Source organism: Rhinopithecus roxellana, chromosome 17, assembly GCF_007565055.1.
Source record: "Rhinopithecus roxellana isolate Shanxi Qingling chromosome 17, ASM756505v1, whole genome shotgun sequence".
NCBI classification, from domain to species: domain Eukaryota; kingdom Metazoa; phylum Chordata; class Mammalia; order Primates; family Cercopithecidae; genus Rhinopithecus; species Rhinopithecus roxellana.
In genome coordinates this window covers 89,732,087-90,020,444 of record NC_044565.1, presented here as the reverse complement: position 1 = coordinate 90,020,444, position 288,358 = coordinate 89,732,087, and the positions used below count along the sequence as shown (strand labels likewise).

The 288,358-nt window shown below is 45.6% G+C and overlaps 1 protein-coding gene and 1 long non-coding RNA gene across 9 annotated transcripts; both read right to left on the bottom strand.

Annotated features, from left to right (window-relative positions):
* Positions 1-124,439: 124,439 nt before the first annotated feature.
* On the bottom strand, positions 124,440-128,849 carry LOC115894213. The gene is made up of 5 exons (XR_004054237.1): positions 128,756-128,849; positions 127,749-127,827; positions 126,654-126,716; positions 125,947-126,019; positions 124,440-125,059 (listed from the first exon to the last, which is right to left on the bottom strand). It is a non-coding gene; the product is annotated as an uncharacterized LOC115894213 (long non-coding RNA).
* A 2,642-nt stretch (positions 128,850-131,491) lies between these two features.
* Positions 131,492-272,953, bottom strand: LPIN1 (lipin 1). Of its 8 annotated transcripts, XM_030920693.1 has the most exons (23): positions 272,884-272,953; positions 239,752-239,808; positions 217,816-217,895; positions 194,018-194,218; positions 191,388-191,483; positions 187,576-187,883; positions 185,517-185,642; positions 183,256-183,363; positions 179,785-179,911; positions 176,570-176,876; positions 175,164-175,257; positions 174,001-174,191; positions 171,852-171,945; positions 170,572-170,641; positions 167,106-167,198; positions 163,547-163,626; positions 155,651-155,777; positions 154,140-154,288; positions 153,547-153,633; positions 143,448-143,600; positions 139,262-139,376; positions 138,354-138,457; positions 132,455-134,264 (listed from the first exon to the last, which is right to left on the bottom strand). In XM_030920693.1, exons 3-23 carry the CDS (start codon positions 217,822-217,824, stop codon positions 134,105-134,107), a joined length of 2,799 nt encoding a protein of 932 aa, XP_030776553.1. In that variant the 5' UTR covers positions 217,825-217,895; positions 239,752-239,808; positions 272,884-272,953; the 3' UTR covers positions 132,455-134,104. The 8 variants fall into 8 exon arrangements, with proteins under 8 accessions (XP_030776549.1, XP_030776556.1, XP_030776551.1 ...); XM_030920689.1 differs by lacking the exon at positions 217,816-217,895 and having other exon boundaries at positions 131,492-134,264; positions 272,769-272,896; XM_030920696.1 differs by lacking the exon at positions 183,256-183,363 and having other exon boundaries at positions 131,503-134,264.
* Positions 272,954-288,358: the final 15,405 nt, after the last annotated feature.

Genomic DNA, 288,358 nt, shown 5'->3' with positions numbered 1-288,358 from the left:
TAAGTCCATCAAATCTCTTTATTTTATAAATTATCCAGTCTCAGGTATTTCTTCATAGCAGTGTGAGAACGGACTGATACATCTTCCAATGACTGTCCATGTAAAGTTGAGGTGTCTTCACATATCACACACAGTCCATATCCTCGGCCCCTGTAATAGCATCTCTCACCCCTTCTACATACACATACTTGGCCCCCATCACAGTAAATTGCACACGGTTCTGGACATAAAGCTACTCTTCAATGTCTTTTTATTAGGTTGGTACAAAAGTCATTGTGTTTTTTGCCATTACTTTTAATGTAAAAGTAATGTACTTAAAAGTTTTATGAAAACTTTTAGTTTTCTTTACTCAACCCCTACTTGTTCTTCAAGACTCAGCTAATCTGTATGTTGGCCTCCCTGGACCTGCCTCTCTTCTTTGCCTGTATGGTGTAGTGCCCTTCTGTGCTCCCCATGCCCACAGATAGCCTGTGCCCATCTACACCACAGCACATAACTCCCAGTGAGTTCCAACTGTCCATGGCTCTCATCACCTCCTACACCACTGCCTCTACCACATCAGGCTGAGTCAGTGGAGGGAAAGGGCCACGTCTTCACTGATGCTGTAGCCACAGGAGTTTTGGCATTGCAAACGATTTTAAAACTTAATTATTTTAACTTTTAGCTCAGTTCCTAATAAGTTTTTCTGTTCCAGTTCTGAGTAAGGTTGAATAAGTTCACATCACCCTGCCTCTCCCACTGAATACAGCTATAAAAGCCTGGACAGAACTCATGGAGCATCTATGTGGAGATTCTAAAAGTAAAGAGTAGCAGGCAGAATGGGGAAGATGATCAGAATTCAAAGGACCACTGAGCTGGGGGTTAGGTGACTATACTCCCCTCTAGTATCCCCTGGCCTGAAAATGGATCAGAAACCCAGAAGCGGGCAACAGAGCACCTAAAAGAGAAATGCAGGAAAAGCCTTCTAGTTCTGGCTTGAGGAGCAACGAAATGAACTTTTGATAGGAAATATATGTGGAGGTTGCTTGTATGTGTGTTGCTCCCTACGGAGTTGCCAGTTGTGCCCTCATATTTGTGCTCTTTGGAGAGCCTTTGGAGGAATTAAAGGGGAGGTCATAAGGATGACAGGAGCTCCTAAGGCTCAATAAGAGTGATGAAATTCCTAAAGTTTTTTTTTTTCTCTCTCTCTCTCTTTTTTTTTTTTTTTTTTTCTCATTTTCTCTGGCTTTAACCCCCAAGCAATCCCATGGCTGTAGAGACCGTGATAGTAACAGAAGCCCACAGGAATCAAGACTCTGAAGGAGGAAAAGCTTCTTCTCCTTCAGTCAAGCTATGGTTCCAAAAAAGGTAAAGCCAACCCCCACTGCTTTTTTCCCCTCTCTCTGGGTTTTCTTATCATTTGCTCCTGAATGTGGCACAGTTGGAGAGTATACAACAGAACAGAACAGAACAGAAAACTAAAATGCAAACTTTCTACCCAGAGAATGCAAAACAGGAGGCCCAGAGAACCATAAAGTATCAGGGAAATAGCAGAGAGACAGGAACTTGGGAAAGCAAGCCCATATGTTGTTTCTTAACTCTTTACCTCATTCCTGAGCTGCATATAGGTGGATCTGTTCCTAAACAATGTGCAAAGAAAAAAAATTGTAGAACTGAACTAACAAAGAGACATCACCCAGATCCCAGAAAGGTCACTGTGCTGCACACATATGGGACAGACCAAAACACCATGGCAAATGGCTTGAAAATTGAACTGACATTGAAAGACGAACTGACATTGGAACCACCATCATAGCATGTGGACTGGAACTTGTAGACTAACCATAAGCAGGTTGATGGCCTGCGAAAACAAAAATACCAAGGTGTTCCACAAGAATCTAACGGGACCCAGGATCTAATCACATAAAATTAGAAATGTCAGGCTACAATTGGAATGACTCAATATACCAAAAACTAGAAAAATCCCAACTCACATCGGAAAAGATAATTAACAGAAGCCAATGCCAAAATCACACAAATATTGGAATGATCTGAAAAGACAGTAAAGAAGCAATTACAAAAATGTACCAGCAAGCAATCACAAATATTCTTGAAACCAATGGAAACACAGAAAGCCTCAGCAAAGGTATAAAAAGATACAAAGAAGAACCAAGTGGAAATTTTAGAAATAAAAAACATAATAAACCAAAGAAGACCAGACTCAGTGGCTCACATTTGTAATCTTAGCACTTTGGAAGACTGAGGTTGAAGGATCAGTTGAGTCTAGGAGTTTGAGACTAGCCTGGGCAACACAGTGAAACCCTATCTCTACAAAAAATACAAAAATTAAGTGGGCATGGTGGTGTGCCCTGTAGTCCCAGCTACTCAGGAGACTGAAGAGGGAGGATAACTCAAGCCTGGGAGCCATGATATTGTGCCACTGCACTCCAGCCTGGGCAACAGAGGGAGACCTTGTCTCAAAAACGAAGAAGAAAGAAGGAAGAAGAAGGAAGAAGAAGGAAGAAGAGGAAGAAGAAGAACAAGAACAAGAAGATGAGGAAGAAGGGGAAGAGGAAGAAGAAGAAGGAGGAGAAGGAGGAGGAAGAGGAGGAAAAGAAGAAGAAGAAGAAGGGGGAGGAAGAGGAGGATGGGTGGGGAAGGAAAAATGAAAAAACAAACAGAAAATCTCCCTGGATCAGCTGAATAGCATAATGGATATGACAGAGAAAAGAGTTAATTGACTAAAACATGACCAGAACTTCAGGGACCTTTGAGACAATAAGAAAAGGTTTGGCATTTGTGTCACTAGACTCTCAGAAGGAGAAGAAAAAAAGTGCTTAAAAATATTTAAAGCAATAATGCCTGAAACTTCTCTAAATCTGACCTGCAGCTACATGCTCAAGTAGTTCAGGGAATCCCCAATAGGATACACTAAAAGAAATCCACACTCAGACACATCATGATTATATTCCTGAAAACAAAAGACAAGGAAAATGTCTTAAAAGCAGTCAGGGAAAACAGACATGTTACTTATAAGGAATAATAATCCAAATGACTGTGGATTTCTCATCAGGAACCATGGAAACCTGAAGGAAGTGAAACACTTTTAAACACTTTTAAAGAACTCAAACAATTGCCAACTAATATTCTATGTCCAGGAAAAATATCCTTCATAAAGAGATGAAAGAGAGACATTCTCTGATGAAAGCAAGCAAAGAACATTCATGACCAGCAGATCTGCTCTAAAAGAAGTGTTAAAAATGTTCATCACACAGAAGGGAAATGAGAGCAGAAGGAAACTTGGAACATCAGGAACAAAGAAGAGCAACTGAAAGAGTGAGATCTGGGTAAGTGTAAGCGATGATTCTTTTCCTCTTAATCAAATTGATAGTTTAAGACCTTCCATAAATTATGAAAATCCTGCCCCAGAAGATATCCCTTACAATTTTTTTTTAAAAGTTTAGAGAAGAAACAACAGTTCTACACACTGTCTTCCAGAAAATAGAAGAGAGAATGCTTCATACCTCACTTTTTGAGGTCAGCGCTATAGTAAAATCAGATGAAGGCAGGATTAGAAAAGAAAACTGCTGACCAATAATCCTCTTGAACATAGACACAGAAATCCTCATCAAAATATTAACAAATCGGCTGGGTGTGGTGGCTCATGCAGTAGTACCAGCACTTTGGGAGGCCAAGGTGGGTAGATCACATGAGGTCAGGAGTTTGAGACCAGCCTGGTCAACACGGTGAAACCCCAGCTCTACTAAAAATGCAAAAATTAGCTGGGCATGGTGGTGCATGCTTGTAATCCCAGCTACTCAGGAGGCTGAGGCAGGAGAATCGCTTGAACCCAGGAGGTGGAGACTGTGGGTGGGCCGAGATCGTGCCGCACCATTGCACTCCAGCCTAGGTGACAGAGCAAGACTCAAAAAAAAAAAAAAAAAAAAAAAAAAAAAAAAAAAAACCTACCACAAAAACACACCATGACCAAGTGGGGTTTATTTTATGAATGCAAAGCTTGTTCAGTTAAGTAATCATCTAACAGTCTACAGAAGAAAAACCAAATGATTATATTGTTGATGCAGAAAAGGCATATGACAAAACTCAGTATCTATTCATAATAGAAATTCTCAGCAACTAGAAATAAAAGGAAACTTTCTCAACCCGAGAAAGGCCATCTACAAGAAACCTGCAGTTCACATCATAGTTAACAGTGAAAACTGAGTACTTTTCTCCCAAAGATCAGGAACAAGGCAAAGGTGTCCATCCTCACTACTGTTCAACATCACACTGTAAGTGCTTGCCAGTGAACTGAGGCAGGAAAAAGAAGTAAAAGGCCGACATATGGGAAAGAAAAAAATAAAACTGCACTTATTTTCATAAGAAATAATTTTCTACACTAAAAAACTTCTAGACCTAGTTGGTGCATTTAGCAAGGCCATAGGACACAAAGCCAACACACAAAAATCAATCAGATTCCTGTGTACTACCCATGAACAATTGGAAACTAAAGTTTTTTTAAGTTTATAATAGCTGCTCCCCCCAATTAAATACTTAGATATAAACCTAACAAGTCATCTACAATAGGAGTCTGCAGACTTTCTGCAAGGACCAGATAGTAAGTATTTTAGGCTTTGCAGGTTACTATGATCTCTATTGAATGTTCTCCTTTGTTTTTGTTTTGTTTTGTTTTGTGTTGTTTTGTTTCGGGGATTTTTACAAACTTCTTAGCCTACTAGTCCCACAAAACAGGCCACAGACCAGATTTAACTGCTAGGTCATAGTTCGCAAGCTCCTGATCTATAGGATCTGTATGCTAAAAACTATAAAATTCTAATGAAAAAAATCAAAAAAGACACAAATAAATGGGGAGACATCCTGTGTTCATGGTTTGGAAGACTCGGTATAGTAAAGATAACAGCTGTCTCAGAATTGATCTACAGATTTAACACAGTATCAATCAACATCCCAGAACTTGTTTGTAGATAGAGACAAGTTAATTCTAAAATTTATATGAAAAGGTGAAGGAACGAGCAAAGCTAAAACTTTTTTTTTTAAAGTATAAAGTTGAAATAATTACACTGCCCAGTTTTAAGGCTTATTACAAAAGTACGGTAATTATGATAGTGTGGTATGAGTGAAAGAGGAGACACTTAGATCAATGGGATAAAGAGATCACAAATAGATGTACAAATACAGTCATCTAATTTTAGACAAAGGTGCAAAAACAATTCAATCAAGAAAGGGTAGTCCTTTTGGCAGATGGTGCTAGAACAACTGGATAATCTATATGCAAATATGAATATTGACCTAAACCTCACACCTTGTAAAAAATTAACTCAAATATATTAACTTAAATATAAAACCCAAAATTGTAAAACTTTTAGAAGTAACATAAAAGAAAATCTTTGTACCCTGGAGCTAGGGAAAGACACATATCAACAGCACAATCTATAAAAGAAAAAAATGATATACTGGACTTTATCGAAATTAAAACTTTTTCTCTAATGGGTTTTCTTTGGCTTCACTTCACTAAAATAAAGGGATGTTTATAGAGATTTAAAGGAAGGGATGCCAAGGTGCCTCTTGGCATGGTTACGTACTCTGTTCCATCATCCCTGATAGGGCAGGAGCCACGTTTTCTTCAGGTTGGCTAATGGTTGTAACCATACACCTACTTGAGGGTCACTGTCAGAAATTGTCCTTTGCCTTCCATGTCTGTACCAGCCCAGTCACCTTCTCAAAAAAAGGCACAAATTAGAAAGCCATGCAGAGGAGAAACACTTGCTCAGGAAAACAATCAGCTGGCAATTATTTTTTTTTACAGTGAAATGTCAAAGTATTATTTCCTCCTAAAAATATTCCTCTCTGAAACATCTCATGATTGAAGTTAATTTAAAATATTACTGCTGCCTTTCTTCTTCAGTGCATTTTCTTTGAAGAGACTTTTCAAAACCCTGGCCATCAGGCTTTCTCTCATTTGAGATGAGTGTTCTACATAATAAATATTCTTCATATCTTTCCTACTAGGAGGCAGAAAACTCTTCAGTTTTATAGTAAACTGGGGAAAATGTATATGCATTGGTACATCCCCATCAAGCTGGCAAGAGAAGACTTGAAAAGGTGATGCATACCTCATAGGTGATTCTTTCTTCCCTGATTTCTGAGCTCAGCACATTTTTTACTAAAGCACATTACATTTCAAAGCCTTAATATATTTATTAAATATTCAATTTATACAGTCCACAGTGTCTTAGCTATCACGGGACCAGTTGCCTCTGCCCTGAGATCTGCTGGATGCAGTTCCGACTGGCCTCTTTTCAGGATTCCTCCTTACAGTCTGATGAGAATGAATAGGAGATAAAGGACAAGGAGGAAAGATCTGGTAGATTGGCGAGTAAGAGATGGAAAAATGGGGGGACAAATGATAGTTTCCAAAAGAAGAGAATCTTTAAACGACGTGCATTTTAAGTGAAGAGTTCTGGAAGTTTCATCCCTATAAAGCTGTAGGGACGTCTACTCTAGAGTGAAGTTTTATGGCAGCAGTCACAGGGAGATACGCAAAGATGAATGGTGTTGCCTTGGAATGAACTTTTTATGAGTTCCCTCTGGTTGCTAGGTATGTGCGAAACATTCTTTCCTTGGGTCAGAGATTTTATTACCTTTCCAATGGCCAGGGTTTCACTGTTATAACTGATGAAAAACATTTGTGCCGTATTCAAAGGGCTGAATAACCAGCTCATAACAACAGGCCACATGTATGGGGGAAATTGGAGGAGTCACTTCAGTCCAAGCAGCCCAGACTAGTTCAGACCAGATGCCGAAAGTGGAAGAGTAAGAGTGCCGGTCCCAGGGAGGCCAACTCAGGACACCGGCCATAGAAGCCAAAATGTACAGGAGATAGGATTTATCCCAAGACACACTTCACTCATGTGCTCACGAGGACCTTCAGTGGTAAGTGGAGACTGAAGCTTCCTGGATACTGGCAGAGCCAAATAATTCAATTTGGCCAAATTCAAGGTGTCATGGTTAATTTCATTTTGGCTTTGCCTAGAGCCAGTAACTGCAGGTCAGAGATGGAATTTATTGGATTTTAAGTTGAAACCAAAAGATCCAGATGAGCTCTGCCATACTATCAAAGGGAGGCCTGAAGAAGTGAGAGAGAAAAGGAAAAGGCAAAAGTTGGCAGGAGGAAAAAGGGAGGAAAGAAAGAAGCTAGCTGCTTATTTAGCACTTAGCAAATGTGTGGCTTGTGCTAAGGACGTATGACATCTCATGCTATGGTCAAGAAAGACTAAATGAATCTTGCTCTCTTAAGACATCTCATAAAAGAGTGGACCATTCAAACTAAAAGGACATTAGCAATTGAGTGGGTTCGTTTGTCTGTATAAAATACATGTTTACGACATAATGCTATGGAAGGCATATAGAAAGTAAAATGGTAAGCCTACAGGACTTATGGGACATCATTAAGTAAATAAATCTTCACATTGTGAGTATCTCAAAGGGAGAGAGACAGAGAGGGGCACAGAAAGCTTATTTAACAAAATAATTATTGAGTGTATTTTTAACCCTATTTTTCAGCAACAGCAGCAAACTGGTTCAAATGAAGTCACTGAGAAACCCACTGCACAGAAATGGATAAAAGTATAACTGTGACCTTAGGGGACATTTGAGTTTCCTAAATAAGAAAGAGAGTTGGTGAAACAGGTAAAAGCTCAGATGACAGATCTCTCTTTCTCTCTCTCTCCCCCCCACCCCCCACCCTGAATTCTTTCCACCATGTCATACCACGTCCTTATGGAGGCCTAATAAATCTTCCTGAATTCATGTTTCATCTCTCTAATAAGACCATTAGCACCATCACCTCTCGGCCTTCTGGTTAAGATCAAGTGTCAAGATCATAAGCCTGATCATAAGCAAATGTCAAATCTCATACTTTTTGCACTTGTTTTACGTTCAGGGGTACATGTGCAGGTTTGTTACATAGGTCAACTGCATGTCTGAGGGGCTTGGTGTACAGATTGCTTTGTCACCTAGGTAATAGGCATAGTACCCAACAGGCAGTTCTCCAACCCTCTCCCTCTCCCCAATCTCCAGCCTCAAGTAGGCCCCAGGGTCTGTTTTTCCCTTCTTTGTGTTCATGTGTCCTTAATGTTCAGCTCCCACTTATAAGTGAGAACAGGTATTTGGTTTTCTGTTCCTGATGTTAGTTTGCTTATGATAATGGCCTCTAGCTCCATTTATGTTGCTGCAAAGGACATGATCTCATTCTTTTCTACGGCCAAAGTACTCTTTTTGAATTTCCAACTTTTAAATTCAGGGGTACATGTGCAGGATGTGGTTATATATATAGGTAAATATGTGCCATGGTGATTTGCTGCACAGATCATACCATCACCTATGTATTAAGCCCAGCACTCATAGCTGTTCTTTCTGATGCTCTCCCTCCTCGTACCCCCACCCTCCAACAGGCCCCAGTGTATGTTATTCACCCCCATGTGTCCATGTGTTCTCATCATTCAGCTCCCACTTATAAGTGAGAACATGCGGTATTTGGTTTTCTGTTCCTGCATTAGTTTGCTGAGGATAATGCCTTCCAGCTCCATCTATGTTCCTGCGAAGGACATGATCTCATTCCTTTTTATGGCTGCATGGTGTATATGTACCATATTTTCTTTATGCAGTCTATTATTGATGGCCATCTGGGTTGATTCCATGTCTTTGCTATTGTGAGTAGTGCTGCAATGAACATATGCATGCATGTATCTTTATAACAGAATGATTTCCATTCCTTTTTGTGTATATATCCAGTAATGGGATTGCTAGGTCAAATGGTATTTCTGTCCCTAGGTCCTTAAGGAATCTCCACGCTTTCTTCCACAATGGTTGAACTAATGTAGGCTCCCACCAACAGTGTAAAAGCATTCATTTTTCTCTGCAACCTCACCAGCATCTGTTGTTTTTTTGACTTTTTAATAATAGCCATTCTGACTGGTGTGAAATGGTATCTCGCTTTGGTTTTGATTTTGCATTTCTCTAATGATCAATGATGCTGAGCTTTTTATCATGTTTGTTGGCCGCATGTATGTCTTCTTTTGAGAAGTGTCTGTTCATGTCATTTGCAACTACTTTTCATTGGGGTTTTTTTTTCTTATAAGTTTGTTCAAATTCCTTGTAGATGCTGGATATGAGACCTTTGTCAGATGCATAGTTTGCCAATATTTTCTCCCATTCTGTAAGTTGTCTGTTCATTCCGATGATCGTTTCTTTTACTGTGCAGAAGCTCTTTAGTTTAATTAGATCCCATTTGTCTATTTTTGCTTTTGTTGCAATTGCTTTTAGCATCTTCACCATGGAAACTTTAATTGTGCCTATGTTCTGAATGGTATTGCCTAGATTTTCTTCTAGGGTTTTTATAGTTTTGGGTTTTACACTTAAGTATTTAATCCATCTTGAGTTGATTTTTGTATATGGCATAAGGAAGGGGTCCAGTTTCAATTTTCTGCTTATGGCTGGCAAGTACTCTCAGCACCATTTATTAAATAGGGAATCCATTCCCCATTGCTTTCATCAGGTTTGTTGAAGATCAGGTGGTTGTAGGTATGTGGTCTTATTTCTGGGTTCTCTATTCTACCCCATTGGTCTGTGTGTCTGTTCTTGTACCAGTACCATGCTATTTTGGTTACTATAGTCTTGTAGTATAGTTTGAGGTTGGGTAGCATGATGCCTCTAGCTTTGTTCTTTTTGCTTAGGATGGTCTTGGTTATTTGGGCTTTTTGGTTCCATATGAATTTTAAAATAGATTTTTCTAATTCTGTGAAGAATGTCAATGGTAGTTTCATGGGAATAGCATTAAATCTACAAATTGCTTTGGGCAATATAGCCATTTTCACGATATTGATTCTTCCTATCCATGAGCATGGAATGTTTTTCCATTTATTTGTGTCATCTCTGATTTCTTTGAGCATTGGTTTGTAGTTCTCCTTGAAGAGGTCCTTCATTTCCCTTGTTAGCTGTATTCCTAGGTATTTTATTCTTTTTGTAGCAATTGTGAATGAGAGTTCATTCATGATTTGGTTCTTGGTTTGCCTGTTGTTGGTGTACAGGAATGCTAGTGATTTTCGCACACTGATTTTGTATCCTGAGACTTTGCTAAAGTTGCTTACCAGCCCAGGGCACAGGGCTGGGAAGGTCTGTAGTCAAGCAGGGTTACTCCAAGTGGTGCATCTATGGAGGTATCACCCCAGAATGGAGAGACAAGTTTTCATAGAAAGAAAAACCACTCACTATGTGTGTGAAGCTGGGATAAGCACAAAACTAGAGAATGGGCAAGGATTAGAGAAGCAAGAGGTCCAAACAGGACACAGTGCTAATGCTGCAAAGAATGAGGAATTCATTCATTAAAAACAGATATATTCTAATAGAGTTGCTATCGTTGACTATGTAAGCATGTTAAGAACATGTTAAAGCATCTTAAGCCCCTAGGCTTCTCAACTTCTCTTCCTCTCCCTTTACTGTTATATAACATAATCAGACTGGACATGGGCTCATGAGAGGGATGTAGGTCTCAGTTCAATTCAATAAATATTTATGGCACATCAGACACTTTGCAAAGAGCTAGGATACAGAGTTCCTTGACTTCAAGAAACAAACAGATACTCCTTTCCTTCAAAGATAGGAAAAATGCATCCCTGCCTTCAAAAAGCAAGTAGTCTCTTCAAAAAATGCTCGAATAATTTCAGTACAGAGGGCTAAGTGTTTAACACAGTGTCTGATAGCAAACAAATGCCCAATGCATATCTGTTGAAGGCATGAATGAATGATAGAAGTACACCGCCAGTGGTACAGGAGTATAGCGCAGAAATGAGTGCAGTCTAAGGTAGGATATGATTGAAAGACAGGTCAATTTGGTTAAAAAAAATTAATAAATGTGAAATGAAATGATATGTTTTAGACTACTTTGCATTTTACGAAATACTTGTACATAGAATATCTCATTTATACTCACACCAACAAATAAGGAAGGTAGAATCCCCCCTCACTTTTCATAGAAGCCAATAGAAAAGTAAGAACTAGGCCAAGGTCACCCAGCTAGTGAAAGTCAGAGCTCGTACTTAAACCCATTTCTTGCAACTCTGAAGTTTGTGTATTTTACAGAAGCCCGTGCTGCCACCAAGAGTCGACAAGTCTCAGATCTCTACTTGGAGCTTTGCATTCAAAATGTACTTCCACTACCATTGTCTAAGGTGTCTACCATTGTCTAAGGTGTCATTTCAGCTTCCAAAATGGGAAGGTGGGGAATCTTATGAAATTTCTGGAGCCATCACCTTGACTCTCTTTTCCCGGCCCCAGCACATAGAGAAACAAATGGTGAAAAGGAAAACAATAACAGTAGAAAAATGATAGTGTTAGTAAAGTAGTAGACATATTCTTCAACAAAAACTCATTAAATGAATGCAAATCATTTAACAAATGATCAGTCACAATCACAGGAAGCTACTGTTAAAATAATGTTTGAGGGAACGATAAAATCATACATATATACCATTTTCAGGTACAGCATCACCAATTTAACTTTGTGAGAAATTGAGCTACTTTTTGCAGTTCTCTATGAGCATTGAGTCCTTGCACGTAAATGAGAAATAACTTGGGCTACTAATGAGAACTCTGAACATACAGGCAGCACCAAAGCGTGGTGGTGCATGAATGAAATGGCTATTTACATTTGTTTAATTATCTGGTTAATTAGGGAGCCATAAAATCAGAATGGGCTTGAGAATTAAAGGGATAGCAGAGAAAATACAATTGATAGTCTTCTGCTCTTTATCAAATCAAGATTTGCCTGTAAATAATTGCCACCCCCCCACCGCCGGAAGTTTGCTTCCTATTGCATACCTTGTCAAATCTAAAGGGATCTGCCCAGCATCCTAAAAGCCTCCAAGGCCTCATTCCTCCTTGGTGGGCAGTAGAAAGAGCAATGTGATAGAAGTGTGAGTCCAGAGGTCTCACTCCATCTTGGAAAAGCCTCCACCCTTCCTCCTCCTGTCCCACGTCAGTCCTCTCCAGGGACCCCATCCATGGGCTTCCAGCCAGAGTCATGGATCACCCCATCCTGCCCACTCTACTTCCTTCGCAGAGCCATATCCATCTGCTCCTTTGCAGCACAGGTTAGGGCTCACCTTCCACCTGGGCTGTGGCTACCACCTAGTCAGCCTACCTGTCTCCAGCCTCCCTCTGTCCTGCAAGGTAATCCTCTAAGACACAAATCAGATCAAGTCACTCTCACAATGGAAACCCTTTACTGTTTCTCACAACCCTAGAGTAACCGAAGATGAGAATTCAAAGCTCTTCACCCGGCAGTGTTGACACATGCAGGCTTTACTGTATTTCTTTGACTCGAGGACACGCTGTAAAATCAGTATGTATTAACAGTTTCATATTTAAGAAGTTGGGCAGTCTTAATATGTACAGATAATGCAGTAGAAAAGTTTATTTTTCTGTTAAAAATAATATTGGATTTATGGTGTATTTTAGAACCCAGGAGATGAAGTATGAAGAACAAAAGTAGGAAAAATTTTGCTTCACCTATAAGGGAGCAGGAGGGATATTTTGAAAATTGATATATCTACACAATGGTTTTATTATCTTTTTTTAAAGTGCATGAACTTGAAGATAGGCCTGAGCTGTCTCCCAATTCTAACACTTTCTAACTCTTTGACCTTGGAAAAGTTATTCAACTCACTCAAGCACATCATCTCCCTTTGTAAACTGGATAAAATAATACCTATCTCACAGTGCTACTCAAAGAATAAAGTTATATAAGGCAAGATAAGCATCTACCACATGTGTAAAGGGAAGGTCTAAGAAATAAAATCTATAATAATGGGGATTAATATTATCATTAATGATATTAAGTATTATTTCCTACCATAAATTTAGCATTTCATAAATATCACATTGTTCCTTTCCTCAGTTGACACTATTGTGGCAATGGTAGAATTGAAATGCAGTTGAATGAAGCATCAACAGAACTCTATTTACAACCTAAAGATGCATTTTTAAATTCCAATTAAAAAAAAAAAAGTCTATACCCTAACCAAGCATTCCCTTTTCAAGTAACTATAGAAATTTCCAATTTGCTTTTCCAAAAACAAAAAATGTTTAGATGGTCTGTTAGAGATGATTATGATGGGGTTGGGTCTGTATTTAATTCTGCTTTGAATCAGAAGGAAGGATATAATTGTGTTGCATATTACATTTAATGAAAGTCAGGTAGACTTTCACCCTTAAGTCTTTTATTGCCAATCTTGTTCAGCAAGGAGCAGGTGAAACTCTTCCCAAGCTTGCCCTATTCCATTTCTATTAATTCATCAAGCAAGACCGAATTGGCTGTTTAAATTATCAGTCAGTGGTAGAACGGACGGTTATTAGCACAATATATGCCAGAAATCATGGAGACAGTGCTGGTAGTCTTCTCAGCCAATCAGAGCATGGCACTTGGCCAAAATATTTTGTCATTTTAAATTAATCAGCCTATACTCCCCTCACATGACCAGGGCCAAGGGTGGGCACAGGCAGAAAAAGGAGTACATGTCCAGCTGATTGAATATTGCATAAATGTGACTCTTGCAATCGAGGTCTGAGCAGTGCCTGATGCTACACGTCTTTGGGACAACAGGCAGGAGGGGAACGGAGGAAACTTAATTACAGCATGTTTAAGCCGCTCACGGAGCTGCCCGGGGAGGGAGACCTAATGGGTGTCAACACAATTACAGATCTTCACACACATTTGAAAATAACAGACTGTGACAAGGACACAATTGCCGTGTTGTCATCTCATCTGCACAGCGATTTGACATACTGGATATCAACGCGGAATTGAATTAGAGAAAGAGATTGCACGGCAATTTCCCAGCCTGGCTTTCCGATTTCTCTGGCAGCCAAGGGACAATACGCCCAGAGGTAATTCCAGCAGCCCAGCTACCCCTTACCCCACCCTAGCCCTGCTCTTGCCTCAAACACTGATAAAAACCATGATGGTTTCACATCAGCTCCTCGGCTGGCAACCTCAAGACACTCAGAAGACACTTAGAAGGTGAAAATAAGGGAATGCTTATCTCAAATACTCCTCAGACCTGTGCTATCAGAACTCCTTGGGTCTCCCTCTTACCTATTCTTACTCTCTTAACCCCCTAACAAAACCCTCTGCTAGCTGTCACCCAGTAGGTCTCCCTCCCCTAGCAGCTCCAAGAGTGGCTTAAACATGTTGTAATTAACTTTCCTCCTTTCCTCCCTCCTGCCTGTTGTCCCGAGGGTGTGTAGCATCAGGCACTGCTCAATCCTCAATTGCAGATGGTCACATTTATGCAATATTCAATTTCTCTGGGCATTTGCCCAAGTTGCTCAAGTTCGCCCTTTCTGAATCGCAATCTCTCCATCTCTAATTTGGGGTTAGGAGAAACTGGTAGGCTATATCAGGATCACCTGGAAAATTCCTTTAAAATGTAGACTTCTAAGTCCCCAAGCCAGACCTACTGAATTGGAATCTTCACAGGATGAAAGCCAAAGACCCTATTTTTAACAATCCCCCTCTCCATCGCCTAGCTCCTAAGACAATCAGCTCTGTACCAGTCACCAGTCCTTTCTAGAAAGCTGGAAAAGACTAGATGATCTGTTAGGAGCCATTCTAGTTCCATAATTTGTCAAGTTGTTCATCTGATCATAATAATACCCATGGGTCACTTACTAGATACCAGCTGGCACTGGGCTTCTGCCCATATACCATCTCATGTAACCATCATGATAGTCCCTCCAAGGAAGGGTTATAGATTATCAGCTACCCCTCTCTTGGGTCTTACTTAAAACATCAGGCTCCACTCCCCTGCTGCACATCCTCAGGGCTCCTTACACTCCCCTAATCATCATAGCATCACACTGTTGACTGGTCCATCCTCCCAATTTGACATTTATGAAATTGGCCTGATGTCCCCATAGAACTGCTTTATGGGTTTTTTTTGTTTTGTTTTGTTTTGAATAAACATAGAAATTGACCCTCTCAGTTTTAAAGCTTGAAACTTACATTGGTGTTATCACAGCTCTTTTCTCAGGAAACCAACCATCAGTCCTTCCAGTGAGTAGCAAAAACCTGAGGCTCACCATATCTGGACAATGAGATGCCAGACCCTCATCCACCATGATTGCCTAACTGACCACTTTCTATTGGCCAGTGCCTCTTCTTTACCTCTTCCTAATTCCTGTTTTTCCACATGTGGTTCTGCTACATAAACCTTTAATTTTAGTCAGTTGAAAAGATGATTTGAGACCTGTCTCCCATCTGCTCACCTGCAGCACCCAAAAAGTCTTCTTCCCTGGCAAAACTTGTCTCAGTGATTGGCTTTCTGTGTGGTGAGCAAAAGGACCTAGACCAAACCCCTGGCATTTCAGTAACAGTAAATCCCACAAAGCAAGAGATCTTGCTGTGTTGTTCATTGCTGTATCTCCAGGGCTGGCACATGGTCAGTGCTCAATATTGGCAGAATGAACATCAAACAGATGGGAAAAGTGATGCTCAGGAAGGTGAAGTAACTGATACGGTTTGGCTGTGTCCCCACCCAAATCTCATTTTGCATTGTAGTCCCCATAATCCCCATGTGTGGTGGGGGAGGGACCCAGTGCGAGGTAATTTAATCATGGGGGCAGTTACCTCATGCTGTTCTTGTGATTGTGAGTTCTCATGAAATCTGATGGTTTATAAGGGGCTTTTCCCCCTTTTGCTCTCATTCTTCTCCTTGCTGCCACCATGTGAAGAAGGACGTGTTTGCTTTGCCTTCTGCCATGACTGTAAGTATACCAAGGGCTCCCCAGCCATACTGAACTGTGAGTCAATTAAATCTCTTTATAAATTACCCAGTCTTGGGTCTGTCTTTATTAGCGGTGTGAGAATGGACTAATACACTAAATCAAGGTCATAGAATTTGAAACTGATTGTCTAACTCATGAGCTGGTACTCTTTATATTGTTTCCTTTATAGAGCACCCCAGTCTGTTCCATCCTTATTCTTCCAACAGATCTTTCCTTCAGCCTGCTTTCCTTCAATCATTCCTCTATTTTGGCCACACCCACTACCTGCAAATCTCACCTATGGAACTGCACTCTCCCTCCTCTCCTTCCTTCTTATTTCTTTCCATGGCACTCAAAAGTCACGCCATGTATTTTTCATGGAGTAAGACTCACTCGTTTGGCAATAAAGATCTAACCTCATGAAATTTCAGAAGACAATGTCCCTAAGACAGAAGTTCTTCATCTTTAGCACTTCAATGTGACCCCAGCCATCAGATCAAAAGAAGAGAAAACCTATCAGCCTGACATCTAAGGCACCCCCACCCCACACACTGGCAGCCTCCCCTGGAAACCTGTGGCACCATCGTGTTTTAAGTCTGTTGCTATCATTGCTATTCAGAATGGGTGAGCCTGCATCATCCATTAATCTTTCAAATAAGCTACATCAAAATTTGGTCTGAAATGTTGCTTACTTACCCTTAGCTTTTGAGTTATACTGTTTTATAAAAGTTGCAAGTGCTATGATGGAGCCATGTATAAGGTGAGTCACTGAAGCTTGTGAAAAGGGCCGTGAACACCCAGGAGTCAAACTGGGACCAGAAGTGACACACACATGTGGGAAGTCACCCTCTGTGGAAACCTCATGCCATGACTATGGCGCCCCCACCTGCGTCAGCAGTCCCTGCGAATTGCCTGATGAGACTGGAAGCTCTAGGAGCATGAAGAGGTGCAAGCACTGTGTCTATGTGATCATGCACTTTTCTTAAAATCAAGCACCAGATATTTAATTTAGTGTTTAAGGAGCAATAACACATCTTCATAGGCTCTGTGGGAAAGTCAGGGCATGAAAGATTTTTTTAAATTCCATAGTCTCACCACTAACAAATAACATCAGTGAGCATTTTACAAGGTACAATAGGACATTCATAACAACAATATTTATATCAAAAAGTGGGTTTATATTTACATTTCAATAGGTATATATTGAAATATTTTACAATATAGTTATATGTTTATATATTGCATATATATACTTGTGTATTTTATATTTTATATTCATATATTATATAATAGTACTTGTATAAAGTATAAACATATATAGTACTTACATACAAAATTATATAAGAATATACAAATATATAGATATTTAGATATAAAAGCCCCATTTTTGATATTATAAATGCTGTTATGAACATCCTGTTATAAAGTCATATTGCTGATTATTCATTTCTTTAGTGTTGGGTAGAAACCAAGCCAGTTCTCTCAAGGTACGAGAAATATCTTATTTTCTTGAAATCAAGCAAAACATCATTGAAACCCCTCATTTGCGAAGGCTGGAAAGCAAGTCATTTTTGGTCATTCTATGTGGCTCCTCCAGGGAAAGGAGGGCAAGCCCTAGTCAGGGCTGCTCACCATGCTGTCTCTCCATGTAAATCTGGGGGAGCTTTCAAGGTCCCTAAGCCTCCCCACACAGTGCCTGCCCCTGTGCAGGTTTCACTCCAGGGCCTCGAGCTGCAGACTCCTCAGGCCCACCCAGCACTCACCACTCCAATTCCCAGGCATCTGCCTGGCATTTCAAGCCTTGCAGACCAAAGGCCCCTAGTCTGTCACTGAAGGATTCATCTCATTTATGTTCTTCCAACACAAGCTCATTCATAATTTAACTTGTATTTGCACTGCCTCATGTAGGATGCTAGTCCACGTGCTATAAATACTGTTTCAACTTTTTTTAAACCCATTTAAATGTTTTATTATGAAAATATTTATATACACACACAAAAAAATACGAAAATGCAGGCCAGGCATGGTTGCTCAAGCCTGTAATCCCAGCACTTTGGGAGGCCAAGGCGGGCGGATCACCTGAGGTCAGGAATTCGACCAGTCTGGCCAACAAGATGAAACCCCATCTCTACTAAACATACAAAAAATTAGCCAGGCGTGGTGACGCATGCCTGTAGTCCCAGCTACTCGGGGAGGCTGAGGCATGAGCTTGAACCTGGGAGGCGGAGGTTGCACAAGATGGCGCCATTGCAGTCCTGCCTGGGCAACAGACTCAGGAAAGGGGAGGGGAGGGGAGGGGAGAGGGGAGGAATCATAGATGATGTATCCAGAATTATAAAACACCATTGTTCTGGTGACTCAAGCTCAAAATAGATTATTTCAATTCCCTTCAATCTCCCTATATACCTCTCCCTCATTTCAAAGGGAAACATGATTTTGAATTTTGATTTTATTGTATTGGTACATTGCTTTCATATCAAGTGTAACTGAATAATATCTATCCCTAAACAATTGCACAGTTTTGTTTGCTTGAAGGTTATACAAACAGTATTATACTCTTAATATTCTTCAGAAACTTAGTTTTATCATTCGGCATAATGTTTCCTTAAGATTCACTGTAACTGATACATGCAGTTATGGTTAATTCATTTTGCCATAGTTTTCCATCACATGAAAAAACCTCCATTTATGTATGTATTCTCCTCTTAATGAATATTTGAGTTGTTTCCAGCTCTTTGCTATTACAAACATTGCTGCTAAGAACATATTTCTGCAGTTCTCCTGGTACACACAAACAAGAAGATATGTTTTGTATATACCTGGAAGAGGAATTGCTGAGTCAGAGATATTACTCATCTCCACCTGAAAAGATAATGCCAGTTTTTTTCCAACATGTTTATACACATTTTACCTTCCCAACAACATACTGTAAATTTCTGTTTTATCTACTATTCTTCATTACATAAGTTTTGTCAGTCTGCTAGGGGTGAAATGGCATCTACTTGTAATTGTAAAGTGTATTTCCCTGATTTCTAAGGAGATACTACATCTTTGCATATGTTTATGGCCATTTCAAATTTCCTTTCCTCTGAAATGCTTCCATTTTTTTTTTTTTTTGCCCACTTTTTTTAGCTTGTCTTTTCCTTTTTGATCTGTTGTGAGTCTTTAGATATTAAACAATCATTGATTATATATGTTGAAAATATAGACTTGTAGTTTGTCTTTATACTCTTAATATTGTTTGATACATAAAGTTTCCATTTTTTTGCCTTTTATGAAAATACAATTTACATACAATAAATTTCATGTTTTACACATATGGTTTGAAGATTTTTGACAATATCTACACAAGTGGGCAAAAAGATATAGTGTCCCATCACCCCAGGATTTCCCTTTGTTCTGCTTTTCAGCCAATCATTGGCACCCCAACTATCACTGATAGGATGTCTGTTACTGAAACACCAGGCATTCCATCTAGGTCCTGCTGCCCCTCCCACAGAAAGCCAATGACTAAGATGATGAGTATTGCCAAGGCAGAAGAAGGCTTTAATCGGATGCTGCAGCCAAAAGACAGGAGCTCAGGGTCTCAAATCCATCTCCCTGACGGGCTAAAATTAGGGGTGTTTACAGCAGGGAAGAAATGCAACAATGTGTAAGAAAACAGGAACTAAGGAGGGGCAAGGAAGCAATCGTGATGAATGAGGGGTCTGGCATTTCATTGTCTGGATGTGGTGATCTGATGAGTTTCACTAGAAACTCAAAGTTTGGTAGGTTTAGAGGCCTGAAGGTCATTTCCTGAGAAAGGAACTCAAATAGAACCTTTTACTAACAGAAGGGTTAATTTCTATGTTTATCCCCCTCCCCAGAAAAAACTATCTATGGAACTATTGGGTTGGTTTCATTTCTATCACCAATGATTAATCTGGCAGTTCAAGAATGTCTCATAAATGGTATCTTTTGTATCTGAATTCTTTCACTCAGAATGTTCTGGAGGTATATCCATGTTGTTTTATCAGTATTTTATTTTTATTGCTGAGCAATGCTTTATTTTACAAATTCACCACAGTTTGTTTATCCATTCAATTGCTGATGGATATTTTTACTTGTTTTCAGTGTGTTGATGAACATGAAGAAAGCAGCTAGAAACATTGTGTATAAATCTTTGGGCATATGGTTTTGTTTCTGTTAGGTAAATATCTAGGCATAGAATTTCTGGGTCATATGGTCAGGGCATGTATACCTTTATGAGAAACTGTCCAGTTCTTTTCAAATAGGGTTAAATTGTTTTATAATCCCACCAGTAACTTATAAAAGTTTGGATTGCTCTATATCTTCAGAAAAACTTGATAATGTCAGCCTTTTTAATTTAATCATTTTGGTCAGTGTGAAGTAGTATCTCATTGAGGCTTTAATTTGCATTTCCAAGATAATAATGTTGGGCATCTTTATTCACCACTTGTATGTCTTCTTTTTTGAAGTGTACATTTAAGTCTTTTGCCAATTTTTGTTCTTACTCAGCTGTAAGAGTTTTATATTCTGAATATCTGTATTAGATACATATTTTTTGAATAGTTTCTCCAGTGTGTCTTTTTATTTCATTTTCTCAAAGTAGATTTTGAAAAGTAGAAGTTACTGTGCTGAAGTCCAATTTATCTTTAATTTTTTCTTCTATGATTAATGCTTTTTGGGTCCTATCTAAGAAAGCTTTGCCTATCCCAAGATCACCAAGAATTTCTCCTGTTTTTCTCTAGAAGTTTTATGGTTTTGGGCTTTGCAATTAGGTCTGTGGCCCATTTTAGATTAACTTTTGTGTATGGTAAGGGTTGAAGTTCATCGTTGTGCATATGTATTGTAAATTGTTCTAACTGACCATTAGAACATTTCTTATTGAATCATCACATCTTTGTCAAAACTCGATTCACCATTTATGTCTGGGTTTGTTATTAGACTCTTTTCTATTCTATTGATCTATATGTTTACCTTTATGCCAATACCACACTCTATGGATTACTGTAACTTTATGTTAAGACTTAAAATCAACTCATATAAATCTTCCAATTGTCTTCTACTTTTTAAAAATTGTTCTGTGCTATTCTAGGTTCACTGTGCTGGGCAAAGTGAATGACTCCTGACTGCGTTCGCCCTGGCGATCTTTCCCTTTTTGGGTCAGATGGTTCCCTTCAGTTTAATGATCTTCCATTTGCTGACCAGCCTGCTAGGCTCTGAAGAAGAAATTTCAACTAACATCAGACCAATTCTCATCTGCCACTCTCTCCCAGTGCAGTAGGGCCTGCAGTGACACATACCATTTCACCAAGCCTTGCTGTGGCCCACCAGCAGCATCCATGCGGGGCAAAGCTTGATTCAGAAGAATAAAGCTCATGGATGGAACTGGGGGGATATTATATTAGAAGAAAATAAGCCAAGAACACAAAGTCAAACACCGCGTGTTCTCACTCATATGTGGAAACTAAAAAAGTTGATGTTGGCGAAGCACGGTGGCTCATGCCTATAATCCCAGCACTTTGGGAGGCTGAGGCGGGTGGATCACCCGAGGTCAGGAGTTTGAGACCAGCCTGGCCAACATGGTGAAAACCCGTCTCTACTAAAAACACAAAAATTAGCCAGGCATGGTGGCAGATGCCTGCAATCCCAGCTACTTGGGAGTCTAAGGCAAGAGAATCACTTGAACCCAGGAGGCAGAGGTTGCAGTGAGCCAAGATTCCTCCATTGCACTCCAGCCAGGGTGACAAGAGCGAAACTTCAGTTGAAGAAGGAGAAGGAGAAGAAGAAAAAAAAAAGTTGATGACATAGAGGCAAATAGTAAAACAGGATATGAGAAGCTAAAAAGGGTAGAGGAGGGAGAAGATAGGGCAAGATTTGTTAAAAGACACAACATTACAGCTAGATAGGAAGAATGAGTTCTAGTGTTCTGTACCACAGCAGGATGAGCATAGTTAACAATATATTAAATAGTTTAAATAGCCAGGAGATATTGAGTATTGAGGATATTGAAGGAGGATATGGAATGAACAAAGAAATGACAAATTCTTTAAATGATGAATATACTAATGACCCAGATCTGATCACTAGACACTATATATGTATCACAATATCACTATGTACCCCATGAATATGTATATTATGTGTTAATTTTTAAAATTAAATTACATTTAATTATATATAATATATATATATAAAACAAACTTGGAACCTCCGGATGGGTATGAATCTCAATCTCTTTCTAGCTGCATGGTCTTGAGCAGTCCATGTAACCTCTCTGAGCTTCTATTTCCTTGTCTATATAATGTCCATAATAATACCTGATATGGTTTGACTGTGTCACCACTCAAATTTCATCTTGAATTGCAGTTCCCATAATCCCCATGTGTGGTGGGAGGGACCTAGTGGGACGTAATCAAATCATGGGGGTGATTCCCCCATGCTGTTCTCATGATAGTAAGTTCTCACGAGATCTGATGGTTTTAGAAGGGGCTTCCCCCTTTACTCAGCTCTTATTCTTCTCTCCTGCCATCTTGTGAAGAATGACATATTTGCTTCCTCTTCCACCAAAATTGTAAGTTTCCTGAGGCCTCCCCAGCCCTGTGGACCTGTGAGTCAATTAATCCTCTTTCCTTTATAAATTACCCAGTCTTGGGTATATCCTTACAGCAGCATGAGAACAGACTAATACCTACCCTAGTTATCCCACTAAGTCATTGAGTGGGTAGCATATGGGTACTGGTTATCATGACTGTCATAATGAGACAATTTGGTAAGATGAGGAAATGAAAAATATTAGGAAAACCAATCATTGCAATGGGGAAATAAAAACAAAACCAAATGTATGAGTTTGTCCCTACTTCATCTGCTGTTCTGGCCTTTTCAACAATTCAAAGGACCTACCTGCTAAAGCCCATCTTGGTTTCCTGATGGAAACGATGCTGTGAGAGATCCACAGAATGTCATCAGATAAGATTACTGCCAACTAATGGGGAAATGCCAGCAGACCACGCACTCTTCCCTAAGCAGTCCCAGAAACACAGAATTTCCTGAACCCAAGACTTTCTCCATCCACCCAGGAAGGTAAGGGGTTGGGGGACACCATTCCTAACAAGACCCTTATCTGTGTGCCTGACACTAGGTTAAGATTTTCACATACATTTCCTTATTTAGTCTGTACAATTGCTCTGCAGCATAGATATAATTCTTTAATATAATAGTTAAGAAATGTGAAGCCCTTTAGAAGTTAAGAAAGTTGCCTAAGAGCTCACAGAGTCAAAGCTGAGATTCAAATCTTGCTTTGAATCAAAGCTAGTGTACTCCCATTTCCACATCATCTCCCAAGTCAAACCCGAACAAGCCATGACCAAAGGATTCCATGCTCTGCAATGAGCATTTATAATTTCACCCTCAATTCTTCCATTTATAGGGAAAAGTTTGCATGTAATTAATTTAAGGATAATTCCTCCATAAATTACACTTCAATCTAGTTCTATATTTAAATAATTAAGTTTAAAACAGATGACTATTGAAACTAAAGGTTACCAAATTACTAGATTTTGAAAATCATTGATTTTCTCATTTGCCTGCTAAAATTAATCAATCTTATTTACATATACAGATTGCATTTGCTTTAGATTTGAGATATTTATTTTCCAAGTTTTTCCACTAGTTTCGAAATCCACTTGAAAAACACTCAGTTCTATTTCAATTATGCTTCTTTGCATGGAAACCAAAACCTTATTGCTCTTCTAATTAATAATATTATGGTTGTTCCTTTCATTTGAATACAATGCCCTTGTAACTTAAAGAATAAAGATTCAACCCAGCCAAGCAACTTTAAAAATACATATGGAAATGATCAGTATAATACAATTTCTTTTGGTAATAAGATAAATAAAAGCAAATTCTCCTGTTACAAAACACAAAAACCCCACTTTACAAAATACCTTTTTAGCAATTTCTACAAAATAATACTCTAAGATCTTATGACCATGTCATACTAAATGTTTTTATATACGATAAGAAGGGTATTTCCTGGAATGACTAGTGGGTGGGATAAGCCTAAAAGGATTTCCAAGAAATACAGAAACATAAGGATCCAATAATTTGAAAAAGGACTAAAAATATTCTAAGATTTTCAAAGTGCAAATTATCACGTACAAATTTGGTGGTTATAATAAGCCTTTGTTTGGCAATAAAATGGAAATTTAATAGAAAACATATAAGAAGTGCAACTATTGAGTTGTGAAACTTTTGTTTCAGTTTTACTTTTTATTTTTTTTTTTTTTTTTTTTTTTTTTTTTTTTTTTTTTTTGAGACGGAGTCTCGCTCTGTCGCCCAGGCTGGAGTGCAGTGGCCGGCTCTCAGCTCACTGCAAGCTCCGCCTCCCGGGTTCACGCCATTCTCCTGCCTCAGCCTCCCGAGTAGCTGGGACTACAGGCGCCCGCCAGGTCGCCCGGCTAGCTTTTTGTATTTTTAGTAGAGACGGGGTTTCACCATGTTAGCCAGGATGGTCTTGATCTCCTGACCTCGTGATCCGCCCGTCTCGGCCTCCCAAAGTGCTGGGATTACAGGCTTGCGCCACCGTGCCCGGCCTCAGTTTTACTTTTTATATGTGGGCATGTAAATATGAGTGTACAGGCTGCGTACGATGGCTCATACCTGTAATCCCAGCATTTGGGGAGGCTGAGGCAGGCGGATCACTTGAGCCCAGTAGTTCAAGACCAGCCTAGGCAACATAGTGAAACCTCATCTCTACAAAAAGTACAAAAATGAGCCAGCCATAGTAGCACATACTTGTAGTCTCAGCTACTCAGGAGGTTCAGGTGGGAAGATTGCTTTAGCCTGGGAAGCAGAGGTTGAAGTGAACAGAGATCGTGCCATTGCACTCCAGCCTGGGTGACAGACCAAGACCTTCTCTCAAATAAAACAAAAAAGGGGGCGGGGTGTAAGAGTGTGTGTGTGTGTGTGTGTGTGTGTGTGTGTGTGTGTGTGTGTCCTGAGTCATGAGTCATGGTCATGAAAGAAAATGTATTTGTTACTGTGGACTAAGGTCAAAAGTTTAAAAACCACTAACCCAATTGGATCCATTGACCAGATGGAGTTTGGAAGGACTGATATTTTAGAGACTTCTGAAAATAATAAATAACAGACTTTGGCATCAGACAGCTGGATTCAATTCTCAACAAATAATTCAACCTCCCTAAATCTTGGTGTCACATTTGTAAAATGAAGATAATAGTAACAGCTCGCAAGTTTGTTTTGACATTAAAAAGAGATAATGTATGTGAGGTGTTTAGCACAGTGCCTGGCATATGATAATCAATAAATGTTGGCTATCATTTTCTAGAACTGCTGAAAAGCTTCTTTGTCTCTGATTAAAACATACCCACTTCAAGGTGTGTTCATTTCCTCTGAGCGACATCTGTTACCTCTTTAACGAGTTTTTTACTTTTTGTCTATGTTCAGTTGCTTCTCCAGACAGCCAAGGACCAGAGGCAGAATTCAGTGACCGACACTAAACATGAGAAAGAGCAGCCTGTCAGCAGTCCATGTGCATACTGATCCTCTGCTTAGCTTCAGACTTCATGTCAGTCGAGGTGAAGACATAAAAAGGAGGTGAAACTGGCCCAATTGTCCCACAGAACTGATGCATGGTTTCTTTTGAATAAACACAGAAATTGAACCTCCCAGTCTTAAAACTTGAGAAATTTATTTTTGTTTTATCAGAGTTCCTTTTTCAGGAAATCAACTATCAGTCCTGCCAAATAGTATCAAGGAACTGAAACTCACTAGATCACAGCATCTGGACAATGAAATGCCAGACCTCTCATCTGTCATAACTGCCTAACCAACCACCCGCTGCCTGTTGACCAGCTACTCTTCTTTACCTCTCACACACGGTTACATTTCTTTCCCCACTACATAAACCCCTAATTTTAGTTGTTGGGGAGACACATTTGAGACTGATTTCCCATCTCCTTGGCTGAAACACCCGATTAAAGCCTTCTTCCCTGGCAATACTCATTGTCTCAGTGATTGGCTTTCTGTGTAGTGAGCAACAGGACCTAGACTGAACCCTTGGTGTTTCAGTAACAAAGGGTCACACATCCCTGTACTACCATCTTAAGCTACTTTTTTTTTTTTTTTTTTTAGACAGAGTCTTACTCTGTTATCCAGGCTAGAGTGCAGTGGTGCAGCTCCGGCTCACTACAACCTCTGCCTCCTGGGTTCAAGCGATTCTTATGCCTCAGCCACTAGAGTAGCTAGGATTATAAGTGTGCGCCACCACACCTGGCTAACTTTCATATTTTTAGTAGAAACGGGGTTTCACCATGTTGACCAGGCTGGTCTTGAACTCCGACCTCAAGTGATCCACCTGCCTCAGCCTCCCAAAGTGCTGGGATTATAGGCCTGAGCCACCGCACCTGGCCTATGCTACTTTCAAATAAAAATGCTAGCATAACTAGGGAGATTCTGGGCCATTTTGGAATTCTTCATGACTCCTGGGATCTTTTTTTCTGTCACACTTGTGTTCTTCAGTATGGTTTACTTAGGCATGGAATGGGGAAAAGGAGATTCTAGAGATGAAAAAAAAAACAGCACTAAGTTTAAATGCTGATGAATCCTGGAATAATGAGGTTTAGGGAGGCTCAAACATGAAAATACATATATATAGGGTTTTGCAAGATATTCCACTGAAAATACCGTATAGAGAAATAAAGCAAGCTAAGGGTTCTGAGCTTTATAGTGTAATAATAAACACAGACAACAATTGCTGAGCCCTTCCTCACCACACATGATGCCAAGTGCCTTTCACATACGAACTCAATTAACACTCACAACACCTACAGGGTAGGTTTTCTGCTAATCCTCAATTTTTGCATGAGATTTTCAAGCAGCTCTTATTAAATGGTGAAGCTAGGATTCACAACACCTGGCTGCCTGACTCTAGGGCCAATACTCTTCAGGCTCTAGCACCTTCCATGGGTCAGAGGGGGCCACTAGAAGCTTTTTATTTTTTTATTTTATATTTTGAGATGGAGTCTCTCTCTGTCACCCAGGCTGGAGTGTAGCAGCACGATCTCAGCTCACTGTAAGCTTCTCCTCCTGGATTCACGCCATTCTCCTGCCTCAGCCTCCCGAGTAGCTGGGACTACAGGCACCTGCCAGCATGCCCAGCTACTTTTTTGTATTTTTAGTGGAGATGGGGTTTCACCGTGTTAGCCAGGATGGTCTCGATCTCCTGACCTCGTGATCTGCCTGCCTCAGCCTCCCAAAGTGCTGGGATTACAGGCATGAGCCACCATGCCCAGCCAAGCTTTTTATTTTTTTATTTTTGAGATGGAGTCTTGCTCCATTGCCCAGGCTGGAGTACAGTGGCATGATCCCGCCTCACTGCAACCACCAGAGGCTTTTTAAACAGAAGACTGCACGCAGAGGCCAGCACTTTCTCTGTTCTTTCTGTGCACTATGCAGACTGGACCAAAGCTAGGAAAACTAGAGTCAGGGAGCCCCCTCCAGAGGCTGCTCTCTAATGCAATAGTACAGGTAGAAGATCAGAGCAGGCATTGACATTGGTGGTGGAGTGGACAGGTTCCGGTTTTAGACAAATTTGAGAGATCATCAATACAAATAGGTGATTGTTTAAATGTGAGGCCTGCAGTGACCAGCATGGGATCCAGGAAGGCTCTTGGGGCTTCACCTTGGGTAACCATGTGGGTGAAAGAGAGATCACCTGAAATCCCAAGTGAGGCAGAAGCAGGTCTGCGAGGCAGGATGAAGAGTTCAGTTAGGGCATGTTCTCCAAGGTTTGCATGGAACAGCCAGGGAAGACAGAGTAGATTTGCACACAAAGAGGCAACAGAGTTTAAGAGCAGCACTCTGGAGCCAGACTGCCCAGCTATGAATCTTCATTCTGACACTTAAAAGCTATGTGACGGAGGGTAAGTCAGATAATATATGTAAAACACTGCCTGACACATAGAAAGAGCTCAGGAAATATTAGCTATTAGAATGATTTCATAACCAGATGACAGAACAGTAGGCACAGGCAGAAAGCATCCCCTGGCTCACTGCTTTCTCCCTTATACCCCATCCTGGCTTTACCATAGTTTAGGAACCAATCTGAGACCACATAAGGAATAACAGACATACCAAAAGGAATGAGAAAAGAACCCACCTGACAGAGGTTCCTTCCCATTTGTTCCTAAGCTCTGGCCCCGTCCCAGTGAGACCAAAGTTGCAGATGGCCTCTAACTTCATTGAGTAATTGTCCTAGACTTGAATTTGGAATGGACTCCTTTAAGGGACTGTCGTGAACAGTGCAAAGTTAGAGATAACCAGGTCCACGTATGCTCGTGTTTTTCCACAATGTCAGGCTTTTATTAATGCTATTTCAATCACAAAAACCACGAGCTACATGGTCTTCCCAAGGAGGCAGTTCTCCTTAGTACTTCCCACTCAGAAGTCACAGCTACAAATATTGCAAAATATATATAATAGTAAACAATACATAAAAGATACAGATTAAACTTTCCACATAACAAACAAGGTAACATTTAGCGTCAAGAGAAAAAGAGATAGGACAAAAGGCTAATGAGCCAGTCCCACAGAAGCAAAGACATCAGAAGGAATCCCGGGTCTGGGCCAGGCGATCAGTCTTGCCAGAAAGAGCCCTTGGCGGTAGATGCCGAGTTCTTATCAGGAGTGACTGCAAGACAACTGTCAGTTGACGGCTGTTTCAAGATGCCGAAGGCCCACTCTTTTATGGTCAGAGTCCTCTGGTGAGAACTGATAGTGGAAGTGTGTGCTTGTTTGTGTCCGTATCTGATTGGATGCAGTCTTTATTATTTTATTTGTTTATTAAGCAAAACATCTTATCCTTGTTGGCAAAGTGCCCTATGAAATATAACATGGAGTCTTTCTCTAAGATGGAGTTAGTTATGTCAAGCGTGCTCTATAAGCCACCTAAATGGTATTACCTTTTAGATGTGAATCTGTCAGTCCTGCCTCCATCAGCTGGAAAACAATACACCCCTAAGCTCCCACGAGGACTCACTGAATGCATGGCCTCCATGGGAAAGGGGCCAAGGAGGAGAATTAACGTTTAAGAATTTACACTGCAAAGGGTGCTTTATACCTTGTCTCATTCATTCCTCACAGTGAGCCTGTAAAGCAGTAGGGTAAGGAAACTGAGGCTCAGAGAGATTAGGTAACTTTTCCAAGTCATTCAAGCTGGTGAGTGGCCAAGAGGGGCTCTATCCCAGGTCGGCCGACCCCAAAGTTAGTCTCTTTCTTTCCATCACTCCTAACAGCCACCATTACATGATTAGTCACCAAGGGCCAGGCCAGACCCAGGGAGCCTGATTAACTTGTCCTAAAATGGCATATCTACATTTTCATTACTTGCCACTGAAAGATGAGGCTTACTTACTAAAGGGTGAGAGCCCCAAAGCGTTCGAAGCAGTCTCCTGCTTAAATTACTAAATTGTGGGGATAACACGCTCACTGCCAGTTGTGCTGTGTTCCTCCCACCAGTGTCTATTAAGGTATCTACATATGACTAATACTGTAGTGCAATAACTGAAAATGGTTTGCAATTTAAATTAAAATATGATGTAAACCAGCATGTAAATAAATACAACCACCAAGACGCAACTATCCAGCTAGTTAAAATTTTTAATTAAATATTAACTAGATTTAATCTGGTTTTACCTTAGCAGGATTCCCCTACATCTTCCTTAGTATCAGAGGGCTCTGGCTACCGTCTTGTTCCATGAGTTTTTCCAGGGCATAACACAGTAGTGGCAAGAAAGGGAGCTGAGTATCCTCCCCATGAAACACCACCACTTCACCTCATTTTCTTATCTCAATCAAGATAATGTCACAGTATTCACCATCCTGTGAATCTAATTGTCATTCCTTATCAGTTCTTAACAGGCATTGCATGTCTTCATTTCCAAGCTATGTGCCACTAGTTTGGGTTTTAAGAGCTTGTATTGTATTTGCTTTTTCTTTCTTACTCTTATTTTGTTTCAGCTAAATGCTTAAAGCTACTAGTTTCTTAAGGAGAATACATTTTTTGCTGGTTTAATACTTCCAGGTTTCCATTTCTACCAAGAGAAGAACAAATTGTTTCAGAACAATCCTAGAAAAACTAGACTTTTAAAAAATCTGTTTGAAGGTGTTGGAAGGCAACCAAGAAAGCAAGAATTTGAGGGACCAGAATTTGAGGAACTAACCTCTGGGTTAGTCTCACCCAGAAAGCTGGAGACACGAAGCTGGGAAACTGAGCAGAGATTTTGATGGTCTCAAGGAGATGGGTCCTGGTAACATCTGAGCTTCCTGTTGGAACCCCAGAAAGGCAAGATCCCTGGGTAAGGGCAAACAAAATCCAACTACATGCTAATTACAAAAAAAAAAACACCTTAAAACCCAACTACATGCTAATTACAAAAACAACACCTTATACACAACCCAACTACATGCTAATTACAAAAACAACACCTTATACACAACCCAACTACAAGCTAATTACAAAAAACACCACCTTATACACAACCCAACTACATGCTAATTACAAAAACAACACCTTATACACAACCCAACTACATGCTAATTACAAAAAACCTCATACACAACCCAACTACACGCTAATTACAAAAAGCTGCACCGTAAACAAAACCCAACTACATGCTGCTAATTACAAAAAACACCTTAAACACCAACTACATGCTAATTACAAAAAAACCTACACCTTATATAAAACCCAACTACATACTAATTGCAAAGAACTACATCTCAAAAGTAAACATATAGAAAGGTCAACAGTAAAAAGAAAAAAATATTTCATGCAAACACTAACCAAAAAAAAGATGGATTTTTTGTACTACTGTAAAACAAAGTAACTTTGGCTTTAAGGCAAGAAGTGTTCCTGGAAATAAAGACAGTAATGTCATTATGATGAAAGAGCTCATCCACCAGGAAAATATAAAAATCCAAGTCGCCAATCACCTGTGTCAGTCAGGGTTCATGAAGAAGCCAGAAGTCACAGAAGGAAATTGAGCAGAAAATATTTAATATAAAGAATCATTAATTAGGTAAAAAGAGGTTGACTACTAAAAGGTGTAAACAGGTGGCAACTTCCATTAGCCTGGAAATGAGCACACAAGGAAAGGACTTAGAAGCTCCTTCCAGAAGCTCACAAATAAACCAGATTCCTAGCTGGGTGCATTGGCTCACACCTATAATCCTAGCACTTTAGGAGGTCGAAGCGTGTAGATCACAGAGGCCACGGAGTTCAAGACCAGCCTGGCCAACATGGCTAAAGCCCATCTCTACTACAAATTCAAAAACTAGCTGGGTATGATGATGCAAATCTGTAATCCCAGGTACTTGGGAGGCTGAGGCACAAGAATTGCTCGTACCCAGGAGGCGGAGGTTGCAGTGAGCAGAAATCATGACACTGCACTCAAGCCTGGGCAACAGAGCAAGACTCCACCTCAAAAAAAAAAAAAAAAAAAAAAAAAAGACTCCTGCCGATACTCTCAGTTCTGAGATTTATCAAGATGAAAGGTATTTATCATGGGCCTCCCACAAAAAATTATTGGTGACAATTTTCAAAGATCCATCAAAGACCATTTTTTCTCTTTCTATTTGGTCATGGTTCCCTCGCACCTTTCTGAAAAGATCCTTACAAAACATAAGTGGTTTAAGAATCTTTTCTCCACAAATTCACAGAAACGGATTTCTTTTCTGTTATTCTCAGCCACCAAGAACTCCCCCGGGCCTCCTCTTCTAACACAAGACCCCAGAGATTGTCCCTGCGATTCTCAGAAAACTGGTCCAGATAAAAACGTTGTGCAAAGAGCTGGTGGCCAAATCATTTGGTAAAAGAGAACATCCAGCTAAGAGCGACTTGTGAGCAGTCAGCAGCTTGGGAGCAGCTGGCTAGAGGCGTGCCTCAGCATGGCGGACCCTCCCTGCGCTCGCACACACCCTTCTTCCTCTGACGTCAGCCGCAGCCCTGGATGCATACAAGCTGGCAGGATTTGGCCTCCATGCCTTAACAACAATGTGATTTTTCCCTTTGGGGCTCGGCGTGTTTTGTGCAATTCTTCTCAGCTTCCATGCAACCTTTGAAAATCTCTTGCCTGGCCGGAACCCCCAGGGTTATACGAACAGCTTTAAAACACAAACTTTAGAACCTCGTAGAGGAATTTCCCATCCGATCATCAGGATCTGGAGCTCCTAGTTGGGGAGTGACTTCCTTGACACCAGCCCAGCACCTCCTTAGCTATGACCGTCCCCTCTGTAAGGATGACACGAGGACTACATGGCCACTTTTTTCCCTCTCTCCCATGGCCTCTGTCCCACTGAGGCTGACAAAAGAAACAGCGAAACAGGTTCCCAGGCCCACTCTCCCCAGTATGTGGCTGCCACCGCGTGTTTTGGGTGCTTTCTTGCCTTAAATACTTCCCCTACCGTCCAGACTAGATGTCTGAACTCTCACCCTTAGAAACCCTTGAAAATTGTTGGTTTCCAGATTCCAGTGTCAAAACACAAATATTCTAACACTTTGAGACAGCATTTGCCAAAGTGCATTCCTAAGAACATCCTGCAAAGTGTTCTATGGAAGGCAGTATCAATGTTACAAAAACAAAAATGGTTAAGTGGTCACATGTCTTTCTTGAGGAGTCATGATGCAAATTCGCATGTTACAGGATCTACAGATCCCACCCACAGTAAATCGAATTATTCTGTGTCCGGAATTGGTGGGTTCTTGGTCTCCCTGACTTCAAGAATGAAGCCGCGGACCCTCACAGTGAGTGTCACAGTTCTTAATGATGGTGTGTCCGGAGTTTGTTCATTCTTCCCCTACACCCCCATATGCCAAGCGAGGAAGGGTCCTGAGGTATCACATCTGATCTTAAAAACGCTCAAATGTCCGTGTCTTTTTACAATAGCAACTGTCCTGGTCCGGCCAAATGGGGCACCTAAAGCAAGATAGCAAATGCCATTTAAGTGCCAATGCCTGGTTTTGAGGCATCACTCTTCAGATATCTCCCAAGCTTAAATTAGCAACACATTTTATTTCCATATTATGACATTTTGACCTCAGGGCCTTGCTGACCGCGGAGGAACTGCCCCTCCCAGTGTCACACAATTTCTAGAGATGGTCAACGACTCACCTGGGATCACATAAATGCAAACCAACCAATCCAGAGCCCAGACCCCAACCACCTCCTCACTCAGGTTCTCACATTCTGGCCACTTGCCACCTGCCCTAACATCCCAGGGCCAGGAACCAGACAATGAGTGACAGCCCCTGTGCCCCACAGCCTGCTGCTATTATTCAAACTAATGCAAGCTTACTGGTGGATTCTTCCACCAGTATCTTCCCACAGAAACCATAGTCAAGGCTCTTGCCCACAATTTCCCCTCTCCCTCTGACTCCTGATTGATCCCAGTGTTTCCCCACTGGGCCCCTCATGGCATGAAGTGACCGCTCCTCTTGGGGTATGTGAGTATAACAAATTGCCTTTTCAAGAAAAGTCGTCTCCTTGTGTGTTGGCCTTGCCATACCTAAATAAAAATAAATCTATATTTTAAAACAAGGCCTTCTAAAGATGGTCATCTAATTTGAATTAATCAGAATAACTGACCCCACATCACGGACTGGACTGCACAGTTTTAGTAGACAGCGAACTTAACCCGGTAAAAACTACTGCAAATAACAAAGAATAAACAATCAGTAGTTTCGTCTTCTGTACTGGATAAGCAGATTGCAATTGGTCCCGTCCCAACACTAACCTCACAGAAAAGTAATTTTACGCAAACATGCCTGCATCATGTGTTTCTTGAGGGCAGGAATCGAAGCTAACCTTGCTATGCATCTGTCCCAATACACTTCTGGTTTTGCCCAGGCCCTGCATTGGGTTTATTAGGACAAGTTGAGGGAAAATCTGGTGACTTCATAACCAGCTACTCAAATGTGGTGGGAGAGATCAACTCGGGCCTCCCAGACACCCCAGAGTATGCATCCCAATCAGACATAGTGCCTCTGATGTGTGACTCTTGTTTAATAATGCAAACATTAACCTTAATGTCTTTCAGCACTGAGGTCTCCAATCTCAGTCGAGCCCTCATGGTGGCTCAGAGATCCTGCTGTGTGTGCCCCATGCCCTCCAATGTCATTGTTCTTGTCGAGTATTGCAAAGGAATGCTCTTCTCTATCCTCTTCCAGCCCCTACCACACCGCTGCTACCCTATCTCATCAGATATAACCTTTTCAAATATTTCACTGAGAAAACTGAGACTACAAGAAATTAACTCCCTCAACTTCCTGTCCCCAGTCTTCAATCTGTTTGTCCCCAACCGTACCATCTTTCCTCCCAATTCAGAGGAAATAGACCCATGCCTCTACTCCAAAGTCAGCCCCTTTATCCTAAACCATAATATTGTGTTGATGCTGCTCTCTTCTGAATAGTCATTCTCTTCTTTGCTGGTCATTTAATGCCCAAGTTAGCCCCGGATTGGATTGAAAAAGACACTCCACAAATATTCAGTACTTATTAAAAGACACTATACTAGGGCCAGGTGCAGTGGGTCACACCTGTAAACCCAGCACTTTGGGAGACTGATAAGGGCAGATCACTTGAGGCCAGGAGTTGGAGACCAGCTTGGACAACATGGTGAAACCCATCTCTACTAAAAATACAAAAACTAGCCGGGCGTGGTGGTGCATGCCTGTAGCCCCAGCTACTCGGGAGGCCAAGGCAGGAGAATTGCTTGAACCCAGGAGGCAGATGTTGCAGTGAGCTGAGATCACACCAATGCACTTCAGCCTGGGTGATAGTGAGATTCTGTCTCAAAAAAAAAAAAGACACTATACTGAGAGCACTCAATTCTTACCTGAGATCTCTTACTGAAGGAAAACAGAGACAGACAAGCAAACAAATGCTGAACTCTGATTAGTCCGTGGGCACAGAAAGGCTTAGTTGATTTCCTGGCAGGCATGAGCCAAAAGAGGCTCCCTGAGAAGGTGGAACTATGCCTTGACCACAGGTTCTGCTGTAACTATTACCTCCTCCCTGCTTGCTTGCATAGCTATGTTTCTAGAAATGTAGTCCACCATGAACATTCCCACTTCCTCAACAACCTCTCGGTTCCCTTCCAATCAATCTGGATCTGAGCCAGATTCTCAAAGACACAGCTTCCTTTGAGGTCCCACGTGATTGTCTACACCAGTGGGCATTTTTCATTGCACTGATCTGCTTGATCTCCCTGAAACATTTCACACTGCACCATGCCCTTTTTCTTTAGCATTTGAGGTATCTTTCTCCCGCGTCTCTCCCTTGTCCATCCATCTTTCTGTCTCTACTGTGGACTCCTCTTTTAATACAACCTTGAACTGTTGACACTCCCGGAGGTTTCTCCAGGACTCTCTTCATGTCCCCGTGCGCAATCCTGGATATTCTTTGTATCTGTTGAATTCCCACTTGCCCTCAGTTCACTGCTCATTTGTGATTTTCTCTCTAAGCAAATAAAATCTCCCTGCCATACCCTCTGATGACACCATGCACCTCTCCCTCATAGCACTCACCACTGCTGAAATTTTACATTCATATATGTGGCTGTTTGCTGAATCTCTGTCCTTCCAATAGACTGAAATGCCATGTGGGCACTTTGTCCAACAACGGGATGTTGTTTAATTTATTGTACAGATACTTGATGAAATAACATTAACCAGTGAAAAATCACCCTAGGAAAAAAAATGACTTGGAAAAATACTCCTTGTACTTCTATGATCTGAATGTTCCTTATGTTGAATTCTACCCCCCAGGGGACAGTATTAGGAGGTGGCTCTTGGGGAAGTGATTAAGTCATGACTATGGAGCCCTCGTGAATGGGATCACTGCCCTCGTAAGAAGAGGCCTGAGAGAGACCCTTTGTCCCTTTCACCACATAAGGACACAGGAAAAAGTTGCTGTCTATGAGCCAGAAAGCAGGCCTTCACCAGGCACCGAATCTTGGACTTCCTAGCCTCCAGAATTGCAAGAAAATTTCTGTTGCTTAGTTTGTGGTGTTTTGTGATAGCAACCAAATGGATGAAGACAAATACATATCACGTGATTTCTTTTTGCAAGTAAGTATACACATACATGCAAAAATACTGGAATAACAAACAACAGCCTATAATCTGTGTCGATACTAGGATAGCATAATTAAAAGAGATTGTTATTTTCTCAGCAACAGCAATAAGGCTGTTACAACTTAGAGTTAATTAATGACTCCTCATTAATTGCATGCTTAAGGCTTCCCCGGGCCCATCTTTTTTTAAACTGAGCACCTATTATATGCCAACCCTGACTAGGTATTTTCAAATTTGTTATTGTATTAGCATTATCTATCCAGATGAAGGTGCTAGAAATGTAGTCAAGCTTTTCTTTGCTTACTAGAAGAGAGAGAAGCAGCAGTAAGTCAGAAAGGTCGAGAGCTGTGGGCAAGGGCTTCCCGGCCTATCCTGGGCTCCTTTGAAGTTCTGCACTCATTCCACAAATCTTGATTGCACAGCCCTGGCTAGGCACTGATACAGGGCCAAATTGGATGCATTCTTTCAGCACAAGGAGGGTTCCCCCAGTGAGAAGGCCAGGTGGGAAGGCGTCTCCAAGGAAACTCCACCCGGCCTGTGCACTGGGGTGGAGCCACAGAGGTTTGCACCATCTGCAGCAGGGAGGAGCCTGGCCCATCCTCTTCCTGGGTGGTACATAGGATTAAATCTGCAAGGCGGGAAGCACACACTCTCGCTTTGCTGAAACTGTTTCCCCTTTTCTTCCTTTTCATCCAATAAAACCCTGCCTTACTCACCCTTCGAATTGTCTGCGAGCCTAATCGTTCATGGCCATGTGACAAGGACTTTAGCTGAACTAAGGAAAAGTCCCATAACGCCTACTCAGACATGAAAACTAAAAGGCCAATAAGATTTGCAGATGCTGTAACAGAAATTCATGGGGGCACAAAGCAGGGAGTTACCATTCTGACTGGAGAAGCAGACTATGAGAGAAGCGGCTCCAGGAAGCCTCTGAGGATGATCAAACAGTGACTCACATGTGCAGAGTGCTCTATAGACTTCAAAGGTGTTTCTGACTTTTTATTCCATCGCTTATATCTATCAAATGACCCAGGTTGGCACCATTATTCTCATTTTATATTGTAGATGAAGAAATAATAGGTAAGACTTTTATAGCCCTCCCAAACACTTTACAAGTATTAATCTCTTCTAATTCCCCATAACAACCTATGAAGGCAGGAACCATTATTATCTTCATGTTACAGCTAAGGAAAGAGACCGAAAGAGGTTAAGTAATTTGCCCAAGTCATCAGTGAAGAGCCAGATTTAAAACACAGGCAGTGTGTGTAATCCCACCACTTTGGGAGGCTGAGGTGGGAGGATCACCTGAGGTCAGGAGTTCGAGACCAGCCCGGCCAACATGCCGAAACCTCATCTCTACCAAAACTACAAAAATTAGCCATGCATGGTGGTGGGCGCCTGTAATCCCAGCTACTTAGGAGGCTGAGGCAGGAGAATTGCTTGAATCCAGGAAGCAGAGGTTGCAGTGAGTCAAGACCTCACCATTGCACTCCATCCAGCCTGGGCAAGAAGATCGAAACTGTTTCAAAAAAAAAAAAAAAAAAAAAAAAAGATACAGGCAGTGTGGTGCCAGGGTCCAGACCAGGGCCAGCACTCTGCAATGCTTCTCGGGAAAGCCACAGATGGCTCAGGGAAGGTCCAAAAGTCAGGAGGCTGGGAAATAAAAAACCCTGCATGAAAATACAGACACTCAATCTGGACGCCCACGTTATGTCCATTTTTCCCATCATCGAATAATTTCCAAAGGGTTTGGAAAACCTAGAAATGGAAGAAGGAAGAAGAGAACGAATTTTTGAGTGCTATCTGCCAGGCACTGTATGAGGCGCTTGACACATGAAGGCATTCAGTCTGCAGTGCACCCCTAAAAGGCTGTAGATGGAATTGCCCCCTTCCATACAGAGGAGACCTAGTTTCAGAGGGAGAGCCACTGTCAGCCTAGAGTCCCAGAGGCTAGGCCCACTGATTCCAAGGAGCAGATTCTTGTTCCTTCCCCAGTGCCCGGGAGGGCGTGCTGCCAGTATCCACCCGGGCAGATGTGCCCCCCAGAAGGCCAGCCATGTGCCAGGCACTGGGAAACGGATTAATCACTGTGCCGTCCACCCTTGAGACCTTGGCATGGAACAGTCCTCCCACCAGGAACGGGGACAGAGGTGGCCCAGGGGTCCCTGCCTATCCCTTAGGTATTCTGTACTCCCTCCACCCCAACCCACCTCCAAGCAGGAAGCAGGAAAGGAAACCTCACGGTCCCAGTCACAAGGCCTCTGCTGGTTTTCCAGAAAGGCCAGTGCCTGGTGCTCACTTGCGGCACAGTTTTGTTCCCCAGCACGGTCACATGAAGCCTGGGGACAGGCCGCTTCTGATTCCATCTGCGTCCCATGGCTTCCTGCACACTGCGTGCGCTCCAGGCTGCACGCCCACACAGAGCTTCGTGTATTCTCATTTCCTCTGCATCTCCCACCATGACCCATGTATTTATTCTCCTTTGCTTTGCAAAAGGCCCAGGAAGTGCTTCGTCTACTTCATACACTCAGGAAAAAGGAGAACTGTTTCCTCCCCAGCTGATTTATACTTTCCACTTCCAAATCCCTTGGTACATGTGACCTGAATGTGCTTAACAGCATGTTGGAGGAAATTGTGCAACTTACCCTTGTGGGGGAGGAAAGGAGACTCAATTATTTTATGGGTTACTTTGGCAAAAATCCCAACTAGGATGCTGATGCCACAGCCCTTGACAGAACAAACACATCAGTCCAGCCGGGAGCCCCAGCAACGTACTCACCCCTGCCCTTCCGGAAGAGCCAAATGTTTTACTATGCACATTTCAAGAAGGCAGTGGCTTGATCTCTAAATGTTTCTGCTCATTTTCAAAAACAAAAAAGGAGTCAGCCAACCCACAGAGAGATTTTTAAAAGGGGCCCGAAAGCTAATAGACTTTCCTTCTGCAACATACAGTTGGTCAGGCTTGATGATTACCAGTTAAACTGGAAGTGAAGACTTCCCTTGAAATGTCCTTGAATTTCACCTGGAACAGTGGTTGGCCACTTTCAGAGCATATCTGTGGTGGGTCACCCCTACCCTTGCCTGTGGCCCCAAATAAGAATAAGCTGGGTTCAGGCTCCATTCTGGAAAGAGAGCAGCTAGATGACTCCAAACACTGGGAATACCAACATCTCAACAAGACATTGGTCTCCATCCCAATGGCTTCTGCTCTTAACCGCGGGAGGCTTCCATTATTGACTTGGATGTCAATGCATTGACAATCCCCATTAAGCGCTACTTTTGAAAATGTGTTGTAAGTCTCATGTGGTGAGATATTTCACATATATTATTCGATTTAGTCCTCATAAGAAGCCTTTTCTACAGCTATAGAAACTGAGGTCCTCAGAGGATAAAGAACTTGCCCCAAGTTAATGCAGCCACTAATTGGCCATCATAGGTCCATCTACCTCACTTCGTTAAATTGACTATGCAGCTAATTTTTAGCATAACTACAGACAATGCATTTATCATTCCATACAGAGAAGGTTTCTTTGATTATCTCCAGCCACCCCTCATTAGAGAATGGGGCATCTCTTAGGCAGACTGTGGCCCATCTTCAACCAGCTTTCATCACTTTACTTTTGTATTATCCCTACTTCTAGTTCTGGGGTCACTTCCCACTCGGTCTCCATCCTAGTGGCCCTGCATTTTACCAAGACCAATGTAGACACTCTCATTACTCAAAGACGCAGAGGTGAACTACAAGTCGCAAACAGCACGTGTGTAGGTCTGGCTACTTCTAATCTCGGCTGCTCTCCTCCACCACTGTCCAGATCTAGGACCTCAGACACATTGCCTTCACTCCCACCCAGACTGATTCCTGTCAGGCCTTCACAACTATCTGATGGGATAAGTAGGGCATTTTTCTTTTCATTTTATAAACAATGAAGTTGAGATTCAAAGAAGACCTCTGATAGACAAAGTATAAGCTTTAGAATCACAAAGACAGGACTTTAATGCCTGCCCTCCTACTTACTGAATAACTTTGGCCAAATTGTTTACTCACCTTGAACCTCAGCTTCTTTGTCTGTAAAACAGGAATAACCCACTAGGTCATTGAGAAAACTGAATGAGACAACATGAAAAATACAAATCCCTGTCAAGAAATAAGAGACAAAAGAAGTATTAAGAAGCAGGGCAGCAATGCAGACTTAGTGAAGGGAAAAGGAACACCCCGTTCTAGGCTGACTGAACTTAATCCTTAAAGGAAGTCTCAGTTACTGAACTTCATTTTGATTTCAAAAAGAAAAGAAATTTAAACCAGATCATTAATATGAAATTAAGAGGGAGATTGTTTAATCTCCCTTTAAGAAGAACTCTTAACCCAGTCAATCAATGAATATGACCTGGGATCTCACTGACCAACATCCAGCTCCTGCAGGAGCAGAAGCAGAGACAATCCCTCCTCTCAGTTGCATGAGTCTTTACTAGGGATGCTAAACTCACATGGGTGAAATAACTAGAAACCAAATGTAAAACCCATGTGGTACAAAAGCAGGCTTAATACATACCTGGGAAGCAGGGTAGATACAACTGGTAAGAAGGTAGGGTTTGAATTTGGAATGAAGCAAAGGTGGAGGTTAGGTTGAAGGTTTCTACTCAAGGTAGCCAACATTTTAAAAAAATCAGAAGGTGAGTATGACCCAAACTCCTTATAAAATAATAACAGCAAAATCTTCTATTCATTGAATGCCTAGTACATGCAAGAGCTCATTTGATTTTCTCAAATTATGAAACTATTTTACAGATCATGAAACTGAGACCCAGAGAGTTAAATCACTTCGCAAAGGCCAAGCAATTAGTAAATGGCAAAGCCAGGATTCAGACTCAAACCTGTTGGATTTGCTCCACTGTGATACAGATCAAGTAGGCTGAAATCCAGAAAATCTTGAGTTAAAATATCAGGAGAAAAGAGAAAACTAGCAGACAAAATCTAGGGTCAAAGTTTGGGAGGAAATCTAATGGACTGTGACCCAGGGCAGAGAAGAAGCTGAGAGCGTGGCTGTCGAACTACAGCAGAAAACCACGGTTGACCTTTCCCAGCCATTGGCCACATGTCAGTAGAGTGAGGCAGACTGTTTTAATGTTATGGTGTCTGACTGGGGCAGACACGTTTGAACTTCAGAAGAAAAAGGACCAGGAATAGGAAGCAGTCAGGGAAGCCTCCCTGCAGAAGCTGGGTGGGTCACAGCTCACAATTGTCCAATGTTATAAGACCTCCAATCTTCTCCAGGCATTCAAGAGGGCACCTGTGGCTAGTTTATCTTCTTATATGTTTCACTTGCAAACTAACAAGATGACATATTTCTCGCCTCCTAAAATAGGTTGCCCTTTTTTGTTGACTTTATTGATCTTCTCAATATCTTCTAGGATTTGGTGCAAATACAGGGAATATTAAAAATTGGCACACCTCTTTTAGACATAAATGAGGCACTGTTTCAATTAACTACCATTTATTAAGCACTTTCTATAAGCCAAACATTGCCTTGGTTAGCAAGGATACAAAATACAAGTCACTGGCTTTAGGGAACTCCAGAGCTGACAGGGAAGAAAGGAATAGAGAGACAAGTGGCACTCAGAATGCTGGGCTTTCTGCTTAGGAGAAACACAAGGCATACTCATAAGAAGCCACAGAACTCCCTGCATCCCAATTTTATGGTCTGTAAAATAGTTTCACAGATAGACTTTCTGGGTAAGTCTATTTCTGGAATCTATGTACATAAGTATGCTTGCTAATGCACAACTTTTAATAATTGGAAGGTAAATGTCATAATTTAAAACACTAAATATTTTATGGTACATCTATTCTGTGAAGAATTTTGTTTCTATTAAAAATCAATTCTTATCAATTTTGCAAAAATATGAACGAACCCAAATGTCCATCAATCAATGAGTGGATAAAGAAAATGTGGTATATATGTACCATGGACTACTACTCAGCCATAAAAAGGAACAAAATAATGGCATTCACAGCAACCTGAATGGAATTGGAGACTATCATTCTATTATTATTATCTTTTGAGACAGAGTCTCATTCTGTCATCCAGCCTGGATTGCAGTGGCGCAATCTCAGCTCACTGCAACCTCCTCCTCCTAGGTTCAAGTGATTCTCTTGCCTCAGCCTCCTGAGTAGCTGGGATTACTGGCATGCACAACGCTCGGCTAATTTGTGTGCATGTGTGTTTTTTAGTAGAGACGGGGTTTCACCATGTTGGCCAGGCTGGTCTCAAACTCCTGACCTCAGGTGATCTGCCTGCCTCGGTCCCCCAAAGTGCTGGGATTACAAGCATGAGCCACCATGCCCAACCAGAGACTATTATTCTCAGTGAAGTAACTCGGGAATGGAGAACCAAACATCATATGTTCTTGCTCATAATTGAGAGCTAATCTATGTGGATGCAAGAGCATAAGTATGATACAAATGAACTTTGTGGACTTGGGGGAAAGGGTGGGGGGGGTAAGGGATAAAAGACTACACATTGGGTACAGTATACACTGGGTGATGGGTGCTCCAAAATCTCAGAAATCACCACTAAAGATCTCATTCATGTAACTAAACACCACCTGTTCCCCAAAACCTATTGAAATAAAAAATAAATTTTAAAAAATGGTGTTTATAATTTTTTTTTAATACCAAGAGGAAATGTTTGTGCTTTTATGTTAAATTAAAACTTAGATACACTAGGCTTAAAACAGAGAAAAAGGTTGGAAGGCCAGGTGTGTTGAATTGTTTCAAGCCTTTGGTTTGTATCTGGTTTGTTGCCATGTGCCAGTTGCTGCACTCTGAGTCCTCCCCCCATGGCATTTCTAGCTGCCACGTTGTCACTATGTCTCTGAACATAGAACGGGGGATAGTTGTACACAATCGGCTTTCCCAAGCTGGCTCAAGCCAACTTCAGCACACCACTGGCAATAATCTCAAAATGTTTACAGGAATGTGAATGATGTAATTACAGGAAAGGTTATTTTTCAACTATATTTTCCAAATTTTTTGCAATATAGTGGGGGGTAGGGGAGTGGGGGAAAGTGTCATGTTTGTAAAGCTTATTTTATCAGGAAAACAGCCTCTTAGCAAATGTGACCTACCTGAACAATATAGTTTAGGGCTTCTTTTGTACACTGGACTAAATCATTCTTGTTGTTCAGTTTCACATTTTGTCAAATCATGTTGAGAGCTAGAGTAAGCTAGAGGTCAAAGTCCATTCTTTGTCCTGATCCAGCCCACTCAGCAACCTCGGAATGATGTAGGCAAGGAATACTCTGATATCCAAGCAGGAGGAAAGAGGTCATCCTGTGATCACGCTACAGCCAACTAGAACCCTGACCAATAATCAGGCAGGCACAACTGAGACCAAATCCTTTCCTTGTGCTGTTTTTTTATTTTTGTTATTTTTATTTTTTGGAGACAGGGTCTCACTCTGTCACCCAGGCTGGAGTACAGTGTGCAAACCTGGCTCACTGCAACCTCCACCTCGAGGGCTCAAGCAATCCTCCCACCTCAGCCATCTAGGTAGCTGGGACTACAGATACATGTCATCATGCTTAGCTAACTTTTTAATTGTTTATAGAGTCAAAGTCTCCTTAAGTTGCCCAGGTTGGTCTCAAACTCCTGGGCTCAAGTGATTCTCCTGCCTCAGCCTCCTAAAGTGCTGGGATTACAGGCATGAGCCACTGAACCTGGCCCATTTTTTTCTTAATGAAACTAGAAAACAGCAATATCCTCTAAGAAGTATGATGTCATATAAATTGCTAAGTGCAGTTTCATGCAGCACATGCACAGAATATACCTCGACTGAATTCACAGAAAGTGCATTCCACTTTCAGAAAACACAAGTGCTAATCTCTCCAAGCAAGAAGTACAAATAGATATCAATGCCAAGAGCTGAGTCCTTAGGCAAGTTATTCTCTCCAATCTTCAGTTTTCTCATCTATAAAATGGGGCATTCATATACATTGGTAACCATTTCATAGTTGTGAGCATTGAATGAGATAGCAAATATAAAGTGCTTGATAGTCCTTAATAACAGACATTGGTTCTTATGTCCCCCTTTTCTTACTCCACTCCCTTAGGAAGAAAGGAAAAGGTCCAAGGAAATGTCAACCACCGGAAAAGGGCTGAATGATAAATGACAAGCTCATGATCTCACGAATAGCCCCAGAGGCTTCAGAAGAGTGGTAGCACACATCTCCTCTATGCATTGGCATGAAACCACACATTTATGTCTTTGCAAAAGCCTCAAACAGATTTTCCCTAAATACGTAGCTATCATATAGCAAGAAAAAAAAAATCAAGGCTCTTTTAGAAAGTCAGATTTATTTTGCATCCAAACCTGCAGCTCAGACAACAGGGCATGATTTTGGAAAAGAAAGCACACAAGATTTCTGCCTGTAATAAGAGCCACTTCCAGCTATCACCTTCCCGCCAAGAGATAAAGAGTTTAATTGGAAGAGGTGGCAAATTGCTAAGTGCAGTTTCATTCAGCACATGCAGAGAATACATACCTTGATTGAATTCACAGAAACAGCACTCCACTTTCAGGAAACGTAAGTGCTAATCTCTCAAAGCACAAAGTACAAATAGATATCAGGGCCAAGAGCTGCAGAGCCTCAGACGCCAACCTGGCTTTCTCTTCCTCGCCTAGGAGGGCTTAACTCATCAGTACTTCTGGCACCAAAGAAGAGAACTCTGCTTGCTCTGGGAGAGAATGGGGCATAGATCCTCTCTGGCTCTCTGCAGATGCCAACAACCAAAAATAAATGCTATTCTTGGGGACAGGACAACATAACTCCCGTGGTTCCTCTCCTACTACTCTGCCCAGAGTTCAGGCAACAGAGTGGTTACATTATTTTTTATTTGTTTCAAGCCCTTTCTATATATTTAATGATTTTTTCTTTTCTATCAAGACAGCAGCAGGCACTGGAAAATAAATAAATTTATTTTGCCATGGAGTCTCGTTCTGTCGCCCAGGCTGGAGTGCAGTGGTGCAATCTCAGCTCACTGCAAGCTCTGCCTCCCAGATTCACGCCATTCTCCTGCCTCAGCCTCCCGAGTAGCTGAGACTACAGGCACATGCCACCACACCTGGCTAATTTTTTGTATTTTTAGTAGAGATGGGGTTTCACCGTGTTAGCCAGGATGGTCTCGATCTCCTGACCTCGTGATCCACCTGTCTCAGCCTCCCAAAGTGCTGGGATTACAGGCGTGATCCACCGTGCCTGGCCAGGAGGTCTTTAAAAAGCGATTAGAAACAAACCAGCCGTGATGGTTTGTTTTATGTGTCAATTGGCTGGACTATGGTGCCTAGACGTTTGGTCCAACACCAGCCTAGATGTTGCTGTAAAGGTATTTTTAGATGTGATTAACATTTAAATTGGTAGACTTTGAGTAAAGCAGGTGACCCTCTATAATGTGGGTGGACCTCATACAATCAGTTGAAGACTTTAAAAGCAAAGACTGAGGTTTCCCAAAGATAGAATGCTGCCTCCGGACTGCAACACAGAAATTCTGCCTGGTTTCCAGCCTTTGGACTCAAGACCACAAAATCCACTTTTACCTGAATCTCCAGCCTACTGCTTGGTCTGTGGATTTTGGACTTGTCAGATCCCACAGTTGCATGAACCAATTCCTTAACATCTCTCCAAATAGCTAGATAAATGTATGTGTAGAAAGAGATTATAGATGCAGATATCTATTTGATATATAGGTAGCCCATGGGTTCCGTTTCTCTGGAGAAGCCTAATATGCCAGCAAATGCCACCACTGTCCTCAAAGAGCAACCAGCTGAGTGGGGGCAGAGGATTTGCCAGCAGACCTGGGGAGGTTTGTGGAGTGTGGATCCGTGCTGCCGAGGAAGGCGTGCAGACACAGCCCCTGCATGGTGCATGCATGGTGGGCTGTTGGTGTCTCTCCTTTGAGATCTGTTTCCATCGTGGCCTCAGGTAAAGGCCTGGCCTACAAGGCTAAAGTGCCTCTAGGCTCCTGCCCTTCTTCCCAAGTTAGGAAATGATGCTGGAGCCTTTATTAGCACAAGCAAGGATGAGAATTGCAACAAGGAATTCATCCTGATAGAAGAATAAATGGGGAATGCCACACTGCCCAAGGAGAAGAACCAACTTTGCATGTAATTCCCTGGAGTGTTGCAAAGCTGTGCTGGGTCTGAGTGAGGAGAAGGAAACAGATGGAGAGATAAAAATAGTGAGAAGGTGTGTCCCAGAGGAGCAGTCTCAGACCTGAAGTACACAAAAGTATCACTAAGGGAACTTTCTAAAAAATGCAGGTTCCAGCCAGGCACAGTGACTCATACTTCTAATCCCAGCACTTTGGGAGGCCAAGGCAGGAGGATCACTTTAGCCCAGGAGTTCAAGACCATCCTGGGCAACATGGCAAAACCTTATCTCTACAAAAATACAAACATTAGCTGGGCATAGTGGTGCGTGCCTGTAGTCCCAGCTACTCATGAGGCTGAGGTGGGAGGACTGCTTGAGTCTGCGGAGATCAAGGCTGCAGTGAGCCATAATCACACCACTGCATTGCAGCCTGGGCAAGAAATTGAGACCCTGTCTCAAAAAAGAAAGAAAAAAAAAAAAAAAAGCAGATTCCACAGCTCCCACAAGAATACTAATCCAAAATGTGTAGGATGGAGCCAGAAAGCAACTTTCAATAATGCTCCCCAGGTGATTCTGACACAGATGTCATGTGGCCACAAGCTGAGATCATCTTGTCGGCAAGGCCAATACCTGGTGAATACGCCTGTGGGGAGGGAGACCCTCTTCATCTCACTTCACGCTGCAACTCAAGAGTCAGGAGAAACATAGAGGCTGAAGGCAGTGGATGGCCACAAGCAGGCAAGGCAGAGAGTCCCTCTCTGATCATGCCAGCTTTCCCATCTCTTTCTGACTCAGCAGGATGGAAAGAGGAATCTCTTGGGACAGAGATGGGAGATGGGGTCCTTGTGATTCCTGCAGGAGTGTCAGCATAGCTTAGAACTTTGGGGGATGAAAAGCTAATTCCAACTGTGGCCATCCAGTCAAGGTTAATTTCAAAGGGAATTAGCATTGAGCTGACATTCATTTTCCCTTCTCAATTAGCAGAGTCCTGGTAAAGAAAATGTCATTAGTCAATATGAAGAGTTGGAATAGAGGAACTTGGATTCTTATTCTACCTTGATATTCAAACATAAGGGTTGCAAATTACTCCCTCAATGCTGTAACCTTCTCAGTGGCAACACTTAACCAGCTCGCGCCTCTGTTCATGTTCAGTGTCTCACCCCTTCCTTCATTTTCATGCTAATGAGGCTTCTCCAAATCACCTCATTCCCTTTCCTGACCCCCATTCCTGCTGACTGCTTATAGCCTCAGAGGCTTCTTCTCTGTAAGAAGCATTACCCAACCATCTTAATTACTCCTTCCTTTATCCTCAGTGACCTGACCGGAGGCTGAACACCACCCCATATTTCTCCATCAGTCATTTTAACTACTCCGCAGTTGCTCATAAGTGTCCTCTGTTCTGTTCATCATTGAAGTACCCAGGGCTTCCTGAATAGCACATAAACCCAACCACACTTGAGAATGAAGGATGGATAAGCATTGCACTCTCTAACCTTCATCTATAATAAGAAAGCTAAAAAGTACAAAGGGCAGAGCTGGAGGTTAGAAAGCAAGAGGAGAGAGGGAAGGAGGGGGAGGGTTCATTGCAGAAGGCTTTTATGCAGTTTCAGTTTGGAAAAGATAATGAGAGCAGGCCTGTCTGTTTGGGGGAAGGGAGGTGAGAGGTGCAGGAGGGGCTGGGGAGCTGGGCTGGAGAAGGTTGCAGAACTCCACCCTTAGTGGCAAGTATTATCAAGGACAGAATTAAAGCCAAACAACATTGTGCTTGGGACAGGGAATGGGGGCTATGTTTTGGGGAGGAAATTAGGGTCTTAGAGGTTCCCCCCATAGCTAAGCTAAACTCTGTGAATTAGTAAGCATTATAAACATTCTTCCTCTCCTTAGCAGCCAAGTGGCTGTGTCTCTGTAGTCATGAGGCAGGTGACAGGCAGAGATTTTGGGGAAATGTGCAGGAAGAAGCAGCTACTGGTCCCAGACATGTACAGACACACAGAGTCCAAAACTAAACACTGTACTGCATGTAGTGGATTGCTCTGCTAATGCCCAGAATGAATTGGACAAACTCTTTTGTACTCCCCTCCCACATTGGCTCCAGGTTGATCATACGACTTGCTTTACCCAGTAGGATATCAGCAAACAGGACACAGAGACTTAATAGGCTCATTAGGGTTTGCTGTCTTGTAAATTGCTGCCACGATGCAAGAAACCCAAACGATCCTCCTGCAGAAGCCATGGAGAGACCCACTTAGACCTCTTGGCTGACAGCCCTACCAAGCAGTCAGCAATGAGAAGGAAGTCACCTTGAACCATCCCACACCAGCAGAGCAGCTAAATAACATGAGTGTCCCAGGCCAAGTGGCAGCATATGAGCAAGTAAATGGTTGTTATCCAAAACTGCTCATTTAGAAGGATTTGTCAGACAGCAACAGATAACTATTACATCACACTTTTAATTGAAAGTGCCTGCAACAATTCAGAGAAAATGAAACACTTCATAAAATCCAACATTCATGCATATTTGAAACTCATCAAGAACTGGAAATAAAGAATCCTTTTAATCTCATGGAGTCTCTGACAAACACCCACAGCAAGCAAAAATATAATGGTGAAATATTAGAGGCATAACTATTACAGTAGGAGCATATGCCTGCTGTCATCGCTTCCATTTAACATTGTATTAGAAATACTCAATCCAATAGGCAAGAAGAAGAAATAAAACGTATAAGAATTAAAAATTAAGTAAAAAAAGGAAAAGCTTTACCTATTTATAGACAATGTGATTGTCTATTATGGGCTGAAAAATGACTCCCCTGAGATATCTAAGTTCTAATTCCCAGAACCTGTGATTGTTACCTTTTATGGCTAAAGGGACTTGGCCAATGTGGTTAATCAAAGGGTTTTGAGTTGAGAGCATTACTCTGGATTATCTGATTGGATACGATGTAACCATTGGGGTCCTTATGAGAGGCTGGCAGGAGATCAGAAGAAGAGAAAGAAGTGTGACAACAGAAGCAAGAGGTTGGAGTCATGTAAGGAAGGGCCATGAGCCAAGGAATGCAGAAGAAACTGATTCTCCCCTAAGCCCCAGAAAAATACAACCTTGCTGACACCTTGACCTTAGCCAATGAAACCAACTTCAAATGGCCTCCAAAATTATAAGAGGACAAATTTGTGTTGTTTTAAACCACCAAGCTTGTAGTAACTTGTTACAACCACCATTGGAAACTAATATCCTGTTTAAATAGAAGATCCTAAAAGAATTTATAGATAATAAAACTAAAAAGGAGGATCAACAAGTATGTTGGATACAAGTTCAACATACAAAGTCAACAGCAACATCCACACATACCTTCAAAAGCAATCAGGCAACATGATGACAAAAACGAAAGCACTCTCAGGTGCAAAAGTAACAAATCCATAAAAGAGCTCAGAGTAACCCAACAAAATATGTGCAAGACTTTTCTTAACAAAATTGGGCCAGGCATGGTGACTCACGCCTGTAATCCCAGCACTTTGGAAGGCCGAGGCAAGTCAATCACCTGAGGTCAGGAGTTAAAGACCAGCCTGGCCAACATGGTGAAACCCCGTCTCTACTAAAAATACAAAAAGTAGCTGGGCATGGTGACATGCCTGTAATCCCAGCTACTTGGGAAGCTGAGGCAGGAGAATCACTTGAACCTAGGCGGTAGAGGCTGCAGTGAGCCAGGATCATGCCACTGCACTCTAGCCTGGGTGACAGAACAAGACTTCATCTCAAAAAAAAAAAAAAAAAAAAAAAAAAAAATGTAAAACATTTTGAAAAACATAAAAGGCTTTTTAAATGGGGAATTAGCCATTTATAAAAAGTTAGGAAGACTGGCTGGGCGCAGTGGCTCATGCCTGTAATTCCGGCACTGTGGGAAGCCAAGGCAGGTGGATGACTTGAGGCCAGGAATTCGACACCAGCCTGGCCAGCCTGACAAAACTCTCGTCTCTACTGAAAATACAAAAATTAACCTGGCATGGTGGCTTGGGCCTGTAGTCTCAGCTATTTGGGAGGCTGAGGTACAAGAATTACTTGAACCTGGGAAATAGAGGTTGCAGTTAGCTGAGATTGCACCACTGCACTCCAGCCTGGGTGACACAGTGAGACTGTCTCAAAAAAAAAAAAAAAAAAAAAAAAGTTATGAAGATTATCATAGAAAAAGCATTTTTCCCTAAGTTAATCTATATTCAGTACATGAATCCCAGCAAAGTTTTTTGGGGGGAAATTGACAAGCCAATCCTAAAATCCAAAAGGAAGAGGGGGCAGGAAAGGTTAATTGAGCAGCCCTGGGTTGCCCAAATCCTGCACATTCCAAAGGAAATTCTGCCTTCAGTACTGGCCTTTTGGGAGATGTCCTCTAAATTCCAGGAATATTCTGCCCAATAAGAGCGTTTCATATGCCTGAGGCTTTGGGTCATGCTGTATTAGTTTGACTAGCTACGCTGATGCAGACACTGATCTATGGTAAATGCCCTCCCTGAATGCATGGTTTTCCTTGGGGACAGGGAGGCGGTGGGGAGGAGTGGTGTTTAGAATCTGAGAAGCTGAGTTCAGTCACATTAGGTGCTGCATGACTGTGAAACTGACCCACAAGAAAAACCTTGGACACCAAGACTCAGCGGCGCCTCCCTGGTTGGGCACACTCCATGTGTGTCGTCACATGTTGATCCTCAGAAATTAGACGTCCCAGCCGGGCACGGTGGCTCACGCCTGTAATCCCAGCACTTTGGGAGGCTGAGGAGGGCAGATCACCTGAGGTCAGGAGTTCCAGGCCAGTCTGGCCAACATGGTAAAACCCTGTCTCTACTAAAAATAGAAAAAAATTAGCCAGACATGGTGGCATGTACCTGTAATCCCAGCTACTCAGGAGGCTGAGGCAGAGGAATTGTTTGAACCCGGGAAGTAGAGGTTGCAGTGAGCCGAGACTGCGCCACTGCATGAAAAAGCGAGACTCCATCTCAAAAAAGAAGAAAGAAAAGAAAAGAAAAGAAATTAGACATACGTATGCAACTCCCCTAGGAGGATACCCCTGAGTGCTTCTACCTTATTTTTCCTAGACTTTACTCCACACCCCTTTCCCTTTGATTTTCATCTTTGATCTGCAGCCTTTCCCTGCAATAAAGTATAATTGAATATAACAGCCTCTGAGTCCTGTCCATTCTTCTAGCACATCATCAAGTTCATTTTGAAAAAAATCAACAACATGGGATGAAAATGTATCATATAACTATAATAAGAAAGTTAGATGGCACTGGAACAGAAGGACGAATGGAATGGAACAGAAACTCTGATGATCACTCTTCTCCCACAGATCACACTTTTTTCAAGCCTCCACATTTCCTTCAGGTTGAACGTTCATTTTGCAATGCACTACTTCTGCTATTGAGCTTCTACTAATTCTTACATTCTATTAAAGTGGCATTTGTTTTATGAAATTTTCTCCAGCTTCAGGGAAAAGGAATTGCTCCCTACTCAATGCTCCCATAGAAATTTGTTCTGGTCTCAGCACTAGTCATACTGAAGCAATGTTGTACAATCCGTATTTATCTGTCTTCTTTCCCGCTAAACTGTAGGTCCCAGAGGGCTCGGTCAGTACCTGATTCATCCCGGTCTCCCTGGCACACACTACAACATAGAGGACCTCAGTAGATATTAAATAAATGTATAGTTAATGAGTAGAATATTAATAATGATGAAAAATCAAGTGTTGTGAGGTAAGTAAATTGTAGTGTTCAATAGGAACTATGGAAAAGGATAAAAACCTGAGATTTACATTTGGCATAAATAATGTGCCACCCAATGAATAACTTCAGGATTTATTTGATTTCACATACACACACCCACAAAATGAAGGCATCATGAAGACCAGACTAATAATTACAGAAGATATGTATACAGTTTGCCAATTTGTTAGAGTGATTGAAGAGTGTCTCCAAATAAATATGTTTTTTCAGGAAGATGCTCCGTGGTGAACTGCAAACAAGCCTTGAAAGTTAAACTATGAAAACTGGGTAGTTTCATTGAGTCACAGTCTGATATCAAACTTCCATTCATGATGGAATCCATTCATCTGCCCCTAGAAATAGTTTTTTACTTAATTTTAAAGACTCTTGCATCGAATCTAAGCACTCCAAAACCATATTACTTCATGCACACTAATTAGAAGAACTTTCTTTTAAAAGATAGAGATTAAAGGAGAATCTCTCCTTTGCATTATTTGTAGATAAAATATTTGCTAATCACATGAATACTAGTAATGCTATTACAGGAAGAACTCAAAACCCTCAAGTAATCTTCCATTTTCTTTCTCAACCTGAGTGTTCTCTACTTGCATTACACAGTATGGTAGCCACTAGTAACATATGGCTAAGAATCATAAGGGCCCAGTGTGGTGGCTCACGCCTGTAATCCCAGCACTCTGGGAGGCCGAGGCGGGCGGATCATGAGGTCAGGAGATCGAGACCATCCTGGCTAACATGATGAAACCCCGTCTCTACTAAAAATACAAAAAAATCAGCCGGGCATCGTGACGGGCACCTATAGTCCCACCTACTCGGGAAGCTGAGGCAGGAGAATGGCGTGAACCCGGGAGGCAGAGCTTGCAGTGAGCCGAGATCGCGCCACTATACTCCAGCCTGGGCAGCAGAGCGAGACTCCATCTCAAAAAAAAAACAAAAAAAGAAATGGGGCTAGTACGATAAAGGAATTAAACTTTCCACTTTATTTCATTTCAATAGCCACATCGAGAAGCAGCTAGTGGTTACCATCTTGGATAATGATATAGAAAATTTCCATCATCTCAGGAAACATATACCGGATGGTGTTGACTTATACTCTAGATGTCTAAAATTCAGTCAATATCAATGAAATTAACAAACAATGACAAGTGTGTAGTTTATCAGAATATAAACTCTGACACTGACCTATATAAAGATGAAGGGTGGTCCCTGTCTTCAAGGAGACAGATGTGAAAACAGTGAATCATCCCTAATGCAGGAAGGCAGAAAAATTACATGAGGGAGCTAGTAGATCAAAGAAAGCTTTAGCAGAGACGTGATATTTGTACCAATTCATATAGGAAAGAAAAATTTGGACAACAAACGGGGTGGGGTTAGGGAGCCCTTAAGCCAAGGGAACCGCTGTGTATAAAGGCACAGAAAGACACTGTGAAGGACCATGGCATCTGGTGGGCAGCACATGGATTAGTGAGGCTAGAAGGGAAAGATGATACTGCAGCGGGGAGGCATGAAGACCTTGTAGATCAGGGAGCTTAGAACAGTCCCTTGGAAAGACAGGGAGCTGTATTGGGTTTTAACTGAGCAATGATATGGAACATAGGATCTGTGTTCTATAAATGCCATAATGGCCAGGCACAGTGGTTCATGCCTGTAATCCCAACACTTTGGGAGGTGAGTGGATTTCTTGAATCCAGGAATTTCAGACCAGTCTGAGCAACAAAGTGAGACCCCATCTCTACAAAAATAAGTACAAAACTTAGCTGGGCGTAGTGGCACACACCTGTACTCCCAGCTACTAGGAAGGCTGAGGTGGGAGGATAGATTTGAGTCCAGGAGGTGAGGCTGCAGTGAGCCATGATCACGCCACTGCACTCCAGCCTGGGTGACAGGGCAAGACCCTGTCTCAAATAAATAGGTCATAATGGCTGCTGAGGGAGAAATGGAGAGGATGGAGATAGAGCAGAGATGAGGAGGCCAAGGAGGACACTGTGAACAGCAAGCAGAAAAGAAGCGACCACACTGAGCCAGGACAGAGGAGGTGAGGCTGGAGAGGAAGCAAGCAATGCAACAGTTGTTTATTCAAAATGGGTTAATATTTTTTTAAAAGACTATTTTTTGAAAATATAGCAAGTGTGAGACATGTAATCATTCTGGCATCCCAACAGCATATGCTGTGAGAGAAGGTGTTGCTGCAATTTTTAGGATGGGCTCTCCTTAAAGCTCACAAAACCACTCCAAAATGCTGAGCATGCAGCAACCTGAGAAAGCCCATTGCCACCTGCTGCAATCACTCAGCCAGCATAGCAGTTGTGTGATGGATTCTTAGGGTCAAAGTAGATACCAGCCATGGCAGGTGAGCCAAGCATGGCAAAGAGCCAATTGGGCATGAAGACCAGGCCCTGCCAAGGCCTTGCACAAAGCCCTGGAAAGAGTCCAGGATGTGGGCTCACACAGCCCATGTTCTAGGGTCCAGCTCAGCAACTTACCAGAGCCAGGCCTTTGAGTGACTCACTAAACTCTAAGCTCCTAATTTCCTCACCTCTAGAATGAGGCAATGCTATTTATCTCATAAGGTTTATAGGAGCATGACTAGTGCATACTGAGTGTCTTAAATGAGTTAGTTCCCTTTACCTTCCCCAAAGCAGGCTTTCTAGGTAGCCAATCCCAAAGCTCTAGTGGGAAGAATTCATATTTAACATGGAGCCTAAAGTCCTTCCCACTTTCATGTCACATTTTTCTTTGGTGTCCCCGGTCCTTGGTGGAATCTAAATACTCTACAGGCTTTGGAAGAGCCCAGGGAGTGGGCCTCATTGAATAGCTTTGTGAGGATACTTTATTCAATAAATCTATCCCTAGAGTAACTGAGGGGAGTCTATTCTTTGCTGGAAAGCTTTGAAGACGGCAACTGAGCTAGAGAACATGTTGGAAACTTCTCACAGTTAGAGTGTAAACAATCTAAACTGAACTTTTGCAAACCATTCATGTCTTACATAAACTTAATAAGGTCCTGAGGGATTTTTATTTAAAAGAATAAAAATGCCCATTGCTGCTTCTGGAGTGGTTTCTATGGGGTCCTTTTCACATGGCTACTCTTTGCAATGATCCTGTGTGGTAGATTGTTGTTATGAACTGAATTGTGCCCACATTCCCCACGCCAAATTCATATGCTGAACCCAAACCCCAAATACATCAGAATGTGATTGCATTTGGACACAGGCCCTTCAAAGAGGTAATTAAGTTAAGCAGACCTTAGAATAGATCCTAATCAAATCTGACTGGTGTCTCTGTGAGAAAAGAAGATTGGGACACACAGGGAGATGCCAAGGGAACCAGCCATGTGAAGAAACAGCAAGAGGGCATCATTTGAAACCAAGGAAAGGGCCTCAGAGGAAACCAATCCTTCCTGCATTTTGGTCTTGGACATTCGGCCTCCAGAACTGTAAGAGAACAAATTTCTATTGTTTCAACTACCCAGTCTATGGTATTTTGTTATGACAAGCCTAGCAAACTAATACGTGGGTTTGATATTTTTAAACTCCCAATTTTTTGGATCAACAACTGGCTTGAGTTGCACAGCTACACTTGAATTTGAACATGGACTTGCTTGAAAACCCATGCTTTTAACATTACCTTGTGCTATGATTCAAACACGTCATTCAAATTTTATGTGTTGAAAATTTGATCCTCAAATTCATGTGTCGATTGGAGGTGAGGCCTTTGGGAGGTGTTAGGATTAGATAAGATCATCAGGGTAGGACCCTTATGATGGGACTAGTGGGTTTATAAGAGAAAGGGAGAGCTAAACTGACACACATGCATACGCAAGCCCTTCCTCATATACTGCCCCCCACCAGGTTATGATGCAGCAAGAAGGCCCTCACCAGATGCCAGTGTCATGCTCTCGGACTTCCCAGCCTCCAGAACTGTGAGTCAAATAAACTCCTTTCCTTTATAAATTTCCCAATCTGCAGTATTCAGTTATAGCAACAGGCAACAGATTAAGACACCCCGAATATTTGCAAAGCAAGTTAGGTTTTAGGCATATTTTATGAAGTTACTATTTTTAAGTAAGTTTGCATGAAGATGGTATCTCTACAGTCAGTTCCGCTTTCATCTTCTGTCTCCAAATGGTTAATTCCCACTCTAGATCACTACTTGTTTCCAATTACAATAAACACTAGCCATGCCATGACTAAACTGTAGCTGTGTAGTAAGGCTATTAAATTCACTCTCCTATGACCAAGATAAAGAAGGGTAAAATGGAAAAAAGAATTGAAACTCTCATTCCTACCATCTTCAATCTACTACAGTGATAATAATTATAACTTTTTCCCCACTTATCCAGACAGATTATGCATGGAAATGGATATTAAGGGAGTGGGTTAATAATGGAAGAAACACAAAATTGGATCAGGACGTATTTATTGATAGGGAACCACTAAGTAGAGATTCTGGATTTAATGCTATACCTCAGGGGGTTAGAAAGGGCTCTATTTGGTTGGTTTGTTGGCTGAAACATGAACTAAATGTGGCCTATACTAAATGAAGCTGAAATGCCATAACTACTTTGGTATACTACAAAAGAAGATATCCAAAGACTTAGACTGGATGTTAGAACAGATTTAACATGTAAGATCTGCTCTGCTCATCTAACCTGCAAGGATCAAAAGGACATACCTATGACTATGAGTGGGAGAAGTCAACTTGTGTGGGGAGCCCCATCAGCCTTGGAGAGTTCTGGGGTTGCTTTTCCCTGTAAGTCAGAAATCACAGTACGTGCTGTGTCCTCTGAACTGGGGTCTTTAAAAGCAATGGGGAAAATTGGATGCAAGGGTGGGCCAACGGGGTCAAGTAATGGCATTTAATCACCAAAGACAAGGTGGGTGTGGTTACTGTAATGGACAGCAGAGTCAAAGCAGCAATCTGAAAAGTCTGACTCTCAGAGACCTATGGTGTTGGTTAATTGATCATTGTGTCCTTAGAAGAGAAATACGTGGATATTCCACTAAATTCTTACTTGATCTGTATAAGCAGAAGAGTCCTAGGTTGAATAAAGAGAAGTCCACCACGAATTATCAAAAATAGAGAGTTGAAATCCTTTCATCAATTCCCAGACTTTAGCCAGTTTACAGACTTGGAATGACCTGAGTGAAATGGAAGCCAGTTCCCTTGAGGAGGGCCCCTCACCATGATACCAAAAATTAACACTGTCCATCTTTTTCCCAGCCTTCCCCAAAAAGGATCTACATCTTCTACCAGAGTGACTACGCATTGGAGGAAAGGAAATAATCAGACTTTTGGGCACTACGAGGCACTGACTCTGAACTCGCACTAATTCCAAGAGACCCAAAACTTCAGTGTGGCCCACCAGTCAGAGTAAGGGCCTATGGAGGGCAGAGGATCAGTGGAGCTTCACTCAGGTTCCTCTCACAGTGGGTTCAGGGGCTCCCTGACTCTGGCCCTAGTTATTTCCCTGGTTCCAGAAAGCAGAAACCCCACATGTCTATTTCAAATATGTCCTCCAACCTGCATACAAATTAGCGCAAATTTTGTTTATTGTCATAAGATCATTGGGATCTTTCTGTCCTTCTTTCTTTTTTAAATTATAAAGAATGTGATTTTTAAAAGTTTTTTTAAAACCCTAGGCTAGAGAAAAAACAGGTCATGCAGAGTAGTTTAAAAGTAGTCATGAGGCCGGCGTGGTGGCGCATGCCTGTAATCCCAGCACTTTGGGAGGCCGAGACAGGTGGATCACGAGGTCAGGAGATTGAGACCATCTTGGCTAATATGGTGAAACCCCGTCTCTACTAAAAATACAAAAAAAAAAAAAAGCCGGCCATGGTGGCAGGTGCCTGTAGTCCCAGCTACTCAGGAGGCTGAGGCAGGAGAACGGCATGAATCCGGGAGGTGGAGCTTGCAGTAAGCCAAGATCGCATCACTGCACTCCAGCCTGGGTGACAAAGCTAGACTCTGTCTCAAAAAAAAGAAAAGTAATGAAAGTGCTTACACTTACTGGTGCAGTTTTGTAAAGAAACTTTTAGAGAAAGTCCCTGCTGCACACTGTCATTGAGCAAGGGTGGCCTGTCATTTTTCAGGTCTAAGAGGTACATTAACTTCATCAAGCAATTATGGCTCTTCCAGGCACTTCCGGGGACATCAGGAGTCCACAAAGTATCAGACGGAAATTATCTTCCATTCCTTCCCTTCCAGAGTTCTACCAGGTTCCTCCTCATCTCTGAACTCTGCCTCATTTGAAAGGACCAAGACTATCCATCCCCCCATGTCTCTGTCTTTTGAGCTCAAGTCCATCTTGACAGTTCCAGTGACCCCAGCCAGCCAGGGGTCACCCACATAACAGTGTGGCAATGTTTCTGCCATTGATCACGGCCCCATCTTCAACATCTGTGAGAGGCAGGGCACACAGTCTCCCCTGAGAACATCCTATTAAACTATGATTCCATTTTCTCTCTCCACTTCTTCATAGCCCATTATTCCATAAATGATAGCCTGCCTGGAAACCAAGACCTAAACCCCACTGTTTGGGCCTCACACACATAATTCCTCACAGTCCAGACCATGACTGTATATGGATGGATAAGGGAGTAAAATTTCCCAGGGGCTCAAAAGCTGCCAAGGGCCACTCTGCCTCCAGCTGAAGGGGCTGCACTGCAACACTCATCTTCCAGGGAAAGAGCCAGATAATGGGGAAGCCGCCTGTGTGTGGGAGCAGGGTCCATCCCAAGCCTCTGGACTTTGCTCATGGGACAAGGGTAAAGATGGGCAGGTGAGGAGAGGATGTTCTGTTCCAGGACATGTGTTTTGAGACCACTTTCTCTCTGCTCTGCCCCAGGATCCTTTCTGGAGCCTTGGCTGGTTCTCACACTATCGGTTTCTTCTCAGCTCTAGGCCCCAGGAGGCCTCTACTGATTCTCTTTCCTCTCAGAAACTGGCACCACCCACAATGTTCCCTGATGAACCTCTTCCCCCAGGGCCGTCCCTACCCTCCCCCTGCTCAGCTGTGAAGCGTTGAAGTCCTTCCCAGATACCTGGCTTCCTGGTCGCCTCTGAAGAGGAAACTCCAGGTTGTTTGCATTTGAAGAGTTGTACCACCGGTGCCAACAAGGAGATGGGATAAGTGAGTCCCAGACCTGAGACTCTGGGATCTCATGGCCTACATGGTTGCAGGCCTGGTGTCTAGACACAACCCTCTTCAGATCTAGAAGGCCATGGCATACCAGTAAACGCTGCCTCTTTGTCCTTCTTCCCAGGAGAGGTTTGCCAGCCCTCCTTTTGCCCTGCCAGGGAGGACCCCCAGAGGAAGCATATAGCAAGACCAAGTGATGAACGCCATGGCATGCAGAGAAGATCATGCATGGGTGGGTGGCAGCTGGCAGCTCCAGTGAGCTATGGGACCATGTAGTGGCCCAAGTGGAGACAGTGGCGCTCTAGGCAACTCACAGGCAGAGACACCAGCTGCTGCAGAAGTTCGGAGGCTCAGCCACTGGACAGGAAGCATGAGGAGGCCTCGGTCACAGAGAATAAAGAAAGAGTTCTGTCCGTGGACATTCATGCCGGAGCTCATCCAGCACACATTCCCTGGGTGCTTGCTATGTGCCAGGGTTGGTCTGAGGACCCAAAGAGGGACAGGATTTAGTCCTTGACCTCCAGGGACTCTTATTCCCAAGCGGGAGACAACTTGTTACAAAACACGAGTATAAAGTAAAGGTCAATGCTCCCTCCCATACTAATCCCATCTCTATATGTTAAAACGTTGGCACATATTCACTCAGAAATGTTTCTGTGACTACACCAAAAATCAAAAACCAAGACACTAGAACCCACCCAAACACCACCACGGCACCCACGGCATGCAGTGCACAGAGGCCACCACATTACCCTGTGACCAGTGCCGTGGGAGTCCTGAGGGTGCAGCAGAGGGAGGGACACACCCCAGGCAGGCCAACAGGAATGCCGATTCAGGGGCTGCCCTCTGTCCCCCTCATCCCCTATCCTGGAAGGTACCCGGTTTCCATCCGCAGGTGGGCTTAGGGCCAGGGCTGGAACCCAAGGACAGGACAGGACTTGGAGCTCAGTAAGATCTGACCAATGCTTTGTGTTCTGAGTCCCTGGTAACCCTGTAGGGAAGGCAGTGAAGAGACAATCCTCATTACAGAGCCATGTTAACGGACACAGAAAAGGGGCTGCAGGTTGGGAGCTGTTGCAGGGCTCCTGTCTCTGGGGACAGACAAGAGTTTGTACCAAGGTCCACATCCCTTCCCACACATGTCCTCAGAGGCCTCCTCTAGAAGGGGAGAGGAGGGACCAGTCAAGGGAAAGCAGCCTCCTGAGCAGGGCCTGAAAGCGTCACCATCTGCACTGCCCATCCTTCCCAGGCAGAGGGAAGGAAAACTGGCTGGGACCAAGGAGAGGCAGTGGCTGGGGAAGTGAGGTCGACCTCTAAATTTTATTCTGGTTTACTCACTATATTTTTCTTTTTTCCCGAGACGAAGTCTCACTCTGTCGCCCAGGGTGGAGTGCAGTAGCGGGAATCTTGGCTCACTGCAACCTCTGCCTCCCAGATTCAACAGATTTTCCTGCCTCTGCCTTCCCAGTAGCTGGGATTACAGGTGCCTGCCACCATTCCCAGCTAATTTTGTATTTTTAGTAGAGAGGATCTCACCATGTTGGCCAAGCTGGTCTTGAACTCCTGACCTCAGGTGATCCACCTGCCTTGGCCTCCCAAAGCGCTGGGATTATAGGCATGAGCCACTGCACCCAGCCTACTCACTGCTTTTTAGTGGGTGGTCTCGAGTATAATCCCCTCTACCCTCAGTTTACTCTTCAATAAAATGGAGATAACAAGTTCTTTCTCCTGGGTTTCTGTGAGAATGCAGTGAAATCGTATGTAGGAAATGCTTAGCCCTGGGCCTGTTGCCTGAGGAACCAATAATCAGGGCAGCATTTATGAGCACTGTGTGCGGGGCACTGCCTTAAACACCTGTGTGTGAAACAGTAATTAATGAGCAAATCCTCAAGGCACCTCAATGAAACAGATGTTATTATTATCCCATTTTACATATGAGGAAACCAAAGGGCACAAACATGAAGGATACTGTCTCTCCTGCCTAAGTTCACAAAACAATGGAGAGAATGTACTCAGATTTGAACCCAGGCAATCTGACTCCAGTATCTGCAGCCATAACCACTTGTATATGTGGCTTATCAAGTAGCAGAAATGAGGGTGGTCATTGTCATTTTGCTAACTTTAAAAGTTTATTGTGAGGATTAGAAATAAAACATAGACTGTCTTTAAATGGTGCCTGGACCAGTCTGTAGGTATTCAAGAAATGGTAATTAATAATTAGCATTACTATCACTTTAGTTGAGGCCAATAGAAGGCATGCACATAGCCAGCCCCCATAGAAGCTTCCTGTATTGATCATCAATTGCCACAATAACGCTACATAACAAATATCTCCAAACTTTAATAGCATGCAACAAAAAGTGTTTAACTCACAAGTCTGAGGGACTGGACTCACTCATGTTATGTTTGGGCTGGCTAGGTGCTGGCTGATCTGGGATGGCCTGGTTGGAGCATCCCAGGCAGCTCAGCTGTGCCTATCATTCATCCTTTAGTTAACTAGCCCAGGTTTGTTCTCATGGTGATAACGGAGCATAGGAGCAGGAAGCCCAACAAAGCAAGGACTTTCCTAGTTCCTCTTTGCATCCTGTTTGCTAACTTCCCACTGGCCAAAGCCAGCCACACGGCCAAGCCAAAAGCCAGAACAGGAAGACTCTGTGCAGTTCCAGGGAAGAAGATATGGACAGGGCAAAATCTTTCACAATTGCAAAACCAGCAGCTTGTCTCTGAGCTGCTGCCAGTGCAATTATCAGAACACTACACACTCCTCCTCCGGGAGAACTCCTTCCCCTCCTGACTCTTATGTTAAGGTTTCCAAACTCCTCGGGCTTGGTTGTACCCTTCATCCTTCTGAAGTCAGTTTGTTCAGTCAGTGTATGCCAGAAACTATGGTGGCCACTGGGGATAGATCCATGAACAAGACAAACAAGGTCCCTGCTGTGAAGGAGCTGGTATTCCAGTGGAGAAGACATGCACCTAAATACATATTATAATTTCAGTTCATGAAAAATTATGTGAAAGATTAACCAGAAGAGACAGTATTGGGATAGTCTTGGAGGACACTGACCTTTGAGAATCATGTCTATATTCTCAGCCCTAAATCTAGTGCCTAACACGGACTAGGCTTCAAATAAATATTGAAAGGAGGATGGATGGATGGATGGATGGATGGATGGATGGATGGATGGATGGATGGATGGACGGACGGACGGACAGCCAGGTGGGCACTGAAACCTACCTGGCACTTCCTGCCCTGGCTTCCTCACCACCTTTACTCTCTATGGCCCATAGGATACAAGAAAGATCCCAGAGAGAAGACCCAGTTTCCTCTCCACACCTGGAGGGCCAGCCCTATGGCTGAGCCATCTCAGCTCTCTGAGCTTAGCAAAAGGATTGCCTTCCTTTTGACCTCTCTGCTCAGTGTTGGAAAAGTATCCACAGAGCAAATGCTGCCCGCTGTCCCTTCAGAGAAGTCCAGACCTGTTCCTCATGCTTTTGTGTATGCCCCGGTTTAGGGGTGTGAAAGGAATGTAAGAAGCAGAGGACGATGCCACCAGATCCTACTCCTCCCAGGTTTCCCTGAGCTACACTGGCAGATCCACTAACCTGATATTTTAACTTCTTGCCTCCATTTACTGAACAACTAGAAGTTACTTGTATATTTACTCTTCACAATAATTCACTGAAGTTGGTTTTCAGTGTCCCACTTCACTGAGAAGTTAAGTGATTTGCTTCAGGTCACTGTTATTGAATGGTAGAGCTGTCACTCAGAGCCAATCTTGCAAAGTCGAAGCATGGAAATAAAAAGTTCTTCTAGTCCTATAAACATGAATTGAAATCCACATCCAACCACTTGCTTAGCCCTGTTACCAGGCCATGCTAAAGCAGAGATGAGTGTGACCAAAACCAGCAGACACAATGACATCCACAGCCTTTCAAACTTGTCTGGCAGAGCACGTCTCATGAAAGCTCAGATGTTGGTGGCTTGCATTTTTCTTTTTTAAAATACTTATAGAAGCAACTGACAAGGCAGATTTTAAATCTTAACACAGTAATAAAAATTACCAATCTTCCCAGTTGCATGTGCCTACAAACAAAATATCGTAAATGACACCTTCCCCCTTGGAAGCCATGGCAGCCTGTCAGACAAAGGCTCCAGATGTGAGCTCAGGTGTTTCACTGGACATTCTTCACCAGAGTCTCTCTCTGATGGCAGGTGGTGACATTTGAGGCAGATGTGGTGAAGTTGGCGGGAGCACGATGAAGGGTCTTTGCACCATGCTCTGGGACAACTTATACTATGGAAAGTTATTTTTAATTTGTTCCATATGAATCATGAAAAACATGAAACATTCAGGGGGTTTATCATAATTTTCGATGAGATAAATACTGTGTGCTCATGCAATTTTTAAAAAATGGAAAATAGCGATTTAGTCCAAGAACTGCATTTTAAAAAGTTAACATAAGGAGGTGATTTCCTAAAGAGCCTTGTTGTCTGAGATGAAAGACCAGCTAAGCCTTCTTAAGGATACAGATCAGATTTATTGCTTTGGTTATGTCCCTTGACTAGGACAAGGCTTAAGCCATGAGCTATCCAAGCAGCAAGATTAAATTCTGCAGAACCCAAGCACGTGCGTGACTGTGCCATGCAGCTTCAGCTTTGCTATATTTGGGTCCTGCAGTCCCATTTACCCTGATGCATACTACTGTCTATTCAACCCTGGGCAAGTTGCTGAGGCTCTCTGAACTTCGGTTCTCCCATTACCACAATAGCTAACTTTTTTTTTTTTTTTTTTGAAATGGAGTCTCGCTCTGTCACTCAGGCTGGAGTGCAGTGGCGATCTCAGCTCACTGCAAGCTCCGCCTCCCAGGTTCACGCCATTCTCCTGCCTCAGCCTCCCAAGTAGCTGGGACTACAGGCGCCTGCCACCGCGCCCAGCTAATTTTTTGTATTTTCAGTAGAGACAGGGTTTAACCGTGGTCTCGATCTCCTGACCCTGTGATCCACCCGTCTTGGCCTCCCAAAGTGCTGGGATTACAAGCATGAGCCACTGCGCCCAGCCCATGATAGTTAACTCTTATGGCAGGTGAGAAGATTAAATAAAATCACAGAGCTTGTTTGGCAAACTATGACAATGTTAGCTGCTGTTGCTTTTGTAGACTGAAAAGAAGACACAGTATTTTGAGGATCCATCCTAAGCTCAGCAACGTGCAAGGAGCCAAGAAAAGATGTACAAGAAAAGCAGATGTGGGTCCTAGCTCCAAAGAGGAAACAAAGAGAATCGTGTAAGATAACAAATAAGCAAATTAGTCTTTTATGAGACAGGTTAAAACAGGCAGAAGATTTTGGTGTGAGTGGCCACATGCATATGACTGTAGGAAAATATAGTGGGAGGGAGGGTAGGTCCCCCATGAGACATGAGCAAGGCTGAGAAGACTCATATCTCAGACACCAACCTGGCAAAGTCAGCCAGACCTAATTTAAAATATGGTCCTGGTCACATACCTGTCACCATGCACCTCTGCAAGTGTGGCTCTGATCCAGGGGAGCTAAGATTTGGAGAAAGCCCAGTCTCCAGGGCAGCCCTGGCAGAGCCACCCCTGTGGACCCAGGTTCCTAATTTGCAGCACAGGCCACCACTGGCCCCTTACCCTACCCTGCACATGGGCCTCCACTAGGAGGAGCTCCGAGAGGGCAGGCAGATGATGCAGAAAGGGAACTGAGGACCGCCCCCAGAAAGAACAGCAGGTGCAACAGGGGGAAAACAGACAAAATGAGGTGGAAGGGAGACAAGGGGGACAATGCCCAATGACCGGGTACCTGCTGTGTGCCAGGCACTATGGTGCGTGCTTTACCATCTGTATTAGACCGCTATCTCACTGCCATAAAGAACTGCCTAAGACTGACTCACAGTTCCACATGGCTGGGGAGGCCTCAAGAAACTTGCAACCATGGCAGAAGGTGAAGGGGAAACAAGGCACATCTTACCATGGCAGAGCAGGAGAGAAAGATAAAGAGAAGAGGAAAGTGCCACACTTTCAAACATCAGATCTCACGAGAACTCACTATCACGAGAACAGCAAGAGGGAAGTCCTCTCCCGTAATTTAATCACCTCCCACCAGGCCCCACCTCCGACAGGTGGGGATTACAATTCGAGATGAGATTTGGGTGGGGACACAGAGCCATACCACATTATTATTCGTTATCCCACTTAACTCTTTCAACTGGAGTTGAATATCCCTATTTTACAAATAAGGAAACTGAGGTTCACAACAGTTATAAGGCTACCACAAGATCCCACACCTAATAGGTGGAGGAAAGATTTGAACTCAAGTCCTTAGACACTGAAGCACCGGCTCTTTGAGACTTATGGAGGAGATGAAACTGATACAGTGCAGGTGAGCCTGAAAGCGGCACTTAGCCCATAAGGATTCTTGGCTTTGCTCAGGAAAGAATTCAAGGGCAATCCAAAGGTAGAAGAAAATGGCTTTATTGAAGAGCTGCATTACAGCCCCATGACTGTCCCCGCAGAGCAGAGCTAGGCATAGAGTAGTAGCTCAGGGCAGTTTTGCGGTCATACATATATCCACTTTTAATTGTGTGCAGATTAAGGGGTGGTTTATGTAGAAATTTCTAGGGAAGAGGAAGTAACTTTTGGGTCATTGGGTCATTGCCATGGAAAGCGGCAGTAACTCCTGGGTGTTGCCATGGCAAGGGTAGATTGACATGGCACACTGGTGGGAGTGTCTGATTGAAAGCTGTTTCTACTCTTGCCCTGTTTTTGCTAATCCTCAATCTGGTCTGGTGTCCAAGCCCTGCCTCTGGAGTTGAGTCCTGCCACCTACCTTAAAACAGACCATAAGCTGGGGAGAAATGGCAGGGGCAAGGGCAAGGTAAGCATCCTCCACTTCTCTGCCTTTTCCTCAGCTGGGAGAAGAAGAGGTCTAAGTTGGAGATACTTTCTTGGCCCCTTTGGAAAGGTTTTAGAGGTTTGAAGAAATGGAGCCAGAGGAATAGAACAGCTTAAGGAATAGAATAGCTCACAGCTCCCCCAAGACAGAGACAGGAGCACCACAGAGGTCCAGCCCCAAATATCTCAGTTGTGAAGAATGGGAACCGGGGGTACACTCTGTCCAAGAATGAAGATGAGGCATCAGATAGGGCACTTTCTGGAAGCCATGTCTGGCCCTGCCCTGGTAGCCAGGACAGGTGAGATGGATGAGGCCGGTCTCAGAATGCCACTGGGGAGAAGGAGGGCCAGGAGCCTGGATCTAGCAGCTGGGAAGGACACTACCCATGAGGGTATCCAGCCAGACCAAATATGGGGAGAGGCTGGGTGCAGTGGCTCACGCCTGTAATACCAGCTCTCTGGGAGGTCGAGGCAGGTGGATCACTTGAGGTCAGGAGTTCAAGACCAGCCTGGCCAAAATGGTGAAACCCCATCTCTACTAAAAATACAGAAATTAGCCAAGTGTGGTGGTGAGCCTCTATAGTACCAGCTACTCGGGAGGCTGAGACAAGAGAACTGCTTGAACCCAGGAGGCAAAAATTGCAATGAGCCAAGATCATGCCACTGCACTCCAGCCTGAGCGACAGAGCAAGACTCTGTCCAAAAAAAAAAAAAAAAAGTAAAAGAACTGAAAGCACAAGTCAAAAAATCCAGGAACCCACATGTTTGGAGTGGGCAGGCCTACAGCAAGCCCCAGGATCGACTTGCTCCATCTCCCTCCAAGATCAAAGCCAAGTCATTTCAAGTAATACATTTACATTAGCACAAACTCGAAAAAATAGAACAGAATTCAAAAGTCTGCATAGATTTTTAAAGCACAACACAAGACTCCAAATAAATTTCCCCAAAATTCCAGCCACTGGGCTGTGCAATGGGAATTTTCCAAAATAAAATTCGAGGAAATAAGGAGATAGCAATACGAGGGAGAGCAGCGGGACCAGGACTCACGGGAAGACGGGGCTGTGGAGTTCCATCCCTTTAGATAAGGGGATCTAGGAAGCCAAATGGGTGAGCCCTGGACTGCAGTTGAGGATCCACTTACACAAATTTGGAATATGTCGCCAAAGCAAAAGACAACTCCTGCCCATCCAGGGGTTGAACACCAACAGAAATTGTCCAGCCAAGAGTGTGTAAACTATAAAGGGCTCCAGGACGTAAGGAATCACCATCCTGGCCAGACAGCCTAGCCTGAGCAGCCCTGCCTGGTTCCTGAGTGGTCCTCTCCTCCTGACCACGCCCACCTCCGCTGTAGCTCCACCCATCTTTCTAGCCAGCCCTAGACACATACCAGTCTCTGCTCCAAGCCTTGGGGCTGCCACTGTGACCTCTCTCCCTCACCTCCTGGTGCATGAGTTGCAGATGTGAGCTTTGCTACTGTTTGCTCCCTTTGGCTGCTGTTTCTTGGACCCACAGTCCAGACCTGTGGACAACTCTTCACTGCTCTCCAAGGTCCGTTCTGGCTGAGCCTCCTCTGCTACTCAGGCTGCACTGGGAGAGATGGTCCACAGCGCCATGGAGCTGGCATGGAATGGGTGCAGGGGGGCGCAGCAGGGATACCTGTTGTGAGCTGAATTGTGTCCCTCCAAAACTCCTATGTTGAAGTCCTAATCCCCCTCCCTGTGTAGCTCAGCATGTGCCATTATTTGGAAATAGGGCAGTAAGTGGTTAAGACAAGGTCACGCTGAAGAAGGGTGGGTCCTAACCTACCATGACTGGTATCCTTGTGGAAAGGGGAAGCTGGGAGACAGATGTGCATGTAGGGAGGAGTCATTTGGGTGATGCTTCTGTAGGCCAAGAACAAAGCCCCACAAACTGGGAGAGAGGCCTGGAGCAGTCTCCTTCACAGCCCCAGAAAGAAACCAACCCTGCCCACAGCTTTGTTACAGGAAAGGGATCCCAATCCAGACCCCAAGAGAAGGTTCTTGGATCTCACACAAGAAAGAATTCAGGGCGTGGCCATAAAATGAAAGCAAGTTTATGAGGAAAGTAAAGGAAGAAAGAATGGCTGCTCCATAGGCAGAGCAGCCCCAAGGTCTACTGGTCGCACGTTTTTTTTTTTTTTTTTTTTTTTTTTGAGACGGAAGTCTCGCTCTGTCGTCCAGGCTGGAGTGCAGTGGGCGGATCTCAGCTCACTGCAAGCTCCGCCTCCCAGGTTTACGCCATTCTCCTGCCTCAGCCTCCTGAGTAGCTGGGACTACAGGCGCCCGCCACCTCGCCCGGCTAGATTTTTGTATTTTTTTAGTAGAGACGGGGTTTCACCGTGTTAGCCAGGATGGTCTTGATCTCCTGACCTCGTGATCCGCCCGTCTCGGCCTCCCAAAGTGCTGGGATTACAGGCTTGAGCCACCGCGCCCGGCTGGTCGCACATTTTTATGGTAATTTCTTGATGATATGCTAAACGGAATGGATTATTCATGCCTCTTTTTTTAGACCATAGAAGGTAACTTCCTGAGGCTGCCACAGCATCTGTAAACTGTCATGGCGCTGGTGGGAGTGTGTAGCCGTGAGGACGACCAGAGCTCACTCTCGTGGTCGTCTTGGTTTTGGTGGGTTTTAGCTGGCTCCTTTACCGCAACCCAGTTTTTTCAGCAAGGTCTTTATGACCTGTATCTTGTGCCGACCTCCTATCTCATCCTGTGACTTAGAATACCTAACCATCTGGGAATGCAGCCCAGTAGCTCTCAGCCTTATTTTACCCAGCACCAACTCAAGATGGAGTCACTGTGGTTCAAATACCTGTGACAGTTTGAGCTCTGACTTCTGGCCTCTGGAACCTACTGCTGTTTAACATCCCCATTGGATGGTATTTGGTTACAGCAGCCCTAACAAACTAATACAGAACTCAGTCTCTCACCTGCAAGTCAAAGAGGGCTTCTGCAAGTAGTGTGGCCTGAGCCAAGTCTTAAAGAATGGAAAAGAGAATTCCTGATAGAGGAGGAGAATGGAAGTTGTTCTAGGCAGAAGAAAGAAGCTGAAGCATGAAGATTGTTCCCAATTAACCACTAGAAGCTTCTGAAAGTGAAAGTCGCTAACCACTGGAGAGAAAGCAGGGGCTGCCAGTGTTGGCTCATCCATGGCAAGAGCTAGGAGTTGGAAATGCTCTCGGAGATGTAGTCCAAATCTACAATCTTACAAATAGGAAAATTAAGGGAAAGGGAGGGGTAATAAGCCACCCAGGGTCACACAGGGGTTATAGCCCAACAGAACTAGACTCCAGCTGTCCTGATATTCGGCTCTGTAGACACCACACTGATTTCTGCCCAGGACACGAGTGATGTAAAATGAGCTATGATTGAAAGCAGGTTTCTGTTTTAAACAAGGCTCATTTAAAACAAAAATAAGCCTCGTTTACCCATTGCTTTTGTTGGTATCTGTACAAATACTTTCTTTTCCATGTAATCAGTATTGCATAAACTTGGTCTATATGGAGAGACACACAGGAGAGAGGGCAGCACCCAGGGCAGACGGGGAACACTGTCGCCTGAGTAAAGTGATGGTTTTTCAATCAGGGGTTCTTACCAGCAAAATTGTTCGTACCTTCCTAAGGACGTTCTGTCCTAGACCAGATGAGGAACAGCATCCTGTACTCCCAGCCCGCACGCCTGATGACTTTAACACGTTCATTGTTCTGCTCAGATGAAGGCTGTTGAGTGACTCACTCCTCCCTTAGTCAGAAACTCTAACCAGATTTAAGGAGAAATTTTGCTGTAAAAGTCATCGGGTGGTTGGACAGGAGTGGCATCTAATCCCACTGCGGGTTCACTGGGCTCTCTCACTGGGAGGTGATGGGCCCCAGGCCGGGCAAGGTGAGGTCAGGCCAGCCAGGGGACCCCAGCCTTCCAGGGACAGACCTCTCCTCCAAACACCAATAGGAAGAATTCAGCCCTCACTGTGATATTCTCACCCCAGTTTATCCTCTCACAGTCTGCATGATACAGGACAGGTCCCAGCCTCTCTGGGATTTGGTTACTTCATGAAATTCAGCTTACCTACTTCACTTGGATGAAGACAGAGCACTGGTTGGATGAATTTTAGATTTCTTCTACACTAAAAGGCTGTGCTCAACTGGAAATGGAAATATTAGGATTAACAATCAAAATAGGCTTAAGTTGAGGAGCCACTGACATGAGCTCCCTCGATTTCCCTTCTCGCTACCCTTCTTTGAGACCTTACTTCTCTCTCTTCTTGTGCTCCAAAACTAACCCCTCACTCCAGAAAAGGGAAGAGGACAGACCAGTGTCCGTCTGGCCCTGGCCCATGGCTCTGGACTAAACCCTTTATGGAGTACACATCACCTCATTTAACTCTCAAAACCCTGGGAGGGGCTACAACTGTGCCCATTTTATGTATTTGGAAACAGAGGCTCATAGAGGTGCAACAAATTGAGCCTTGTGTCTTGATCTCTAAATATGCCCGTCTGCTTTGACATTACATCACAGTACCAAGCTGTACTTGGGTTCCTCAAACTATCCCTTTCCGCCCTTCAGGAATCAGGCTCCAGCCCATTCCCAACTCCTGCTCTCCCATACTGCTTCCATCTTCCCCATTTTACCACCCTCTCCCCTTTCCCCTGTCCCTGTGGCCTCCCTCCCTCACCACACACACTCTCCCTAACAATTGTATTCCCAGCCTTTCTGCTTCTGCACAAAATATTTTATTTTTCAATGTAATCAGCATAACATAAACTTGGCCTATATTGAGAGACACATAGGAGAGGCTGCAGTGCCCAGTGCAGACTGGGGACATTGTCAACCGAGTTAAAGCATGGTTTTTCTTTCTTCTTCTTCTTTTTTTTTTTTTTTTTTTTTGTTGTTGTTGTTGTTGTTGTTGCTGTTGGATACAGGGTCTCATCCGGTCTGAAGTGTAGTGGCACAATCTCAGCTCACTGCCTCTGCCACCTCCTGGGTCCAGGGATTCTCCTGCCTCATCCTCCTGAGTAGCTGGGATTACAGGCATGAACCACCAGATTTGGCTAATTTTTGTATTTTTAGTAGAGACAAGGTCTCGTCATGTTGGCCAGGCTGGTCTCAAACTCCTGGCCTCAATTGATCTGCCCGCCTCAGCCTCCCAAAGTGCTGGGATTAGAGGCATGAGCCACCGCGCTCGGCCTAAAGTGATGGTTTTTCTATCAGGAGGTCTCAGTGTGCTCTTGATAGCCCAACCCAATGACCTTTCCCCCACCAGTGCCTTCACATCATCAACAAATTACCCAAGATGGTTCCCCCTATCCTTCTGATCCCTCCTCCTCTGCCTCTTTTATTCTCTAGTATGGGGAAAGTCATGACTTCGAGTTCTACTTAATCAGCTACTTCCAAGCCTCACTGATTTTTTTTCTCCTGATTGCTCTGATTCTGCCTATTCCCTGCCGGAACAATTCATACTTCCCCATCAACTACTGACCCGTTGAAAATCATACCACAGTGAAGCTATGCACCAGACGTAGGGGGAAAGGTGCAATTATTTTGTGGAATCATCACAATATGCTTACAAAGGAAAATAAAAATCAGGTCATGTTGCTTTCTTAAGAATGCTGATCTAAATGCAAAATTCAGATGCCACAGAATCATACTGTTTATTCAGATGCATGCCAAGGAAAAAGCTGAATGCGTCCTAATTCAGGATAATGTAAGTGTTCTCTTTTCAATGGTCTGGAATATTTACAGTATTTAGCAAAGGATAAATTAATATATTTGAGTAAGAGAGATAGGAGGGAGGCACTTAGGCTCTAAATTTTGAATATGATGCTAACATAATAGTGTGACATCTTAAAAAGAGAAGATTCTACATCTCAAATTGTTAAGGATATTATAAGATCCACCTTCTGGTTCTGACCACTCTAGACTTTAAAAGTACCCACTCTTTCTTCTCAAGTCCTCCTAAATCATGTTTTTTAAAAAAAATTAGCCAGGAATACAATTTGAACTTTGAATTTGTCATAGCCAGAGCATAAACAGCTAATCATAAAGAATGGAAGGAGAGGCAGCCAGATGGTGATCGTCTTACATTACAATTGAAGGACAAAGCAAGGCATCACAGACAGAAGGGCTGAGCCCAAACTAGCAGAGGGAGAAATCAGTCCTATTGAAAAGTCACAGTCTCGGAATAATACCTCTAATAATATACTTCTTACAGATTAAGAGTCATGAAAGTGTTGTCCAAAATTTGAAGAGTTCAAATCATTTCCTTAGCTTCTGTTTCATGATTTCTAAAAGGAAGGTAACAATGGCATCGCAAGATTGTTGAAAGAATTAGATGATTATATAGAGACTGTCTCAGTGCTTGGCACCTACTAAGCATTCCATCGCCTCATTCTTATTGTCCATTTGACTGAGGGAGCAGAGCTATTGAGGGTCCATTGTACATTCAGGACTCTACCAGGTGCCACATAAAGGAGAATGTTTATGCAACCTAGGAGATATTTGACATGAAATGGTTTAAAAGCAATACTCTTCCTAACTCCCAGCTGTTGCAGCCATGATTACTTTTAATAGTGTGATACCGAAATTGTCATGGTATCTACATTTTTATCTGACAGTGAAATCTGTTTTCAGCTCAGATGCCAATAAAGAAGTGAGCCTACCAAAAGGAATTCACAATATCCCTGCTTTCTCCACAGAGCAGCAGGACTCTGAAAGAGAAGAGGTGGGAAGCTAAGAACACAAAGAGAAGCCATGCAGGGATTCACAAAAACAGCAGGCAGCCAGTGTTGCTGATGGAGTGTTGGAGGAAGCTGTCCTCTTAAGCAATACAGTAAAAATGACTGCAGTGAAAGAAAATGGAACAAGTGCATACGTTGACAAGAAAGACATAGATTCCTGTACACAAAGACATTGCCAAGATGGCAAGGGTGGCATTTGCAGATGATGGGCAGAGGGGCTGGCCCTCCCACACTACGTCAGATTGGCTAACAGTCATTCCTTGGCAGGGAGGTTCCCAACCCTGGCTGCATTGCACCATCATCCGTGAAAGATCATTTTATTTTAAAATCAGATTCTTAGTTACACCCTAGCCCTACATAATTAGGATCTCTGGGGATTATATCCTGCCATTTCACAAATATTAAATGCCATTATGCTGCCTGTTGACTACTGTCCCAATTCTTCCATATCTTTCCCATCCTCCTTCTTGCTACATCAGTCTTTGACTTTGAAGAGAACTCTAAAGCCTGGAACTGTCCAGTTTTCCCATACAGTTAGGATTCTCCAGAGAAAGAGAACCAATAAGATATATATGTGTTTGTATATGTGCATATCCTTATATATATATGATTTATTACAAGGAATTGGCTCACATGATTACACGATTATAGTGCCTGAGAAGTCCCAACATTCTGCAGTCAGTAAGCTTAAAACCCAGGACAGGCTGGGTCTGGTAGCTCACACCTGTAATCCCAGCACTTTGGGAGGCCAAGGTGGGTGGATCACCTGAGGTCAGGAAGTTGAGACCAGCCTGGCCAACATGGTGAAATCCTGTCACTACTAAAAATACAAAAGTTAACCAGGCATGGTGGCTGGTGCCTGTAGTCCCAGCTACTTGGGAGGCTGAGGCAGGAGAATCACTTCAACCTGGGAGATGGAGGTTGCAGTGAGCTGAGACCATGCCATTGCACTCCAACCTGAGGCAACAAGAGCAAAACTCTATCAAAAAAAAAAAAAAAAAAAAAAAAAAAACGAGAGCCAACGGTAATTCCAGTCCAAGTCCAAAGTCCTGAGAACCGGGAAAGCTAATGGTGTAAGTTCCAATTCAGTCCAAAAGCAGGAGAAAACCAATGTCCTAGCTCACACAGTCAGACAGGTGGAGTTCCCTCTTACCCATCCTTTTTCAGGCCTTCAATGGATTGGATGATGCCATTCACATTATGCAGGGCCATCTGCTTTACTCAGCCCAGATTCAAATGCTAACCTCTTCTAGACCTCTCTTCTAAACACAACCAGAGTACTGTCTGACCAAATGTCTGGGCACCCTGTGGCCCAGTCAAGTTGACACATAAAAGTAACCATCACAGACCACATGGACCATGGGGATGTCTTCTGCCATCCCTTCCCAGTAAGACCCAACATCTGTATTTCTATACCCAAGTGACAGACCACTCAAAGAAAGAGACATCTGACCTGAAACAATTACAAATATATCTCTCTAATGCCAGCTAGATCATCAGCACCAGCCCTCACATCCTTCACTTACCCTTACTCACCTCCACCCCAAACTCCCATTACTCCACACACATTTACTATTTTCCCACCCCCCTACTAAGCCCCTCTCATGGCCTTACTACCTCATACCTCCCTGTCAATCCAATCTCTCATCCAAACTGTCAGTCCACTTCCATCATTGCCTTATTCCCCATTTCCTCCCCTTCCTCCCTCGTGCCCGTGATATCCACTATCATCGCTTTCTCTGTGTTCCTCCCACCTCCTTACCCTCAGATAACATGCTCAATCCTCTCCCATCCCATGACAGACACTATAAAGCCCCCACCCAAAGATGACGACATCCTCATTCCCAGAGCCTGTGCATCTGTTACTTTATATGAAAAAACGGACTTTGCAGATGGGATTAAATAAAGAACTTTGAGATGGGGAGTGTATTCGTCCGTTTTCATGCTGCTGCTGAAGACATAGCTGAGACTGGGCAATTTATAAAGAAAAAGAGGTTTAATGGACTCACAGTTCCACATGTCTGGGGAGGCCTCACAATCATGGCAGAAGGTGAAAGGCACGTCTTACATGGTGGCAGACAAGAGAGAATGAGAACCAGGCAAAAGGGGAAAACCCTTATGAAACCATCAGATCTAGTGAGACTTATTCACTACCACCAGAACAGTTTAGGGGAACCACCCCCATGATTCAATTATATCCCACCACATCCCTCCCACAACATGTGGGAATTATGGGAGCTATAATTCAAGATGAGATTTGGGAGGGGACACAACCAAACCTTTTCAGGGAGATTTATCTGGATTAACCAGGTGGGCTCCAGTGTAATCATAAGGATCCTAATAAGAGGGAGACAGGAGGGTCAGAGTTAGAAAATATTTCATGACAGAAGCAGAGGTGGGAGGGAGGCAAGGAAGGAACCACAGGCTAAGAAACGCAGGTGGCCTCCGGTAGCTGGAAAGGGAAAGAAAATGGATTCTTTCCTGAAAGCTGTCACAAAGAATGCAGCCATATTGATGCCTTGATTTTAGGGCCTGAGTCCTCCATATCCATAAGAATAAATTTGTGCTGTTTAAGGCCACCAAATTTGTTGCAATTTGTTGCAGCAGTCACAGGAAACAAACATCTGAAGATCACCTCCTTGAATCTAAATCCCTCCTTAGCCCACTGTTCCATGACTTTCCCTCCTGTCCAAGTTCCTGAAATAATTGTCTAATCTTATTTATACTTCCGCACCTGCCATTTACCCAACTCATTGCTTCCTGTCCCATCCCCATCGACACGCGTTTTATAATTTATTATTTTAAATAATGTATGGCCGAAGGCAATGCAAATCAGTCAAATATTGTTGAAAATGCTCCATGAGTTTATCAAATGGGGTGGCTGGACTGCCACCTACATACTCACGCTTTGAAATCTGTGACTCCAGACTGGCTGTCCCCATAGCTTCACACTATAGGGGGCACTGCCTGGTACACATTTTCACACAGGCACCCAGTAGAGCCTCAGACTCAAATTGTCCAAATCAAAATTTATTTCCACTATCTCCTTCATCTGCCCCTCAAAAACAGCCTTCTAGTGTCTTTCTCAACTTGAATTACAACAATAAACCAAGTCACCCACGTAGGAAATCAAGAATTCCTCTTTAAATTCTTCCCCTCTTTTGGGTACCACATCCCATCAATCTTGCTAGTCTACACCCTAACCATCTCTTAAATCCATACATTTTGGAGGGATTTTGTTGTTCTGGTTGTTTTGTTGTGGTTGTTGTTCTTGCTATTTGGTTTGGGTTTTTTGAGAGAGTCTCATTCTGTCGCCCAGGCTGGAGTACAGTGACGCAATCACAGCTCACTGCAGCCTTGACCTCCTGGGCTCAAGAGATCCTCCTGCCTCAGCCTCCTATGAGTAGCTGGGACTACAGGCATGCACCACTATGCCTGGCTAATTTTGTTTTGTTTTTCCGTGTAAACAGGATTTTGCCATGTTACCCAGGCCGGTCTCAAACTTGAGCTCAAGCTATCTACCAGTCTCAGTCTCTCAGAGTGCTGGGATTACAGGCGTGAGCCACCACAACTGGCCCATTTTTTTTCCATTACCTATTTTATTTGAAGTCACCATTATTTCTTGGAATTACTTCTTAATTTGTCTTATTGCTTCCATGTGCATTGATCTGCTATCCCCATGGCAACCAGAGTGGTTAACATAAGATGCAAATCTATCTACTCCTCAGCTTACCCCTTTCAGTGACTTCCCAGATGAGGCAAAGTAAGCTGTGTGGCTTAACAGGGGCCTCAGTAATTTAATGCCTACCTACTGCTCCAGCCCCACTCAACTTCAGACACTGCCTCGAACTCCATGTACCACCAACTCTGCATATACCAAGCTAATCCTTAGTTCCATGTCTTTTGCTCTTGTTGGTTCATGTCTTCTAACTTTGTTTTTGCAATTACTCATCCTTCAAGCCTCAACTCAAGCATTACCTCCTAAAGAAAACTTTTCTAGACTGTCCCAGGCCAGAGTGAGGTTCACTCCTTTAGATTCCCAGAATGTGTTTGCCAGCACTTGGCCCAGTGCCCAGTCACCCAATTTGATAAACTCATTGAGAATTTTCAATAATATTTGACTTGATTTGCATTGTCAAATATGTCAAATATGTACTGATTTGCATTGTCAAATATGTACTGTCAACAAACATTAATGGGACTGTAGGCATTAATGGTTTGTTGGGTGAATAAATGAATACACACAGTCAATTATAGTCAATTGGTACAATAATGGAGGTGAGAAAAGGATGCTATAGGAGCACAGTGGAGGGGCACCTTGCCCTCCTGTAGAGCCAAGGAAGGTTCTACGAAAAGGAAGCAGCAAAGCCAAGCATGGCAGGTGACCTGGAGGGAGAGGAGAAATCGTGTTCCAGGCAGATAAGCAGAGACAGGTTCGTGACCACGTCATTGGTGAGTCACATGGGGACCCTCGCTTGCTGTAGGGCTCTGCTGTCACTGTCTTGAACTTCTTAATTTTTGAATATGGAGACCTGCATTTTCACTTTGCAATAAAGGCCACAACTTAGGTAGCCAATTGTGCAGATGAGACCAGCTTGTCCAGAGACACAGGGACCTGGAGAAAGAGCTCAGCAGACCTGAGAGTAGCGCTGGTCTGACTGCGCTCCCCTGGGCCAGACTCTCAACCACAGTAAGAATGCATCTGCCTTCCCCTGTGCATCTTGATCTATTTATAAATGTTTACAGTTTAGGAGGAAAACACCAAATCCACATTTCCAAGCCTTTTTCTGCTCAATACTTAAATGTGCGTATCATGAGCAAATCAAATCCATCTGCTACAGATTCATTTACACTTTGTTGAGGAGAATGGCCCCCTGCTCCCTCCCCATGAGGGCTATCGTGTGTCCAAGAAGTTATCTAAGCTCTCTTGGAGCTTTTGGGTTTAAAGAAAAGGGTTTTGCAAAATCTTAATTTAACTCAAGAAAATGGAATTTAAACCTCAAAAGGTCTGATCATATCTTGCTACTCTAAATCCTCCAGTTCAAGATGAGGACTCACCCCAGTATCCGTGTGTGGCAGGCAAGTCCCCCAAGGAGGGACATTTCCTCCTAAGAAAGACACCGTGCCTTGGTTGTACATTAAGAGCTGGAAACTCAGAGGAAATCTCACTGCTGCTTGAGGAAAAAAAAAAAGCCTCTTGCTCACACCACTGTATTTAGAATCACAAATCTTTAGAACTAAAAGGGATAATTGAGATCATCTACAATAATAACCACCATCTGTACAGCACTTTACACTTGATAAATCACTTTTACACTCATTTGCTTATCTAATCCCTGCAGCTATTTTGTAAGAAGAGGAGAACTGTTATCATCACCTTCAATTCTGTAGCAAAGGCAGATGAGGCCCAGAAAGGCTATGCGGATCCCCCAAGCTCACACAGCTAACAGTAGCAATGCCAGGACTCAGACTTGGCCCTTGACACTCCACCGTGAGGGTTTGACCTCAACCCCACCCACTATTTCTCAGGGAGAAACAAAGCTAGCATCGTCCAGGCTTTCACCAGCCTCGCCAGGAGTCACTCACAGGGCAGGGTGACAGCCACACGCCCACCTCCCTGCCTGGCACCCTTTCTACTCCTCTCAGTGATCCTTATCTCCCTTTGCTGAAACAAGTCAGGAAAGAAAGAGGCTGATTTCTTCTCATTCCATTCAAAGAAACGATTGCATTGTTGCCGACATTGCGTCACCCACTCCTCTGAAACAGCCAGAAACAGAGCTATTCACTTTAACATATACCATTTTTCAAATCCTCACAACAACCTGGCAACATCAGTATTTTGCAACCCATTTTCCTCAGGGAGAAAACTGAGGTTCTGGGAGGATAAATCACAGGCCCCTATGAGATCAATGGTAAATAGCTAGCAGTGCCAAGACTGCAACCCAGGCTTTTTGGCGCCGAGCCTAAAGATGCTTCCACTAAGTCACATTGATAGCATTTGGCTACAATCCCATGAAGACAACCAGAGGCAGAAAATGGAGCTAATACAGGAGAAAAGGGAGAGAGACAAGACATTTCCCAAGGCCTGGACTGGGAAAAATGACTGTATAAATTGCCTGTTTGGTCACAATCACTAAAAACTGCAGGAAAATCTTTTGCATGAGGAGCAAGACAGCCTGGAAGGGGGATCAGGGGCTGGCCCTCGAGCAAAATCTGAGAAGTCAGTGTGTATATGCATACAGAAGACACACAGTTCCATCTCTTTCAAGTATATGCAAACTAAGCTATAAATTAGTACTAATCAGTACCTGAGATGAATTAATTAAAAAGTTACAATTCACAAGAGGCCAACATTACTTGATAATGTATCACCAAAGCTTATGAATATGAGAATTTATTGCTTAGCCCAGATGTTGAAGGAATGTTTAATTTCTTGAGCTCTTGGTTTGAAGCATCCATTGATTTTATACAGCATTGAAATAACGCTAGCATTATTGTGTGTTTACTAAATTATCCTTTTAACAAACAACCACCATTTATTCATGGGTTAATATTCGGTGCTTTGCTGTGCTAAGCATTTTCTACACATTTCATTTAACCCTCAAAACAACTACTTAAGACAGACACAATTATCAGCACTTCACATTTGCTTTTAAAAAACAAAGTAAGCTCTGTGATCTAAGAAGCCAAAGTCACAAAAATTAACTGAAGAATCAAATATACAAATTGGTGTCTGCCCAATTCGGCCCATAGCAATGACTCTTAATTCAAATGAAACCCTTGACAATTCTGACTTACTAGAATATAAATGACTAAGAATTTGTTTCATTTGTAAAACATTTAGCTTTGCCTGTTTTTTATCTGAAGCTTAGGGATGAACTTGAATCTCACATCTGCGGCACATAATTCTATTCATTTTCATGCTATATGTTCATTCCTAACTTGTTTCTCAATTCCTCTTTAACCAAAACCAAAATCAAATGTTTCTTCCTGGTGGGTAGAATGAATACAGAGCCAGATTATAGTAATTGTTTTGAGGTTGCAGGAGCAGAGTGAACATAAAGTCCCTAAACCTCATTGTAGGCAGCTGCAAGAAAAAGGCAGCAGTGGAGAAATTAGAATTTTAAAAATCTGGATTCCATGGATTTTGAGTTCAGATGTTTTAAATTTTTAATAGCATGGTTTTATTTCCTAGAATAAACATGTTTTTCTTTTGTAATATGAAAATACACTTTAATTATTAAAAATACAAATGATAGTTTGGCTGGGTATAGAATTTTTAAATAACAACCCTTCATCCAAACTTTATAAATGTTGTTCTGTTAACTGTCTTTATCCAATGCTGTAGAAGGAATTATGAAGCCTCCTTGATTTTTTTCCACTGTACTTGTTTTTTCTTTAAGTATTTTAGGATTCTTGTGTTATCCTTAGAATTTAATCCTTTTGTTAGAATACATCAAGATATTTTCCAGATTTAATTAGATTTTTTTCAATAAGGTTCACAACTTACTTTGGTTTCAGTAAAATTTTATTCTGTAGTATTTTGAATAATGTTTCTAATTTTTTCTTTATTTTCTAGTTCATGTTTAAGTCATCTTTTCTCTGATCTTTTATTCTTCTGTCATTTTTTTCTCCATCCAACTTTCACTCAGATTTAGTCCTCTACCACTTGGTTCTGTATGACTCCAAGTATCTACTCTGGTATTATTTGCTTTCTTACCTTATTTTTGGAAACTGTTTTTTCCCAATAAAGGTAACAAAATTTCAATCAGAATATAATGGAATATCATGGGAGACTTTAAAAAATCTTCTAAAGTTTCCTATAGGAAAAAAAATAAGACTAAATGAGACATTATGGGGAAGGGAGCAGAAAACAGTAGAAATGAAAGGCGAGAAGCCCTGCAATAAAAGAAATTAAAATGAATTTTAAAACTAAGTTAATAAGAACAGAAAGAGTGTTTGCCTATTGCCAAGATAGGCAGGCAAATCAAGGGGGCAGTATAATTTTGTGTATTCTTCAAAAGATATTTTAGGAGGGAAAAGGTTTCCACCAATGGCAATCAAACTCCTAGCTAACCATTTAGGAAAAAAATATCACATCAGAACCCTGGCTTACATTTTATAACCTAAACTCTAGATGATCTTTAAAGATCTCATTTTTTTAATATGTAAAATTATTTAAATAAAAGTTATAAATATTTACATAATATTCATAAATAAGAGGACTTTCAAAGTATTTCACCAAAGACAAAAAGCATGAAGCCAAAATCTGAGAAATTTAACTCTATGTAAATCACCTAGAAAAGTAGGTACCTACAGTAATGGGAAAAGATACAAATAAAACATTTACCAAACACACACACACACACACACACACACACACACACACACACACGGAGGGGTGGGGGGGCAAGAAAAAATAAAAGAAATACAAATGTCCAATTAACTTATAAAAAAACTTTTAACCTCACTATAATCGAATGACTGTAAATTAAAGAAAACTCTTGATATGTTCTCAACTTTTATCACTTGCTTCATAGACTATTTTTATGCATTTGTGAGATGGAAAAAGAGAGATTTGAATGGAGACACTTGTAAGACCAGATGTTGGCAGAACATGAGGGAGATGGGTGAAGAGAGGACATAACATTAACTAGAATAACATAACTGTGCCTAGCAATAAAAATACAACAGGTGGCCGGGGGCGGTGGCTCACACCTGTAATCCCAGCACTTTGGGAGGCCACGGTGGGCAGATCACAAGGTCAGGAGATGGAGACCATCCTAGCCAACATGGTAAAACCCCATCTCTACTAAAAATACAAAAATTAGCTGGGCGTAGCAGGGTGTGCCTGTAATTCCAGCTGCTCAGGAGGCTGAGACAGGAGAATCACTTAAACCAGGGAGTTGGAGGTTGCAGTGAGCTGAGATCACACCATGCACTCCAGCCTAGTGACAGAGTGAGACTCCGTGAGACTCAAAAAAAAAAAAAAAAAAAACTAGGTAGGACTAGACTCCAAGGACAGAAAGCTCACCAGGACCGAATGTAGTCAAAGACATTCAGGAAAACTGGGCCTTTGAGCTTGGCCTTGAGAAAAGGAAACACCAGTATAATAGACTTGGATATACTCCAGTCTTTCAACCTGCCTCAGGTGACCAAGATGGCTGGGAATTTGAAGGTAACTGAGCAGAAGGAAATTAATGCAGGAAAGTATACTTGTGTATCATGCTTTATAGTTCAAAAAAGTTCTTTGGAACGTTATTTTCACATAATCTTCAAACAACCTTTAGTATTCGACGATGAAGAGGTCATTACCCTCACTTTAGAAAAAGAAAACTGAGACCAGGCTCGGTGGCTCACGCCTGTAATCCCAGCAATTTGGGAGGCCAAGGTGGGTGGATCACAAGGTCAGGAGATCAAGACCATCCTGACTAATACGGTAAAACCTCGTCTCTACTAAAAACACAAAAAATTAGCCAGGCCTAGTGGCATGTGTCTGCAGTCCCAGCTACTTGGGAGGCTAAGGCAGGATAATTGCTTGAACTCGGGAGGTAGAGGTGGAGGTTGCAGTGAGCTGAGACCATGCCACTGCACTCCAGCCTGGGTGACAGAGCGAGACTCCATCTAAAGAAAAAAAAAAAAAAGAGGAAACTGAAGGTTGGAGAGGTGGAAGAATTTGCCTACAGCCTCACTACTGTATAACTGGAAGGAGTACTCGAGCCCCATCTCATAGGGGAGTCCTGCCTTCTTCTTCATCATGCCTATTACATGTAGAATAAAAATAACCCACTTCATGCCTCTATATAACAGCTACACTGGATTCCAAGAGTGGATTCTCATCCAAGTTTCAAGTATGGTTATGCTAAGGAACAACAACTGGTGTTGGATGTAAAATGCTGTCAGACAAGAATTTTCTAGAAGAACCCAGATGCTCTTTTAACCCCTCAAAAAGCCCTTTGCTGCATCTGGATCCTCTTCTGGTGGGAGTAGAAAAACTTTTTAATAAAAGTATAAAAATTGCTGCCAAAAGAACATCATAGCCATCACTGCATAAATCAGAATGCACTTACTGGTGGGTGTGCCCTGACCATGGCAGAACTTGCTGTGTTAACTCTCTTCCCACCAGAACCCTTTCTCCAGGTGAAAAACTAAAGTGTCTGGTAAGATACTCCCTAAATTCACATCTAGCTCTGAACTTCATGGGCACCACAGTTTAAGAAGGAAGCAGACACACACTCAGAAAAGAACAAATAGGGTGAGGGGCTGCACCTCACATTGTGATAAGGGGTGACCAAAGGAACCAGGGACTAGAGATGAGAGGACACTGGGGAACATGAGTGGTGTGCAACTCCAAATGTCCTATGTGGCCACAGAGAGGGAAACCAAGGCCAATGGGTGAAAGCCTCAGGGAATCAGAACGTGCTTGAAAAACTCAGCCGCCCAGGCACAGTGTCTCACACCTGTAATCCCAGCACTTTGGGAGGCTGAGGCAGGCGGATCATGAGATCAGGAGATGGAGACCATCCTGACCAACATGATGAAACCCCGTCTCTACTAAAATACAAAAAATTAGCCAGGCATGGTAGTGCACGCCTGTGATCCCAGCTACTTGGAAGGCTGAGGTAGAGGAATCACTTGAACCTGGGAGACGGAGATTGCAGTGAACCAAGATTATGCCATTGCACTCCAGCCTGGGCAACAGAGCAAGACTTCATCTCAAAAAAAGACAAAAAAAAACCTGAACCATCCAAAGATGAAACAAGCAGTTTCAGTTTCTAGAGGAGAGAAAGGGAAGAGAGAGATAAGAAAACACGTGTAGGCCAGGCACGGTGGCTCAAGCCTGTAATCCCAGCACTTTGGGAGGCCAAGACGGGCGGATCACGAGGTCAGGAGATCGAGACCATCCTGGCTAACACGGTGAAACCCCATCTCTACTAAAAACTACAAAAAACTAGCCGGGCGAGGTGGCGGCGCCTGTAGTCCCAGCTACCCGGGAGGCTGAGGCAGGAGAATGGCGTGAACCCAGGAGGCGGAGCTTGCAGTGAGCTGAGATCCGCCACAGCACTCCAGCCTGGGTGACAGAGTGAGACTCCGTCTCAAAAAAAAAAAAAAAAAAAAAAAAAAAGAAAACACGTATATTGAGCTCTCGTCTTGAGGCAGGTAGGACCTCTGACTCTAGACACCCATAAACTCTAACTCCCACCACAATCATGCCACTTGGGTCTTATCAACTCTGTTTTCCATGTTACAAAACTGTAGCCCAGAGATAAACCACTTGATCAACATTGGGAGTAGTGAGTTAGTGAATGCCCCATCAGCAAGACACTGAAATGGAGGAAAAAATACTAGTTTAAGCTTATTTAAGCCTCCCAATGTAGAAGGCTGGACAAGAGGCTCTTTGTAATCCCTTCCGGTCGGAAATCTCATGATTCTGTCTATTGTGCTTGGGTGCTACTTCCCAATCACCATGAAGAAGACTGACCTCAAAATGCTGAATGGAAAGAAAAAGGCCCATTGATGGTCCAGCCTCCACCACCATGACGACCGCCATCACCACCACGCTGGGCACTAGCCACGCCTATGAGCAGAGATACCAGCTGCCATTAAATGCAATGGCTCTGAAGGTAAAGGTCTTTATCATTTCACAGGGGAGGAAACTGAGCTTTGGCAATGCAAATTATTTATACAAGGTCATCTAGAAAGTAAGTGGCAGAGTGCCAGCCCAAAACCAGTCTGTCTGACTCCAGAGCTGCAGCCATCTTCAGAATACCCCACTCTCTCCCTAATTCTCCCTGCATGCTGCCATGATGATGGTGCACCTGAGCACAGAATGTTCCACATTAAGAAGTAGAGGACCAGGTCTTGGACCAGTTTCTGTTCCCATGGCTTAAAAACAAACATGCTCTTCTGCATGAAGCTATCGCAAATGTTACTCCAGCAGCGCCTGCCCTCCTTGAGGAACACAAAGAACTTGATGGCACAATGAGAATCTGCCTGGTTTCTCGATTTGCTGTGGTTTTGGAAGGTAGCTCCAGGACACTGGTCCTGCCATCTGGAAGCCCTACCCAGAGAAAAGGCAAGATGCTACCTTGCAGAGTGTAGCTCATTTGAAAGATTCATTCCCCCAGGGCCATATGCCCCACGCCGGGGACGCTGATTTGGCTTGCCTTGCTCTCAAGGTACCAAGGCCGTCAGTAACTTTCTCCACACTCAGCACTTTCTCTGCCTCTCTGACTCTTTCAGCTGAGGCTGCAATGTTAAACATGTAGTTTTGTAAATTAATTCTTTGAAGATTCACTCTTGTCAGCTAACTTTTCTCTCTGCAATAAGCCAAGGAAGTCACTTACTAGCAACTGAAATTTCCACTTTCATGTGCTCCCAAGCTTTTTAATTTAAGACAGTGCTCCAAAACCTCTATTCAGCAAAACTCCCCAGTTATATACTCAAAAATTTTCACTTAAAATTAATGGGGAAAGTGAGCATCCCATCTTGGCCCCGGATAAGAACAGGATCTCAGTGTATCATCCCGGGGGGAGAAAGAAGCCAGAAGACAAACCTTTAGCTAGCATTCGACTGCAGACAATCCTAGGTTTTGTTTCTCCTCTCCAGCCTCAACTCACAGTCATTTATGCTACGAGCTGTCCTGCGCCAGGTTGGGGGTAAGTGTCCCTACAGAGAAGAACCGAGAAGAGTGAGAGACAGACTCTGCCCTCTTAGAGTGTGCGCTGAATCGGGAAAGGACGCACAATCCACCCCAGGACAGGGCAGGCAGTCCTCAGAGGTGCAGGGCATGCCGGTAGCAGTGTGAGACTGGGAGGCCTGAGTCCTCCGCAAATTTGGACAAGTCACTTCCCCTCTCTGAGTTTCAACTTATTTAAGAATTTTTTTTTTTTTTTTTTTTTTTTTTTTTTTGAGACGGAGTCTCGCTCTGTCGCCCAGGCTGAAGTGCAGTGACCGGATCTTGGCTCACTGCAAGCTCCGCCTGCCGGGTTTACGCCATTCTCCCGCCTCAGCCTCCCGAGTAGCTGGGACTACAGGAGCCCGCCACCTCGCCCGGCTAGTTTTTTTGTATTTTTTAGTAGAGACAGGGTTTCACCGTGTTAGCCAGGATGGTCTCGATCTCCTGACCTCGTGATCTGCCCGTCTCGGCCTCCCAAAGTGCTGGGATTACAGGCTTGAGCCACTGCGCCCGGCCTATTTTAAGAAAAAATTTTAAATAGACCCAGATTTTAACTAAGATGCCTTCTATCCCCAGCTTTCTAAGATTAAGAGTAGCAAATGCTCCAGAAGCAAAACAAATGTTCCTGCAAGGATAAGGAGAGTGGTTCCCATCCAGCAAGTCTGGGAAGGGGCTGGGAAATCAGCAAACAGGAGCTGGCCTCAAAGAGCAGCCAGGATGCCAACAGGTCATGGGTCCAGAGAGGATGGCTGGAGACCTTCTCGCCAAAGAAAAGGTTCCCACCACTTCTGCTGCTGCCAAAGGGGAGGGGAAGGGAAAGCAGAGAGGCAGGGAGAGAGAAACAGGCAGAAAGGGGGGGAAAAAAAGGAGAAAAGGAAGAAAAAAAGAAGACATCAAAAGAGGAGGAGGAGCAGAAGCAACACCTAATAATAACAGTTATAATAATACCTACATAGCCCTGAACGGTTTAGAGAAGTTCTGCCCACATAGGGTCATTTAACTCAACCCCATGCTGGGAAGCAGGGGTCGGCACATTCACCACCTTCACAGACTCAGAGTTGGCCTCAGAGTTGGGAACTGTGATCTGATAGCAGCGAGCCTCCCATCATACAGCTCTGACCACAAGCTCAGCATGCGGCCACCGTGCCAGGGGGTGTCCTGAGGAGCTCTGTGCAGGTGCCCTCAGCATGTTCCTGGCTGAACAGTCTCTAAAGGCAAGCAATCCACAGGCAATCAAGGACACCCCTGTTGTATTCTGCTGCAACCACTGGGGAAGGTTCTCTCCTTGACCGAACTCCAGCCAGGCTTCACTGAGCCCTTTCTCAACGAGGCCTTACCCTTGACCTGTAAAGACTTAAAACACAAACCTAGTTTCTCACAACTCAAGGCCACACCCCTAGGATGACTCCAGCCCCATTAAAATGATCAAGGCTGAGGAAACTCAAGGCTACCAAAAGAATTCAGTGTGTTCTAGTTGACACCTAAAGATAGGTCCCTACCTCCCAACCCCAGCAAGAGCAGGAGCCTAGACCCCAATGGGTTTCACATGGGCTCACCACCCTGCCTACCTTTTGTCATTTTCACTTCTGACTCTACCGAGCCCCTACTCACCACCTCCACCCCACTGTCACCTCCCTCCCATTTCTTCATGCCCCGTCACCTCTGTACAAATCGCAGGTGAGTTCAGTTCATGCTGGACTCTTCCCCCTGTTGCAATGGTCCATTACTGATGAAAATCTGCCCCTACCACTTACCTAGGGTCTGGCTTTGTCAAACTTTGTCACACCTCAGGACTACTGCTTTCAGTTTCAGAAATTGCCTGCCTGAAACATTTCAGAGGATGGAGAGAGTTTTTAAAGCCAGGTAGGTACCTTAAGGAAAAGTGCAGGGTCTTGGGGTATTTGCGTTGAGAAGGAGAATTGAATGGGTGCACAATGCTGTTGCAGGATTATCTAAAGGGCTATTGTATCAGCCAGAATCCGGCTGGAAACAGATGGCTTTATCAAATTGGGTTCATTAGAAGAAAGCTTGTCAACAAAGGGACTATTTACAATGCTACAGGTGTGGGAAAGCCTAAGGACGAAGCAGTAACCTGGAGCCAGCAGCAGAGAAGCTGTACCATGGCCAGGCACAGCAGGACACAGAGGAAGTTGTTACCAAAACTAGAAGAAAGTCATGGAGAGAGAAACTCTCTCCTTGAAGAAACAGTGACAGTCAGGGCAAAGCCAATCAGAGGCAATGCAATCCACCACGGGAGCCCAGGGAATACATGCAGCTGGACTCCTTCTCCTCCCTCCTTTCAGTCTCCTGCAAGGACACACCTTTGGCCAGGTCCAGCTGAAACTCAGAGCACATAGGACCCCAAGGACAAAGAATTCCATAAGCGTCAGATTCCCAAGGCAGAGAGAGGAGTGAAGAAGGATGAAAAGAGACCCTGCAGAGGAAAACGGAAGTTATCAGACACAGCCATCATGTGGGAAAACCAGATATGGGCGTGAGACCCACAGGGAGAGTGGGAGAGGGGGGAAAGAATGAGGATGGAGGGGAGGGGAGGCGAAGGAAGGGAAGAGGTGGGGAAGGATGGGGGCAGAGAGGAAGGGTGGGGGCGGAGGGGATGGAGGGGAAGGGTGGGGGCGGAGGGGATGGAGGGGAAGGGTGGGGGCGGAGGGGATGGAGGGGAAGGGTGGGGGCGGAGGCGAGGGGACGGGGAGGCGAGGAAACGGAGACGGGGTGAGGGGACGGGGGGGCAGGGGACAGAGGGGGAGTCGAGGGGACTGGGGGGTCGAGGGGACGGGGGGGTCAAGGGGACGGGGGGGCGAGGGGACGGAGGGGGGCGAGGGGACGGAGGGGGGCGAGGGGACGGAGGGGGGGCGAGTAGGGAGCGGATGGAGGAGCGGGGAGAAGCAGGAGCTGACGGAGCGGGGAAGAGCGTGCAGCGGACGGTGGGGGGAGAGGCAGGAGCAGATGGTGGGGAGAGAGAGGGAAGGGGAAGGGAGAGAGCGGGAGGGGACCGCGGGGAGGGGACAGGGGACAGGGACGGAAGGAGAGAGAAAGAGAGTAACAAAGAGAGTTGAACTAGGAAGGAATAAGGTTCCATAAAGAGTACTGGCTCCCCACCATTGAATTTCAAGTCAAGGTTAGAAGACGACCAAGTTAGGAATGCTCTAGAAGAAATCCAGTGTTAGATTGGATTAAATGACTTACAAAGTTGCTTCTAACTTGATATCCCAATATCTTACAAAAAAAGGAGATTAAAAAGGTTTGTTGTTGTTGTTAATTAAACAATTGCGATTTCCTCCAATCTTCTCAGTCTCCACCCAAATTAAATATCTGCATTCAGCTTGCCTGGGAGATCATAGAAAATGCTTATTAAGTGTGCCACCAGAGTTACATTTCTGATTAGGTAGAATTTTGAAGTCACTTGAGATTTTTTAAGAAACCTGTCCTGTTTATTGTGACAACAGAATGACCTTGACAAGGAAAGGAAATATTTTCTAATCCACACAACTTCAGAAGACCACATTCTTCATCACCTCAACAAGTATCACATTTGCTCCTGAAATTTGATACGTAATTTCCCCATAGCCTTTCTCAAATGGAGTCACACATTACAAATGAGAGAGCATCTAAGAACTAACTACAAATTTTGTTAACTTTTATGCTTTTACCCTATAGTTTACCAAATAATAATGTTTTCTCCTCCCATTTACCAAGAGCTATGGTCAAAGTTAATTAAAATCTAGGGTAGCTGATGCTTCCATTTCCTGAAGGGAAATGGAAATGATTCAAAGAAGGTTAGCCATTCCATAATTACTCATAGTATATTTTATATACCAGAGGCATCTCATGTGGGCTTTGTATTAAGTGAATAATAGCAATGCTGTTTTGACTGAATAATATTTCAGTTAACTCCATGGCCACTAAGTAGTTTACACTTAGAAAACCAAGAAGACCATTTGGAAATGTGTGCATTGAAATCTACCATACACGGTTACACAATATGTTTTTCATTATTGCACAATGTCTTCAAGAATGGAACTAATAAAGCTGATATTTCATGGTGGGGGGTGCAGACTAGCAGTTTAACGTAATGTTTCAGCTCACAGTTTCTTGTATACAAGGAACAGATTAAAGTGTTCAACTGCGGACGAAGACCACCCAATGTTTAGCTGCACAGGTGAGGTACAAAAGATTGGCTCACAACTCTTTTCTCCCAGAATGAATGTAACTGATTGACCTATCTCCAAAACAAGCATGACAAAGTCATAAATTGATGAATTCCATTCCTGTTCTGGGAAAATTATGAATTAATTCAGTTATGTTCAGTAAGCCAAAATGTTGTAGTCATTAGTGAGTTTTTTAAGAGCAGTGGTTTTGTTGTCTTTGTTCCTGCATCGCCAGTGGTAAGTGGAAGGCTTGGTGTTGTGATAGATCCATGTGATGGTGCATTAGCAGAGAGCTGTTCACACACAGAGAGCTGTTCACGCACAGACATGCCGTGTGGGACAGGCGAAATGAACCCTCTGTGTCCCTGGAAAAATGATCAAAATGTGACTCTCAATGCCAGAATTTCACCCAATCACTAAGAGATCCTCATCCCTCACATAACCTCTCCTACTCACTGTGAGCTTTTTAAGTCCTAAGCTGAATGGGCACCACCTATCTCTTCTCTGCATTCATGTAGCAAAGTCCACTTTCATTTGTACATTTGTTCAGAAATCATTTATGCCCTGTGCAGGAGGTTTCACAGACCAAATCTCAACTCATCCACCTATCAAACCTGCCATGCAGGGATATTACTCCCATTTGTATGGTTATTGGCCTTATTTTCACTCACTTCTAGTGGTGTTGGTCCATGTGCTCGCTAATGCAGCTGAGCACATCGTACAGATGAGGCCAAAAAACTCCAGGTAGGAAAGAGGATTGCCCAAGGTCACCCTTCCTGTTAGTAAGGCAAAGTTGATGTCAAACGCCAGGTCTGTCTGAATGCAAGTTCTTTGATCAGCTCCTGTACCAAACTGTTCTGTATCTGGTCAGACACTGCAGCCTCCTCAGTACTGTAGCGGCGTCCATTTTCTCTTAGTCTCCAACAGCAATCATTTTGGAAACATAACAGGCACTATCCAGCATATTCACACAATACAAATAGCTCATTCTCGCTAGGCACTTACTATGGGCTGGCACTGTTCCAAGTGCTTTCCAGGTTCTTTACACACTGTTCAATTCTCACACCAATCAGGAGGAAAGTTACTAGTGTTATCTTCATTCGACAGATGAGAAAAATGAGGCACAGAGGGGTTAAGTAACCTCCTGAAAGCCACAGAGCTAGGAAGTAGCAAAGTTGAGATGCAAACCCAGGTTGTCGGTCTCTAGTTTATGTTTTGGACTTCTACACTAGACTGTTGCAAGGGTTCCTCTATCAACATAAGGGGACTTTATTGATATAAGCAATCATTATTTATCATTATTTACTAAATGTCTCCTGCATGCCAGCCTTGGACATGTCCTGGGCACCCAAGAGTTAATGAGACAATGTAGTCCTTCTACAATAGTGGAAGAAACAAGCACTAAACAACAAAGAGCTATGAAAGAAAACACACAGTAAGCAAAAAGGGGATGGAGAGTGGAGAACAAGGGTCCTTTCAGCCTCAGTGGTCAGAAAATGCTTCCTGGGTTTGTTTTTTGTTTGTTTGTTTGGAGACAGGGTCTGTCGTCTGGGCTGGAGTGCAGCGGCACTATCACAGCTCACTGCAGCCTTGACCTCCTGGGCTCAAGCAATCTTCCCTCCTCAGTCTCCAGAGTAGCTAGAACTACAGGTACACACAACCATACCCAGCTAATTATTTTTTATAGAGATGGGGATCTTGCTCTGTTACCTAGGTTGGTCTCAAACTCCTGGCCTCCCGCCTTGGCCTCTAAAGTGCTGGGATTCAGTCATGAGCCACCCTGACTGGCCTCTCTGGATCTAATTTGATGAGATTCAGCACTGCCAAAAAACAGAACTTACGGGTGGGAACGAAACAGTTTCCCTCCTTCAAAGATCATTTTCTCAGCCTGAGTTTGCATCTCTACTTGGACCCTTGCCAGTTATGTGGCTCCAAATAAGTTACTTAACTTCTCCAAGAAACCGTTTTCCCATCTATAAAAGAGGAGTGAGAATAATAATCACCTCGTAGATTGCTGTGATCATTAGAAGTAATGTAGAGAAAGCACGGAGCAGATCCCTTGCCACATGGCAGGTCCTGGGCAAACGCTTGTCCTTGCCTTTCTTTCTCCTCTTCAGCCTGATCAGCTGCATCAGTGCTGGAGGCTGGTATCCTCAGAGCAGGTATGGAGGGAGTGTTATAGCCCAGCCACCCTCATACCCAGATCTTCTTGGCCAAGCACATGACATGCTCATAAGTCTCTAAAATAAAACAGATCTGAGGTCAGGCACAGTGGCTCATACCTGTAATTCCAGCAATTTTGGAGGTCGAGGTGGGAGGATCACCTAAGGTCAGGAGTTCAAGACCAGCCTGGCCAACATGGTGAAACCCCACCCACCCAGGTCTCTACTAAAAATACAAAAATTAGCCAGGTGTGGTGGTGGCAGGTGCCTGTAATCCCAGTTACTTGGAAGGCTAAGGCAGGAGAATCACTCAAACCTAGGAGATGGAGGTTGTGATGAGCCGAGATTGTGCCATTGTACTCCAGCCTGGTCAGCAAGAGCAAAATTCCATCTCAAAAAAAAAAAAAAAAAATTAAAGCAGATCTGAGTGTCAGCTATGAATCACTACTGTGTAGGCCAGGTGGACAAAATAAAGCCATTGATCTTTTGGCAACTGTTTTCAAGTCTATTGGTCAGAATAAGGCGGGCTTTGCTGCTATAATGAGAAACTATCCCAAATGCCCACAAAAGGTTTATTGCTCACTTGTGCTACACGTCATAACCGACAGAGCCTCTTTCTTCAGGAACCCAGGCTGAGGGAAGCTCTAATCCTTGTCTCTGCGATGGCTGAGATTGGATAAAGCAAAATGGCACATCAAACACTCGTTTTTGAGGCTTCTGTCCACACGCTACTGTGCATGACAGGTCACACGTACCTAATTTCAAGGGAGCAGAAAGTTGCCATTTTACCCAGTGCCTGGAAGAAAAAGAAAGAATCCGAGAACAGCACCCATGAGAACCTCCAGGAGTCTGTAAAAACGCTGTGCCAGAGCCGAGCTGGAGAGGGGAAATCCCACCTCAGGAGGAAACCATCCCCTTCTGAGCAATGTCAGTGTGGCTGTCCAGCAGCTTCCCTCTCCTCTTTGGAGAAGCACCTCACATTATCCACAGCTTCTCAAACATCTCCCCCAAAGTAGCCCTAACATTAAAGAAGGGAGAACTCAGACCACCAGGCAATTTAAATGCCAAAAAGACCTTCCACTGGTGAGCAATTTCACAAAGCCTTGTTTTACCCTATAGTTCATATGGATTTGCAGCCTACTCCATTGTGTGTTACTGCGTGTTTTAATATCAAAATCAATGCTTATGCAAAGTGTGTGGTGCTTGTGTTTTTCCCTCACTGCTAACCCATCACTTCATGTTTCTGGAACATCTCAGTAACAAATCCCTAACATTCCAAAACATGATTCCTGAAATTTTCACAAATTGCCACAATCCCTAACTCCACCACTTTGTTACTTAGATTTTTTTTTTTTCCTAGATAAAAAATGCTATCTGCCATTCACTTATAGCCTCGTGTCAACCACTTGGCCTGCATTGCATCGTTCCAGACTCATACCAGTTTTCCGGGAAAGGGACAGCAGGACTGGGGTCTCTCCTAATGATTAGGAAGTAGAAACTCAGGGAGGTTCAATGACTTGTCAAAAGCCACACAGCAAGTAGCAGAGAAGCAATTTGAACCCAGTTCCAAGCAGCTCTGAATCCCTGCCTTTTCCTCTGTAACCATATTCCCTCTTAGCTTCAGCTAAGAAATCAAACTCAGGTCTCCATCAGTGCAAAAGCAAACCTCAGGCACCAGTTGTTTTCGTCGTTGGTGCAAGATTCTGGCTCTCTTTCGGGAGCAAGCTTCATGGAAAAACAAAGTTTTACTACTTTGCAAATAGTGTTACAGGAGTCACTACAATGCAAGCACCACACAAAGATAGCCTCGATCACTCACTGAAAAGCAGCTCCTTGTCACCCGACAGCTTCATAGCCACTGGGATTCTAATTCACAACTTGGAAACAAACAAACCACTACGTGGCATGGGCCTTGGGGGTTCCTGGCGATGACTCAAATCAGATTGCAAAATACAGAAAGAAGAGTCTCCACCCACCTCAGGGTCTGGATGACGGGAGGAAAGGGCCACTAAGAAGGCCATGGGTACGAAAGTGTCACAGTTTCCTTGACGGGCTTAGAGCTAAACTCCAAGGCTCCACAGGCCCATGCTGATTAGCGTCGTGCCCAGTAAACAGGACCCTGAAGGCCTTTACCCAGGCCCAGGTGGGGGAAAACATCACAGTAGAGAATCAGCTCCACCTGTCAACTCTGGTTTCAAAGACAGCCTTTCCAAACATTATTCTCAGTGGCGGAACCATTACGTTTTACATTAAGAGATGGGTCAAGAATGAAATTGTAAGCATAAAAGCAACGAATGTTACAAAACAAAAAAAAAGAAAAAATAGATTCGAGAATAGAAAATGTTAAATTCCTTTATGTCGAAAAAAATCCCCAAACAAAATTATAAGGCCAATGACAACCTAAAGGGGAAAATATTTGTAACGTATAGGATAACATGTCAATGACTTCAACACAGGGTCATTCATACAAATCAGCTTAAAATATATGTCCTTTGTCTGAGGAAGAGAACATTTACAAAAGTATAAACGGTCAAGAAGTATTTCTAAAACATTTATCCTTACTGGCAACCAGAAACACAAATTAAATAAAGGTACTGCTTTTTACCTAATTGATCTTTATTTTTTTAAGATAATACTTAGTGCCCTTGAGAGTACCATAATGTAGGCCCTTTCCCTCAGTGCTGTGGGAGAGTAAATTCCAGGAAAGCAATTTAAGCAATATGTATCAAAAGTCCTACTAATGTTATCTCATTTGATCCTGTAATTGACTTCTGGGAATCTGTCCTAGGAAAATCATCAGAAATATGGAGGAAGATTTTTATTCCGGAATATTCACTATAATGTTATTTGTTATAATTGAAAGAAGGGGGGGGAGGGAAGGAGGGAGAAAGAAAGAAAGGAGAGAAATGAAACCAACCTAAACGGCAAAAATATAAGTAAAAAGGCAGGGTAGGGTTAAATAAAATATGGTGGGGAGAAATTATAGAGTAATAAAAAGTATATTTTCAAGAATTATTTGAATGACATGGAGAAATGTTCAAAATATACTGTCAATCAAAAAGGCAGACTCTAATACCACTGTTTTAAAAGAAAATATTACTGAAACATATATACACACAGTCATACGCTCACTAAAATGCTCATAAAACAGATGAGGAAATAAGCCACTAACAGTGATTGTCTGTGGTGTGTTACAGGTAATTTGTTTTCCTTCTTTATATTTTTCTGTATTTTCCAAATTTTCAAAACTAACATTTATATACATGTATACACACACACATGCTTTTTTTTATAATTAAGAAAACATTTTTTGAAAACTTTGAAAATTTTGCCACACTTTATTTCCTTCCCTGTATCCATGCCCTTGGGCACTTGGGCAGTGACACACCACACTGAGCTTAGCCTCTTGACTTGTTTTGACCAGTGGATTGTGAGCAGTTGTAATGCAAACAGAGGCTTATGGCAGTTACCTGTGGGAGCTTGTCTTAACTTGCTGCTGTTGGAATCCTCCCACCAACCCCTGTGTGAAAGAGCCTGGGATGGTCTGTTGGACGATGACAGATATATGGCCCAGTTCCCTCATTGCCCCAGCCCTAAGCTGACTAACAGAGCCGCCTAGCCAACCAGCAGGTGACCACAGACACAAGAATGAGCCCAGCCAGATGAGCAGAAAACCACCCAACTGAGCCAACCCCCAAACTGGCAACCCACAAATTATAAAATAAATACATTGTTGTTGTTTTAATCCACAACATTTTGGGGACAGTTTGTTATGCAACAAAAAATAAATTACATAAGGAAAAAACATACTCTAGCAGTAAAGTGGAAAAATCCTGGGTTTCTCCTTTGGGTACATTATTTAACCTGTGACTCCATTCTGTTATCTATAATGTGGGAATAACACTGCTTGCTTCACTGGGAAGTTGGAAGAATCAAATGAGTTAATGTACATGAAGGCAGCTGACACATAATAAGGCTAAATAAATATGACATGAATCTGAATTACTCTTGTCAGTAATTATTGGGAAGAAAGAAGCATTTAAAAATCTTAAGAAGAGAGGAATCAAAATATCTCCATCTCCACAGCTTAGGAGTAGCTTAAAAATATGATATTAATATTTTTAGAATTTTATTATTATGAACAATGAATAAAGGATAAAGCCTTGGGCTAGAATTTGGGGGCTTGAGTTTTATATCCTGTTATATTAATTAAAAATTGATATGTTGAAATTTAATCCCCAATGTGATAGTATTTAGAAGTGGGGCCTTTGGGAGGTAATTAGGTCATGAGGTTGGAACCTTCATGAAAGGGATTAGTGCACTGTATTAGCCCATTTTCATGCTGCTGATAAAGTCATACCCCAGACAGGGTAATCTATAAAGAAAAAGAGGTTTAATGTACTCACAGTTCCACGTGGCTTGGGAGGCCTCACAATCGTGGCAGAAGGTGAAAAGCGTGTCTTACATGGCGGCAGGCAAGAGAGAATGAGAGCTAAGTGAAAGGGGAAACCCCTATAAAACCATCAGATCTCATGAGACTCATTCACTACGAGAACAGTATTGAGGGAACTGCCCCCACAATTCCGTTATCTCCCACCAGGTCCCTCCCACAACACGTGGGAATGATGAAAGCTACAATTCAAGATGAGATTCAGGTGGAGACACAGCTGAACCATATCATGCCATTATGAGAAGTAGCCAGAGAACTAATTCACTCTCTTTTCTCCATGTGAGTAACAATGAGAAGTCAGCAGTCCGCAACCCAGAAGAGGGTCCTCATCAAAACCCAGCCATGCTGGCGCTTTGATCTCAGACTTTCATCCTCTAGAACTGTGAGAAGCGCACTTTTGTTGAAGCCACCCTGTCTATGGTACTTTGTTATAGCAGCCCAGATGGACTAAGACATACCCTGCTTCTGCCATTGACTTGGAATATGACATAGGGTGTTTTTCCTATTCCAACTTAATATGAACTTATTTCCTAAGTGGTGCTCTTTGGGGTCTGAGTCAATAGCCAGAGCCAGAGAAGAGTTGAATGCAGAAGTATTTGAGATCTAAGCTTAAAGCCCAGTCTCCTCCTCTGGATGTTCACATAGTCATACCCATCTGCTTCTCCTGCACTCATAGCCCACCCCACCCTATTTGCTCAGCACTCAGCCAAACGAAACAGCTGGCTATTCTCAGGCAGGAGGCACAACGGTTGTACCTTGCTTATGCTGTTGCCTCTCCTTGGAACACCCTTTTGCACAATCAGACTCCTACTCACAGCTTCAAGACTCGCCCTGGGAAGACTCCTCTGATGCCTCAGATAAAATAAGTATCTCTTTCTCTCATGCTCCCACAACTTATTTATCTTAGGTCAGGTTTTCTAGAAGCACAGGCTAAGACAGGGATCCTTGTACAATTGATTTATTAAAGGAGTTCTCTCAAGAGGACCCTTAAGGAGAGGGAAGCCGAATAGGCCAGTAGGAAAAGCCAAGCAAAGATGCATGCTCAGCTGAAGTCCATGTGGAGGCTGAATAAACCCTCAGAGTAGGCCCACCTGAGGCAAGATGTGTCTACCTTCTGTGCCCCCTGCTGTCAGTCAACCATGGCTGGAAGCCATCCCCAGAGGTAGGACATGACCTTCCAAGCATTTCCAAAGCAGCACCCATTACCCAAGACGATTCGAAGGGAAGGGCGCAGCTGTAGGCTGAGTGAGCCGTCAGGTAAAAGGGCGCTGGGGGCACTGGCACTGTCTCCTATCATCCGCGCCTCACACCTGCACTTCACAGGAAGTTCACTCCATTAAGCACAGCCTCTTCTGGATTCTGGTTGATCACAATTTCTAGAGAAACGTAAAACAGCAATGATGTTGGGATGAACTGCCACCCCCGCTGCTGGGTGGGTCCCAAGGTTGCCCCTGAAACTCACCATCTCCCTCTTCCACCAGCCACACCACATTTCCCTCCCCAGCAGCTGGGAGGTCTGCCGAGCTATGTGGATTTTCCTGAGGGAGATGGTACCCAGATCTTCCCCTGGGGCAGCGGGGTCTGGGGAGGGTCTGAGCCCCTGGGTTTCATGTTCTTATTAGGCCATAGCCATGGAGCCTTTCCATTTCCTGTTAGAATTGAGTGTGGGAGTGCCAGGGGTGCCCAAGGGATCACCTGATGCCCAACACATTTCCTGCTGCCCCCACTGTGAAGCATTATGAAGCAGCGGCTCACTGTCTCCTCGTGACGAGCATGGTTCATTACTCTTTTTTGTTTGTTGTTTGTTTGTTTGTTTGTTTGAAACATCAGGTTTGTTTCTTTTTGAGACAGAGTCTTACTCTGTCACCCAGGCTGGAATGCAATGGTGTGATGTCAGCTCACTGCAACCTCCATCTCCCAGGTTCAAGTGATTCTCCTGCCTCAGCCTCCCGAGTAGCTGGGAATACAGGCGCCTGCCACCATGCCCAGCTAATTTTTACTTTTAGTAGAGATGGGGCTTCACTATGTTGGCCAGGCTGGTCTCGAACTCCTGACCTCAGGTGATCCACCCGCCTCGGCCTGCCAAAGTGGTAGGACTGCAGGGATGAGCCACCATGCCCGGCTGGGTTCATTACTCCTACCGAAGTAATAACTCCTTTCCTTGCCTGGTGATCTGTTGGCACATGAACCCAAAATGACCAGCAGCAGCTGTAGCTTTACGTTTGCTGTAGCTTGCTTTATTCCCTGATGGTATTAATGATATATCCCCTCCGGGAACCAAGAGTTCTAGATCCTCAGAGCCTAAAGTTGCAGGGACAGGCACAAATCCCCACGTGATTGCTCAGGGTGATAGGGAGCAGAGCCACTGCTGCTTCCATCTCAGGGTTCCTGGACCCACCCCTTCCATCTATTCTGCAGCAGGGCTCACGCCAGGGATGACACCTGCTCTGTCTTCTCACTCTGCTTTGCACAGGCTTTGAGAGCAGGGTTCATTTGTATCGATCTCCATACATACACTCATTCCCACTGCCCTGCATCACTAAGGCCACTGATGGAGGAGAAAGGTGCTTTCACATGCCACATATGCCACACCTCTGAGTGGTTTGGCTCATTTTCCTCAAGCAAAATATCAGGACCATGGTCCCAATACCTAACACTGGGATGGCAGGTCAGGATGCTAAACTGGGGCCAACTCAGTTGGCTCATCTACAAAAGCAAAATGGCTGCTCAATTTGGGTAAAGAGCTGGCAAAGTTAAAAATATCGTAAGCAGTCTATATGTGGTCAGGAGGAAGGGTGATACCGAAGACCAGGATATATAAAGGCCCTGATCCTGCCGGAAATTCAACTTTGGAGAGTAGGCTCATTTCTCTGCCGGGCCAGGCTCCCCTTATTTGGAAATCAGGGCAGCGAGATTGTCACCTGGGGTCACAGCAATGCACCAGGTCTCTGTCCTGAGGACCACAATCTGTCCAGGCTCTGGGAGTGGAAGATGGACTGGGCAGGGCGTGTGCATGGAATGTGCTGGACAATGACCAGCTCCCTGGCCACAGCCAACCCTGAATATCCTGCCTTGGCCAGAAGGATCCTGGAGAGGAAGCAGACACAGAACAATTGGGAAAGGTCTAAAAACCGCAGGAGTTGGCTGAATACAGCCAAGAGGCTGCCCAGTGATGCAATTCATGGGAGACAAAAAAAAAAGAAAGAAAAGAAAAAAAAAGAAAAAAGAGCCCTCCAATCCTACCCAGGAGCATTCATCATTCAGCGTGACCTTCCAGGAATCTGCTGACAGACACAAAGTGTTTTGTGTGACTTTCTGCCTGGGACCTGGAATGACTGACGCGTCCCGGAGAAGGGGCGGAAGGGAGCTGGATGGTGGGAAGACTGGGGGAGGCGGGCGGCCTCGGTTCCCTGCAGGGGGTTTTTGGGCACCATCTGCTGGTGGCAAGGGGAACGACACCCCACCTCTGACCCAACAAAGGAAAGCAATGTCTAGGGGAAGCAAGTACTGAGGGAGGGCGTGGGGGAGAGGAACACACACACACTTCTTACCTGCTGAGCCAGAGGCTTCCATGGGTACCTTCTGGTTAGGAAAGAATTGCTATGCCCATCTTACAGATGGGTAACTGAGGTTCAGAGAGGTGATTAATTTCACCAAGGGCAAGAATGGACGAATTTGTTGCCATTGAATAACCATTCCTTGTTCTGAACTCATTCATAGAGGCTGGAATAGTTCTGGAACATAAATGCTGGCTGAGTGAATGGCTGAATATAGCTTGAGAAGTAACTTGTGTTTTTGTACTATGCCTGTGTGAACCCAACAAAACAGGAAAAAGTCCACGCAAACCGAGAGTGGTGGCTGTGATTGCAGATGGCTCTCCGGAAACGCCCAGTGCATGACATCCTCCCCACCTCCCGTTTCATCCGACAAGATTACAAACTACTTCAAAGCCTGGGGCAGGTTTTACTCCTTGCTGACCTCAACCTAGCATTTAGCTGTCCTGGAGGGGCCACAGAAGGAAGAAAGACGATGCAGCTGCATAGGCAGGCACCAGATTTCAAAGAGGCTCAAACTGGTGCAAGGTGACAGGTGACAGACTACCACTGAAGTTCTGAAGAACCCTTTGCTATTGTGACAGCTTGTCGCCAGCCACCCGGTTGTTTCATGTCTCAGTGGAGGACCCTTATCTTCTCAAAGGTCTAGTGATACTCAGGTACATCAAGCCTTTTCATGTTGAATTCTACCAGCATGTCCATCCATCCCCTCCTAATCCCACCCCCCGACACACAGACACACACACACACATAAACATACACACACATCCTTCCCCCAAACACAGAAACATACCTACATACCAACACTCCTACACACAGGCAAAAACTGCACCAGTCATCAACTATGACACAGTAAACATCAACATCCCTGAACACTGAGATCGGTAACATCTTTGAATCTTTGCAATTAATTCCTCTATTATCCATTATTCCTCCATTCTCTCTGACTGGGATGAATATCGCCCTCTGGCAAACTCCTGTTCAACTGTCAAGGCCTATCTCCAGCATCACCCCACTCTCTGAAACCTTTCCCTACCCCATCACCGTTTAGTGTTCTCTTCTCTGACTACCGGGGGAATATGTTTGGAGTTGACAATAACACTTAAAGCATTGTCTTCATGTGTGCATGCTGTTGGGATAAGTAGTAAGAGTTCATTGAATGAATAAATGAACAAATGAACAGTTTCTTAAAATCCTCTAAGAAAAAGAAAAGGAATTGAGCCAACTGGAAAGGGAACCTAGCCATCACCAGCCCCTGCAATTCTAGATTTGGACCCAGGCAGCTCTCAGCCCCTTGGCCTGACCTGGCACCTTTCCACAGATGTGACTGACTGTCCTTCTCAATGTGGGAGGGAAAAGGGAGGCCCCTAACTAATGGAGGGAAATGCACAACTAGTCATCAAGAAAAATGACCTTCATAAAACAGCAGCATGTCAGAAGCTCTGAGATCTGAAAGTTTCAACATCCAGCAAATCTCCCCAGACACTTTTAGGCCAGCATTGAACACTCATTTCTTGTTCTCAGGCTCCGACCTCTCTTGGTACTACCTAGAAAAGGTGACTTTAAGACTGCCTGAGAGACATGCACCGTGACTATTTATTAAATGAATGATTTTTCAATGAGAGCATGAAAATGACCAAAAACCAATAGTCAATCCACTCATCCAAGATTTTCAGCCTTGTCCCAATTGGAATAATCCCTCCAGGAAGAAGGACACCAACATTTACTGAGCATCTACTATGCATCTGCCACTTCACCCTCACAGCTCAGCTTCAGGGTAGATGTTATCCTTTCCTGACAGATTAGGAAAGAAGCTCAGAGAGGTGAAGTAATGTGCCCAAGGATACCCAGCTTGTCTGTGGGGCAGCAGGGCTCACTCCAAGGGCATTGAGGCCAATGCCCCACCCACTCCACAGCCTCTTCCTGCACACTGAGGGGGCTAGAGACCCGGTAGCAGAGACTGCTCTTGTCCTTGGGTTATTTTTCTCTCAATTACCCCTTCTCGACTCCTTATCCCACGTAGGAATGATATCAACTCTGAAAAGGGTTTGAAAGAAACTTCTTTCTGGCCGGGCGCGGTGGCTCAAGCCTGTAATCCCAGCACTTTGGGAGGCCGAGACGGGCGGATCACGAGGTCAGGAGATCGAGACCATCCTGGCTAACATGGTGAAACCCCGTCTCTACTAAAAATAGAAAAAACTAGCCGGGCGAGGTGGCGGGCGCCTGTAGTCCCAGCTACTCAGGAGGCTGAGGCAGGAGAATGGCGTGAACCCGGGAGGCGGAGCTTGCAGTGAGCCGAGATTGCGCCACTGCACTCCAGTCTGGGCGACAGAGCGAGACTCCGCCTCAAAAAAAAAAAAAAAAAGAAACTTCTTTCTACTGAGAGAGAAACAGCAGAAAGGACAGCAGAGCTTGAACCCATGGTTATTCATTCAACAGGCACATGGGCTGCAAGCCCACTGTGGGCCGGGTGTGGACAGGTGGAGGGTTGATGCAAGGCCTGCCTCCAGCGGGGCTCTGCCCATCCCATCCTTGGCACAGCAAGGGAGAACCAACACAGCCCACGCTCTAACTGGGGAACGTAATACTAACTAAGCTTGCAACTAGACATGCCACCAGATTTAACTAGAGCTTGGCAAAGGCAGAGAAGCCAGAAGATCGTATATTGCTGGCTGTGAAACTAAGTTTCAGGCTAGCAAACCCTTGCTCAGCCTTCCAGAACAGTATTACCATGAAGCGTTCAGAAACATTCACTGCAAAAGCCAAAAATCACCTTATTTGGGGGAACACAGACGCAAGGAAAAATGCTGAGTGTAGATCTTATAGAGAGAATAACTGGCACATCCAAACAGCAAGACCTTCCCTCTGGGAGAGCAGAATCCCCATCAGCAGCAAAGATATTTGCACCTTTATTTCCCATTTATTTATTCATTAACAAAAATGCATAGTGTGACTACCAGGTCCCAGGCCCTGTCCTAGGCTCTAGAGCTGCAGCAGGGACAAAATGGACCAAATGTCTCAGCCACACACAGCTCACATACCAGTGGGGGAAGACAGGTAAAACCAGGAAGTAAATCCTAAGCAGCTCAGGAAGACAATAAGCCCCACGGGAAAGCTGTAGTACAGCAGGCAACGGGGCTGAGAAGTGCAGGTGGCTGTGTGCAGTGCTCAGAGAGTACACCCATGGGAAAGACATGTTTCTGGTCCCTTTGAGGAGCTGCTGAGTCAGAGCCATTTATAAAAGCAGTGGCAGGTGCAAGATCCCCTCATGGAAGTCTGCACAAGGGTTCGAGGGTCAGAGAGAGAGACCCCATATTTTTCCTGGATGGATAAAGGAAGGCTTCCTGGAGGAGGTGGCTTGTGAACCAATGTTGGCCAGCAGACCTGGGGCGCTGGGTCATTTCAGCCCACAGTCAAAGGCATAGGTGCACATGAGCAAACGTCAGTCCCCGGCAGCATTGCCTAGCCTAGTGTGTTAGTTTACTAGGGCTCCTGTAACAAATACCGAAAGCTAGGTGGCCTAAAACAACAGAGATTTATTTACTTCCTCACAGTTCACATCCAGCATCAAGGTGTTGGCAGCCTTCCAAGGCCTCTGATATGGTTTGGCTGTGTCCCTACCCAAATCTCATCTTGAATTGTAACTCCCACAATTCTCACATGTCATGGGAGGAACCCAGTTGGAGGTAATTGAATCGTGGGGCGGGTCTTTCCCATGCTGTTCTCCTGATAGTGAATAAGTCTCATGAGATCTGATGGGTTTAGAAATGGGAGTTTTGCTGCACAAGCTTTCTCTGCCTGCTGCCATCCATGTAAGATGTGACTTGCTCCTCCTTGCCTTCCGCCATGATTCTGAAGCCACCCCAGCCATGTGGAACTGTAAGTTCATTAAACTCTTTTTTTTTTTCTTGAGATGGAGTCTCACTCTGTCACCCAGGCTGGAGTGCAGTGGTGCGATCTTCGCTCACTGCAGCTTCCACTTCCCAGGTTCAAGAGATTCTCCTGCATCAGCCTCTTGAGTAGCTGGGATTACAGCCATGCACCACCATGCCTGGCTAATTTTTTTTTTTTTTTTTTGTATTTTTAGTAGAGACCATGTTTCACCATGTCCACCAGGCTTGTCTTGAACTGCTGACCTCAAGTGATCCACCTCCCTTGGCCTCCCAAAGTGCTGGGATTACAGGCACAATTACTGGGATCCACTGCACCTGGCCTAAACCATTTTTTCCCCAGTCTTGGGTGTATCTTTATCAGCAGCGTTATAACAGACTAATACAGCTCCTCTCCGTGGTGTGCCAATGACTCAGACAGCCACCTTCTCCATGTCCTCACGTGGCCACCCCTCTTGCTCACATCCTGGTCACGCTGTGTGTCCCAGTTTCCTCCTCTTGTAAGTCATGGGTCAGACTGGATTAAGACCCACCCTAAAGTCTTTCTTTTAGTTTAATCACCTTCTTTAAGGCCCTATCCCCAAATGCACTCACATTCTGTGGGGCTGAGGGTTAGGGCTTCTACCCGTGGATTTTGCGGGGACACAGTTCAGCCCATACATAACACCTAGCTCGCCAAGAAATAAGTGCCTGCCCTGGGTCACAGGCTCTCTCTGCAGGGAGGTGTGTTCCAGCGAAGTGTGTGAATTGGCACACCTGGGACCATGAACTCCACCTTATCCTGCAGCTCCTCCCTCACTGGCTGCTGCACTCTCCTCTCATGTTGGTGCACAGTCACCCTAGACTATAGACTTCTCCAGGGTTCCCACCAGGAGCACAGCAAAGCTTCTCTGTATCATCTTTTATCTCAACACAAGCAATGCACCTCCCACTCCATAGCCTTGGCCCAAAGGGCATGGTCAGGAAAGATGGGCTGACCACCATCCTGCTCCACCTCCCTCTCTTCTCTTTCTCATGTGCTTCTGGACATGAAGGGGCAGACTTTCAGCTTCCTCATCCCCTCTGGAAGGAACTTCCTCTGAAGCAGAGGTCCCCAGCCCCTGAGTCACAGACTGATAACAATCTGCAGCCTGTTAGGAACCAGGCTGCACAGCAGGAGGTGAGTGGCAGGCGAGTGAGCATTACTGTCTGAGCTCCACCTCCTGTCAGATCAGTAGTAACATTAGATTCTCACAGGAGCACAAACCCTATTATGAACTGTGCATGTGAAGGATCTAGGTTGCGTGCTCCTTATGAAAATCTAATCCCTGATGATCTGAGGTGGAGCAGTTTCATTCTGAAACAACACCCTCAACCCCCAGTCCATGGAAAAATTGTCTTCCACAAAACCAGTCCCTGGTGCCAAAAAGATTAGGGAGTGCTGCTCTAAAGCATATTCTCCTGCCTCGCCAGGCTCTAAGCCTCTGCTTCACTGAGGCAGGCCCAGTCTGTCTACACTGTGGAGACCCTGGGCCTGAGGTAGCCATGGAGGGCTTCGTCATAGGAACCATAGGATGGCTTGGATCTAGGGATGACCAAGGATGAAAATGGAGTGGCTTAATGTTCCAAAAACATTATTCCTATAATAATCATAATAGTTCATATCTAGTGATCCATATATGCACCAGGCAGAGAGCAAAGTGCTTTCCATCTTACCTCATGACATGGTTTGAATGTTTGTCCCCTCCAAATCTCATGTTGAAGTGGAATTCTCAATGTTGGAGGTGGGGCCTAGTGGGAAGCGATTGGATCATGGGGGTGGATTCCCTCATGCATGGCTTGGGCCATCCCCTTGGTGATGAGTGAGTTCTCCCTCTGAGTTCATATGAGATCTGGTCGTTTAAAAGTATGTGGCTCCCACCTGGCTCTCTTGCTCCCTTGTTTGCCATGTGACATCCCTGCCCCCTCTTCACCTTCCGCCATAATCTTAAGCTTCTTGAGGCCTCGCCAGAAGCAGAGGCTGGTGCTGTGCCTCCTGTATGGCCTGCAGAGCCATGAGCCAAATAAACCTCTTTTCTTTATAAATTACCCAGCCTCAGGTATTCCTTTAGAGCAATGCAAAATGGACTAAGACCTTTCATTTAATGAAACAACCTCATGAGTGCCACTTTATGGAAGAGGAAATGCAGCCACTGGGGTAAAATGCCATGCCCAGGTCCACACGTCTAGAAAGGGATAGAGAAGCCAGCACATTCTGACTCCAGCACTCGTGCACCTCATCACCGCAGTTACTGCCCACAAGTACCTGGAAGCAAGAGGGGCAGCGCAGTAGTCCAGAGTGATTGTCCCTGTTCCTTGCAGAGGACACGAGGGATAATAACATCACACTTCAGTCCTAGAAGTCCCAACCTCCCAGGCCAGCCCTGATTCTCACCCCTTCCGGTGCAGACACCCTAGAGTGATTCAAGCCCCAAACCCGCTTCCTCCCAATCTCCATTCTCTCACAGCCACCTTCCAACCACCCATCATTCACCCTGCTCCTTGAATACTTTGGCTCCTGGCCCACTGTGTTCCTGTCCAACTCTGCTCTTGCCACTATACCTGATGACATTGAAGCCCCTAAGGATGACCCACTCAGTGCCCTCTGTGCTGGTGTCTGTCCTGCTCACTGTGAACCACCTTTGTCCCATCGACCTTGGTCATCCGTGCCCAAGGGTGCATCCTGGACTCTGTACATAATAAGGACTGCACCACTTCTGACCTCTCAACTTCAAATGGCCCCTAACTGTCCACCATATCCTTGCTTCCTCTAAATCCCTGGCCCTGGAATTCCCTGTGGAATGGAGTGTCATTCTTCAGTGAGGCCAAACTTCTGAGCTCCCTATGTTCCCAGAGGTGGTCCCACCCCCGTGCCCCATGTTTCTGCCCCTTCAGACCCAGCTGTGCTTCTCTGGTCCCTCACCACAGCCACCCCATTGCCGTCCCTCCATCGAACTGTCCCCTGGACAAGCCCCAGTCCTGGTTAAATACAACCAATCACCCTGTCCCTGCCTATCCAGGTTGCTGAATATTACTGAAGAAAGTCCACACAACAAAGCTTATTGGTTCATTCTAACCCCACGACCACAAAAAAATCTCAGATGGGCACTCAACCCTGCCTAGCAGTCCTGTGGTATCATTTCCCCTCTCTAACACAGCTATTTAATTCTTTTCTTCTCCCCACACAAGTCCCTTAACCCCTCAGTTCTCATCGGGGGGTGCCATCAGAAACATGTTCACCTTCCCACGTCTTCCCTCCTGTTACAATGGCAGCATCCTGCTCCTATCCAAGGCGGGGCCCTCCTTTATACTGAAGAATGCCACCTGTCACCTTCTCAAGGACTCTGCTCCCCTCAAATCTCTCAAATCTCCTGTCTTCCCTCCTTCCTCAAGCTCTCCCTTTCTCCTGGGTCATTACTTCCAGCAACACACAAGTTCCCATTGCTCCTCTCTTCAGAGAGAGAGCTAGAGAGAAAATCTGGATAAAGAGTCCATGGGCCTTAACTGTATGATTCTTTCAACTTTTCTATAACTTTCAATCTTTCCAAGTAAAAGTGGAAATACATGAAAATGCATGACAATGGAAGAAATGTTAAGAGAAGTTACCATGGGTTTCACACTGGATCCTCTTTGATATGTATGAGACATTCCAGTAAACTTTTAAATTGCTTTAAAAAATCCCCTTCACCTCCTCCCCTTCCGTGTATCTTCTTCATGGCAGAATTCCTCAAAATGTCATCCGCATTCACTACTTCTACTTCCTCACTTCCATTCTGCTGAAACTGTTCTTATCAAGATTCTAACGACTTCCAGGATGCCAAGTCTAATGGCCTCATCTCCCCAACTGCCTAGCAGGTATTGCAGATTTAACATGTCCACAGTGGAGTTCAATGGGCTCTTTTCTTAGTTGTCCTGCCACCACTATCTCGCTAGTTCAACCCAAGAATGCAGGAGGCATCCCCGATTTCTTCCTTTCCTTTAAGCCTCATATTGAAACAACCAAAAAATCCCCATGGTTCTACCTCTACAGTATTTCTTTTTGAGATGGGTTCTTGCTCTGTTGCCCAGGCTGGAGTGCAGTGTTGGCATGATCACAGCTCATGGCAGCCTCAACCTCCTAGGCCCAAGCGATCCTCTCACTTCAGCCTCCGGAGTAGAGTGCACCACCACGACTGGCTAATTTTTTTTTTATTTGTTTGTGTAGAGACAAGGTCTCTCTACCTCACCCAGGCTGGTTTTGATCTCCTGGCCTCAAGCAATCCTCCTGCCTCGGCCTCTTAAAGTGCTGAGATTACAGGCGTGAGCCACCATGCCCAGCCTCACCATATTTCTTAATTGCCCCTCTGCTATTTATTCTTCCCACATCCCCCCTCCTTAAAACACCTCAGTTACTTCCCTGCACTCTTACAAAGTCCACTAGAGCTTATCACCATGGCTGAGCAGACTCTGAGGAAGCTGCCACCTGCCTTCTTCTTCTTTGCCATGGGTCACATCCCCTCTCCTCCACGGCTGTCATGCTGGCCCATCCTTTCCCGCCGGGGACACAATTGGCCCTTTCTAGCTCCCAGGGCTCTGTGCTTGCTGTTCCCCTGCCTGGGAAGCCCGTTTCTCAGCTCACCCAATGGATGACTTGTGCTCACGCTCACTACTTAGCTTAGACACAGGCCACCCTTGACCACTTATCTAAAGCACCCACCTCCCCAACCAGGGCCCTGCAGTAGCTGCCTCTCCTCCACTGCTGGTTTTTTTCAGAGCCTTCTCTTGCTGATGTTGTACTGTCTGTCCTTTCATCTATAAGGGAAATGCCAAGATGACAGAGACTTGATCTCCTATCGCCACAGTGCAGGGTGATGGATGAATGAGCTATAGCTCAGCAGAGGCCTACCAAGGCAAGAGGAATAGGAGCAGTGGGTCTAAGCACTCACCCTGCATTATCGGGGTGAATGCACAGGCAGTCTGGGAGCACTGGGTCTTAGCACTCACCCTGCATTATCGGGGCGAACACACAGGCAGTCTGGGAGCACTGGGTCTAAGCGCTCACCCTGCATCATTGGGGTGAACACATAGGCAGTCTGGGAGCACTGGGTCTTAGCACTCACCCTGCATCATTGGGGCAAATGCACAGGCAGTCTGGGAGCACTGGGTCTAAGCGCTCACCCTGCATCATTGGGGTGAACACATAGGCAGTCTGGGAGCACTGGGTCTTAGCACTCACCCTGCATCATCGGGGTGAACGCACAGGCAGTCTGGGAGCACTGGGTCTAAGCGCTCACCCTGCATCATTGGGGTGAACACATAGGCAGTCTGGGAGCACTGGGTCTTAGCACTCACCCTGCATCATCGGGGCAAATGCACAGGCAGTCTGGGAGCACTGGGTCTAAGCGCTCACCCTGCATCATCGGGGTGAACGCACAGGCAGTCTGGGAGCACTGGGTCTTAGCGCTCACCCTGCATCATCGGGGTGAATGCACAGGCAGTCTGGGAGCACTGGGTCTTAGCGCTCACCCTGCATCATCGGAGCGAACGCACAGGCAGTCTGGGAGCACTGGGTCTAAGTGCTCACCCTGCATCATCAGGGTGAACGCACAGGCAGTCTGGGAGCACTGGGTCTAAGCGCTCACCCTGCATCATCGGGGTGAACACACAGGCAGTCTCCAAGGGCTTCAGCCCTGAATATTCAGGCCTTTCAGGGCAGGCGACCAAGAAGGGCCTCCGTCCTGACTGCAGCTACCTGAAATGTCCAGAAACGCAGCTCCAACCCCATCCCTGGAAAGCATTTTCCTCTCAGCGTCTAGGTAAGATGGTGAGATAAAGACCTCCATCTCTGTGAGTGTCCCCCTTTCCACCCCACAAACAGCGCAACGGTTTTCATCATTGCTTCTTTATGCTCTTTTCACTAAAATCCTCCAATAAACCTTATCACCTGTGGGGGCTCCAGGCCATCATATCTCAACCCCATTGGCATTCTGGCCTCATGTCCCATGGTCCACTTGTGTGGGCAGCACTCCAGGCCCCCAAAACCCAAGGCACCTGCCTGCCACACCTTTAGGCTTTGATGTAGACTTGGCCCCCAACCAGGATTGTTCCCGTTATTTTTCCCACTGCTCTAGAACTGACCTCTTCTTCTTAGCAGCTGACTAAAGCTGACATGTATTACTGGCTCTGTGTCATTGCATGGAAAGGTTACCGCCGGGAACAGTTAAGAGGGTGCCACAGTCAGGAGCATGATGAATAGGGTGGGAAGATGGTGTGGGGAAGTGGGAAGAGAACAGGATTTGGAGTCAGGCAGATCAGAGTTCCAAACCTACCTCTGCTGCTTCTCAAAAACACAGGCAGGAACAAGCCACTTCCCTTCACCCGAAAGTCAGAGCAGAATCCCGTGTCATAGTTTTATGTGACAATGACATGAAATCACGTGTGGAAAGTATTCGGCACACAATCAGGGTGCTATCATTGTTCTTCCCTTCCCCCTCCCTGGCCTGCCTAAGACTCTGCTATGAGTTGGCCCTGCAGGCCAGGGTCTCTGCAGGTCCCTTCCCTGAAATAGCAGTTCTCCTTTCTCTCCCCCTAAATACAACTTGAAAGACACACACTTGTTCCAGTTGAGAAGATGATTTTCAGCCTCTCTGCCACTTCCAGTTCTGATCTGCAGCTCGCAAACCTCTCGGGAGATTCATTCTGGGATATCACTCCAGCCTTCCCTAGGTTATGTCCGTCCATCTATCCTTTGTTATTCTGAGGAAATATGGACTTTCACTGTTCCACCTCTGCCCCTGCTCACCCAACTCGATGCTGGAAACCAGGAGAGATACTTGGGTTCAAGTCCAGCTCTGCCACTCACAGCTATGCAAGCTCAGAAACATCCACAAAATGTACCTTCACAGGGCAGTGTTCACCCATTCACTAAGCTTGAATTCAGTTTTTGTTTGTTTGTTTTTGAAACGGAGTCTCACTTGTTGCCCAGGCTGGAGTGCAGTGGTGTGATCTGAGCTCACTGCAACTTCTGCCTCCCGGGTTCAAGCAATTCTCCTGCCTCAGCTTCCCACCATGCCCAGCTAATTTTTTTGTATTTTTAGTAGAGACAAGGTTTCACCATGTTGGCCAGGCTGGTTTCGAGCTCCTGACCTCAAATGATCCGCCCGCCTCGGCCTCCCAAAGTGCTAGGATTACAGGTGTGAGCCACCACACCTGGCCCACTAAACTTGAATTCAATGAACATGGCTGATATGTGAACATTCTTTAAAATCTACAGACTGCCAATTCATTGTCGTTATTCCGGAAACAGGAAGGCTGTTTTCTCCACCATTCTTCTCATATCTGTGAACATTAGGGTACCTGGTCAAAAATGCAGTTCTTGACCTGTTGTATCATGCCTTCTTATGATTTCTCTCTCTGCCACTAGACTATGGGTTTCTTGGGGGCAGAGATGGAATTTGGTCTCTGGCTTCCCCTGTATGAGCATATAAGTCTTTGGCATAGAGAAGCTGGAGTCGGTGACTACTTGAAAAAATGACTTCAATGTAACTAAATCACTCACCCACCATCTCTGGGCCCATTTCTTCATCTGCAAGATGACAACCGTATTCCCTCAAGAGCCAGTGGTGTGAAGGTTCTCTTTGTCAGCCTCTATCACTCTTTCTGGAACCCTCCCACCAGCCGGTTAGATGCCCCAGCTCGTGCCCAAGTCACAGGGGTTTTCATGCTCCTAAGGCACCTCTATCTCAGGTAGAGTCTGTATGATGAACTGTAGTCTCATGGTGTTGACTTGGAATCATGTCAAAACCTCACTAATTGTCTCATATCAATGTCATGTGATTTACCCAGGGGCTCACCTGTCCAGGAAGAGCTCTGCTCAGAGTAAACTCATCACTTGGAGCTGGGGGCTGAGAGCAATTAAATCCTAAAGATTGGGGATGGTGAAAATTCAGACACCACAACCCCGACAAGGTGCAGGCTGTCTCCAGGCCACGCTGAAATCTTTCACCTGAAGGAACATGGTGGAGAACAGGCTTTAATATCATCCATTCATCCAAACGCCTTTTGGGGTACAATCCAAGCCTAACCATTTACTAGCCTGGGGTGACAGCAGGTAAGTTAATTTACCCCCTTGAGCCTCAGTTTCCTCATCTGTAAAAAGGTGACAAAGATACCTGTTTTGAGGCATTAGAGTGAGGATTAGACAGATGTGTTACAATCATTAGAATAACTAGACAAATAGAATATTTAGAAATAGAAACTCATCATACAATGACTATATTATTTAGCCACATGGTAAGGATTCAGTAAATGAAACTAAATTTGGTATTTTGACTCTATCACTTACTCTGTGTGACTTTGGTCAGGATACCTATTTTGGGGGCCCTAAATTTTTCATCTGGAAATTAGAAACTGCTTCTCCTAGTAATCCCATCATGCATGGAATGCACCATCATATATGCAATGTCATCTAGCACGCCACCTGGCACTCTCCCAGCCCAAGGTCACTTCCTTTACCTCACTGCATTCGTCAGGAGCTTGAAGAGCAGAAGTCCAGGAGGGTTTTTTTGTTTGGTTGGTTGGTTGGGTTTGTTTGTTTTTTGTTTTTGTTTTTGTTTTGAGACGGAGTCTCACTTTGTTGCCCAGGCTGGAGTGAAGTAGCCCGATCTCAGGTCACTGCAGCCTCCACCTCCCAGGTTCAAGCAATTCTCCTGCCTCAGGCTCCCGAGTAGCTGGGATTACAGGAGCGCACCACCACACCCGGATAATTTTTGAATTTTTAGTAGAGATGGGGTTTCCCCATGTTGGCCAGGCTGGTCTCTAACTCCTGACCTCAGGCGATCCATCCACCTCAGCCTCGCAAAATGTTGGGATTACAGGCGTGAGTCATGGCGCCCAGCCTGGAGTCTTATAGAATATGCCCCTCCCGACAGCCCCTAGGAGCCAAGGAGCTACCCAAAATTGATTATGGGATTCCACTGGAGCCCCAAAGCAATTTTAAGACATGACCCAACAGACCTCAAGTTGGCATCAGCTGTTGTTCAGCACACCTACTGTGCGCCAGCCCCCGAGCCACATGCTGGGCCCTGAGATTACTGTTTCCTGGCTCAGTCCGAGGCCAGCTCCGGAAAGCAGGCCTTTCCATGAGTGAGCTGCAAACCTGTCAACAGGAGCTGGGCATGCCTCCCGTGGAAACAGAGCGCCCCTTCTCGGGCTGCAGGCACACTTCCAGGAGAGCTGGGCACACAGCCGCAGCTGGAGGCCAGCCGGGCCGCGGACACTTGCCCAATTGTGTGAAGGACCAATGGGAGAAACAGTATCCACTCTGAGATGCACAAAGCTGCTGTCAGCCTCGCTCTCCAGGTGCTGCCGAAGGGAGCCTTCCAGAGGCCTTTCAGGGACAGCCAGGAATTGTCCCTAATGCAGCCACTGCAGGGCCATCAAGACCTTCCCACGGGGCTCCTTTCAGCTTTCACTGAAATGAATTAGCAAATGGAATCCGAGTAACGTGATAATAGGTGATGCTTGAAAGGAACTTCTGTAGTCACCTATCTGAGTTTCGCTTTCTTGTGGGAACCCTTCTCTCGCCCATTGTCGTCCCAGACGTCATCAGGAATAGGCACAATTTGTCCTCTTCACAGATGAGAGCAGAGAATCAGACTACCAGAGTCAGAAGGGTACTGAAAATTTACCTAACCAGTGGTTCTCGAACTTTAGGCGGTACCAGAACACCCTCCCCATCCTCCCAGTTTAGTAAAACACAGATCACTGTGCTCCCTGCCCTGCATTTCTGAGCTGATGGGTCTGGAGTGGCACCTGAGAATTTGCATTTCTAAGGAGTTCCGAGGTGATGGGACAGAGACCACCTGGGAAAACCACCAACCAGGCCAATCTTTCAGTGTAATGGGGAGAAACAGAAGCCCAGAGAGGGGAAGGGACTTCCGGGCATGACGCAGGGCGTGAGAACGGGTCTCCCTCCCGACACTCAGGGCAGGTCTCAGCCCATCCATCCGAGACCTTCCAGCTTGTTTCTGCTGTGACCCTCCGGGATGATGCTGATGTCTCGGCACTTCACCACTGGGAATAATAGCAGAAGCCCCGTGAATGAGCAGGCAGATAGAAAGCATCAGCTGGAAACTGTTTTCATGCGTTTCCAAAAAATTAGTTCCCCAAGGTCCACATGGAGGAAATAGAGCATACAATGGGCTGAACCGGAGGCCTGGTGGCTCAGTGTGGCTGCCATGGGCAGGCCAACAAGGCCTGGGACAAGACGCCCTTTGAGACCTGTGCATTATTGTGTAGAAAACAGGGAACAGCTGAAGAAGAGGAAGATCACTTTGAGTGCACTGGGGAGAAAATCACAGGGACAGAGATTGGAAGCCTAGTGCCTAGGAAGAGGCAGGTCAGTGACCCAGCATGAAACACCCTGAGCCAGAGCCCTGGGGACAGGACAGGCTGGGGGGATGGGCAGAAACATGAGCTTCTATCATGTGATGTTGCCAGACATATAGTAGATGCTCCAAAAACCCCAAATCAGGGTTGCCAATACCCCACACTGTGCACATCACACAAAAAATTAGCAGGTGTGGCAGCGTGCGCCCATAGTCTCAGCTACTCAGGAGGTTGAGGCAGGAGAATGGCGTGAACCTGGGAGGCGGAGCTTGCAGTGAGCCAAGATCATGCCACTGCACTCCAGCCTGGGCGACAGAGTGAGACTCTGTCTCAAAAAAAAAAAAAAAAAAAAAAATACAGAGGAAGGAGACCTAATATTGATTGGATATGTACTCTGTGTCAGGAAGTTTGTATATACAGCCACGCATTGCTTAGCAACAAGGATACGGTCTGAGAAATGCATTGTTAGGTGATTCCATCATTGTGCAAACATCATAGAGTGTACTTAACACACACCTAGATGGTAGAGCTTACTACACACCAAGGCTATATGGTATAGCCCATTGTTCCTAGGCTACAAATATGTACATGTTACTGTGCTGAATACGGTTGGCCATTGTAACACAATGGTAAGTATTTGGGTATCCAAACATAGAAAAGGTACAGTAAAAATACTGCATTTATGGGACCACTGTCATCTATGCAGTCCATCACTGGCCAAAACGTCACTATGTGGTGCATGACCACATTATCACTTTTAATCTGCAGGACGATCCAGTGAAAAAGTATCAGCCCGATTTTATAGATAAGGCAGCTGAGACTCAGAGAGGTTAAACAACATGCCCAAAGCCATTATCCTGGTATTCACCATTGTCAGAAAAAGATTGCACAAGACTTTGAAATGGGAAAAAGCAGGCTAGTGGGTGTTCGTTCTAGAGCATCCTTCCAAGTTATCTGCACTTTCTGAACATCTTTGTGCTATTTTACAATTTATAAGTTGCAGAAAACTGATAATGCAAGTAATGCAAATAATTCCTGTCCATGGAAATCCAAATCAATTTTGGGCCTTGAAGATACAATTGATTATTGCCCTGGGGACACAATTTGTTTTGCATCTATGTGCAAATTCATTTCCAGTTACTGATTGCCTATAATTTGTGTGTTCATTGAACTTGTTTTTACATCTTACTAGTGTCCTCATTAATTAATAAGTTAAATAAAATCTTTGGCTTGCATTCATTATATGTTTTCATGAGAGTCATGATTTTACCTTTAACTTTAACACCAGTTAGGATTCAAATCCAAGTTTGTTGGTTCTTTCCAGTTAATTATACATAAACACATGCACACATATATCACTGTTCATAACAAGTTCTTTTACCATTAAGCTTCCTGTCAAAGGCAAACTAACCTTGGTTGAAATTGAAAAGCTATACAAAATTAAATAGATCTTTTAAAAATTGTATTTTTCCATATTATTTAATAAGGACTGAATTAGTAAGATTTGACTTGAGTAATATGGCAGGTCAGCCATCAGTGACAGCCCTGGATTCCTACTAGAACATGCATCTGTTGTTTTTGTTCCAAATATTTTCTGTGCTTCCCTGCCTCCAACTTCACCAGATCCAAAGGGGACGAGCTGTGTGTTTTCATCTGTTTCTCCTAAACTACACTGTGGCCAAAAGCAAACTGGCACATGGTCAGGGCAAAATAATGCAGGTTGCATTGAACTGAGCTGGACTGAACTAAACCTGCACTCAGCCTCTGGCATCTGTCCAGGAATGCTTGCCTTCCTACAATGCCAGGTTTTAGTGAATGGTCTTCCAGGGACACTACACTGAGAAATCTCAAGAGTTTTCCCCATAAGGTGACCGGAAGTTTTCCAAAGCAGGAAGAATGGCTGCTGCAGTCAGCAGGCCCTGGGTGAACAGACCCAGTCCCCACCACATCACTGCCCCTGTCATACACACAAACACACACACACACACACACACACACACACGCGATGAGATCATGGGGAATATGGGACAGGTTCTGGAGTCGGACAGCTCTCAGCTCAAGTCCTAGCTACATCACTCAATACTTTTTTGAGTTTCAGCTTTATCATCTCTAATGGTTAATTTCACATGCCAGCTTAACTAGATTATGGTGCCAGGTATTTGATCAAACACATTCTAGATGTTGCTGTGAAGATGTTTTTAGACGTCACCAACGTTTAAATTGGTAGATTTTGAGCACAGCAAATGACCTTCTGTAATGTGAGTGGGCCTCATCCAATCAGTTGAAGACCTTAGGGAAAAAAGACTGAGGTCCCCTGAGGAAGAAGAAATTCTGCTCCTGACTGCCTCTGGACTTGAGCTACAATGTCAGCTGTTCCCCAGGCCTCCAGGCTGCCAACCTGCCCTGCAGATTTCAGGCCTGCAGCCCCCACAACTGCATGCACCAATTTCTTAACATCTCTCTTTCTCCAAATGAAAGAGTATTAAATGAGAGCCCAGGTGTGCTGGATTGTGCATAACTGGGCTTTCTGAGATGTTGTGGAGTAATAAGAAATGTATTTTCCTAGACCCAGAAAGAATCCATCTTGCCTGACTAGTACTCTGTGGATAAATGAAGGATCAAAGAAAGCTACAATGAGACATGAAGTGTCTTTACCTGTCTTCTACTCTGTGTAGCCACCTCACTTCCAATAGGTATCTGCATCTTTGGCTAAATAAATAGGAAACTTAAACCTTAGAGTGTTATTTGTGTGGGACAATGGGGTATAAATCCATAATTCACCCGAAATGTTGCACAACTAAAAAAAATAAAGATTATTTACTAAAATTTCACACATCTTGAGGATTACTTTACCACCGCATAAAGCTCAGTTATTAAGTAGATTGTCAGAATGGCATTTGGATGTTTAACATCACCCATACACCCCAGGCCACTCTATTTGATCAAATGCAAACAGAAACCAATAGGGTGGCTGCTGTCATCAGATTCTGGGGTGCATGCGCTGAACTTGATTTAATTGTGCAAGTGTGTCTGTGAATTAGCTGTCTCCTGAGGGCAGGACAGCAGCTGCAAAACCACTCCCTCAACTTCTACTATTTCATGGGATTCTCCAAAGGCTCTGAAATAAACAAGAACAGGATATTTTGTAAATTAGCTCCAAGGCTACATTATACCCTGTTCTGAAGTGTACCCCTATTCTATTACACACAGTACGTAAGTTCAGCAGTGTGGTCTATTAGGGCCCTGGAGAGATCGTACAGAGCGCCCAAATACACACTGAAGAATGAGCGCAAATATGGACGCTCGATTCTTTCTCGTTTTTAGATTTCCACATGGGAATTAAAGTCCAAATAAATTGAGGTAAAAATAATTCTCTTTTCAAATTTCCCTTTCTGCTCAGTGTTAGAGAGAGGGGTTCCTGGTGGAAGTAGATTTCAGATGGATTTCTCCTGAAGACACTGCTTCCCAAACCACTTTTCAATGGACAGGATAATTTTGGCATCTGCAAAGGACTGGAACTCCAATCCCAAGTCTTCCTGGGCCCCACTTTTCCGAGAAGCCAATAACAACCACAAGATTCTCTCACTACCATCCCCTCACCCATAAAATTTAGAAAACTCAAGCAGGCCGGGCGCGGTGGCTCAAGCCTGTAATCCCAGCACTTTGGGAGGCCGAGACGGGTGGATCGCGAGGTGAGGAGATCGAGACCATCCTGGCTAACACGGCGAAACCCCGTCTCTACTAAAAAATACAAAAAACTAGCCGGGCGAGTTGGCGGGTGCCTGTAGTCCCAGCTACTTGGGAGGCTGAGGCAGGAGAATGGCGTAAACCCGGGAGGCGGAGCTTGCAGTGAGCTGAGATCCGGCCACTGCACTCCAGCCTGGGCGACAGAGCGAGACTCCGTCTCAAAAAAAAAAAAAAAAAAAAAAAAAAAAAAAAAAAAAAGAAAACTCAAGCAAATTTCAAGCCCTTAGAAAAGTTACTACAAGTACGATCATGATGGCAGGACCAATTCGTAATATGGTTCAGACGCCAGCCTAACACCATAACAGACATTTAAGGAATTTTTGAAAGAAGGAAAATAAGTGGCAAATGTATGGAAAAGTTAGATATGCATGATTCCTGCTTCGCTAGCATATCAGCAAGTTCTGCCAATTGTTTGGTATATTTTATCTATAAATACAAATTCAACCGACAGATTTCATCTTTGAGGAGGCTCATGGTGATAGTTGCAGACTGCCTGCCCTCCAGACGCTGGCTTCAGTCCTCCAGCAAACTTGAGAAATGTGAAATCTCTGCATCTCATTAGGGGCTCCCTTCTGCCTCTTACAATCTCTTCATTTCTGGCTCCCCAGGTGGTCCTGGCACCCCCATGCTGAAGCAAATATCAAGATCTGTCCCTACTCTCCTATCAGAGAAGCATGCCACATTTATTTTTAGCGTTTTGCTTCCTGATGATTCCACTGTGGGTTTTCCCGTGCATTACTCAAGAAGATGGAATATCCCTTGTAAAACCACCTCTTCCCTTCAGCCCGCAAAGGCCTTTATCCTTTTATAGATAAAATCCACCATCATGCTGCTGTGGTTGAAGCCACAGTCTGTCTTTCAAATCCACAATGACAATCAGAGCTTTTAATGATGTAAACACTCCAAATTGACCCCACTTGGAGGGTGTAGATGGAGACTCAGATTCATTTGGTTTGGGTTGGGACCTGGGCATCAGTAATTGTTTAAATTGGCCCCCGCCCCCAGTTAATGTTAATATACAACCCAGGTTAAGAATCCCTTCTGATGAGATGCAGAAGGTGCTCTGTTCTTAATCTCTCTCACCAGAATCAGCTGCAGCCGTCATTCTGATGGGACACAACCTGCTGCATCCTCTGCAGAACAAGTGAGGCTGGAGATCCTGAAAATCAAGGCTCAGCTCCCCACCCTGAGAATCTTATTTTCATGCAAAATTCACAAGGGGTATTCTCAAAGATTTCCAGCCAAAATGTGCCATAAATATCAACTATTCCTCCTCCATTCCTCAATTGCAATGCATATAAACATAAGAGAATTAACAGCCATTGATGAATGTATCCACTGCAGCATGATTAAGTTAATTAATATATCCTTCACCTCATATACTTACCCTTTTTTTGTGATGAGACCATTTAAAATCTACTCTCGGCTGGGCATGGTGGCTCATGCCTGTAATCCCAGCACTCTAGGAGGCCAAGGCGGGCGGATCACCTGAAGTCGGGAGTTTGAGACCAGCCTGGTCAACATAGTGAAACCCTGTCTCTACAAAAAAAACCTACAAAAATTAGCTACACGTGGTGGCACACACCTGTAATCCCAGCTACTCAGTAGGCTGAGGCAGGAGAATTGCTTGAACCTGGTAGGCGGAGGTTGCAGTGAACTGAGATGATGCCACTACACTTCAGCCTGGGTGACAGAGCAAGACTCCATCTCAAAAAAAACAAAAACAAACAAAAAAATAAATAAAATCTACTCTCTTAGCAGTTTTAAAGAATATAGTACCTTATCACAGTCCTCAAAGCATATAAATATCAAAGCATCATGTTGTACATCATAAATATATTCATTTTTCCTTTGTTAATTAAAAATACAATAAAAATTTTTTAAATAATAAACAGGCACATAGGAAGCAAATGTCAGTTTCACTCATCTGGACAAGTTGTCGACACCCCCTATTCACTCTGGAAAAATACAAGAAGAGCTGGTATGGAGATCACACCTGGGTCTGAGGCCAAATGAGGCGCTGCACCCACCTCTCTATAGGTGGGAAGACAGCCAGGTGCCCACTGAGCCAGGCGTGGGAAGGGGAGAGATCAGAAGCCCACTGAGTGCACATGGGCATTTAGAGCTGTGCTTTGGGGACCACAGAGAGGCCGAGGGATGCCCTCCAGCCTCCCAGCACAGGGGAGACCTCGGCGTGTGTCAGGGGTCACCTCACCACGCAGACTGGCCCTCCCTGTTCCTGTGGCCTCACGTGTCCTTGAAAGGGCAGCCAAGGCTGGCTGACAGGGCAGGGAATGGGCGACGAGCAGCCTGGAGGGGCTGGCACCATTCTGAAACTCTGCAGAGTGGACCTTCACCAGCGGCTTCTCCAGCAGGAGCTGCCTTTCTCCTGTCGCCTTGTTTGGAACAATGAGGATGTTCAGATTGAACATGTTGCCTCACTGGCCACTCGCTGGCTGTTCCTCAGGGGTCAACCACTCAACCTGCCTCAGGTGGACCCCTGGACTTCCATGCAGGCCTCGGCCGGCTCTGTCTTTCTGGACTGCTGGACTCTGTAATGGGCCCTCCATGTACTCAGGTGTCTGTGCTAGAGACTTGGAAGTGATCCCAGCTTCCTCCCCAGCTCTCCTCAGCTCCCCTCCTTCATGCCCGTGTCACTGCCTGTTTGGACCTTCAGTTTCTCCATTCTGAGCCACTGGGAGGGTCTTCAGGAAAGGTTCCTTGCTCCTGCCCAGCCCCTCCCATCTGTCACCACCACCACCTGGGTGATCCCTCTAAAGCATCACCCAACTCTGCCATTCCCCATTCCTTCTCCGTTTAGTGGCCACCAAATGCATGGGAAATGAGGCCAGGCCACCTGGTTCATGATGTGGTCCTGCCCATCCCTCACAGCATCCCTGCTGCACTTGAGAGCCAGTGCTCCAGCCACACTGCTGCCCCTCCATTGCCCTGTTTTCCCTGTTCCCTGGGGGAAATGTCTTCCAGACTTTGAGGAAGCAGCAAGAGACAAACCATGACCAAATTCCTCTGTGACTATTGGGCGAAGTAAGATGGAGACTAAGCTGCTTGGCTCTGTCCCTTGGAGTTCATTGAGGATGTTGAGTGGGTACCTTGGAGTGGGGGCCAAAGGTCAGCTTGAAGTGGGTGTGAGAGGGAAGGAAAGGGAGGAAGGGGGAAAAGCAAGGACAGTCAGCTTCTGGTGTCCACGGTGGATTGGTTTCGGGCCCCTGTGGATCTCAAAATTCATGGATATCAAGCCCCCAATATAAAATGGCATAGTATTTTTATTCAACCTATGCACATCTTCTGTGTACTTTAATCCCTAGATTGCATATAATGCCTAATACAGTGCAAATGCCATGTTAATAGTTGCTATACTATATGGGTTAGGAAATCATGATAAGAAAAAAAGTCTGTATGTGTTCAGTAAAGATACAGTTTTTCTCCCAAATAGTTGTGATCCATGCTTCGTTGAATCCACAAATATCAAACCCATGGATTGGAAGGGTGGACTATATAGTCATCTCTTCCAAGGATTTGGCCATAAAGGGAAGCAGAGAAATGGGTGGTCACAGAGAGGAATATGAGTTGAGGCTGGTTTTACGTTGATAGGACACATCACAGCAGATTTCTATGATGATGGGAATGATTCTGTAGAGAGTGGGAAATTGAGATATGGGCACTGGAGTGGCTAATGGCAGGTGCATTGTCCTGGAGTTGGGGAGAAGAGGCAGGACAAGGTGCTAGAATAAAACTGGGCATTGGGGGCACTTGTACAGTGAGCAGTGGGGCTCCTCGGCTGCTTCCTTGGTCCAACTGTGGCATGTGACAGGCAGTTCACCACAAGCTCCACCTCCTGCCACGAGGCCAGGCAGCCTCTCTGCAGAGACCAAACAACCCCAGAGAGGAAAGCTGCAGGTGCTGATGTTACAGGGACATGCAGACTACCTGCAGCAGAGCCCATGGCTGACAGGACCTGCACACGCCACAAAAACACAACCACACCCCCCATGTTCACAACACAGACACCCCACACACACCCATATACACCCCACAGACACAGACCCACACTCATATAACCACACCCACCCACAGACAGACGCAGACACCTGCCACCCTGCACAGGCACCTCCCAACCCCATAACTTTTTAGTACATCTCCCTTACATATAAACAGATAAAAAGTATTACCAGACACTTGAGGGAAGTCGCCAATAGAAACCAAAGCAAACAAACAAAATTTGGGGAGTTACTATTATGATTGAGATAATTCAGGAAACAGAAGAAAATTTCACAGGCACTGTAACTAATGTCTTCAGAATGGTAGACTGTTGCCACTCATGGGAGATGAATACCACAAAAAAAAAAAAAATTAAGAACAATCCATTTGGGATATGGGACACAGGGCCTCCAATGAAGGAGAAAAGCAGAGAAGATTCCAGAATGACGGCTTGTTGGGGGTCAGAGCAGCCGTTAGACCGGAACGTGCAGGGAGAGCACTTCAGTGGGAGGGTTTCCAGGAGGAAAAAAGGAGACATATATTTAAAAATGTGGAAAATATTACAGAGATTTTTTCCCATAACATTTTTTGGAGGCTGAGGAAGGAGCTAGTAATAATTTGAAAAAATAATGCACCATGAAAAATGGAGCATTTTAACTCCAGGAAAGGGCAAAAGTTATAGAAATTTTTTAAAAACATGATATTTTATACTACAAGGCTTAGGGATGGGAAAAAGCACATATGAAAGACAAAAACTTCATCTGGCATCATTAAGTCAATAAGGAATGCTTAAATTTCATTAATCAAAATATTGTAGTATGTTCATTTTGCTTAGAAATATATAAGTAAATTCCAGAATAAACAGGGGAAAGGGTTGAAAATGAGAATCAGGAGGGGCGTGGGGGAGGGGGGCAAGTAGGACCAGCCATGTGGATTTTGTGTGTCTTCTGGTAAAAATCTTCAACTTTTAAAACTATGTGAATATGTTATTTTGGTTTCAAAAACCCAGTAGACTGAAAACTATAAAAAGCCAGCAAAATAAAGGGAGAAAGAAAGAAAGGAAGGACAAAAATTGAGGCAAGGGGGAAAGAGGTGGAAAAGGGGAAAGAGAAATTGACCAGCAGGGGCAACAGACACAGTTCTTGCCTGCTCTCTTCTCCACTCTATGTTTTCTCACTAGTCAGATTCTCCAAGGACGATCCCTCTTATTCCATCTGGTGGCCAATTGGAAGAGTACCTGCAGTGGGCATTGATGGCAACAGTCGCCATTATGTCTGTCTGAGTGGTGTTTTGTACTTCAGTATTATACTCAACAATAAAGCACTGGAAGAAAGAAAAAGTCATTGCAGTGCCTACTATGCAGATGATGCAATGCCAAGCATTAGGAGATCTAGGAGCTTATGCCTAGTTGGAGACAGACATTGAAGAAATTATGCACAGAAGTGGGGCAGGTGCAGTGACAGAATGTCGTGTCCTGTGAGGGTGCCACACAGAGAAGGTCTGGTCTACCTGGGGGTAAAAATGATGGGTGTTATCAGGGTAGGGAAGGCCTCCTCTCGGGAGGGACGCCTGGACAGTCCTTGGACCTTGGATTTTCTCTACTCCTTTCAGTCTCTCCCTGGGCTCATCCTGCCCTGTGGCTTTCATCACCATCTGTGTACTAATCATGCCCAAATGTCTACTGACAGCCCTGAGTTCTCCTGTGAAAATCAGAGTGGCATATCCATTGTCCACTTGATGTCTCTTCTTGGATGTCTAATCGTTCTTACAAAGCTACACATCCAAAGAAAACTTGATTTTCTCCCCAAATTCAGCTCCTCTTAGTTTTCCCCTTACAGTGGTCTGCAAGGCCCTTCACAATCGGGCTCCTGCTACCTCCACCACCTAAGCTCTAGCCATGCCGGCCCCTCATCTCCTCACCCCCTGCCCCCAGCTCTGTCACTGCAGTAGAGGGGTGGACCCCTCGCTTCGTTCTCTGGGAAATGGTGCCTTTCCATCACTCCACTTTCCTCTCTCCCCTGCTCCTTTTCTATTTGCAGACCTTATTACCACTTGACATGTTATTGGTTTCTATGTCCCTCATGTAGAATACAAGCACCTTGAGGATAGGGATTTCATTGTTTTGTTCACTGCTTTCACTAATCTTAAGTACTCAGGACTGTCTTAGCATGCCAAAAGTATCTGAAAAGCTGACATTCTAGAGTCTTCACCATGCTGGAAGTTTACTTCTCACTCACACAAAGTCCCTTTTAGTACTTGGCAGGCTGCCTTCCACAGAGTGACTCAGGGACCCAGGTTCCTTCCTCAGAGACCTTTGCTTCCAGTTGATGGACAGAGACAGAGTATGTGACAAAGGTACGCCTGCTTTTTAAATACCTTGGCCCAGATGTGATTCAGGTCACTGCTGCTCATGTTCCCATTGGCAATATGGAGTGACATGACCCCACCTAACATGGGGGTGGGGGCTGGAAAATACAGCCCCTGCTAGGCAGCTGCTTTTCAGCCACCACTCTACAATATGCAAGGAAAGCAGAACTCTTCCGAGGGCAAGCAGCCATCTCTCCCACATCTCCTGAGGTTCAGGGTCTCCAAACTCCCTGTCCCTGCCCCCCACATATACAGGAAGCCCCACCCCAATGAGCATTTCCACCAGGATATAATGCATCATGAATTCAGCAACTGAACGCGTCACTCCTTTGTATTATTATTCTATTGTTACATTAGTGACAAAGAACAGAAGGCAGAAGAGAAACATAATTTACTTAGTCCTGTATCCCACTGTCTCACAAGCTCCCACTCTTGTGTGTCCAATCAGTCTCAGCTTCCTGGTGTCCTGGCCAATCTTGCCATTCAGCCAAGAGATGGTGTCTTTGGCAGGAACCTCAGTTTACATAAATGCTCCATTCCACACCACAGCATAATTGGGTCCTTGCAGATATCTCTGAATTGAAAGAGCAAGCTCTGCCTGGTGAGAGGAGCAGGGTCTGGTTTGCATTTGTTCCTGGTCAAAACAGGAAGTGCCTACCCCATTTTTCACAATGTTAGCTTTTTTTACAAAGCAAATGCTCTGTGGGTGCACACAATGATTCAACACTGAGGAATACATGGAGGCTGCTCCAAGTCATTTTCATGGCTCTGGGGCCCCTCACCATCATCAGCTCAGCCAGGATGGATATTGTTGCCTCTCTCTGAGTATTGTCTTGCGGTCTGGCTCGTGCAGAAGGCACACAACGTGGCTGTCACTCTGATGCCTCCCCACTTCACCTCCATTGTCCAGTGGCCGCCCACAGGACTGTCACTCTTGGTGGATGCAGGGCTCAACTGCTGGAAACAGTGAGACAGAGCCTGATGACTCTCATCATTCTGGATTTGCAGACCTGAATCCTAGTTCTGTCTTTTACTAGTTAGAGGACCTTAGACAAAAGTCTCTGAATTTCAATTTTCCCCTCAGCAAAATGAAGTTAATGACTGTAAACAGTGATTTGGAAATAGCAATGATAATAAAGCAGTTGTGTTTTACCTGGCAGTTTCCAAAGCACAGAGAGCTTTGTATGGGTCTGCTTGAAACAGACCACAGGGAAGGTGAGGCTGATGCTGGGCCTTGAGAGGCACATGGGCCTTCCACTGGGGAGAGGAAGGTGACCATGGAGTCTCACCCCAGTAATCCCAGCACTTTGGGAGGCTGAGACAGGTGGATCATGAGATCAGGAGTTTGAGACCAGCCTGGCCAATATGGTGAAACCCCATCTCTACTAAAAATACAAAAATTAGCTGGGCACGCTGGCGTGCGTGTGTACTCCCAGCTATTCGGGAGGCTGAGACAGGAGAATCACTTGAACCTCAGAGGCGGAGGTTGCAGTGAGCCAAGATCATGCCATTGCACTACAGCCTGGGTGACAGAGCAAGACTCCATCTCAAAGAAAAAAAAAAATGTGCAAGCTGTCAGCCAGATGAGATGTTCGAAGGTGCATTACTGTAAAGGCTGTCTACTGTTGTGCCAGTTGAGAGAAGTCCCTAGCTTTAATGAATATAAGAACAAGCATATCAACCAGCTATGAGTGCCCCAAAAAACCATGTGTTATCCACAAGCATAGTGAGATACTACCAGGCACTCACAGGACATCCTCAATTTTAATGTTTGCCCTTTTAAAGCTCACACTTTCACACGTTGTACATGGACACCCTAGACTACCCCCGGGTCTGAAATTCACCTTTACACATCAGCCCAGTGGTTTCACACTGTGGTGGAATGATGCTGACTGCCAGGTGCTGCTGCTGCTGCTGCTGTGGAAAGAAAAAACCAGGCCTCCTCTGAGCCAAAGTCAAATCAAGGTCAAAGTCTTCCTCCTCCCGTGGACGTCAAGGGCATCTCCAGAATCCCCAGGGGGTGGCGCTTTCTGATCAGCCTGGTGTCTCAGGGGTGGAAAGGTGGGTGCATAAGTCCACCCCTGCCCCATCCCACTCATCTGGTGGTGTCATGCTAAGATCCCTTGCCCTATCTTTTCTCCAGGCACTTCATGAATCAGTTCAGACTTTAGGCTTTTGAGACTGCTTAGGTACCTCGCACCCTGACCCCGTTCCTGCAACAGGAGGTGCCTGTGGGAATGAGAGGTACCCAGACCAGTGTCCCTGATCCCCAAGGAAAGCTCCCTCCCATCACAGGGCCCCCAAAAATCTATGCAAAGGTTATCACCTGCCCATCCACGAGCTTGCTCCCAAAGCAAGCAAAACCATTATGAGAAGTTGTAAAATTGCTTTGGCTCTCTAAAAATAGGATTACCCACCCATTCCTTTAGACACCCAGCCCCTCCATGTGATGTTAGAGTGCGGCAGGCTGCATGCAGGTCTGGAAGTGGCTTCCTGCAGGTCTCTTCACCTGCTCCTCTCTCCTCCCAATGGAAGAAGCAGCTCTACTCACCCATGAAACCGCTGAGCTTTGCCCAAGGATGGATCGGAATGCAGGACCGCATCATTTACATCCCTAAGTGTGCCAAGGATTTGAGTAAGCGAAATGATCATGTAACCTCCAAACCAAGGCTTTACAGCACTTCAAAAAGAGAAAATCAGGACCATGAAGTCTGGCTGAACTTTAAAGTCCCCAAATTCAAGTCAGTGCCACATTTGTCCTGTGAGGCAATGGATCAAGGAGATCCCATCGTTGTTGTAAAAATTTGCAACAGTTCATTGGCAGTCAACGTGGATGTCAATATGGAATAAGAACTTTCTCATTACTGCATTTTGTAGAAGTCAGTGTTATAATGACGATTTTAATGGTGGTCCATTATGCTCAAGTCAGAAGAATCAAGTTGACAGATAAAACAAAAAGCACAGATCCATCTATTATAAGCCCAAATCCAACATCCCTAGCTTCAATACACCAGCACTTTCCACCACATACCATTAATGTTAATTTGAACTCTGTTAGCACTATAATTTTTGTTTTGGTTTTTGTTTTTGATACACAGTCTCATTTTGTTGCCCAGGCTGGAGTGCAATGGCACAGTCTCGGCTCACTGCAACCTCTGCCTCCAGGGTTCAAGCAATTCTCCTGCCTCAGCCTCCCAAGTAGCTGGGATTACAGGCACACGGCACCACGCCCGGCTAATTTTTGTATTTTTGGTAGAAACAAGGTTTCACCATGTTGGCCAGGCTGGTCTCGAACTCCCGATCTCAAGTGATCTACCCACCTCAGCCTCCCAAAGTGCTGGGATTACATGCGTGAACCACTGTGTCCAGCTAATTAGCACTATAGTTTTATATGTACTTAAACGCATTTTGGTTTTATAATGCTATGAGAGCTACTGTTTAATGTTTGTACATATTTAAATAAAGTTATATAAAAAATTTAGTTCAACACTAACATTTTAAATATGCCTACATTATTTAAATTTGAGGAAAAATATTGTATAATATTTGTCCACTTAACATATATTCACTAATCCTAAGAAATTCATCTATTCATCTTAGGATTCACTATCCTAAGAAATTCATCTATAAGAAATTCATCTTATACCATAAGCGGATTTGTGTGGAAGGTCCGAAGGAAAAACTTCACTGTGCAAGAAGTCATCGTTACGGTCATCCTCTGTGTACTGCATGAAGGAAGAACACAAACGTTTGTCCAGAATGAAGTCTCTTTCAATAAAATAGAGGTTAACCGCCTCACTCAACCAACAAGCACTGTTTATTTTTTAGGATCTCCCTGAAATATGAATCAATAAGACACAGAACAAAAGCAAACTTGATGGGTGGGAGGAGCGGGAAATATGGAGTTCCCAAATGAATGTGTTACTTGAAAATATAAACCATTTCTTCTTAGCTTGGCTCTGTCAACCATCTCGGAAAAGGATGTTTTTACAATCAGAGCAGAAATATGACTGGCGGCTCCTACATTTACATTTCTTTGTTGCAAAATGAATGTAACTTGTTCAGATTCCAACAGGGAGAAAGCAGCAGAAGTGGTGGTTACTTTCCAAAGTGAAACTTAAAACCACAATCTCCGGTGCACAAAAGGCAGAATGAGTCACAGGAAGAGGCCACTTGCTTGCAAAACTCATTAAAAGCAATGCAGGGCTGAATGGACTTCCTGCACCAATGAAAAGATCACTGGCATCAGGACAGGCACCTCCAGGCTCCAACAATTTTGGGGAGGAAGGGAGCCATTAGCAATCTGGGCACAGCCCAGGCCTGCTCCTTCACATGCACACCCCCTCCAAACCCCCCCCCCCCCCCCCCCGCCACACACACACGCTCCAGGCTTGCAGCCTGAGCCGGCCCACATCCCTGGGAAGGTGTCTCAGGCTTGAAGCAGTGTAGCAAAGGATCACAACGACACCTTGTGACTCAAGCAAGCTCCTGTACTGAGCTTCCAAGCTCCTTCTCAGGAGTGGCCAGGGGAAGACAATCTTTCCAGGAGCTTTCCCTCCTGCGGCAGATCTGTCTGAGCTCTGGGCAATGAGCGTTGCTCTGGCCAGGCTAAATTAAAGTCAGATGTGAGCTGAGCAATATGGAAGAGGTTACCTGGGAGCAGGATGCAGGGCCTCCACCGCATCGTCTAAACCCTGCTTCTCCAACTTGTACGTGAGACAGAATCCCCGGAAGGACTTCTTAAAACAGATAACCCGGCCCCACGCCCACCCACGGTGAGATTCAGCAGGTCTAGGGTAAGGCCCCAGCATTTGCATTTCTAACAAGTTCCCTAGTGCTGGAACTGCAGACTACACTTTGAGAACCGCAGATCTAAATGGTTTTTAGACCTGAACAAACACAACCAGACAGCACCCTTTCCAGCCAATAAGTGTTGTTGACCTTGGGCTGTGCCAACTGCAGTCACGTTGATACCAAAACAGTCCCCTTGAGGAACTCCCCCCTCTGCCCACAAGTCGGATCCACAGACTGGCTGGTCTCCAAGGCCAGCACTACCCGGGAAGGGGCCTTTGTCAAAGTGGAGACTTTACAAAAAAAAAAAAAAAAAAAAAAAGCTGTGCTGCCAAACCAAAAGCGATTGTGCCCCCCGGTGGCCATTTGGGCCCACTGACTTCCAGGGTCAGGTTCTGTCTGCTCATGTTCTGGTTTCCCTCAGGTTCCAAGCTCCCTGCCTGGCTTGCAATGGAAGTGACACTGGTCACCACCTTTGATGCAGCAGGAGTTTGAAAAAAGGGTTGGAAGCAGAAAGGCAGAAAACCTACTGGCATTTTCACCACTTTTAGTTTAAGGCAGAGATGGGGCACAGCACTGGTCTGAAGACAAAATATAAAATACGAAGGGGAGTGGTCAAAAATGAGCCAGGTGTGGTGGCATGTGCCTGTGGTCCCAGCTACTTGAAGGCAGAGCCGGGGGATTGCCTGAGGCCAGGAATTCGATGTTACAGTGAGCTATGATCGCGCCACTGCACTCCAGTCTGGGCGACAGAGCAAGAGCCTGTCTCCCAAAAATAATAATAATAAAATAGTCTTTAAGTAATAAAGAGCAGAGGCAGACAAATGTGAGTGGAGACGGGACAAATCTCTCCTGAAGCAATGGATTAGGCCGCACCAAGTTTCTATTGTAGGAGCCAGTTTTTTTGTTTTGTTTTGTTTTTGAGACGGAGTTTCACTCTTGTCGCCCAGGCTAGAATACAGTAGTGCGATCTCAGCTCACTGCAACCTCCGCCTCCCAAGTTCAAATGATTCTCCTGCCTCAGCCTCCTGAGTAGCTGGGATCACAGGCGCGTGCCACCACGCCCAGCTAATTTTTGTGTTTTTTTTAGTAGAGACGGGGTTTCACCATGTTGGCCAGGCTGGTCTTGAACTCCTGGGCCTCAGATGATCCGCCTGCCTCAGCCTCCCAAAGTGCTGGGATTACAGGCATGAGCCACTGTGCCCAGCCTTATAGGAGCCAGTTTTTTAATTTTTTAAGATGGGGACAACTTAACTTTCCTCCAGGACAGTTCCCCTGTTCTAGGGCTGTAGTAGGGCCATGTGCATTCCCTTTTCCTGGAAAGGGCACTTTGGGGTCCGACGCTGATGGTCAATGGCCCCATCGTCAACCTTCCTCGGCTTCTGATGCAAGAGTGCTGATGTGTCCGTGTTTGAGAACCAAGCTGTAAAGCCTTTTTAACATTCAGGCGATCACAGCTGAGACACTGGGGAAATCCAAGCCCCCGAGCTCATTTCCCCCACACACGTGACAGCTGCCTGCAGAGTTCCGCCAGCACGTGGGCATCAACAGGCCGAAGACAATCATCTAGATGAATTTTTATTTTAAAAGAGCCCACACACTGAAGTCTGAGTTGGAACAGATCCATGACAGTGTTCAACAAAATGAGAAGGTGTTGTTTCTTACGACGCAAAAGCATGAATCCTACAGGCACCTAGAGATGAACCGTTTGGATGTGGGCTTCGTTAGGAATTCAGCCTAGTATCTTGACCAGCTGTGTTGCATTTAGGGGGCCAATACTTTTCCATTTATTCCGAAAACGCTTAGGCTGATGCAGGTAAATCAATAGGAAGTCTCCAGCCACATCCACATGTAAAATCAATAGGAATTATGACAGTTTTCAGCTTCTATGATTGCACTAGTCAAGGATTTTGATTCATTCAAAATGAAAAATGAATCTGGGGTTCACCACAGAGAAGAGTTGAAAAAATGAGGACAGCAGATGTGAGGCTGGGGAACCCCCATGGGCTAAGCACGAGTCTAGGTCAGGCCCTGAGAGGCACTTCATGAAATTCACTTGATTGAAACCTCCCTCCTCCTGAGTCATCCCACCAGGGCAGGGAGAGATCCTGGGTACAGCCTTCTCCTCTCTTTTTTCATCTCTCCCGTCCCTCCCAAGTGCATAGAGAAGGTTGGTCTTTTACCCATTTAAATCTAAAACATCAGGAAAAACATGTATTCCGAATAGTGAACAATTCATAGCCTGAAGATTTTTTTTTAGAATATGCTTGATAACACACCCCAGAAAAATCAACAACTGAGTAACTTACCAAAAACTATTTAAAATTCACACACGAGGTCAGGAGATCGAGACCATCCTGGCTAACACGGTGAAACCCCGTCTCTACTAAAAAATACAAAAAACTAGCCGGGCGAGGTGGTGGGCGCCTGTAGTCCCAGCTACTCGGGAGGCTGAGGCAGGAGAATGGCATAAACCTGGGAGGCGGAGCTTGCAGTGAGCTGAGATCCGGCCACTGCACTCCAGCCTGGGTGACAGAGCGAGACCCCGTCTCAAAAAAAAAAAAATAAAAAAAAAAAAAAAATAATTCACACACCTGATTTTCAGAGAAGTCTTTCATCGGTCTCATTTATTGCAATATTTTCTAGCTTTGCATCCAGTACAACACAATGAAGTATCACAGTGATTTTTATCGTTGCACCAGCATATACAAATACAGATCAAATGTAAATAAAATATGCTTACAGTGGTAATCCAAACATAAAACTGCAAAGGGAATTCTCTTTGAAAGTGTAGTTATTTTTCTCCAATGTACCAGGTATATATTTTTCTCTATGCCAGGTATACATATTTTTCTTCATCACATGTGACAAACATCTGATGACTTGTCACTAAGTGGGATTCATTTCCATAGGGCAACTTTGAAATGTGTGGTCCAAATACAGCATTCCAGCACATGACCTCAGCATCACTGGGTCACAGTCATGGACACAAAGATAAACCAACTTGCACATGCGTGAGTGCAGCCCATATAGAAATCTCACTTTCAGAAGCCAGAAGGCAGGTGTTAATATGCCAGCCTTGCCAGGGCTCACATTGAACTTGACACAGATCTGAGTGTGTGACTTTCTGGAAGGCATGCTCTGTTTCATAGTGCAGTGATGTGGAAGTTTAAAGTACATCAAAATTCGGGGTCCAAAATTGCATGTTCTGAAAACTCTGCCTGCAGAGTGTGCTGGGGCAGAGGGTTGCCTGACTGCAAACTGCATGGGGGATACGTCCCCCCATTCTCACAGCCGAAGTTCCTCCCAGGTGCAAAGGAGAAACTGTGAACCTTCGTAGGCCCATGAGCTTATACTTAGTTCAGAGCAGTTAAAATTCACTCAAATACCCTCATTGCATAAATAATGAATATAGCCTCTTTAGGTTACTAGTGAACAGGTGCAGAGAAGTTAGTTAAGGCAGGCCATTTTTTTTTTTTTTTTGACATGGATTCTCACACTGTCACCCAGGCTGGAGTGCAGTAGCGCAATCTCGGCTCACTGCAACCTCAGGCAGGACTATTTTTAATTATTTTTAATATCTTCAAAAGGAATCTGCACATGCACATCCGTGTTTCTACAGAAATCTGCAATTGATGGCAGATCTATGTTTGCCTTTGTGTGTCCACACGAACCATTTGGCAAAGGCATCCAACGCTAACAGGGCCCACCAACTAAATGGAGGCAACAACTCTGTGGATTTTCTTTCACAGAAAGAGTAAAATTTCATTCAACTGTTCCATTTTTTGCCTCCTGTGATTCAAACAAGGAAATTTAAATAGGAAAATGTTTCAATCGTTGGAGTAAAACACTCTTTAAAAAAATAATGCTTCGAAAAGTAAAGCAAAATCTTTTACCAAAATAATTCTTTCACTTTTCAAACTGTTCTGTCCACAAGCCAGTGTAATAAACAAGTAAAAGAATCACATTCTGTCAGCTTAAAGAATGCCACTCAAATTATTACTTTTTCACTTGCCCTTAACTTGAGTGGAAAAAGCTAAGGAAAATAAATGACTCATAAATCCCAAAAGAAGATCAGTCTATGAGAAAGAGAATAAGGCCCTTTGGATAGTCTAACACATACGTCTTTTTAATATATTAATGACAGTGGTATAGAAAGAATATGACTAAAATGCCTATCACAGTAACCTAATCAGAGTAAAACAATAAATAATATCTAAAAGAATATAGTTTAACTTCTTGAAACTATTTTCTTAAAACTAACCAGTTTCTTTGGAGAGCTCTCAATAGAAGTCAATTATCATTATCATTTGGCATAAGTGCGCTCAAGTCCACATAGTCAGCACCACCTTGCTGGACGGAAGGAAGCTGGCAGTGTCGAACCCATTCAAAATACTGCCTTAGTAATATTTACTATCATTTTAATCTAAGGCATTGCAAAGTTACCATGAGCTAGATAAAGCGCATTCTAAATAAATTATCTGCCATAGATACATTAAGGCATAAATATTTCAGCCTTGAGCCACAAAAACTGAGGGAAATATGCCAATTAAATAGACTATCTTTAACAAAAGGAATTAAAGAAAAACTTATCACCTAAAAATGAGACTAGTCAGAAAATACTGTAAGGGGCCCATCCACGAGGCCAAGTCTGAGGCCAGGCCTGGACCCAGTGACGTCTGAATTTCTATCAGAGACCTCAGATCCAGGTCACATGAGCCTTCACAGCCCTCCCCACTGTATTCAGAAGGTAGTGGCACTAACATTGCTATAATGGAAATGCACCCCCTACTTTGCCAAAAACCGTGCGTATCTGGCATTCCTCGATTGACCCTGTCCTAGGCAGGGACAGCCCTCAGACAGCCACCTTCTGCCTAGGTTTCACAGCCCCAAACTGCACGTGAACCAATAGCTACTTGCTGGGGCAGGCCGGAAAGGCAGCATCGTAACTGGCATTAAGCCACAACTGTGGAATGCTTTTCACGGTACAAATAAGCCCAACTCCTCGCCTAGAAAGTGCTCCCTTCCTACTTGCTTAGAAATGTCAGCCTCAGGGTGGGGCAGAGGAGAAATGCTTCTCAATTCTCTCTGCTGTCAGGCCAATGACGACGCGCCAGGCTCCCAGGTGGAGCTGTGCACTCCCGGGAGATTTATCCTTTAATGGGTGACAACCAGGCTCTGCACTGCTGGCAAGAGGCTGCTTGGGACATTTTATGCTGAGGCAGAATGAATGTCCTGGTTTTCAAAAGGTGGCAGTGGCTCTCTCCAAAAGGTGAAGTTACTGAAGGTATCCGAACAGGGAAAGTCTGAAGAATGGCTTCTTTTCAGCAACGGGAAAACGTGGTCGACTACTTCACAGAGTCTGACATACCTGGAAGGAAAGGGACATTGTCACTGCCACTGAGTGACACCAGCTCTGCACCCCGGGGCTGCATGTAGAAGTCAAGAGAGATCTACAACCTCAAGGAGCAGATGGCCTACTTATTGACACGACTGAAGCCATTCTAGAATAATTTGTGATCAATTAATTGAAAATGAGAGATAAAAATGAAGAGTATACAAAGGAGGCATCAGAGAAGGCTCTGGGGAAGAGGTGGGTGGGACCTGACTTCACTTGAAGGACAGGAGAAGGGGAGACAGCCAAGCAAAAGACGGCAGGAGGACGTCAGCATGCCCAAGGGATAGCACCTGCTGCAGGGGTCACATACGGGACATCGGGGGAAGAATCACAGGCCAGGCACGTCTTTGGAGCACCAGACAGAGATTGCTTCATTGCATAGTGAAAAGGAGCTGGGTCCTGGGGTTAAAGAGACACTAATTTGACATTCAGCTCTGCCATTTACTAGCTGCGTGATCTTGGGCAATGGCATAATCTATCTAAGCCAATTTCCTCCACTGTAAAGGAAGGAAAATAAAAACTAGGCCACAGTTTTAAGGTTAATTAAATAAAATAACATATGCAACATTAAAATAATGTATACTGGGTACTCAAATGTATCTAAGCGACAAATTATGAACACGTCTTAGAGAAAAAAGCCCCGGTTGCCATGACGGTCAAGAGACCTGGGCTCTCCTGGTTGCTGTAACCTTGGACAATTCTCTTGCCCTCTCGGCGCCCTTCATCTTTATAGTGTGTGGAGGTGAATTAGAGCAGGGCTTCCCAATGCTTCCTACAACGTTCTCTTGCTCTCTTTTTATTTGCATGCCCAAAAATATGTGGCATGTTAGTTTCTGTGGCTTATACTATGAAAAGAAAGTTGCTATATTGAATATGCATGTTCAGACCTCCAGGCACCTCCAAACTGAGATTCTGGCACACCCAGTCCTCTGCCTGCCATCCCCAGATTCCTCCCTGACAGTCACTTATCCCTGTCTAGTTCCAAATTGCTAAGAACCTAAATCGCATGTTCTGAAGTATAAAATAATGTATTAAATGAGGCTGAGTGTGTATATTTAATAAAGGACCTCCAAAGGACTTTTGAGAAACAGCGTGCTTGCACAAAATGGAAAAATGATGTCTCCTAATATGAAACTAAGAGTTATGTCTTTCCTGGGGATTCAAACAGACAAACAGATTTTTAAAATACCTCCCAGCTTTCAGACTTATTTGTCTGAGGTTTGTGGCTGCAGCAGGAGGGCCCCTCCCTGCAGGCTTGACTGCAAGGCTGCGGCGGGCACTGGAAGCAAACCCACTCTCACACTCTCTGAGCGGCCAGGCCGAGTTTCATCTGCGCGCCTCCCCCAGACCGACCTCCACGCACAGGGCTCCTCGGGAGCAGGCAGAGCTTATGCACAGACGCTCACAAACGAAAGGGAGAAAGAACTGAGCTGCTCCCCCTGTGTGGCCCCATCCATCTGAAGACATTTCAGATGACTGTCCCAGTTCTGAACGACAAGCACTTACTTGGCTCAGAAATAGCTATACCAAGTTCAGTGCCAGAGAAATGTAAGCCCCTTGGGGGAGGAGATTTCCTCTCTCACAGGAACAACCCCACCTCCAGTCCAGGTGTAAATCGACAACCTCCCCTGGCAAGGAGTCAAGTCTGCAGAGCTCCACCCCAGGCCAAGCCATGGGCGAGGTGTGCATTTTAACCCTAGAGCCTCCGTCAATGCAATGACCTCAGAGGCCACCTAGCCAAACCCTCTCAGATGCTGGAGTCCCTTTTGCATGCACCTCATGGCAAGACCTGCCACTTTCCCATTCCTGGACAGTGTCTCACTGGTTGAAAGTTCTTTTTGATCCTGGTATGTTTGGCTGTGTCCCCACCCAAATCTCATCTTAAATTCCCACGTGTTGTGGGAGGGACTCAGTGGAAGTTAACTGAATCATGGAGGCAGGTCTTTCCCATGCTGTTCCCGTGATAGTGAGTAAGTCGCATGAGATCTGATGGTTTTATAAGGGGGAGTTTCCCTGCACGAGCTCTCTTTCTGCCTGCTGCCATCCATGTAAGACATGACTTGATCCTCCTTGCCTTTGACCATGATGGTGAGGCCTCCCCACTTTTTTTTTTTTTTTTTAGATGGAGTCTCACTCTGTCACCCAGGCTGGAGGGCAGTAGCGCGATCTTGGCTCACTGCAACCTCCACCTCCCGGGTTCAAGTGATTCTCCTGCCTTCGCCTCCCAAGTAGCTGGGATTACAGGTGCAAGCTGCCATGTCCGGCTAATTTTTTTTTTTTTTTTTTTTTGTATTTCTAGTAGAGATGGGGTTTCACCGTGTTGGTCACGCTGGTCTTGAGCTCGTGACCTCAGGTGATCCACCCGCCTCAGCCTCCCAAAGTGCTGGGATTACAGGTGTGAGCCACCGCGCCCGGCCTACATCCTTTTTCCTGTATAAATTACCCAGCCTTGGGTCCGTGTCTTTATTAGCAGCCTGAAAACAGACTAACACAGATCCTAAACAGAAACCCACTAGGTCCTCTCCAGCCTGGGGAATGAGGGGGGAGCAAGAACGAGACATTGTCACAGTCAGCCACTTAGAATAGAAGAGGCAGCAGAAACTGCAAGGAAGGGTTAAAAAAGGAATAAAGTTCCTCCTGTTTTTCTGCCAATCAGGAAGCAGCCTGACACTGACTCGCCTTCTACAGGAGGGAACAGGGCCTTGGCTCCATCCTCCCCTCCCTGCACAACCCTTGAGGACTGCGCTTGGGTACTGGCATGACTGTAGGGTTAGAGGAGTCTTGTAGGGCAGTCCCAGGACTCCTGTTAGTCTAGAACTGCCCTACTGACACTCAATTAGAATCCAACTGGTGTAAGGACCATCTTGAAAGTAAAAATCTGCCCTTGAGGGAACTTAGCTCTCTATCTATCTAAAATCACAGGAGCTACGTGGAGAAAACTAATCCATAGTAATCTCCTAGAACCAAATTCCCCTAGTCTAACTCCTCCAGATAAAGAGGACCCCCTTGGACTCTCTGGGGTCACTAAGGCCAGAGGCTTTTTTTTTTTTTTTGGAGGGGGAGATGGAGTCTAGCTCTGTTGCCCAGGCTGGAGTGCAATGGCGTGATCTCGGCTCACAGCAACCTCCGCCTCCTGGGTTCAAGCGATTCTCCTGCCTCAGCCTCCTGAGTAGCTGGGATTACAGGCATGCACCACCACACCCAGCTAATTTTTCTATTTTTAGTAGAGACAGGGTTTCCCCATGTTGGTGAGGCTGGTCTCGAACTCCCAATCTCAGGTGATCCACCTGCCTCGGCCTCCCAAAGTACTGGGATTACAGGCATGAGCCACCGCACCTGGCCTGCCAGAGGCTCTTTTCCAGGTCTGCACAGACAAGACCAGAAGAGGTGTGGTCTCTGAAATGGACAAGGCAGGAAGACAAGGGTCTGCCTGGGCTGATGTCACCCAGTGGGCCCACCTCCCAACAACATGGAAGGAGGAAGTGCTCTCCATTCTAAGAAGTGAGGAACCCAATGGGGACAGGATAAAGTCAAGGGTGATTCTAAGTACACCAGCATGCCGCATTAGAAAGAGTAATCCCGTGTAGCCCACTGACTCAGGAAAACTGGGCTTTGACCAAAAATATGAGGGGAATTCTTAACAATTACACAGCAATGTCTCTGGTAAGAAACATTTGGTATGTGAAGAGATATACAGTTCCTCATCTTTAAATATAGCTTCACATATTTCAGTTTGGTTACATTTCTCATTCACATTCTAGGCTTTCAAACCTAACTTGGCAAATCTAAACTACTAGTTTTCAAATTCATTCAATTCCATTCTGTAGCAGAATTTAACCACGAGTTTAAATTTTAGACCCAGAGGGGCTCTGATTCAGTTCCAGCTGTCTAAAAATTATGTGTTGGACAAAATACGAGGAGTTGAAATATATTTCTTCATTGTAAGAATTAGAGATTAACATGCAGGCAGCAAAGGGGAAGAGGTACACCACGAACTGGGAAGCGCCATTTTAAGATAATGGTACTGATATAATAATCACATAAAACATGTACAATACTCACGATGAGATGTTGGTCTTCGCATGCTCCTGTACCAGCTCTCCTTTAGGGTTGACGGTAAATATTCTATTCAAAGACACTCCTACTTGCTTGTATGAATACACATCCTATATGTGGTAAAGGTGATTTAAAGTGTTCATTAGAAAAAAAGAGTTCACTGTAAAAACAAGTCCACGGTATTTCTGATTTGATGAAATACCAAATTTTCATTAACCAGAGCTCTACCTCAAAGTGGTGCAGTGAAAGAATATCCTTTGATGGGAAACTGTTCAATTAGTTTTGCTCTCTGGGCCTCAACTCCCTCATCTGTTCAAGGACTGAGTTAAAGAAAAGACAACCTATCAGGTCGTGCAATTCTAACATTCCTTCAGGTTATTCTCTGACCCATATTCCTACTTCATGAAAATCTCCCATAATTTTCAAAAGTAGGACTTTCCGACGGAGCAGTTAGTACCTAACTACATTCTCTAGAATACGTAGCTTTCTAGTAAATTTGGGCATACGTGCAAAATCTCAAAGTGCTTCTTTCATGATACGAGACAACACTAGATGTGAGACGCTGAATTCACCATCATGGTTAGGACTAATTTTGCGGTTCCCTTCTGGTAGAAAGAACCTAATCTGATTACATGTTCTCGCTTTACTGCTTTAATGAATAATTTGGAATTTGGAGTTTTAAGTCCCACATCTCAAGCTTTGACCCACTTGCCAACCTTCAAAGAACCCTGGAGGCCATAAGACAATTTGTAATCCCCTTCCCTTTAGATGTAGGCAAGTGGCTCTTCACCAGGCTACTGCTTCTAGGATGAGAGTCTGACTCTACATATAGTTCTAGGATAGGGCTTTCAGACGACAGCAACCAGAAAACGCAGTCATTTCAAGGGTTTTTCTATACCCAATCTACTACTTACAGCCGGTCGGTTTCCAAAAGCAGCATAAAAGGGCTCTGTATTGGGGAAAAACAGGTTTTTGATGTCTGTCAAACACTGGACTTTAAACTTCTCTGGCTTCTTTTCAATCACTTCTCTGTTAAACAAATAAATAATAGATTAACATGAGAGGTTAAGCTTCCTTTAGCATCAAACTGTTTTTAGCTGACAAAGCTGCCACAACACTAAGAAAACTCAAATCTTCAAAAGTTTAGTGTGTGTCAGGCAGTTAAGACATCCCAGAAAAGCACGAGATGGAAAGTAAACCCATACTTTCAAGTCTTTCTACAAAGAAAACACCAAGGATGAGCCATTTCACCAAGAGTTCTCCTGGTCACCCAGGAAACAAAGAATGACAGAGCATAAAAACAAAAAGGAACATCTCTAAATTAATTCGATGAGGCCAGCATAACCTTAAAAACAAAACCTAAAAAAGAGAAGTATGGGCAAAGTGTGGACCAATCTCATTTGGAATATAAGTGCAAAAATTCTAAAATATATATATACATATAAGTGTGTGTGTGTGTGTGTATGCACAAATTGTAGCAATGTATAAAAGCTGGGTTTATTCCAGGAATGAAATAGCAATTTAATATTTAAAATCAATATAATATAACACATTATCAGGTTAAAAGAGAAAAACATGATCATCTCAACAGATACAAAAAGGGTATTTGATACCAGTTCCCTCCCAACTTCAAATTCATTTTTAAAAATATTTAAATTTAAAAAGAGGATTTGATACAATTTAACATCTAATCCAGATGAGAACTCCAACCAGGAATGGAAGGGAATACTAAAAAACCTAGAGTGAACATCTTATTAACAGTGAAAGCATGATGGTCTGTATCACTGTGGCAATTCACTGCTGTACTGCCTGCCCTATCAAATGCAATAACGTAAGAAAAATAAATAAAAGTTATATATATTAGAGAGAATTAGGGGGAAAAACTGTCATCACAAAAAACAAATATGCACATTAAAAAGCTGAACCTACACATGAATTACCAGAATTAAAAAGACTCTAATAAGGTTAGCAAGTCAATGTACAAAAAAAATCAACGTACAAATATTAATCGCATTTTCATGCATCTGAAAAAGTAGAAAAGGTAATTGTGTTAATGGCATTTTAAATTAAATTTTAAAGTATAAAATGTCTAGAAATAAACCTAACAGAAGATGTGCCAGACCTTTATGGCTAAAATTATAAAACTTTACTGAAATATATTAGGAAAGACCTAAACAAATGATGAAATAGACTATACTCTTGGATTGGAAGATCCAATATAATTTTGAGATATTAAGTCTTCCTAAATCGCTCTACAGATTCGCTGCAATTTCAGTCAAACTCATAACAGTGTCTTGGGTGTTTTGATGCAATTTGAGTCTAGAAGCTATGAAAACGAGCAGAAAGCCAGGTCTAGCACTTCCGATGCTGGGAAGGTGAGGAGCTTCTGCAGCTGTGGGAGATGGGACACTATGGCCTTGACCAATTTGTCCAGGCCTTTGCCAGTGGAACAAAACAGAAAGCCCCAAAACAGAACCACACATTCACAGATACTTGCTTTATGACCACAATGGCATCTTGGAGCAGCAAGGACAGGGCAGTCTTTTTAGCATGTGGTGCTGGGACAAATGAATATCCATGTAGGAAAAAAAAATTAAATTGCACCCCCACTTCATTCTACTTAAATAAATCCATTCTTAGTGGATTATAGACCCAAATGTGAAAGCAACACCTTCAGATAAAATACAGGACTGTCTTCATGCCCACAGGTCAGAGAAGACTTTGGTAATACACAAAAAGCACTACTGAGGAAACAATATGCTGAATGACATAAAACTAAGTTTATTTTCATCAAAAGCTATGAACTGGGAAAAGATACCCACAGCACTCCTGACAAAGGCCAAGTGATCGCCATCCTGTGCCGAGGGCTTGTTTCTGCCCACTGCACCACACGCATGTCCACCCACTACATTCCCCTCCTGCATCCTAATTCAAAACCTAGCGGTAGAATCAGAACTGCACCCAGTTAAAGAGTTGTGCTAAGGAAGGTCATTTGTGTGCCCATCAATGATAGACTGGATAAAGAAAATGTGGCACATATACACCACGGAATACTATGCAGCCATAAAAAAGAATGAGCTCATGTCCTTTGCAGGGACATGGATGAAGCTGGAAGCCATCATTCTCAGCAAACTAACACAGGAACAGAAAACCAAACACTGCGTGTTCTCACTCATAAGTGGGAGTTGAACAATGAGAACACATGGACACAGGGAGGGGAACATCACACACCAGGGCCTGTCAGGGGGTGAGGGGGCAAGGGGAGGGAGAGCATTAGGACAAATACCTAATACATGCGGGGCTTAAAACCTGGATGACAGGCTGATAGGTGCAGCAAACCACCATGGCACATGTATACCTATGTAAAAAACCTGCACGTTCTGCACATGTATCCCAGAACTTAGGGTAAAATTAAAAAAAAAAAAAAAAAAAAGAAGGAAGGTCATTTGCATCAGGGCAGACTTGGCTAGCAATTCTAGAGTACTCCACGGGACAGCTAGCACATGGAATGGCTGTGGCTTGATGGCAGCCCTGGGAAGGACCAGGCTGGTGGCCATTTGCCGCAGGAGCACTTTGGCCTTCCAAGAGGACATACCAACTATGTGATTTAGGGTTCTTAAAATAATTCCTTCCAGGGAAAAAGCAATATACCTTGGACAATGATATTTAAATAAGGAAATGAGAAAAGGATCACTTTAAATGTATAGATAGCGTTAGCATGTCAGAGTAACAATGTCGACTTTTTGCTTGGCCTAGCAAAGCCTTACTACTTAACACAGGCTGATGAACGGCTTGTTGCAAATTGTCAGCATAGCTTAGGGACACAATTTCATTAAAATATCAGGATTTCTATGGAGATCAATGCTGTTACGATAGCTCTGAGGACTTGAAATACACTAGGTTGTGCCTGACTTTTCTCCCCTAGAACGTGCGTGTCTCAATTTGAGATCCTTTACTACAGGAAAAAAGCTACTGCTTACACAAAACAACACCGTGATGGAAAAGTACCTACAGAGCTAAAGGAAAATACACAAGAATCAACACAGCATTGGGGGCCCATTTAGATTCTTCCATTGTTTGCATGATTAGCAGCAGCCAGCAGTTCATCTGGTCTTCAAATTCAGGCAGAATCACACCAATGACATTCATAAAGACCAAGTCAATGATACTCATAATCAGCCTTCAGCAGGGCCCAACGTCCCATGGTTGACCACAATAGATTTGCCTTTGAGAGGTGTCTAGTAAATTGCCCTGGGCCTCCAACTACAGGGACATCCAGTGTTTTCTTCCCCCAACTACAGGGACATCCAGTGTTTTCTTCCCCCAACTACAGAGACATCCAGTGTTTTCTTCCCCCAACTACAGAGACATCCAGTGTTTTCTTCCTCCAACTACAGGGACATCCAGTGTTTTCTTCCCCCAACTACAGGGACATCCAGTGTTTTCCTCCTCCAATTCCATGGGGCCAGAGTTAATCTAGCTTAGCTACCTTGATATGGCCCAGTAGATGAAGGGAGGAAGGCAATCAGAAATTGGCTAGTGGTCTGTTAGAGAACCCTTAAAACGAGCAGTGTTCCCAGAACTCTAAGACAGAAAATAACAAGTAGGATGGGTGGCAAAAGCCAGGTGGATGACGGTCATTGGTAGATGGGCCACTTAAGGATCCCTAAGGAGATGAGATAGAGGCTCATTGTCCAAGGGACATTAAGATTTAGCCAGGCTACTCAAGAAGAGATGGAGCAGGAGAGTGACCCAGAAAGAGGGGAACAGCATGTGCAAAGGCTCCAAGCAGAGACAATTGTCTGGGAGACATAGACTGAGATGTAGAGACGAGAGAAACACGCCTGGAGAGGAGGGGAGGCACGAGCCATGAGGAGCCACCAGGCGCCAAGCTCCTGAGTCTGGACTTGGCCTGAAAGCCGTGAGGAGCCAATGCAGGTGTGGACCTGTGTTTGGAATGATTTTCCTGGTGCCGGCTATGGAGCATGGATATTGGTTGGAGAAGACCAGTGAGGAAGCTATTCTTACAAAAATTGCAGTTAGGAAGAGAGAGGGTCTGAACAGGCCCACAGACGTAGGTGTAGGGAGCAGGCCTGGTACCTGTGCAGGGCAGAGAAGAGACTGCTGGGACTCAGCAGCAGGGGCCCCTGGGGCAGCACCGTGCCCCTCTCGTTGACCCAGTGCAGGTAGCCCCGCGTCATGTCCGCCATCCCGATGGCACGGGCAGAGCAATAGAGAAATTTATATCCGTTCCTGAAAGACATAAAACATTCATATTTCATGGCATCAGAAAATGGAAACTTTTTGCATTCACAAATCCTGATCCAGATCTGTTTTGAAGAATGGCACTGTTTCAAGTTCCCCCACATACAAAAGTCCACATTCTACAAAATCTTGCTTGCAATTGAGAAATAAGCTTAAATACATTTCACTGTAATTCACTAAGCACTTCTGTGTTCCCCACTTTGTTTAATCCTCAGAAGAACATGGCTGGATGAGTATTTTCCCCTGGTTTTACTACTATGGAAACTGAGGTTCAGATGGATGAAACTGGTTCACCTGTCTGCGCCTGAGCCCTTCATACTCCCCCGGTCCCAGCTCTTGGCTAGAGCCCCTGCGACATGTCCACAGCCACCTGCCAATTCACACACTTTGCTCCAGCATTTGCTTTATTAGCCCCTACACACATCCCATTAAATTCCTCCTCTCTTTTGGGTAATTCACATCAGCACATAAATATTCTGCAATCTCTCATTTCATCCTAAAAAAAAGCCAAGCCAGAACAACCACATACACACACACACAGACACACACACACACACACACACACACACACACGCCAAAACGTCCTTAGTCTCTCTTTGGCTAAGATACCATTTCTCTGTTCCCTTTTGTAGTAAAATTCTTCCAAAAAGCTGAGTATACGCATTGAGTCCACTTCTTCACCTTCCTTCCTCTCCTCACTCCCAGCAGACTCTCATTCTCTCGTTCCCTTCCTTGCTGTCCCTGCACAGGTCACCTTGATGCCCATCTTGCCAAACGCAGGTATCAACTCTCAATTCTTGTAGGAATGGACTCCCCAGTAGTCTCTGCCTCAGGGGTTCCTTCCTTCTCCCGGAGCACCTGAGTCACTCAGCCCCCAGGACTCCACAGTGTCCGGGTGTTCTCCTCTTCAGCAGCCACCCCTTCCCAGACACGGCGGCTCGACTGCTCCCATCTGCACTGCCAGTCTCAAAACGTACAAGCGCCCAGGGTCTCAGGCCTCATCTCTCCATACCCCCTACCCTCCCTAGAGGATCTGGGGATCTCACCCACTTCCACGGCTCCAAATGCCATGCCTAGACTGAAGCAACATAACTATTCTATGAATGCAACTTTGTTGCATTAGCAGGACTCCATCTCACTTTTTTTTTTTTTTTTTTTTTTTTTTTGAGAGAGAGCCTTGCTCTGTCCCCCAGGCTGGACAGCAGTGGCGCAATCTTGGCTCACTGCAACCTCTGCCTCCCAGGTTCAAGCACTTCTCCTGCCTCAGCCTCCCAAGTAGCTGGGATTACAGGCATGCACCACCACGCCCGGCTAATTTTTGTATTTTTTGTAGGGAGCGAGTTTCACCATGTTGGCCAGGGTGGTCCCGAACTCCTGACCTCAGGTGATCCACCTGCCTTGGCCTCCCAAAATGCTGGGATTACAGGCATAAGCCACTGAGCCCGGCCCCATTTCACTTTTTTTTAACCATCAAAAATTTAGTGTCTAGAATGAAATGTGCTCTAAGCATAAAAACTTGGTATCAAGTTTCAAAGTCTATTATAAAAAAAAGAAGGTATGATATATTTCATTAATCATTTTCATATTGATTATATGTCTAAGTGATATCATTTTTAATATGTTGGATTAAGTAAAATATATTATCCAAAAATTTTTAAACACTATCTATACACTGATACCTCCCAAATGCATGGACCCCGTCCAGACCCCTCTCCCAAGCTGCAGCTACTATGAACTCCACATTATACCCACTGTGCAGTACAGGCTCACTGTGGACCCCACAGTACTCATCATACTCCAAAATGGGTACCTCCAAAACCACACACACCACAGCGGCTCCTCCCCAACTCACCCCGAGACTCCTCGGGAGCCCGTGTTGCAAGTAGCAAGTGGCATTCTCCTAACCCAGGTGTGACGTCAAACCCTCAGGGGCCCCACTGGTGTCTACTTCCCCTCAGCCCCCACACCGTACAATCAGCAGGTCCTCTCTGCTCCACCGCCTACAGCCACCCAAACCGCCCCTCAGCACCACCCAGTGCTCCCACCACAACCACACTGCACGGCCTCCCGGCCTCTGTTGCTGTGACAATCTTAAAATGACCTCCCTGCTGCTATCCCGACTCCACATGGTGCTCTAAGAAAACGTAAAGCGTAGCCCACTCACACTCAGAACCCTCCCGAGGCTGCACCTCTTGCAGATATCACCCAAACCCTTCACTGTGGCCTATAAGACCAAGAAGACCTGGCCCCCACCTTTCTCTCCAACCCTAACCCCATCTGCGATGACTTCCAACTCCTCATTCCTGGCAAACCACACAGGTGTTCCCATCCTTCCTCCAACTCGCCACGCTCATCTGTGCTGGCACTTGCCCAGGCCGTTCCTCCTGCCTGGAACACCTTTCCCCCAGTCCGCAGGGACTGCTCACACCTAGGTCTCTGCTGGATCTCGCCTCTCCAGAGGGCCTTTCCCTTGACCTCCCCTACACGAGGAAACACACCCCCCCTCACTCCTCACCCAGGCACTGGCCCTCGCTCTACCTTCCCTCTCCTCCTAGCACTGATCACTAATACGACGTTACAGTCCCTTATTCAACTGTATCTCTCATTCATCCATAAACTCCATGAGGACAGGGACTTTGTCCCATTTTTTGCTACAACCCCAGTACCAAAAACAGTGCTTGACTTGTAGCAGACACTTAGTGAATATTTGCTGAATGAGTGAATAAACTGCCCGCTTCCTATCCAACATATTGCTCTACCATAAATATTTTATAATGGCCAATGGACTTGTTTCAAAAACTGCTCAATAATATGTTCTTTAAAACTAAGAAACAGGAAAGTTTTAAGACAAAAAGAATCTAGACATAACAGCTTATCTGGAATACAGGGATGCATCTGAAAATCAGTCTTTTTAATTTTTCTCTCTCTCTCTCTCTCTCTCTCTTTTGAGACAGAGTCTCGCTCTGTCACCAGGCTGGAGTGCAGTGGCACGATCTCAGCTCACTGCTACCCCTGCCTCCCGGATTCAAGCGATTCTCCTGTCTCAGTCTCCTGAGTAGCTAGGACTACAGGCATGCAACACCACACCTGGCTAATTTTTTGTATTTTTAGTAGAGACAGGGTTTCACCATATCGGCCAGGATGGTATCAATCTCTTGACCTCGTGATCCGCCCACCTTGGCCTCCCAAAGTGCTGGGACTACAAGCATGAGCCTCCGCACCCGGCCAATCTTATTAATTTCTAAATATCTTTGTATTTTAGCCATCTAATTAATACAACCTTTAAAAAGAAATCACTATTTCCATGTATAGCTCTTCACATCAAAGTCCTAAAAGCTGCCACCCGCAGAGATCTAAGATGCTAATCTACACAAAACTAGATTGTCAAATATATTTCACAGTTGGGCCATGCCACTGAGTTACTGTCAGCGTGCCAGCATTCTTGCCTGACTAAACTTAGCTGGAAAAGCCAGCTCGAGAGTGACCTCATGGGGAAAACGCGTGCTGGTGGAAGAGCCTTCCCTCCCGCCTTCAACAAAAGCCGCCTGCATTGCCAACAAGTGCTCCCATCAAATGCTCAGGCAGCACTAAGTCTCCACGGTGCCTCTCCCAGGGAAGACCCCTCACTCAGGAGGGCAACCAGTGGCAGGACATGCCCCACAGGACATGCCCCATGGCACAGCCCTGCCCTACAGGAGCAGAGAGTGCTTGGGGAAAATCAACAATTACCCAGCAGGACAGGTGGGATCCAGGGATAGGAAGTGCCAGTGGATAAGGGTGCGACACACACACACATCACTCCTGTTCCTCTAGCATTCTCAGCAACTGGAACACCAGAATGGGGAAAAAAAAAAAAAAAGAAGGATCCAGGCCCAGGCTTGGTGCAAACAGTTTTCTCCTCTGCCCTCATCTCTGCATCCCTCTTAAGACACTGACTCAGGGAGATTTAAATACTTTGGAAAGATCACCTTTGGGAGCATTTTGCAAGATAAGCTTCTAGACTGGAGTTTCTCAACACTGACATCTGAGACGGGAGGAGAGTCTGTTGGAGAGCAAGGCCCCCACAACGCCGCGTCATTGGATATGCAGCACCACCCTGGGTCCACCCACTAAGGGTCAACAGCATGCCCCAGTTATGTCCATCAGAAGCATCCCCGGACACTGCCATATGTCCATCAGTTGAGAGCCACTGCTGTAGAGAAAAATGACTCTGTGGCCCCATCTGCCATCCTGAGGGGAGAGAGGGTCACCAGCCACCTTGAGAAAGGAAGGCGCAGCACCACTCAGGCTTGGTGAGTCACCTCCCAGGCACTCTGCAACCTGGTTTCTGCCTACTCTCCTGCCTTCATCTTTTACCTCCCCCACCATCTGCACCGGAGCCTCCCTTTCAGTGAGCCCACCCAGCACCTGCTCATCTCCCAGCCTCCCCTCTCGCTCCTACTTCCACCCGTGGTGAGCTTTCCTCTCCTTTGAAACCCTGCTCCTCCAGGGAGACTCAGCGGAGTGCCACCTTCTCACAGGGCCCTCCTCTGACACCTCTGGTCAATCAAAATTAACTTCTCCTTGACATATGTCCAACAAAAACCAGCATCTTCCTCGCTCGATCTGCCCCTCACTGCCTCATTACAGGGAGCCCTAAGTGTCTCCTCCCACAGTACCACAAGCTTCTTGAAGGGAGAGACTGCTCAGCACCCCTGACGGCACTTAGGACAGCTCCTGGTGCAACCAGAGTCCAGCGGAACCCTGTGAGTTTGGGCTGAGGTTTGGCTTGGAAAAGCAAAACACACCCTCGTGCAATCCACACAGCCAGGAGCAGAGCATTCCCAGGTTAGCAGTGACCTCAGGGGTCATCTAGACTAATCTCCTCATTTTACAGAAGAGGAAACCAAAGCTCAGAGTAGGTACTCGGTCCCAGGGCCCAGTGTGAGCTAATGGCTGCTGCTTCTGGGATCCCGGCCCAACTCCCGATCAGACCTTCTATTTACCGCATCATCATATCTCTTACTGGCAGAGAGCAATGACTGCAATAAACAAAGAAGTGCTGACGTGAAAGAAAGAACTGCTGCAGGCAGGAGAAGAAAAAAGATCTAGGCCGGGTGCAGTGGTTCACGCCTGTAATCCCCGCACTTTGGGAGGCTGAGGTGGGCAGATCACCTAAAGTCAGGCATTGGAAACCAGCCTGGCCAACATGGTGAAACTCTGTCTCTACTAAAAATACAAAATTAGCCGGGCATGGTGGCATGTGCCTATAATCCCCGCTACTTGGGAGGCTGAGGCAGGAGAATCGCCTGAACCTGGGAGGCGGAAGTTGCAGTGAGCCAAGATCATGCCATTGCACTCCAGCCTGGGTGACAAGAGCGAAACTCCATCTCAAAAAAAAAAAAAAAAAAGAAACCCTAACAAGTCTGCTACAGATGCCTCTCATTTTCAGTCCACTGGCTTGGGACACCACACACCTAGGCCCTAGCAGAGCTAACGAACCTGGAGAAACACGGTAAGTGTTCTTTTCCCTAAGTTACAAAAACACTGGCTTCTGGTTACATGAATATAAAAGCATGTATGAAATAAGGTCAAAAATTCAAACAATTATTCCCCAAATTTAGGCCCCAAAGGACCCCTTAGCTCAATGATTTAGATCTTTTAGGCAACAGTCCTCCTTGACTTTCCTTCTACTTTTGAATACACCTGAATCTGAAAGGGGTTCCTGTATCTTCCATTTGTATTTGTTCTGTTTCATCAATACTCAAGCCAGCTTTATACCCTCTCTATGAACAAGGTGACAATTAGCCTTACGGATCATTTCTCATGGGCTGACTAGATCCAAACAAGTAATTAACTTCAGCAGAAAACAAAATTGTCCTTATTTGCTGTTGTTTCAGGCAAGTGGTTAACTGCAAGACTGGCTTTATCTCTCTTTTTTTTTTTTTAGACGGTGTCTTGCTCTGTCGCCCAGGCTGGAGTACAATGGTGTGATCTCAGCTCACTGCAACCTCCACCTCCAGGGTTCAAGCAATTCTCCTGCCTCAGCTTCCCAAGTAGCTGGGATTACAGGCACCCACCAACACATCTGGCTAATTTTTGTACTTTTAGTAGAGATGGGGTTTCAGCATGTTGGCCAGGCTGGTCTCAAACTCCTGACTTCAAGTGATCCACCTGCCTTGGACTCCCAAAGTGCTGGGACTATTCATGTGAGTCACTGTGCCCGGCTGAAGACTGGCTTTTTCATTAGACAAATACGACAGTGCATAAAATGTAAGTCGTACCCAAATTCAAGGGAAGCAATGTCAGGAAAAAGTTCACAAACCCTCATGTAAATGGCATCTTTTTCCTGGTACCCAGTATGAGAACCATTTCTCTGTTTCTCTAGAAATCACAATACAGATTCAAAAGAATGATGGCAGTCATTAGAACAGCGGGCCACAAGCCTTGGTGAATTCTTAGCCTGACGGGTCTCCCAGCGGTGGCTGCTAAGGCCATCATGTGAGGAGGGTTGAGAGAGGCTGCCAGGATGGGAATTACTTTCATCAGTGGTCAGCTCTGGGGGCTGCCATCGTGTCCAGTCTGTCCTCCATGATGGGGACCAAGGCCAACAAGCCAGGCCCAAGCCCTCCAGTATCCACATAGAATCCAGCAAGTCCGGGGACAGGAAAGAGGCCAGAGCTGACTAGGGTCACCGACTGTGGCCTCAGGACTGTGGCATCTGAGCCAGGCATTAAAGGCTGCAAAAATATTGAGAGGCAAAAATCAGAGGGGAAGCCATGTCAAGCTTAGGCCACCACATAACAAAGGCAGGAAGATGGGGACGGAGTGCAGAGGAGGAACAGAGTCTCTGGATTAGAGCAGGAAGGGCTGAGAAACAGCAGCTGAAAATAAGGGCTTGGCAGAAGGCTGGGACCTGAAAGTGCCAGGTTTCAAATGCCACACCAAGGAGCTGGCACCTCCTCCTACGATGCTGAGCAGGGAACCCTGAAGGTGGTGGCAAAGCTGCCCTGAAGATGGGTTTTCAGAAGCCCTGGCCATCCTGCGAATCACACAGGCCTGACTGGGTGCCCCAGACAACACATACATCCAACTCCATGAGCAGGCAACTGTTGGGTCTCCATGTGACATCATGCTCCGGCCTTTCAACCAAAGTGATAGCACAGGAAGGGTACAGCAGTATCTGTGGGTCCAGACAAACAGGTTTCACTCATTCTAAACCAACCAGTCAAAGAATGGTCAGGGGTTCTTCAGTGAGTCACACAGCTTTATTTTTCATGAATATCTCTCTTCTGAGAAAATCCAAGAGACAAATCAAGACCCCAAAAAAAAAAATTAAAAAGCAACAGTGTTTGTTTAATGTTACGGTAAGGACGGAAATAGATTTATGTTCCAAAAACCAAATGAATCAGGCTGTGCACTACTCAATATCCTGACCCATGAGGGCTTCTTTCCTTCAACTAAAAATAGATGCAATTTTCAGTGTCACACAAGTCAAGGCAGCTCATGAGTAGATTAATCCTTCTAAATGAAAGGTCAGCCCATGGTGAGGCTGCAGGGAGGGGACTCTGCACGTCCGCCATCGACAGGCGCACAGACTGGGATAACCTTTTTAGAGGGCAATTTGGCAATATTGATCAAATCTTTAAATGTGCTCATCCTTTGACCCAGCAATTCTACTCCTGGGAATCTACTTTACAGCAGGACTTCCCTAAGTGTATGTGCCTTCTTTATTTATTTATACATGCATTATATATCATAAGCATTGTACGTGAACGCTTACTGCATCGCTGTTGGCAATAGTGGAAAAAGTGGCAACTACCTACACGTTCATCAATAGACGGTGAGTTAAAGAAAGTATGGTATATCCAGACGACAGGGTTCTGCCCAGCAGCCAAAAGAGTAAGGTAAATATTACATCAAATGAAACAAAAAGATATAATGAATAATTAAATAATGTCAGTGTATATGTGTGGGAATGTTAATTTTTTTTTTTTTGAGATGGAGTCTCTCCCTGTCACCCAGGCTGGAGTGCAGTGGCGCGATCTCGGCTCACCGCAAGCTCCGCCTCCCAGGTTCACGCCACTCTCCTGCCTCAGCCTCCTGAGTAGCTGGGACTACAGGCACCCACCACCACACCCAGCTAATTTTTTGTATTTTTAGTAGAGATGGGGTTTCACCGTGTTAGCCAGGATGGTCTCTATCTCCTGACCTCGTGATCCACCCGCCTCGGCCTCCCAAAGTGCTGGGATTACAGGTGTGAGCCACCGCACACAGCCCAAATTTTTTAAGTTCAGCAAGATAGAACCAAACTGTTCATAGTAGTTCTACTTTTAAGGAAGGGAATAGCTTGGAGCAAGGCAGGGAGGAGGGTAATACAACCTCTGCACTTTAAAGTTTCTATAATCTTGGCCTATTTTATTAATATATTTATGTCTTAAGAAGTATGTATAACTTTTGTATGAATAATTTTTAAAGATGAAATCTAGAAAAGTAAAGTCAAACCAATGAGCCTGGGCATCTAAGATGACATCTGAAGCTTTTTAAATGTATTATTTATTTTTTTAGAGAGATGGGGGGGTCTCACTATGTTGCCCAGGCTGGATTTGAACTCCTGGGTTCAAGCAATCCTCCCACCTCAGCCTCCCAAGTAGCTGGGACTACAGGCATGTGCCCAACAAAATCTGAAGCTTTTAATCCCACCAGGTTATAAGGTTCTCTCTCCAAGCCACCATTTTTCTACTGGATCATAAAGTCCCAGGTCAGAGACTTACCTAGTTCATGGTAATCCCAGGCAACTGCCCTAGGATGAGGCACTAACAGGCCCTCAAGGAATGCTGGATGGATGAATGGATGCAGGGCAGGGAAATACAGTTCATTCATCTGTTCTAGAAACAGCTCTGGATGGTGGCCCATTCCCTACCATCACCAATGTGGACTAGAGATGAGCAAACAAGGTTGGGAACCACGGGCCTGGGACTTCCATCTTGACGCTCACTACGTGTGAATGTAACTTGCTCACCCCCCTCACCCACGGAGAGACAGCGCTGTCCTGATTCAGGCAGAGGCACCTTCCAGCTCTAACTGGCTGGAGAAGAGAATGCTGTGGAGGGGAAGATTTCGCTCGCATGGGAGACTTGAGGCCACAAAAGGCTGGAGAAGGCATGACTGAGCGGGAGAGAGGCTTGGGCCCGGCAAGCTAGAATGTGGGCGTTTCGGGGGGACGTGGAGAATCCCTGCAGGGCTCTGAACCCTGGAGCCAGACGACAGCAATGGGAATTTGGATAAATCACATTAGTTTTCCTCATTAATTTCACTCATCTAAACACAGAAATGATATTATGTGCTTTTCAGAATCGCTGTAAGATTTAAGTGAAGTAACCCATGTACCCAGCACAGAACAGCAGCCGGAGAACTCCTCTCCCACCTGATGTCTGGGGCTGAGGGCCCCACGGTGGGCACTGTTCTGTTCTGGGCCGCTTGCTGGAGCACTCCACAGACCAGGTGGACACTACGTACCCTCCTGGTTGGCTCGCAGAGCCTGCAATGCCGACAAAACTTGCCTGGAATCTGCAACTTTTTAGCCTACAGAAAATCACTTGGCATATATAACATATAAGCTCCTATTTCTTCATCTGGCTACCTCTGCCATCCCTCGGGATGAGCTAAACCTCTATCTCATCCCTAACGCTGCCACCATCTGTGTTCTCCTAGTAATCGAGTCCCCTATACTTCGCTCCTTGTTTCTTGGTATTGAATTCAAATTTAGAGTTACTGGGATTCACTTTCACTCTGGACTCTCCACTGCCACCCCGATCCCCACTGCACCTCCCCGGTTGAGATGCAGCCCTCTCTACAAGTCACCCCGTGCGGGGGCAGGAAAGATTCCACATGCAGAGTGTGGTGCACACAACCAGCGTTCGCGGGAGGCGGGAAACAGGCACTCTGTACTCACTGGCTCACTTTATGGTACAGCTTAGCAATGCCCTGGTGGGTCCAATCCTTCCCAAGGGTGGGCAAAATGTGGCCAAGAGTGTCTGATCTAAATGAAGAGAAAAAGAGAAAAATAAAGTAAAACTCCCATTCAGATTCATTGCATCATCCATGCCTCGTTAAAACACACACACACACACACACACACACACACACACAAGACCCACAACTTTCTTTCTGGATAGAAAGCCCAAGGCTCAAGTCATCAAAGTCGCTGCTGACGGAGGGACATGGTAACCCACGGAAGGACGCCTCTAGTCTGATCATGCATTGAGGGGCCTGGCTTGCTGAATCAAAGGAAAAGACCATTCCGAAAAGACACTCTTGAGAAGCCCCCACAGAAGCAACAAGTCGGAGAGATAATACCCTAGAGGAAAACAACCCAGCCCTAAACACAATGATGGACACCAAGGAGCTGAAACTAAGCAGCTCCAACTGCACCAGAATTTGAACCGTGCAAGTCCCATGAGGGGAGCGGAGGTGCCAACACCAGGCCCAGAGACCACACGGTGAAGCAAAGAAATCTACCATGGCCCCCAAGTCAGCAGGACCTACCTGGTGATCGTCCCGTCAATATCAGAAATGATGACTTTATCATCCCAGTTCCACAGGTAGATGGTGCCCTCACAGCGGCAGGTGCCTTGGTACTGCGTGGTGACACTGAAAACCACGTCGTTGGGGCCATTCTTCAACTTCAAGCTTTTCTGAAGAACATGAACCATTAATATGTGTCTGCTTGAGTGAAAGGCCCCGATGGATGGGCATTTGGATTCTGTTCCACGAGAAGCAGCATTTGGCTTTAAAAACAAGGGGCTGCCCTGGGCCCTTGTATAATTCTTTCTTTCCCCCACCCTTCCTTGTTCTGGTTCTTTCTGGGGTTGGACAGGCAAAAAAAACCTCAGCTCTCTCAGGCCCCCTTGTAATGCAATGTGCCTACTTGCTACAGAGTTGGTTTACTTCCCAGGATAGTGCTAATTTGATCCAGTATTTTCAGGTTAGAGTCATTAGCCAGGATTCAGTGACAGGGCTATCCAGCATAATAAATCACAATTTTGGAATAGGATACACTTACCACTCCATGACCAAATAGGAAGGTCATGATTCAGGGAGACAAATTTAAGCCAAGTGTGAAAATACATTTCCCTAAATAACCATGTTTTAAAATTATTATTATATTGACACAAATTGGAAAAAGAGAAGTCTCGGTTATCAGTCATGCCTCATATCCAGAAGAATATAGTCTAGACCCAAAGAAATCACACCAAATTCAAAATGCAAAGTGGCTTTTGAGCAGTTTTGAGTCTCTGTGCCAGAACTCCTGGTGCATGCCAGTTGGCCATTCAGACCCCCAGGCTGCCTGACTGCAGGTGTCCCCAGTGTCACCAGTGGGAGCCGTGAGTCACACAGAGACTCTCAGGCTGCAGGGTCCCACACATGGCCTGAGTGGGTGTCTGGGCCTGTTCCTTATCTTTTCCTAGTAAACACCCTCACGCCTGAGCCAGGCTCCCCACTAACTCAGGGGAAATGCAAAAGACTTGATTCACAAAAAAAGCAAGGATAGGTGCCCACTGGCCATGACCAATGGGATCCAAGAAAGGGTTTTTAATTAAAACTGGTCTCACATACGGAAAAATAAAAGGACACCATGACCAGGTGATGCCCCTGGTTACCTGAAATTCTCTAAATTCTATCAGAACTGCTTGATTTCCACCAACTGAAGAGATGCATTTGAGTTAACAAACATCTCTCTCGATGCAAAAACACCCTTGAGTGATTTTCAAGTCTATCTATGATTGACACCTCAGGATGAATTAGCTCTGCCAGGCTGCCTTCCTCCTAAGGAAGGCCAGCAAAAGGAGAAGACAAAAGGGAAGGTCACATTGGGGACCCAGCCTGGATAATGCTGGAGTAGGGGTGGAAACAGCAGGTACCCAGTTGAGGGACTGCAGGCCCGCTGGGATGAAAGGTGACAAGTAAGGGGCACATCCCAACCATCACACAGCCTTAGGAGTCTGCAGAAACCTCATGTGCTTACAACACAGCCACAGAAAGCATGGGAGACTCACAAGCTGCTCGGAAGTCAGCCGGAGAGTCTTCTTGTAGCTGACGTTAGGCAGAAGAGGGAGGTGGCCTGCGTTTGATGGCTTGGCAGCTGCGCGCTCCTCATCACTGGAGGATGATTCATGCTTTACTCTGGAACACACAGTGATGTCATCACCAATTAGAAAATGCATCTGGGCAGCCACAAAAAATGCATTAGCCTTTAATCAATAACTAAGTCAATCCAGTCTCTCCTGAGTCCCATCTCTTGGGTGATCATTTACCATAAGATGCTAAATTTATCAATGAACTCTCACTACATCCCCATTCATGCATCTCTTGCATTACACATGCAGGGGCTGCCTCTCCTCATTCACTTGCCTATTGATGAGCTACCATCACTATTTTAAGCCAACAGGTTCCTATTCATGACAAGCAGGGTTAAACTCCCTCTTGGCCTAGGAAGATGCTAACTCTCTTCTCTGTCTCTCTTCTCTTCCTATCTGTGACTGTAGGCCAAGCGCTTGGAGTCCAAGTTTCTACAAGTCCAAACTCATCCGTCAGTTCCCTGTATAAAGTTTGCCAAATATACAACTCCAAGGAATTAGGGTCTTTCTAGGACTTACGGACAGGTGCCAGTGAAAGCAAGGAAGAATCACCAATTCTACCCTGCAGGATCCCCCAGAGGGTCATCCCATGAGCAAGGAACATGCCTTACTTCCCTGCTCAGAATATACAGGTCAGTGGGGAGCTAACTCCCCACTAACTCCTCTAGACTTTTTTGTTCAGTGGGGAGCTGGGAGGTGCAGGGTGGGAATCAGGCTCGTTTTCTTTAAATAGTTCACATAAAGTATATCTGTAATTAGCTGTTCACTCAGTGAAAATCCTGCTATGACATAATCCCCAACCCAGTAGTATTAGCTCTGCCTTCCAGGACCACTATCTTTGAAAATGCCTCAATGCTATATGAAGCGCTTAGCAAATGTCTTAGACTAAATGGAAAAGGCTGAGTGGCCCCGAAAGCAGCACATCCCAAGCCCTGCGGTACTTTGCCTTCCTACAAAGCTTCTGGCTCAGTACCTTCCTCTTGGCAAGGTTAGCATATACACAGAGCTCCAGCTCATTTTTTTTTAACTGTTTTTTTTATTTTTTATTTTTCTATTGACATATTAATTGCACGCATTTATGGGGTGCATGTAATATTCTGATAAATGCATACATTTGCATTTATCAAAATATCATGCATACCCTGATCAAACCAGGGTAATCAGCATATCCATCACCCCAAACTGTAATCATTTCTTTGTGTTGAAAACATTCCAAATCTTCTCTTCTATTTTGAAATTTATAATAAATTACTGTTAACTATCATCATTCTGTGCCATCAAACGCCAGAACTTATTCTTTTCATCTAACTGTATGTTTGTACCCATTAACCAACCTCTCTTCATACGCCTCTCCCCTCTACCCTTCCCAGGTCTGGTAACCACCATTCTACCCTCTACCTCCATGAGATCAACATTTTCAGCTCCCATATATGCGTAAGAACACGTGATATTTGTTTTTCTGTGCCTGGCTTATTTCACTTAACATGATGACCTCCAATTCCACCTATGTTGCCACAAATGACAGGATTTATTCTTTTTTATGTCTGAATAGTACTCCATTGTGTATATGTATCACATTTTCTTCATCCATTTATCCATTGATGGACACTTAGCTTGGTTCCATATTTCAACTCCTGTGAATAGTGCTGTGATAAACATGGGGGTGCAGGCATCCCTTTGACATCCTGATTTCCCTTCCTTTGGATAAATACTCAGTAGCGGGATTGCTGGATTGTATGGTAGTTCTATTTTTAGTTTTCTAAGAAATCTCCTACTGTTTTCCCATAATAGCTGTACTAATTCACGTTCCCGCCAACAGTGTTTAAGAGTTCCCTTCTCTCCACATCCTTGGGAGCATTTGTTATTTTTTGTGTTTTTGATAGTAGCCATGTTAACTGGGGTGAGATGCTATCTCACTGTGGTTTTGATTTGCACTTTCCTGATTAGTGATGTTGAGCAAATGGGACTATATCACATTCAACAGCTACGGCCCAGCAAAGGAAACAATCAACAGAGCAAAGAGACAACCCGTTAAATGGGGAAGACACGTGCAAACTTCTCATTCAACAAGCGGCTGATACCCTGAACGTACAAGGAACTCAAACAACTCAACAGCAGAGAAACCAATAATCCATTTAAAAGTGGGCAAGGATCTGAATTTCACAAGAGAAGATGTACCAGTGTGTGTCTTATATTTTTATGTCAATAAACTCTCTCCTCTCAGTGCTAACTTCCTCTCATCCTACTGCCTCCTGTTTCCCCTGCCCTTGCCTCCCTTAGGATCTCCTATGCAACCTACAGCTTTCGGACCCCATAAGTGTTCATTTAAGAAGTGATTCCCAGTCTCACCAACATGGCAAAATCCATCTCTACAAAAAATTAAAAAATTAGTTGGGCATGGTGGCGCATGCCTGTAGTCCCTGCTACTTGGGAGGCTGAGGCAAGAGAATCACTTGAACCTGGGAGGCAGAGGTTGCAGTAAGCCAAGAATGTGCCACTGCACTCCAGTCTGGGTGACAGAGTAAGACCCTGTCTCAAAAAAGAAAAAAAGAGATCCCTACAACCCAGTACTGCCCAATTCTGGGGAGACGTGAAGGAGGACAGTGTTCCACAGCACCTTCACTTCTGTGTTGTTTCTAACGCACTTGTGTGGAGACCTGGCTCCTTCCAGTCCTAGAATGAGCAGGCCCTGCCTAAGCACCTGCTCCCTGGGCCCCAGGAAAGGGAGGTCTGTGGGCTTCGGGCTGCTGGCCCAGAGCTCGTTCAACCAACACTCAAGCATACCATGCCTCGCATCGATGGCACGGCAAATAACCTATTCCTACTCACACAGGGCTTGTGTCTAAATCACAACACAGAGACCTGGGCTGAAGTCAAAGATTTAGAGATCACTGGGACAGAGTCCTGGGGGAATACGCCATGGCAACAGGAGGCTGAGTTGAAGGAGCATCGGCTAGAACTGTGGTTGGTCTGTGGCGGAGCTAAGCTACACGTGGATGGAACAGTGCCATGACACTGGGGGCTGACTCTGATTCTAGGTGGCATGGAGATGGCACAGCAGTTAGACTCTGAAAAACACAGATTTCTAGCCCTTGGTAACTTCAGCCTGTATTACCTTGGAGAAATCACTTCTTCATCTTTTAGCCTCGATTTCTTATCTTAAAATGCAGAGGAACAACTGAACCACATCCACTCAAAACTTCAGGTAACAGGCTGGAGAGACCTGGACTGGGAGACCTAGACATAAGCCCCAGCAAAGGCCGCATCCTAAAACATTCCTCCCTGGGCCTCAGTGGGCTCCTCTGTAAAATGACCTGGTCCGACCAAAGTCCCTTTCAGTTCTGACACCTACAGACCCTATGAACCAGGCTGGTTCTTCTCAACTGACAACTTGGAGGTTTTCAGACAGGGTAAATGTGGTCCTGGAGCTAGTACAGCCTGGCAAATGCTGCTAGGGACGGGGGGTGGTGCAGATTTCCTTGTCAAGCAGAAGAAGAAAGAGGCTACAGGCCCCTCATTGAATGGGAAAATGTTTATGTTCCAACCAAACAGTTTGGAGTGAAATGAGATCCAAATGTGAAGCAAAGCTCTTGGTGACAACAGATTGATGTGTACCTCTGCCGGCGGGATGAGGAGGCAAGGCGGAATGGCTGTGATTTCCATCTGCTGCTTTAAAAAAAAAAAAAAAACCACTAAATTTGTGCAGCATGCCATGTTTGAAGGAACACAGAAAGGAAAACACAGATACAAAGACTAAAATGCGAGATGTGCAGTTGGCTGTTGGTGGTTTCGGCTTAGGGCAAGTACACGGTCATTTGCGGCTGCCACGTCCCACATCACGCCACCCTGCACAGAATAAAATGTCTCCTTTTCGGAGGCCCCCACCCCACCCCTTACAATGGCTCATTAAATGTTGCTTGCTTTACAGTATCTGCAAGAAGCAACAAAACAAAACAAAAGGGCTCATGTCATTTGAAAATGTGTGCACAGAAGAGTAGCTGTGAACAACATCTAAGTTAGCACTTGTCAGTGTACGTTTTTCAAACGGTATTTTAATTATTTGTATGGTGACAAGCTGTTTGCTCAATTATGGGACTTCAGGGACTGTTACGTCAATCAAGTCTGTCAATTAGGAAAACATTCTGACACCTTTTTTTTTTTTTTAGTCAACTGCATGACTCTAATAAGGAGACTCAAAGTCTGAGATGCCAGTACAAATTAAAACGTTTACATTTTTCAAGAGAGCTTTATATTCTTTTCAAAATCTGAGTTCTTTTTCACAAGAACTAATTCTTAATTTTTCAGGTTTGATGAGGAACCATAGTGTGACTAACTCAAAATGGCGAATGGTCCAGCTGTTTCTATTTGACGGGGAAAAGCATTTTTTGCCCACATTTGAATATGATTGTATTGGACAGTGAGAAAATCCGTGACACCCCAAGTAAACTGCAAGAGCTGAGGTTCCAACTTGGGAAGAGCTGCAGAAGTGTCTCGCTGCTCTCCCCACTCTCCTGGGGTCCTGCCTGCTATGGCTAGAAGGAGTAAGAGTAAGAGCAGTGCTGGCACCAGCAATGCCACTGTGCCCACTGTGTATAGGCCCCTCCCAGTGGCTGTCCTCTTCCTTCCCTTGTAAACCTAACTCTCTGACCCTCAGGCGCATCTTCCCCTAGGTCTAAGACTGGCTATATTAGTCTGTTCTCACACTGCTATGAAGAAATACCCAAGACTGGGTAATGTATAAAGGAAAGAGGTATTAATTGAATCACAGTTCCACATGACTGAGGAGGCCTCAGGAAACTTACAATCATGACGGAAGGCAAAGGAATAGCAGGCACCTTCTTCACAGGGCAGCAGGACGGAATGAGTGCAAGCAGGGGAAATGCCAGATGCTTGTAAAACCATCAGATCGCATGAGACTCAATCATCATCACGAGAACAGCAGCATGGGGGAAACAGCCCCCCGATCCAATTCCCTCCACCCGATCCCACCCCTGACACGTGGGGATTATGGGGATTATAATTTGAATTTGGGACATTTGGAGGGGGGAAACAGAACCAAAGCATATCATTCTGCACCTGGACCCTCCCAAATCTCGTCTTCTCACATTTCAAAACCAATCATGCCTTCCCAACAGGCTCCCCAAAGTCTTTTTTTTTTCTTCAGATGGAGTCTTCCTCTGTCACCCAGGCTCAAGTGCAGTGGCATGATCTTGGCTCACTGCAGTGACCTCTGCCTCCTGGGTTCAAGCGATTCTTCTGTCTCAGTATCCCCCGAGTAGCTGGAATTACAGGTGCATGCCACCACGCCCGGCTGATTTTTATATTTTTAGTAGAGACAGGGTTTCACCATGTTGGCCAGGCTGGTCTCAAACTTCTGACCTCAGGTGATCTGCCCGTCTCGGCCTTCCAAAGTGCTGGAATTATAGGCGTGAGCCACCGTGCCCGGCCCAGTCCCCCAAAGTCTTAACTCATTTCAGCATTAACTCAAAGTCTACAGTTCAAAGTCTCATCTGAGACAGGTCCCCTCTGCCTATAAGCCAGTAAAATCAAAAGCAAGTGAGTTACTTCCTAGACACAATGAGGGTACAGGCACTGGGTAAATACACCTGTTTCCAATGGGACAAATTAGCCAAAACGAAGGGGCTACAATCCCCATGCAAGTGTGAAATCCAATAAGACAGTCAATAAATTTTAAAGTTCCTAAATGATCTCCTTTGACTCCATGTCTCACATCCAGGTCATGCTAATGCAAGAGGTGAGCTCCCACAGCCTTGGGCACTGCGAGAGGGTAGGAAGGACTTGGCAGACATCTTGCATTTAGCCCACAGAGTCTATTTTAAAATACTTGAAACTGTATGGTTTGGGACTGAACGCGTGTCCTCCAGGTGACCACAGAGCCACCCTCCCCAATCAGTTTCTGCACTCTGGATCATTTTCTCATGAAGTTGCCACAAAGACCCAGTGAGATGGGGTCTACTGCATCGGTGTTACTCTTAACCCCATTTCACAGATGGAGACGCTGAGAGGTGGATTAATTTGCCAAAGATCACACTGAAGGCTGTTGGACAAGGTCCCTGCTCTACATCCTGCTCTGTGCTACCTCTTGTGTTTAGAAATTATTGCCAAGACGGAGAAGGTTATTAAAATGAATTCCAGGAAAATGGGGCATTTCTAGTGTAGCTATTTAAGTTGGTTTAAGTTGCTGAGAGCACCTAGTTTTGCATCTTTCTTTGTGTGCCTCTTTCGGGGTAGCATGCCTCCCACGCAGCCTCCAGGTCAGCTCCATCCCAGCCTGTCTGGGCACTGACGGTGGCACTGGCATCTTTGCTCAGATGTGTCAGGGAGCTTGCCCGAGGTCCAATGGTTACCAAGGAGCACAGCTGGGATTCCAAACCAGACCTGCCTGACTCTAAAGTCGGCTGCTTCCACTACAGCTTGCGGAGTAAACCACCACTTATCTTAAAAATGTCTGGTTTCCATGCTGGCTGCTTGATGGATCGCTCAGAGGGTGGCACGTTCTTGGCCTGGGCTCCATCCTCAACACACCTGCCTTTTCCCTTCCAAGCGCACTCACAGCCAAACTCAGAATTCCCAGCTGGGAAATATTGAGACCCTGGTGCCTTTCCATTCTTTCTTGTGCCTGTGAAGCACAGACCAGGGGTGGGTCAGCGAGGAGGCCCCTGGGACACCACCAGGGGAAACGGAAATGTTTCCCTTCAAGAGCATCCCAGGCGAGAGCGAGCCAGGCCATTCACAGGCACATTCAAACTCACCCCTGCCAGGTCCCACAGACTCGTCTCCACCCTGTTCTTCTCCACAGAGAACAATAAAGAAATCAGATCGTTTCCTACCTGCCTCCCACATGGGTTTCTGTGTGTAGTAAAGAATCCTAGATGTAAAATTATTTAAGACGCAGAGCCATGGCCAGGATTCAGAGGAATGGAAAACCACGCCTGCCTCTCCCATAAATCAACAACACATGGAGAAAACCTCAGTGGTTCAGTGATGGTTGAGCAACACTTTGGAAAGCCTACTCTGTGGGGCAGTGGCCTCCAAGATACAACAACGAGTAAGATGTGGATCTGGCCCCAATAATCTGTTAGCACTTTCTGTCTGCTAAATAAGAAATGGAATCCTGGATTTCTTCAGCACAGAAATGCTGTAAACAGGAAGTAATAAGTAAAAGATGGTACAGAGCACATCATTCAGTGTCAGTATATGATACCTGCATCATAATTAGTGTATAATTGGACTGTCCTCAGAGTCACCTCCAACCCCATACAAAGAGATTAACCTGAAGACAAACCACAAATACTGATCAGTATCATCAAAATCTAACCTCTCCTATGCCAAGTGAATATGAATCCATGTCAAAAGTATCAACTTAAGTCGTGGTCAGTATTTAAATTGCAGAGAAAGGCAAGTTCCTTCAGAAGTGAAACTTATTTCCATGTTATCATTAGGGCTATTATTTATTATCGTCATCACTGACATTATTCTCACTGCTATTATTGTCATTATTGTCATCATCATCATCATCATCTTTGTATAAAGGACAATCACATGCCAGGACCGTGAGAAATGCTCCAGTTATATTATCTCACTTAAGGCTCACATTTATTTTGCAAATTAGCTATCTAAGGGAACAACTGCATCCATTTTGCTCACGGGAAAACCAAGTTAAATAAATTGCTCCAGGTCACCAAGTGAATCACAGAGCCAGAGTTGGAACCGTGTGGTGAACCCTAGCTGCATCCAGGCGGCATGTGCCATGAACTTGGACACTGCAACATCCCAAGAAGCCTCCTACCGCACCTGGTGGCCATGCTGAGCTGCGGTGGTTGCTCTCCGGTGCTATGTCCGTTGCCAGCCAAGCACTGCTCCGGCTTACTTTCCTAGAGAAGGAGGAAAGAAAGAGTCACAGAAGTACCACAGAGAAGGGGCTTGCAGGCAGCTGTGTTTTCCCAGGGGCTTCCTTAATGCAGGATCCCTGAAGGTAGAGCCTTCCCCAAGGACGCCCACCCTAGCCATCACCCCAGGAGGTTCTGGCTGTGTTTGTTTCAGTGAGTCCTGATCGCTCCTTTGCTAAGAAGTATACGATTAAACCAAGAAATATTTTTGACAGAAATGAGTCTGTTATCCGTGAGTGTTGGTGGCACCAAACCAAACTCCATCATCACTGTAGCTTATGCAAATGCTTGATCAAGGGCTGCTTGGATTCTGGGGGCCTTTCAAAATATTTTCTTGAAATTGCTGATAGAAATGCTTGAAAATATTTTCATACCATATTTTGCCTGGGGAAGATGTGAAAGCATTTTCTTCTTTTCCAAGATCACATACTCTTAATAGAAAATCCTCTGTTGGTGTACTGGAAAGAACCTTGGATTTCTAAGAGAACACCTGGGCCCCGTCTTGTCTCTCTTGCCTACAAACTTTGGGCAAGTCATTTAACTGTTCAGAACTTCGCTTCCTCATCTGTGAAATAGGGGTGATATTCTCCATCTCCTAACGCTGCTATGAGGACTAAAAGAGACTCTGTGTCTGAAACACAAAGCTAGGCACACAGCAGACAAGGGAGGACGGAGATCGGCAATGACCCTATGGACAGAAGAGACCAGAGAGAAATGCCAAGGGACCAGGGGTAAATGACTAAATCTCTTTATCTGTGCTCGTTTCATGAGGAGACAGGTTAACGATTTCTACTACAGTCCTTTAATAAAGAAAATGAACAATACAAACAACATAATAGGGTGACTGTCTTAACATATGATTAGCATGAACTAATTTCAAATATCCTTTAGGTTTTTTAATAAGCACACAAATAATTGATATAATGTGTCCAGTTTTGTTTTATCTATTTATCATGTGACTTAGCCACCACTATTAGCAATTTCTTCTTAGGCTATTTCCCAAATATGTATCTAACTGAAATTATGTTTTAGATTTTTAAAGAAACATTTAATTTCATAATTGTTCCTTACTTTATAGCAGCACTCCACTTAATTCAAACTGGTGAGAATTTGGATATTCTACAAAGAAGTCATTGAAATATACTTCCACCTTAAATTCTAGAACATTCTGCTCTCTAGTAGGAAAACTAGAGAGGCCCTTCATGCTTTAAGGCCTCTAATATAAAGTATATATATTTGCACTCATCTGTCTGTAGCCCTTGGAGATCAGTAAAACTGATAAGAAGACCTCAGATATGCTAACAGAAAATGTCAAAGAACAACTATATCTTGATAAAACTCTTCCAGCAAACGTTTTCCCTTTCAACTAATGGCATAAATAGAGTTCATGGCAGTTTATGATTAAAATAACCAATCTGACTGTTGTCCCTGTGGCTTCTTCATACTACTTTCCGAGAGTAATCAGCACGCCCTCAACAAATATTTGCTGAACCCCCACGCTGGGTCCAATATGGGAACCAAGAACACCAAAGCAATCAGAGCCATACATGGTCTCTGCCTCACGGAGTTTTGGGTCTAGACAGAAAGGAAAGGTTCATCACATAGTCACATTAGTAATTATATAATTATCAACTATGACAAAATTTATGGAGGAAAAGTTCACAGGCAGAGGACAGCAGACCAGACTCATGTGCAGAGAAAGGGCTACTGGATCTGCTAGTTAGCTAAGCGAAGCAGGGGAGAGGGGTCCACAGAATACTACGTAATGAAAACAGCATGTGCAAAGCCCCCAGGGTAGAAGGTACCTCCAGCCATTGAAGCTAAAGCACAGAGAGCAGAGGAAAACAGCAAAGATGAGATTAAAGAGGCAAGCAGGAGCTAGAACACACAAGCACTGTAGGCCGTGATAAGGACACCAGCCTTCATTATAAGAGCCCTGGGGAACCACAGTAAGGCTTTAAGCAAGAAGCAACATAAATGGGAGCAGTCCCCTAAAGAGACCAATGTATCCGCAGTACAGAGAATGAAGAAGCAAGGGTGAGGATGGGTGCAAAGAGACCATCTGGAAGCACCTCTGGGAGAGATGACAGTAGTGCAGATTCGTGGGAGTGGAGCTGGAGAGACATGGACATGTCAGATAAGTATTTAAGATGGAAAACTGATAGGACCTGGTGTGGGAGTGAGGCTAAAAGCATGAATCTCACCCACGGATGGACAGTGGTGCCCTTTTCTGACTATGGCCCCAATGATGGAAGAACTCGCAAGAATCCCATGAGTTCAACTCTGGAAGTGTTAAGTTTGAAATACCTCGAGGCATCCGCAGGACAATGTCTGCTTAGTTGGCTACTTGATAAATGGATGTGGAGTAGAAAAGAATGTCCGGTTTGGAGACAAAAATAGAGTCATCGCATGGGCAGAAGGGAAAAGTAAGAAGTAAAAGGAGAAAAGGTGGCCTAGCATGAGCTTTGAGGACCCTCCTAGAGGTGACTAAGCCAGAGCGGGAGCAGCCTGCCAGGAGGAGGAGGCCCAGGTGGACACAGGGGCCTGGGAGCCAAGCAAAGCAAGTGCTTCAAGAAATAGGAGGAGAAGGCAACGAAGATCTGAAAGAAATCACAGGCACTCATAAGTAAGGCCAAAGCCATGGACCTTCAGACATGCCATTTCAGTGAAAGGACTCAGAGAATTAGTCAACTGCTATAAGTATATATACCTCATTAAAGTTGTCCTCACAGGCAGGGCGTGGTGGCTCACGCCTGTAATGCCAATGCTTTCAGAGGCCTAGGCAGGCAGATCGCTTGAGCCCAGGAATTTGAGACCAGCCTGGGCAACACGGTGAAACCCAACTCCACTAGAAATGCAAAACTTAGCCATGCGTGGTGGTGCATGCCTGTAATCCCAGCTATTCTAGAGGCTAAGATGGGAGGATTGCTTGAGCCTGGGAGGCAGAGGTTGCAGTGAGCTGAGATTGCACTATTGCACTCCAGCCTGGGTAACTGAGCGAGCCCATTTCAAAAAAAGAAAGGAGGGGAGAGGAGGGGAGGGGATGGGAGGGGAGGGGAGGGGATGGGAGGGGCGGGAGGGGATGGGAGGGGAGAAAAAGAAAAAGAAAAAAAAATTGTCTCCACAAGCAGAAGGAAGATATTTAATTTCTTAAGAAACTGAATTCCCAAGGTGAATCCCTTCTTTTATAGATGACGAAATCTTACCATGAGGGAGTGACTGGACCACAGTCTCCTAACGGTTACAGAGCCAGGGGGTGACGCCTATGCTGCTGGCTCCTGACCTTCCTCCCCACCTTCCCCATGTTCCGCAAGCCCTAGCCCTAGTTCATGGCAGAGCTAACTCATGAAAACTCAGCACTAGGGCCTATGTTCATTTCTCTGATGTAAGTACATGAAAACCAATCTCACTACACAAAACCAAAACTTGCCAAGTGCGAGCACTGCTTTGTCTCCTGGGCTTACCTCCTTGATCGTGGCATTTCTTCCCCTCCACGAAAACCACCATCTTCCTCCCTTCTTGGGCATTTTATCCCTCATGATAGATTCCACAGTGGCCTGTTTTAAATGGATGGTAACATAAATAATGGAACAAAAAAAGATCAACTTAGCACATTCAAACCAAAAGAAACATACATGCAAATTAAAGTAAGATTTAAAAAAAAAAAAATCAGAGAAAACACAACATACTATTTGTGGGTTAAAAATTTTAGAGAAGCAAAACCTAATGGCGTCCAAAATTACATGAAGGTAACTTAAGCATGAAGACTTAAGAAGATGTTAAAGGAATAAACAAACAACAAATAAAATACAACACAACAACAACAACAGAAAAAGAAAGCATTAGAAATCATTAGTGATTAGTAAGACTGGAACTTTTCAAATTAAAGTGGCTAACTGGTTAAGATATTATTACTCTCAATATGATTATAAAATAAAATATGAAATGATTAATATGGGGTAGAGGATAAAACAGTTTTCAACAAAAGGTAAAATGCATAGGATATTTACGAAGTGTAAATTTCTAAACATTTACATTAACAGGTACATTTGATTTAAAATCTCAAGTATTAAAAAGAAAATTCATACTTTTAACTTAGGCAAATGAGTTTAACGGGGAGATTAAATATGAATTGATAATTTTCTACATTTTTTCCAAAGAACAAACTATCTATCTATCTTGAGGTTAATTCCAGGACCAAGGTAAAAGTCATGTAATGTCCCTTCCTCAGTTTACAGAACTTTCAAGTAGCTGACACCTCAGCTAGTAACGAAAGAAAGATTTAAGCTGAAAGATTCAGTCTAACAGGGTGCAGGGAGGCAGATAGGTAAGTAATTTACTATGTAGTTTAAAAGATCTCTATCTGACACAAAAGAAAACCCAACTGCAGTAAAACACAAACCACTCACATCCAGTTCATAAATAGGACAATTCACAAAGCTGTCAATGACCTACTTCCCCTAAATCTACTCATAAATGTAACAAAACCACAATTTAAAAAAAAAAAGCAAGCAAGCCAAAGAAAGGAAAAAAACAAACAGGAGTATTTTCAGTCCTTCACAAACTTGTTCTAATGTTCATTTGAAAAACAAACAAAAATAACCTAGAAAATTCTCAGGTAGAAGAGTAGTAAGTAGAACAAGCACTACTGGATATTAAAATATACCTAAATATACTAAAAGAATGCAATGTTGGTATACAAGGACACATATCACAGGAACAGAAAACGAAAGTCCAGAAATAAATCTGAATTCACAGAGAAATGTAACAGAAGGTGAAGTTGTAAGTGCCTCTGAGTAGAGGATAGGGTTAGTTAACATACGGTCCTGGGATAATTCAGTAGCCGTGTCAGACCCTGGAGGATAGGGTTAGTTAATACACGGTCCTGGGATAATTCAGTAGCCATGTCAGACCCTGTGAGCAGCTCACCTGCCTCCCCTTTCTTGCTGACAGATCTGAAACTCTGTTCAAGAATCAGGCTGCAATGCGTGTGGAGAAGGCTGGCTCAACTCCAGAGGATGCACCTCAATGGGTGAAGCCATTCACCGTCATTTCATTGCTTTGCCAAGAACTGCTTTAGAGGTGATCATGCGACTAACTTTGGCCAATGAAATACGAGCAAGCTGCCCCCACCCTCCCGTTTCAGATGTGGCGATATGAGGAGATGATCTGTAGGGCCGTCATCTTGTAACCATCAGGGAAAAGCTGAGAAAATCACAAAGAAGCTAACCCAAATTCATCAAGCCTGAAACTGCCAAACTCTAAGATCCTTGTCATATGAGATCATTACTTAAGCCACTTTTAGTCATTCTGTTTCGTAAAACAAAAAGCATCTTCACCAATTCAAGAACTTCCTAGGAAAAAAAAATTGGTTTGGTTCCCAATACCTCCCTCATTAAGCTCAAAATAAAATCTAGATGGATGAAAGATTTTAAAATCTTTCAAAATTTCCAAAACTTGTAAAAATACACCCCATATACAAGAAAGCACAAAAAGAAAATATAAGGCCTATCTTCACAAGTTTTGGAAATGGGGAAGCAGGGCCACTTTAAGTGTGATACAAAACCCAACAGCCATAGAAGATAAGATGGGCAAATTCTACATTTAAAAATAATTTCTATATTAGAGAAATGCCATATATAGAGTCAAAAGTTACTGACTTGTAAAAAGATTTAGCATGCATATCACAAGAACTAATTTAAGTTTCAGAGCCCATGTGGATTTCTTTTTCAGTGAATAAATAAATCCTTTAGCTATATTGCTATTGCAATGGCCTTTTTTCTTATGGATTTGTAAATGTTGAGAACGGTGATATAAAAATGTGTCCCAGGCCATGGATGCCATGGCAGGGACAAAATAAAAACCACTTTGGAGAACATGCCCTTAGCCCAGTCCACAAAGGTACCCACAGATAAAGCACCATCCAACATGAGATTGCAGTCCTCAAAACACAACGCATGCACACACACACACACACAGACACACACACGTACACACGTGCACATACACACATGCACACACACACGCACACACCTGCACAAGTATGCACACATGCACACATGCAAATGCACACACATGCACATATGTACACACGCACATGCACACACACCGACACACAGGCACAGGCACACACACACATATGCAAACCCAGGAAGAAGCAAGCCTAGACTCAACAAAGTCCGATTAGACCTTCAAGAATCTCAAGTGTTAGAACTGGCTGACCGACTGCAACATCCTAAGGCACACAAAAGCTTGCTAAGCACACAAAGGACACAAACAAGTCTAAGGCAGTCTCTTCAGCAAAGAACGTATAATCTAGTAGGAAGATCTATCATTGAAAATTAACAATTCCCGGCTGACTGTCTAGTGAATTGTTTTGGGGAAGATGAGAACACTGCAGGCTGGCAGGTGGCGTGGCTGCCTTCCTAACTCTTCCCTGCAGCCACTTACCTACTCTCCCCTGCAGACTGGGAGCTGCCCAGGCCCTGTACTGGCTCCAGCCTCAGAGAATCAGGCATGGGGCTGGCTTCCTGGCTGAGCAGCACCTGACACTGGCATGGACACCTGCGCCTGACCTCGATGCCTGCTCCACCCCTTCCAGAGTGACACTCATCTCCCTTTGTCCTCACTGGGCTCTGAGGTCCTGGCACCCGTCTGCTCAGCCTCCACCTGTGCCCCTTGCACGGCAGATATTGAGAAAGGAATCTTTGGTCCATGATTGGGAGGTTTTGCCTCGATAAGGAGGAGGGGGAACCACGTGCAAGGTGCAAGAGAGAGATCTGAAACTCCTGGCCTGTATGCTCATGAACTTCAAAACAGCACAGTGGAATTAACTCTGTGGTTTCCACAATAAAAATGAAATTCCAACCACCCAGATTAAGCCATCCATCATTTCTAGCATCCCCTTTTCTTTCTCATGTTAAAGCTCACCTTTGGCAAAGGTTTCTGGAAGGCCTGCATTGCCAGGAGGAGGGGTGCTGCTGTTGTCCAATTATAGTATCTAACACAAAACAATGAAATAGATGTCAAAAAACCGAGGCTCAGACTGAAAACCTTTCCAGTGTCATATAAAGTAGTCAAGGAAAGCCCAGGACCCCAGCGAGGTCCTTAAAAAGCTCAATACTCTTGCTAGCCCCCACCTCTCCCCCAGGCAGAGGCTCCCGTCCACCTCAACCCAGCCGCTAGTGAGGGCCCAGCAGCAGCCGTGCCAGCAGGGCGGACAGTTGGACATGCCAGTAGCCCAAATCCCACAGTACAGCTGCTGCACCAAACCACAATGTGCTTGGGGTATTTCTTGCCACATGTCAAGGAAAAGGCAACTAGGTGTAAAACATCCATGGCTCAAGGGAGAAAAGCTTGCTAACAGTCTGCAAAAATAAATGTACATCCCCTGCCCTCAGATAATGAAGTTTTCCATTTTGTGTGTGTGTGTGTGTGTGTGTGAGACGGAGTCTCGCTCTGTCACCCAGGCTGGAGTACAGTGGCCGGATCTCAGCTCACTGCAAGCTCTGCCTCCCGGGTTTACGCCATTCTCCTGCCTCAGCCTCCCAAGTAGCTGGAACTACAGGCGTCCACCACCATGCCCAGCTAATTTTTTGTATTTTTTAGTAGAGACGGGGTTTCACCGTGTTAGCCAGGATGGTCTGGATCTCCTGACCTCGTGATCCGCCCGCCTCGGCCTCCCGAAGTGCTGGGATTACAGGCGTGAGCCACCGCGCCCGGCCGATAATGAAGTTTTTCAAAAGGGTAGAGATGTAGGATACTCTGATACACCCATGTACTGCACAGTGTGACTATTCACATTCAATAAGAACATCGAGCTGGGTGTAGTGGCTCACACCTGAAATCCCAGCACTTTGGGAGGCCAAGGTGGGAGGATCTCTTAAGCTCACAAGTTCAAGGCTACAGTGAGCTACAACTGCACACAGCCTGGGAGACAGAGCTATACTTCGTCTCAAAAAGAAAAAAGAAAAAAAGAAAACCTAGTAGAGATGAATACTAAAACTCACAGGACTGAGGGCTATCGGAACCTATCAGCTGTCTTGCCAGTTCTATGGGCATGGAACTCTGACACAGTGAAGACATAATAAAGCAATGTAGCAAAGTCTTGATTTTATATATTTCTAAGGCTTAATGTCTAGGTCTATTTGAAAACATGAAACAGAAACAGTAGCATGCTACGGCCAAAGTGACTTTCAAGAGGTACTTACTTACTCCCAATCTTTACCACGAGATTGGGGTCATCGATAATAGCGGGGTTGTCCACAAACTGTTGATACGACACAGCTTGCTCCAGGAATGCATCTGTGACAGCAATTGTGGAGGATCAGGGAAAAACAAAAAGACATGTCAGCTCAAAATTAGGCCTACCTTTCATTCGCTCACTCACAAGTGTTTTCTGAGAGTTTGTGCATTCCAATTGTGCAGACAATCCTACAAAATGTATTTGTAAAGGCCACGCCATTTTATCTGGAGGGCGGTGTCTGCGCAGCAATGCAGGGAGGCCAGGGCAAGTCTGAGGATGCTGGGGGACGTGTACCTTAGTTGGGGCACATACGTTCACACAGGGAGTAGGGGTGAAAACAGCCTGCATGTACATCTGCACAGGTAGAGTCATGGCTACGCATGGCACAGAGGCCAGGCTCCCTCGGCTGAAGTCATGGTTATTGGGGTGACCCTGGGCAAGCGGTTCACCTCCCAGGCCCCAGCTCCCTCCTCTAGCATGGGGATAATAACCACATCTGCTTCCTAGGGTGGTCATGGGGACTGATAAGGTCGTGAATAGGAAGCACAGGACCCTTCCGAAAACGGGGCCGCCTCCACCACAATTGGAAGCAGGAAGGGCACTGTTCTCAGCGTGCTGGGGCAGCCGCACCCGGATCAGAGCAGAGGAGAAGGTGGCAGGGTCAGGAGGCCCAGACCTTGGCCCTGGACGCTCTCAGTTCTTTGACTGGCTCTGGCAGCTGGGCTGTACCTTGAGCTTTGACTGTGGTTCTGACCATCTCCCTGGCCCGGAGCCACGCCTACTCCTTCCCTGGGAGCCACGCCTACTCCTTCCCTGGGAGCTCCTATTTACCCTGAACCAAACCAAAACCCAGCAGACATCAGACACTAAAAATCTCCTCTGTCCAGGAAAAGAGTCCCTGGGTCATGATGCCAGCCCAACAGGCCTCGACATGTACCCTCAGAGCCCTAATCAGAACCTCCGGGGACTCTCCTGTGGTCTCCTGACTGTGACAATCTGGCCTCACCTGTAAGGACTGGACACTCGCAGATCCTGCCCCATGAGATAACACTCAGATAACGGCACCCGGCCTCGTCAGTGCTGTCACCCCACCCCCACCAGCTCATGTGTATCAGGGAGGGAACACCCAGGGGACTCGACGGGACACTGGTCTCCTCACGCCAGTGTCCAGAGAGTGCGCTCGCCCCCCATGACCTCAGAAACACAGTGGGGCTGGGTATTAATGCATGGCCCTAGGAAAACTGAGTGAATGAACGGAGCTGGCGGGACCCAGCACACAATCTTGTTTCCGCTCTCAAAGGAATGGCTGGCACCGGCATGAGAACAAAAAGGCCTCAATCTTTGTGGAAGAAGAAATTCCCAAAGCCTTGAAGGGACAAGGGTGGAGGCAGGAGTCTCAGATGGCAGCCCTGGGTGGAAGGGGAGATGCGGGTGGCTCCTGAGAGGTAGAGGGAAGAAGTATACAGCCTCAGCCCCTTCCCTGCCAGAAATACCACGAGGGGATGGAAAAGAGGAAGAAGTGACGGAGGGGTCGGGAGGAGTGCAGGGTGACTGTGTCTAGTCCCCGTGTCCATCAGCTGATAACTGCTGACTGCGCCCCGCTATGGGGCTTGGGCACACCCGGCCATGGAACTGTCAGGAGGCTCTGGCAGGGCACTGCTATGAATGTGGCAGTGCTATGAATGAATCACCTAAGCCCACCCTATTAACGCCCTTTGAATCCAGCTGGGAAAACTTCCCAGCCCTCCTCTGACCAACTCAGACCTCCCTGCTCCAAGGCGCCGGCACACTTCTCTCCCGCTGCCAACACCCTCTAATTTAATTAGACTGACACCCCCCTCTAGCCTGCAGGTTTCTGGAGGCCGTCCCTGCAGTGCTCCCCTGGGGCACAGGGGACACACAGTGATGGCCTGAGCCATGTGTGACCCACAGAACTCTGAGGCCGGACTGCAAGCTAGAAACATCGGGGTTACGAGTTCGGTGCTATCATTTGTGCTCTCATTAACCACAACCAAGGGAAAAGCTGCCTTGACACGCACCCCTTGGAGAAACCTAAGCCTCTGGTCCTTCTGACCGGCGGCCACCAGAGGGCGCCCGCGCGAGGCCCGCGGTACCTTTCGTGATCTCCCGGTGGTCGCTGAGGCCCCCGCAGAGGGAGATGGCGATGGAAGGGAGGTCCCTCAGCCCGTCCGAGGTGCTCTCCACGCCACTGTCCACGCCTGAGCTGCCCACAGACTGCGGGGACTGGTTGGCTGACCGGGCTCCGTTGTCGCTGGCATGTTTTGCGAGTCCAGAAGGGTCTCCGCTGGAAGGAGGAAAAGCGGCAGAGACCAGCTGAGGACTGTCCCAGTCCAGGGTCCCACATCGCCATCCAGTGATGCTCTGGCATGTGGCCCTCAGAGCCGCAGACGGCTGCATCTCAGCACAGATGTTTATTAAAGCACCACGACAAGGAAAGAGACATTTAAACGCCTTAGCTTAGGGGACAAAACCATTATTTCTCAGCCGGCTGCATCTCCCTGTATTCCCCTAAAATACCCTGAAGAAGTAAGCTGTCCTCCCTGTTCCCTGCCCTTCCCCTCCAGGCACCAGCCCTGCCCTAGATCGCAGGCGGACTGGGGGTGGGTCCCCAGGATCACGGGAGACCCTCCTGGGGCAAGAAAGGGCTGCACAGCTGCCACTTATTGGGCTGTGGACCATGACCACTGTGGACAACATGACCTCAGGCTTCAGAGGGAGGGCAGTCTGGTGCCTGCACTCCTGTCCCGAGGTGGAGATGCCACCCAGTGCCCACACCCTATGTCCATAGAGAGAGCAGGCAGATTTCACAAGGCAATGGGAGCCTCCCGCTGCCTCTCTCTCACACACCTTTTTTTTTTTTTTTTTTTTTTTTTTGAGATGCAGTCTCACTCTGTGGCCCAGGCTGGCATGCAGTGGCATGATCTCGGCTCACTGCAACCTCTGCCTCCTGGGTTCAAGCAATCCTCCTGCCTCAGCCTCCCAAGTAGCTGGGATTACAAGTGCGTGCCAGCACGCCCAGCCAATTTTTGTATTTTCAATAAAGATGAGGATTCACCATGTTGGCCAGGGTGGTCTCGAACTCCTGACCTCAAGTGATCTGCCCACCTCAGCCTCCCAAAGTGCTGGGATTACAGGCGTGAGCCACCGTGCCTGGCTGTCTTGCACACTTTCTAATCAAACATAAGGGAAGACTGGGCTCACACAGAATGGTATTTAGATGATAGAAAATGATGTGAGGAATTAAGAGGAATTTTACTTTTTGGGGAAATACAGGGCTGCCACTTCAGGATCCATGTCTGTGAGGTCATCCAAGTAGACGCCATCAGCACCAAGATGTCGGCTTCGTTTATCTAAAAGGGCGAATGGCTCAAGTTAGAAAACCACTCTTCTAGAAATGACCTCATGGCCTTGTATCTATAGAAACAGCATTTAAACACTATGTGCAGATGTACTCCCAGGTACTCAAACTTCCTAAGAACCACAGTAGTTCCAAATGTGTTCTATTTTGTCTGGTAAAACTGAATGGCAAGAGTTTTTTAGACAAATACTTTGAGGTTTGGGCCCAGCACCGTTGAGGGTGAGAAGCTGGTTTTGATGGACTTCTTCCATGATGATGCTGGAGAAAGAGTGGATTGAGGTCACTCTTGTAGGTACCGAGGCCCCTCGCTAGAGGCCACAGCCTGCGCTTTTCCCATTGGAAAATGGTGGGCAGTACAACATGACTGTAGACCACCAAGGTCCACAAACCAGGGCCGTCATCCACCATCATGTGGCCGGGATCAAGTTAGTTAACTTTGCTGAGCCTCATTCCTCCCCCGTAAAGTGCCTGAAGTGTACTGAGCACTCAACGCATTGAGGCTATTACCATTATCATTACACTTATTATGAAATGATAAAAGCTTTCATTAGGCACTTCCCCATCAATACCCCGAGGCAAAGCATCCGACCCTGTGCATTGTCAGACACTGGGCATGATGCCTTCAAATGCCCTCTTTACTTCTGGCAGAGAATGATGTAATTGGTCCATACAATTCTAGAACACCACACGAAGCTGCTGGGTGGATAGAGATCAGGCCTGGCATCGTTGATACTGACACACAACCAGGAGTGCATTAAACCAATGCAGAGCGCCACTGTGTGCCAACCACTATGCCAAGCGCCGAGGAGAGAAAGGTAAGTTAGATAGAAAAGACTCTTGATCTCAGACTATAGGGGAGTCGGGCAAAAATAAATCAATAAAATAATGATCATTTGAAATCGCGACAAATGGTATGCAGAAATTACAGTGGGTAAGGGGCTGGAAAGCAACACAGGTCAAGAACAGAGGCAGCCAGGATTAACCTAATAATCAGCTTTATTAAAGTCACATTTATGGGTCCCATGGTGTGCTGAAAAGGACTTAACTCTCCCAGGTCTCAGCAGCCCCGGTGTGTAAAATGAGGAAGTTTGCTACATGATCCTCAAGGCCTCCTTCATGCCTGATTTCCTGTGACTAAATTCTGATAATTAAAATATTCCTCCGAAGAGCACAGACTGAACATGATCATTGTCATAGTTCAGTTTCTACCTCAGTTTCCTTGGAACTTTGGAAAGGACCTGTCATTTGAAGAGTGAGCACAAACTATGAACAGGAAGACAGCTGGGGAAACCCAACCTTCATACCTTTTTTCCTAGAAGGAGAATCCGTCTTGTTTGCTGTCTGGACTACACTGGCAGAGGGGGGTTTGAGCTCCTCGATCATGGGCAAGAGTGGCGCTGCTGCTCCTAAGGTCTCCAGGTCTTCTTCATTCACAAACTGCATTTCTGTCTGAGGCTTGTTCTGGTCCAAAAGCGCCCCCCCGGCCAGAGTTGGCGATTGGTCACTAAAAGTGTCTGAAGATTCGCTGTGAATGGCCTGAAAGTGACTTTTATCACAAATTTTTCTAGTGCTCAATGGGCCGGACTCTTTCATCTTGTGTGGAGAAGAAGACTAGAGCAAAGAGGAGAGAGGGACAGAGAGAGAAAGAGAAGGTCAGCACAGAGGCAACCAGAAAAACTGGACAGAGAACAAGAAGTAATCAAAAGCAGGCAAGGACTTTTAAGCCTCAGGAATCACCTGGTGATTTCTATACCTGCCAAAAAGTCCGGGAAACCAAGATATTAGGTCCAAAGCAAATGAACTTTCCTGTAAAACATCAACTGCCAAAGAGAAGTGAGATTAGCAATGCCAACAGGCAGGAGCACCCTAAATGTTCACTGTTAGATGGCAAGTCTAGTCACACACACTGGGATTCTCTGTGGCCATGAGAATAAATGAATTACAGCTACACCAACAACATGAATGAATCTTGCAAAACTAATCTCTGCTGTTAAGATCAAGTTTAAGGCCGGGCGCGGTGGCTCAAGCCTGTAATCCCAGCACTTTGGGAGGCCGAGGTGGGTGGATCACGAGGTCAGGAGATCGAGACCATCCTGGCTAACACGGTGAAACCCCGTCTCTACCAAAAATACAAAAAACTAGCCGGGCGCGGTGGCGGGCGCCTGTAGTCCCAGCTACTCGGAGGCTGAGGCGGGAGAATGGTGGGAACTCGGGAGGCGGAGCTTGCAGTGAGCCGAGATCGCGCCACTGCACTCCAGCCTGGGCGACACAGCCAGACTCCGTCTCAAAAAAAAAAAAAAAAAAAAAAAAAAGATCAAGTTTACCCCTTGCAGGGAGCAGAGGGGTCAGTCTGAGCAGTGACCACAAAGAGTGGGGGTTTCCACGCTGCTGGTCACGCTCTGCTTCTCGGTCTCGGTGCACGTTGCACAGATCTGTTCCTGCTGTGAAAATGTATTGAGCTATACATTTACAATCTGTATTTCTCTGTATGTATATTTCAATGAAGTTTACTTTCTCTGTATGTATATTTCAATGAAGTTTACTCCCAAAACATGAGTGAATAAGTCAAGATTTGGTGATAGTTGGTTCACATGAGTGAGAAATTAGCATTTCTGATTCCACCACCAGAGGGATTTCCAGTTACAGAAAAGATTTATTCAAACAAAACCCAAAATGCAATTCATGGGCTAAAAAGAGGGGAAAAGGTATTCACTTCTCTATCTGATCAAACAGCTTCAATGGAAAATGAAAACAATGCTAACAGAAAATCTGCGGTTACAACTATTTTGCCAGAAGAAGTGACGGATTTGCACTTCCATGCTGTTTCTCCAGCAACTAATGACATCAACTTGCAAAGAGAGTTGGCTGGGTCAGCACCATAGCTGTGGACAGGGAAATCAGCATTTTCTGTGAAATCTAAATGCAACCTAGAAAGGAAATGGATCCACAACTTTGGCCTCAACAGACTACTCTCCAAAAAGCTGCCCATCTTGACTCTTTATAAGGAACGTTTTCAATAGTCATTCATTCACTCACTCACTCACTCACTCATTCATTCATATCACAAACACTTATTGGGGATGCAAGAGGCTATAGCATCTTCTAAGGACCTTACAATATTTTTTAAAGCTTGTGATATAATAACATAATTCAAGATGCTTATAATACATTAGCATACCAAGTAAAATTTCTTGAAAGAAAAGACTGTGTTCATTTCATGTTTTTAGAAACACATTTGCTGAACCAATTATGTACCTACATGTAAACCCACTGCATTTCCAAGATAGGGAAACTGGGGCTCAGCGTGCATGTGGCACAGCCAAGGAGAAAGAATGCAAATATTCAGAGGGCCTACAGGTGCCAGATACTTCACATACCTACATTAGCTCTTCTAACCTCCCAACAATTCTGTCATTTTCTCACCATTTTACAGATGAAGACACTGAGGTTCAGGGAAGTCTACTCATTTGCCCAAGGTCACCTTTCTAGCAAGTGGTGGAGTGAGGACTCAAACCCAGAATAACTTGCTGCCTCCCAGGCCCTCATTCTCTCTGCTACACTCAGCTACTTCTCTATGTATTTTGGAGATATCCATAGGGTCAAATTCGGGGTCCCACCAACAATGAGGGCCCAGAAATACTTACTACTTGATGAATCAAAACCTTAAGGTTTTCTGACTTTGTTTATCTATTAGGCTGAAATCTTTCATTTCTGTTCTATCAGCCTTTCCCTCTCCCAGGGCTCTCCCAGATGTCGCTCTCTGTGAGGGACACAAGAACATGTGGATTCCAGTTCTCACAACTCAGCTTCTCTTTCAATGGGCCAAGAGTCCACATCTCTCCCCCTGTGGCTTTGCTCCAGTCATCACTGACCTAGCAGAATCAAGAGCTGGAAGCTATTTTTGTTCACAGTTTCAAGACAGCAAGATTGTGTGTAAGTTGTATTTCTTTAATTTAATTTGCATTTAGCTGTGATAGAAAATGTGGATCCTGGCTGGGCATGGCAGCTCACGTCTACAATCCCAGCACTTTGGGAAGCCGAGGTGGGTGGGTCACTTGAGGTCAGCAGTTCAAGACCAACCTGGCCAACATGGTGAAACCCCGTCTCTACTAAAAATACAAAAATTAGTGGGGCGTGGTGTCACGCGCCTGTAATCCCAGCTACTCTGGAGGCTGAGGCAGGAGAATCGCTTGAACCAGGGAGGCAGAGGTTGCAGTGAGCCAAGATAGAGTCATTGTCCTCCAGCCTGGGTGACAAAGTGAGACTGTCTCAAAAAGAAAAAAGTAAATCCTAAGAGGAATCCCATGGGTTTAAAATCTACAAAAGCAATGAGACCTCTCTATAATGTTGGTAATGTGGAAGAAAGTAATTCCAACATTCAAGGCTAATCCTTAATATATTTTGGTTTACCTCTGGCTTCTGGTAGCTGTGTTTCTTGGCTATGCTATGATACTAATTCCATGTAATTTAAGCTAAGTTAGAAATCTTCGGTCTGTGGCAGAATTGAAGAGACACTCACCTTAGCAGCCTGCGGCAGCTCTCCCCACAGCCAGAGCATTTCTGGGTTCTTCTGCCCCGTCCTGTCCGTGGACTTGCTGACCAATTCTGAATCACTTTTAGGTGTTGAAGGTCGGGAACAGGAAGGACTTAAGAAAACACAAAGCGAAAATTAAGGTGGGAAAAGAAACTTCTGTAAATGTTTTGGGCCCAGCTCCATGGCTCAAATAGCCCGGAAAATGCACCCCCAGCTGTCGTTCGCTCTGAGCAGAGCCTCATGACAAATCCCTCCTCCGGCCACCAGGGGGCAGTGCAGCGCGTCCCGTGGAAGGCGCTCCACGTGGGTCGCCCGCCCCACCCTGCCGCCTGCTGCGCCGCAGAGGAGAGGAGAAAAAGAAGTAACCCAGAAAAGAATGTTTTACAAAAGAAAGCGATGGAAAGAGAAAGGGAAAAATAGTCTGTTCTTACCTCAAAAAGACCACCCTTCCCCACCCCACTCTGCACTCGCATTTCCTGCATTCTGCTTCCAAACCAAGTTCCTCTGCTGTCAGATGTCTGCAAAAGGGTCTTGGTTGGCTCCCGCAGGCACTCATTAGAGTCTATATTTTAAATATTTATAATCTGCACTGGCCTCGGAAACAGGGAATTATATCATATGCCAGTTTTACCAAAGATGCTGGATGCCACAAATAAACTCGATAACGTTGGGCAGGAGCCTCCAAGTTGAAATTTTCTAAGATCTTATGTCTTCCAGGAATATTTGACAAGGGACTCACCAACTGGCTAAGGCTCGCTCAGTAACCACCTCCATGTTTCCTGAATTTTTACTCTGAAGACCCAAATGAGGTCTTACTTCTGCCCAGCCAAAGTAACCATCCAAAAGTCACTAACTTATCCACAAGATCCTCACCGTATTCTAAACAACTTAGAGAAATATTATTTACAGCAGCAACTCTTGTAATTATTTATTGCCGCATAATAACATGGTTAATTATTGCTTATTTTCCCGCATCATTTCCTCTAGAAGAAGACTGCAGAGTTTTCAGACAAAGCAGGAAATAAAACTTTGCAGTTTCCCCTGCTATCTTCTTTCCCAGACCTTATCTATTCTTCGGAGACTGATGCTCCTGGTCTCATTTATCTTTGAGTTAGAGTTCAACTCCAATTGAATACAACTTTCCTGTCAATACAAGGTGAGTTCATGATGATCCATAACTTGTATCCAACAAACACGGACCCTATGGGCTAAACCGATCCTGAATCTCTTTGCTCAAGCTTCATAGAGTAGCTAGACCAAGCGCCCCCTCTCTCATCTCACACGGAAAGGCAGAGGGTGGTCCCTGCTCCCTTGGTGCCCCCGACTCACAGCCCTTCTAACGACGTACTGCCACGGGGTAGCCTGTACCCTCTCTTTCTCCTGCCTGGGGAGAGGAGGCTCCTGACATCACACTAGGAGAGCTTCTGCAACGGGACACCCTGCTCCCAACAGACACACATTTCTGCCCTTTAGGGAGCAGTCCTATGAGAAGGCACGTGGGGCCCCCACACATCCGTGTGAGAAAACCTGGCCTTTCAACCTCCTTGCTCCTCCAGTTCTACAATTGGACTTCTCCAAAGAGACAACGCTTTTATGGCACTGAAGCATCTACAGTCCCATGTTCAGTATCACTGCAATGGGAAAAGTGCAGGCTGTGGCCTCCAGCGAGGCGCCTTGGTACCTACAAGTTTGACCTGAATCCACTCTTTCTCCAGCATCATCGTGGAGGAAGTCCATCGAAACTGGCTTCTCACCCTCAATGGTGCTGTGCCCAAACCTCAAAGTATTTGTCTAAAAAGCTCTTGCCACTGTTTTACCATACAAAATAGAACATATTTGGCTATAAGCTCTTTGGAGCAATAAATTATCTCACTGCCACCAAATGAAATAAAGTCCTTTAGACAAAGCTTGCTCTGAGCAGGGGTCGGCAAACATTTTCTGTAAAGAGCCCAGTGGTAGATATCTCGGCTTTATGGGTTTTATGACGTCTGTCGCAACTACTCGCTGCCGTGGTGGTGTGAAAGCAGCCACAGCCAGTATGTAAACCAACTGTCTATGCCCGGGAAAGCTTGACAGAGGCACATGGTGGACCAGATTTGACCCATGGGCCGTGGTTTACCAACCTCTGCTCTAGCAGAACAAAAATGTGGAACACGGTTCTCCTGCAGCGACTCCCAACTCCAGAGTTCCTAACATTCTGGTCCCTTCCTAAAAGCCACAAGCCACGAAACAAAGCCATAGAGGCCCTCAGGCATGCCAACTCATGCGTAAGGAGCCCAGCCCTACACGAAAGTCTAAGCTGCAAGTCCCTCCCCGACAGCAAACAGGCCACCACCATAAATGCTGCCCGTTCAGGCCACAGCAGCCCTTCTCCAAAGGTCCTGTGCACAAATACAGACGCGCTTTCTGCTGACCGTCACTGAGGGAATTCAGATGGACCGAAGAGGACCCAGGAACGGGGCCCACTGCCAAGTGGGATTTACCAGAAAGATGACTCCAAAGTGCTCTGTCATCAAATATTATTATTTTAAGATCAAGGGGTTGTTCAAAAAAGTAAGCTTACAAGGTCGATGACTGATGTTCATAAATAAGGTATTTATTAGCCTTATCAAAGTTTTCAGTATTTTTGCCAGTCCCAATAAGGCTCATTAGTTATAACTGTTTATGACTTTGTTTTCCTCATTCTAAACGGACTTTTCTTCTGCAAATATAGCCTCTGAATGAAGTACATCCTGAGGTCTGGTTCTTTAATCAAAAAGAAAAAAAGGTTTTCCCATGTACAGATTAACCGTAGCTTCATTTGCTAAGGGCTTATAAAGTAAACCATGTAAGTCCACAAAGTAGGTAGGCCAAAACTGAGGGAATGAAGGCGGAAATCTGAGATGGCTGCATCGAATGAACACACCAACCTGTGATCCTCAGCCTGAGACCCAGCCCATTCTCCAAGATTCTGTTCTAGAAATGCTGCGGAAAGTGTCTGACTCCATTATTCAGACAGCCCAATAAACTGCTTAAATGGTTATAATAAATTCGAGTGGTATTCTAAAAATATCTTGTAAACTTATTTGTCAAACAACCCTAGACAGAAAACAGAAGATCATGTTCCCAAGCCATATTTCATTATTCTCATTTTCAAAGCACTCCACAGAATTAGGTAAAATTATTTGCTTAACCATAATTTCCAGAGAGTCAAATTTAGGAATTAAAAAAAAAAAATCTGATCATCGACAAATGCTTATAATGAAAGGAAGAGAGAAATCTATAGACATATTTTTTCATAAGTAATTTGGTTAGTGAAATCGATTTGTAGGAGTTAGATCAAAATTTTCACTTCATATAATCTATAGGTATTTTCTTCATAAGTAATTTGGTTAATGGTAAAATACACTTATAATAAGAGTTAGATCAAATTTTTCATTATTGAATACATCCCAATGGGGAAAGTAACTCCTCTACCTTTCCGGAGGATGGAACAGGGAAGACTGTGGAGGGCAAGAACTAGACAGACCTCCCTCGGCCGCATCTGCAAGATGAGGGGCAGTCCTTTTGCAATCTACCAGGCTACTGGATACCACCACGTGATACACATTAAAAGAAAGACAAAATCAGAGGTCAATTACATCAAGTAAGATTTTATAAAGTATATTATATAAAGATTATATATAAGATTATATAAAGTATTTGACTACTCTCAACAATGACATTTTTAAGAAAATAAACTCAGGCATCTGATAATGGCAGAGCACTGGATATTGAAATTGCTAAGAAACCAGTGTGAATTTTCTGAGACAGAAAAGCAGGAAACTGCCAAATGACCTATTTCACTTTCTGTTTCACCCACGTGTAGGAGTGATCGTGTCTGGTCACACTTCGGTGCTGAATCAAACTACATAATCCAAAAATCTGATCGTGTATGCTGTCAACTGTCTCTTTACAGAAAATACCTAATTCCAAGTGTGGAAATGTAGCTATTTATCCTTATTTGTCATTCCATTTGGTGACGGTCCAATCTACATAACCTGACTCAGTCATCGTGCTGCATTCATGAGGCAAAACGTTACAGATGTTTGGAGCATTAAACATGCTCAGAGTTGCGTTTAAAGTATTTCTTTTAAATCCTTAAAATTAACCTACAGTGCCTGAACAGAGTTTTCAATCTATTATTGGGTTCTAAATATTCTACGTTATTTTCCGCCTACACCACTATTTTTCCCTCCACTATTTTATCTCCACAGACCTAGAGAAAGAATGAGAATCTAGAAAGGTCTTATATCTGCACTGTCCGTTATAATAAACCACCAGCTACAGGTGGCTCCTGAGCACTTGAAATGTGGCTGGTCCAAATTGGGATGTTCTGCACATGTCAAATACAGAATGGAGTTTAAAGACTTGGTATGAAAACAGAAATGTGACGTATCTCATTAATAATTATTTAAAATTGATTGCTTGTTGAAATGATATTTTGGAAATACTGTGGTCAAATGAAATATAGCTTTAAAATTAATTTCATCTTTTTTTAACTTTTTAAAAATAGGGCTACTGGAAATCTTAAAATTACATATGGAGCTAGTTACTATGTTTCTATTGAACAGGGCTAGGCTCTGACGCAGCCGACCTCCATGCAGGGACTTTGTCACAGGCCTCAGCCTCAGCCTGCTGGACTAACCTGCGACATCAGTATTGGCTGGAAACCAGACATGGGACGTGTCTATTTTCTCTCCAGCCTCCATGTCAGCACACACTGGGGACTGCCGCTTGCTAATGCCCAAGGTTACCCTGATCAAACTGGAACTGGGGTGGCGTTTTGATAAGACTGGCTTTAGGCAGGAACCCAGAGTTTCTAGGGGCTCGCACACTTCTACTTCAGATTCCAGAAGCAAATCTAAAGCATGAGGTGTACAAATAATCCAAGGATGTCACTGGCATTTAGATCAGCGTTTCTCAGTCTCTTTTTCATTATCACCACACCCCCGAGCATTCTGAGAAATTCATAGCCCAGCTCCACTCACCATGAAATTTGAATGCTACGGCCCCTTAGAGACCACAAACCATTATAATGTCTAAGATTCTGTTGCCACCCAAGAATGAATTTTCATCCCAGTGGGGGTTATATTACTTCCTGCGTTGAGAACACAGGATTTAGATCTATCCTCTTCCCCCAGTCCTTTGAAAACTAGCTGGGGGGCTCACTATTCCCACAGGCTTCACTGATGTAAACATCTCTGGGGTCATCAGGATGGCATTTGCACAGTGAGCAGCTCTAGTTCTCCAAGTTTTCCTCTAGGGCAACTTGTGAGTTCATTTCAGGGAAATAAATATTCTTGAATTCGGCAGAATGGATTAAGTGTGGGGGGAGGCATCATTCTAATAACCCTGAACGACCTCAGCGGCTCCTGAAGCAATGTCTGTGTTTTTGAATTTTACTTAGGGCTAAGTATCAAGAAAGGCTCTGCCACTTTGTTTTCTCCTATTAACAATTAGCATGATGTAATTTACATGTTTTTCCTTTCAAGTTCACCTCCAGGGAGCTACAGCCATATCTGCAGATGGAGTCTGACACCAGATATAAGTGTATGATCTGAACATGTTCTGTTTTTAATCGTAATCTGTACCTCCTACTCTACACTGTGTTTTTCCTGGTCCTAATTATTTTCACTTTTCATTTCTATTTCATTCTTTTCTTAGAATTGTTCCCCTGGGCCAGGGGAACAGCTTACCTGGGAGTGGGCGACCACTCTCTATCTGAATTAGGGTATGAGGCTGACTGAGGGTAAATCACGGCTGGGGAGAGGTTTTCCTTAGGAATATCATCTTGGAATGGAGATATATCATTAGGAAGAGTTCTGGAGGAAAAAAATAAGAAGACTAAAGTCAGAGAATTCTTAATGATAGATTCACAATCAAGTTCCAATTTTTTCTTGATTAGCTCTAAGTGCTTTGTAATTAACATGATCTCTTTAAACACCCAGACCTGTTCCAGGCAGTGGGAGGGGAGAAAGTGATACCGGCATCCATAAATGTGTCTATGTGCTAATGCTCTGGCTGAATTCTAAATGTAAAATGATTTTCTTTCGGCATTTGGACTCGGACACGCGTGCGGTGATCATACTGCTGGCTCCTCCCATCATGCCACCTCCTGTTACCCTACACAGTCACGTTCCAAAAGCCTGGGAAGTAGAGCGGCCCCAAACCAGCCCCAGGGTGGTCTAAAACCCCTGCCAGGTACAGGCAGAGCTGCCGAATAACTCAATGACCATGCGCTGATCATGTTTCGTCTAGCAGAAGAAATAAATGGTTACAGAATATGCCTTATGGTTACAGAATAACTGCAAACGGCCTAGTCTCAGGTATAAGCACACTCACTACTAAATACAATTCACAATTTCAATCATGCAGAGGCCATCTGTCTGTATGTTGATATTACCTGGAACACCTACCACTAAATTTGGGACGTAACAGTCATGCAGAGAAGGCCATTATAAGAAGCCCAATGACACTGGTTCTGAGCCTGTCACAGGTTAGAGGCTGTAGTTGGGAAAAGCAATATTTGTTGCCAGTTGTCATCTCTTCTTCACCAAAAAAAAAGATATATTCTATTCTGAATAATGACGCAGGAAGATACTCCTGATGTTCTTTATCCCTTCTTTATGTTAGCAAAATTATCAAAAATTACACTGAATTACATAAAAACCTGAAACATCAAATATCCTCTCAAAATGAATTTTATCTTTTAAAACTGGCATTTTTCACCAAAATAGTAATACATACAAACAGAATTTCACTACACTGTTAAAAGCAAAGGAAAAGGAAACAAAATTTTCATTAAACTTTGGACCTAAGTCAAAAGGAAAAAGGACAAAGTTTGCTTATAGAGAAAACAGCATTTTCTTCATTAACTTTTAAGCCTGAAATCAGCACTTGCCTATAAATCAGCCCAACTGTGCACGGTTGGTGCTCAAATAAGAATAAATAGGTTCCAAGAAAATAGGTTTGGTCATGAACTATTCATTTGCTCAGTTCCTGTTTCTTGACTCCATCCCAGGCTGCTAAAGTGATCAGCCAAGGAGGTTTGGCATCACCAACTGTCTCTTGGCTACAGCACAGCAAATCTTTATACCACTCTAGGACTGGGTCCACATGATTCCAAAATTCAGCCTAAAATAGGGGTCCCCAACTCCTGGGGTCCGTGCCCCTGTCAGAACCTGGGCCACACAGCAGGAGGTGAGTGGCAGGCAAGCTGGCAAAGCTTCATCGGTGTTTACAGTCGCTCCCCATCCCTCACATTACCGCCTAAGCTCCTCCTCCTGCCAGATCAGTGGCAGCATTAGATTCTCATAGGAGCAGGAACCCTGTTGTGAACTGCACATGAGAGAGATCTGGGCTGCACACTCCTTATGAGAATCTAATGCCTGATGATCTGTCACCCATCACCCCCAGATGGGACTGTCTAGTTGCAGAAAAACAAGCTCAGGGCTCCCACTGATTCTACACGGTGGTGAGTTGTATAATTATTTCATTATATATTACAATGTAATAGTAATGGAAATAAAGAGCACTACGAATGTAATATGCTTGAATCATCCTAATACCATCCACCCCCAGTCCATGGGAACATTGTCTTCCACAAAACTGGTCCCTAGTGCCAAAAAGGTTGGGGACCACTGGTCTAAAACACATAAAAGAATAAGGAATTATGGGGGGAAAGTTTATAAAAATAATCTCGAACGGGTAACCGTCTGATTCTGGCACAGCCCCTCCACCCCGAATGGTTATTACCTGCTGCTCTCCGGCAGCTCCATGGCCTCATCCGAGCTCATCTCAATGGGGAACATATCCTCATCCTCAGACGTGTTCATGCTGTCATCTCTCTTCAGGCTGTCCAGCTGGGACTTTCTCCTCCTTTTTCTTCTCTTCTTTACTACAGAGCTGCTTGACGGCGTCTCGCTGGGAGCGATCACTTGGGCAGGCGTGCCGGGATCCAGGCCTCTTATCCTGTCCACAGAGCCTCTCTTCAGCTGACATTCCATTCTCGAAGCTCCTTCTGACAGGATGGGGGAGGTGGCCAGGTGCGTGGGGATGACTTCCTGAGAAAAGAACACATTTTCTACAAAAAGCCTCGTTAATTCGGGTGAAAGGAGCAGGGCCTTGCCAGAGGCCTCCAGGATTCATTTCAGAGGCCAAGTACCTCCTGGGGAGGGCCACAGCAGACAGGCCAGCTAGAGGCCACAGCCACGGTGACCAGGAGATGTGGCTGCCCAATCTGGTAGATGATCAGAAAGCCAACAATGTACTGAATGCCACTTTGTACTCAATCTTGCATTTATGTAATTTTAACAAGGGGAGGTAATTCTCAGTGATCTCAAGCCTCCGAAATTCAACTGTGGCTGAAATATCCAGAGCACAGAGAAAAAAAATGGGCTTTGACTCACCATATTATGCTGAGAATTGGATGCACTCTTGCACTTCTGTGTAGATGTGGGTGTGCGTGGGTGGGTGTGAGAGACAGAAAGAGAGATAATGTGTATTGTGTATTTTTTATATGCACTGAATTAAGATAATAATGATCTAAAAACCAAAAACACATAAAACAACCGACAGCCCCACCCAAGAACCTGCCTGCACCAGGGCAGGTTCAGGGAGGGCCCTGAACAACGAGGAAGCAGATACTGATCCTCTCTTTAAAGACAAAAGGAAAAAGCACAACCTGTCCATTTAGTAGTTGTTTGTAAAGATTCAGCAGTTTTTATAAAACTCTAGTAATCATTTTATTAATGAATGCCTCGTTGTGTATGAGAAATTTGTTGACAATAAGAATATACAGAAAACAGAGGGAATAAATAAAAATGTGCTGCTGATCATTCAAGTAGGTTTGGAGAGCTTCAGACATGCTGAAATATAACATCTACACCTGAGACATGCAGCTGTGAGACATCATCTCACCTGGCTGCTGGACTAGACCAACTAGAGAAGCAGCACAAATTCTCAGGTCAAGAGCAGAGAAGGGCCCTCGCTGTCCGCAGGCTGGCATGGAATGGGCAGCCAGGCAGACCCCTGCAGGCACATGCAGCACCAAGCAGTGCTGAAGGACACAGGCTCCCCAGCTTCCAGCAGCATCCCGGAGGTCCTAAGAGGCATCTGTATGTTGCTGAACATTCTCTGGCCTCCAAGGCCCCACCTCCCCCACCACAGGCACCCTGTCAGACAAGCAAGACCAGCAAGCAGGCCCCATACAGGTCCCGCTGCATGCTGGCCCAAAATGCTTCCTCAGCTCCGGCAGCCAAGAATCTATCTAAAGCCAGGTACAAATAGAAATTAAAAATGCAGGTATCCACATGCAGTGGAAAGAGTTTCTGTCAAAGGCCATTAGGAACCAATTAGTATTTTCGGAGTCTTCCCATCTAAGAGAGGTGAAGAGCAGGTGGGCAGGGATCCCCAGTATCAACAGAGTTACTCTAGAACATGGAAGGGGAGATGCTGGGTCCTCCCCAGGCACCACCCTTCTGGGTGGGCAGGATGGAGGCAATGCCTGCCTCCATCTGTCCCGACGCTGCAATTATGGACACTTGCTTTAAAACCTGGAGCTATGGGCCGGGCGCAGTGGCTCAAGCCTGTAATCCCAGCACTTCGGGAGGCCGAGACGGGCGGATCACGAGGTCAGGAGATCGAGACCATCCTGGTCTACACGGTGAAACCCCGTCTCTACTAAAAAAAAATATAAAAAACTAGCCGGGCAAGATGGCAGGCACCTGTAGTCCCAGCTACTCGGGAGGCTGAGGCAGGAGAATGGCGTAAACCCGGGAGACAGAGCTTGCAGTGAGCTGAGATCCGGCCACTGCACTCCAGCCTGGGCGACAGAGCGAGACTCCGTCTCAAAAAATAAAAAATAAATAAATAAATAAAACCTGGAGCTATAAAGAGCCATTCCTTTTTAATCATGGCTGCCTTCCTGGAAAGGAACTAGTTCAAGTCAATTTCATTCAGGAACCCCTACATCAGACCCCTTTAAGGTGCTTCATCTGTGAACAAAAGAGTTAAAGACGTGGTTTGTCTCAGTAGAAAACATAACCATAAATCATGACCTTGGATTTGGCAAAGGACTCTTACATGTATATGACACCAAAATCATACACAACAAAAGAAAAAACAGCATACATTAAAAAGATAAACACAAACTTTAAAAAGAAAGAAATTAGACTTCATTACAACTAAAAACTTTCGTGCTGCAAAGGACACCATCAAGAAAGTGAAAAGAGAACCCACGCAATGGAAGAAAATATTTACAAATCATATACCCGATAAGGGACTTGTACCTAGAATATATAATGAAGGCATACATGACAGTAGTAAAAAAGAAAAACAACACACAGACACACACAAACTAGCAAAGGATCTGAATAGACATTTCTCCAAAGATTCAGAAATGGCCAATAAGCACATAAAAAGATGTCAGACACCACTAGTTATTAGGAAAATGCAAATCATAACCATAAAGAGATACACGTCACATCCACTAGAATGATTAGAATCACAAAATCAGAAAAGTATTGGCAAAGATGTAGACACATCAGAACTCTTTGTGTGCTGCTGGTGGGAATATAAAATGGAACAGCTGCTTAGTAACACAGTCTGGCAGTTCCTCAGCTGTTAAATGTAAAGTTACCACACGGCCCAGCAATGCCATTCCTAGGTATATAACCAAGAAAAATCAAATGCATGTGTCCACACAAAAACTTGTATACAAATGTCCACAGCTGCATTGTTTACAATGGCTAAAAGGTGGAAACAATCCAAGTTGTTTGTAATGATGAATGGAACAGATGAACGGACATGGTCTATGGATACAATGGAATACTATTCAGCCATAAAAAGGAATAAAATATTGATACATACTAAAACCTGGATGAACCTTGAAACATTAATCAAAAAAGGCACAAAAGATGGGATACTATAATTCCATTTAAAAGTTCAGAATAAGGAAATCTATAAGAGATAGAAAGACTAGTGGTAACTTAGGGCTCAGGGGTTGGGGGTAGAGTATAGGGGAGGCGATATCTAAAGGGTATGGTGTTTCTTTTGGGGGTGATGAAAATGTTCTAAATTTGACTGGTGGTGATAGTTGCACCTGTCTGTAAATATACTAAAACCACTACGTGTACACTTGAAATGGGTAAATTGTGTATATGTGACGTATATCTCAATAAAGCTATTAAAATTTTTAAAATATTTTTTAAAGTAATTCAGCCACTTACTTAATAAAAGAACATTAGGCATTTGAGATTTGACACACCAGTGTAATCTGTACACCTCTGACAATGGTCCAGGCCCATGTGTGAAGTCCATCCCTCTGTCTCCTGGGAAGTCGTCAGCAAACTGAAGCCAGCCAGGAGAGCTGAGTCTGTGTGGACTCAGCACACCCCCAGGCCATCTGGCTCAAATCCCTCATACAGATCAATGCCCACTTTTCTCTGCCCCATTGTCCACACAGCCAGGGCCAGTATTACTTTGCACAAGCTTCCGCGGTGTCTCCAGATAACCATTGCTCAAAGCTCAAAACTAGGAAGTAACCCTGACCACCCAGCCCTCCTTACCTGATCATTATCTGTTTCTTGAACAAAAAATGCTTCTCCATTATCTCCCAATTTCATGTGCAAATCCACAGATTCCCCATTGATTTCTATGTCAACCTGAGGGGAAAACATAGTTAAGAAAAGAATGAGCTGCCTTCACCAGAACAGGAGACCTCGTGGGGAGAGCCAAGTCTCTGTGGATACGCTGTCACCACATATACCCTGAAGTGCCGCACAACTCCCAGTCTCAGTCAGGCAGTCCCATCCGAGGGAACGGCCACTTGTGCACTGGAGGAGCTCTGGGCTGGGGAGGGCAGGCCCCTGACCAGGCGGCCACTTGAGCACTGGAGGAGCTCTGGGCTGGGGAGGGCAGGCCCCTGACCAGGCAGCCACTTGAGCACTGGAGGAGCTCTGGGCTGGGGAGGGCAGGCCCCTGACCAGGCGGCCACTTGAGCACTGGAGGAGCTCTGGGCTGGGGAGGGCAGGCCCCTGACCAGGCGGCCACTTGAGCACTGGAGGAGCTCTGGGCTGGGGAGGGCAGGCCCCTGACCAGGAAAGAACGAACCCAAACAGTAGGTCGGTGCAAAAATAATTGCGGTTTTGGCCATTATTATAATTATTAAAAATAGTGGCAAAAACTGCAGTTGTTTCTGCAGCAAGCTAATAGAAAGATTCCTCCGAGACCACCTGGTCTAACTCCTCCTTTCTCGGCTGAGGAGCTAGGCCAGACAAGAGGAGGGACCAGACCAGGGTCACACGGCTGGTGAGAGTTCAAGCTGCAATCAAAGCTTCCCCAGCCCCAGACATTAGAAATTACACCCTGGAAAACTCACCAACTATTGGCTGGGATCCTTCACCCATACTCAAGGAAGAGCTTCCACGTGAACTTAACTCAAAGGACGAATCATGAGACCTCATCCCAAAATCCACATTAGGTGGGGGCATGAAATGTCTATTTGTAAATATTTGTTTCTTTCCATTTGTGTGGCAGATTGTCTGCTACAACTGGCCACATCAATATCCCGGTCCTACCTGCTCTTCCAGAACCTTTGCTACTCCTGAAAATAAACTAGAAATAAAAATCTAAGCTCGCAACTGACTGAACGGACCCCCTCTTGGTCAAGGAGATGCCAGAGAAACCTTGAGAACTGAGTTCCGGCCGGGCGCGGTGGCTCAAGCCTGTAATCCCAGCACGTTGGGAGGCCGAGACGGGCGGATCACGAGGTCAGGAGATCGAGACCATCCTGGCTAACACCGTGAAACCCCGTCTCTACTAAAAAATACAAAAAAAAAACTAGCCAGGCGACGTGGCGGCACCTGTAGTCCCAGCTACCCGGGAGGCTGAGACAGGAGAATGGTGTGAACCCGGGAGGCGGAGCTTGCAGTGAGCTGAGATCCGGCCATAGCACTCCAGCCTGGGTGACAGAGCGAGACTCCGTCTCAAAAAAAAAAAAAAAAAGAGAACTGAGTTCCAGGCCATGATGGAATGCGAGATAGGACATGCTTCCTCATACCCCACCTTAGTAACCGCCATTTCAAAAGGGCCAAACAGAAACCAGCCCTTTCAAAAGACTCTGCACTGGTATCAGCAAAAGAAGCTACTCTGCTTTTTTTTTTTTTTTGCCTGATAAGAGCCCAGGAACTGGTCCTGGCCCATCTAGGGAGAATGTGCCCTGAGGGTTTTCCCTTCCTCTGCTCCACCCTTTGATGTCAGACACCAGAAAACTCCACCCTTGGCTGGTGCTAGTACCATCGTGTTTTGAACATGGGTCCCCTGGAGAAGCATGACGCTCAGCTGCACATGTGCATGTTTTCCTCTCCTGAACACTCGTGACCCCCCTCCTGTGGCTTATTAAATATGTAGATTCTGTGATCCCAGAAATCCCTGGTCTCTTTGCCCCACTTCAAAGCGTCTGTTTCTGCTTCTGGCCGGAGGCTACACTTCCCAGCCTGTCAGAATTGGCCACCCAGCAGGCAAGGCAACAACCTAGTTCTCCTCTCCAAATTTATGAACTTTATCCTTCTTCCACTGACACCACCAAGAAAAGCCTATTTCTCCTCCCCTTGAGCCCAGGCAGCCTTATGATGGCCCCAACCAGTAGAGCACAGCAGAGGTGATGCCATGTGGCTTGCAAAGCTAGGCCATAAGAAGATCCAGCATCTGCCTGGCTTCCTCCCTCTCAAGATGCTCACCTCACCACTGCCACTGTATTGTGGGGTGCCCTGGCCACGTGGAGAGGCCATGGGTAGTTGGTATGACCAACAGCCTCAGCAAAGAGCCCAGCCAAGAGCCAGAATCAACCACCGGTCACAAAGAATGTGAGTGTTCCGATGATTCCAGCCCTCAGCCTTTGACCTTTCCAGCTGAGGCCCCAGACAGCAGAGAAAAACCACCTCACTGTGCTCTGCCTGAATTCCTGACCCACAGATACAGGAGCTTAATAAACAGTGGTGTGTGCCACGGCACTTTAATTTACACAGCCATGCTAACTAGAATAATTTCAATTAGTCACTGTCAGTTCTATGACTGACCATTTCCAACGGAGACCTAAAACTCTGGGTCTGAGAGTTCAAGACAGGTGGCATCACCAGAGTGCAAGGGCATTCTCTAAGGAGAGCCGGTGCCAGGTCCCCGTGCCCTGAGAGCTCACCACTTTCTCTCGGGAGCGCAGGACGCCCATCTTCCCAAAGCGGACGTGGAAAGGGGAGCATTGGAGGTTTCCATTGGGCTGGCGGATGACAATGATGTCAATGCACCCTGAGAGTGTGGCAGGGTTCAGCCCCTTGTAGAGCTCCTTCACGGTGACAAACACCTGGCCGGCTAACTGCCCCACGTAATTCATGGTCTGTGCCTGGAAAACAGACAAAAAAACACACACAGACACACAATTAATCCAAGGAAGAACCAATCAAAATGAACTCCTCACCATTTCAAAAACGTAGATTACACACTCAACTTTCAGCTCATCTCGTTTGTGGAATGTGCTCCGTCCACCCCCATGGCCTATCAGGGTCCATTGTGGCCCATTAAGGCCCATCAGGGCCCATCACGGCCCATCATGGCCCATCGGGGTCCATCACGGCCCGTCACAGCCCATCACGGCCCATCAGGGCCCATCACGGCCCGTCATGGCCCATCACGGCCCATCAAGGTCCATCACGGTCCATCACGGCCCATCACAGCCCATCACGGCCCATCACGGCCCATCATGGCCCATCAGGGTCCATCACGGTCCATCACAACCCATCACGGCCCATCAGGGTCCATCACAGCCCATCACAGCCCATCACGGCCCATCACTCCAACTCCCACAGCAAGCCCACCAGTCTCTACTCTCCCAGAGTCCAGCACAGACAGCCTTGACCCCATGACATCTAATCTCAGTTGTCCCCAGGCCCTGTCTCCTCTGCAGTCCCATGAAGCTTGTTCATATTGTCCTTAGGACCACTGCCACTTGCCCCTTCTTCTGTCATGATGGACACGTTTTACACACTAAATCTCAAGACTGTAGAGGAAAGAGACTATTTCATACAGCTTAGGATCCCCCACCATGCCAATCACAGTAGCTACTTGATACTAGTTGAAAAACAAATGACTATTTTTACTGGAGAAGGGAAATGAATGATTTTTGTTTGTGACAATTTCCATGCGGTCTTTGTCTGCGTGTCTGACTTCTCTCCACTGCTCCAGGGAACACCAGCGCTCTGGGCTGCTGGCCGGCTATCAACTGCAATCCACTCAGCAAACATTCAGGCCATCTCCTCTACAGGGCCTGGGGCCACAACACAGAGATAAAGAAGAAAAGTCCTGTCCCCTGGAAGGACTCACAGGCTCGTGAAGGAAACAGAGGTAATATACAAGGAACTAGCAGGGCATAGTAGCTCATACCTATAATCCCAGCACTTTGGGAGAATGAAACAGGTGCATGGCTTGAGCCCAGGAGTTTGAGATCAGCCTGAACAACAAGGCAAAATCCCATCTCTACTAAAAACACAAAAATTAGCTGTGCGTGGTGGTGTGTACCTGTAGTCCCAGCTACTTGGGAGGCTGAGGTGGGAGGATCACTTGAACCCAGGAGGTGGAAGTTGCAGTGAGCTGAGTGTGACTGGAGTGCAGTAGCACGCGCGCACGCACACACAAACTAAAATATATGTCAGTGTCGCTGAATTTGTTTTAAGTAAACACTAAGGGAGTTATGATCAAGGAAAGAAGGTGCATCAGAGGAGCTGGCACTGGAGGCGGGCTTGGAGGAGGACAGGACACCCTCAGATGTCAGATGAGAAGGTGGACAGGGTACTGCGGGACAGTGAGAGGTTCATGCAGAAGCATGGAAGCTTAAAACTACCAGACTGGAAGAGGGAGCTGTGCCCAGAACAGAGAATGTGCAGAAGGGAAGGATGGAGAGTGAGGAACCGTGCCAGGAGATGCGGGCTCTGCTGTGTGAAGCCATCAGATTCTGGAACAAAATGACACTTTGATCCAAGATTTAGCAAAAGCATCACCGTAACAATGTAAAGACTGGCAAGAAAAAAACTTGATGGCAGGAAGGCTAGGAGAGAAACGATTCCCCGCCTGGAAAGGAGGTAGAGACAGAAGAAACAGACGGATAGGGACAGGCCAAGAGATATTCTGGGTTCAAGGCAGCTGGACTGTGAGCCACCACTGTGCTCTGGCCTTCTTTTCATAGCTCCGGATCCCTGACCACCTGGTGCAGCCCACGCCTGCCCACATCACTGTCCACTCTACGCAGCTCTCCGCTCCCATCCTTCTGCCGTCACTATGCCCTGCTGTGCTAACCGGCGGTCTTGACTGGCCCATGGCACTCACATCTTATCCCTGGACTGGGTCATGGCAGGCAGGAGTCCTCCAGCCCTCCTCTCTCCACTCCTTGCTTGGCTTCAGGGGGTCACGCCATCAACCCTACTCTGGCCCTTCAGGGACGTGGCAGCTCTTGGTGGTCATCCAGTCTCGGGAGTCTCTTCTTTCCAGCTCTGACTTATACTCCAGGGCTGAGTCCCAGACTCTCTTCTCCTCTCCCGTTTATTCACCTGATGCTTTGGTGGATTCGTGAAGCCACGTGGTTGCAAATACCGCCCAAACAGGAAGGATTTGCACGACGTAATTTCCAGTCTACCCCGAGACCTCACCCCTCCTCCTGGTCCACACTGCTGCCATTCTTCAAGGCGACTATCCCAGGACACAGGTGACCACACAGATAACACCCCCACCTCAGGTCACTTACAGACTCCAGGAAACACCACGTATGTGAACCTGTGGCTCACAAACCTGCCGTGTAGACAGGTTGGTTCTGGGAGCTTTTCCTATGATTCAGTGGCGCTGTGATATTATGATGTAAAAGGAAATATATATTTTGGTCTTCATCCCCAGATCCCAGCCAGAACTCCTAAACCCCTTATAATTTCTAAGTGATCAGAGTGATAGGAATGTCTTTTGTTACGATATTTCGTTTTCTTCCCCTGCTCCTGAAACAGCTCCTTAGCTCCAGAGCTTTATTGCTCTGGTGAAAGGAGCGTCTTTTGTCACTCAAGATAAGCCCCCTTCGACCACACCAAAGTTTAATCAGAGGACTCTGGAGGATGGGGTCTGGGCTAGCTGCCAGAAGAACTAATCTGTGACAAGCGTTGGTGCCTTCAGCCACTCCCCACCCCCCACCCCATCCCCAACCTCCAGGGAGGGAGAGGGGAGGGAGATTAAGTGCAATCAACGACCGATGAGTAAATCAGTCTCGCCTGTGTAATGAAGACTCCATAGAACCCGAAAGAAAGGGGCTCAGAGAGCTTCCAGGTTGGTGAACGCGTGGCAGTGCTGGGAGGCTGGGGTGCTGGAGAGGGCATAGAAGCACCACTGCCACCCCACCCCCCTGCCCTGTGCACCCTTCCACCCTTCCACCTGGCTGCTCCGGAGTTTTATCCTTTATAACAAACCAGTGGCGATCAGTAAACTGTTTCCCTGAGTTCCGTGAGCCGATCCGCAAAGGAATGAACCCAAGGAGGTGGTCATGGGAACCCCTGATTTATAGCCAGTCAGGCAGACGCACAGGAGGCCCAGACTGACTGGGATCTGAAGTGAGGGACAGCTTGTGGGGATGAGCCCTTAGCCTGTGGAATCTGATGCTAACTCCAGGTAGACGGTGTCTGAAATGAATTCAATTATAGGCACCCAGTTGGTGTGCTCCAAGAGCTGGAGAACTGCTTGGTGTGGAAGAGACACACACAGGTTTGGTGTCAGAAGTGTGTATGAGAGTAGAGAAAATTGTATGGTTTGTTTGTTCTTTTATGAGCTACATTCTTAAGGCCAAGGATAAAACTTTGGTCTTTCAAGTTAAAAAAACAAAATATACCTTTTGTATATCTTACCCCAACTGCTATGAAATAAGCAAAAGTGAGATCAGCACACCCATTTGTAAATGACGCTCAAAAGTGGTCAAATCCCCTGCATGCAGGGGCTGGTAAGAACTGTGGATTTAATTCTAATTTAGAACAGGCCAGAGAACCAAAAGTCACGAATGATACCTACCAAGGAAAGAATGCAAGAAGCCCTCCCAGGTGCATTTTACAATTTTAAATGAAGCTCTCTGTACAGATACACCTCCTCTCTCAACGGAGGAGACAAGCCCAGCCCTTAGTAAACACACTCAGGGAGGAACACACATCTGCCTTCCTTTTCACCTGGGGGTAAACGCCAGAGCCCAGCTCCCCCTTCATCTGTCCTGCTAATACGTCACATATATATAAATATCAAAACACACATTTCTCTAAGTTTACGAATGGTGCAGGTCTAACTTCATGCAAAAAAGGTGCGGTGGGATGGTTTCTGAAAAGATGTACAGTGCAAGAAATGGTTCTTTGTAACCCTGATACTTCTTATTCCTTCCACGTTGAACTTAGATTTTAACATGTGTTTGGTAAGAAAGGTAACCCTCTAACTCTAAAACTACGTGCAAGCAGTATTAATAACATCTTTGTACAATTTCTTTCATATACATTATCTCCTGCTGACTCTCACAATACCCTGTAGGAATGCAGCCTTTCAGATGGTAAAACCAGAAGATAGCCAAAGTGCAATGAAGATTGCAGGGCTAGTGAAGAGAGGCTGTCTGGATTGACACACCCAGTTTCACCAGACTGGAACCCAGGTCTTTGGATTTTGAACCTATCTTTCGGTTCTGTGAAGCCCCTTCTCATGTTCCCCATCTCTTTGCCTTCATCACCCTTGCAGGTGAGGTATGTTTGTCACCGAATGATGAGACCAACTCCCCAGCAGTGAGGCCCCAACCCCAGGCCAGTACATCTAAGAACTACTGTTGATATTTTTTTACTTGTAAGAAAGAGAAAGCTCATAACTGGATAGCATTACCACATCTCTGCATCCTAGCCTCTCCTCTGTAAAGGGGGCACGTTGGCCTGGGTAACCTGCAAGGTCTAATTCCAGCTCTATCCGTTCCAAGACAAAGGCTCCACTCCTTAGTTCTTAGCAACTGAAGAGGCATCTTTAATAATTTAATTGTTGCTCTGCTCTCTTGTTCTCAAGAACAAGCATCCTTGCCCCTCTTCAGTGAGCAAACTCAAGGTTACTGCTCAGAATCCAAGAATTTGGAAGTTAGAAGGATCCTTAGTTGTTGTTCCAACAACCTCATTTTTTAAAAGTAAGCCCAGAAATGGGAAGTGACTTAGCTAAGCTCTCCCCATGGCAAAGACAGAGCCAAGACTCCAACTTCCTCTGTGACCTTCCCACTGGATTAGTCTGGAGTATTTTCCTACCACAAATAACCAGAAGGTGCTTTGATATCCCCAGCTGTGGCTTTAGCTTAGATTAGTGGTGCTCTGATATCTTTAGCAGTCCCCTCTATTGAATAACTTCTTTGCAAATCTGAAAATACCTCAATTTGAAAGCAGGAAATCTTCTCAATAATTCTCAACAAGTGACAGGGTCACGGGCTCCACCTGGCAATCTGTTGTCTGTTCCTAGGAACTCAACATCTACACCCTGGGCCTGCCTTAACAACTAAGCACTGAAAGTTTTTAAAAGGGTGAATACCACCACTTCACATCTATTAAGATGCGTACTATTAAAAAAAAAAAAAAAAAAAAAAAAAAAAAAAAAACAGAATATAACAAGTGTTGGCAAGGATATGGAGAAACTGAAACTCTTGTGCACTGCTGGCGGGAATGTAAACTGTGCCCACCTCACATCTATTAAAATGACTACTACTAAAAAAATAAATAAACAAATAACAAGTGTTGGCAAGGATATGGAGAAACTGGAACTCTTGTGCACTGCTGGCGGGAATGTAAAATGTGCAGCCACTTCAGAAAATAGTCTGAATTCATCAAAAAAATAAAAATAAAATTAGCTTATGATCCAGCCATTCAGTCCTGGATATATACCCAAAAAAACTGAAAGCAGGTCTCAAAAAGATATTGGCACACCCATGTTCGTGGCAGCATTATTCATAATAGCCAAAAGGCGGCAGCAAACCCAGGGTGACAGATGAATGAAAAAGCAAAATGTGGTCTACCCATACCATGGACTATTACTGAGCTTTAAAAAGAAAGGAAATTCTGATACATGCTATTGTGTGGATGAACCTTGAGGACAGTAGGTTAAGTGAAATAGGCCAGTCACAAAAGGAAAAATGCTGTATGATTCTACCTATATGAGCTACCTTAGGTAGACAAACTCATAGAAACAGAAAGAGTGATTACCAGGGGCTGGGGAGAAGTGGAAAATAGGGAGTCAGTGTGTGTTTAATGGGTACAGGGTTTCCATTTTGCCACTGAACCATACACTTACAGATGGTTAAAATGGCAAATTTTATGTTATGTGTATTTTATCACAATCAACATTTTTTTTTTAAGAACTGGGGAGAGGCCAGGCGCGGTGGCTTACTCCTGTAATCCCAGCACTTTGGGAGGCCGAGGCGGGCGGATCACGAGCTCAGGAGATCGAGACCATCCTGGCTAACATGGTGAAATCCCATCTCCACTAAAAAAAAATACAAAAAATTAACTGGGCGAGGTGGCGGCGCCTGTAATCCCAGCTACTCAGGAGGCTGAGGCAGGAGAATGCCGTGAACCCAGGAGGCAGAGCTTGCAGTGAGCAGAGGTCGCATCACTGCACTCCAGCCTGGGCGACAGAGTGAGACTCCGTCTCAAAAAAAAAAGAATTGGGGAGAGAGAATATTATATTAACCAGAACTCATTTCAGGAAGCCAGGATATTATTTGGTTAAATAATTTCTTTGAAAGAGAATTGGGGTGGAGGGGGCAATCCCTCTCCCAGGAGGCACCATGCCCTTTAAGGCACCAGGGTGGGCCCGGTCACTCCAGGCACCTGTTGCCTGGAGGGGTGCTGGCAGGTTAGAGGCAGCCAGGCTCTTCTTTCTCTGCCCTTCCTCCAAGCTCTCTTCTAAATAAATCCTGGACAAATGTTTAAAGAATACAAGAATAAACCAGCTGAGTATAAATTCCCAAATTTTACTTTCAGTTATGTTTTGAGTAAAAGGTTCAAGGAAGAAGCTAATTTACCTGAAGAAGCCAGACAAAACCAGCCCATCAACCCACCTCCCCATACCTGCCCGTTAATCTCATGACTGTCTTTGGTGTCGGTTTCCTGCTGTCTGCTAAAACACGTGACCAAGCAGTGAGGGGAATATCTGCTTTAAAGAAGAAAGTATCTTAATTATCTCAAGGGTGACAAACAACAATAAACAAAAACAAAACCTGCAGAGGACCAAATGGAACGCTTCGATTTCCAGTGGCTTTCAGATGCCTGCTATTCACTCACCCCACACCAAATTCCTTTTAAACTTACTGACTTTAATCTCAAAATTTGGCAGGAAATAGCAGCTTCACCTGACAGGATTTTATTTACCACTCGAAACAGGATTGTACAACCTCTAGTTCAAATGTTTTTGACGGAGAACTCAGCCAAATCTTACAAATATCCTTTGGCAAGACTGGGGTTCTCTAAGTGTGGATTTTCAGAAAAGTGCTAAGGTTAAGAAACGTAAGTTTTTTGAATGTGACATCTTCTAGCTTGACCTTCTGAACTAATACAAATTTTCTGAGGTTATTACATCCCATTGGAATACCATCTTTCCAGATATCTTGGGTTAGAAACTGTTTTTATGTTAGAACCAAACAGATAATATACCAAAGAACAGAAACATCTACAAGCATATTCCACTTAGAATTCTACTTATGACATTAATAATAAATAGCAAGCTCAACTCGAATAGCATCGATTATTAAAAACACATATGGGGGCCACATATGGGGGCCGGGCACTCACGCCTATAATCCCAGCACATTGGGAGGCCGAGACTGGCGGATTACCTGAGGTCAGGAATTCGAAACCAGTCTGGCCAGCACGGTGAAACCCCATCTCCACAAAAATACAAAAATTAGCATGATGCCTTTAATCCTAGCTACTCAGAAGGCTGAGGCAGGAGAATCGCTTGAACCCAGGAGGCAGAGGTTGCAGTGGGCCGAGATCACATCATTGAACTCCAGCCTGGGCGACAGAGTAAGATTCCATCTCAAATAAATAAATAAATAAATAAATAAATAAATAAATAAATAAAGGGATTTGAATGATTTTAGGCCACACCCCTTAATGGACGATTCAGGAATCTGCTGTTCCACTCATTTATTATGCAAGTAAATAAAAGTGATTTTAATTCCATTTCTAGTTCCTTCAACTAGAACATTACCTAAGGCATGTTATCTGGGACATAATAGTGGCTCCATTTTCCTATTGTGGGTTTGCTCCTTGGAAATGAAATGATGTCGTGGTAAGCAACATCTAATGATATACAAGACTGGCCAAGCAAATGCAAATGCAAAACTGTCTCAATAAATGCACTTTTACAATCCCCGTTTTTGTTCAGTCTTTCTCACTTGTACTTTTCTTCCTACTCTTACTTCTTTAAGAACTAAGTAGCCAGGCACAGTGGCTCACGCCTGTGATCCCAGCACTTCGGGAGGCCGAGGCGGGCAGATGATGAGGTCAGGACATAGGGACCATCCTGGCTAACATGGTGAAACCACATCTCTACTAAAAATACAAAAAATTAGGCAGGCACGGTGGCACACACCTGTAGTCCCAGTTACTCAGGAGGCCAAGGCAGGAGAGTCGCTTGAACCCAGGAGGTAGAGCTTGCAGTGAGCCGAGATGGCGCCACTGCACTCCAGCCTGGGTGACAGAGCAAGACTCTGTCTCAAAAAAAAAAAAAAAAAAAGAAAAGAACTAAGTGTCTTGCAGGAGTTGAACAATAATTAACCCTCAAATCTGGGTTCCTACCTGCCTCCTCCGTTTTCTCCCCTCGCTGTCCAGGTATATGACCCCTTCATAAACACGCCCACATGACCCTATCTTTCAGCCTCAACCTCCTCCTCAGCCCTCCAGCCCAGTCACCCAGGGCAGTAGCTTGATAAATATTCCTGTCATTCGTCAAATGGCTGAACAGACATCTATCTACCAAGTGAGTCTTCTCTCCTTGAGGACAGGGACAAAGCTTGCTCATTTCTGACGCGGTACCTGCCCCACCACAGGGCCCAGGAGATGTTTGCAGTGCTATGTGGCCATGTTTTCTTTAACAACTTCCCACGTCTTCTTTGATGACATTCTGCAACACTTGCCAGGAGTCTAATCCTATGTATTTGTGTACCAAGCTAGGTATTTCTGGAATGATGTAATTGCATTAAATCTACATGGTGATTGATTTCCAAAAGTGAAAGTATTTTCTGCGTTCACAATGCTTTTCCTCCCATATAACAGAAATAGAGGATCCAAGCTCCTTCAGTCCTACTCTTAAAACATTGAGAACCAGTGGGTGTCCCAGAGCAAAGGACCAGGGCTCAAGCCAAGTTCATTGACCTGTGGTGACCATTTTGCCAAAACCAGGATGGAAGTGGCGGCAGGCAGGAGGATGTGGATGTGTTTTGTGATGGGGTCTCCACTTACCCAGGAGACACAGATGGCCTAGGGCTGTCGGGGGCCACACGGGGCATGTGCAAGCCCCTGGTGTTTTAAGGAGGAAGGAGTTGGCAGGTCATCACATAAAGAGCAATGAGGAACTCTGCCAGGAGCAGATGAAACAGAACTGCGGAAAACCACCTCGGGTTTCAGTACAGGCTAACCTTTGACTTACCTTTGAAAGGACACTCAGAACGAAACAGAACTTGGGGCTCTCTGAGAAAACAAACCCTATTGCCTGTTTGAAGTTAAAGTGTTGTCTGTCCTGTCAATACAGACCCTGAGACTGACCTTTGTTTTCCTGGGGCTCTAGGGGGAGCCACAGGTCCAGCCTAAAGGAGTCAGCCTCTGGAGGTAGGAATCTTCCAGAGCCCGCAGACCTTTCCCAATGCCCCTTATTTGTTTGTGCTCAGAACACTTAACACATCACTGCTAAGCCCCAGGGGAAAGGCCATGGGAACCTCCACATTCCATAAAATGTATGAAACTCCTTCATAATTTGTAAGCACATCTGATCCGATTCTAAACAACCCTGGGAAGCACTCCAGGGTAAGCATCATCACCCCATTTCCGATGAGGAGCCAGGAGCACCAGGTTTATTCCAACATGACTAGAAAGGGAACAGAGAAGAGTGGGGAGCCCAGGATGGACTCCTAGTCTCTGCTGCTGTCCTCTGCACAGCACTACCTCCTCATCTAAGGTGGATAAATCCAGTATCAGTGGGTGAGGCCCAGGTAAGGACAAACCAGTCATGTGGCTTTAGCAAAGCAGATGGCAACCATCTAATTCTAAATGTCAACTAATATTGAGCACGTGTTTACAGGGCATCCAGTGCTGGAGAGATCATCATAGACTATAACTGAATTAGTTATAGTCTGAATTACAGAGAGGCAGTTTCAAATCCAGGGCAGAAGGCACAATCTAAGCTTCCAAAAACTGGTTTACTAGAGGGAGTGGGCTCACCCTCAAAAGGTGCATTCAAAAAGTCTAAACCACCACTTGGCAAAGAGGTTGTAGAGGTCATTCGAGAATCTGATGTGGCTCTCACTTTGATGCTGAGATTCTGTGACCTGATCATAGTAACTTCATGAAATCAAGTCTTCATCTCAAGCAAGAAGCTTTTATTTTTGGTCCCATCATGACATTCCAGAGTATAAACAGCAAGTTGCACCCACCACCCTCAAAGTAGCCTGGCAAGTCAGGGTACGAGGGGGAAAAGCACTAAAATTTAAAAACCAGAAGAAACGAAAGACGACAGCAGGAATTGTTCTCTGCCAGAGCATAAACTTCATAAGACAATGCTCCCAAACAAAATTTACTGCGAGCAGTTTAAATAAACAGCCATGACATCTAAGGGTAAGACTGAGAAGCAGAAACAACACAAAATTGGGGGTCAGAAGGTCTGGCTGTGTTATCTTCTGGCATTTACCAGCTATGTGTGTGGGAGCAGGGTATTAACACAACGGCTCTGACAGAGCCCACCAGGCTGTCATCCTCAGTGGTCAACACAGTGACTAGTTTGGAAAGATCTTTGCTCCTGGAAAACACATGCAAAATCGTATTACTGTCACAACCTCCCGTAGGAGGTGGCTACAGAAGCAAGCCTCAGGGTTGGCCCTGGATGTGACACCTTCAAAACTGTTCTCACCCGCAGCATCACCACTCCCTGACAGTGCCTCTCAGAAGGTAAAGTCAAAAGCCATAGTTCAAAACCTTCCCTACAACCCTTAAGGACTTAGAAAGGCCGAAACACCCTCCTGGGTTCAGTCTGTGATTGAAGACTTCTCTGGCACTCGCTCAGCTCCGAGTGATTCATCATTTCCTGGAGAGAAGCTACCTAAAACCCACCGACTGCCCAGAGAGCAAACATGCATTCAGTCATATCTGCCCTCACGGCAGGTGCGTAAAGGGCACCTGCAGGCTTAAGGCACATCCAAGGAGCCTAGTGATTCAAAAGCCAAGCCAATATCAGTCTGGGATGGGGCCCCCTTATCTACGTTCCTGTTATCAGCAGGAAATTACAGCTCCCAGATACAGACCTGGCTGCTGCTCATGGGGCCAGCAGATCATGTCAGGACAGCTCAATGGCCACCCCTGGCACCCTTCCTCTAGGGATGGCACTGTCGGCTCCCCAGCTGGGCTTGACAGGGACTATTTTGGGGCTTCCTGCTCACTGCCTAGCCGCCCTACTCTGAGCACACTGCAGGCAGTGTCTCAGCATCTGAGGACTCTATCTGTGGTCTGCCCAGTACCGGATAAAGTCACAAACATCTCGCTGTTACTGGTGTTTGCCGAGATCACATCCACCTTGGAGGTTTATGAGACAAATGAGGATTTTCATCCAAAGCATTTAAAAACACAAAAAGCTTCTAAGAAGTGCCCAAAATGGTATAATGACTAATAAGACTTGCACGAAAATGAAATTGATTTATAAAGTGTTAGCTTCCTCCTGTAATTTACATTAACGGCAAAGAGGAAGTCTTTTCAGAGCATTGTGGACTGATACTTATGGCGGTTGATAAGGGTGGTGAATTACCTGTGACAAAAGAGGAAGTCTGGCTCAGACTCAGGGTGACGCAGGGAACGGAACACAGAAAGTCAGGCCACCTGGGCAGCAGCCCACGCCCTTCTGTAACTGGCATACACTCACGGACAGCTGCTGCCCTCTGCCAGGTCTGGACTGACTGAGTCCACCAGCATCCCTGTGGTTAAACTGTCCTGACCAGAGCGCCCTGAGGAGCTTCTTAAACAGAAGAGCACAGGTCTGCATCCATCACTACCTGCTGGGAAATTGGGGACTTTCTTGGCATGCCAGGGTTTGTGAGACATTCCTATCCAAAATACAGAAACTCACTAGAAAAGCTGGAGATGCTTTAAAAGGCCAGCAGGTCAGAGGCCCTGCAAGTCAGAGGCCTTTTAAAGGCCTTTCAATACTTCCTGATGAAAGTGATGAAACAGCAAAAACAGCCAGCCCTGGGGTCCAGCCACCAAAGCCCTGCCTATGTTAGGCAGGTGGGAAAATGTGCAGCTCCCACAGTGAGCTTCCAGGGTGGCAAAGCGACAGGCATTTCCTCCTCCAGCCCACCCCCACCCTGCCCATCCCCCTCCTTGCCCCGGGACAGGAGGGCATTCCCATAATTAAGCTCATCTGTAGAGCTCCAGCACACGGCCGGCCGGCCGAGCTCCAAGCATTCATGACCACAATTTCATACAGTTCCAGAAAGGACAGCACTGCTGACACTGTGAGGATGAGGTGACAGAGGTCACGTGGTTTCTTGCCTCACGATTACATTAGAAAATTCCACATTTACTCCAAAATTGGCAGAATCCATCTCCAGGCTTCACAAATTGCCAAGAAACGCTGCTTTCTTGGAACTGCCAAAATTCAAAATCCCCGCCACAGCCTTCCCAATCCCACAATTTCCGCCAACACCAGCCACCTCTAGAAAATAAGGTCAGTTTAAAATGGCCTCAGACCAGCTCGAAAGAAAACATGGACAAAACGTACAGAGAATTCACATTTGGCCAGTAATACATGAGAGAGATATTCAACCCCATTCATAATTAAAGACACAGGAATCGAAAGAGGCCTTTCAGATGGTCCAAAATCAAAGCATTTCATTAAAACCCCAGGGCCTGTGAAAAGTAGGAAAATCAGACATCCGCACTCACTACTAGCAGGGTCGTAAATGGGGTAGGCAATGTGGCAATGCCTATCTTTTGGGGCACATGTTGGCAAACCCCAGTAACTATACTGCTGGGAACTGATCTTACAAATACAGTAAGATCCACGTACAAAAACAGTAACCGCAGCATTAATTGTAATAGGGAAAATTGGAAATAATATCTGTATGACTCTGGCTTAATACATTATGGGCCATTCACATTGTAAAATGGAATATTATGAGGCTGTTAATAAAATGGGAGAGAGTAGCTCCATAAATATTAACATGAAAAGGTACATATAGAATGAAAACGCGTAAAAAATACTCATAATATGGACCCACTGTGGGGTTTTATTGTTTGTTTTGTTTTGTTTTGTTTTGAGACAGTGTCTCACTCTGTCACCCAGGCTGGAATGCAGTGGCACGATCTCGGCTCACTGCAAGCTCCACCTCCCAGGTTCACGCCATTCTCCTGCCTCAGCCTCCCGAGTAGCTGGGACCACAGGCACCTGCTACCACGCCCGGCTAATTTTTTTGTATTTTCAGTAGAGACGGGGTTTCACCATGTTAGGCAGGATGGTCTCGATCTCCTGACCTCATAATCTGCCCATCTCAACCTCCTAAAGTGCTGGGATTACAGGTGTGAGCCACAGCACCCGGCCGAACCCATTTTTTAAAAATTACATGTGTACATATTTTGATAGGCATAAAAAAAATATGGAATGAGCTACATACAAAACAAGATTCACAAGATTCACCCCTGGGACCAGCCAGGGAAAAGGAGGAAGAGCTCTTCACTTTTTATCATAAATACTTCCCATAATGTTGCTTTCTAGCTTTTGTTTTTTATGTCTGCATGTATTTCACACCAATTATTAGTGACCTCAGAGAACTGGGAGTGAAGGATGGAAAACTCTGGTCCACTCAGTCTCAGGGTCTCCCCATCACTGAAACCACTGAGACAGAAGAGGGTGCTGGACAGGGGTACTCCTGCTTTGGAGGGAAGGTCAGATGAGTGATCACTCAACTCCTCCAGCACTGAGACTTTGCAACCCTCAGACACTACAATCCCAGGTGACGCTTGTTCTCAGGTTCCTGCCAAGAAATACAAATGGCCTGGATAAAGGTGGGCACAGACATCTAAATATGGTGTGACCACTACGCGGGGCAAAACAGCCTGAGGCTTTGACTCCGATCCTTTGGCTCAATTATTTAGCTCACTGATGAACAACAGAAAGTTCTTTTCCTTTGAAGACCCAATGGCACGCTCTCTCTACACACTTTCAAAAGCCCTCTGCCCCAATTCGTGTCTTGGTCAAAAAGAATGTTCTACCCTTATAACTTCATTTCTGTATCACCCCCCACCCCTACCACACCCCAGCAATTGGGGGGTGGGCAAATATCACTTGGATGTTCCAGGGCACTATCTATTAGGAGACAACATAGCTCAGTAGGTAACAGCACAGGCTCTGGAAGTATTCAAATGCTGTCTCCACCTTCCACTAACTCTGTGGCCAGGGACAGGTTGCTAAGCTCTCTGCACTGTGGTTTCACATCTATTTTATAAAAAGGGATGACATCAGCACAGCCACCTCATGGGACTGTTGTGAGGCAGTAAACATAAAGTACTTTTCAAAGCACATGCACCAAATAAAAACCAGGTGCTAACTCTGTGACCACAAACTGGTTCCAGACAAAACCCAGTCTTTGAATAACGTCTCTTGCTGGAGAGGACTTTGTATATATCACCTACATAAATGGTACCTTCCCAAAAAGACAGAGGCAAAGAACATTACTGGTTAAAATGAATACAGAACTATCTGAAGGCTATGCCTACGTTCCACCAGGGTGGTAACACGTTCTCATTTGCCCCAAATCTGAGCCCAAAGAGGCCACCCCAAGACTGGTGGCATTCTGGCATTGCAGAGTCCAATGGCGGGACATTCTTTTGCCAGAACAGTTGTCTGGGCGCGTGCCTTGTCGGGTGCTCGTTATCCTAAAACCCTTGTTGCTTGTCTCCTCTCTTGTAAACTGAAGACCTATGGCCTAGTGAGATCCATGAACAGAGGATGACTTCATCAAAAAGTGAGTGTGTGTGGCTAAGGGGACAGAGGGCAAGGGGAGAGGAGCAAGGATTTCCAGGGGGCAAGGCCGGGCGGGTGGGGGCACAAGTTCATGCCAGCAGGCACATGGGGGTGTTGGTTGTGTCTCCCATGCAGGGTCTGTGGTCAGCTTTGTGAGCCAATGCAAATCAGCTTACACTCTGGAACAAACAGGCCTCCTTACAGAGCAAAGTGCCTGTTCTAACAGCCTACAACTTTTTCTGGAAAGCCCCAGCGTTCAGCATCAGCCGAAAATTCTAAGTTGTTGCAAGAATCACAAAATTTGGTCAGTGGGTTGAAAAATTCACTGTAGCCATCACCCTGTAGCCATGACCGCCAGTGTGAAAATGCTTCTGGCTTCTCTCCTGATGGAGCCCAGTCCATCTGGTTCCTCCCAATGTCTCAGCTGGGAGTGGGAATGGCACAAGGCACCCTGCATCCCTCAGAGTGCAGAACAGCCAGTAGGCCAGACACTATGCTAAGGTTTTAAGACTCCTGGGCCACATACCTCATTGTGAAAAGTGTCAGCCTGGACCCAGACCCAGAGCTTTCTACAGGCAGAAACTCACTACTCAACACATCCCTGCCTGCACAGACCCCACCCCAACCCCAGCTGCTAAGGGCTTGTTGGGTGAATTACAGGTGGGGAGATGGAGAGGCGAAAGCAGTGGAAAAAGGAAGAGGAAGGGAGCCCACAGGAAGGGAGGTCAGGGCACTTGCTCCGGACCCCAGCAGCCCCAGGGCCCAGTGTGGCCTCCTGGGGGGCACAGACTCCCTTCGGGCACTGGTGCATCCTCTGATCAAGGAGCAGGGCCAGTACGGGTATGTCCCCTCTACACACAGGCATGGGCCCCTCTCTCTCCACACCCTCACTCACAGCTCACAAAGCGAACATTTCAGAAACAGCCATCTGATAGGCACCTGGGCCCCTTCTGAAGGAAGAACATGTGATGTCACTGAAAGGCTCTGCTTGCATTTTGTACCAACTCTTTTTTCCCCACACACCCCATTCCAGTGTTAAATGAGTGGGCTTATTATACAATACATTGGACCAGGGTTCAATAAAGTGTCAAAACTGTGACTTTGCCCTTCTCAAGGAACAAGCCCCAAAGCTGCTAGTGGGTGGTTCCAGGGACTTCCTCCTCAGATCCCCTCAAAAGCTCCGAGATCCTGTGCCCAGGTTACCAGTGAGGAAGTGCAAGTGCCAACAGGTTGAACCGCCAGCCTCGGTGTCCTGGCGGGACCTGACACCTGGATGTCTCTCAAAATGCTCCAAAAGCTGCCGCCATCCGTGCAACTCCCACCCTAAGGAAAAAGCCGCCTGTACCCCTCAACTACCGCCATCGGCAGGCTTGCGCAAATCAATTAATCCCATTTAGGTACCTTTTAGGCCTTGAACCCAGTACACAGAGGGTCCAGAAAAGTCAACCAGAAGAGAGGTGGCAGGCAGGGGGAGGGGGCGTCCCACAGGGATGATTTACAGAGCAGAGGCCGGCGTCAGCCAGGACTGTCCCAACCCTGCAAAGAGCCCCTCCTCGCTGGCACCCTGTGGCACCTTAAAATAATAACCACCACAATGATTCGTGGACCCCATATTATGTCCCAGGGGCTCGTTTTTATCTCAGTTATTTTTACAACAATTCTGTAAATGCCTATGATTATCCCTTCATTTTACAGATGAGAAAACTGAGGCTCAGAGGATTCAAGTCTTCTGCCCAAGTTCTACATCTGTGAGTGGTCAGAACAACAACTGCAAAGCCCAGTGCCCTGTGCCGGCCTCGGCGCCTCTCAGGCTACGGTGGCCTCAGGATCTTCTTCTGAAATATCTTGTCATCTCCTGACCCTCCCCTGCCCTCTGTTCTGGGCCCTTCGTGCAGCTGACCAGGCAAAGAGCAGAAGAGCAGGGCCCACAGACTTCCTTCTGTCCGGGCCAGGCCGATCATCCCCACCTAATCCAGGCCAGGCTCCTCCTCAGTCACTTCCAAGATCCCCCCCACAACCAGGAATCCCTGCGGTCTCTCACCTGAACCCTCGGGTTCTCTCCCACACCGCAAGACTCAGCAGGTCCGCCCCTTGTTCCCCTGTGCTTTTCTAAAAGAAAAGAACTGCTGATAACCCAGATCTGGGTGGATGAAAGAACTCGCTCAGGATCCCAGGAGCTCAGGCAGAGCCCAGATCAGAGCACAGGGGAACACAAGTCCAGGGCTCTATTCACGCCTGGCTCCACAAGACAACAGGGCCCTACATGGGAACAGGAATAATAAACGCCAAAACACACAACCATGCATAAAAACACTCAATAACAAATGCTGGCAAACGTGAAGCGCTATCAAAATATAGAATCATAAATCCAACTGTTACACCTTTCAACAACAATCTGGAAGCAAGAAAAGCGTTCATGTGTGGATGTACTTATTTCTCAAATACTATACATTCCTCAACTGCTTACTTTCATTCATAAGACCCAAACTACGGAACAAAGGATAAACAGCCAATCTCACAATCACTACCCTTAGACCACCATACCACAACACCCTCAGTTAAAAACTGTTACAAGCTTTGATTTCCCAAGACACTTCTATCCTGTGGGAAACCACTGGACTCTAAAAACTCTCCAAATTAATACTGCCAGTTGTCTTCATTGGTTTCCTGCTTGCTGATCAAAAACAGGGTTGAATTTGCTTTCTCCAGCAACTACTGACCACACAAAGTACCTACTCTAGCTCCACAGCACTTAAGTTACTCCCAAACGTTACTTCTCATCCTGCATTTTCCTGGTCTTCCCCATAATAAAATTATGTTGCAGGAGCAGCTGATGGAGCTCACTAGGCCTAGCACCTACTAGGCTGCAAGAAAGGTGCAGAGGCCTCGCAGGGGAGAGCTGTAATATGAGAACCGGGATTCCAACCTGGGCTCAGCCTGCCCTGCCGCCCAACAACTGTGTGACCTTGGGCACAGAGGTCAACGTCCCTGAGCCTCAGTTTCCTCAATTGCAGCGCTGGAATCCTAACTCCGGGGGAAAGAAAGCTTCTCATCCCAGTCCCCGGCGCAAAGCAGGGGATGATCTCGCAGAGCCAGGACGCACCCGCGCTAGCCGGCTGGAGCTGGTCCCCGCGGTTCTGGGACTGCGCGGCAGCCCCCCCGGGGCCCCCACGCCGCTCGAGATCAGCCAGGCCGGGCCCACGCCGGGCCTCGCGGCGCGCAAGGAAGGCCAGGCCCGAGGGATGCTCGCGAGGCCCTCCAGGCCTCCAGGGCCTGTTTCCCCGCCTCCCTCCCCTGAACCACTTCCCGTAGAGGGCCGCGGAGAACGTAGCCCGGCCGTCTGTCCTCGGGCCCCCGGGGCCGAGGCCCCGCCTCGCCACGCGCCCTCAGCGCCCCTGCGCCGCTCCTCACCCCGCCTAACCCGAGGCTGCGGCCCCCGCTCCACAACGGGAGGCTGGAGGCGGCGGCTACTCACCAAGCAGTGCCGCGCGTGGCCGCCTTTGTATGCAAACACCCAGCCGGTCGCCCGCTGTCAGCGCAGCTCGCCTTCGGGGGCGGAGCAGGGGCGGGGGCAGAGGCCGGGGGCGGGGCCGGGGCGGGGCAAGCGGGGCGGCGCGAGGGGGACTTGAGAGGCGCTGGCTGCCCGGCTGCTTTCAGGGCCCGCTGGCCCGCTCTGCCCGCTCACCCCTGGCCTTCTACCTTAGCGTTCCTGGGGGTGGGACCCCTTAGGCCGCTTTTCTGATTTTCTTTTCCAGAGCCAAACTCGTGTATTTCTTCAACACTCTGAATTGACCTATGCCGATGACTGGGGGAGTGAGGACGGAGGGGAGCAGAGAAAAGGCAGCCAGGTAAATGTCCAAGTAAGCCTCCCAGGGCCTGGCCGCGATCTCGTCGGTCCTGTGGGTCCCGCTCATCATCAGTGGCGGGACCTGAGCCCATCCTTGACTTTTCTGACCCTCCCCCTTCCTTTCTTCCACCATAAAGGCGCAATCGCGTTGACCTATCGCCATCTCCTCTTAGCTTCTCCTCGCTGGGCCACCCCTGTCCTTCATCCTGATGGTGACAGCTTCCACTCTCACCTCTGCCAAGCGGTGGTCCAGGTGCGGAATGGTGGCTCTGAACAGGAGGGACAGGCAGCTCCCTGCGCCTCTCCAGCCAGGAGGCAGGCAGAGGATAAACAATGAGCCACATGTCTGGTGGTGAAATGATTTCCATCAATGGGAGGGTGTCACATTTGAACTAAAACTCTAAATGACAAGAAACACCTATGTCTACAAAGACAGGGGAGGAGGCAGGGTTTTCTGGAGAGCAGAAATGGCAGGTGCAAAGGTCCTGGGGCTGGCGCTGTGGGCTGGAGGGGAGGCAGAGGCCAAATATTCAAGTCTTGTAGGCCAAGGCAAGGAGTTTAGGTATTATTTAGATGTTATTCCAAAACCAATTCTTTTTGAGACAGGGTCCAACTCTGTCACCCAGGCTACAGTGCAGTGGCACAATCTTGGTTCACTGCAGCCTTCACCTTCTGGCCTCAGGCAATCCTCCTGCCTCAGCCTCTCAAGTAGCTGGGACCACAGGTGCATGCCACCACGCCCAGCTAATTTTTTCAATTATTTGTAGAGACAAGGTCTCCCTATGTTGCCCAGGCTGGGCTCAAGCAATCTTCCCACCTTGGCTTCCCAAAGTGCCAGGATTACAGATGTGAACCACCACACCTGGTCCAAAAAGAATTTTAAACCTGGGAATTATATGATCTAATTTACTTCTTTAAAAAGTCACCCCTCCACTCCATGGAAAATGGACTGCAGGAGTAGAAGCCAGCAGACAGGTGGCACTGCAGGGAACCAGGGGACATGATGGTGGCTCAGATTGCAGGGGCTGCTCAGCGAGAAGTGGAAGGACTTCAGAGAGATTTGGAGGCAAAACCCACAGGCTTGTTGATGAATGGAGCGGGTGGAGGTGTGTGTTGCGATACTCAAAGACAAGTCTCGGTGTGGAGATTGAACCGAGATGCAAAGGGCCAGGGAGGAGGCCAGCTTGGAAACAGCATCGAATGCGGCAGCTTAGTGAATTGGATGAGCCGGCCAGCTCTAGAGAGACATCTGGGGACAGCTGCTTGGAGAGCTTTGTCCAAGGACGCGGCTCCCGTCCATCGGTCAGGTGTGGACACGCTCCAGCTGGGCTTGCGGCAGCTCCCATCTAGGCAGCCCGTCCCATGCTGACATTGCAGAGGTAAGAGCTACACAAAGAGAATCTTGCAGTTTGTAGGTGAGCTACCTCCACAGGGGTTTTCTCAGAGACCAGAGTTGCAAGTGCATCACAGCTGCCCAAAACTGCTGGGGTTGCAAGGCCCCAAAAGGACACCCTCCTGCACCCTCCCCTCCTACCTCCAGGGAGGAGCTGGCCTGGGAAGAAGTCTACCCTATGTGGAAAAGCTTTCCAGGAAGCCAGTCCAACTTCAGGCCACTTAAGTTTATTTTTTTGTGTGTGTAAAATAAGTCCATTATTCAAATGTGGAGATAAGAGGTCTGAAAATACAGGAAAATTCAACTCAAAGCCCTCATTCTGAAAATGATGAGCCTGGGGGCCCAGCAGGGCTAGAGTCAGTTCTGATGAGCAGGGTCTGACTAGATTCAGAGCAAATTAGGTCCTGCTGCTGCCCAGCCTGCCACTCGGGGAAGGCCAAGTCTGCGGGGAGCCTTTGTACAAACAAGCAATGGGAAGAAAACACTCACTAGATCACAGTGCGCTCCCAGGCGATAAATGAAACTGGACTTTCCAAAGCCCTGGTGCTTTTGATCTGGCACTGGCTGGAGTCCCCCTGGGAGGGCCCTTGGCTGTGCTATCAGCAACCAGGCCTGACTGAGCAGTGACTCAGCCAGGAGAGCTGAGGCGATTCCCCTGGCCAATCCCAGGACCTAGCCACACTCGGAAGAGGAGAGGGAACTCAGGGGATGAGTAACCTTGCTTTAGCTGACTGGAGGAGGAAGGAGGGGCTGAGTAATGCCTCAGCAAAGCTAGCACAAGCATCCTGATTCTAGAGGCTCAGTTTCACAATCCGGGAAATGGGCTGCAGATGACACAGATCTGCTTTGAGGATGAAAAAGGCATCATGAGAAGCTGCTGTCACAGTTGCGGGGTTGGAAGATTTTTCAATTCTAAAACCCCGTAAGTTGAGGAGTGGCCATTCCCAGAAGGATCTGTTCACTGCTGAGCCCAGTTGGTGACAGTAGCTGTTGTATCCCGAGAACTCTGAAGTTGTCCAGATCAACCACCTGCACAGGCCCAGAATACCTGGGGCAAGGTAGGCAGGAAGAGTGAACATCCCTGTTCACGGGTGTCCGGCGAGCTACTGTAGGAAGGAGAAACACCAGCTGATCCCCCAGGACTCTGAGCATGGTTAGCTCTGTAACTGCCCTGGCAGAAAAGATCCCAAAGAGAGGACAATGAATTCTTCCCCCAGAGGTACAGCCTTTTATCCCTGGTACCAGTGCCTGGGGCTCTGGGGAAGGGAGGGCATCTCCTTGGGGTCTAAGGCCACTCCTTGGTTGGAGGCCCCTCACGAGGTGACTTTGTCCTGGGCACTCTCTCAAGAACCAGGTGGGAACCAGAGGCCACCTGGTGCCGCTTCATTACTTTGGCAGCAGGGAACAGAGCAGCCTGGGAATCCACCCAAGGTGGAATGGGGCCCCTGGGTGCTGTGGCTGGCTGAGCAGGGCCAGTTTCATGGGGAAGCGACAGGTGTAAAAGGCCCTGGGTTTTGCAGGGAGAGGACAGTGATCCTGGGAGAGCGAACATCTGGAACCAAAGCACAGAAGGTTTTGATGGTCACCGGGCTGTCCAGAGGCCTACTCCACAGTTAGGGTGGGGCTCGCAGATTAGAGTCGAGGCATAGGAAGTGGCAGGATGATAAAGGCTGACAGCTGGCCACAGAGGAGCATGTTGAAGGCCCTAGGCCGAGCACTGGGGGCTCCAAAGGGCAGCAGACCAGACATAGTGTCTGTCCTCAGGAAGTGCACAGTCTGGGGTTGTGATGGTGTAAAAACTGTCGCAGTGCTCCTGGCCGCTGTGAACTGAAGTGCTGTGCACTGATACAGGATTTGACCTGCCCTGTCCCCAAGCAAGAGGATTCACCTGACCTTGGTGGCCTGAGCAGGCACCGACCTAGGCAAATCTAGGCCAGGTGTCAAGGAGCAGAATGAACCATGGGCCAGCCAGCAGCACACGCACAGCGGTCAGGCATGCACAGGTGCTTGAAAGAAGGCCCGTGGCTGGCCGCTGGTGAGCGGGGGAGTTCGGGAGCTCGCAGCAAGCCCCATGCCTGTCTTCCACTGGATGAAGCAAGAGTGGGTATGGAACACCCTTTCTCCTCAGGTCAGATTGGGAACGATTCATAATGAGCGGGGCTAGAACAGAGAACAGCAGAGAGGCAGGAAAGAAGAAAGAGACCAAGGTGCGAGGATGGGGCAGGGAAAGAGACCTCAACATGACCAGGGATGGGAGGAAAGAACTCCATCGCTTAGAAACAGTGGCGGCTGTGCTGGGAAGTGCGGACTGTTACAGTGGGCTCTAATTCCAGGAGGAAGAAAAAGACCCCGCATATCACCGTGAGTCAGTCCTCGGAGTCGCCACGACCTTGCTAAACAAGTGTGGGGTTGTCACAGCCTTAAGCAGCACATCTCAAGTACCACATTCCCCAGTGCTAAGAAAACAGCTACACAGACAGTATGCTAAGGAGAGCTCAGAGGTAGAAGACCCTTAAGAGCCTCTCTTTCCCTAGATAGGAAAACTGAGGCCCAGAGAGGCAAACAATGGGTCAGTATATGTGTCTAAACTTATCTAAACATAGAAAAGGTATAGTAAAAATATAGTATTAGAGTCTTATGGGAGCACCATCGTATACGCAGTCTGTAGTTGACCAGAGCATTGTTATGCAGCACATGACTGTAGATCTTCTCATTAATAATAGGCCACCTGGTCAGGTGCACGAAGTCTAGGGTTCAGAATCCAACAGGCTCAAATTCAAGTCCAGCTCAGCCACGTGGCTGAGTGCTGTCTGAACCTCAGCGTCCTCAGCTGTTAAAAAGAGATAACCAACCCCATCTCAGCAGCTTTAGGGGGAAATTAAATGAGATATATTGGGATCCAGATAACCAATAAAATACCAAATCACTTTACCAGTTCAAGCTCTTACCACTCAGTGTTTGCAGGGGCTTATCACTGATGAATGAACTCAGGAATTCAGGAGTTCAAGACCAGCCTGGGTAACATCCTCACCCAGCTAATTTTTTTTTTTTGTTTTTTGTTTGTTTGTTTGTTTTGACACAGAGTCTCGCTCTGTCACCCAGGCTGGAGTGCAGTGGCACGATCTCAGCTCACTGCAAGCTTTCCATTCCAGGTTCATGCCATTCTCCTGCCTCAGCCTCCCGAATAGCTGGGACTACAGGCACCTGCCACTACGCCCAGCTAATTTTTTGTATTTTTAGTAGATACGGGGTTTTACCGTGTTAGCCACGATATGTATTTTTTTTTACAGAGACAGGGTTTTACCATGTTGCCCAGGCTGGTCTCGAACTCCTGCACTCGAGTGGCAATGTTTGGAACCAATTTACACAGTTCTTTTCCTTGCAGTTGCCAAACAATATTATTTATCTAATGGTCATAACACCTTAGCAGATAATAGAACTACTGAACAGCAGTGCTTACTATGCTCATGGATGAGGTTTCTAGTTGTCTTCTATTAAGCAGGTGGCCTTGAATTCTGGCAGCTCACGCTTCAGAGTTACCTGTGGACACACAACATCATTCACAAAATGTTCTTTTTCTCCCCAATGTCTCTTGAGAATGAAAATGACCAGGCCATCCTCACGTTCTACAGAGGTTAACCCAGCAACTTAGGGACACAGCTGGGGCAGGACTCCTGGGCTCCTGGTCAGTTCCTCTGTGGGGATGCTAAGCCTCAGGGCTGACATCTCTTAGCTCTGTCTTCCAGGAGAATTTCACAGGAGCTCCCATTTGCGCTGCTGTGAAGGCCATCCTGCTCCTTGTCAAGCCTGTCTCCTCCTTGGCTTGAGGAAGATCTCTTTTGTGCCCAAACTGTGAATAAGCAAACTGGATACAGCATCTCTGATTGCTCTGGGAAGAAACTTATGAGAAGTGCTTGAGAAAAGTCATGACGTTCTGCCTCTGCTAAGCAACCTGTTGGACACTGCTTGGTAGATACGGCTAAGTGGTTCTTTGTTCAGACCCGATTCCTCTGATTAGCAACCACAGATCTTCTGGGTTTTCACTTCTTTATTTCTGTTTATTGTCATCTCTGGGAAGATGGTTTCAAATTTTTTATCCCCCAATTGAACCCCGTATCAATTGATAAGTAGATCTTTTGATAAGTAGATCTTTCTCTCTCTTTCTTTCTCGTTCCCTTCCTTCTTTCCTTCCTCCCTTCCCTTCCCTTCCCTTCCCTTCCCTCCCTCCCTCCCTCCCTCCCTCCCTCCCTCCCTCCCTCCCTCCCTCCCTCTCTCTCTCTCTCTCTCTCTCTCTCTCTCTCTCTCTCTCTCTCTCTCTCTCTCTCTTTCTTTCTTTCTTTTTCTTGAGATAGGCCCTCACTCTGTCACCCAGGCTGCAGTGCAGTGGGGCAGTCTTGGCTCACTGCAACCTCCACCTACCAGATTCAAGCGATCCTCCCACCACAGCCTCCCAAGTAGCTGGGATTACAGATAAGTCCCACCACGCCCAGCTAATTTTTGAATTTTTTGATAGAGACAGGGTTTCGCCATGTTGCCCAGGCTTGTCTGGAACTCCTGAGCTCAAGTGATCTGCCCGCTTCGACCCCCCAGAGTGCTGGGATTATAAGCATGAGCCACAGCATCTGGCCAAGCACAAGAATTTTCTATGGCTGCATGAAACAAGGCAATTCCCAGCGGTAGTGTATATCTAGGGGGAAGTGTACTTAGTACAGAAAGTCTTTCCCTTCCCAAGTCACCCCTTCATGAACTTTGCAGCTCTGTTAGCTACACACATCTAGGATTGTCAAAGATGAACAAATGACTCTCATCCTTGCTAATATTGCTTGCTCTGAAATCAGTTTTTTCTGATACTAATATAGCCACTCCAGCTTTCTGTTGATTAGTGTTAGCATCACATATGTATCTCTTTCTGTTCTGTTTACTTTGACCTGTCTTTATGTTTAAAGTGGCTTTCTTAATGACCCCATACAGTTGGGTATTTTTTTGTAACTAATCTGACAATTCCTGAAGTTATAATTGAAGGGTGTGATGGTTAATTTTTGGTGTCAACTTGACTGGGTTAAGGGATACCCAGATAGCTGGTACAGCATTGTCTCTGGGGATGTCTTTGAGTGTGTTTCTGGTAGAGGTCAGCATTTGGATCAGTGAATTGAGTGAGGAAGGAAGATTCATCCTCACCCATGTGGGCTGGGCTCCATCCAATCAGGTGAATTCCTCGACAGAACAAACAGGCCGAGGAAAGGCAAATTCACTCCCTCTTCTGAAGCTGGAACAGCCTTCTTCTCCTGCGCTTGGACATCAGCACTCCAGGCTCTCCAGCCATTGGACTCCAGGACCTGCACTGGTGGCCCCTCAGGTTCTCAGGCCTTTGCTATGTCACCAGCTTCCCTGGTTCTCTAGCTTGCAGACAGCAAATCACAGGACTTCTCAGCCTCCATAATCATGTTAGCCAATTTCCAAACTAAATACCCTCTCATTTATCTGTATCTATCCTATTTGGTTCTGCTTCTCTGGAGAACCCTGATACAAAGGGTTTATATTGAATGTCATTCGCATATGGTTATATAGATAGTAGCTGTTTTAACACCTTAATCTAATTCTATCATGAGTATCATTTCGGGATCTGTTTCTGTTGATTGATTTTTCTCCAGATCCTAGGTCATATTATCCTGCTTCTTTGCAAGTCCGTTATTTTTGTTTGGACATGGGACATTGTCAATTTTGTACCGTTGGTGGCTAGGTTTTGTTATATTCCTTTAAACAGCGTTGTGCTTTGTTCTGAGATGCAGTAAAGTTACTTAAGATTAGTTTGATCTTTTTGAGGCTTGATGTTCAATATTGTTACAGCAGATCCAGAACAGCCTTTGTTCTAGGACTAATTTGTCACATCTGCGAGGCAATTCTCTTCTACTTTTCTCCTCGATGTCCTGAATTTTAGGGGGTCTCCCCAGTCTGGCTGGTGGAAATGTAGTTTTTGTTGCGTAAAATTTACCTCAAAACTTAGCAGCTTGAAACAACAAGCATTTAGTCCCTGCAGTTTCTTGTATCAGGAATCCAGGGGCAGCCCAGCTGGTGGCTCCGACTCAAGCTGTCTCGTGAGGTCGCAGTCAAAGTGATGGCTAGAATGGAGCCCTCTGACTGGGGCCAAAGGATCTGCCTCCAGGACGGTGACTCACATGGCTATAGCCAGAGGCTCCATTTCTTGCCTCATGGACCTGTCCGGAGGCTGACTGAGCAATACAGCTTCTGGCTTCCCCAGAGGGACTGACCCAAGAGAGGGCAAGCGGGAGCCACAGGGCTTTCTACACCATAGTCTCTAAAGTCACAAACCATCGCCATCACTTTCAACACATTCTGTCCTTTAGAAGCATATTAGTAAGCCCACCCCACAATCAAGGGAGGTAGGAGTAGGCGCCTCTTTTTGAAAGGAAGACTCTCAGATAATTTAGGGATATATTTCTAAGCTGCTGTCACAGACACAAAGTATCCCCAGGTCTGAGTGATTTCTGGAGATCGTTCCGCCTGCAAGCTCCTTTCTTGGTGGTTTCCTCACATTCATGTGCAGACCAGTACTCAGCTGAAGACTCGAAGGCACTCCTTGCAGATCTCTGAACCATTCTCTGTGGCTCCTTCTTCTGCAGATCTCTGCCCTGCAAATTCGAGCTCCCTTGGCCTCCCAGAAGCCCACATTCCATCTCCTGAGCTGGGTAGGCCCTCGGGCTCTGTTTGGGCTCCCTCTTCCTGCACTGCTGAGCTGGACACTTGCAAGGCTGCTCGTATTGCTTCCCCTCTCCCAGGAATCCCTGTCCTGTTCTGCCTATTGTCCAGTGTCCACTGTTATTTCAGATACTTGTCCAGCTTTCTGGCTGTTTTTAAGACAGCAGGGTAAACCTGCTCCCTGTTATTCCATCAGGACCAGAAGTGGGACTCCCCAGCAGCGGTGCTGGCTCCCGAAAATGAGTCAACGACCATGCAGCAGAGGGGAGACTCACACCCTCCCCTCTTCTTTTTTTTTTTTTTTAATTATACTTTAAGTTCTGGGATACATGTGCAGAACGTGCAGGTTTGTTACATAGGTATACACATGCCATGGTGATTTGCTGCACCCATCAACCCGTCATCTGCATTAGGTGTTTCTCCTACTGCTATCCGTCCCCTAGCCCCTCATCCCCTGATGGGCCCCAGTGTGTGATGTTCCCCTCCCTGTGTCCATGTGTTCTCATTGTTCAACTCCCACTTATGAGTGAGAGCCTGCGGTGTCTGGTTTTCTGTTCCTGTGTTAATTTGCTGAGAATGATGGCTTCAGCTTCATCCATGTCCCTGCAAAGGACATGAACTCATCTTTTTTTATGGCTGCATAGTATTCCATGGAGTATATGTGCCACTTTTTCTTTATCCAGTCTATCATTGATGAGCATTTAGGTTGGTTCCAAGTCTTTGCTATTGTAAAAAGTGCTGCAATAACCATGTCTTAATAGCAGAATGATTTATAATCTTTGGGTATATACCCAGTAATGGGATTGCTGGGTCAAATGGTATTTCTGGTTCTAAATCCCTTAGGGATCACGACACTGTCTTCCACAATGTTTGAACTAATTTACACTCCCACCAACAGTGTAAAAGCATTCCTATTTCTCCACATCCTCTCCAGCATCTGTTGTTTCCTGACTTTTTAATGATTGCCATTCTAACTGATGTGAGATGGTATCTCATTGTGGTTTTGATTTGCATTTCTCTAATGATTAGTGATGAAGACCTTTTTTTCATACGTTTGTTGGCCACATAAATGTCTTCTTTTCAGAAGTGTCTGTTCATATCCTTTGCTCACTTTTTGATGGCGCTGTTTGGTATTTTTCTTGTAAATTTGTTTAAGTTCCTTTTAGATTCTGGATATTAGCCCTTTGTCAGATGGGTAGACTGCAAAAATTTTCTCCCATTCTATCAGTTGCCTGTTCACTCTGATGCTAGTTTATTTTGCTGTGCAGAAGCTCTTTAGTTTAATTAGATCCCATTTGTCAACGTTGGTTTTTGTTGCCATTGCTTTTGGTGTTTTAGTCATGAAGTCCTTGCCCATGCCTATGTCCTGAATGGTATTGCTCAGGTTTTCTTCTAGCGTTTTTATGGTTTTAGGTCTTACATTTAAGTCTTTAATCCATCTTGAGTTAATTTTTGTATAAAGTGTAAGGAAGGGGTCCAGTTTCAGTTTTCTGCATATGGCTAACCAGTTTTCCCTACACCATTTATTAAATAGGGAATCCTTTCCCCATTGCTTGTTTTTGTCAGGTTCGTCAAAGATCAGATGGCTGTAGATGTCACACCCTCACTTCTAATGTGACATTATCTCGCTCCCTCCTCCTGGTCCACTTCCCTATAAAGGTGATGTCCTTTGGCATACACTTCAGATCAGCACATCTGCGTGTAGCACTCCAGGCTTCATCCTTCTTCCCAGCTTTCCCCAGCCTTGTAGTCCACAGTGCCTCCTTTGCCAGTCCCAGGGATGATATTCAAACTATTAGGCATGCCATGAGCATAAGCCAATCAGAGCAGACACCAGCCACAGCAGAGGAGGGACCTGCTGGCTTATGGAGAGGGTTGCAAAGGGAAGGTGGCAAATCTAAGAGAAGAGATGAGATGACAGGAATGAGGCCACTTAGGGGACTGGGGACAGTGACTACAATGGGTATTTCTAAATTTCTAATATTTTAATCATTGGCAAGGTCATAGCAGTGTATACCGTATGAATCTACCAAAGAAGAAAACATTTTTGGAATTGCTTTTTAGCTTCAACTGAGAAATGCATCTGCTATGGACTGAATCTTTGTGCCCCCTAAAATTCATCTGTTGAAGCTCTAGTCCCCAGTGTGATGGTATGATGAGGTGGAGCCTTTGGGAGGTAACTAGGTTTAGATGCGCTCTTGAGGGCAAGACCTCCATGATGGGATTTGTGCCCTTATAAGAAGAGGAGGAAACCAGAGCTCACTCTGTGTCATGTGAGGACAGTGGGAGAAGGCAGCTGTCTGCAAGCCAAGGAAAGTGGGCATCACTAGAACCCAACCATGCTGGCACCCCGGTGGCAGAGGTCCAGTCTCCAGAACCATGAGATAGAAATTTCTGTGGTTTAAGCCACCCAGCCTATGATAGGTGTTCTAGCAGCCTGACCTAAGACAGCATTCTAAAAAGACCTGAAAAGATGCTTGCATCCTAAAGGGCATCAAAGTGATTTCAAATCCACAAAATCAACCTGGACTGAAGGCACCCCAATGCTCAGTTCTTCCCCAGGCTGCCCCAACACAGAGCTTATCAACCAGCTGTAGAAACTGGAACCCCAAAACTAAGGTGTCAGTCAGTTGAGTGACCCAGCATCTGGCCTCAGTGAGGGAAGCTGACATCCAAATAAAATCAGCCTTCTGCAAAGACACCGTGCAACCTGTGACAGTACTAGGACACCCAAGCCAGCCCCCTGGAGTCATAGCTCAGCCACTAAATGCCTTAGCAGATAGACCTTTGAAGATAAAATCTACAGCATTAAGTGATATAACCATTTATCAGCTCAAAAGAATGAATTAGGAAAGCAGAAAGAGACTGAATATGCTAACAAATCATATCATTTCATGGGAAGAATGTAAATGCTGTTTGCCTATTGCCATTCACTTTGGCACGCACCCATTTCATCATTGACCTAGAACCTGGGGTTGGTGAGGAGAATAACTACACTCTGAGGACTTCATTCGTCTCACATTTCCCCTATTCCACAGTGTCCAGTGTACGCCAGACCCATAGAAAGGTCTCAGAAGACTTGTTGAAGGACTAATGGGTTGATTGGCTAAGCTAAGCTAGCACAGGAAAGGGACAGACCCTTAGGAGAGCTATTGTCAATCTCCTAGAGTCAAATACGTGTTCCTGTGTACTTAGGAAAGCGAAATTGAATTTTCCTTTAACCTAAAGCCTAACATTAATATAATATATAATAAAACCACATACATCTAAAAGGAGCATCAAAGATGTAAGAGGAATATTATCCCCCTCCAAGGGTGCCATGGGAACACTTTCTTTTTTTCTTTTCTTTTCTTTTTTTTTTTTTCGAGACAGAGTCTTGCTCTGTCACCTAGGCTGGAGTGCAGTGGCCACAATCTCGGATCACTGCAACCTCCGTCTCCTGGGCTCAAGCAATTCTCCTGTCTCAGCCTCCTGAGTAGCTGGGATTACGGGCGTGTGCTACCACGCCCGGCTAATTTTTGTATTTTTAGTAGAGACGGGGTTTCACCATGTTGGCCAGGCTGGTCTCAAACTCCTGACCTCAGGTAATCTGCCCACCTCAGCCTCGCAAAGTGCTGGGATTACAGGCCTGAGCCATCGCGCCCAGCCAGGAACACTTTCTGAATAACCTTCTGGTCTCTGCATCCCTTGTTCCTTCTGTCTCATCAAAGGAGCTGTGCAGCTGTAGCTCAACTGTTCCTTTCTAATGCAAGGGTAAATACTAACCAAAGATATATATATATATATATATATATATATATATATATATATATTTTTTTTTTTTTTTTTTTTTTTTTTTTTTTTTTTGAGACGGAGTCTCGCTCTGCCGCCCAGGCTGGAATGCAGTGGCCGGATCTCAGCTCACTACAAGCTCCGCCTCCCGGGTTCACGCCATTCTCCTGCCTCAGCCTCCCGAGTATCTGGGACTACAGTCGCCCGCCACCTCAGCCGGCTAGTTTTTTGTATTTTTTAGTAGAGACGGGGTTTCACCGTGTTAGCCAGGATGGTCTCGATCTCCTGACCTCGTGATCCTCCCGTCTCGGCCTCCCAAAGTGCTGGGATTACAGGCTTGAGCCACCGCGCCCGGCCCCAAAGATATTTTTTGAATTATCTCTCATGCAATAAGGGGAAGAGACTGCCTTCCTCCTCCTTCTCTGAGAGCATTTACTGTAGGACACGTGTCATTGTAAATTCTTTCTCTGTCCCTTTGAGATGTTGTAAATCTTTTGAAAAGCTAAATAAGCCTGTGGCTACCTGTAAAACTCAGGAGTGTTTCCTAAGAGACCTGGAGGCCACCTCCTTGAAATGTAAATATGAGGGAAGACAGCACCCCATCTCCTAATTTCCGTGAGAAGGTAAGAGAGAGCCTATTTGGCAGGGGACTTGCTCCAAGATGCAAAACTATCTCCTGTCTAGATGGCTTTTTTTCCCCCTTGGGTCTTGGGTAAAAGCAATTAGCTAATGCAGATTACCACGTGATTTCAAGATGAACTAAGAAGGATAAAGGGTGCTGTCAAGTGCTTACTTGAGGACTAGTTATGGTTTATCTTCAGAACATGTATGCAATGGGTTGTATTTGCTTGGCTATAAAAAAGGGTGAGTTTCTCTCTGTCACGTTATTATTACTGTCATCCATCCCTCATCCTATGTGTTCTCAAAGCGTGTGAGTGAGGACACGAGAAGAAAAGGTGGTCATTGGTTAGAGGACAGGAGAAGAAAAGGTGGTCATTGGTTAGAGTCCCTTATGCTCTAACAGTAGCTTTGAAATGTCACATTGCAATGTGAATGAAGGTCTCTAATTTAATACAAACTGGTCTCTTTTGATTCATGACCAAATGCACAATACTCTTTCCTGTGTAGAATCATCAAGTGTGGTACAGGAGAAAGAACACAGGATTTGACATCAGAAAGGTTGGCTTTGTGTCTCAGCCCTGCCCCTTGCTAGCTGTGTGACTTTGTCAAGACATTTAATCGCACTGAATTTCAGTTTGATTGTGTCAAGGAGATCTCTTGGATTCCTTTCATTGTTGCTTTTCATACAATGGACCAGAAAACCTACACTAGTAGAAAAACTGGCAACATTTGAATCAATTCTGTGGCTTATTTAAAAAATAATAATAACTGGCTCAACGTTGCCACATATGCCTACTATCACATGGTTGCCAAAGTCCCAGAGGCTCGAGGAGCTTGGGAGGGGGAGGGTTGAGGGGGTGCTGGGGTGGGAAGAGAGGCTGAGGCTGCTCTTAAACAGACGAGATCTGATCCAGACCTGGAGGAGCTTTGGACGACAACCAGGAGAGATGAGCAGAGAAGAGACAGGGGACAGGGGAGAGCGTGGCTGGGAGTAATAGTGGAGCCACACGTTTAGCAAACCTTAGGCAATGGGAAAGTTCAAAACGTGTTTAGGATTCACTTGCAGGTTATCAAACAGCCCTATGGGTTTGTTGAGCCGTTAATATGGGAAGACAGGCTGAGACCGATTTGTCATGGCCTCAGATGGCAGCCTAAGGAGTTAGCGTTTTGTCCTGAAGGTCCTGGAGAGCCATTAAAAGCTTCTAAGCAGGAAGTAAAACATTATGAAACCTCTGTTTTATTAAATGAATCTGGCTATGGTGGGCATTTCATATGCCAGGCAGCAGCTGAGGTAGAAAGGGCTTCTATGATGGTCCAGATGGTTGGTGATCAGGTCAAGCTATGACCATTGATTGATTGCCATGGAAACTGAGGAAGGAACAGTGCATTTCCATCATTTTGAGTTTATGAGAATGGATCACTCCAGCAATAAGGCCGCCAGTCACCACTCAGGCTCAAGGTGGGGCCACGGCAGCCTCTCTGCAGTGCGTTAAGTCCTGATCCCACCCTGTGAGATGAGAGTCCTTGTAGCTTTATCTCTTAAATGTCCTTCTTGGATTTAGGAAAGCTGAATCTTCATTTGTTTCCACATTCATCCATAAAAGAAGGGCAAGAAATCCAGGGAGAAAAAAGTGATTCCAGGATTGTGCCCACATGTTTCCCTGTCAGGAGCCCTGGAGTGTCAGACCACACTGGCTGGCTGTTTCAAAAAGTCTGTGACAGCCACCTTTTCCCAACTCAGAAACAAAACAGAACAAACAAAAAAATCTACTACTTTAAAATCCCAGTGGAATTGCGCTTCCTATAAATGTGTTTTTGCTGATTGTTTTTGCGTGATGAATGGTTCCCAGGGTTACATAAAATTCTAGGGACCCCTCTTTCCCATGGAAAGAGAAAGAGGATCAAGTCAGGAACGGGTGAGGGGACCCAGAGACAGACATCACCTACTTCCAATGGTGCTGTGGGCTCTCTCTGGGTCCTGGTTTGGGAATTGAAGTTCCTGTCCCTACTGTTCTCATCCCTCTGAGAGGAATTAGGCTCTGAGGATTCCTGTCAGGATGAAACTTGGAGAGTTCCCTGTCCCTGAAAATACTCTTAACATCACAGGCTGCATCTAATGGCATCCATGCATCTAATGGCAATTCCTTCGCATTCCCCATGTTAATAAAATACTGGAAAAAAATTATTGTCTACATTAGAATTTTATAAATATGGACCATAGTTTATGATTCTTACAAGAATTCCTTGAGAAAGCATCCAGTTACACGGAAAAGCTGGCGAGACCTGTCTAAAAGCCCAAAGCGGACCAGCAAATGGAGAACAGAATCAAAACTCCCAGTCTTGTTGCACGGCTCCAGCCTCCCCAAATTCCAGTCACTGCCCCCTTCAGCAAGCCAGTGCCTGGGAAGCCCGATGGGGGACATGTTGACCTGCGTCACCGGGAAGCTCCAGAAGCATCGTGATTCCCCACCCTCCCTGCCTGCCCTTTACCTTAGCTTTCAGAGGAAAGTCTCATCTCCTCATCAGAAGGTACATTGTCAGGACCCGGCTCAGCTTCCATTAACTTCAGATAAAGGCCCCTGCTCATGGGAACCTGGGTCTCCTGGTGGATTCTCCTTTTTCTTCTGATTTTCTAGTTCTCAGCAGGCTGGGCCACCGCTGGGTGGCTGCTGTTAGCACAGGCATGGCTGGCCCTGGTCTTGCCCTTCATTCTCTCTTCCCTCCTGTTCCTTCCCTCAGGCCGCCTCTTCCCCTCCCATCCTCTCTCCCTCTCCAGCTTGCTCTCATGCGTGCCCTGCACACAGGCTCTCCCAGGAAAGGCCATTGTTGGGCGGCAGGATTCTGATGCTCCCCACGGGCACTATGACATCAGCATTTGGTGGTGCTCAGAGGAGGAGAGAAAGAGATGAAGAGTGAGCAAGGCTTCAGGAGGAAGCATGCAGGAGACCAGCCCTGGATTCAGACTTGAGCCTCATCCACACCAGAGGCCAATAGAAGGCTTGGATTACAGCAGGGGCAGGTTCTTTCACAAAATCAAATTTCTCTTCACTGATTTCTGAATTCACAGCAAGCTAACTAGAAGAGATTTTTAATTCAGAATGTTGCACTCCAACGAACTGAGAAAAACATTGAGGGAGGGAATTACGGAAATTTGATGGTATCTACTAAGTTTGATTTTGAGAGTTTTGTAATAAATGTTGTTGAATAGAAAAGGCATCAAGTCCCTATATATGAGCTCTTTGAAATGCCTAAATCAGAGGGATAAAAGGATGAATAATTACAGTATACAATTTTTGAATTATTGTCAAATCAACGAAAATTAGAAGTTTTTAACATGCTAAAATGGAAAGTTCTTCAACAGAATGGAATCCTTTAAAATATGACAGAACGGCCGGGCGCGGTGGCTCAAGCCTGTAATCCCAGCACTTTGGGAGGCCGAGACGGGCGGATCACGAGGTCAGGAGATCGAGACCATCCTGGCCTACACGGTGAAACCCCGTCTCTACTAAAAAAAAAAAAATACAAAAAACTAGCCGGGCGAGGTGGCGGGCGCCTGTAGTCCCAGATACTTGGGAGGCTGAGGCAGGAGAATGGCATAAACCCAGGAGGCGGAGCTTGCAGTGAGCTGAGATCTGGCCACTGCACTCCAGCCTGGGCGGCAGAGCGAGACTCCGTCTCAAAAAAAATAATAAAAAAATAAAAAAATAAAAATAAAATAAAATAAAATATGACAGAACTGCCACTTAAGCATCAGAAGTCTGCTCAGGCATGACTCTGGGAGCCCAAACTTTTCACAGAACAGCAAGGAACCTCCCTGTGCTCCTCAATCCCAGTTTTTTTGTTTTGTTTTGTTTTTTTTGAGATGGAGTCTCGCTCTGTCGCCCAGGCTGGAGTGCAGTGGTGCCATCTCGGCTCACTGCAAGCTCCGTCTCCCGGGTTCATGCCATTCTCCTGCCTCAACCTCCCAAGTAGCTGGAACTACAGGCACCTGCCACCACACCCAGCTAATTTTTTGTATTTTTAGTACAGACGGGATTTCAACGTGTTAGCCAGTATCGTCTCGATCTCCTGACCTCGTGATCCACCCGCATCGGCATCCCAAAGTGCTGGGATTACAGGCATAAGCCACCGCGTCCGGCCCTCCTTCCCAGTTTTTACATAGATGCTTAGGATTCGAGGGGGTTTTCTTCTCATTAGCAAGACTCTGGCACCATCACTATGTCTAGTACCAAATCTCTACATTCAGGATAGAAGGTGCAACTTAGAAATATCAGTTCATGAACCATGGGTCATCCCTTTGGGAAAATGCAGAGTCAAGCCAACTCTCTTGATCTTCCAGGCATACAAAACCTGCTTGCCCCTCCCCACTTTGAACAGGGCTTTTGAACTTTGATGGAAAAGCCACATTTGGAAGGCAAGTTATTACAGGGAAGAGATTTTTTTTTTTATTTTGTCTCTAGTTCATGGTACCTTGGATAGATGCGTGTTCACTGCAGAGTCCTACAAAGCACGCTCTCATGTTCAAAGGCAGGGCAGTAGTTTCTAGTAACAGCGTGGGATTTACCTTATTGACTTTTTTTTTTTTTTTTTTTTGAGACGGAGTCTCGCTCTGTCGCCCAGGCTGGAGTGCAGTGGCCGGATCTCAGCTCACTGCAAGCTCCGCCTCCCGGGTTCCCGCCATTCTCCTGCCTCAGCCTCCTGAGTATCTGGGACTACAGGCGCCCGCCACCTCACCCGGCTAGTTTTTTGTATTTTTTAGTAGAGACGGGGTTTCACCGTGTTAGCCAGGATGGTCTCGATCTCCTGACCTGGTGATTCGCCCGTCTCGGCCTCCCAAAGTGCTGGGATTACAGGCTTGAGCCACCGTGCCCGGCCACCTTATTGACTTTTTATTATGCACCAGCACCTTTTAAATCATATGCTAATCTAGCACATTCAGTTGTTCTATATAAGAGAGTGTGGTTATTCCTAAAATATTTACCAATCATTTGTTCTAAGTGCTAGGCTCTTCTGTAATATTTCAAGATCATGTCAACCCTTCCTTATTACAATTTGGGAACTAAAAAACAATCACTTGCTTCTGAAATCATGATTCTCATTCTCAAAAGTGTACAGTATTCTACTGAGACTGGAAGGGGTGTTACTGAAGCCTGCATGTTCAGTAGGCTACAAGATTCCGGCTTAGGTAACACTTCCGCCAGCCTTAGAGCAAGATCACGTAGCTTTGCATTTTCCCAACCCTGTAATCTTGGGCTGCACATCTATTAGCCTGAAACAAAGGAATTCATTTCTCCTAGGCTTCTCTGCAGGTCATGCCAACGCCAACCTTAACAAACTGCAGTCCCTACTGTCCCTACTGGCCCTTACACCGCAGAGCCGTGAGGATGATGGCTCTCCTGTTTGGAAGAGAATGACGCAGGACGAAAGGGGTGGGCAAACCATGGTCTAAGTATGAGATCTGAAGCTGCTTAATCTACAAAAGAAAACCCCGTGTGAGGAATGGAAGATGGAGATGTGGAGGCCTAGTGTCGAAGGGCTGGCATTCAGGGGAAGGATGATATTTGTCTGTAATCTCAAAGGCTATGAAGGATGGAGCTGGGTGGATTTGGGTTCATCATGAAAAGGACCTATGAGTAAGTCAGGCCTGCATAAAGGTGATCTGGAAGCCCCCAGCTGCACCCTCAATTGGACAGGGGCTGTGGAGGGGTTTTGAACATGACTTAGCAAATGGAGCCAGATTCCTTCAATGCTCTATCCAGTCCTAACTCAATGAATCTTCTTTTTCTCTGTCTTCCAAACTGAACTACTATAGCTCTTGCAAAACCAATTGGATAATTCTGTATTAAGCTTCCCGTCTCCCACCCTAAGCAACCACAGATGAATGATGGTTGTTGCAGAGATGGGCAAGTCTGGGTTCTGAGAGCTGCCATTGAACTTCTCTGTGCTGAGCTGGCATTAGCTCCTCACCTCTCCTCTCCCCTCCCCACCCTGCTTAGAGGATACTCTCCACATTTGGAGGTTTGTGTCACACTTCTAAGTGACCAGTGCTTCTCTCCCATGAGAAGAGAAGGGACAGGAGGACTCTGTCTGAAGGTTCTGAGTTTCAGATTTGCCCATGGGCCAGACATCAGGCTCTGTCCATGAGGTGACCCAAGTCACCAGAGGAAAAGTGACTGTCCCCAATCTCCACATTAAATTTGCCCTGGGCCTCAACCAAACGCTACACTTTTTCCTCCTAGAATAGTGAGGATATAGGCCCGGTTAAAAAAAAAAATCCCACAGGTCCTTCTGGAGTCTGGGGTGTGCTGGATAGGGTGTGGGGAACTGGGGACCTGGGTTCTGGCTAGTTCTCTGTCCCTTACTATGAGACCCTGCACAAGTCACCTGGGGACCTCAGTCCTCACACTGGAAAGTGACACAATGGGAAATAGAGGACAACCAGCACACCTTTTAGCCATGACCTATAATTTACATCTCTATGAGGTGACTTCACAGGCACAGATCATCTTGCATCCTCACCCCTGACACACACACACGCACGCACGCACACATGCGCACACACGCACGCACGCAGTACAGTAACTGTCAATCTCAGGTCTGAGATACCCCAGGGCATCTCTGATCATCTCAAGCGATATTGATATCATTTCAGAAGAAGGAATTAATGCAAATTCACCTTGATTTTAAAATAGGTAACATCCCACCCAATACTTTCTCCCCTCCCTTCCCTGGGGACGTGTAAGTAAAGATTCAGGCACAGCTAACCTAATTGGAGGAAGTTCTGAGCAGAGTTCAGCACAGTCTAGATAAGGAATCAGTTGGGAGTTTCTGGAATCTCAAATGGAAGAGATGGATGGAGTTAGAGAGCAGGACATGGGCAGACAAGGACTCGCCCTGTCCTAGCATTACTCAGTCTGAATTCTCTTCTCTCACACCTTGCTTCATATGCCTAACCTGACACCATACATCTGCTTGGTCCATGCTCAACTCAGCTGCAGCATCCTCAGGAGACAGCTGGATCAGCTAGAGAGCTTCAGAACGAGACACATCACTCTGCCAGACACCCGCACTGCTCTAGCTCCAGGATCCAACATCTGACCACATGTCGGCAGCCACCGCTGCCCTGGCTCCACCATTTCTCCCCAGGTCTAAGCTTAAGCTGCACCACATTGCTTCCATTTCTTCACACTTGCTCTGTTCCCTTCTACCACAGGGGCTTTGTGCAAGCTCAGCCCCAACACGAATCTTCCCCCTTCTTCACCTGGTCAATAGCCACTCATTCTTCAATCTTAGTTCAAGCATCACCAGCCTCCCTGGCTATGTCAGTTCTCCCTGTTAGACACCCTGGCTGTTCCACATATCTTTTATTCAAAATAGTTACATATTAAAGCATTCCATTTGTGCTTACAACTATTGTAGAATTACCTCCCAGCAAACAGATGCTACAGGAGGGAAGAGACCTTTTCTGCTTAAGTATCTAGTGCAGTGCCTGGCCCTTAATAGGTGCTCAACAAAAAATTTTAAATGAATGCTTAAATACCATATCATGGGTCATGTCTGGTTGCAAAAAGATATTCATCATAATAAAAATAATAAACTATAATTAAAATATACTCATCATCATGAAAATAAATGAACTAGGCATATACTGGTGTTAAAGGTATCATTGCCTCTATTGTGGGCCATTTTAGGATGCAAGGCACAGTAGGGGTAAACAATTAAGAGAGGCTTCTGTGGTCTAGGAATGCAAGATCTAGTAAATATATAATGTCTCCAGCAAGAGAAAGGAGGACAAGCAAGTCAGAGTAAGCTGCCCACTGGGGTGGGAGAAGGGAATGATAAAAGGGAGGACTGGAAATATACACCAAAGTAAGTCATTAATACAACATTTCTATTCACAACTCAGAATTCACTGAACAAAAAATGGCCATTCTGTATAAGCTTCCAAGTAAATGCATTATTGTTGTATCTGATTGTGCTAGTGCCTGTCGCTAATCCATGCCACAATGATTCATGCTTAAAAAAAAAAAAAAAAAAAAAGAAAAGAAAAAGAAAAAAAAAGAAGCAATTGGCTATAAGGGCCACCACAGTGCATTTCTAGATAAGAGCTCAGTGACTGTTAAGGGGCACCTGTGTAAGAGCTCTGTTAACAATGCTAGGCAAGGAAGAACACCCCAGGGCAGATGCCAGATGGAGCAAGAGACAAACATGCATTTATTTTCCCTTTACTCCAGATAGCTCATTAAATTTCTTTTCTTTCTTTCTTTCTTTTTTGAGATGGAGTCTCGCTCTGTCACCCAGGCTGGAGTGCAGTGGCGCGATCTCGGCTCTCTGCAAGCTCCGCCTTCCGGGTTCACACCATTCTCCTGCCTCAGCCTCCAGAGTAGCTGGGACTACAGGCGTTCACCACCACGCCCGGCTAATTTTTTTCTATTTTCAGTAGAGACGGGGTTTCACCTGGGGTTAGCCAGGATGGTCTCGATCTACTGAACTCGTGATCCACCCACCTCGGCCTCCCAAAGTTCTGGGATTACAGGCGTGAGCCATCGCGCCCGGCCTAGCTCATTAAATTTCAAGGAAACTTCAGAATTTAAAACTCACAGCAATGTAAAGAACAGGAGGGGCATCTTCAATGGAGAAGATACTTCAACAAATTTGGAAGGTGAAAGCAAAGGGAAAGTCTGACTAAAATAACATAGAGCAAGCTACACCCTGGACTTCCTGCAAAGGGGGCTGCAGTGAGGGAGAGGCCCATCTGCCCACAGAACTCAAGCAGGCACTGGCCTCAGGAGCCCCAGATAACAGCCAACTCCTGGATTTTTTATTCCAGAATGAACTCTATCAGTTGGAGCTTCCAGGCAAGTTTTTTTATCCCGTCCATGCTAAATAAAAACAACCAAAAAGTGCCAGGCATCTGAGGAAACCCTGCAATGTAAAGAGGAAAAATAACAAACAGAGGAAACAATTCCAGAAAAAAATAAAAACAATGAAGGGAACAGAAGAGAAATTACTAGGAAAAAACAGCCCCAGATCAGAAGCTCAGATATGAGATGCTATTTCATTCATAAAACAAAAAACAGAATAGTGCTGTAAAGAAGAAATAATTAGAGAACAAAAAAAGAAGTTTGAAAAGTAAACAATTTGGATTGTGAAAATAATAACAAACAATAGAAAGTGAAATTTACAAAATCTGCCAAATCACAGACCAAAAAAGTCGGGCAATAGAAGATAAAAGAGATAGAGAACCACTCCCTACATCCTTAGCCACCACCCTTCTTGTTTTTCCACTTTCCTTTTATCTCTTGGAATATCTCATCAGCTGATATCTATTAGAGGAGAAGGGAATTGTCCCCCAAGAGACTAAGTTCTGAGCAGATGAATGAAAAATGGCTACCTCCAGGTACATCAGTGCGAAGTTTCAGGACACAAAGAGTTAGCAGAAGATCCTAAAAGCTTCCAATAGGAAAAAGTAAAATAAAAGCTCACCTAACAAAGAAACGAAAGCCAGACAGGCATAGCAGGAACATTTGCTGCTAGAAGGTAATGGAACAATGTGTACAAAATTCTGTGAGAACTGAACATCAACCTCAAATTCTAAATTCAACCCAACTCAAATGTGAAGCCAAATTAGAGATTAAGACATGCGAGGATTCAAAGTATATCTCCACACACCTGTAATCCCAGTACTTTGGGAGGCAGAGGCAGGCGGATCACTTGAGATCAGGAGTTCGAGACCAGCCTGCCCAACATGGTGATACCTTATCTCTACCAAAAATACAAAAAATTTAGCTGGGCGTGGTGGTGGGCGCCTGTAATCCCAGCCTACTCGGGAGGCTAAGGCAGGTGAATCACTTGAACTCAAGGGGCGGAGTTTGCAGTGAGCTGAGATTGCTCCACTACACTCCAGCCTGGGCAACAAAGCAAGACTCCACCTCAAACACATACATATATATATTCTGACCCCCTTTTCCTGGGAGGTTACCTGGAAATGTACTCCAGCTTTTGCTTATTGTAAAAGAGTAAACTAAGAAAGAAGAAAACAGCGATTGGGTAACAGTAGCTCCAGTGAGGGCCTCCCAAGACGCAGCTCTGTGGGAGGACTTAGGAGCAAGCGGAAGAGAGAGATCTCCTGGAGAGAGGTCCTGGGAAAATAGGGTTACCTACACAGGGAGCTGACAGTCTGGGGAAACTAGAGAGTGTGATAAACGCACTAAAAATAAGGAAGCAATGAAAAGAATTAGAAACTACTGAAAGAGAGCAACTTCTTGTAGAGGTAGAATAGTGCTTAAGAACAAGGTCTCTGAACCTCTGTGGGTTTGAATTCTAACCCTGCCACTTTCTAGCTGTGTGACCTTGAGCAAACGACTCAGCCTTTCTGTGCTCAGTTTGTCAGCTCTCAAGCAGAAATCATAATGGGACCAACTTAGAAGGCCGTTGTGAGGAATAAATGAGTTAATATTTCTGATGCTCTTAGAAGAAAAGAACCTGTCACCTGATTTGTGGTATGTAAGGTTTGCTAAATACATTTTTTAAAAAATTCTAAAAGCCGTATGAAAAATATGGTCATCCAAATAGAAGGAATAGATCCCAATGATAACAAGGTAATAGGCTTAAAAATAAAGAATGCGATGGTTTCCACGTGATCGGCTAATGTCAAAGTTTAAGGACATTGTCTGTTTGGAGGGTGCGGGGGATGGGCAGGGAGTAGTATTTTTCCTAACAGTAAAAAAGAGAGGCAAACATAACCTCCAGGAAAAACACCCCCCATATCTCTCCCTACCAAGAAAAGTCTTTACAAGTAAGGCAGTATCTGAACGTAGAACAAATTAAAATATGATGAGATTATGCATAAATGCTAGAGTATGAGAAAGGAGATCATTGGCATGTGATGCTCTGTAGAATCAGCCAGACCCTCCTCTATCAGGCATGAATCCACAGGGCAATGTGCAAAGACGCGTCAATCAACTGGATAGGAACAGGAGACTGTGGCCTTCCTTGTGAGCCAGTATTTCCCAGTTGATTCTATAGGACCAGTCACATAAATCGCCTTGATCACATTTTTCAAAAATAAATCTAAATCTAGACAAAGTTTCCCTTCCTCCCCCGACAAAACGTGCTCCCTCCAAGAAAACCAAAATTTAGGTCCAGTCTTTTCCCAAACCTAAAGACAAGAAATAAAAACAATAAGCAAAATACGGTTTCCAGGAGGTGGGCCAGGATAAGCTCGAATTCTGGGAATTGCTGTTCTTATTAGAAATGTCGCAATCAAAGTACACATCAGCCAAGAGGGAGGCACAACGTAAATGGTGTTGCTGTTTCTGGTGTCACAGATTGTCCCAGCATTCCAGGCCTTTTGCTGTCTTTACTCTTGTTTGGGGATGGAGCCGGGGCAGAGGGGTTGGTGAGTGTGTATTTCTTTGGGTTTCTGTATTCCACAGCTAGATTCTTCAAACCAAGAGCTCGACCTCCTAGAAAAACTTTCCCTCAAACATGCCTCCAGTCAACGGAGAATGAATTGCTGGCTTCTCTGCACTCACGAGTCCACAGGCAACTCTGTCATAGCACCTGTCACATGGCACTGCCATTATGATCCTGCTATCCCCTCCCCTGCTTGGTGAACTCCAGAAGGAAAAGACTAACCATAACACACTCATCACTGTGTCCCCAGTGCCTAGTGCAGTGGCACAGTCACTAGTAGGGAGGGAGAGAGAGGGACAGTGTCAGGGAGAGGCACAGAGAGAGAGAGGAGAGCGGGAGAAAGAGAGTGAATGAGAGGGAGAGGGACAGCGGGAGGAGAGAGAGACTTTGAGTCTTATTTTCTCCCCTGTTGCCCTTCCTCCTCATTTTTGGTTTTCTCATTACTAAACATTCCTGGAATTTAGGAACCTACCTTCTATGGATAGCAGGACATAACAATGATCAATGATCAATGCCGGGATAGAAGGAGAGGTGTGGGTTGGAAGCCTGCCTGATGCCCCAGCCACCTCCCCATGCCATGCGGCCTCCAGTGTGAGTCCGTGCTCCAGACCATGCATCAAACTGCCAGCTGGTCACCTGCCTTGGGAAGTTCCACGGGCAGTTCACACTCAGCCAGGCTAACAGTGGACCCCGAACTGCCTTCCTGCCTCCAGGCCCACCCCTATGGCTGTACTCTCACAGGGCTGCAGATCTGGAGGGTTTGCCCGCTTGGGGCCTTTCAATCCGCCTGCCCTGGCCCCTCACATACCATTACCTGTAGGATAAAGTTCAAGGTCCTCAGAAAAGCAGACGAGGCCTCCTCTCATCAGGGCCCATCCTCCTCCTCCATTTTCATCCCCTCTTCCAATCACATCCCCCAGACCTCAAAGACACTGTACTGTTTCTTACCTCTGTGCTTGGTCAACTGGTATGGCTCTTTCAATACCCTGCAGAACACTCACCTTCTCTTGGAAGCATTTTTCTGAAATTGCTTCTGAACCCCCCACCCACGCAAGCTGTTACAAGCCCTACTTCTCCCCTCCCATGAGGCCTGTGGTGAACAGCAAGCTTAGGATTCAATGAAATCCTGCTGTAAGCATGTGGAATGCAACTCAGAGAAGTCAGGTAGCTTGCTCAATGTCACACATGCTGTAAGTGGTAGAGCCATGACCCAGATTTTGCACTCCTGATCCAACACCCCTACCATGGATGGCGGCGGCTTTCTGCAATTTCACCCTTGAAGCAGGAGCCTCCGGCTTGGCACCTCCCGTCCTGAGCTCCCTGTGGTGCTGGGAGCCCAGCTCTGTGCAGAGTGGGGATGGAGGCCAGTGGACTGCCTTTCCTTACCTGCCTCTCATGTGTCCTGCACGTCGGGCCAGAAGCACGGCTGGAAACCTGGTAGCCATGGGCTCCTGCCCCACAGTCTGGAGAATGGGACTGAACCACGGGAAGCTGCCCGAGGCCACCTCCATGATAATGGGGCCTGCACTCCCACCCACAGGTGAAGGGGGTCACTTACTTCGATTTCCTGCACCTTCTCACAGAGCGGGGCTTTTCTCCCTCCAGACGTAACTGCCACTAACTGCTCTCTCCTCAGGATTCCTGGCCTGCATTTGGCCCCGGTCCCTGCCAGTCCCCTTGGAAATAAAATTTCTGCTCCTCACAGAGCGCCCAGGCCAAGCCTTCCTCGCAGCCTTCTTCATCCACGTCACTGACGCCTCTGGATTCGTCTCAGCGACGAACCTCTCACTCTGCCCGCGGCTGCGCTGAGCCTCAGGTGTCCTCTGCGAATCCTTGGTCCACTCTGTTTCAGTGTCCCTTTCTAACTGTGGCTCCTCGAGGGTGGAGACTAAGTGTTACTTTTGTTCCGTAGCCACAAGGCTTGGGCCAGGCCACAGTAGGGACACTAAGCATTCCGGTGTCATCACTTCTACCCTGCATCATTCCACAGCCCCTCTGGAGCCTCCCTACCCACACATGCTGCCTCCAGCCTCTCCCCCACAGTGGAAGCATCTCAGGGGTAAGATCTGTGGGCCTGTAGCAAATTACACGATGCCCCTGAAGCTGCAGCTATAGCTCCAGGGCAGGGTGAAGGCCCGAGGAGAAAGGAACGGGAGAGGGAGTCTGGGACCACCTCTGGGAGTGCCGGGAGGGGGTTGTAAACAAAATATCTTCCTACCCACACAGTAGAGGCTCAGAGAGTCTGAGGGCTGAGGGTAATGATGGCCTTTGGGCTGTGGAACATGGGATCTAGGAAGAGCCAAAAAGACAGCCTCGGGGGCAGACAGAGAGCAAAGCATGAAAACCAATCCCAGAGATGCTGAAGGGCTGGGCCAAAGCCTGGGAACCAGGTGCAAGGCAAAGAGGCTGCGGCGGGAGGAAGAGGCAGAATCTGGGGAAGGGCCTTGAGGGGCTCGGGCGTGGGGCAAAGGCTCTCATTAGACGTGTGCAACTGCATTTGCGGTAACGAGCATCCGGTAAGGGCAACCAATGACATGAGTGTGAATGCAGACCTCCTCCTCTTGGCACTGGGGAGCCATTGAAAGTTTTTTAATCAGGGAGGTGACAAAATCCTATCTCTGCCTGGAGGAGGATTCATCTCAGGAAGAAGAGGTTAGGAAACAGCCAAAATGTTTGCAGCTCCATGGGGAGCTAATCAAGCATCCAGAAAGCTCTACAAGCAATCTCTGAAAGCATCAACGGAAAGGAATAGCCCTGTTTTGGAGACTGCAGATATCCACAGCAACAAACCGCAGTTGGACATGGAGTATTTTCTCTAATCTTAAAATGTAAAAGCATAACGAGGACATTCTGTCACAACGGCACTCACATTAATGTTTGAAGACCACACATTTCGAATCCACCCAGGGTCTCTCATTATTGGAATCTGAAAAACAAAAACATTAGAAATTAATTAATACAAATGTTCTGGAATTAGGTGGTGGTAATGGTTGCATAACTTTGCCAACATACTAAAAACTCACTGAACTCTACACTTTAACATGGTGAATTCGGTGGTATTAAGCTATATGTCAATTTAAAAAATAAATTAGTAAGAAGAATGTGTGGCTGGGTGCAGTGGCTCATGCCTGTAATCCCAGCACTTTGGGAGGCCAAGGCAGGCGGATCACCTGAGGTCAGGAGTTTGAGACCAGCCTGGCCAACATGGTGAAATCCTGTCTCTACTAAAAATACAAAAATTAGCTAGGCATGGTGGTGGGCAGCTATAATCCCAGCTATTCAGGAGGCTGAGGAAGGAGAATCACTTTAAACCCAGGAGCGGAGGTTGCAGTGAGCTGAGATCATGACACTTCACTCCAGCCTGAGCAAAAGAGCGAAAATCCATCTCAAACACACAAACAAAAAAGAATGTGGTGTCTTTTCTTTGAGCACATTCAACTATGATGTGCCAATTACATAGGGTGCGTTATAAGGTTGGAAACGCCCTGTCTCTCTTACACTTTCACTCTTTCTCCATCTTCACTTCCTCCCCAAAGCACGTGGATCCTATTGATAAAGGTATAAGGAGGTCAGGCGGCATGAACAAATGATGAAATTGGAAGTCAGAAGACATGACTCAAGTGCCGCCTCTGCTGTTTCTTAGCCACAGGACTTGTTTTCTCACCTGTAAAATGTAGGTAACAATAACCCCTGCCCTGTCGAGTAATGGGAGTTATTGTGAGCATTAAGTGAGTTCATTCAGGCAAAAAGGCAAAGCCCAATTCAGGTACTAGCTATTAGGACTGTTGGCATGGCGTTATCCTAGCAGGTAGGACATGTGCACTACCCCTTTCTCACAAGTGTCCCAGTTAGAACTGCACAAATGGCACACGGAGTAGGCCCAGCCTTCCTAAGGGATGTATTGTCCTAGGCCTAAAATTATACTTAAATTATACTGAAAAACATGTGTGCTCTAAGTTCAACTGCCAACAGCCCAGAATAAACAGCTCCAGAAGCCCCTAACCCTCTTCCCCTGTCCTGTCCCTCCTTGGCCCTGCACCCCACCTCATATTCATCTGACCCACTTAAATTTTCCAGCACATATTTGTTGACTGACTGTTAGTTAATGGTGTTGCTTTACATCATGACATAGAATAGCTCTAGGGTCATGTACTTTGCTAGGTACTGGGAACACAGCAACAAATGAGATGCAAATCTTGTCCATAAGTCACTCATAAGCTAGTGGAGGGCAGGAAGACAAGAGAGCACAGAGGAGGAAGTTAAGCGTCTGCCCACGGGTAATGCAAGGAAGGTTCCGTGCCTTCTGAAGGAGGGGACAGTTGAACTGCCTCTGCAGGGTGAGTGGGAACTCTGGGAGAGGAGAGGACAAGAAAGGCTGCTCCAAGCAGAGCAGAGAGCATGTTCAAAGAAACAAAGTCACTGCACATGTGTTGGGAACAGCAAGGTGCCCCTCGTGACTCCAGAGTAGTTGCGCACATGCAGTAGGTGTGAGGGGGTGCCGGGGAGACCATGGGGCAAGGAGGCAGGAGAGAATGAGGCCGGCATGGCGAAGGCCTCACATGTCCCCAGGAGGACCTCTGGCCTTGTGCTCTAAGCCAGCCAGTTTCATTTTTTTAAGAATGCCCTCCTCAAACAACAACTCTTGCTGGAGCCCATTATGTAATTAGAAAAAAGGTCAATGGCTATGGTCAAATGGGGAAGGGGCCTGGAGTCTTGGTTACAGAAACCCTGAGGCTCTCAGAGCAGTGTGAGAGCAGTCACTGTGCACCACTGGGGACTACAGAGGAAGGGAGGGATGATCAGATCTGTGTCTTACAAGGACCACGCTGACCTCCTGAATGGGGGGTGCATTCGAGGCACAGAAGTGAACTTGAAGGTTATTCTAGCAAAGGATGGCTGGGATGTGGACAAAGGTGAGGACAGTGGGACAAAGAGGAAGACGAGCTCTGAACACAACCACATGGTAGAATCACCAGGAAATGATACGCAACTTGGATTGGGGGATTGAAATACAGGAAACTTTCAACGATGCCTGAAAGTTTCTAGTCTGGGTGACTAGGTAGATGATTATATCTCTCACTAAATTAGGAAAGCAAGAGGGAAGAATTTAGGGAGGAATAGTCTCCTGGAACCACATCCAAAATAAAAAGGATAGATTTTCCTTTAAGACAGAACCTGGGAAAGAAGGCAGATGTGTGTTATAGGATTCTATCCAATCTGGATCCTTGCTGGGGAAGCAGGGGTAAGGCCATTGATTTCTTTATCTATATGTTGCTTAATATGGAAGTTAATGAAGTCCTCATTTCAACTGAGCAATGCATTTGAAACACTTCTTGGAACCCAGTTGCTGCTTCTATTTCAGCTCCTTTGGAATATTTCAGCATGCTACAAAAAGTCATGCAACTTGGGTACAGATGTTCTGGACCATCCAACTCAAATTCTTCAGGGGCCACCAACGCAGTCACACGGGCACCAGAATTCTCTGCCTACAATAGTTGGATTGATTTCACACTCACGAGGTAGGCTAGGAAAGCTGCCAGCAGTTTAAATTCACAGTGTTTGGATTTGGCACCGATTCAAAATGAAGTTTTAAATCAAATACAAGATATATTCTTGCACTGCCAGAGGAGCAATATCTCTGACCCCCAAGAGTCTGGTTTGAATTCAGAGATTAAATATAAACACAAGAGCACCAAAAATGGTGACCCAGTATATTTCAACAATAATTTCTTTCACAGCTAAGAAGAAAATAGGCTCATTCTGCCCACAACTATCTGTCTGTTGTAATTTGAAATTCCAATATAAAATGTGAAGCTCAGCCATTTGGATTCTGGCATCAAGCAGTTGGCAGTCATGGTGGAAGCCAAAAATGAACCTGGCTTTTAACTCCAGTTCTTCTACTAGGAGCTGTGTGGTCTTGGGCAATAAATTACCTTTCTAAGACTCAATATTCTCATTTGTAAAGAAAGGCTAACAATAAAATACTTACCTTACCTGATGTGAGAAGCAAAAGATAGAATACTGTGAAAATAGTAATGTACCACACAGATGTCAGTGGCTACTCCTGGATGATGGTCATGAAGTGGAAGATTCAAGGTCAGAAATAGGTGAGCATCTTCGGAGCAGCTGGTTTGCTTCTACCTTGCTTATATCATGAGCTGCATGATTGTTCAGGTCCTTGTTCAGTGCATTGGCTACCAGGGCCACATTCCTGTTTTCGGTGTGATCAGACTCCAGGAAACACATGCTTGGGTTAGCCTCCTTCTCAACTCTATTGTTTGTCTTGATTTCTTTCTTCCTCTTATTTCTCATTAAACATAGATTTATGTAACTGCTATGGATTGAATATTTGTGTCCCCACCCACATCCCTGCCACCATGAATGCATATATTGAAGTTCTAATCCCCAAGGCGATGGTATTTGGAGGTGTGGCCTTGCAGAAGGTGGGGGTTTATTAGGTGATGAAGATAGAGCCTTCATAAATTGGATTACTGCCCTTACAAAAAGAGACAGGAGAAATATAATCTCACTCTGCTATGTAAAGATACAGCAAGAAGGCAGCTGTTTGCAAACCCTGAAAGAGTGCACTCACCAGAACCTGACCATGCTGGCACCTGATCTTGGTCTTCTAGCCTCCAGAACTATGAGAGATCAATTTGAGTGAGTTATTTAAGTCACCCAGTTTATGATATTTTTCTTATAATAGCCCAATCTGGCTAAAACAGAAATCCTGTTGTGTTTTGAACCATTTTTTGTCCATGGATATATACAGCAAAGGATAGACAGGTGATAGATTAGATAGATAGATAGATAGATAGATAGATAGATAGATAGATAGATAGATGTGATAAATAGAAAAAATGGAAAAAATGCTTAGAGAATGAACACAGTAAATGTAGATAGATGAGCAAAGGGAAGACGGATACTTTCCTGCCGTCTTTCTCTGGGTTATGTTGTTTGCTTGCTCCCTTGACTGTGCCAATTATTACTGTGTAAAAAGTACTTGAAATAGAACCTCCAAGACTGGTCTTAGTCAGGGCCTCTGCCACTTGAGAGTGGAATCATACTGACCATTGTGTTACCCTCTCTGAGTTTCAGTTTTCTCTCCTAAAGAACTTACATGATACTGCCTACCTCATGTAAGTTCTGCTATGAGAGTCAAACGGAAAATGTACTTGAAAGTAACCAGCTCATGGTAGATACTCAATGAAGCTGAAATTGAATTCCAATCACAGCCTCATTCAGATTAAGACCCAGGTCACAGTTCCTTGTAATCTTCATGTGGCTGGGCTCACTGCTACAGTTCTTGCCATGATTTGCTGGAAGTCACATATCTGGAGCCTGCGTCCAAATTCACATTCAGATCTGTGCGATTCCAAAGCTCTTGCTGCTGTTTCATTGATGGTGCAATATTTAAACAGCAGACATCTCACAAACACAGAAGGAAAAGAGAGAGAGAATTCACAGAGAGTAATGTTTCCAGATTATCAGGCCCAAAGTGGCAGGCTGCTCCCAATTTACAAATGGGGTGTCCAACGTTCATTTGTAAATTTTTGTAAAAGCAGGGTAACATTTTCACATAGAAACAGTACTACCAAAGTCAGCTTTTCCAGGACAAGAAAGGCAGAGAAAACTATAGCATAACTGAAGAAACAATGGCAGCGTATAACTCAGGACCTAAAAGCATTATTGTTGGTTTATACAGTCTGCTTTCATGGGAAAACCCATTCACAGTCCAATGGAGGATTCCAGGAATGTGTGGGAACGGTCGAAAATGTAAGAGAAGAACCCTGGCCTGGAAATCAGGCAATCCAGGCTTTAGCGCTGGTGTCGCTAACTTGTTGCAAAGCATTGACAAGGTATCGCCCTTCTCTGGGTCTCAGTTTTTCCATCTAACAGAGGCTCGAGTTACACTTGGTGATTTCTAAGGGCTTTTCATCTCCAAAATTCTGCATCTATATGCATACACCCTCCTACATCTGATTCCAACAATGATACCCCCTTTCTTTTGTAGCCTGGTACCCTCTGTTGAGATAAAAAGGAAGAAGATAAAGGAAGATTTGCTCTGAGTAGGGGAGAGACGGGGTGAAAGGGATGATGTTATATGTATGAGGACTCCTCCTGGGACAGTTCTGGCAAATCTGATGAGATAACTACTTGTGGTTTCCAGCATGGGTTTTGGAGTCAAACTGTCTAGAATGATCTAGGGTAGAATGCTGGCTTCACCATTTACCATCTGTGTGGTCTCGAGCAATTCAGTTAATATTCCTGAGCCTCCATTTCCCCTCTATAAAAGGGGAATAACAATGACAATAATAATAGTAGTAGCTTTGTCATAGGGACTTTGTGAGGATTAAAGGAGATACTTAATGTCAAGTGCTCAATATATATTCGTTATCATCATCATTATCATCATCATCACCACCACCATCATCATCGCCTTCCCTTCCTCCCGTTGAGAGGTGCATAAACTGGGTTCTAACTGTAACCCTGGCCTGCTGGGTGACTTTGGCAAGTTTTTTCCCCCCTTTGGGTCAGCTTTCCTATTTACCAAATGCCTAGATTATATCAAAGCAAGGGTACCTAACTGGCCAAGTGCAACACAACTGGTCTCCATCTCCAGTGCCTTCTGCTCCACTGAGCACATCACACCACATCATTCCCTGCTGAAAACTTTTCATGGCTCCCCACTGCCCAGGAGTTAAGGCCCAGCCCTGGCATGCATGGTCCTGCATGATCCCCTCCTGCCTGCCCCCTTGCCTCACCTCCTCTCCCATGCCTCATTCTCCACTCCAGGGACATGCACACTGTTCCCATCTCAATGACTAGGCTCCCCTGGTTCCTCCCAGTCAAAGTTTGACCCTCCACCCAAATCTGTCCTTGGAGCCATTTCCATTACTCAAAAACCAGCTCTCCATGGGGCCTTCTCAGAGTTCCTCCTTGGCAAATAGTCGTCCTCCTCTGTGCTGACTCAGCATTCCAAAGAGAAAGCCACAGTGCAGTAGGCAAAAAGTGAAACTGATGAGAGTCAAGCTGCTGGATTCCAGCTGTGGGGGGGCCGACAGTGAAGGGTAATGCCCATTCCCTGGGTGGCTGAAGGCAGGTCACTGCTCCTCTTAGGGCCTAGTTTCCTTCTCTGTCCTGTTAGTTAGGAGAGATGACCTCCAAGGGTCTAGGTGAAGGTTGCTGCCCCATTGCCTGACACAGATGGTCTTGGATGCCAATCTGATGCCAAACTGTGATCATCACTCAGGGTCTTTCTCAGTGAGGCCCAATTCAGTTCACTTCCCCAGGATCTTCTCACATGAAACTCTTGAAGTCCAGCCAGCTTCTCTAAGGGGCCTATTCAGTCATAATTAGCGGAGACCACTCACTCATCATTGAAACATGTCAGAAGAGTCATTTGAAGGAAGTAATCATGCCTGGGTCAATGGTAGGATCCATCCCAGCAGGCAGGTGAGCATCTGGGGTGCTTGCAAGAAGCAGCAGCGCTTGATTGGGAAGGGCCCCGGCCACTCCCTTTCTCCCTTCCCAAGCCACATCCAGTCACAAGCAAATCCTGCAGCTCCACCTCCAGTGGGGGACCCCAACCACTTCTCCCATGCATGCACCACCACCCAGTCCCAGCCACACCACTTTCTCCCGCAGCTCCAGCAATGGCCCCACAGCCAGTCTGTTTCTGCTCCTCACCAGCTCTGCTCCTCACAGCAGCCAGAGGAACCTTCTGGAATGTTAGATCACACCACTCCTCAGCTCAAACCCCCCCTCCCCGTGCTCCCCAGTCTGCTCAGTAAATTCCAGGGCCCTACAGTGGCCTCAGGGGGTCTGGCCAGGGTTCCGGACTCACCTCCTGCCACCTCTTCATCATCCATGGTGGCTTCTTCCACCCGAGACGGGCGGATCACAAGGTCAGGAGATCGAGACCACCCTGGCTAATACGGTGAAACCCCGTCTCTACTAAAGAATACAAAAAACTAGCCGGGCGACGAGGCGGGTGCCTGTAGTCCCAGCTACTTGGGAGGCGGAGGCAGGAGAATGGCGTAAACCTGGGAGGCGGAGCTTGCAGTGAGCTGAGATCCGGCCACCACACTCCAGCCTGGGTGACAAAGCCAGACTCTGTCTCAAAAAAAAAAAAAAAAAGTGAGCTCAATATGGAAGGCTTAAGCCTCACATGAGATGTATGTGTGTACATATATTAGATTAAAGATGGCCTCAAATTCTTTGCTACTCCTTCCACTGAGAAATAGAGTCTAATAACCCTCCCCTTAAATCTGAGCTAACCTAAGTGACTTGTTTGATCAATAACATGCAGGACAAGTGACATTCTTCATCTTCTGAGGCTAGGTCATAAGAAGCCTAAGCATCCTCCTCATTCTGGGGGATGCCAGCTACCAGGTAAGAGGTTTGACTACCATGAGATGCCAAGCCTGAGAGGCCTTGTGTGCTGACTCCTGTCAATGGTCCCAGGTGAGCTAAGCCTTCCAGCCACCCCCAACCAAGGCAGCAGTCAGGTCAGGGAAGCCATCTTGACCCTTCCAGGCCAGCCCATCCACCAGTCAGGTACTACAGAGTCATCTCAGTCAATGCCATGAGGAACAGAAGAATCACCCAGCTGAGCCCCGCTCAGGTTCCCAACCCATTAAATCATGAAATACAATAAAATAATTATTGTTTTAAGCCACTAAATCTTGAGTCAGTTTGTTTTGGAGGAATAACTAGAATAGATCATGTATGTGGGGGGAGGCGGCAGGGAGGCAGGTCTAGTTTGTGGGTTTCTGTGTGTAACTGCATCTATGTACTTGTATCATGATGACTAGTTGTGTCTATTTTTGCAAGTGCCTATGAGTTTGCCTGTTACACAGTTTGTACTTCTGTGAGTTTGATATGTGCCTGTTTGTGTGTATATATGGCAAAATAATGAGGCAAGTCCTCCTGTATAAAATCTAATCCCATTGCTTAATTACCTCCTTGCTTATTTATGAAAAGAGCCAGTGCAGACCAGAGATGTATGCACATGCATACGTGTCTTTACAAGGAGAAAGTATGACTGAGGAACAGGTTAAGATTGGACCCCAGGGTTCTTGGGGCAGTTGTGTCAGGCTCCTTGGGCACCCTGAACCTCTGCCCTCTAAGCCTAGGATTGGTCACTATGAGCCAGGCAGTGAGCAACTCAGATTCACGCTATCCCTACTCCAATCCCCCCAGCAGGCAGCAGCTCCCAGAGGATTTCTCATGGGTTAGAAGTAAGTGTTATGCAAAAACCAGTTCCATGGTGGGTCAGATACACTTGGAAACACTAGATAAAACAGAGATAAAGATGACTTTTCCCTCATAGTTTCTCAGTACCTTTACTACATCACTACATTGTCAGTCTCCAACAGGGAATGTAGAATGCAGCATTTCCCCAAACCTCTAATCTTGAAACCCCTTTCTTACTGAGTAAATAGTAGTATTTGTATGTCAGGTAACTCATTTTGGAGAAATTCTGCTGCAGAAATATCCAAACCTGGGAGGCGGTCTTCCACATTTCCATCTCCATCTATCTCCTAGGGAAGATAAGTAGTAGTCACAAGAAATTCAAGTCTCTATGGGGAGACTCGGAAAAGGATCCATGTGAGAGTTAGGAGAGAAGAAGGGCAATAAAAATGATAGGCAAACAAGAGTAGTTTGTGCCATGGTGAGGAGAGACAGAGAGACAGGGAGAGGCAGAGAGACAGAGAAGCAGAGATGAGAGATAGAGACTGAGAGTGACCTGAGGTCAGAGCAAGGGGAGGCTGACCCAGCCTGCCCTGCTAACATTACTGTTAGCATAGTGCATACTGTCTGTGCAGTCCTTACTGCAAAAAGACCCCTGGGCATGCATGAAGATTTCCTTCTAAGCTAGGCCATGACAAGTAAGTCAAGGTTTCCCTTTCTCAAGCATCCGCGTTGTCTCGCATATTTCCTGTGTTTTTTTTACCTCCTGTACTTTGATGCTTTGCTATCCAGGGTGTGGCTGGCCCACAAACCTTCCCAGGGCCAGGCCTTGTCTGTGAGTGCACCTTTCATAGGCAAACCAACCAGTCCAGAGCCCAGACCCCAACCACCTCTTCTGTCAGGGCGTCATCCTCTGGGCCACTATCCACCGTCCTGTTCATCCCAGGGCCTGGGACCAGACAACGAGCGACAGCCTGTGTACTCCAGAACCCACTGAAATTATTCACACTAGCCAGCCCTAAGCCCGTTTACCCTGCTTCACCTGTTCCTTTCCACAGAAACCACAATAAAGACTTTTGTCCACATTTTTCCCTTGCTCTCTTTGCCTCGTGACCAACCCAGCGCTTCCCCATGTGGCCTTGTGTGACGTGGCGTGCCTCCTGTCTCTAGGGACCTGTGAGCACCACAAGCCTCCTCCTTCGTGACAGTCATTTTCCTGTCTGTCTTACCGTACCCAATTAAAACAAATCTCTAGTGCCCTTAAGACACTTGGCATCCGAGAGCCCCAAGACCAGAAGGTAGAACTCAGCAGAGACAAGCACGATGATGTTAGAAAGTTGATATATGCAGCGGGGATTAGACAGAATAGTTCAGGAAGAGTTTTACCACGGGCAAGGACCAAACCAAACAGACACTCAGCCAGTAGGAAAGGACACGTCAGCCCTGGCTACACCCATGGGTAATACCAGTAGCTTTCTGTAATCTACACACACAGGCTTTAGAATTGGACTGGCTAAGCTGAAATCCTAGGCCCATTAGGCACTGCCTGTGTGACCTCAACCTAGTCATTTAACTTTTCTTTGCTTCACATTTTTCATGAATGGGGATGATGATATACTGTTATTAGGAGGATTGAGTGAGGATGAGGGTAAAGCAGTTAGTATAGAAACTAGTACATAGTATGCATTCAATAACGTCATATTTTTATTACTATTACTACTGAAACATAGAACTAAATAGCAACAGTATGATGCATTAACTCATTTGTATTAAGAGTCTACCGTGTGTGTCACCTGGGCCGGCGCTGTGACAAGCATGAGTGTTTGTCACGGTTCAAAGCAGAGAGACCAGCAGGGACTGGATTAGGCAAGTCCAGTCACACATTCATTGAGCATCTATCAGGTGTCGTGACCTGTGCTAGGCACTGAGTTCATCAGTGGGGCAATTATGAAGATAACTAAGACAGGATCACTTGAGTTACTCATAGCCAAGCAGGAAAAACAGATGCAGAAACTAACATATGTAATCCAACATGATGCTTGCTGCATGGAGGCACAAATGAAGGGCAGGGTAGCCCAGGAGGAGAGAAACCTCCTAGAGAAAGGTGGGGACAGTCAGGGAAGACATCTAGGAAGAGCACAGGAGGACAAGGGAGCATGTGGCAAGAAGCAAAGGCTTCAAGGAGACAAGAATAACCTTGGCCTTATAGCCAGTGAGGATGCCAGAACACAGAGTGAGTGGGAGCAAGGCCAAGGAGGGGAGAGGCCGCCCAGAGATAAGACTCTGCAATTCAGGAGAGGAGCTGAGAACTGAGGGCTCCACTGAGGTGTCCTGCCCAGGACAGCAACAAAGTGACCCAAGCCTTGGTTGCAGAGGAACTGTCTGGGAGCCTAGGGGTATGGAGTGGCTCTGGGGAGGTGGAGGGATGGGGGCAAAAACAGCTGCCATGGAGCGAAGACTAATCGTGTGCTCCGTGCTGTGCTGGGCATGTATACTTTTACCTTCCTTCAGCCTCACTCTCTCCCCAGGGGGACGTTTAATTAGCATCAGCTTGGAAATGAAGATGCTGAGGCTCAGAGTGGCTTCATATGGCCTATCCACACACTGTGGAAGTGGCCAAGTGGAGCCTGAATCCAGGCCTGCCCAGCCCCAAGTCCCTCACCCTTCCTTGTCTATGATACTGCCTCCTGAAAGGCAGGGAAGCCTGTGCTGAGGCTGGCGCCAAGACCCATAGTGGGAGGGGGAGAGAGAGAGAGAGAGAGAGAGAGAGAGAGAGAAAATGAACCAGAGGTCAGGATGAGACAGGTTGTGAAGGTGGCACAAACCAGTGTTCTGTGCAGCCTTAATACACGGCTCACCCCAGATGGGACATGCCCAACAGGCACTGGGCATTGCGCCACCTGACTGAGGTTGTTTAAGTCTAAGAGCACCCTGGGATGCAAAGCTATGTTTCTGTACATGGGCAGACTTTTGAAGCTTCACCTGGGAACCAGTGAGTTCTTGGATTGCAGGTGACTATGAACAATGGACACAGGCCTTCCAGAACCTGAGTGACACCTGACATGTGGATGGCTATCAGAGGCCACTGGGCTCACTTGCAGGGACTTCACCCTGTGCATCAAGGCAGACAGATGGCCACACAGGCAGCTTCCTCTTCCTAGAATAACAATCACAGAAAGATACCTACCATGTGCCAGGGGCTGTGCCAGGTGCTACCCAGAGTCAATTCATTTAGTTCTCCAAGCACTGTGGGTATTACGTCCCATTTTTTTTTTTAATTGAAGAAACTGGGTTTCTTCGCAAAAAAATTCTCATAATATTTTAAGAACGTTTACGAATTTGTGTTGGGCCACATTCAAAGCCATCCCCAGCTGCATACGGCCCGCAGGCCATTGGTTGGCCAAGCTGGATTCATGGCCTCCAAATATTTTCCCCAAAGTGGAGGCTGATTTGAAGAAGGCACAAGTTCTACAGGAAGGGTGTGAGCTCAGGCAGTGGACCCAAGGCCAACCACTGGCTTAGGCTGACACGCCAGAGTGACAGCTGACAGGCATCATTTAGACTCCTAAGTTCCACGACCCACCTTCTGCTCACAAAATGTGCAAAGCCCTGACCTTGTCCAAAATACCAGAGATTCCACATGAGAAGGACCCTAATCAACAAAGCTTATTCTGTTTAAATAGAAGTGCCCAGCAGCAAGAGTCCTGATAAAAACACTGTGTATTTCATAACGCGGGAGAAAGGAATTCGCTCCGTGTTTAGAGGCGTGGCGTCGGGCAATCTAGAAGACCAGCTTTTAACAACCTGGGCCTGATCCAGCAGCTCACACGTGAGTGGGTTCCTCTGCAGAAATAGCACCAGGAACATGAAGAAACAGCTGTTTCTGAAACCGTTGGAGCCACGTGGTGTTGTCCCTGCTACTGTGTGCTGTTCCTGCGTTTCTCAGAAGAGGCGTGGGACATGGGAGCCAGTCACAGAGGCCCTGACTCTAAAGAGGATTTTTAAATACAGAACTTGGAGACAGCCCCTTGACCTCGGGCACATCCAGAGCCTTCTCCCAAAGCATCTGGGCTCCTGAGACAGCTGCAGCCTGCCGCAAAGCTGTCAGGAATGAGGGCCACGTGCGGCTCATCTGGGCCCGGCCAGGGGAGAGCAGGCAGCCTGAGTCAGGGCTTGCCAGGACGTCAAGTGAGGATGGCCACCAAAGCCGCCCCGCACACCCCTGGCTGAAGTGACCTGGGTCACAGACACCCACATCCCAGCAGGATCAGGACCTGAGAGAGGGGCTCTAGACAGAAATGGGCCCATCGCCTGGCAGAGACGACAACACAGTCAGCGTTGGAGACAGTGAAACTCCACGACCACCATGGGCTCCACCAGGACTGTAGGCAAAGCCGGGCACTTCTGGGTCAGGAAGTCACCCACAGCAGAGGGTGCATGAGTAGTCTGGCTTGTGACTGCGGGCTGCCCCTCCGGAGAACCTGTATTTCTGAGCACATTCGCTTCCATGTAATGTGTGGTAGGGCTTGTTCCCTGGCCTGGTGAGGTGGGGAGGAGGGGGTTGTAAATGGGGAAGGTCACAAGGACGGGGACGTTTGGTACACAGGCTCTGCCAGCACTCACACACCAGCAAGGCCAATGGGAAGACTCGGTGTGATTCAGGTTTTCAGTGGCTGCAAATCCAGCCCGCCAAGCACTTCTCTACTCACCCTGCTCATGAATGGGCGCCGTTTCCCTGTGCCCAGGCCAGGTCACTACCAGTGACAGGTGAGGGAAGGAGTCGGCAGGTCACCACGGTTCAGCAAGCACTGGGCACCCGAGTGCTAGGGAGGAAGGGACGAATTCCCAAGATGCGACACACAGATTCGGGCAGGCTTCCAGCTTCTAGGCCAAAACGGGGAGAAGCAGGAGCTGAGCACAGCTTCTTGTGCAGCCGCACAGTGGCCCACGGGGGCTGCTTCCTGTTCCTCCTGCATTGGCCACAGGCCACCAGGAGCTGCTTGCTTGCTGCTCCAGCCTGGAGCGAAGACAGAGTTCAGGGCTGCCACCAGCACAAGAGCTGGGCATGGCCAGGAGGTACCTGGGTTGCGCTGTTGTATCCAGAAGCAGCCTGGGGCTGGCCGGGGGAGCACACAGCCCTCCTCCCAGACTCAGGGCTGCCTATTTGAGTGGCAGCTCCTCTTAAAAACAGTGCAGAACAAGCCCAGGGCCCCACAGAAGGGGCCGTTGCCCTTCCCAGAACTTGAGCTCCAGGACTTCGCGTCTGTTTCCACCAGATACAGCTTGGGGCTGGGGAACAAAGAGCCTTCTCTGGGTCAGAGGTGGGGGACCCAGAGGCTAGGCAGGAGCTCCTGTTCTGAAGGGTCCCAGGCCCGCGCCGCAGATGCTACTGACGTGGAGAACCACTCTAAAGAGGAACACAGAGAGGTAGGAGCGCAGAGGAGGTGTGGCCAGGGGAGGTACACCTGGGCGTAGCCAAGGAGGGGCGCAGGACACTTGGAGGCTCAGAGGAGACCCACATGGTGGGGAAAGGATCCCCCGAAAGGTGTCAGAGCACGAAGCAGCAGGAAGGAGCCACCCTGGGCCGCTGCTAGGACCAGTGGTGCCCTGGAGGAAGCGAGGAGTTGTGTGGCCTGAAAGCCGGAAGTGTCCCCAAGTCTCTACATGACCACACAGGCAGTCACCTCGCTCCCCGGCACTTGGGGCAGGACAGAAGCTCACTGTCTGCTCATCAGACACCTTGTGCTGCCTTACAGACACCTTGCCCGCCGGCCATCCTCACTCACTTCTGACCGGGACCCAACTCTCTGGCCGATTCCAGGCTCTAGCACCATTTTGGTGCTGCTTGAAAAACATCTAGTTTAAGTCAAAATCCAACGTCTTTTAAATATATAGACCATATGTACCATATGTACCTATGGACTAGAGGTGAATATATATATATCACATCAAATTCAACTGACCCAGTATTTCAGGAGCACCTACTATGTCCCCAGCCTGCATGGGAAGCTGGGGATTCTGGCATGAATTGCACCCTATCCTTCCCTCGAGCAGCTCATTCAGGAGTCAGCAACCCCATCAGAAAACCAAACACCACATGTTCTCACTCATAAGTGGGAACTGAACAATGAGATCACATGGACACAGGGAGGGGAACATCACACACTGGGGCCTGTTGGGGGGTGGGGGCAAGGGGAGGGAATTTGGAGGACGGGTCAATAGGTACAGCAAACCACCATGGCACACGTGTATCTATGTAACAAACCTGCATGTTCTGCACATGGATCCCGGAACTTAAAGTAAAATTAAAAAAAAAAAAAAAAAACAGGAGAGTCAGCAACTATCAGAGCCATAGGATGGTGAAGGATGCTGCCAACCTCACAGCAGTGGGAAGGGGCTTGGCCACTGGGTAAAGAGGGGAAACATGTTTTATCAATTAAACTTCAAAACTCCGACCACATTTACAGTGGTCAATACAATCTATGGGAGGATATTGATTTGGACTGAGCTCCTGCAGTAGGTCCCAATAGAGCAATCCAAAATGGAGTCACTCATGCTAAGTAAGGTTCCACTCACCAAACCAAAACCTAAGCTGTTTCCTTGTGAGATATGACCTTCCAATAAATCAAGACAGAGATGATAGCCAAATCCTTAAACAGGCCAGCTTCCCTCCGGCCACCCAGAAAAACAACAACAAAAAAAAACCACACCAGAATTTTACAGCAATCAATCAAAAGGGGCCCAGCTACCCCAGGCTGGCATTATAGGGAGGTCCCCTCTGTTTTAACCCATGTGAGGAAAGTAATCTGAAGTTAACCAATCTGCTCCTCCCCTGCCCCTCATGCCCTGACTGCATCTCCAGATGCCCTCCTTTGTCCTCCATTCCAGCCGTGCTGAGCTCCTCATATTCCTCAAATACTCCACCTTAGGGCATCTGCACTGGCTTTTCTTTCCCCTGCAACACCTTTCCCCCAAAGTCAAATGGCCAGCTCCCTTATCCCCAAGTCTCACTCAGATCTCATCTGCTCAATGAAGCTGCCAACCACGGGTGGCCCTTCCCTGTCCAAATCCCTGGTCCTTGTACCTTGCTTCATTTTTTTCCATTGCACTTTTAGCCTCGGGCATGTTCTATCACTTACATATTTATTATATTAATTGTTTATGGGCTGCCCACCATGTGAACTCCATGAGGGCAGTGCTTTACTTTTGATTTGTTTTGTTTGATATATTATGTTTGTCAGATTTGTTCACCAAAGTATTCCAAGTTCCTAATACAGTCATCAGCACATCATAGGCTCTCAATAAATATTTTCCAGCGACGGAATCGAATGAACTGTGGCCTCCTGACCACCTGGGGCCTTGGTTTTCAGGTCTTTATTTCATGGGCAGGAGCACCAAAGAAGCCCTGTGACAGCCTAGATGATGGATGATCACTGAGCTTCATGGATGCTGAGAAAATGGGGGGAGAGTGGTCACAGCGAACCTCGGCTGTAATACTGCTTGTATATTTCTTAACGTAGTGGTGAGGATTCAGGAATTTTTTCTATTCTTCTTTATAACTTTTGTATTTATGAGAGATTTTATATTTTAACAAAATTAACAGATGTTTAGTAAAAGGCAAAAGATGTATGCAATCTGAAGAGAACCCAGAGTATAAAATTGACAGATATTTTACAAGTTAGCCTTGCCTATCATGTGCTCAGTCCTGTGCTAGGTGCCGGGCTGGGAAGCAGATGGAGCAGATAGGGTACACCAAGGACCATGGTCTCATCTTCAGAGAGCTTGGTAGGTGCATTACGAGACAGCACTGCAAGCTTCAGAAACACACACCAGGACAGAAGGTACAAGGAAACCAGCCGAGGATTTGTAGGCAAACACGTGACATAGACACTCAATGCTGCAGATGTTCAGAGCGCACGGAAGTGGCAGTGGCCACAGGGGTTGGAGGAGCTTCACCAAGACGCTGGAGCGGAGCTGAACTCTGAAGCACCAAGGAAGAAGAAGGACGTCATGGAGGCTAGAAGCCATGGCAGCGTGCTCTCTGCATCCTTGCATGAACCTCTCAGATAGGCTCGAGTAATGATAACAACCTAAACCTCACCTTAGTTTCTTCACGCATTCTGGGAGTGGATTATTCTGTACAATCTACGAAGTGTTTTCTGTTTCAAGGGCTCTATCATTCTGTGTCAAATGACTAATTCATTCTATACTAGGCATTGGGCATGCAGAAATTTTAAAAACATATGACTCTTGGTCAGGCATGGTGGCTCACGCCTGTAATCCCAGCACTTTGGGAGGCCAAGGCGGGTGGATCACCTGAGGTTGGGGGTTCGAGACCAGCCAGGCCAAGATGGGGAAACCCCATCTCTAGTAAAATACGAAAATTAGCCAGGTGTGGTGGCTCAGGCCTGTAATCCCAACTATTTGGGAGGCTGAGGCAGGAGAATCGCTTGAACCCAGGAGGTGGAGGTTCCAGTGAGCCAGGATCTTGCTATTACACTCCAGCCTGGACAACTGAGAGAGACTCCATCTCAAAAATATATATATATGTATGTATATGTGTGTGTATATATACACATACGTGTGTGTGTGTATGTGTACATATATGTGTGTGTGTGTGTGTGTGTGTATATATACACACACACACACACATATACGGCTCTTGCTCCCAAGAATTCACAATCTAATGTGGGAGTCAGACATTATTGCCCCTAAGAACCTTGAGAGGGAGGTACAGCAAGTATCATTGCCATTCCCATTGAAGATGAGGAAACTGAGGTTCAGAGAGGTGCCAAGGACAAAATGTGATCCCTGTCTCAGGGAGCACCCATGGTGGGGATAGTTTCAGATATAAACAAGAAGCTCTGTGCCAGGTGACCACTCACACCACAAGGAAACTATGAACCACCGAAGGAGGTGCTTGTTGAGAATGCAGATTCTGATTCCGTAGGTCCAGGGTGGGCCTGGGAGTCAGCATTTCTCATTGGCTCCTCTGAATAGTGCAGGGCTCTCAGACTGCTGACCAGATCTTTCTGCAGAGTGCCCGGGTCACATTTAGAAAATTCTGGGATCTCTAGATCAGTGTTTCCTAAGCCTGGCTGCACATCAGAATCACATGGGCAATTTGCTAAACATGCCCAAGGCTCAATGCCAGAAATTTTGATTCCACAGGGATTGGACCTAGGATTCCATCACCTCAAAAAAAAAAAAAAAAAAAAAAAAAAAAAAGTTGTTCAGGTGATTCTGACAGCCCTTTGGACCGACTGTTCCTGGCCTTGCTGGGAACCTGAGGATGCGTGCCTTGCCTTTTCTACTTCTCCGACTCTCTAGCTCCACCTGTCGGACCTATCTTGTCTGTCATAAAGACCCTGAAGCTTCCTTCCAATCATAACTGGGCCCAAGTCTAGAGAAAGCCTCTGGGGTAGGATTTGGCCAGTCCCTATCCAAAAATAATATTTCTCTCCAATTTCAGCTGGCCTCAATGCCTTAAATTTCTCAGGCTGAGAATATATTCCTAAGATTTCAGGGGCAGAGCCACAATCCTATTTATCTCTGTATCATGGGGCTTAACAAAGGGAAGAGGATAGGCCTGATACCTGGAAGTAGAATTTAAATGAAAACTTCGAGTTAAGCATTGCCCTTTTTTCTGACTATTTTTATCAAAAACATCTGGAGAAGGGCAATTTAAATGATTTCTGTCCTATGGTTTTCTTCTGTGATGTAAACTGTGAACACCCAGAGCACCATGTACCTGGGAGGAAAGCAGAGAAGGAGACAGCGGCTGGGGGAGGAACGAAGGAGGTGGACGCATGTGTAGGGCATGTATTGTGCTCCTTATTGCTAAGCACTATTTGCTAAGCACTTTAGAAACTTAGGCCACAAGATCACATTCGACTGAAGAATTCACTAGCATTACCTATTCCCAGGCCCCACTCAAATCTACTAAATCAACATCAACAGGGGTAGAACTCAGGAGCTTTGCAAAGATCCCAGGAGTTTCTGGTATTTGGGAACCACTGCACCGCCTTGTTTAATCTGCACAGCAACCCACTTTACATATGAGGCCACCCAAGTGCAGAGTGACTTACTGAAGCCACACAGCCAGTATGTGCCAGAGCCAAAGCACGAAGGAAAGGGGACCAAACTTTCTAGTGGCATTTTCACAGAAAGCAAAAATGTTCAAAATCCCTGGGGGAGTAAGGACAGAGGCCTTTTTGCTTTACATACACCAGCGTTTCCTTAGGATGCACAGCAAGGTGTGTTCAGTGTATGCACTTCATCCTGAGTGACCCCAAGTGAGTCATTCTTCAGATCAGAAAACAAGGGTTAAGGTTAGGGTAACAGCCTGTAAGACAGTGACAGCCCTCAGAACTCACAGTAACAACTCTGCTCAGGAAAAGGCCTTCCATTTTCACAGAATAGTTAGATTGGAGAATCAAGGGACTCGCACACACACTCACACTGTAGGTCGGGGTTTCAGAGAGGCATTTGATAAGATCTTTCATGATGCTCTAAAGGTTAGTTTAGATACCCTGGGTTGGGTAATAGTATATCAAGCACAGCATTTAGACATTGTTATTCCTAAGAAATACGGAAATCAACTTGGATGGGGGCTTCTCAGGCCAGGCCACTGGCTCTATTCTTGCTCTTTATTTCTTAGACATTCGATCAATACTGAAGTGGGAGAGAAAGCATGCTTGTGGCTTATGGTCAAGACGGTTTAGTGAATTTGTATTTTGAATCAAATACAAATTTGAATCACCCCCTCTGATCCAAGCCCACAGTATATCAATGGATAAGCAAATATGACATAGCAGGCCTCCAACACCAGTCAGTGTGCAAGAACCAAAGACAGATTAGAAATGTGCAAGGTGAATGGAGCTGAAGCCACAGGCCCAGCAGGCTCTGGCCTGGAAGGAGGTCATGGCTGGAGGTCAGCACCTGCGAAGGAATGCATCGATGGGACACGGGAGCCGGGCTTCACACTGAAGGTAATCCTGGGAAGGGATTTCCAATGCTGGTGAAAAGAGGCTTAAACATGTCTGCAGCCCTACTGCTTAGGGCCAAGGCGATAGAGGGAAGCGACCCAACCTTTCAAGCAGGAAGGAAACCAAAGGCTACTTCGTCCAGAGCCCAGATTTCCCCATATCACTGTAAGACGGGAGTTTGGAAGTGCTGTTATAAGGCCTGGCTCTGGACCGTGCCCTGGGACCTGGGGAGGCAACTACAAACCACAGGACGGAGGGTGGACCTTCAAATCACCCAGCCTTGCTGCTAGAGAACAAAGGACTAGGAGTTGGGGTGAGGGGTGTTAGAGCAGAGAAGAAAAAACACAACAAGATTTTAAAATTCACTCAAAATGAGCCCTCCAGCAAAACGTCTAATGCTAAGGACAGCACACAAAATAAATATTTGGAATACAGATTTACATCATGTTGTATCCTAGTTATTCTCATTTAACAGTCATTATCAGGTTATTGAACAATCTGATAACGACTGTTAAGTGAGAATAATTGAGACACATAAAGACACAGATTAAGGAATAACCTCCATTAAGAAGAGAAATTATGAAACAGATATCAAAAGGTAAACAATGAAATAAGGGAAAAGAATCTATTAGAAATATTGGAAATGAAAAACATAGTCATTGAAATTAAAACATAAATATCAATATGATAGATAAAACCTAACAGGAAGCATAAAAGAGAGAATTAATGAAGTAAAATATAGTAAGGAAGCATTCAATAGGCACGGCAAGTCAAAGAGATTAAGAAAGAAATAAAGCAGCAGCTAGGAGACATGGAGGATACAGTGAGGTTCAAATTTGTGTCTAATTGTTCCAGAAAGGAGAATTAAGGAGATCACAAAGAAGAAGGTTTTGAAGAGATGTTTAAGAATCTCCCAAAATTGATGAATGAGTGATGAGTAAAAAAGCAGACTCTGAACATTGAGAAGAGTAAATAAAAATAAATCTACACCTACACATTACAGTGAAACTTAGAGCACACATGCAAAGGATAACGTTTAAATGTCTCAAGGAAGACATGTTTCCTTAAATACTGAGGGGAAGCAACTGTGGACCTAGAATTTCATAATGACATAAATCGCCATTCAAGAAAAAGAAAGTGTGAAAAAAAAAAGGATACATTTTCAGATAAACAAAAACTACAGACATTTGTCTTCCATAGACTGTGTCCCTAGAAGAATCATCAAATCATGAACTCAGACAAAAGGTGTGGGATACAAAAAACAGCAAAAAGTACAGATAAAGATACAAGAGATTGGACATATTATAATTAACATTTTTTTTACTGAAAACAATAACTGAAATTTTTAGGTTTTCTTTAAAACAAAAACTAAACCTCTGGACAAGACTGATAAGATAGGGGTGTATCCAATGGTTGTCAAAGTGAGCTGAGGCCTAGGCCCTGTTTGGCAAGAGTATAGAAGTAATAAATAATTTTAAACCATGTTAGACAATGTTTGTTATATAGGTATGTTTTCTTTTCTTTTCTTTTTTTTTTTTTTTTTGAGACAGAATCTCACTCTGTCACCAGCCTGGAGTGCAATGGCACGATCTTGGCTCACTGCAACTTCCGCCTCCCGGGTTCAAGCAATTCTCCCACCTCAGCCTCCCAAGTAGCTGGGATTACAGGCGCACACCATAACGCTCAGCTATTTTTTTGTATTTTTAGTAGAGATGGGGTTTTGTCATGTTGGCCAGGCTGGTCTTGAACTCCTGACCTCAGCAATCTGCCTGCCTCAGCCCAAAGTGCTGGGATTACAGGCGTGAGCCACCGTGCTCAGCCTATAGGTACGTTTTCAAAAGCTAAGGAGAACCACTAAAAGAATATAATTTTGTTCTGTGATTATGGAATTAACTGAGCAAAAACAGAAGAGAGGATAGAAAAATTATATTTTTAAATTATAAATTCAACAGAAGTCAAGAAAAGAAAGCAAGTCAGGTTTTTAGAAGTCACAAAATCAGTATGTTGGATAACAAAATCAAAATCTGAAAGGACCCTGTCAGGTCTAAAACCAACAAGATGATATTTAAGACAATTATGCTAAGCCTCAAAAGTCCATTGTAGAACTTCCAGATGCCAAAGCCTTAGCCATCAGCAATTAATGCGAAAAAATCAGAATACTTTGAAACGACCAGAGCAGTTCATTAGTCTCTCAAAGCTCCTCCATGTGTAAACTGAGGCTAAGAATTACCTGTGTGTTTCTTACAAGGATCGGCAGGACAAAATATGGAAAATGTCTCGTAGGGCACTGGCATGGAGTGAGAGCACTCAGTAAACAAAAACGATAATCAACCTGGACATTGATCATTTTGGAAACACTTTGAATTATCCATAAATTTGGAATAAGTCGTGTTTGCCAAGTACCATTATACAAGTCGGCTGCTCAAATCCAGTGTTCAGCGTAGAAGACTTACTGTTCCTTTTCTTTCTATCTGCTGACCTCTCACCCAGTGGGCATTTCCAATTAGGTAAAAACTAGAACTTGACCTCGTCTTGCTTCACCATTAACTGGGAAGTGCCTATCAAATGGCTATTAATACACTTAGTTTCTGCCTGGGTCAAATCAGGTGAAGACACCAACTAGCCAAGTCCCTTTCTCCTTTATTTTTAACTGTTTTGAAACTCAAATCACCTTATCCTTAGATAAAGAGAATTCACTCAAGAATTTCAACAAAACTCTCTTATTATTGGTTGAAAATGTTGTATGTATTACCTCATTTTCCATTTGTCAACACTCCCTGCCTGCTCTGCATGTGGCGAGGTGCCCTATTCCGCGCCGGTGTGTCCTGTACCGGGGCTCAGCGTGACAGCGCCCTCTAGAGGGTATTTCTGGGCCAGGACACCGGGACCCGAGCGACCGCAATGAGATGTTTCTGTGAAAGGCTGCACTTTTTATGGGGTAAATGAGGAACAGGCGGGGCCTGAAAAATATAGCAGGGCATGGAAACTGGATCCTCCTAGCCGCTGCCGTGCAGAAAGTCTGCAGACTGTTACTCCGTGCTGCTCTAAAAGGAATTCCAGCCTGCAACTCCAGAGTGGTAGCTCTGGGAGGTTACTTCCTCTAGGAGTTTCAAAGGATGTTGCAAGGAGCCCTGGGGTGACTGTAGGGAGAGGAAGGGTGGAGCTGGCAAGGAGGTGGCAGGGTTGATGTAGGGAAAAGAAAGGAAGCTTGAGAAGGGAGGGCTCCAAGCTCTCCGTCCTTTTATCTCCAGAAGTTGCTCCATTCTTATTCCATGTATAGACAGGGGCCTGCAGATATTTTCAGCTATAACAAGAATTCCATGTCGCAGAGTGCAGCATTGAGAACTATGGAGAGGCTCAACTCCCTGGGCCACCACTGACACTCAGAGTGCCTCCAAGCAGAATTAACAAAGAGGACCTCTGAGTGGACAGACTTCAATAAGGTGCCCTTTCCCCTTCACTGTCCCATCCAGCCTCAGTCCCAGAGCCCAGCGGGCATGATGAGTCAAGCACAGGTTGGGTTTCCGCCCCCAGCGTCCTCTTGGCCAGCACTCCATGCAGACCATAAACTGTAGAGACTTAGCTGCAGCCCTGCCATGGCCTCATTTAATAAAAGTGCATGTCACAAGCCACCTACCTGATAAGGCTGGTCTGCAATGCTGCCTCCCCCGTGAGTGTTGGTGAGCTTGGCTACTTTTGAGGGCACCCCTGTGCTTGCAGCGTCCACACAGGGTCTCAGGCAGTCTATGGACAGCCCTATGGGGAAGGTGCCATTGCTACAAATGTATTGCAGGCCTGGTCAAAACCACATGGTCAAGGCTAGAACCAGATTCTCTGAACTGTTCAGATTCTCTGTATTTCTCTCCTACTAAATGCAATTCTCCCCCTCTACAGAGTCTCATTCTCTTCATCCTAGTAACAATAAACTCTTCCCAAGTTCAGAGGCAAAGCCCCCTGTCCCTGCCTTGCTGTCCATGCTGTAGGAGATATCATATCCCCCTGCCCCTCCTTGAGCCCAGCTGCAGAGCAGCTTACAAGAGTCTCGCAGTCGTATTTATTTCAAACTTTCGGTATTATTTGCTTATATACTTTATCAAGGCCAAGAAGGATCTCAAGAAGCACATGATGAAGAACAAAAGTGTGTAATAGGATCGTTTAAAAACAGATCAGGACCAGGCCCAGTGGCTCATGCCTGTAATCAGCACTTTGGGACGATCACTTGAAGACAGTAGTTCAAGACCAGCCTGGACAACATAGAAACACCCCATTTCTACAAAAAAAAAAAAAAAATTAAAACTTAGCTGGGCACGGTGGTGTGTACCTCTTGTCCCAGCTGCTTGGGAGGCTGAGGTGGGAGGATCATTTGAGCCTGGGAATTTGAGGCTGCAGTGAGCTCTGATCACACTGCACTCCAGCCTCAGCAATGCACCAAGACCTCATCTCAAAAAAAAAAAAAAAAAAAAAGAGGAAGAAGATCAAAAGCTATGAAATGGAGTTGGATTCAGAATGCCGGGAGGGAGTGGAGAGAATGATTCCTGAAATCTAGACTGTAGATAATCCTGCCTTTGAGCACCAAACAAAACTCTGCCCCCAGCAGCTGGGGCCGAAGAGGAAAGGTGAGTGCCTGGGCTCTACTTACCCAACAAAAAGATCCATATCGATTCATCACTATGGACACACATTCCAACTGCAAACACTGTGAGGGGCATATTCACAGGTCCTCACATGGGGTGATGAGAGCAGAAAGTCAGGGTCAGACCCTCTTGGAGAACAGCCGCAGGCATCTCATTGCTCGCGTGAGAAGAAGAATGCTCTTTCCCATGGACACGTGCTCTGCCCATGGCGCCCAGGCTATGGCTGCCCACCGTGTTCCTGTCCCTTTAAACCAGGACGACCCATCCACAAAACTCACCACACAACCTCCGTCCAGGGCCAACACACACAGTCCTCAGGCATGCCAGACTCTCCAGCACCGTCCTTCCCCACCAGCCTCCATCTTTCCCGGAGTCCGTCCAACCCAACGTTCTAGCCTTCCTCTCTCGTTTCACCCTGGGGGCTAACTGCAGAGCACCTCTGGAGTGCTCTGGGCCCACCCACTTTCTGGTTCTCCCTTCTCCAGATGCATCCCACCCACACTGGGCAGGGCTTTCTCAAAGGGACAGCCCAGGGGCTGTGGATGATCACATGATAAGTGCCAAAAGCGGGGTCGGGGATCCTCAGCACGTTGATGAAGCCCAGAGCAGACCAAAGCTCACCAAAGACCTGTGCACGCTCAACTGGTCATTTCATTCTGGCATCTGTTTCTTCAGCAAGTTCCGGGTGCTTGCTATGTGCCAGTGGCCCATTCCAAAATAACCACAATAGAAAGTAGGGGCCAAATTCTAAAAGCAAGCTGGTGGGTGGTTGAGAATGTAGGCATCCCACCAGCTGGGGGGTTTCCAGGAGAAGGCTGAAGGCTGCACTTACACAAGGCCTTGAAGGATCACTGGACATTGCAAGAGCTCTGTCAATTGAGTGCAACCCCAAAGGAAGAAACGGGGTTGGATAAGCAGAGGCACGGGGAGAATGTGAAGGGCTGAGAAAAAAGACACAGAGGGAAATCTCTGGAAAGAGAAACAAGACCAAGTGCATTCCAAATCTAAATGCAAAGGGAAGCTCAAAATGGTACCTGAGTTTACACACATTCCTCAATGGGAAGTCAGGAAGTGACTGTTAGTCTTAGCTCTGCCATAGGCATGCCTAGAAAAGACACCTGCTACCCTGTGGGGCACTCGGTAACCCGTCTGTAAAACGAAAGGATGCACCAGATCTGGAGTTCATAAACTCTGTATTTCAGGGACTGAAGTTGTATCTCCAGCCTAGATTTCTCATCTGAATTCTGTTAAAAGGTAAACTGAGGCACAATAAAATTCTAAAGAGTTTATTTGAGCAAACGGTTCAAAACCCTTCTCTGCTACCACCTGGTTAAAAGCACCATCCCCTCCCACTTGGATTATTGCAACAGCCTCCCAACAGGTCCACCATGTCTGCCCTGCCCGAAAGCCCAGGAGATAGGTCCCCTTAACATAGCAATCCAAGGCAGGATCGAGGCCAGTGCCTCCATGCTGGCCTGTGCTCTGCCAGCCTCCACATCACTCTCACACCATCTCTTCCTACTTTTCTCATCCTCTCAGCTCTGGCCACACTGGCCTCTTGGGGTTCCTCAAACCTGCCAAGATGCTTCAGCCTCGGGGCCCTTGACACCTCCTGAGCCTCTGCTCACTCCTCAGCTCCTTCAAGTCTTTACTCACATGTCACTTTCTCAGGGAGGCCTCCCCAACCTCCCCACTGAAAATTGCATCATCCTTCCATCTCGGACTCCCTGTTGCCTTCCCTTACTTTCTTTTTCTCCACAATCCCACTCCCCATCTGATATGCGTGTTACTTAGACACTTGCTTATTCTTTTCTCCCCCACCTGGACTGTAAGCTTCAGGAGGGCAGGATGTTTGTTTTATTCACGACCCATTTCCAGTGCTTAGAAGAGTGCCAGCCACAGTGTCACCTAGTGAATATTTATTACTAGAATAAGCAAATGAGTGAAAAGACAATTATCTTTTATAATTTTCATTTCAGGGAGCATGCATGGTAACTGACATACGGTTGTCAACTTTTCAACTTAAAAAATGAAAAACAATGGAAGGAAGGGTGGGAGGGAGGGACAGTACTTTCTTTTCATAAAAGATACGTTAACCTCCCCAAAATAGAAAGTGCCTTCTCCCAGGATAAATAACAGTGTTTCCCAAGGAATTTGAATGGGCCAAGTCACATTAACATATCTACCCCACAACATTGTCTTATTTTCTTTGTTCACCATGGGTCAGTGTAAACTTTGGCACCAATAACCTATGCCATGCCTAGCAGCCCTCCAGCTCTGTGTTACTCTGGTTCTTCCTTCAAAAACAAGAGAGCTAGGTATAGTGGCTCATGCCTGTAATTCCAGAATTTTGAGAGGCCAAAGCAGGAGGATCATTTGAGGCTAGGAGTTCAAGACCTGTATGGACAACATAGACCTTGTTTTTACAACAGCTGTTTTAAAAAATTAGCTGGTTGCAGTGGCACACACCTGTAGTCCCAGCTACTCGGGAGGCTGAGGTGGGAGGATTGGTTGAGCCCAAGAGGAAAGAGAGTCCCTCACCCTGGCTGGCCCTTGCTCTAGCAGACACACCTGCTTACATCAGAATCAGCCTTGGCACTGGGAAGGGTGGGGGCTCCAACTCCAGAAGCCAACTCAGACCCAGAGCTGCCGTTCGGATCACAAGAGCCAGTGTGACACCTGCCAGAGGTTCACAAACTGTACAGTTCACACTGAATTTTCAGTAAATGGATACTTTGCCTGGCAGCTTCTTCTAATCCACCTTTCATGCAGCTGCTATGAGAAAAGTAAGAAGATTCTTCCGAGCTCACCTCATTCACCCCCATGCTGGGCTGGTAAAGCAGCGTCATCAGTTCCAGTTTAAAGATGATGAGCCCAGGGCTCGGAGAGGCTCAAGGTGACTTGGGCAAGGTCGCAGCCCAGTTTAGAAGCAGCAGAGCTGGGATTCCAAGCCAGGGCACCTGGACAACAAAGCCTGGCTTTCACCACACCTGCCCCTTCCTCAGGTGCAGCAGGACGTTCACATAAACACCAGCCCTCCTGGAGGAACAGAGTGGCAGTGCAGGGCAGAGCAGGGCAAATCTGCTTACCTCGATGACCACAGCCCCATCTTCTCTCCTCTGCGTAGAGTCCAGGAGGAGGCAGGAGGCAGGGACAAAGAAGGGCGGACCCATTACTTCCCAGAGTAAAAGCCATCTCAGATCTCCCTATTTCTCTTCTTCCTTTTCAGTCCCTCGCCCCCATCCCTCACATTCAACTCCAGGCCATCTGCTCCCAAAAGTCGACTCATGGGCTGCCTCCCTTCAACTGCTCCCATCTCCCCATGTCTGGAGTCTTCATTTCAAGTATACCCAGCCAAGCCCAGCCCATTCTCTCACGCTTGAGCATGTTTAACTATTGGAAGACAAAATTACACGATGCATTTTATATGATCTGCATTATTTTATGTGGTTCTTAGCTCGCTGGCTATTACTGAAATTCCAGATCAAGTGTGGCTTCTGCAGCCCCTACAGGGCCTGCAGGGGTGCAGAACCAACATTGACAAGTTAAACGGCAATAATAGAGCACACCACAGTTTGAGGAGTATGTGGAGTCACATAACCCATTTGAGCTTCACAATCACAAGCATCACAAACTGAGTCTCTCAGGGAAGGGACCTTGTTGAAGGTCTTGCTTTAGACACTTGCTCCCCACTCTGGCCCTGACCAGAGGGGTCGGGAAGACTACTGAGGCCACCCAAGTAGGCGGTGAGAAAGGACCTTTGGGAACAGGTTTGGGTGAGGGAAGGCTACACACTGAGGTGCTTTGGCTTAATAGGTGTGTGCTAAATAGGGTGACTGCTCCAATCCAACACCTATGACAGCAAAAGAGGGTGCCATAAATAATTACAGGACAATAGGCATAAACCTGAGTGACCCGGACAAACAAGGACTTGCATTCCTGTGATAAGGGTCTGCCCTGGGTTGGGCAGTCTGGGAGGCTGTGCTAGGTGCTGTGGGGACACTGAGATGGTGACACTCTCACTTCCCCGGGGAGTGTGACATTTACTGGGATCAGAAGACGGATAAATATGTACTGGGACATGATCACAACTATCTCTGTCACTTAAATGCTGTGTTCAGAGCCATGTCTCCTGCACTCCAACTTTACAGAGGAGAACAGAATCTGTCTGCAGCAGAAAGATGACGATCGCGAAACAAAGAAATTTTAGGCAAGTTACATTATGGGAGGACGGGAGCTCCTATCCCCAACCATGAACTGAAATGGTATGGAGATGGAAGCATTTGAGCTGGGCCTTGAAGGATGGCTAGGGCTGTGACCGGTGCGGGGGAGAAGGGATTGAAGGTGGGTGTCTGTGCTGGGGACAGGATGTGTTCCCAGCTTGCTACGAGTTCAATCGCAAACATGTAACAGCAGGGAGTTTAAGCAGGACTGGCCTGGCTGCTCCCCTGTGATCACCGACTTTGCTCGTGCTCATCCTAATTTCTTGTCACTAAGAAAAGTCACATCAGACACCATGGTTGGGTTTCCAGGAGGTAAGTGGTTTCCTAGGTGTAGTGGCAGAGTGTCACCTCAAGGGGGCGCTCAAGGCCTCCCCACGGTTCACCTGCAGGCGGAGTGGGGCGGACCCAGGACGCTGAGAGGAGACAGAGGCCCAAAGCCCTGCTCCCCACGGAGGCCTGCAGTTTTCTTCTCTGCCTCCATCTCCCCCACAACAAACACCCCAGGGGCCAGTGCCTTCAGGCTGGCCCGAGAGCCCTCCGAGGAGCAGGGGGCAGCCCACACAGCCGTTTCAGGGGGTTCGCGGTCTGGGAGAAGTGGACCCTTTTCCTGGGTTTGTCTCCACACCTGGCCACCGTCAGGGGCATGCGCTCTAGAGGTCCCTGTAGAAAGGGGCCCCAGAGGACATCGCCCAGCCTCTGTTCAGGCCTCTGGTTGGTGCAGCCAAAGGAACTCAGGTGGCAAACAAAAGCTCTGGGTAGATGGGGCCCCAATTCCTACCTGGACTGGAGGTGATAAAATGGTTCCAGGGTCCTGAATGGTCACCTCCCGGGAGACCCAGCTAACACACCTGGCTCAGCACATCCCGGAGCAGCACAGGGACGTGGTACAAGGAAAGAACAGAGCTGACGGGGGTGTATTAGCCTGTTCTCGCATTGCTATAAAGAAATACGTGAACCTGGGTAATTTATAAAGAAAAGAGGTTTAATTGGCTCACAGTTCCACAGGCTGTACAGGAAGCACAGCTGGGGAGACCTCAGGAAACTTACAATCATGCAGAAGGCGAAGAGGAAGCCAGCACGTCCTATATGGCTCGAGCGGGAGGAAGAGGAAGAGAATAGAAGGAGGTGCTACACACTTTTAACCAACCAGATCTCTCATGAGAACAGCAAAGGGAAAGTCCGCCCCCGTGATCCAATCACCTCCCACCAAGCCTGTCCTCCGACACTGGAGATTATAATTCAATAGGAGCTTTGGGTAGGGGACACAAATCCAAACCATATCGGGGGTGAGGTGGGGCCAGACTTTGAGAGGCCTTGAATGCCAAGCTAAGTGACTAGAGGAAGACTAAACTCAAGAGTTCTTCATACAGAGACAAATGCAGGATCCGGCTCCATGCATTTTCCGGTACAGGGCTCTCTGAGTCCGCTGGGCCGGTGTAAATGGATTCAGTGTCTTGGCACCATTGTATTTACAGTCCAGCCTGTCCCCACAGGCCATCTGCTTTCAGGTGTAGTGCTGGGATTAATAATAGCTACTGTTTATCAAGTACCTGTGAGTAGTATATAATTAGGTATTATAAGCTTCATTTTATAGATGAGACAACTAAGTCTTCAGCAAATCAAAAGTTGTAACTGACAATGTTGGGGTGTGAGTCCAGGCCTCATGGCCCTGAACCTTGGCCTTCACTCTGGGTCTTACATATTTGGCCCCTGACTGCCTGCTATCTTTCATAGACGGGGCGCCTGACCAAGACGAATGCCACCACACACACCCTAACTAAGAAAAAAATAATGTCCCAACAGCCCAAGGAACAACCCCTGCAGGCTTAGCTTTAGGGGAACACACTGTACTCTCATTCCCCAGCCTTTGCTCAAGCTGACCCCGCAGCCTGGAAAGCTCCACCCCCATCAGCTCTGTTTGTTGAAATCCTATTCCTCCTCCAAGGCCAGCTTCTCTGAGAGGCCTCCTCTGGCCCTGCCAGGCTGAATCACTCTTGACCTGTGCCCTGTGAACTCTGTGGCTGGCCAGCTGCAGCCCCACCCATTCCCATTCCACCTTGAACTCCTGCAGAGGAGGGAGAGATGAGGCCTTACACACCCCCCCACTGAATCACGCCCCCTGCACCCCACCACAGAACTCTGTACATATTCAGGACCCAGAAATACTTGTGGCGCAGAGACCAAGCCCGGAGTCTCTGGGAATGGCCGTGGCCAACAGCACAGGTGATGCCGCCAACTTAGCAGGTGCCTCTGAGGGCTCACGCTGCCGCCAGCTGCCCTTTTCCAGCCCCAGGAATGAAAACAGCCCCATGGCAGCTGAGCCACTTTTACCCTTCCCAGAAGCCAGTCAGCACTGCCTGGGCTTCTGGCCAGGGCAGTCGCAGCTCCTGCCCCTCCCACCCACATCTCCTGCATCCCCCCTCAGCATTCCTGGACTGCTGTCAGTCCATCGGGGGCCTGCCTGATCTAGGTACCAGTTCCTCTGCTTTGCCGAAGCCCGACTCTGGGTCCAGCCCTCCCTGCCCTCCAAGGACTAGTCCCAGACTCAGTCACCAGCAGCAACTCCCAGTGACGCTCCCAGTTTCACGGCTCTGCAGCCACCCTTCAGCAAGCAGGTCAGATTCCTCCAGGTACAGCACCAACCTGAGCCAAGGCCAAGGCCACCAGGCCCCCTTCAGAAGCAGAGCCTTGCAGGAAGCCAGATCTGCAGCTTGAGAGGAAGTGGGCCAGACTCCCCCTGCCCCCATCACCCTTCTGAGCCATGGAGGCCTGCCTCCCCTGAGGCAAAAGGCATGGGCACCGCACAGAGATGGCCAGGGCAGGGGTAGGGGGGATCTGGACCACAGTGGCTCAGCCAAGGGGCCTGCTGAGGGCTTTAGCCTGGGGCATAGTATCCCTCTGTCTGTTGACAAGCGTTTGTCAAACACAGAGGAAACAGACAAGCGTTTGTCAAACACAGAGGAAGGTTGTGGGGTTGGAAGAGCCATGGAATACAAGGGAACACGTGGCGGGTTTGACATCCTTTCTGCAGCTTCATTACAAGAAGCCTTCAGTGAAGGAAGCACCACCTCTGTTTACAACATCTCCAGGCTTTTATGTTATTTAAACTTTCCTGTATATGCTACATATTCTATAATGAACATGCTTTTATAATCAGAAAAATAATTAATATCCAATAAAGCACAAGCAGAAAACAGACATGACATTAAATCAGTATTAAATCCAAACTTCCACATCTGTAGGGAGGTGCAGGAGAGAACGAGGGTTGGGCTGGGCCCCAGGAGGCCTGGGTTCCTGTTCCCATCTTCCACCACTCCCCTCCCAAGGTGCTGTGTGAAAGTCCCAATTTCATCACCTCAGTTTTCTCAGCTGTCAAATGGGAATCGCAGTGCTGTGCTGCCCTCCTGCCGGGGTTGTGTGAGAGAGATGCCTTGATAATGACACCTGCGTCTCAGGGCTGGCGAGAGAGTCAGTCCCGCGGGGCATGTGGCAGAGCTTCACAAGAGCCTCACCTGCCCACTTGGCAGATGCGAGTACCATTCCCAGTCAGCACTGGACAAACTTAAGAGACATTCCAGCAATGGAAACAAGACAAAGCCATTGTAATCCTCGACTAACCACAAAAATAGGCTACTTAATCTGAGCGTGGTGTCATTCGCTTGCACCAGGCTCCCGAGAGGAGGTCCTGCTCCTGTCCCCATGATGTAGAGGGATGTTGTGGACCAGCCTGATGTCTCTCCCCTGCAGGCCTCCAGCCCATTCAGGAAATACTTGCCTAAAGGGCCAAGCTGCAAAACAGTGCGGAGATGTGAGCAGGATCCATGCCTCCTTTCTCCCTAGACAGCCCTCACTGCATTGGAGCCTGGGCACCAGCCCCAGAAGGGCCTCTTGTCCCTGCAGGAAGGCACTGCCCTGAGGATGGAGCTGACTGAAGTGACAGGCAACAGGTGCTTGGGGTCCAGGAGCGGGAGGTTGGCCTGCCTCCCCACTCTATCCCCCTAGGATGCAGAAAACCCCAGGGCTCCCTGCCCTCCAAGCATGCTGAATGCTCTCCACTGCTATCTCAGCCTCTGCAGCTGAGGACCACAGCAGGTGTCCCCCAGTGCACCATTTGGAGCGGTGGTTTGACACATTATCCTCACTACAGCCCAACCCCCTGGCCTCTGGAAGAAACAGCAGGGTTCTGAATTCTGGCCCAGGCCCTAGCCTCGGGACTCACTGCCACTTAGGGTTGTTTGAACGCCCTCCACTCCTGCTTTGGGCTTTTTCGTGAAAATAACTACTTTTGTGCAACAACAACAAAAAAGCCTTGGTTGCTAGGATGAGATCTGAAAAGGGCAGTAGGGACAGCCGCTGGCTTTGGGGTCCGCAGGAGCCCCACAGCCAACACAGCATATTATTAGAGACAGCTATGGTTAAATGATCATATTGGAGGGGGCCCTTCAACCCTCCACACCTCACTTCCTGGCCCGCACACAAACTGGACAGACAGGGGCGTTCCAGCACAGTGCCTGATGGTCTAGAGGCACTCACGAAGCTCTGAAGTCCGATTCTGAAGATAAAGCAATCGCTATGCATTTTCCATCCAAGGCAAAGAAAAAACCCTTGAATTCTTGAATAAGTTCTACAACCTCCTCTATAAATGTAGCCTCCTGAACAGGAGCCTGTGAGGAGGAGCAAGCTGGGCCGGTCACTTATCTGGAGAAGCGTGAATGCACAAACCTATCCTGAACAAGGCGCTCTGGGTGCAAATGATCCCCGTGTCCCATCAGTACGCAGACACCTGGGGATGGAAGGAGGAAGAACAGGGGCTGTGTTTGCAGATGGCCACAAGGTGGCCCTTACCCATGACCAAGCTGAGTCTGGGGAGCTCTTGCCCTGCGAGGTCTCCCAGCTGGAGCTGCGAATGCCGTCCTGTTCCCCCATGGCCCTCCCTGTGGGGTGCTGTCTGCCTCCTCACCCAGGATCAGGAGAGAAATGTCCCCCAGGCAACACCGGCTCACAGACTGGGAGGCTGGGCTGGGCGACACCGGAGCCTGGCAGGCGGTGCTTCCCTTTGCACCAGTCCCAGGAGCCCCGGCCAAGTCACACGGCTCAGCAAAAGAGCAGAGTGTTGAATTGCAAATCCTCTCCTACCTGGGGACCAGCTGACAAACAACACCAAGGAGGCAAAGCTTCCAGAAGATGCCAGTTTCTGTCAACTTTGTGAAGGGGAAAGTAGAGGGGGGAATGATCCCTGCCGGCCAGCCACGGGGCACTGTGTACCCTGCCCTCCCCAATCCAGCTCATCAGAGGCAGCAGGACTGAGAAACTGAGTAACTTCCCCAAGGCCACGCAGCTCCCGGGATGCTTTTCTCCTGCTCTACTTGTTTCCAGATTTGTCCGCTTTTGTTCCAGATTTTGTCTTGGGATGTTCTGTCTCCAGAGGCGATTGGGGGGAGGTATGGAGGGAAAGACCACCTCTCGAGCTGAGTGCTGGAAATGGTGCTTTCTAGACAACAATCCCTCCACTTTGTACTCTACCACTGTCTCGCGTGAAAGGTTCTGGAGTCCTCTCTGTCCCTCTGCATCGCCTCGGCACCCCGCGGAGCGTCAGGAGAGCCAGGTCCAGTGGGGTGCTGTGCTCCCCACATGGCCCTGAGCACGGCACACCACTCTGGACCCACTTTCCCAGTGACCCCCAAGGCCACCTGCAGGCACTCAGCCCCATCCATCATCACGACAGCTCTCCTGGTGAATACCTCTCGCATCAGGACCTGTGCTAAACATTGAAGATGCATGACGGGTGCGGAGGTTCACACCTATAATCCCACACTTTGGGAGGCTGAGGTGGGTGAATTCCTTGAGCTCAGGAGGTTGAGACCAGCCTGGGCAACATGAAGAAACCCCATCTCTATCAAAAATACAAAAAATTAGCCAGGTGTGGTGATGCATGCCTGTGGTCCCAGCTACTAGAGTGGCTGAGGTGGGAGGATGGCTTCAGCCGGGGAGGTAGAAGTTGCAGCGAGCCAAAATCACACCATTGCACTCCAACCTGGGTAACAGAGTGAGACCTCATCTCAAAAAACAGAAGAAGATGCATGATCATATATAATTCCGCAGCACCCCTATAAGGTTATGAACAGAAAACAGAAGCTTCCAGAACTGGCCTTGGGTCCCAAAGCTGGAAAATGGCAGAACAGGGCCAGGCTGACTTCAAAGGCAGTGGTGCTCTTCATCTAAACCTAATCCTTGCATGAGCCTTGGATTCTGCCCAGAGTGGTGATGGGGCTGGGCTCAGGTGACCTGCCCAGGGTGAAAGGGAGGGCACATCACTAGGGTGGTTTCTTGGCAAGGTGGGGGCAGAGGGCATACTTCGAGAGAGGGTACAGAGGCCACTATCTGGTTCAACAACAACTGAAGGAGAGGGCTTTGCAGTTTCACTGAGAGGGAAACAGCGTGCCCTGGGAGCACAGCAGGGCTAGGGAAGAAACTTTAGAACACTGTCATGCGAGCCTGTTGGATGTTCTAAGCGTCCAATAAAAGGAGTGGACTAGGAGAACAGCCTAAGTTCCCCTTCCAGGCCAAGTGAGCCTCACTGAGCGTCACCTTCCTTCTCTGGGAGATGATACCGCCTAACCTTGAGGACCACTGTGAGATTAGAGGTGATGTGTGTGAGAAAAGTACTTGGCGCAGAGAAGGAGCTCAGAGACGTCAGTCCCAGCCTCTCACCCTTTCCCTCAAAGGTCAAAGGAAGGAGAAATCATTACAGGTGGAGATATCCAGGAAGACTTCATGGAGAAGAGGGCATTTGGCCTGGGTCTTCATGAACAGGACAAATTTGAAAACAAGGAGAGCAGGAGAATAGCATCCCAGGAAGGAGTCATAGCAGGAGCTAAGTGTTAAAAGTGAAGAAATACCGAGTGCTCTCGGAGGTTCATAGGTGACTCCCAGAGGCAACCTGGTCACCAGGGGATCGGGGCATCCTGTGGATTCTTGACAGCTCCAGGGACTTAGGGAAATATTTCAGGGACATTCAGCTTGGTCCTGGCAGTGAGGGGGAGCCAGCAGGAGGACGGTTGGAGGCAGAAGCTGCAGCAGTAAGTCAGGCTGCTGACTCAACTTTTCCAGGTGCTGGTCCTCCTCTGTCCCCACAGCCTGTGACACCATGATGGCCTCCTGAGGTCTCTAACGCTCCTCTGTTGGCTCCATAAGTGCTGCTCCCTAATTCTCCCTGTTCTCCCCAGGCAGGCTGTCTCTGCTGTTTTCATTACAGCTCCTCTTCTTCATTCCCTCCAGAGGGCACCCCTGCCCAGACAAAATCCATCTGGGATTGTCATGGGAATGAAATGGGAAAATAAATGAAATGAAATAAATGCCTGTCTAATACAACAGGCATACCATAGTGACCCTCACTTTACAGGCTTGGAGGCCAGCATGGTGGATCCAGCAGGGACATAGTGTACTCAATCCAGGCCTCTGCCGTCCCAGGTCACTGTGCCATGACCCTGGCCAAAGGGACATTGATGCTCCTAGCCTTCCTTACTGCAGGAGAGCTCAGAGAGTGCTGGGGAAGGACCAGCGCAGAGCTGGTACCCCCCGCAACAGCCACTACCTGGAATAGCTCCCTCAGTGTGAGTGCCCCGAAATGTCCTTAAGTGTAAGGCAGAAAATAACAGCCATTAAGACACTTCTACTGAGCTGGGCACCAGCACTACTACTATTTTTAATTCATTCTGTCAAGATATTTTAAGAACCTCATGACCAACGAGTAATAAGATGGTGAGAAATTATACCTGGTCATGTTCAGCATTTGGCCAGGATCTGGTAGAAGCAGACCATGTGGGTAAGAAGGGGTTGCTGTGAACATAGGCACAGCCAGAGTCATCGCATTGATTAGGAAGGTGCAGTCCGAGGGGAGTCTCCCATACAAACTAAGCCAGGGGGAGAGGCTGCAGCCGGCTGCATCTTGTCCTCGGTCCTCAGAGTTCCAGCCCCAAGGCACGGCCATTTCACACCCCTGTTGGCAGCAGGTGTTGGAGGAGACAGGTGGTCAGAGTGACACATGTCCCACTGCTACGTCAGGCCACTGAAAGCTCCACTGGTCTACAAAGTGGGCCAAGAAATGGGGTCATGGCCATTGAAGGGATTCCCAGCCCATGCCAGGGCCAACCCGAAGCTCGGCATGGTGGTTAAATCCCACATTCTGGATCAGACAGGCCTGGGCTCCCTGTCTGACTCTTCCCCTTAGAAGCTGTTTTGACTTAGAGCAATTCACTCAACCTCTGAGAACCTTCGTTTCTTTACCTGGGAAAAACAAGGATAAAAATAGAGTTTCTCCCCCAGAAGGTTGTGTGTGTGTGTGTGTGTGTATATATATATATATATATATATATGTTATGTGTATGAGGCGATGCATGAAAGTCCTTGACAATGTCTTCAGTGAGTGGCAGCAGCTATTCATCCCCATACTCACTTTGGGGTGGCATAGATGGCTCCACTCTACAGATGGAGACACCGAACCTCTGTTTTATTTGGGGCAGCCGCTGGCTATAGACCCTCCAACTTCTCCACCAGTAGAGCTCCCGAATCTGCCATTGCTCCCCGAGTGACCTCTGCCAAGACCAAGCTGAATGTCCCTGAAACATTTCCCTGGAACCCCCAGCTGTCAAGAATCCACAATCCACCTGTCTCCTGGAGACCAGGCTGCACCTGGGAGTCACCTATGAACCCCCGAGAGCACTCGGTATTTCCTCACTTTCAACCCTTAGCTCATGCTATGACTCCTCCTGGGATGCTTTTCTCCTGCTCTCCTTGTTTTCAGATTTGTCCTCTTCAAGACCCAGGCCAAATGCCCCCTTCTCCAGGGAGTCTTCCCTGATGTCTCCACCTGTAATGATTTCTCCTTCCTGTGACCTTCGAGGGAAAGGGTGACTGGGACTGACGTCTCTGAACTCTTTCTCTGTGCCAAGTACTTTATTCACACATATCACCTCTAATCTCAGAACATTCTTCATGGTTAGGCGGTGTCACCTCCCAGAGAAGGAAGCTGAGGTTCAGCGAGTCTCACTTGGCCAGGAAGGGGAACTTAGGCAGAGTCCTCATCATCCACTCCCCTTATTGGACACTTAGAATGTCCAGGGAGGCTTAATTGCCTGTGAGTTTCTGTCTCATCATCCCAGCACCACAGAGACCCCCTCAGGACAGAGTTCAGGCCTTACTCATTTTTAGCATTGTTAAAAGATAAACTGAGGTACAATACAATTATAAAAAGTTTATTTGAATGAATAGCAGTTCATGAATCGAGAAACACCAAGCTGAAAGTGATTCCAGGCTCCACCAGGAGAGCCCAAGCGGAGGGCTTCTATATGGCGAATGCAGAAGTAAAGCCAAGAAAATACTTCATGTGTTACAATCATGTAGTTGACTTATTTGGCCTATCTCACTGGAATGTCCCTAGTTGTATAAGTTAGTTGGCAGCTTCTGAGTGGTTGAGCTTAAGTTCTTTTTTAAAAAAATATAGGTACAAGAAATAGCCCTTGTTTTGCTTATATTTGCAACCAAAGTCAAGGTCACCTGCATGGCTTAACCGGTTTTGTCTGCTCAGGGATTCTTCTGGTCTCTATTTTAATATTAATTTAGGCCAGGCGCGGTGGCTCAAGCCTGTAATCCCAGCACTTTGGGAGGCCGAGACGGGCGGATCACGAGGTCAGGAGATCGAGACCATCCTGGCTAACACGGTGAAACCCCGTCTCTACTAAAAATACAAAAAAAAAAAAAAATTAGTTGGGCATGGTGGCAGGCGCCTGTAGTCCCAGCTACTCGGGAGGCTGAGGCAGGAGAATGGCGTGAACCCAGGAGGCGGAGCTTGCAGTGAGCCGAGATCCGGCCACTGCACTCCAGCTTGGGTGACAGAGTGAGACTCCGTCTCAAAAATATATATATATTAATTTAAGTGAGTAGCGCCAATAGCACCTCATACTCTGGAGAGTGCCCACCATAAGAAAAAAGTCAAATCCTGTCGTGGTTTTTTAATTAATAAACTTTTTATTTTTTAGAGCAATGTCAGGCCCATGCAAAAATTGGCTGGTGAGTACAGAGTTCCCATACACCTTCTGTGCCTACATATACACACTCACCCCACCCCGCCCCCACTATCAACATGCCTTTCCAGGGTGGTACATTTGTTACAATCAGTGAACCTATGCCGACATCATTATCACCCAAACTCCACAGTTTACATTAGGATTCACGCTTGGCATTGTACATTCTATGGGCTTTGACAAATGTATAATGACATGTGTCCACCATCATAGGGTCATACACAGTAGTTTCCTGTGCTAAAATCTGTGCTCAACCTATCCATCCTTCCCTTTCCCCAACCCTTGGCAACCACAGATCCTTTTAGTGTAGCCATGGTTTTGCCTTTTCCAGAATATCATACAGTTGAAATCACACAGTAGGTAACCTTTTCATATTGACTTATTTCACTTAATAATTTGCATGTATGATTTCTTCATGTCTTTTTCTGGCTTGAGAGCTCATTGGTTTTAGCACTGAATACTATTCCATTTTCTGGATATACCGCCATTTCCTTATCCATTCACCTACTGGATGACATCTTGGTTGCTTCCAAGTTTGGGTTATTAAGAATAAAGCTGTTATGAACATTCATGTGCAGGTTTTTGTGTGCATATAAGTTTTCAGTTCATTCAGGTAAGTACCAAGGGACAAGATTGCTGGACTGTATGGTAAGAGTGTACACTGTTTTGTAACAAACCACCAAACTATCTCCCAAAGTAGCTATACGATTTTGCATTCCCATCAGCAAAGAATGAGAATTCCTCTTGCTTTACAGCCTCACCAGCATGTGGTGTTATTAGTGTTCTGGATTTTGGCCATTCTAAATGGTGTATAGCATGTCTCAGTGTTGTTTTACTTTGCATCTCCCTGATTACATATGATGTAGAGCATCTTCTCATATGTTTGTGTGCCATCTATACATCTTCTTCAGTGAGGTATCTGTTAAGATCTTTGATCTGTTTTTTAATTGGTTGTTTTCCTACTGCTGAGTTTTAAGAGTTCTTTGTATATTATGGGTAACAGTCTTTTATCAGATGGGACTTTGCAAATCTTTTCTCCTAGACTATGACTTGTCTTATTCTCTCGACTGTGACTCACATAGTCAGTGCTTTCACAGAGCAGAAAATTTGTATTTTAATAAAGTCCAGTTTATCCATTCTTTCATTCATGGATTACGCCTTGGGTGTTGCATCTGAAAAGTCATCATCAAACCAAAGGTCGTCTAGATTTTCTCCTATATTATTTTCTGAGAGTTTTACAGTTCTGCATTTACATTTAGGTCTGTGATCCTTTTGTGTTCATTTTTGTGAAGTGTAAGGTCTGAGTCTAGATTTCTTTTTGCATGTGAATGTCCAATTGTTCCAGCACCATTTGTTGAAAAGAGTATCTTTGTTCCATTGCATTGCCTTTGTTCCTTTGTCAAAAATTAGTTGACTATATTTATTTGGGTTTATTTCTGACCCCTCTGTTCTGTTCCATTGATCTGTTTTGTCTATTCTTTTGCCAATACCACACTGTCTTGATCACTGTACCTTTACAGCAAGTCTTGAAATCAAGTAGTGTCAGTCCTCTAACTTTGTTCTTCCCCTTTAATATTGCATTGGATATTCTGGGCCTTTGGCCTCACTGTATAAATTTTAGAATCATTTTTTTAGTATCCACAAAATAACCTACTGGGCTTGGATTTTTATTGGAAATTGCATTAAATCTATAGACAAGTTGAGAAGAGCTGACATTTTGACAATATTGAATATTCTTATCCATGAACATGGAATATCTCTCCATGTATTTATTTCTTCATTTATTTCTTTGGTCAGAGTTTTGTAGTTTTCCTCAAATAGAATTTGGACATGTGCTGTTAGGCTGATACCTAAGTATTTCACTTTGTGGAGGGGATCCTAATTTAAATGATATATATTTTTAAATTTTTAATTCTACCTGTTTATTGCTGGAATATAGGAAAACAATTGACTTTTGTATATTAACATTGTATCTTGAAACCTTGTTATAATCACTTATTTATTCCAATAGGGGAGTTTTTTTTCATCAATTCTTTTGAGTTTTCTACATAGATGTCATCTGTGAACATCTGTTCTTGTTTGCTGTCTACTTCTTCTATTAATTTCATCAGCATATTAATGATGGATTTTATAAATTTCTAGTCTGAGAATTCCTACATCCCTGCTGTATCTGAGTCTGGTTCTGATACTTGTTCATTCTCTTCAAACTGTGCTTTTTGCCTTTTAGTATGCCTTGTGGTTTTTTTGTGGCAAGGTGGACATAATATACTAGGTAAAAAGAATTGGGGTAGACAGGCCTTTAGTAATGTAGTGATGAAGTGTAGGGGGAGAGGTAGCATCATTTTACAGTTCCGTGGTTAGGTCTTAGGCTTTTAATAATGATGAACATCATAGTGCTTCTCAGTTCTCCCTGTCCCTAGATGGCTAGAGTGGTCTGGAGTTGGGTATTTCCCTTCCTCCGGTCAGTTAGACTCTGATAAAACCCCAGCAGATTAGGCCCTGGTAAAATAGCTTCTTTGAGGACAGGCCTTGTGAAGAACAGTGTGCTCTCGCATATTTCAAGGTGGTTCCCTTCCCCTCCCACAGCATGAGGGGATTTTTCTCTGATATTCGCTTTGAGAGTCTAGTTGAGCTCCTGGAGGTAAAACTCACTAAAGCGTGAGCCCACCCTCCACCGTAACTGGTCCCCCTGGAGTTTTTAACTCTCAGACTCTTCCATACTGAGCCTCCAGCAATTAAAGTTTAGGTTTTCCTACCTGGGCACTGGTTCCTGTGGAGGTTTCCACTCATGGGTTTTGCCTCAGGAAAGGTATGCTTCTCGTATGTGCCTATTGGTCTCTCCAACTTTGAGGGCAGCAGTTTGCCCTGTAACCTCACTTATCTGCCAGATCTAAGAAAAACTGTTGATTTTTCCGTTTGTTCAGCTTTTTGATTGTTGTTAGGAAAGAATGACTACTTCTGAGCTCCTGTGTGCCTGATGGAAAACTGGAAGTTTTTCCAGGTTTGAAATTGCTAGTAGTTATAATTTATAAAGCAATGGCACAGGGGCTGGACATTGCCCACTCTTATGGAATGTATTAATAGATTATTTTCTCTTGCAAGCAAAAGTATCAAAATGCCTGTTTGTCTCAGCGTTTTCTTGTGAGAAATGGATAGGGAGGGGAACAGTGTTTCATTCAAATCCTGAAAGTTCCACAATGTGCTCCAAGGCATGGGATTGTGCATCTAGAAAACAACAAGGGGCAAACCAGGGAGTCAGGCAATAAAAGCAGACAATGAGGAGAACCTTCAGGTGGCCTGGGTAATTCTGTGGGAATTAGAACATGCTCTTACTTTAGTGAGGGATACCTTGTGAAAAATAAGTGACTTTTTCATCAATTTCATCTTATCTATTTCAATTGATCAGGATCATTCAGATATCTACACATTTATACACATACATACTTTCACATGCACACATGATCACACATACCCAGGAACACATACACACACACACCATCATCACACACACCAGTGATCGTACACACAATCACACATACCTAAGATCACACACAGCCATGATCACATACACAATCACACACACCCATGATCACACACACACACTTATGATCACACATACCCATGATGAGATATACATACACATCTATGATCACACGTAACCATGGTCATACACACCCATGATCATACACACACCCATTATTACACAGACACACCCAAACACACCCACACCTATGATCACACACATGATCATACAACAATCACATACACATATCTATGATCTCACACACACATATCCATGATCACACACACACCCAGGCACATACATTAGATCAGTTCAGGGTCCCAGCAAAAACAGATAGGACCCTTGAGCCAGGTGCTTGAGGCTTAATAATGGGACTGTTTACAAGGATGTGGGCAGGATTGAGAAAGATCAGCAGGGTCGGGGGTTCAGAGATGACATGACCTAGGCCTGCAAGGGGAGGGGACATTGCCACCCTGGGGTAGAGAGAAAAGAAGGTAGAGCTATTACCTGAGCCCAGGTGGAGGAGGCAGGAGAACGCCCCCCAGGTCACACACATCGTGGCCTCCAGAAACTGTGACTATGTTACCTCACGCGGGTGATGTTACATCTTCTATATCTTCTATCACACTCCATGGCAAAGGAGAATTCAGTTGGCAGGTGGAATTAAGGTTGCTGGTCAGCTGCTCTTAAAATAGGAAGACAACTCTGGATTATCCTTAAACAGTAACACAACTAGTTACCCTAACCCCTCTTATTCTACCTGTCTTCACCACCACAGAGCTTGACGCACACCTGGCATCCCTCACTCTCATCTCGGCCTCTGTCCTTGCTGTGTTCACCCAGGTGGGCTCAATACAATCATAAGGTTCTTAAAAGAGGAAAAGGGAGGCAGAAAAGAGCACAGAGATACTGCATGAGAGGGACTCAACCTGCTGCTGCTGGCTCTGAAGATGGAGGGGAGGCCTCGAGTCCAGGAATGCAGGTGGCCTCTAGGAAGCAGAGAAGGCAAGAAATAGATTCTCCCCTAGAGCTCCCAAAAGGGAACGCATTCTTCCAGCATCTATATTTTAGCCTAGTGAAACCCGGGTTGCACTTCTACCCTACTCAACTATCAGGTGATAAATGTGTATTGTTTTAAGCCACTAAGTTTCCAGCAATTTGTTACAGCAGCCCTAGAAAACTAACACACCAAAGAGTGACCGGAGGAGACGACCACCCTGCGGCCCTTGGGTGTAAAAGGTGTTGGCTGACCCATGGCAATCAGCCCAGATGGACCCAGTCAGAGGAGCAAACACTGGAACGAACTGTCCTCTCGCTCACCTTCCACCACCAGCCAAGCTCATTGAGAAAGGCAAAAATCAAGGGAGAAAGGGACAGTCTGTCTCCCTCTCTCTCTCTCTCTGACACACACACACACACACACACACACACACACACACACACATATATGTCTGTTGTTCCCATGAAGGTAAACTGCTTCTCTGAGTCAGAAAATCCTCCTGTGACTCAATCCTGAAATGAGGAAAAGAGGGAATTACCTCTGCATTTTTAAATATTCTCTCCAGTCCACATGTTGGCATCAGACCAAAAGCTGCACAGGGATTAGAAAGAGTCAAAGGCAGTTCAGGCTGCCATAACAAAATACCATAGACTGGTTAACAACAGGGATTTATTTTCTCACTGTTCTAGAGGCTGGAAGTCCAGGGGCAAGGTGCTGGCATGGTGGGGTGCTGGGGAGGGCCCTCTTCCTGGGGCTGACTCCTCACTATGTCATCACATGGTGAAGAGGGGACAGGGGAGGAAAAGAATGCTCTCTTGTGTCTCCTCTTTAAGAACACTAATCCTATGGGATCAGGGCCCCACCCTTACAACATCATTTAATCTTAATTACTCCCTTACTCCAAATACAGTCACATTGGGAGTTTGGGCTTTAACATACTAATTTGGGGAACACTACTCAATCCATAGAACAGGTTCTTCTAACGAAAGCTTGCATGCAAAACGCAAGAAGGCCAGGACCCGGAGCACACAAAGCAAATAGGAAACCTAGGGACCTGGCCCCAGACACATCCTGGCGAGCCAGAAAGCCTTGTAATACTTGACGTTATTGCCCAAATTAGGGCAGCTCTCCATCCGTGGACTCAGAACTGCTGCTCTCCTTAACTTCCCACACCTGTTACAGTCCTCCAGCACTGAGTAGTTCTAACTATTCTCTGCTGAGAAACAAAGGAAGGTAGCTGCCTGCTCAGCAGTTGAACAGGAAAGCCAATACTTTGATTCTGCTTACAAAGTGACAAATATTAAGGGTCAGTCTTCCAATACAGGCTGAAATCAGTGCAAACACAAATGTTGTTTTATTCTTATTCAGAGGCAACATTAGGCTCTGATGAGTATTGTAGAAGCAAGAGCCAGGCCCAGAGCATCTGTGCATGGATATACTCTCTGTGAAGGGCTTCAAGTTCCTGTGACCATGAATGAGATTTACAAACAGGGAGCAGAGCAGTCATTGTGCCCCGATCCCCTGGTGGACAGAAATTCTCAGTCTTCTGCACACGCCTGTTGAGGGGACCCCCTGGGCAATTCCATGGTGCTGAATTCCCTCACTTCCACGTTCACTGCATTTTCCAGTCCTCCCCTGACCTGTCTGGAGAGGCCCACTTGCAGAAAATACAAAGAAAATTCTCCTGTTTCTACATGATAGAGAATGCTTACCTAGAGCTGTCCTGAGAAGGCATCAATACCGATCTAATGTCTTTGATGCTCCCTCTGGAAAACGGAGCCACCCCCAACAGTGCCGCACATGAAAGACCAGAGACTGTCCCCTTTATCTTTGGGCTTCCCTCCTGTGTCGGCATTAAAGGTTTAACCCTCCCTGAAGCAAGTAACAGCCAAGGAGCTTCAGACTCTGTGAATTTTTTTTTTTTTTTTTTTTTTTGACAGAGTCTCACTCTGTCGCCCAGACTGAAGTAAGTGACATGATCTTGGCTCACCGAAACCTCTGCCTCCCGGGTTTAAGCCATTCTTGTGCCTCAGCCTCCCAAGTAGCTGGGATTACAGGTGTGCACTACCATGCCTGGCAATTTTTGTACTTTTTAGTAGAGACAGGGTTTTTGCCATATTGGTCAGCCTGGTCTCGAACTCCCGACCTCAGGTGATCCGCCTGCCTCGGCCTCCCAAAGTGCTGGGATTACAGCAATCCCTGTGATTCTTGTCTGCTCATTGCTCTAACTCAATGAGGTATGAAAAACAGATAGTAGTCTTATCACCCCTCCATTTCAGATGAGTAAACCAAGGCTGAGAAAAGCTGTGTGAGTTGGACAAGCCATGAACAGCAGGAACCAAGAGCCGTCCTTGCCTCTTCTGACTGCAAGCCCAGCATCACACCAACCTAGACCTTGGGAGGCTAAGCACTTGGAGGATTCTTCCAAAGAGAAGCAGAAACCTACCTTTTCCCTGCAGGGCTCATTGAGCTACACGAAACCGATTGACATAGTTTGGCTGTGTCCCCACCCAAGTCTCATCTTGAATTGTAGCTCCCATAATTCCCATGTGTTGTGGGAGGGACCTGGTGGGAGATAATTGAATCATGGAGGTCGTTTCCCCCATACTGTTCTTGTGGTAGTGAATACGTCTCAAGAGGTCTGATGGTTTTATAAGGGGTTTCCCCTTTTGCTTGGCTCTCATTCTCTCTTGCCTGCTGCCGTGTAAGGCATCCCTTGCTCTTCCACCAATGATTGTACAGTCTCCCAGCCATGTGGAACTGTGAGTCCATTAAACCTCTTTTCTTTATAAATTACCCAGTCTCGGGTATGTCTTTATCAGCAGCATGAAAACAAACTAATACACCCAATAAAAAGTTAAGCATGTATTGGTACTTGTTATTTGGTTCAAAGAATTTGTTTAACATTCATTCATATGGAATCCTTAAACTTGATGTGAAAGCTTAAGTTTAATCTCAGAGTTTTCAAATTTTTTTAGTTTTAGTTTTTAGCTTTACTTTTAATACTGTAGATATTGATAGATATAACCCACAAAAACAAAGTTCTCTGGGGTCCTCAGTCATTTTTAAGAGTATAAAAGGGTCCTGAGACAAAAATGTTATAATTTTTCAAATTAAAACAGAATATTTTAAGTACATATTTTCAATTCATTAAAAATAATAAACCATTACATGCTAACAATGCATTTTTATGAGAAATAACCATGTTTCCAATTTTTAAAAAATTGCATTGTATTGCTTCATATTTCTGCAGATCTCATTAACGTCTGGCTAAACTGAAGACAGCTGATTCCCTGCTTCTGCATTCAATCTGTTCCAATATTATGCACTGGTTGACGTATATGAAGAAAAGTCAATTTGTATATAAAGAAAAGTCAGTTTCACACAGACATGTAATTGAAAAAGAGGGGGATATTTTAATAGTCTTTCGGATACTTGTGGATATTCTTCTCTGATATTACACCAAATTTGACAAGTAGTGGCTTCTTAAAGGTTGTTACAATATGGAAACTGAAACTATACTGATGAATTTTTTATAATCAGTTACATTAAAATCCATTGGTCTACTTTCCCTTTTGAATGGGTCTTTTACTCATGCACAATTTTATACCCTCACACATTGGTTATTTGCAAAATACCGGTTCATCTAGTAGCCATGCAGATCATCCAACTGTTGATACATTTCATTACACAAAAATCACATTATCTAATACCACCATTGATATCATTAGTGAAGTCTTTGGATGTTGGGAAAGTATCAAGTTCATAATGGCAGATACTATGGTCCAACATCCTAATTTCTTTTTGCAAGCTCAAATGTTACAAATTTATTTACCAAAATATGTTCTGTTATTTTTATTTTCCCTAAGTGCCAGGCTTACTTCATTCATTTTTAAGAAAATATCTGCCAAATACCCAGGCCTAAATAACCATAGTTTGGCAGTCATACTTTCAAGTAAAAATAATATTCAAGGAAAAAGCAGCAAGTTCATCTTGTGACTCGGGCAAATGCACAAATGCTTTCCTTTGAAATGACCATTGTACTTCAATATGCAGCAGAAGTGATTTTATGCATGTGAAGAAGAAAAAGCATAAATGTTAACCTTTAGGATACCAGGGTAAATATTACATTTAATTTTGAGTTGCTGGCACAAAAGCAAAAGGCGAAGCATGATACACTCCATCGCTTAGAGTAACAGAAAAGAGGAAGCAGACAGGAAAGGCATATATTGCTTGATATTAAAAAAATTATTCTGAGATAATTTCTCAACCCCAAACATCATGTATTACACACGAACTTCTCTGTTGCCCGTTCACATGGGCTTCCCTCTCTCCTCTGAGGAGTCTTCGGGTGGAGCACAATCAGAGCTAAAACAGGGACAGAGCTGGGCAGTGGTCGTGACAAACATTTTTTATTTTGTCTCAGATTTCACATCATATACTGAGACTTTTATATAGAAAAAACAGTTGGATCTGTAGCAGTTTATTAACTCATTAAAAGCTTTTAAGCCTGTGAGATGCCATATAAAATTATTCTAAACAATGATTTCAGAGAAACAAGCACTGTGTATCACTACAGCCTCTCCACTGCCCAGCAATTTCATCATCTCTCCTATTGTTTTAGGGCCTTGATTCATCTCTTAATTTCCTTGAGATCACAAGAAATTAAGTGGACATGACCTTCCTTTTAAAATTAATACTTCAGGGCCAGGCACAGTGGCTCACACTTGTAATCCCAGCACTTTGGGAGGCTGAGGCAGGCAGATTGCTTGAGGCCAGGAGTTTGACACCAGCCTGGCCAACATGGTGAAACCCTGTCTCTACTAAAAATAATTAAAAAAAAAAAATAGCCAGTCCTGGTGGTGTACACCTGTAATCCCAGCTACTCGAATGGCTGAGACACGAGAATCGCTTGAACCCTCAAGGCAGAGGTTGCTGTGAACGGAAATTGTGCCACTGCACTCCAGCCTGGGCAACACAGCAAGACTCTGTCTCAAAATAAATAATAAATAGATAAAATTAAAACTTCAAAATACCATTTAGGAAGGAATTGTAAATAATTTAAAAAATCACACATTCTGACAAAGAAAGCCCTCTTCCTTTCTTTGTTCCTCAATTGCAAAACACATCAGACTAAATACATGTCTAACCACTTCTGCTCAATTTACTTTCCTTGTGGGATGTTCTCATTTGTAGTTACAACTGGCTACATAATTTGCAAGACTCTATACAAAATGAAATCACAGGGTTCCTTGTTCAAAAATGATGCAGAATTCCCAGATGACAACAGCATTTGACTCAGGACAAGGCCTTTTCAAGCATGGGACTCTGTGCAAAAACACAGTCACGCGCCTAAGAATCCAGCCCTGGTTGTTAGTGATTCTCATCATTCAATAAATGCTTATAATTTCAATAAATTTATTGTGCACAGTAAAAGTATATTTACATAATCTCAATTTCAACGTAGATATGGTTATATGCCCACATGGAAGATTAAACTGATTATCACCCGGCCATAACAACTTTGCTGAAGACAAAAAAGTCAGGATCCCTGGGTTCCAATTTCAATTCTGCCCCCCAGCAAATACCAGGGGTTCTTTGATGAGATAAGAAGGCCTCTGGGCCTTTCAGCTCTAAAATTCTGGTGCTCTGCATGAATTTAGAAAAGTGAAAGTTTTTAAAACATGCTAAAAACACTTTTCACTTCATCCCCTAGCTCCATGAGAATGACACTCTCAAAGGACTGGGAAAGTGTGGCACCATGAAGATATATTCTCAGTGACAAAGGAGCTTCCTGGGGCTCTTAGGGCGGCATTGAAACAGCCCTTTA

What these genes read in the sequence shown, in the direction of transcription:
- LPIN1 (XM_030920689.1), bottom strand. Translation starts at nt 272,849, where the DNA reads ATGGGGGAACAGGACGGCATTCGCAGCTCCAGCTGGGAGACCTCGCAG. An exon ending in GAGCTGCCGGAGAGCAGCAG is followed by an intron (nt 185,643 to 187,575) that starts GTAATAACCATT and finishes TTTTTCCTCCAG; the next exon opens with AACTCTTCCTAATGATATAT. An exon ending in ATTGACGGGACGATCACCAG is followed by an intron (nt 153,634 to 154,139) that starts GTAGGTCCTGCT and finishes CTCTTCATTTAG; the next exon opens with ATCAGACACTCTTGGCCACA.